The 288358-nt window shown below is 43.0% G+C and overlaps 2 protein-coding genes and 3 non-coding genes across 6 annotated transcripts; 3 read left to right on the top strand and 2 right to left on the bottom strand.

The window, feature by feature from the left end:
- Positions 1 to 48118: 48118 nt before the first annotated feature.
- LOC126008071 (small nucleolar RNA U13) lies at positions 48119 to 48217 on the top strand. The gene has a single exon (XR_007495488.1). It is a non-coding gene; the product is annotated as a small nucleolar RNA U13 (small nucleolar RNA).
- Positions 48218 to 54068: 5851 nt separating this feature from the next.
- On the bottom strand, positions 54069 to 54172 carry LOC126007526 (U6 spliceosomal RNA). Its single transcript, XR_007495082.1, has one exon. It is a non-coding gene; the product is annotated as a U6 spliceosomal RNA (small nuclear RNA).
- Positions 54173 to 84106: 29934 nt separating this feature from the next.
- On the top strand, positions 84107 to 187311 carry IRF2 (interferon regulatory factor 2). 2 transcript variants are annotated; one of them, XM_049772378.1, is made up of 9 exons: positions 84107 to 84314; positions 138707 to 138799; positions 152155 to 152254; positions 152712 to 152888; positions 153190 to 153236; positions 163245 to 163362; positions 176361 to 176525; positions 184648 to 184694; positions 185956 to 187311. In XM_049772378.1, the coding sequence occupies exons 2-9, from the start codon at positions 138713 to 138715 to the stop codon at positions 186262 to 186264; spliced, it is 1050 nt and encodes a 349-aa protein (XP_049628335.1). In that variant the 5' UTR covers positions 84107 to 84314; positions 138707 to 138712; the 3' UTR covers positions 186265 to 187311. The 2 variants fall into 2 exon arrangements, with proteins under 2 accessions (XP_049628335.1, XP_049628336.1); XM_049772379.1 differs by lacking the exon at positions 84107 to 84314 and adding an exon at positions 115288 to 115308.
- A 17389-nt stretch (positions 187312 to 204700) lies between these two features.
- On the bottom strand, positions 204701 to 204807 carry LOC126007319 (U6 spliceosomal RNA). Its single transcript, XR_007494901.1, has one exon. It is a non-coding gene; the product is annotated as a U6 spliceosomal RNA (small nuclear RNA).
- Positions 204808 to 283097: 78290 nt separating this feature from the next.
- Positions 283098 to 284540, top strand: LOC126007205 (tripartite motif-containing protein 75-like). The gene has a single exon (XM_049772679.1). The coding sequence runs from the start codon at positions 283098 to 283100 to the stop codon at positions 284538 to 284540; it is 1443 nt and encodes a 480-aa protein (XP_049628636.1).
- Positions 284541 to 288358: the final 3818 nt, after the last annotated feature.

Below are 288358 nucleotides of genomic sequence, written 5' to 3'. Positions count from 1 at the left end.
GCACAGCATGAAGACCTTGATGTTAGATTTGGTGTTTGGACATGTTAACTATGTATTTAGATTATTTCCCTGAGCCCATTGCTTCATGTTATTTGTCTTGAGCATGCCTCAGTTGTAAAAAATGATGTTTGATGCTGAAAACAAAACTGAATATTTTACTTGGGCAAACTGAGTTGATCTTCTAAGGATAAATGCACAGTGAGGGGCAGAGTGGCCCTAATATGCAACTAAAATGCAGTTCACCAGCAGCAGATCCTTTCATTTGTCCCTGCACCAATATGTGAACCTCACATAAGCACAATAAAGAACTGTTAAGTCAGAACCTCAAACCCTCCACCCATTGGTCGAGCTGTAGAATGTCTATAGTTCTGCAGAAGCGAATTTAAATACCACTTTGGTAATGAAGAGGAAGAGTAAGAGAACAGGAAGTCACCAGCACTCCACAATCCACAGATGGGACCACAACTTGCTCGAACATTGCTACATCTCTACATCTTGAGCGATACAAGGAAGATGCCCCAAGACAAGACTCCCACAGAATAAGCCAAATCAGGAAGTTCTCTGTAATAACAGTTCTGCGCCTGAGACGTTATCCTCTAGAAGTTCACAATCAGAGGGATTTGTTACAGTTATAATTAGGTTTTATCCTCCAAAATCTGAGGACCACAGCACATAGACTGAGAAATCATCTGCTCTGCCCCCTCCTTCAATGCTCTGGGAGCAGAGGACCAGAGAGTTGGGGTTCCTTAGAGGTGTTGAATGGCCACCCCACCACCATATTTCACTGGTGTCTGCCGTTTCTTATGGGCTTCTTTTTCCATACATAAAAGAACTCATTTATATAAGTTGGGTTGGACTCTTAATTTTCTAAGTAAATGAGGCATGTAATAATATCTTGAGCTATGTTGTTGTGTGATAATTTTTTAAGAGTTAATAAATTGTTTCTTGGGTCAAAGCTGGTGGCACTTGGGTTACTCTTGACTCTACAGCCAGGGATCATTGCTGGCAGACTTGAAGGAACAGAGAGGATGCCGGGGGTTGTACCCGGATCAGCCAAGTGCAAGGCAACCACCTTCCTCTCTCTGCGGTCACTCCAGCCCCCAGAGATCCATGTCATTGTTTCTGCTGTTACAGTGAATTAGAAGTTAAAATATGTTAACCAAGAGCCACCACCACAAGACAAAACACATGATCACAACAGCATTTTCACGCCAAAAAGCAGTCCAACACTACTGTATTTGACAGTGCCACAGGACTAGCTGTAAAACAAAACAGCCTCTGGACTGACCCAAAAGGAATTTAAAAACACAAATGAGAAAAAGAGGAAGTATAGGGGTTGGGGCCCTTGCCTTATAAACAGCTGGTCAGGTTCTATCCCTGGCACCACATATGCACCTTTTGAGTCCTGAACTCAGTGTCCAGTAGTGTATCATTTCTTCACTGGCAGGTGTCCAGCCATGCTCTGGGCCTAAAATTTTGTGTCCAGCAAGGTGTCCAGCCTCCTCAAATGTGTCTCTGCCTTTGGGACTTATATTTTTAGGAAGAAAGTTGAAGGGTCCTGGGGGGGCTATTCCCAGCTATGCTCAGAGCTTATTCCTGGCTAAGCTCAAGGATCACTCGTGGCAGGTTCATAGGAACAAATGTGTGTTCAAGGGACCAATTTAACCCAGGTCAGTCACATACAAGGTAAGCAGCTTAACCACTATACCATCTCTCTGGCCCCAAGACTTTTTTTTTTTGGTTTTTGGGCCACACCCGTTTGATGCTCAGGGGTTACTCCTGGCTATGTGCTCAGAAGTTGCTCCTGGCTTGGGGGGACCATATGGGATGCCGGGGGATTGAACCGCGGTCCGTCCTACGCTAGCGCTTGCAAGGCAGACACCTTACCTCTAACGCCACCTTCCCGGCCCCGTCCAAGACTTATTTTTCTAAGAGTTTGAGAGATTGGATGTAAATGATACTAGGACTGAAGTTCCTATGGCAGGAAGTTTCCTTCAAATAACTGGTATAAGAGGAGGACTTTGTTTCAAGTTAGGGAAGTGATAATGGGCATGTGGTATAAGACTAAGGAAATGGGAACCATTGTCATTGTAAAGAGGAGAATGACTGCAATCTTGGAACTCTGGGCAGTAGTGAGGCAGTATTGATGACAGCAATAATGAATCAATGTTGAGACGTGCCTGTTGTGTAATTTTTACCTATTAGCACCCTGCTGCTTGGATATTGCTGCTGAGTTTTATCCAGCTCAAGATAAATATAGGCCCTTGGAACTAGAGAGAGTACAGCAGATAGGACACTTGCCTTTCATGCTGCTGACCCAGATTCGATCTCCAGCATCCCATATGGTCCCCTGAGTACTGCCAAGAGTATAATTCCTGCGTGCAGAACCAGGAATAACACCTGAGCATCACCAGGTGTGACCCTTGGAGGTGGGGGAGCTGGGGTTGGGGATACTTAGGCCCACATTTATTTTTAGGGGAAAAAAAAACCACTGATTTCAAGATACTGATCAGGAAGTTACCAGATTAATGAACCATGGCATCTAAACTGAATAAGAGAAGTGAAAATAGATATGAATTAATTATAGGGTTAATAACAGTGGTTCATGACCTGGCAGTCCTCTTGATATTAAAGATCCATGCAGTGTGAATAGTGGAACAACAGCCTAAAAAAATGAGGTCCTGGTCAGGAATTATTTGGAGGCAGAGCACATTTGGTCATGAAAAAGATACCTTTGAGAAAAGAGAGAATGCAAGCTTTAGACATGGAGCAAAGGAATAGGAAAGTTAAATATTAGTGTCTTGCTCCAGTTGAGTGTTAGTTTTCTGAAATGATATTGAATATATGGAAGTAGTATAGAAGAGAACAGGATACACGCTTTTGTTCCATTGACACAACTTTGATTTTGTGAATTTGGGGGATGTAGGGAAAGAAGTTTCAGGCCTTACCTGGCTGTACTCGGGGATCACTCTTGATGGTGTTCAGAGAACTGTATGTGGTGCCAGGAATTCACACTGGGATCAACTGCATGCAAGGCAAGTACATAAAACCTGTACTCTTTCCAGTCCAAGTTTTTTTTTTTTCAAAATCCATCCTTCATTTTTGTCAAGTGACATTTTTCTAATGCAGCTTGCAAACAATCACCTACCACTATTATTCATAAAAGATTCACTTTAGCTCCCACCTCTTCTATTTTCCCCCTTGTTTCCAAGTGAGGAAGGAAATAAGTTCAGAATAGAGATCACATCCTGGGGAAGATGATGTGTTTGGACTATCCTCAGCAGTTGTCTTTTTTTTTTTTTTTTGGAGTTTGGATTTTATTTTTGGGTCACACCTGGCAGCACTCAGGGGTTACTCTTGGCTCTATGCTCAGAAATCACTTTTGGCAGGCTCGGGGGGGGGGCATATGAGATGCTGGGGTTCAAACCATCGTCCTTCTGCATGCAAGGCAAATGCCCTACCTTCTTTCTATCTCTCCAGCCCCAGGTAGCAGTTGTCTTTAGAGACCTGTAAAATGCCGATAACTGTGACTTTAAAAGAAGGCCTATCTTTGACATGATCCTCACATCCTCTATATCAAGAGCCAGTGCCTTCCCTGCCTGAGCCTTGTCATATGGGTGGTCTGGGGGACATCAGACATCAGCTTCAGTCTGGATCAAAGTCTGAGGAAACACTGCTGCTGACTCAGTGAAATTGTTCAAACCCTTGTGATAAGAGATTCCACAATTTTAAAAAGAACATATGTTAAATATATGGATATTTCATATATGCCATATAATGTCATTAAAACATGTTATAAATCTGTAATCTGCTGATTGCCACTATATGAATATAGGTCATCTTAGCTCAGCCATTGTCCTATCCTTTATTTCTAGGATCAGCTACAGCTGCGAGGGTACTAGGCCAAGCCCTAACCTCCTATTAGGACTTGTTATTGAGGATTTCAAACCCTATGTGCCACAGCCCCAAATCTGCTGTCAACCTCAGCTCAGCTCAGAGTCCAGAGTTCAACCCCACCCTAGTCATCAAGATGTGCCAGCATCTCATTCTTTTGTACAATCATGACTTCAGCTCTCACTGATTGATTGATTTTTGATTTGGAGCCACACCCAATTGTGCCCAGGTTCGGTTTCTGCTTCTACTCAGTAATGGCCTCTGGCAGAGTTCTGATGACAATACGGAATGCAATCCATCCCATTCTCTTGAGTATAAAGCAGAATTTAAAGGCTAAAGTAATTGAACCAGGACAGGTATTTATGGTTTATTCAACGCGAACATCAGAGAAAAAAGCTAGAGAAAGCTAGAGAAAAGATATAATAAACACTTTCATGTCCTTACAATTGGCTACTAATTTTTTTTAATGATTTGCTAATCTCTGGATTTTCTTCAAAAATTTCTTAAACTTTGGGGCCAGAGTGATAGTACAGCGGTAGGGCTTTTGCTTTGCACGCGGCTGACCCAGGACGAACCTGGGTTCAATCCCTGGCATCCCATATGATCCCCCAAGCCAGGAGTGATTTCTGAGCACATAGCCAGAAACCCTGGAGTGTCATCGGGTGTGGCCCAAAATTCAAAAAATAAAATTTTTCGAGAATTTCTTCAAAAATATTTTCTTATAACTCAGCAACTTACTGATAGTTTATTATGAAAAATTATGTTTCTGAGACCATCTAGTTTTTGTTCAAGCCCTTTGTGAAGGGCTTGCATTCAGAACACCGCAATGATCGCATCTACTTGTTGGAGACAGACATCACTTAAGATTACACCAAATAGACACCAGAAAATTTTGAATTGACATTTGCACTGCCACTGGACATACTGTAGCAAAACCATCATTCAGCATGGGGGGCTACAAAGGCACTCTAAACTTATTTTTCACAGTCACACTTTTGTTTCAACCCATAACACCCTCTGGCTCCTGGAGCTGTGCTTCCTCCTGGCTTAGTGCATGCAGTATTGCAGGATCTGCTCTAAAGACTACTACTCCCCAGCTGCCATTTCCCTAGGCTGAGTTCCAGTTTCTCCTCCAAGACAATGGAAGCAACTATGAGACATATATAGGAAAGTTGCCTCACCAATTAAAATGGTGTAACTGCAGGGTATTCTAGATAGTCATCAGTTTGCTACCATTGATAAGATCAGTAGAACTAGGGACACTATTAATTTATCAACAAATAACTCTCATCTTTATGTCCCCTTTATTTCTGTTGGTTTATAGATGCTGATTCACAAAACCCTCTTCTCAACCTTATAAAGGATCCCCAAAGATAGAGGTGAAAACTGAGGTAACAACCAAGACTTAGATCCCCAGCACTGCAACTTAATAATTAAATTCATACAGAGATGATGAAACAATTAAAAACAAAAATGGCAAGCCAACATTTAAGACTAGCTACCAGGCCACAAATATTATAATTTCTTTGCCACGTTCTGTATTAGGTGTTAATGTTGTAAAGATAAGAACTACAGAGATCAGACTGTTTCATACACTGGAGGAATTTATCAGAAAGCTGGTGAAATATCACACATCTCTAAGAGACTCTTTTCCTTTAACAGGAGTTAAAGAAAAAAATCCCTGAGCATGAGAATTCTAAGGGCCTGCTTTGAACTTTGGTGATATCTGACCAGGCTTCTAATCTCAACCTTTTGGATTATCAAATAAAGAAAGCAAAAGGAACAGTGAGTCAGGTACATAAGGAAATAGAGAAGGGGGTTGGTAAACTCAAGAGGTAGAGCTCAGGTCTAACATTTTTTTTGTGTGTTTTTTGTTTGTTTTTGTTTTGTTTTTGGGTCACACCTGGCAGCACTCAAGGGTTACTCCTAGCTCTATGCTCAGAAATCGCTCCTGGCAGGCTCAGGGAACCATATGGGATGTCGGGATTCAAACTACCAACCTTCTGCATGAAAGGCAAACGCCTTACCTCCATGCTATCTCTCTGGCCCAGGTCTAACATTTTCAAAGCATGAGTTTCTTCCTCCGATTCATGTCCCCAGCCCCCAGTACTGCCAGGTGTCGCCTTTAATAAAGGAAAGAAGGAAAGGAAAAACGGAAGGGACTCTAATATTTTTTTTGCCATTGTTTGAATCATAACCAGCTATGCTCAGGGATCATATCTAGAAGGACTCAGAAGACTATGGGGCTCCAGGGACCAAACCCAAGATTAGCTGTGCAGAAAACAAGTAATTGTCTTGCCCACTATACTATCTCGCCAGCCCAGAATCTACTATCTTTATTGGAGCCTCCACATTCTCTCACCCCCAGTTTCTAGATCTGCTCCCAACAGCCTCTCTCCTATAGCAATGGCAAGTCAGTTCTATCTCTTAGCAACAGCTCGGCTGCTTTGTGCTCTCTGGTCTCACTCTGCCTCTCCCTCAGGGGTCAGGGTAGTGACAGTCTCCACTGCCTCCCCAACCTCTTTGGGTTCATCTCTGTTGCCAGAGGCAGCTCCTAGCAGAGACAGCAGCACCCCTAAGCTAACTGCACCCTGCAGTGCCTGTTCTTTCAAGGTCCTCTGCAATGCCTTTTTCTCAAGGGCGCCCATAATGTTTATTCTCTCAAGGGTCACGTCCCAGTCTTGGGGAATATTTTATCCCTTAGAGAGCAAGACAAAGCCAACTCTGCCCAGAAATGAACTCTATGCAAGTGTTCAAGGTCTCACTCTCACTGTTTTTTTCTGGGTCCCATTCTCAAGGTCCCGCTGTCTTCCTTAAGCCTTTGACTACTTTTGTCACCCTAATGTGATCTTTCTTGGTCATGGAGCCCCCTTAAACCAAAGACCTGATATCTGACAGTTGAACTTGGACACACCCCTTGGATATCCTCATTTGGCAGTTGAACTTGGACACGCCCCTCAGACATGCCCCACTGTAATTGTTGAACCTGGGACATGCCTCTAAATACATCCCCTTGTCATGCCAGGTATAAAAGGAAAAACTTGGACTGTTATTGGGGGGGGGGTGCCCAGCATAGTGACCAGAGCAGTGCCTGCTGGTCTGCTGGGGGAGGGGGTAAGTTAAAGCATCAGAGAAATGCTGCCTGCTTTGTATCTATTCCCTTTTCTTTCTTTTTGTACCAGAGGCCTCCCCTGGTCACTTCTCTCTTCTCTCTCTTTCTCTCTCTCCCCTCCCTCTCCATTCTCTCTCTCCCTCTCCACTCTCCCTTCTCTCTTCCTCTCCTCTTCTCTCTCCCTCCTCTCTCCCTCTCTCTCCTCTCCCTTCTCTCTTCTCTCTCTCCCTCTCTCCCTCCTTTCTTCCTCTCTCTCTTCTCTCCCCTTTCCCTTCTCTCTCTCTGTCTCTCTGTCTCTCTGTCTCTCTCTGTCTCTCTCTGTCTCTCTCTCTGTCTCTTTGTCTCTGTCTCTGTCTCTTTGTCTCTGTCTCTGTCTCTGTCTCTGTCTGTCTCTCTGTCTCTCTCTGTCTGTCTGTCTGTCTGTCTGTCTGTCTGTCTGTCTGTCTCTCTCTCTCTCTCTCTCTCTCTCTCCCTCCCTCCCTCCCTCCCTCCCCCCTAGCAGAGGCAGCAGACTTCAGACTCAAAGAGAAATAAAAAGTATATTAGTTTCTTTTCTCTCTGTCCTGGGTGGGAGGTCCCTATTTTTGGTATCTCTGAGTGAACACAAGGCCCCACCCAGCAGCTGGGCGCCATGAGCCCCTGTGAGGCTTGCAGCACTGGGCCCTGGCACCCTTGGGCCTTTGCAACCTAATTGTGCTTAGAGTGGGAGAAAATCCTAATACTACTACCAAAAACCCCACACTCTAACGGCAGTCAGAGATGGGTTTGGGGGTGGCCTACTTGTTGCAGACTTCAAAGGGACCAGGCCAAAATAACAGGCAAGTGCTTTAACCCCTACAGTCTCTCCGGGCTCCACACTCTTTGGTCTTAATATCTCAAATTCTCCTTCAACACAAGTCTTAACAATCCAATACTTAAGCAAGTTTCTTATCAGTAGAAGCACTTTGATGTGTCCCAAGAAGGGACCTGAAACTTCAAGGACAAGGCAGAACCACTACCCTAACTTATACAGAAACAGGCTATGCTCATAGCCATAGCTACCTATTCTCAAGAATCATGTCTGGAAGGGCTCAGAAGACCCTTTGGGGCTCCAGGGACCAACACCAGTATTGGCTGCATGGAAGGCAAGACTGAAGGGGAAAATTTAGTTTGTGTTTCTATGTTGCCCTTCTTCACAAAGTTCATTCTGTTACTTGTGCAAAGACTCAGTAAAATCCTCCAAGGAGGATGTTTCAGCTTCTCTTTTGCCAAAAAAAATTAATTACTGGTTGCTGGCTCCCAAAATTATCAGCAACCCCTTACCAGGCTCACAAGTATGTGAACTTGGCTTTTTTTTTTTTTTTTTTTTTTTTGCTGTTGCTTTACTTTCTAGGATCTATCTGCTGGGATGAACACATCCTGACCTCTGTCAAAGGGATTCACTCTCAAACACCATGACTGACTCTCTCTTGACCTAGTGACTCCTGACAGTGTGATCTTATCTTTGGGAGCTGAATTTGAGCAATGACAATTTGTACCTTGAGTTGTCACTTGGAGTCACAAGTATACACAACTGTGTTTTTAACCAAAGGGTCTTCAATGCCACAAAGGGAAAATTTAATGGGTGTGTGAAAGACAGAAATATGTCCATAAAGAAAAGAAGTGCCCCAAATGTCATGAAAATGACAACTAGACTAACTTCATGTGAGTTCATCTTTTCCCTTTCTCACTTCGTGAAAAATAAAGTACAAATGACAAACCAAGCACACAAGAATTTGATAAACCTGTGGTGTTAGAAACCAGCATTTATGTATCTCAGTGGGATACTTATTACATGTTGCAGAAACTGCACCCTCAAAAAAAAAAAACCTTTCTTGAATGTTTTCATTTGATTTCTAACAAATAGTAAACATGATATATTTAAGAATAGATTTGGGGAAATTTTTCCAGGAAGAAACAAAGGTAAGTAATTGCATGAAGAATAAATTAAAACATCCAAGAGCTCAAGTAGTGTGTTTGCCTTGCATGTAACTTGCACACAGCCAAGCCAGGTCGGAGCCCTTGCATCCCAACTGTCTCCTGAGCATGCCAAGAGTTATTCCAGAGCCAGTAATAATCCCTGAGCATTGCCATTTGTGGCCCAAGGGGGAAAAAAAGATAAATGGGCATAAGATTTAGTAGTGTTACAGGAAATCTGATGGAACATTTACCTAGTCATCTACCAGCTCAGTAAGCCTAAACATTGACACAAAGACTCAACTGTCACCAACCACAGCCCAATAAATCCTTAGACTCTGACTTTTGTAACGCCAAGAGAGAGATAACAATCATTTCAAATTGACCTTTGATCTAAGTGTTGATCATTTTATTTGCCTTTGTATTTTAACAAGCAATATGAAGTAACTTGTGCCTGTGTGAAGAAAGGCTATAGTGGATGGTAGAAAATTGGGAACACTGGTAAAGGGAAGTCCACCTTAGTGGTGAGATTGGTGTTTGAACATTTTATTTTGTCCAATACCCATTTGACTCTAGTAGTGACACAGCTGTTATGAAATATCTTATATGCTTAATAAGAGAATGTCACTTTTGATCACAATATTTGAAAATTTTAGCATTCAAAAGAAAGCATTTATTGTGACTTTTGCAGCTCTCTGAATAGTTTATTTCATTTTGTTTAATTATTTATTTATTTATTTATTTATATTTGGCTTTTTGGTGGTGCTCAGGGGTTATTCCTGTCTCAGTGCTTAGAAATTACTCCTGGCAGGTTCTGGGGACCATGTGGGTTGCTGGAATTCGAACCACCGCCTGTCCTGGATTGGCTACATGCTGGGGAAATGTCCTACTGCTGTGCTATCTCTCCAGCCCCTTTGAACATTTTAATAGCTAAAACAACTGTATTATAAACAACTTGGTAAATAATGGTGTTATAATTTTAAAAAGTTCTTAAAAATCATTGCTGGAGGGGCCTGGAGAGATAGCACAGCGGCGTTTGCCTTGCAAACAGCCAATCTAGGACCAAAGGTGGTTGGTTTGAATCCCGGTGTCCCATATGGTCCCCTGTGCCTGCCAGGAGCTATTTCTGAGTAGACAGCCAGGAGTAACCCCTGAGCACCGCCGGGTGTGGCCCAAAAACAACAAAAAAAATGATTTCTAAAACAAGATATGTGGGGCCGGAGAGATAGCATGGAGGTAAGGCATTTGCCTTGCATGCAGAACAGTGGTTTGAATCCTGGCAATCCATATGGTCCCCCGAGCCTGCCAGGAGCAATTTCTGAGTGTAGAGCCAAGAGTCACCCCTGAGTGCTGCTGGGTATGACCCAAAAACAAAAAACAAAAAAACAAAAAAAAGATATGTTCTTGTGTTAAAATGTTTTTCTAGTTTGGGGGTCACATAATCTATTAGTGTTTAGGGGCTACTACTGGGCTGGTGCTGGAGGATGGGAGACACTACAGTGTTGTTGGGGATCAGGTGGTGCCAGGATTGAAGCTGGACCACCTCCCTGCAAACCAGTCAAGCACATGGAATTATCTTTTGTCCCCAAAAAAGTCTTCTCTATTACTTTATTTTTCTCTGTATGGAGGCTAAAAGGACACAAAATAAATTTTATCATTTTCTAAGGCTTTAGCATAACTTGATCTAGCATCTATTTTTTCTGTGCTTTTAAATAATTATAATTAAATAATAATAGTATATTCATATTATTATATATTTATATTTATACTATCATGGCATTATGTGTTACATCACACATTATATCTATTTCAATAATATAGTGATTACAGGGCCTGGAGAGATAGCACAGTGGCGTTTGCCTTGCAAGCAGCTGATCCAGGACCAAAGGTGGTTGGTTCGAATCCCAGCGTCCCATATGGTCCCCCATGCCTGCCAGGAGCTATTTCTGAGCAGACAGCCAGGAGTAACCCCTGAGCACCGCTGGGTGTGGCCCAAAAACCTATATATATATATATATATATATATATATATATATATATATATATATATATATATATATATGTATATATATATATATATAGTGATTACATCTGAAACCACAGCACAAGTCAGAAGCTAGATCTCTTTTCTCTAAAAAAATTATTTAAACACCATAGTTTACAAAGTTGTTCATTTATTTTGTAAAACTTTATTTATTGATTCATTGATTGACTGGTTATTGGGCCACAACCTGCGGAACTCAGGGGTCTCTCCCGGCTCTACACTCAGAAATCGCCCCTGGCAGGCTGGGAGACCATAAGGGATGCCAGGGATCAAACTCGGGTTGGCCACATGCAAGGCAAACACTCTACCCACACTACTATCACTCCAGCTCCAATTTAACTCCAATTTTCATCCACTTCCCCTTTGAGGTCCCAAGTCTTCTTCCATTATTTTCTACCTGGAGAACTTCCTTTCATCATTCTTTGACAGTAGAGGCCTGATAGTGACAAATTCTCTTAATATTCTGTATCTGAGAATGTTTTTGTTTCTACTTCCTAGTTTTCCTGGACACAGAATTCACAGTTGTTTCTACTTATTTGTATTCATTGAAAAATGTGTTACTTGCTGCTGGCCTCCATGATTTCCTATGAATGACTTGCTGTTCTTTGAATTGGAATTCCTCTATGGATAAGGCATTATTTCTCTTCGATGATTTGTGAGATTTTGTTTTTCTTTGCTTTTAGTCTTTAGAAGCTAACTAGAAAATATGGTGTATCCTGAATACTCAATAGATTCTCTTTGCTCTTATTGTATCAAATGTTAAAATGATGACACGTTTCATATTAAATATAATTTTCCTACAAAATAATTAAAGGGACTCTAATAACAGCAATGAGATTTTCTATTACTTTTTTCATTTGGAGACAATAGAAAAAATTTTTGGAGGAACTTGTACTGCTCATGGTTCCTGAATCATTTTGAGGAGAATGGGTTTGATATGAGGGAAAGTCTTGTCAAGCTTTTCTATCAGCAGCCATCTTCATCTTCTGAACTCTAGAGGCTGCTATATAATTGTTTCCCATATTCATTTACTCCAGGGAAATTATGTTGTTTCTCAGGGAATAGTTTATGTCATTAGGCATTCAGAAGGTAGATTCTGTGATCTAACTTATTTAGTCATCTTTACTCAAAATTTCACCTTTTTTTGAGATGCAAAAAAAACTGTAAAGTAGCTTATCAAAAAGTGGGAGGAGAGGGCCAAAGTGATAGTACAGTGGATAGAATGCTTGCCTTGCGTGAGGCCAAGCTAGATTCAATCCCCGGCACCCTATTCAGTACCCAGAGCTCCATAAATATTGATTCCTGAGTCCAGAGTCAGGAGTAAGCCCTGAGCACCACTGAATGGGCCTCCCCTGCTCAAAAAAAAAAAAAAAAAAAAATGAGGAGAGATGAACAGACACTTCTCAAAGGAGATATAAAGATGATCAAAGGACAAATTTTAAAAGGTTCACTGTCAACGATTATCAGATAAATGCAAATAGATGATAATAAGACATCAACTCACACCAGCAACAATGGTCTAAATCAAAAAAGTCCAGAAACAATAAATCATTGTGGCAATGTAGTGAAAAAGGAACCCTCATTCACTATTGGTGCCTATTGTAGCCTCTTTGAAAAAAATGTTTTGAAATTTCTGAAAAAGTTACAAATAAAATTTCTATATGATTCAGAAATTCTAATTCTGGACATCTATCCCAAGAATAAGAAATCATTCATCTGTAAGGAATATGCACACCTATATTCACAACTTCACCATTTACAAGAGCCAAGATCCGGAAACAACCCGAGTGCCCAACCAAAGAACAGATAAAGAACCTGTGGAATCAATACAAAATGGAATATTACTCAGATATGAGAAAGGATGAAATTTTTGCAGCTTGTCACAATTTGGATGGAATCGAAGGGTGTTTGTTATGATGAGTTAAGTGAATCTGAAAACAAAAGGTAAAGGCCAGATGAACTTTGCCTTTGCAAAGTCTATTTATAGGGTTTTTCCAAACTGCCCTTACTTGGGGCTTTCTATGTTGATGTTGTCAAGGGAAAGAGCTTGGAACTTTGGATGTCCACTTTCATGTCCTTATCATAGACTTTTGGTTCCTGCTAAACTTCGTTTGGAGGGAGATTCAGCCACTCCCCCCCCCCCCCCCCCGATAGTTCCTAACCAGTTCTGGTGTTACTTAGAGACTAATCAACCAGTTCCTAGGTTCACAAATTGGGTCTTGTTTTCATGTTTTAGGGGGCTACATTGTGTTTGGCATCAGATTAAGCTGCATCTTGATTGTGTTACTCCTGAGAACTCATTACGAGCCTGCCTATTTATTTATTTATTTATTTCACTTGCTACATTTATTTGTTATTTTTTTTGTTTGTTTTTTGTTTTCCTGTTTGGGGAACAGAGGTTTGGGGACTATACTCAAAAGCTCTGGAAGGAACCCCCGTTATACAGGAGATAGAACCAAAGGCTTCCACATGAAAAACATGTAGTCTACCCCTTTGAACTATCTCTCTAGCCTCACTTTTGATATATTGAAAACCTTTAACCATGGCCTTGCAACTCGAAGTGAAATTCTGATACCCCACACCAACTGTAGAGGTAATAGTGTAGTTTCTGAAGAGGATGAACTGACTTAGCATTGAATATAATGTGACTGTGTGTCCCCACTCCAAAAACACACACAACACACACAGACACACAGAGAAACAGACTCACCACTGGGGGGCAGCACAGATAATGTAATCAACTCCAGGTTACACCTGGCAGGCTCATCTCATAGATGACTTTTCTGGGTTTTGTTTTATTTGTTTTTAGTTTAGGACACACACACACACACACACACACACACACACACACACACACACACACACAGTGAGAGAGAGATGCTTAGGTGAATAGGTAGATAGTTCAAAGGAGAGAACTGCATGCCTAGTATGCATGAGGACCCAGGGTTGATCCCTGGCATCTCATGGCATTCCCAATCCCATTAACACTGCCAGCTTTAGGACCATTAGCCCACAACATAACCAGGTCCAGCATGCAGCAATACCAACTGGGTCATTAAGCCATGAAGTCCATAAGGTCTGCACTGGCAGGTCAATATAACTACAGACTTTACTCAGAGGTTCCTTCTAAAAGAGAAACTTGCAAGAATTCCTGGATAAATGTTTTGACGGGTACTTTTCATACATAGGGCCAATCACAGAGAGGAAAATGTAAGTGAAAATATCAATCTGGCAAAACTGCAGAAATGAAACAGTTGATATAGAAACAGAAAGATATGCAAGTAACAAAACAAAACACACACACACAAAAAAAAGCCAAACAAAACATAATCAGGTTGGAGGAATTCCTCAATAGTTAACAAAATCTATAGAAGTATTTGAGATTGCCCAGGGAAAGAATAAAGAATAACAGAGAAGATATTTAAGGAGAAAATATTAAGAAACCTACCCATTTATAGCATGAGCAAAAGAAGAGCAAATGTCGTTTCTGGTTTAAGATAGTTCAATTAGCCTCCTCCTAAATGCCACATTACAAACATATTGAAGATTCACAGGCAGATTTTTAAAACTCTCGTTTCCTTAGAAACCAAATATAAAAACATAGAACAAAAAAAAATTTTTGTGGGGGGTTTTGGGTCACACCTGGCAGCACTCAGGGGTTCCTCCTGACTATGCTCAAAGATCGCTCCTGGCAGGCTCAGGGTACCATATGGAATGCCAGGATTCGAACCACCATCCTTCTGCATGCAAGACAAACATCTTGCCTCCATGCTATCTCTCTGCCCCCTCCCAAATCTTTGAATTTCCCACTTAATGCAAAGCAAATGGAAATTACTTATAAAAACATTAATAACCGGGGCCCGGAGAGATAGCATAGCGGCATTTGCCTTGCAAGCAGCTGATCCAGGACCAAAGGTGGTTGGTTCGAATCCCGGTGTCCCATATGGTCCCCCGTCCTGCCAGGAGCTATTTCTGAGCAGACAGCCAGGAGGTAACCCCTGAGCAACGCCGGGTGTGGCCCAAAAACCAAAAAAAAAAAAAAAAAACATTAATAACCAACATATATATCAATCTCTGAAACAAAATTAGATAATACCTGGTTAAAAGTTAACAAGAATATATGTAAAAGGCCAGAGAGATATTACAATGTATATAGCTCTTGCCTTTCTTTGTTTTTTTTTTGTTTTGTTTTTTTCTCCTTTCCCCCTTTAATCCTGCTCTTGCCTTTCTATCTGTGGTACCCGATATAGTCTCCCTAACCCAGGAGTAATCTCTGGGCACAAAGCCAGGAGCAAGCTTGGAAGACAACCAAGAGTGGCCCCAAAACATAACAAAACAAGAGTACAAGTAAAACTGAAAGTGAAGGTAATATCAACTAGAATTGCATTAATTATACAGACCATGATTCAGCAAATTCACTATTGGGTTTTTACCAAAAATAAATAGAAGAATGTAAGTATATTTATTTAAAATTAAACAAAACCTAAACAAAATTAACAAAAACTACCCCAAATCTATCAAGAATGAAAATATTAAATGCATTATGTATATAACAGAATAATATACAGCAATGAAAACAAAATAACTACATTCAACTACTTGGAAAAATATCACAAATACTGTGTGATGAGAAGAAACAACACTCAAAATAGTATATATAGTATTTGATCTCATGAAGTTCAAGCACAGGCAAAACTAATTGAAGTAAAATTCACTCATTGAGTAAAATATAGAATGTTCATTTGTGTTGATTTCCTGGATAGATGTCAGTTACAGCTCATTAAAAGACAGAAAAGGAGAAAATTTAAATGAATAAAGAGTAGAATCCACAGTAAAAAATGTATTCAAATACATGAAAGCAAGCTTGAGAACAATTTCAGGAATACAGCTGATGGGGTGGTGCACTCAACAGACTCAGGTTTAGTCGCTGGTACCATATATGATCGCTGAGCTTCCAGGAGTGATCCCTGAGTAGCAGAGCTAGGAGTGAGCCCTGAGCACTGCTGAGGCTTTGGATATGGCCAAAAAAATTTTTTTTTTTTAAATCTAGGTTCTGAGATTAGAAAGATCGCTTTAAACCGTTGCTTTTCATGCAACTGAAAATGATGGTAGTTAGACCATCAGAAACCTAGGTATATAGTCCCAGCCCTGCCTGGAGTGATTTCTTAACACAGCTGGGAGTACCCCCCAAAAATCTAGGTTACATAATAAAATCTAAAGATGACTTTCCAAGAAAAATCTGTCATATAATAAATCTTTATTACTTGATCCATTCCACAATCTCCTTATCTACAGGAAGTAAATAAGTCTTTTTTGTTTGTTTTATTTTTGGGCCACACTTGGCAGCGCTCAGGGGTTACTCCTGGCTCTGTGCTCAGAAATCGCTTCTGTCAGGTTCAGAAGACCATATGGAATGCTAGGAATGAAACCCAGGTTCGTCCCAGTTGGCCACCTGCAAGGCAGATGCCCTATCACTGTGCTATCTCTCTGGCTCTAATAAATAAGTCTCTACTATTTCTCTTCTCTCCTTCCCTATCATAAAACATGTTAAGGATTTAAAACAGAAAAACAGGGTCATCCACATTCAAGGGGTGGTCTCTGGTACCCTATATAGTCCTGAGATCCAACAGAAGTGCACCCTGAGCACTGAACCAGGAATAAACCCTGAGCAACACCAGATGTGGTCTCCCCACAAATACTACTACTACTACTACTACTACTACTACTACTACTACTACTACTACTAATAATAATAATAATAATAATAATAATAATAACCAGCTACTATTGGAAATCTAGTAAAATAAGAATAAAGAAGTTGTGGTGATACTTAGTAATGACAGAATGTGGGTGATAGGGAATTAACAAACATTTGGTTGTAAAAGGAAGCAGTTCCTCTTTGTAGAGCAGCTGGACAGCAGAAACTCCATAGTTTGTTTAAAATGCCTATCACAGGGGATTGAAGTGGTAGCACAACGGTAGGGCATTTGCCTTGCACAAGGCTGACCCAGGACAGATGCGGGCTCAATCCCCGGCATCCCATATGGTCCCCAAGCCATAAGTGATTTCTAAGCGCAGAGCCAGGAGTAACCTATGAGCATTGCTGGTGTGGCCCAAAAAAACAAAAAACAAAGCAAAACTAAAATGCGTATCACAATGTTGTTCCTGAGAACACAATACTTGAAACAGGGTAACTATTCCTTTCTAAATTATCAGTCTATGTCATACAAGGCAACAGAATACAGTAGTGAAAATGAATATATTAAGAAATTGAAGATCTAGTACTGGGGTGTGAGATGAACCGATTTAATAAATATCCAGCACCTCCTGCACTCCAGAGCACTACTGATGCAGTTGGAAAGCATCAGTGCTGCCACTGCAGGGGTCCTGTTCATTATTTCCATAGGGCCGGACCTGAACTGCCAGGAAGGACTCTTGGTAACACTTGGCAGGCTTCATCCTCAACCACAAATAATGACATCTATTACGTTTTCTGATAAATATGTATATATATTATTTTTCTTTTGGGGCCACATCTGGCGGTGCCCAGGAGTTACTCTTGGCTCTGCACTCAGGAATCACACACACACACACACACACACACACACACACACACACACACACACACACACATATTTAAAGACTCGGAGCAGTGCACGGAGTACTTTAGAGAATGATCTATGCAGAATGTGTGACATCAGGAAAACATACACTGCATAAATATTGGAGTAACCAGATTTTACACTATTCAGGATATTTCTTCTTTGCTTATGCTTGTCCTACCTGAGTGGGAAATATCTCAGGGTTGGCCCCTAACCCTACCTGTTCTGCTCTCACAGGGGTGGTGGTCCTACTCTTTCCAATCAAGACCTCAGGCCAGAGAAACTTCTTTCGGTTTCGGTTCCACAGCTAGCCTGTTTGCTTGCTGGGAACTTGTAGAGGAAGTCTCATGTCCCAGTCCCCATGGGATGTTGGGGAGTGCAGGTCTGGAAGCAAGGCCAACACAGCAGATAATCCACATAAGGTTAGGGATATAGAACAGGTTCAGAAACTTCCACCAGTGATTCCTAGGAATTAGAAAATTTCCTTACCACCTTACTGACTGCTAAAGAATTTTTTTTTCTTTTCATTTCCCCAACTTTTACTGTGCCTATGCAAATCAATAGCCACTCTGGGGTCCTGCATCTTTGTATTTACAGAACTAGAGAGCAAAATTTATCTAGCTCTTCTTGATTTTTGTGAACAGAAAAGGAAGAATTGTTAGGTTAGACCCTGCCTTTACCCCCAAACAAAGGCATTCCCCCAACTTCCTCTTTGTTTTCCCCATGCCCTTTGACTTGTAAAAATCCACCTGGGTAGGTACTTTTGTCTCTCACTGGACCTTCTCCCTCCTGGATGAATTTGTAGCATAAAGAGAAGTTTTGGGTTTGGCTTGAGGTGTGGAGACTGCAGGCTAGAAGCCAACCCAACTCCATGATTCTCTCCTGATTGGCTCGGTTTATTATTTCTTTGCATCTACCCTATTTCAGACCCTTCACCCAGGGTTGCAAATACGCCACGTGATAAATATCTGTATACATGGCCAAATATAGACATGAAAACCCTTTAGAAAGTGTGTGTGTGTGTGTGTGTGTGTGTCCAGAAAAAAACCTAAATAAGGGACATATTTATTCTAAATATATTCCTTTTTCCTGTAATGTTTTTCATTCAGAAAGGAGAAAAGAGATAGAGAAAAGGAAGAAAAGAAAAGGGAAGGCAACACCCAGGCGACTCAGCAACGGTCTGCATGCAGGGCAGATCGATCTGCATTTAATGATATGCTGAAACTAGAGGATGCTCCACATCAGCCTGACATCGATGAAAGAAATGCACAGAATCCAGAGTCTTTAAATATAAAAGTCTGATACCAACTATAGCTGAAGTGTGCAAAAGTTTCACCGGGACCTTGAGAATGACTGAAGTTGGATAGACTGGTATGCCTGGAACCCAGAGTCTGTCTTATGCCAATAAACTTCTGGGGTGAGGCCTTTTTGTAATCAGGTCAAGGACTTTTTTTTCCATTTTCTCCATTTTTCTGGACCTATGCAAACATTGGCGATTGCCACTATCACACCTTTACTATATTTTTTTTACTCTTATCCTTTAAGGAAAAAAAATACAACTTACTGAACTTAAAAACAAATTACTGTAGTAGAATGCCTGTCTCGAATACAGGTAGGGGATGGAAGGGGGAGGGGGTAATGTTGCACTGATGAATGGGGGTGTTCTGGTTATGACTGTAACCCAAATATGATCATGTTACTTAAATAAAAAATATATATTTAATAAAAAAAAAGAAAAGGGAAGGAAGGAAAGAAGGGAGGAAGGGGGAGAAGGCAAAGGACAAAACTGCAGTAGCTTATTGGTGTGTTTTTTAAAAGTGTTGATATATACTTTCATACTTATTTTTTATTATTTTAATTATTTTATAACTAAATAGGGAGTAGTATTTGGCTCTGTTAAACGATTCAGAACATATTTAACTGTGTAAAAGGAAAAAAGATTATGAGTGAAATTCTGTGGCTTATTCTCAGCTATGCCATACTGTAATTAATTAATCATCTACATGTCTCAGAAAAACTCTGTACCTCCCCAAAGAGGCACCTTGGGATGCCCACCTGGTTCCAAGGGAAGGCTGGAGGGGGTCTGTCTGTCCTTTTTGAGTCTCTCCAGGCAGATGCAGTGCTGTACCTCTCCATCTGTCCACTTGGGGGCTATCTCAGCCCAATTCACTTCCTTGCAGACAAGAATAAACACCAGAGGAGCAAGCAGCCCTGTGAACCCGAACCCACTGGTAACAGCTTGGGGTCTGAAAGACGTTTCCTTCTAGCTTTCCGACACCTTGACTACCCTTGGATATGGGATCTTATCGCTTTACTATGATAGCATGAAAGCTACCATAGAGGCCCGGAGAGATAGCACAAAGGTGTTTGCCTTGCAAGCAGCCGATCGAGGACCAAAGGTGGCTGGTTCGAATCCCGGTGTCCCATATGGTCCCCCGTGCCTGCCAGGAGCTATTTCTGAGCAGACAGCCAAGAGTAACCCCTGAGCACCGCCGGGTGTGGCCCGAAAACCAAAAAAAAAAAAAAAAAAAAAAGCTACCACAGTGTGAAGTGCACTACCAGGCTCTTTCCTAATTTCTTGGGGGATCCGAGGCCTGCCAGCGTAGCTCCAAGTTTACTGGGATGTTTCTAATTTACTTCGAGTTTTGCAGGAGTTTCTCGGGAGGGTAGATCGAGGAAGAAAATACAGAATACAGAAAGTGGGGTTTGGAACGCATGCAGTTCATGCGAACTACAATTCCCAGTGGGCTCTGCTCGTGTACGCCACGCCCTGCGCGCATCCTGTTTGGACTACAACTCCCATGATGCAATGCGCCCCGCCAGCCAGGACCTACTTCCGGGCGTCTGGTGGGCGCGGAGGTTGGGAGGCGTTTTCGGGAACCCTCCCGCCCGGCTGATTATAGGGAAGTTTTAAGGTGGAAGGGCTTTGTGGGCCACCTGGGGGGAAATGTTGGCAACAGCTTCTATATGTTTTCGGTCCAGGAAGAGAAATGTGCGGTGCGGAGCGGAGCCGTGGCGTGGCTAGCTAGTTTAACTCTCCGAACAGATAAAACGGGCCTTGCTTGGAACCCCGGGCGAGTCCAGCACTAGCTCGCAAGCGTCTGGTCCAGTAGGCCGGGGCCTCCTTGGAGATGTCAGCCGCCCCCGGGTGGGACTGGCGGACGCGCCTGGCTTCGGTTGCAGCGGCGAGTCCTCCTTCACTCCCGCCCCTTCCATCCATCCCCATCCCCATCATCATCCTCATCCTCGTCCTCACCCCATCTTCATCCTCATCCCCAACCCCCTCCCCACCTCATTCCCATCCCTATCCCCATCTCCATCCCCATCCTCATCATCCTCATTCCCTTCATCCCCTTCCCCATCACTATCTTTATCCCCATCCCTACTCCCTTCCCCATCCCCATCCCCTTCTCTTCCCCATCCTCTTCCCCTTCCCATCCCCTTGTCCATCCCCCATCCCCATCATTCTCATCCCCATCATCTCCATCCTCACCCCCATCTTCATCCCCATCCCTATCCCCACCCCTTCCCCATCCCCATTCATTCCCCATTCCCATCCCTATCCCCATCTCCATCCTCCCATTCCCATCATCCCCAATCACATCCCCATCCTCATCCCTATCCCCATCCCCTTCCCCATCCCTATCCCCTTCCCCATCATCTCCATCACCCCCATTCCCATCCTCATCCCCATCATCCCCATTTTCATCCCCATCATCCTCACCCTCATCCCCATCCCCCCACCCACCCCACCCGTACTTCTCCCAACATTTTTATGGGAAATCGGGGGGTGGGGGGGAGGGGGAAGAATGCCAGACAGAAGCGATTTCTGAATGCAGAGCCAGGGTAACTCCTGCCCACAATTTAATAAACTCCTAAGCACTGCCGGGTGTGGCAAAACAGAAACAAACAAACAAAAAAAACATATTTAGTCTTTACATAGAGGGCATAGAACTCAATTGATTTTTGGGACCTTTTATTTAGTTTCAAAATAGTGATAAAGTTTTAACATATCTCTGTCCAGAAAACAAGTGGATTGACCCCAAGACTTCTGTTTGCCCAGAGCTATCATTTTAAATGCGGCCTAGTTGGCTCCATTCACTCGCTTTCTACTGGTATTTGAGAGAAAATACTTGGTCTTTACTGCTGATATCTCACCATAATTCTTTTATTTCTTGAGGCTATTGCTTTGAACAAGAGGTGTCCTGTGTTAGAATTCACCTCAACTCTGAGGTGAACCCAATCCAACCCAACCATAATTATATTCCCCCCTATAGTTAAGAGGATCTTTAAAAAGAATTTAAGAACTAGGCAACTCAACTGAAACCCTATTCCTGTCTTCTTTCCTGTTTGCATATCAATACAAACAAGCTTTCTAGTTTGGGTCTCCTCTGATAAGATGTCATTATTTTCCTCCTAGAGGAGCCTTGTGTTTGTCAGAAAATAAATGAATTTGTGAAAGAGAGAATGAACCGGACCCTTCTGTGACAACTTCAACTTTTTGTGAGAAGATATTGATAGTCATAGAGCACGTTTCAGAGTATGTTTCAGGAAAGTTGAAGTCCGGATGTTTGAGGCTTTTCTACAGTTCTGCTTCCTGTAGGATCTGATTCAGCTAGCTGTAATGTCTAGTGTTTATTAAAGGTGTGGGCAGATTGTGAACTAAATAGACAGTTGGCTGTTGGCTCCCAAGCCCTGTTTTTTGCTTTCTGATTTCAGCTTTGCTCTGCTGTTTTGGAAAATAAAAGGGAGAGCAAACCAGGTTTACACAGGATAGGTTCTTTCAATGATTTTTTTGAGGGGGGCGCAAGTTTATTTCTTTTTCTTTTTTGTGGGACCCTAGGTTCTGAACAGGGGATACCACTTTGTAAAGGGTTCCATGAGTAAGCCTCTTAGGCTTTCTTTCTCAAGCCTGTTTCCGTTAACATTACCCTGAGCTAGCTGGCCATACCAGGTAACCTATCTGGAAAGAACACGAGGAAGCAGTAGGAAGATACCCTAGACAAAACTAATAATTTTAAAGATCATCAATAGCTAGAACTTTCTTATCACCTCCCTATATAAACTGGCTTGTGACCTTGGGGGGGGGGGGGGATCCTCCTGTGGAAAGTGTCCTGGCTAGCCAATTTGGGGCTTATGACTGGTGGAATTTTAAAGTCTTGCTTTGCTTTATTTCAATTGTACAGTCTCATCCTTCGACTCTGAACCCTAACTTGTTTCCTTGTTTGTGTGTTTTGGGGCCATATTTGATGACACTCAGGGATTACTCCTGGCTTGATGCTCAAAAATCACTTCTAACAGGCCAGGGAACCATATGGGATGCCAGGGATCGAATCTGGATTGGCCGTGTGCAAGGCAAACACTCTTCCCACTGTGCTATCACTTCAACACTACAAGGTTATTTCTTAACAAGGTGAGGACTAAGAACTTTAAAGTAAGATGTTCTAAGTGATGTCCAATTCAAGAGAGCAATGGGGAACAGTGGTCACCTTGGTCTTCGTTCAAGAGAGCAAGATAATTTCTTGCCTAAACTGTAGGATTGGATCACAATAGGAACACCATTTGGTGCTTTCTTTCCTAACCAAGCAGAAAAAAATAATGATTTTGGAAATAAAGGAATAGAGAGAGAAATGTGCTCAAGAGATATCATGGGCTTCTCCAGAGTGGAAAAGTACCCATCAAAATAAGGGGTGTGCAGGCCATTTTTCCAGAATGGAAGTAGATACCTCCAGCAGATGCAGACCATAGAGTAAGATAATCTACATTAGGGGTCTCAAACTCGCGGCCCATGGTCCGTTTGCGGCCCTCGTACAACATTTTGTGGCCCGCGGCCGGCCTTCAAATATCGCAGTATTCGCGATTATTTGCTTACCGAATAATCGCAATAAAAATCGCATTAGTAAGAAAAAATTGCATTAAACATTCGCATACCCTGAGCAGTTCCGTTCAGGGTATGCAAATGTTTAATGCGATTTTTTGCGATTTTTTTCTTACTAATGCGATTTTTTTATTGCGAATATTCAGTAAGCAAAATCCCTTATGCGGCCCTGCCTCACCCCAACTTTGCCTCCTGCGACCCCCAGGTAAATTGAGTTTGAGATCCCTGCTCTACATCTTAGGGGAAGATGTGAGCGCATGCGCTCACATAGGGTAAAATAATTCAGCATCTCAAGAGATGTGAGAATGCTCCCCTTTTCCTCTCCCAAGTTAGTTCATAAACAGTTTTCCCAGACTGCTCCGGCCCCAAGTCTGTTGCTGGAGTGGTTGCCAAGAGGGAGAGCCTATAATATCTTCTTAGATATTCTTTTTTTTTTTTTTTTCCCCTTTGGTTTTTGGGTCACACCTGGCAGCGCTCAGGGGTTACTCCTGACTCTAGACTCAGAAATCGCTCCTGGCAAGCTCGGGGGACCATATGGGATGCCGGAATTCGAACCACCGTCCTTCTGCATGCAAGACAAATGCCCTACCTCCATGTAATCTCTCTGGCCCCTTCTTAGATATTCTTTTTTTTATTTTTTCCCTTCTTAGATATTCTTAGAGTGACCTTTGTTCCAGTGCTCGAGCCTTTTCTCTCAAGGGGTTCTAGCCTTGCTTGGGCCTGGAATTCTGCATCCCAGTGGTTTTCCCTGATCTGGCTCTAGAGATGGGTCCTGTGTCTCAAATTTGTTTAGATGTTTTAGGTTCCAGACAAGGCTTTTTTTACCCTCAATATATTACCTAGGTCCCCTTATCTCTGTCTGTAACAACATCATGTAAAATGGATAAGACTTTAAAATATTACTTAGGGGGAGGTTATACAACAGACAATACTGGGGCTAGAGAGATAGTACAGGGGGTAAAGCACTTGCCTTACACATAGTTGAACCAGGATTTGATCCCTGCTATCTCCTATGGTTCCCTAAGCCCAGGAGGGGGCAGAGTACAGAGCCAGGAGCAAATCCTGAGCAAATCTGGGTGTGGCCCCTAAACCTAAAAACTAATTCCCCCAAAACAACAATTGACTATAATGGAAGAAAAGAAAAATCTCAAGTTAATAATTCAGTTTCCATTTTCAGAAACTATAAAGGAAGAAAAGTAAACCCAAAGCCAGTTGAGTTTTTGGTTTTGTTTAGTAAGTTTTTTTTTTTTTTTTAGTAGAGTCTACTACCAGCAGTGCTGGTGCCATCCTATGTAATGCGTGCTCCTTGGGCCTCTGACCACCAGTGTCACTTTGGCTGTGCCCAGGAAAAGTAGGGTTGTGCCTACTGGTGCTGTGAAATAGGTGGTGCCAGATTGAAGCCAATGCCCTTGGGCATGCTGGGTACATGCTCTACTGCTTGAACTATCATCAGGTCCCCCAAAGAGTGTTGAACTTACAAACTTGTGAATAGGGCTAGAGAGATAGTACAATGGGTAGGGTTCTTGCCTTGCATGATCTACCTAGGCTCAATCCTTGGCATCCCATATGATCCCTGAGCCCATCAGGAGTGATTCCTTAGTGCTGTGATAGAAATCATATAGAGAGGGGCCCGGAGAGATAGCACAGCGGTGCTTGCCTTGCAAGCAGCTGATCCAGAACCCAAGGTGGTTGATTAGAATCCCGGTGTCCCATATGGTCCCCCGTGCCTGCCAGGAGCTATTTCTGAGCAGACAGCCAGGAGTAACCCCTGAGCACCGCCGGGTGTGACCCCCCCCCAAAAAAAAAAAGAAAAAAAAAGAAATCATATAGAGAAGCCTGTCTTCTGCAAAACTTAGTACAATACTCAATAAAATGATGAAAGCAAACATTCCATCTTGTAAGTACAAGACCTTAGAAAAAGCATTCAGTATTTTACTATTAAATATGAGAATATTTATAACCAGGTGTGTCCCTAAAATAGCAGAAGTCAACACAATAGAGAAAGAGAGAGGAAATTAATAAAGAGTTCAAGAAAAAAAATTTTTTTTAATCCCCAAGATTCAAGAGCAGGCAGATTCTTTGTGTTTTCAAGAGTCCTGTCCAGACTCTTTTTTTTTTTTTGGGGGGGGGGGGAGCCACAACTGGCAGTGTTCAGGGCTTACTCCTGGCTCTGCATTCAGGAATCACTCCTGGCAGGGTGGGACCATATGGGAAGCTGGGAATCGAACCTGGGTCAGCTTCAGCTGCTACTTGCTGTTGTGTCACTCTACTCCCAGATACATGAATGGTATGAAGAATTATTTTGTGACAATACATCTGATAAGTTACATAAAGGGAAGATTCTCTGAAAAACGCAAACTACAAAAACTCACTGAAGAGAAAGAAATAATCAAAATACTTTATATGTGCTAGAGAAATTAATTTGCGGTTATCATTTATGAGCATAAATGGAAAAATTCTGAATCAAATTTTAGCAATGCGTGCAAAAATTAGTATATCATGTTCAACTGGGGCTTATTTGGAATGCAAAATTGATTTAACATCTGAAATCTATTGAGGCAACTCACCATATTAACAAGCCAAGAAAAAATTAACTATGATAACCTCAATAGAATTAGAAAAGCATTTTTAAAACCTCACATGCATTCCTGAGGAGAGAAAAATCTCAATAAACTAGAAATAAAGAGGTTTTTTCTAAAATTCAAAATCTCTGTAGTCACCATATTTATTTATTGAGGCTTTTATGCCACACCCAGTGGTGCTCAGGGTTTATTCCTGGCTTAATTCAAGGATCACTCCTAGCAGGGAGCTAGAGACCATATGACCATATGGGGTCGAAGTCAGCTGAATGTTTGGCAAGTGCCCTATCCACTGTACTATCTCTCCAGCCCCTGACATCATATTTAATAGCAAAAGGTTGAATGCTTTTTCTAAGGTCAAGTACCAGATGGAATGTTTGCTTTCATCATTTTACTGAGTATTGTACTAAGCTTTGTAGAAGACAGGCTTCTCTTTATGATTTCTATTGCAGCTGCCCAACTTTACCATTTCTCTACAAAAGTAACCTATATAATAGATAGTCAAAGAGGTGAACCTGGTCCTGTAAAATGACGTTTTATTAAAAAGAGCTTCAAGACCACATTTAACCCAGAGGCCTTATACTGATCTATGTAGAAAATCGTGTTTACTCTACGAAAGTTACTAGTACTGACAAATTTGGAAAGTTTACAGGATACAAACTAATATACAAACCCCAATCTTGCTTCTACATAATAACAATGAGGAACCGGGAATTAAAAAAAAAAATCTGGGCCAGAGTGGTGGTGCAAGCGGTAGGGAATCTGCCTTGCACACGCTAACCTAGGATGGACGCGATTGGATCCCCTGGCGTCCCATATGGTTCCCCAAACCAGGAGCGATTTCTGAGCACATGGCCATGAGTGTCACCGGTGTGGCCCAAAAACAAAGCAAACAAACAAATCTTAGATCCGGGAGCACAGCAGGTAGGGCATTTGCCTTGCATGCAGCCAACCCGGTATTGATTGGGTTCGATCCCTAGCATTCCATATGGTCCGCCACGCCTGTCAGATTTCTGAGCACAGAGCCAGGAATAACCCCTGAGTTCTACCTGTGTGGCCCACTTCACCTTTAAATCTTAAAACAACAATAGTGTCAAAACGTGTACTGCTTTAAGAAAGCTCTGACAAAGATGAGGAAGACCACAAGACAAAGTAGAGTAGGCCTGGGAATGCTCAATGAGCTGAATGCCTGCTTTACATGTAAGTATTCTGGGTCAATCCTTAGCACCAAATAGTCCCTGCACACTGCCAGAAATGACTACTGAGCACAGAGCTGAGTGTAACCCCTCAGTATCACCAAAGGTAGACCCCAAAACAAAACATCAACTGTGCAGAGCAATGAAAGACATAGACAAATATATATATATGTATATATGTATGTATGTATGCATGCATGTATGTATGTATACACACACTTTAGTTAATGGACAGACATAAAAGTGACTTAATACTGTTAAGATGTCAGTCTCCCTAGATTGATGCCTATATTTAATACAAACCTAAGTACAATTTTTGTTTTGTTTTGCTTTGGGCCATATCCATTTGACGCTCAGGGGTTACTCCTGGATATGCACTCAGAAATGGCTCCCAGCTTGGGGGCCATATGGGACACCAGGGGATCCAACCGTGGTCCGTCCTAGGCTAGCATTTGCAAGGCAGATGCCTTACCTCTAGTGCCACTGATACAGCCCCCCTAATTACAATTTCAACAACCTTTTTTGGGATAGCAATTGAAAAACTAATTCTAAAATTCATATAGAAACTAAAGGACCTATAAAAGCAAAGACAATTTTTAAAAAGAATAAATTTGGATGGTTAATGCCACCTGATTTCACGGTTTATTTTTAAAGGTACAGTAATCTTGATAATGAAATATTGTCATGAAGATAGATAAAGAAGAACAGAATGGAGATTGTCTTTCCACATACATAAGGACAATTGATTTTTGATAAAGGTAAAAAATACCTTTTCCTTTTTTTGGTTTTTGGTCACACCTGGCAGTGCTCAGGGCTTACTCCTGGTTCTGCACTCAGAAGTCACTCCTGGTAGGCTCAGAGGACCATATGGGATGGCAGGATTTGAACCACCATCTATCCTGGATTGGATGCAGGCAAGGCAAACGCCCTACCACTTCAACCTGTAAAAAATATCTTTTCAGTCAAATGTACTAGCACAACTAGATATCCAGAAACCAAATTGTTTTTTTAATTTTCTACCTCACAATAATGAAATAAATTGTAGATTTAAATATAAAAAATTAAGCCATAAAACTTAAAGAAAATAGAAAAATGTATGACATTGAACATGAGAGAACTTTCTTAGATAACTAAAATCATTGTACATAAAACTATTAATGAACCAGATTTAAAAAAAATCTAAATATTGCTCTTTTTATTAATTCAGAAGAGATTTTAAGAGACTATAAAGAGGGGTTGGAGAAACGGCATGGAGGTAAGGCTTTTGCCTTGCATGCAGAAGGTTGGTTCGAATCCCGGCATCTCATGTGGTCCCCCGAGCCTGTCAGGAGCTATTATTTCTGAGTATAGAGCCAGGAGTAACCCCTGAGTGCTGCTGGATGTGACCCAAAAACCAAAAAAAAAAAAAAAAAGAATATAAAGAAGGAAGAAAAGGCAGTCTCTCGTAGTATGAGAGGTATCCCTGAAGCAGGATCCTGAAACTTCTGCCTTTTTTGTTTTGTTTTGTTTGTTTGTTTGTTTTGGTTTTGAGCCACATCTGGTGATGTTCAGTGGTTACTCCTGACTCTGTGCTCAGAAATTGTGCCTGGCAGACTCGGGGGTCATATGGGATGCCAGGATTTACACCACCATTACTCATCGGCTGCATGTAAGGCAAATGTCCTACCACTGTGCTCTCTCTGGCCTCTGTTTTGTTTTATTTTGGGGTCACACTCAGCTGCCCACAGGGGTTACTCCTGATTCTGTGCTCAGAAATCGACCCTGCAGGCTCAGGGGACCATATAGGATGCCAAGGATTGAACCTATGTCCGTCCCAGGTCAGCTGTGTACAAGGCAACTGTCCTAGCACTATGCTATCACTCTGGCCCAACTTGTGCTTTTTAAGACATTGTGAAGAGCATGGAGAGACTGAGGGAAAAATATTTGCCAATATTTTCATAAAGAGGTCATGTCCAGATATAAAACACTCTCAACTCTCCACAATAGGGAAGCAACCCAACCTAAAATGTTATCCATGATATATTCATGTTAGCTATGATGTTCTCAAAATTCAACATAAGAAAACAATCCAAGCTTAAATAGGAAATATTTTCTAACAAAAGCTTCACCAAAACAAGTTTGTGGATGACAAAAACAAACAAAGAACTCACAAAAATATGCTTAGCTTCATTAGCTTGTGGGGAAATGTAAAATAAAAATCACAATGTGAGGCCGGAGAGATAGCATGGAGGTAAGGTGTTTGCCTTGCATGCAGAAGGACAGTGATTCGAATCCCGACATTCCATATGGTCTCCCGAGTCTGCCAGGAGCAATTTCTGAGCGTAGAGCCAGGAGTAACCTCTGAGCACTGCCAGGTGTGACCCCACACACACACAAAGAAAAAATCACAATGAAAAGCCAGAAGATTTAGAATTGTAAAACTGAAATCTGACTAAATACTAAAGATTGACGAGGATGAGGAAAATATTACTTACACACTGCTGGTGGAAATGTGAAATTGGAAAACAATATTGTGGGTTGAGTTGAATCTTTTTGTTGTTGCTGCTTTGTTTGTTTGTTTTTGCCACACCCAAAAATGCTCAGGGGTTACTTCTGGTTCTGCATTCAGGGATTACTCCTGGTGGTGCTTGGGGAACCATATGGGAAGGATCAAACCCAGGTCTGCTGTATGCAACGAAAATGCTCTTCCTAATAGACTCTGGATCCAATATTGTGATTTCTTAAAAATTTGAAGTGCTTGGGGCCAGAGCAACAATACAGTGGGTTGGGTGCTTTCTTTGCAAGTGGCTGGCCCAGATTTGCTCCCCAGGTTCTCATATGATTGGTCCCCTAGCCCTGCCAGGAGTAATCCTTAAGCACAGAGCCAGGAGTAAGCCCTAAACATTGAGGGATATGGCCTCACCTCTTAAAAAATTTAAACTACCTTGTATATAATCCAGTCATTCATTCTATTTTCTAAATTATCCAATATAAATAAAATCCTATATAAAAACTTATGCAGGAATTTTAGAGAAGTGTTATGCATAATTGTCCAGAATTAATAGTAACCTAAGAGTCAGCAGTTGAATAAACTATGATACTCAGCAAAAAGAATGAACTAGCATTCTTGTATGATTCATGGATGATGCCCCAAGGTGTTAAGCTGTTGGAAGATAGGATATATTATATGAATATATTTATGGGAACTCTGCAAAGTACAAATGGATATGTAAGTACAGAAAGTACAGTGGTGGGAGAAATAATAGAAAACAAACTTTGAAAAGGAGTGTGAGGCAATGCATGAGTGATAGGTTCCTTATCTTGACTGTTCATGAGTATTCAAATACAGTGGTACAAACCTATTGTACCTGATTAAATTGTACATAGGAAATATGTACACCATTAATGGTGCCAAATATAACTCAATACTCCCATTTTAAGGTACCTAGCCAGGGGTGGGGTAGGGAGATAGGATCTGCTTTGCAATTACAGTCTCAGGCCCTAGTATCCATTCCTCTGGTTTGGTTAATAGAGAATTACTGGATCTTCTTAGCACCACTTGAGGCTCACCTCCCCTTACAACAACCCCCCCACCCCCAAAAAAACCCCAAAGCCAGCATGAGTAATATGTCTGGCATGTGCCCATTTCTCAGCTTCAATCATTTTCAGCATTCTGCTATTCTCTTTCAAATTCTCCTACAAAAGAAATATGAGGGGCCAGCGAGGTGGCGCTAGAGGTAAGGTGTTTGCCTTGCAAGAGCTAGCCAAGGAAAGATCGCAACCGAGGTTCGATCCCCTGGTGTCCCATATGGTCCCCCCAAGCCAGGGGCAATTTCTGAGCGCTTAGCCAGGAGTAACCCCTGAGCATCAAACGGGTGTGGCCCGAAAAACAAAAAAAAAAAAAAAAAAAAAAAAAGAAAGAAAGAAATATGGACCATACTTGAAGGAGATGGGATGTGCTGGTGGCCGGAGCAATAAATAGCACAGCGGGTAGGGCGTTCTCCTTACAACTGGCCGACCCAGCTCCATCCCCGGCATCCCATATGGTTCGCTGAGCACTGCCAGGAGTGATTTCTGAGGGCAGAGCCAGGAGTAACCCCCGAGAGCTGCCGGTTATTTCCATCACCACCACCTCCTAAAAAGGGGGGATGTGCTAGGGCACGTTTTTATGCTGTTGACAGGCGAGGACAAACAGATGCAAAAAATTGGGGGAGCAAAGTGAGAAGCTTTGAGGAACAGGAATGTCTGGGCAGGAACCGCCTGCAGCGGAGGGACGGCTGAGCCACTTCAACCTCCAGGAGGGAGGGCAGAGACAATGGACAGACAGGGCTTGCTTAATGCTCTACACTGGCTCTTTGTTAGTGATGAGGATAATATCAACAATTACAACAATGAGGGTAGTTAGTAGGCCTTTGTACTCATTAATAAAATGAGTCACACGAGTTCAGCAGCACTTGGTTTTCTTTAACCAAGTTTTCGCTCTGAGCATCAGCTTGCAGGCTGTGTGTGGATCTCTGGGTTCCTCTGCAGGCCCATCCAGCTCTATTTTGATACTAGGCTCCCCATAAGAAATGGGGATCAGCATGCAACTGGTGGAAATTTCTGCCTGTGTATTTGGCGTAAAACTGATATGACTTCTAGTGCCAGAGCCAGTACTGCTGGTAGGGTGTTTGCCTTGCATGTAGTCCACCGACGTTTGAATCACTCTGACACCCCATAAGGTATCCCAAACTCCTCCAACAGTGATCCCTGAGGTACAGAGCCAGGAGTTAGTGAGGTGTGGCCTCCTTCCCTGCAATATTATTAAAATTATAATATTAAATATTATTAAAATAATATTGCTACTAAAGATTTTCAGTATTTGTCGTGATTCTTTTTGGGGGGTGTAGGCCACACTCTGCAATGCTCCCAGACTGCTTGAACTCTGCACTCAGGAATCATTCCTAGAAGGCTTGGGGACCATATGGGATGCAGGGGATCAAACTTGGGGTGGACTCGAGCAAGGCATGCAAGGTGCTTGCATTACCTGCTGTATGATCTCTCCAGCCCCTTTCGTGATTCTTAAAGTTAACCACAGCTGTGAGTTTACCTATCCCTCCACCATTGCTCACCACAATTATCTATTATAGAAAAAATACCATATGGTGCCAGTGGCAATTTCACAACAGCTCTATGAGCTCTATGGTAATATTTATTAGCTCCTGTGAATAGTTGTGGAAATAAGCTTGGAAAGATTAGAATATTGTTCAAGATTATATCTTATACATATCAGAGACAAATTTCGCTTCCAAGTTGGTATGACTCCCCAATCTTTTCATTTGTAATAATAATTACATATTAGGAACCAGAACTATATAGTATAGCAGATAGGGTGCTTGCCTTGCACATGGCTATCCTGGGTTCAATAGCTGGGTGGTTCAAAACTATCCCTCCCCCCAAATAAAGAATTACATGTTATACCTCCATCCCTCCTTATGAGTGAAAGTTTTACTGGCAAGAATATATATGCATATTTTCTTCCCATTGTAATTTAATGCAAAGATCACATTTTGACAATAAAAAGGAACTCAGAAGAATGAAAATAACACAGTTCCAACATCCTGTTGAAGCAACTGTTTTTCATTTTTCTCCATTTCCTTTCGATCTTTATCCATATGTACATATTTTGCATACTTGTAGATGCATTTCATATTCTGTGTTTTTTTGGTCACACCCAAAAGTCCTCAAAACTTATTCCTGTCTATGCTCAGGGATCACTCTTGGTGTACTCTGTGGGACCATACAGAGATCTGAGGATCAAAAATCAGTTAGCCACATGTAAGACAAGTGACCTAGCCACTGTACTAGCACTGTGTCTTCTCTTTTTTTTTTTTTCTTTTAGTTTTTGGCTCACACTTGATGGTGGTCAGAGCAGGGATTATTCTTGATTTGGTACAGGGGACCATCTGCAGTAACAAGGATAAATTGGGTCAGCAGTGTGCAAAGTAAGTGCCTTGCCCACTATACTATACTTCTGACCCCATATTCTGCTTTTATATACCAGACATTTCCTTTCTTGTGCTTTAAGGCCAATGAATTCATATTCCAATGCATTAATGAATTCAGTTAGCCAGTTTTCACAAAGGACAAATAGTGTTTGCAGTTTGTAAGTTTTATAAACATGCTGAAGCAAACAGTTTTGTTTCTTCCTTTTTTCAGCTTTTTGTCTTTTAGAATACATTTCTAGGACTCAGATTATCAATGAGGAACTTGAACAAGTTATGGGTTTGATACTTTTCTTGCATGTGGCTAACATGAGTTTAATCCTGAGCACTACTAGGAGTGATTCCTGAGTGCAGAACCAGGAGTAACCCCTGAGCACTCATGGGTGTGGCCTCAAAATCAAAATAAAAAATTGTGTGAAATTAGTAAAGTTTGTAATTTTGATGATGGTTGATAAATGTCATAGTTGGCAAGATTTATGCTCATTATTGCTAGGAAGAGCAAAGTTGAAAATAAAAAGGGAGTGACTCCTCATGAATACAGGATTTCTTTTCAATATGATGAAATATTCTGAAACTAGTACTGATTATATAGCATTATAAACATACTGAGAGCAACTACTTAATTGTAGGAATATTTAATTTTTTTCTTAAGTCTATTTTGAATCATTGTAAGACACAGTACCTAAGTTGTTCATAATTGAGTTTCAGTTATACAATGACCAATACCTGTCCCTTTACCAGTGCGCATTTCCCACCACTAATGTCCCCAGTTTCCTTCCCACCCTTCCACAGCCTCTCTACTGCCTGCCTTTATAACACACATCCCCCACCCCGTCTGTCTTTCCCCCTCACTATATTTCATTTTTAAACACTGGTTTGCAATATGGTTACTGAAGGAGTATCATGATATCATTTCACCCCCTTTTAGCACCCAGTTCTTGTGTAAGAATACTTTAAAAGAATGGTATATGAATGATATCTTCATAAAAATGTTACTCAAATTTGAAAACAGTAGCTGAAGAAATAGAGTGGGAAGGCACTTTCCTTCCATGGTGCCAACCTGGGTTCAGTCCTCAACACCAGTGTGTTCCCCTGAGCACTATCAGAAATAAACTTTGAGTAACATTGGGTATGGCCAAATGAAACCACACAAAACAAAAATAAAAACTTTAAGGCAACAGTTCACATTTTGCAAGGAACAGTCTCTACCACTGTTATTAGGTTTTCCATTTGTTATTTATTTGGGAGCCTCACCTGGCAGTGCTCAGGGATCACTTTTGGCATGGTTCGGGGCATCATATGAGGTGCCAGAAATTGACCCCAAGTTGGTTATCTACAAAATAAATGTGCTACCTGTTGTACGATAGTTCCAGTCCTTTTAGAGTATTTTGTATTTGTTTCTACATTTGTGTTTGTCATCGTTTATTTATTTATTTATTCACTTATTTTGGATTTTGGGGCCATACCTGGTGGTGCTCAGGGTTTACTGCTGACTCTGTGTTCCAAGATTACTCCTGGTAGGCTCAGGGGGACCATATGGGTTACAGGAATAGAACCTAGGTCAGCTTTGTGTGTGCAAGGTAAGCACCCTAGATGCTGTACTATCTTTCCAGCCCCAGGCACTCAAAAAATATTTGCTAAATGAACCTGTCAAAATTTTCTTCTTTGCAAAGTGCTACAGACTTCCATGGTGCCTGCACTCTCTAGGTGGCCTTGAGTTGCAAATTCAGAAATAGTGTATAACTAAAATAAATGCCTGGGGTCTGATGGAAGGAAGGGAGGCTGTGATTTTGCACTTAGATTATTATTTTTTCAGTCCTTTTTTTTTTAAATAATGTTTCTCTTAAATCTAGCTGCATCCACTGAATTAAAAAAAATAATTACACTGGCAATTGGAGCCAAACAGGAAAGACCTGGATCTTTCCTAAAAAACTAGTTTGTCATTGATTTCTTTTACTTTTCTTTTCTTTTTCTTTTTTTTTTTTCTTTTTTTTTTCTTTTTTTTTTTCAGCCACATCTGTTTGATGCTCAGAAGTTACACCTGGCTAAGCACTCAGAAATTGCTCCTGGTTTGGGGGGACCATATGGAACACCCAGGGATCAAACCGAGGTTCTTCCTTGGCTAGCGCTTGTAAGGCAGACACCTTACCTCTAGCACCACTTCACCGGCCCCAATTTCTTTTACTTTTCTAAATTCTGGCAATAGGGCCTGGAAGTGCCACAGGGAGAATAAATTTGCACATCACTCACTTTTATATGGCAGAAATCCATAAATCTTATTATTCCAGTACAGTTCAGCCAGGGAGCCTAATCATGTAGGAGCCTATGAATTCAATTAGAATCTGGTGTAACTTCCTGAAAAATCACCAGTTAGGATGACTGTATTCCCTTAACTCAATTGGGTAGGATGGCACAGATCCTAAAATTTGCTTTTGTCTCATACCCTTTTATTTTTTTTAACCTCCCATCATCCAAGGAAATAGCTCTCAGTCTGTGGTCTGTTTCTCCTGGGAACCTCTGATGCTCACTGTTTTCTCGACCTCCTGTGCATGGAACAGGTTGGGTTTGAATGTCATGGTTATTGAGCAAATTTGAAAATAAGTGGGTTCGCAGGAGTCAGAGTGAGAGGAGTAGCTGCGTGAAGTGGGGAGTTAACGGACTGTAGGAGGGATGAGTCATCGCCACTGGGAGCTTCAGAAACAGCTCAGCCTAGCCAGCTGTGGGCACTTGCTTCACCATCATAGCCAGTCACAGGTAGAGTCTCCCAGATGAGGGAGGGCAGGAATGAGCGTGGAAGTTCGAAATAGAAAATGCACCTTTAAAACAGAACCTTAGTCTCTGGCATCCACTTAAACATAGAGGACTGCTCAGTAGACAGTGCTCATCAGTCATGACCCAGAGGAAGAGAGCCTTCCAAGGGAAAGGGTTGAAATACTCAGAATCTCGCCGTTCTTCGTCACCTGTAAGATCTGCTGATACTGCGAGTTCAAAACTAGAGCAATCTTGATCCTTCCTCGTTTTCAGACCCCTGTGTCACACGTATATATGCCACATTCTTAGTTGCCAGAAAAAGCAACTGCAGAAAGAGGCAGAACCATTTGGTTAGGCTCCAGGCATTATTGTCAGGCTAGTGATCTCACCGGAAGTGAACTCAGAACTCCCCTATCTCTGAGAAAAGGGTTCATGGTTGTATCATCCATTTAGTATGACAAGAGTGACTTCCACAGGAACTGCCCCAAGACTCTGGTATTTCTTGGTCATCCAAAGGATACTGTGGCCCATGAGTTCTGTAATGTAATCAGGGTGGTTTCCAAAGAAGGGGACTCACTGGGAAATGTTCCATTTTTTTCCTCTATTGCCATTCCTCTTTCCCATATTTTTGGGGCACCTTTTAAGGAACCCCAATCATTATTCCTTTTATGTTGAAGTAGGGGGTTGGGGCTGTGACTCCCTGGTGCATTTTTTTTGCCTCTCATGGGAGAAGCCTGGGCCCCATTTCCTCACTACCGCCTAACAACAACAACAACAACAACAACAACAACACAAGACTGAACTACACAAGACCTCAGCTCTTGGATCAACAGCAAAATGAAAACATTCTATGGATGTTTTTGAGTCGCTCTGAGTTAAGACATTTGCTCTTGTTAAAGTTCATGCCTTTTATACATGAGACCTAAATCCAATTCTTGCTCTCTGTCCCTGAAACAAATCACACTCTTCCTGGGATCCTAAAAACTAACTCTGGGCAACTGTCCAAGCCCCAACAGGGCTATAAGTAGCTCAGCACTGAAGTGGTAGAGATTTCATTTCTTGAGTATTTGCATTAGAAAAAACAGCAAGCTAGACTTTATTAAGGCAACAGCTTATTTGTTGTAGACATTATAATATGACAAATCCTTGGGTTCCTTCTTTTGGACAAGGACCCTGGTTTGGGACAAGAATAGAGAAAAAGGATCATCTACAGCCTGTGTGCCAGACCATCTTGGGGAACCTTGGACCCAAGGCTCCAAGTTACCATAGTCAAGGGCATCTCTGTTTTGTGTAAAGTATTTTTTTTTTTTGGAAATTGTCACCTCTGCCTGCCTGCCTGCCCTCTGGGGCAAGAAAACTTAATGTACTTGTAGGATAAGCCAATGACAGAATGAAAACTGTGACATTTTGTTTCTATTCTATTTTTATGATAGAAACTAAATCAGACAGGGAAGTTAAACAGATCATAGAAGACAGGACTAGGGCTACATGATAGTACAGCGAGCAAAAACTTGCATACAGCTGACCCTGGTGGTGCACAGGAGTGATCCCTGAGCACCACAATTTGTTGCCCCCTCCCCAAAGAAAACTGGACTATCATTGACTTCCTTCTTTTACTCAGTTTCTCCTTCCTCCCTTCCTCCTTCCCCCTCTTTCTTTTCTTCTTTCTTTTGAGGGGTCACACCTGCTTAATTGTTACTACTGACTGCACTCTGGAATTACTACTGCCAATGCTTGTAGAACCATATGGGATGCTGGGAATTGAAGTTAGGTTGGCTTCATGCAAGGCAAACAACCTACTTGCCTTTTTCCTTCCTTCCTTCCTTCCTTCCTTCCTTCCTTCCTTCCTTCCTTCCTTCCTTCCTTCCTTCCTTCCTTCCTTCCTTCCTTCCTTCCTTCCTTCCTTCCTTCCTTCCTTCCTTCCTCTCCCTTTTTCTTTCTCCATTTTCTTTGTTTCTTTGTTTCTTCTTCCTTCCTTCCTCTTGCCACAGGCCACTTACAGTAGTACTCAGTCAAATGGCTAAGACACTTCAATGTTCAGCTTGATGATATGATTCTATCCAGCACAAGAAGCCATCAAGACAAGAAGCCATCAAGACTGACTTTGCAGTGCTGGAAGGCAACCAGTGTCACACTACGTAGTGCTCAGCGAGCACAGAGGCCACACCTGGCCATGCTCAGGGATCAACTGCAGGGCCTCAGGCATGCAAGGTGACTTTCCAGCCTTTCAGATGGTCTTGTATTTCCATTTTTCTTTCTTTCTTTTTTTTTTTTTTTTGGAGCGGGGGGGCACATCTGATGGTGCTCAGGGCTTTCTCCTAGCTCTGTGCTCAGGGGTCACTCCTCTCCTTCCTTCCTTCCTTCTTCCTTCCTTCCTTCCTTCCTTCCTTCCTTCCTTCCTTCCTTCCTTCCTTCCTTCCTTCCTTCCTTCCTTCCTTCCTTCCTTCCTTCCTTCTTTTACTGTTTATCCTTCCTCCCATCCTCTTCTCCTTTTCTGGTCAGGGCACCACCAGATCTTAGCAGCTTAGGGAAAACTTAAACTGGCAGAGTTTTATAAGTGGAATCTTTTTGTTTTTTGAAATCGTTTCTTGAAGCTAAAATGTCCTTAAAATGATTCCACTCATAGATTTATTCAATTAGCATTTATGGTCTAGTAAGCAAGTGCTCTATTTTTTAGCTAGGCACTTATTTCTTCTAGTTGTTGACCTTTAGGTAACAACACTGAATAATCAGTCCACCCACTTTTCCTTGTGCTTTGTTTTGATTGCAGGTATTTTTGTTTGTTTAAATTGAATCACTGTTTAGATAAACAGTTACAAAGTTTCAGTCATACACCATTCCAACACCCATACACCTTCATCAGTCTGGATGATGAAGGTCCCTAGTTTTACTTTCTGCCTTGCATTCCAGCTTGCATCTTGCCTCTATGGCACACACCATTCTCTCTCTCTCTCTCTCTCTCTCTCTCTCTCTCTCTCTCTCTCTCTCTCTCTCTCTCTCTGTCTGTCTCTCTCTCCTCCCTCCCTTTCTCTCTCATTCTTCCTTTTAGGCACTATGGTTTGCAATGTTGTTGCTGAATTATGCTTATCTCTTTATTCTTTTCTTAGTGCCCAATTCTTGCCCAGAGTGTTCATTTCCAACTATCATTGTCATAGTCATAGTCCCTTCTCTACCATAACTGTACTTTCCTGGTCTTTGTGACAAGCAACCTACCATGGACCAGTCCTCCTGGTCCTCCACAGAAAGTATCATGTTAAGTGATATGAGTCAGAGGGAGAGGGACAGATATAGAAGGATCACACTCATTTGTGGGATTAAAAAAACAAACAAATAGGGACTGGAGAGATGGCATGGAGTTAGGGCATTTGCCTTGCATACAGGACGGTTCGAATATATATATTGTTGTTGTTGTTTTTGTTTTTTTTTGGTTTTGGCCTCCATTCTGGATCAGCTGTGTACAAGGCAAATGCCCAACTGGTGTGCCTCCAGCCCCTATTTTTACTCCCTTTTATTTATTTATTTTTTTTAAGTCCTCAGGGCTTATTTCTGGCTTAGTGCTCAGGGCCACTCCTGGTGGTACTCTAAGAACTGTGTGGAATATCAGGGAGTCAAACAACCAGGGTCCAACACATGTGAGGCAAGATCCTTACCTCCTGTACTATCCAATTGGCATTTTTCATTTATTTATTTATTTTGTTTTTGGGGGCCACATCCAGTGACTCTCAGGGGCTACTCCTGGCTATGTGCTCAGAAAGCGCTCCTGGCTTGGGAACCATGTGGGACAGTGGGGGATTGAACTGTGGTCCATCCTAGGTGAGAGCTGGCAAGGCAAATGCCTTACTGCTCTCACCACCACCCCAGCCTCAATTTATTTTTAATTTTTAAAAATGGGGGGCAGCCATGCCTATTGGTGCTTGGGGCCTACTCCTGGCTTTGTGCTCATAGACTACTCCTTGCAGAATTTAAGGGACCATATGGGATTCTGGGGATTGAACTTAGATCAATCTGCTTCTCTATTTCTCTGGTTCCCTTTAATCATTTATTAGTTTGTATTTCTCTATAATATTTTACATTTCCGGGACCGGAGAGATAGCATGAAGGTAAGGTGTTTGCTTTGCATACAGAAGGACTGTGGTTCAAATCCCGGCATCCCATATGGTCCCCTGTGCCTGCCAGGAGTGATTTCTGAGCGTAGAGCCAGGAGTAACCCTTGAGCGCTGCCGGGTGTGACCCAAAAACAAAAACAAAAACAAAAAAATTTTACATTTCCGGATGTGACACTTCATTATTATAATAATTATATCATTAAGTTATTATAATAATATTATATTATAATTATACTATCTTATTTTAATTTATGATTATAGTTTAATAATTATGTGTAATAATTATTATAATAATTATATCCACTATTTTTCTTTATTTACACAAGGCGTTGAAACTCATGATCTAGTCTAGATCAGTGGCTCGGGGGGTGTTAAGAGTTAGGGTACAAAAAAACAAAAGACTAACAAAACCCCACACACAATAATACAAAGCAGATCATGTCTCCCACAATCTTTCTCATGCAAGAACCTCCAATCCTAATTCCTGGCTCAAAAAGAGTTTCTTTTGTACCTCCTCTGGTTGTGTCATTTAAGCAGTTCCTAGTTGGTCCTAAGTCTGTTTAAGGAAGAAAAGGCAAACCCATGACACTCAGGACTTTATAGATCTTTATTGCCATTTCACTTTCTGTCACCAACCTTAATTTCCTTTTCTCACTTGTTGCTTCGTGTGCTTTGTCTAAGGATTTTAGATGGAATCAGTAGGAGGGAGAGTGGAGTCTTCTCAATCTATCCTTACTGAAACCGAATCCAGAAGCCATTTCTTAATTTTAGATTGGTTTGCCTGGGGCACCATTTTCTTTTCAAACTCATCTAATCCCATCATTCCATCCTTAGATTGAAGGGTCTGTTTTCTAGTCAGCTTTGCTTCCTTTTCATGCCAGTAGCTGGTAGAGGCCAGGTGGCATATGAAATACGGTGTCCAAAGCATTCCTTTGCTTGATCCCAGGGTTCCTGGATCCATTTTCCAAGCAGCCATTGGTGTGATTTATTAAACTTCCCCCCACTGTATAAAAATGTCTCCTTTCTTCCAGAGTTCAATAATATTTTCCTTATGTTTAAGTCCTCACCAACAGACTTTTCAAGGCCAGTTCTAAGTCCAGTACATGTTTTGGGTTTTTAACATAGCACCAGACACTGATTCAAAGAATCAGTAACAGTTCTAGTTTGATCAGTCAGAGAGGAAAAACCTCCTAGACTGGAACAAGGATTGACAGCAGGGATTTAGCACATCTAAGATTGTGGGAGCTAAGTCTGTACAGGCTGACCTCCCTGTAGCAAGCCTTAGGTCTGGAGCCAGAGAGACAGTACAGTGTTAAGACACTTGCTTTGCCCACAGTTGATTCGGTCTTTAAGCACTTTTTATGGTCCCATGAACCCTACTGGGAATGATCCCTGAGCAGAGCCAGTAATGAGCCTTGCACACTGCTGGATGTGGTCCCAACCTCCCTCAAAAACTTGATCATGGTTCTAGGGCAATAGCACAGTGGGTAGGGCATTTGTCTTGCACATACCAGGTTGGGCTTCCTTTCTTGTAACCCATATGGTCCCCCAAGCCTCATCAGGAGTCATTCCAGCAGGCAGAGCTAGGAGTAATATCTGAACATTATGAAATGAAAACCAAAAAAAAAAGACTTGGCCTTTATCAGAGAAGTGGGTGGCTTCTGGGGAAGGAAAGCTCATACAAGTGGGAGAAGAAAGCAAAATATAGGAATCTAAGTGGATGAGCTTCAGCCCATGTCTGTATATTGGTCCCTTATGAACTGAACCCTTCACCTTCCATGATGAATTTTAGCTCTGAAAGGACTAATGCACTTTGCTGAGAATTTTCTCACAGAGCCACAATTCAGGGAAGATGAAGAAGCTGGTGATCTGGTGGAAGCTTTTGCTCTGTACCAGAGCAATAGTACAGTGGGCAGGATGTTTGCAAGCAACTGAGCCGACTTCAATTCCCAATATGCCATATAGTCCTCCCAAGCCTGCTAGGAGTGATTCCTGAGCTCAGAGCCAGGAGTAACTCCTAGGCATCTCCAGGTGTTGCTAAAAATCATAACATAACAAAACAAAACAAATATCCTGTACTGATCGTTCACACACCCCAGTGTTTAATACATTACTCATTGGTAATCCTAACCCATATGTCACCTTTTAGACATCAGCTGATAATACTAAACTATTGCCTGGTAATTCTGTCTGCCAGCTAGTGCTGGCTATCAGGAAGAAACAAGGTGCAGGAGGAAGGAGAGTAGGTCACACTAAAATTGGAAGTCGAGGAGCAGGAACCCAGCCTATAAACCCATTGTTCCTTTGCTGCCTTGGGACCTCAAACTTTGAGGATGTGTGGGGATTTGCTTTGCAGATCTAGGCTCAAAGAATTAGAATCTAAGTAGGTAAATAGTTTGGCACCTATCAAGTGAAATTAGCCCTTTCATCAATGTCACACAGGTCAAGTTTCCTTGCTCACTTATTGCTCTGACTGCAGTGAACGTCCTCTCCCTTGGTATCTTTCCCTCCCTCCCTTCCTCCCCATACCCCTCCCTCTTTCCTTTTACCTTCCTTCCTTCTTTTCTTCCTCCCTCCCTCCCTCTCTCTCTTTCTTCTTTCCTTCCTCTCTCTCTCTTTCTTTCTTTCTTTCTTTCTTTCTTTCTTTCTTTCTTTCTCTCTCTCTTTCTTTCTTTCTTTCTTTTCTTTCTTTCTTTCTTTCTTTCTTTCTCTCTCTCTCTCTCTTTCTTTCTTTCTTTCTTTCTTTCTTTCTTTCTTTCTTCTTTCTTTCTTTCTTTCTTTCTTTCTTTCTTTCTTTCTTTCTTTCTTTCTTTCTTTCTTTCTTTCTTTCTTTCTTTCTTTCTTTCTTTCTTTCTTTCTTTCTTTCTTTCTTTCTTTCTTTCTTTCCTTTCTTTTCTTTCTTTTTCTTTCTTTGCTTTGGTGTGCTACTGCTTATCATGCCCAGATAGGGTTTCTTAGCTTCTAGTCCCGGTTCTGCTTTCACATGGGTAACTGTGGCCTGGTAAAGATGAAAGACTGCTTTCATTTATAATTTTTAAGTTTTAAGTTCTTTTTTCTGGAGGGGGGTGTTTTGGGGGCCAAACCCAGCAATGCTCAGGAGTTACTCCTAATTATGCAAGAAGCACTCCTGCTGGGCTCAGGGGGGATCAGATGGGATGCCCGGGATCAAATCTGTGTCAACCACATTCAAGGCACGTGCCCTACCTTCTGTACTATCTCTCTGGCCCCTGAAAATTTCTTTTCAATGAAGGGTACCCCGCTTTGGTAACTGTCCTGCAGTGTTTTGGAATGGGAACAACAGCAACACTTTGGTCAATACTGAGCACAAGGCTCTTTGTATGAACTCTTCACTCCTATGATGACCCTAAATGATAAGAATTATTGGCCCTAGAAAGTGGCTCCTATTGAGTGAGACCTTGAGCCTCAGAGGTGTCAGTGTGCTGGCTGACCCCTGACCCTTACAAAGGACTAACAGAAATAGGGATTGGTATTAAAAGCAAACCTAATTTTTTAAACATTTATTTATTTAGGTTTTGGGGTCACACTGGTGGTGCTCAAGGGTTACTCCTGGCTCTGAGCTCAGAAATTGCTCCTGGCAGGCTCGGGGGACCATGTGGGATGCTGGAGAATCTAACCCAGGTGCGTCCCAGGTCAGCCTCGTACAAGTGCAAACACCCTCCCCACTGTGCTATCACTCTAGCCTCCCTAATTTTTTTATTTGAACACCGTGGTTACAAGGTTGTTTATACTAAAGGGTTGTTCATGATTGAGATGCAGTCATACAATGCTTCACCAGTGCATATTTCCAGCAACCAAAGTCAACAGTTTTCTCTTCACCCTCCCTGATGACCTCTTCCCTCTGACCCACTCTCCCGCACCTGCCTCTAGGGCAGGCATTTAACTCATTCTCCCACTGCCAGTCTCTTTTTTTTTTCTGACATGTGGTTTGCACTACTGTTAATAAAGAGATGCCATGAATGTCCATTTTATAGTAGACCGTTCCCTACTCTTACAATACTCTGCTCTTTGTGGCAAACTTCCTACCATTAGGTCCTCCTAATTCTCATCTCTATTGTCTCTGGATATCATCACACTGTCTTTTATTTTCCTTATATCCCACAGATAATTGAGATTTTTCTATGTTTATCCCTCTCCCTTAGACTCATTTCACTCAGCATAATACTCTATGTTCATGCATGTATAAGCAAATTTTATGACTTCATTTTTTTCTAATGGCTGCATAGTATTTCATTGTGTATATGTACCACAATTTCTTTAGCCATTCATATGTTGTTGGGCACCTTGTTTACTTCCAAATTCTGGCAATTGTAAATAGTGCTGAGTTGAACATAAGAGTATAGAGAAGGGCCGGAGAGATAGCATGAAGGTAAGGTGTTTGCCTTGCATGCAGAAGGTTGGTGGTTCGAATTCTGACATCCCATATGGTCCGATGAGCCTGCCAAAAGTGATTTCTGAGAGTAGAGTCAGGAGTAACCCCTGAGTACTGCCGGGTGTGACTCAAAAAACAAAAACAAAACAAACAAACAAACAAAAGAATATAGAGGATATTTATGTATTGTGTTTTTTGTTCCTTTTTTTTTTTTTTTTTTGGTTTTGGACCACACCTGGTGGTGCTCATGGGTTACTCCTGGCTGTCTGCTCAGAAATAGCTCCTGGCAGGCACGGGGGACCACATGAGACACCGGGATTCGAACCAACCACCTTTGGTCAAGGATTGGCTGCTTGCAAGACAAATGCCGCTGTGCTATCTCTCCGGGCCCGTGTTTTTTGTTCCTAAGGTATATCCTTAGGAATATTGCTGCAACTCCAAAACATGCATTATTGTCACTCATCAGTATTTTCTGCCCTTTCTTTGAATTTAAATGATCTCTGAGTTATTTCTGTCACAATACTTCTCTTGTATTCTATACAGTTAGTCTCCTGAAAACAATCCTTACCATGTATGAGCTCCATTCACAAAACTGCTTGGAAACCCACCTGCTTTCAAACTGGAAAGAGACACACAACTGGGAGAGGAACTGTGGGTCTCTTGGGCTTGGCATTGACTTCTGATTTCTTCACTTTCCTCTTCAGAATTCATTTCTCCTCTCTGCCTCCACATACTAGTTCAGAGATTGATGCTTTTATAGGTAAGAGTACAGTCTTATTGGATGCAGCCTTTTACTGCACTTGTCTACATTAATGAGATGTTAGAACCAGCCAACTTTTAAAGAGCAGAATGTTTCAGAAAGAGAGAACAGGAAATAGAAAGTCTCAAGGAGGCAATGAGTTGGGCAAGTTCTAGAAACAAGAAGGAAATCAGTGTGACTAAAGCAGTTCAGCACAGTTTCTTGGAAGTACCAGAAGTAAATATTTTAAATATTTATGAGCTACTGGATCTTGTTTGCAACTCTCAGAGGTAGGAGCACCAATATTTCCCTGGAAAATACACATTAGGAGTATGGCTGATTCCAATAAAACATTATTTATGAACATTGCATATACAGTTCACAAAGCACAACATATTCGTCTTGGGACCCTAAAGATAGTTCATCGGGTAAGGCATTTGCCTTGTATGCAGCCAATCCAGGTTCAATTCCCAGTATTACATATGGTCCCATGAATCCCGTCAGAGGTGATCCCTGAACCCAGAGTCAGAATAAGCCATAAACATAGACTGGTATGGCCCCCCCCCAAAAAAACCCAAAAGTTAATTTTGTAATTATTATTATTATTATTTTGCCTTGTTTAAAATGCCTAAGTAGAGGCTTGAGAGATAGTACAATGCAAGGGCACTTGCCTTGCACAAGCCAGACATGGGTTTGATCCCAGCATCCCATATGGGCCTTCAATCACCTCCAATAATTTCTGAGTGCAGAGCCCTGAGCATCTTCAGATGTGACCCAATACTAAATATATAATAAAGAAAGAAAATGCCGGGGGCTGGAGCAATAGCGCAGCAGTAGGGAGTTTGCCTTGCATGCGGCCAACACAGGACAGACCCCCCCGGTTTGAATCCCAGCATCTCAAATGGTCCCCCGAGTCTGCCAGGAGCGATTTCTGAGCGCAGAGTCAGAAGTAACCCTTGAGCGTCACTGGGTGTGACCCCAAAACAAACAAAAACAAAAACCAGAAAAAAAAAAGGGGGGGGAAGAAAATGCCTAATCATTAAAAAAAAAGTTTAAGCTAGTTTTAATTCAGCGACTCAAAAAACAAGTTGGATTTTGCTGTGGGCTTTTTATTGCTAATGTTTAGGAATGGCTGGGAGCAGAATCTTAGCTGATCAAATGGGAAAGAGTTAGCTGCATAGGTAAGTCCCACTCAGAAAGTTTGTTGGTCATTGAAGGAAGTGTGAATTTTATTCCACTTGCCATGGGAAATGCCTGAAGGGTTTTCAGCAGGAAAGAACAGGGAAACATTTATAAAAATTTGGAGTATTTGAGTCCATAATGAATGATCAGGAAGCAAAAGTAGGCACAGAGATATCAATAAGGAGTCACTCCAGCCCTTCTGGCAGAGATAATAAATTATTGGACTAAAATTGAGGCTTCCCCTTCTCCACTATTCCAAGGGAACAATCTCTAGGAGGAGTTGGGTTCAAGCCGAAGGCAGGGTGCTGGCCTCTAGTAACTTGGTAACTGTTAGTTGAAAGTATTTTGCTTCTTTAGTTGCAGAAAAGCTTGAAATTGTGGTTTTCTTTGAATCTCTCACCCATCTCAGAAAAAAAAATGTTTTTTCTACAAAAATAGATCAGATCATGAAAAGTGAAGTGAGATGCTAAAATTTGGGGAATTACTCTGTGGTAGTTTGTAGGGATGTGTCTGTGTTCATATTTTGCAAGTCACGTGAAACAGCTGAGCTACTAATCAATGTTTACTCTGTTCACTGGCTTTCTTACTCTGAAGGCACAGTTTATTTTCATCTATTTGTTGTTTTTATTAAAAGCGGTAATAGAGCAAAATGATTTCAAAATTACTCTTAGGTAAAGAAATAGACATGCTTGATCATTTTACCAGAAATAACGAATAAAACTACTTTTCTTTTTTTTTGTTTTTGTTTTTGTGTCACACCCAGCAGTGCTCAGGGGCTACTCCTGGTTCTATGCTCAGAAATCACCTCTGGCAGGCACAGGGGACCATATAAAATGCCTGGATTCGAACCACCCTTCTTCGTCATGAAAGGCAAATGCCTTACCCCCATGCTATCTCTCCGGCCCCAGCTACTTTTCCTTTTTTTTTTTTGGTTTTTGGGTCACATCCGGCAGTACTCAGGGGTTACTCCTGACTCCACGCTTAGAAATCGCTCCTGGCAGGCTCAGGGGACCATATGGGATGTCGGGATTCGAACCAATGACCTTCTGCATGAAAGGCAAAAAGCCTTACCTCTATGCTATTTCTCCGGCCCTACTTTTCATTTGGTATTTAATTTGCCTTCTCTTCTGGTATTAAATAGAAATAAAGATGTCAGTAACACATATACACATACCTACTCACACATACCCCACACCACACATACATTCAACACACATGCAATCCAAGCCAGTCTCACATTGTAGATACATTATAATGACAAATCATCAACATGAAAAAGAGGGTAAATTATCTAGGATCCCTATGTCAAGTTGAGACATTATAAAAATCTAACAAAGTGAGGCTGGAGCAATAGCACAGAGGTGAGAGTGTTGGCCTTGCATGAATCCCTGGGTTTGATCCTTGGTATCCCAGGTGGTCCCCCTTACCTGCCAAGAATAGTTTCTGAGTGCAGAGCCAGGAATAGCCTCTGAGTGCCTCTGGGTGTGTCCTAAAACAAAAACAAACAAGATCTAACAAAGAATGGAGATAGTATAAAAGTTAAGGCTCGATCCTTTTCAGGTTTGTTTTTTTTTTTTTTTTTTTTTGGTTTTTGGGCCACACCCTTTGATGCTCAGGGGTTACTCCTGGCTATGCGCTCAGAAGTTGCTCCTGGCTTCTTGGGGGACCATATGGGACGCCGGGGGATCGAACCGTGGTCCGTCCTAGGCTAGCGCAGGCACCTTACATCCAGCGCCACCACCCGGCCCCCCTTTTCAGTTTTATAAGCATGATGATCGGGTTTTCACGTGCCTGTGTGATATGTGCCTCCCTTCAACCTTGTTGAAGGCACATGACCTTTCTGACATGCATGTGGTTTGCCTTGCATGTGGTTGACCCTAGTTCAATTCCCTGGTTATCTGAGCACGGCCAGGAGTGATCTCAGAGCAGAGAGCCAAAAGTAAGCTTTAAGCCCTGTCAGAGGTTAATCAACAGTTCCTAATACCTGTCTCCATGAGACATACATCATATGTATACAAATTGACAAATGTATGCATATGATTTTAGTTTTTAGATTATTTCTTGTTTCTTCCCATTTCTGTTGGCACCAATGGTACTTGGCTTGCAGCCCCATCTCTGCTCTCACATCATCATTTTCCATGAGGTGTGCCCTTTCTACTCTGTCACCTACTAGGAAACTTGTCTTTAGATTTAGGAACTTCTTTATCTAGGAAAACCTAATTTTGAGGACCTTCAACTCATCATGTTAACAAAGTCCTACATTTTCTATTAAGCCAGTTTCCAGATATTAGGATATGGGGTTGATCTTCAATCACAACTATAGATCCTACCTATAGAAAAAGCTGCTTTGGCAAATCGGCAGCCTAATTTGCTTGTATACAACATACATGTTATAACATATGTAATGTAACATACATTACCCAGGAATGATTTTCTAATTGTGTCCAGTACAGGAATCTTATCTCATTAAGTTCTAAGTTTTATGTCTTGTATAGGCTTTAAAATTCATATAAATTCATATAAAAATTCATTTTAAAATTGCATAGGCTTTTGAACTCATTAATTTGATTAGTCTCATTCCTTTAGTTCCTGGCTTGTACATGTGATAAGGAGTCTTTGTGATTTTAATGTTTGTTCTTCTGCATTTCTCCTCTCTGCCAGTTTTCTTTTCACTTTTGTGTTTTCATATCAGAATTTTCTTTTCATTATGTGTTTACAGAAATTTAATTATGTTCATGCCTCTTCATTTTATTGCTTGTTTGATTATCCTACTTAAAGTTTGTTCAACTTCTTACATTTGTAAATTTCTTCCAATATATTTTTCCTGGCCTCCTTTCTTGCCTAGGACTTTAGTAATATTTTTTATCAAATTGCTTTGCATTCCTTGGCACCATATGGTCCCCTGAGTATCACGGGGAGCAACCCCCAAGCACAGAGCCAGGAGGAGCCCCCAAGTCCAAACAAAATAAAACAAAAACAAATTGCTTTCTATTGCACCAAAGTGCCTCTATTTCTGCTTATTTTCCCTTTTATTTTAGTTTTTTCTCTCTGCTTCATTATGGACAGATGTATTACTATGACTTCATATCCCCTATATTTTTATGTCTAAACTCTGGTTAGTCCTACCCAGTGACTTTTAATACAAAAACGTTAATCTGGGAATAATCTTAGCTTTACAGAACAATTACAAAAAAAGAAAGAGATTTTCTATATACCTTTTACCCAGTTCCCAACGATGAACATTATAATACTGTGGTAACATTTGAGACATCTAAGAAACCTACACAGGTAAATTCTTATTTAGGAACTTCTTCCTGTGGCATTCAAGGGGTCACGTGTGCCTGTGACAGAACCCTGGCCTTCTGCATGCAAAACACGAGCATGAGTGTGTATTTTCCCTCTCTCCCTGGCCTAATACATTACTCTTTTTTTTTTTTTAGTGGGAGGTAGGTCATGCTCAGTGGTACTTAGGCCTTAGTCCTTCTGGCAGGCTTGGGGAGACCATACACAGTCCCGGGGGTCAAACTCAAATTACATGCAATGCAAGTGCCTTATACACCATACCATATCTCCAGTTCTAATGATACATTACTATTAACTATGGTTCATACTTCAGGCAGATTTCCTTAGTTTTCTTCTTTGTTATTTTGGGACTATGCTTGGCTTTGATCATGGGTTCAAGAACCCATTCTGCATTCAAGAATTCAGTGCGGAGAAATATAGGGGTGCTGGGGATCGAACCTGGGTTGGCTGTATGCAAGGAAGCACTTTATCAGTTGACCATCTCTCTGGGCCTAGGTTTTCTTAGTTTTTACTTAATATCTTTTCTCACATCAAAGACTCCACAATACATGCAGTTATTGCATTTCCTTAGGCTACTCTGGTTTGTCACAGTCATTTCTTTCCAGTGATCTTCCTAGTACTTTGAGAACTTCTTTTGTAGAATGTTCTTTAGTTTGGATTTATCTAATGTTTTTCTTTTTAAAACAATTTTTTTAAATTTAAACATGGTGGTTACAAGGTTGTTCATACTATAGTTTTTTTTTCCCACAGATAAAGTTATTCATGATTAAGTTACAGTCATATAATATACACCTAATGTTTTTCTTATTAGGCTATACATGTAGAGACTTACAAGCACACATTCATTACCTGCAATTCTGTAGGTCAGAAATCTGACATGACACAATGTAAAAAATCAAGATGTCAGCCCACAGGCTGGCTTCTTTCTGGAAGGTCTAGGAAGATCTTATTTCTTGTCCTCTCCAACTTCTGGAGGCCATTGGTGTTAAATTCATCAAGCTGGTGATGCTTCCTCCATTTTCACTAAGAAAAAGTCTCTTTGATTCCTCTTTCACATACTTCTCTCTCTCTCTCTCTCTCTCTCTCTCTCTCTCTCTCTCTCTCTCTCTCTGTTCTCTCTCTCTGTTCTCTCTCTCTCTGTGTGTTCTCTCTCTCTTTCTCTCTCTTTCTCTCTCTTTCTCTCTCTCTCTCTCTCTCTCTCTCTCTCTCTCACACACACACACACACACACACACACACACACACACACACACACACACACACACATCATAGAACCAGTAGCGTCTCAACTCTGTGTTTGGGGTCATACTCAGGAAATGCTGGGGCTATCCCTATCTTAGTGTTTGTTGTCACTCCCCAGTAGAATGGAACCAGGCTTCCTGTAAGCAGCCTACACACCAACTAGCTAAACTTCCTCTCTCTCTCTCTGAACAAAGAGTCTCCATTTTTTTTTTTCAATTTTTGAGTCAACCCGGCAGTGCTCCTGGTGGTGCTCAGGGGTTACTCCTGACTCTGCACTCAGAAATTGCTCCTGGCAGCCTCATGGGGACCATATGGATGCCAGAAATCAAAACACCATCCATCCTGTGTTGGCCATGTGAAAGGCAAATGCCCTACTGCTGTGCTATCTATGGCTCCAGCCCCAAGTCTCCGCTTTTTAAGGATTCATGTGATAATCCAAAATAGTCTAATAGCCTTAATCTTATCTGCAAAGTTTCTTGGAAAACAAGGTAGCAAGAAGTATATGTTAGATTACAATTCACAGTTTTTGGCTATTAAAATGAGGACATCTATGGGCCTTGATTGCTTTTCCCACTTCGGAGAGCTAGGTTTGAGGAGGAAACCCTCAGAATTCAAGAGTCACTCCTCCTCCTATCTATTCAGGCTCCAGGCTGTTACTATGAAATCAGTAATGCTATTAACTTCATCCACTGAGCTGAGGTCTCCGTGTTAGTTTCTCCATTCTGGATACCAGAGAATTTCATTATCATGAAAAATATTTTACTTGCTAATTACTGCTGCACACTTGGAAAAACACTTGGAAAAGACATTCCACACTGACATGCTAAAGATTTATTATCAATTTCTTGAGAGAGGGGAAACTTCCTTATAACATTATTTTTAATTCTTGTTTTTGAATTACCGAAATCTAATTATATCATGTGAGCATCGACTTTTTGGCTTCTCTGAAAATGCTTTTCTTTGAGCGGGTAGTGCTGGTAGTGCTCGGGGGTTACATCTGATTCTGTCCTCAGAAATCACTATTGGCAGAGCTTGGGGACCATATAGGATGCTGGGGATAGAATCTGGATCAGTCTCGTGCAAGGCAAGTGCCTTACCTGCTATGCTATCACTCTGGCCCCCTTCTTTTTTCTTTTTAAATAAAGTAATATTTCTTTTTTCTTTTCTTTCTTTCTTTCTTTCTTTCTTTCTTTCTTTCTTTCTTTCTTTCTTTCTTTCTTTCTTTCTTTCTTTCTTTCTTTCTTTCTTTCTTTCTTTCTTTCTTTCTTTCTTTCTTTCTTCCTTCCTTTCTTTCTTCCTTTCTTCCTTCCTTCCTTCCTTCCTTCCTTCCTTCCTTCCTTCCTTCCTTCCTTCCTTCCTTCCTTCCTTCCTTCCTTCCTTCCTTCCTTCCTTCCTTCCTTCCTTCCTTCCTTCCTTCCTTCCTTCCTTCCTTCCTTCCTTCCTTCCTTCCTTCCTTCCTTCCTTCCTTCCTTCCTTTCTTTCTTTCTTTCTTTCTTTCTTTCTTTCTTTCTTTCTTTCTTTCTTTCTTTCTTTCTGTTTTTGGGTCACACCTGGCAGTGCTCAGGAATTGCTCCTGGCTCTACACTCAGATCACTCCTTGGCAGGCTCAAGGGACCATATGGGACACCAGGATTCAAACCACCGACCTTCTGCAAATGAAGCAAGCACCTTACCTCCATGCTAACTCTCTGACCCAAAGTAATATTTCTTATTAATTTCAAATTTGCACCATGAAAAATCACCATGGTATATGCTATCATTAGAAGTCCAATTGTATCCTACATCATATAATTAATCTCAAGAAGGAGCCAGAGGGGCTGGAGAGAAAGCATGGAGGTTTAAGGCATTTGCCTTGTAATTAGAAGGTCGGTGGTTAGAATCCCGGCATCCCATATGGTTCCCTGAGCCTGCCAAGAGCGATTTCTGAGCATAGAGCCAGAAGTAACCCCTGAGCACTGCCGGGTGTGACCCCCTCCCCCCAAAAAAGAAGGAGTCAGAGAGGTACTACAAAGGATAGGGCATTTGCCTTTTATCCAGTTGACCCAAGTTTGATTCCCGGCATCCCATATGGTACCCTGTGCATTTCCAGGAATGATTCCTGAGTGCAGAGCCAGGAATAACCTCTGAGCACTGCTGGGTGTGGTCCTAAAACAAAAAAGGCTTCTTTATTTTATATATCATTTTATTAAAAATAATAAATTATTTAAATAATAATATCATTACAATTAAATCAATAAAATAAGCTTAAGAAGCCTCGTGGATCCCTCCTGGACAACCAGGCCAGTCATTTTTGGTTGATCTTGGTTACAATGCAAGAGCTTGAGAATGTGGGGTAATTCAGGCCCTCAAGTAATGGGAGTTACCCTGCTCCCTGGATGGCAGTGCCTGGGATCTTCAGGGCTACACCCAGCCTCAGTCAGTAGCCATCAGGGTTGCACCTGTGATGCTCAGAGAACCGTGTAGTGCTGGGAATCAACCTGGTGCTGGCTGAATGCAAGGCAAGTGCCTTAACCTCTGTACTATCTTTCTGGCCCATACTAATTCTTAAAAAGCAGCTTTGTCTGCTGGTCCCATTTTCACTTGTGCCCATTCTCAAGCTCTGCTTGGTGTAAGCCATGGGATATTTCCTTTGCAACTCCTCTGAGAACTAGGCTTCATAGCTCCCTCTTCCTGGGCTTCACAGTTCTTCTCTCAGCTTTCTCACTCCCTTTCAGCTCGGTTTGCTGTCCTGTTGTGGCCCCATCCTTTCAATTACAGTATGGAAAGTACCTAAGATCATAGGAGATCCATGCTCTCTTGGGGTTGTTCCTCTGTCGAAGGGGTCAGAGTCCTGTGGCTTCTGTTGCCCAATGCCTGGAGTGGTTCCACGGGTTCTGCCTGGTTTTCTCATTCCCCAAAGGACATTAAACCCTGTCCCTTCACTTTTTCATGACCCAGCTGTCCCTTCAGTTGCACAGACTTGGATATAAACTTGATAAAGAACTGTCTGTCTTATCTTCACTCACAAAGTGTGCTTGACATTAGAGTGCCTTTTAGGTTGGAAAAGCATGTTCTGTCCTTTTTTTTTTTTTTTTTTTTTTTTTAACCCACAATTACACTTGAGACTGACCGGTTGGCCCCTGACCTCCATCCTTTCATATATATTTTTTCTTTTTTTATTATAACACTTCACGAATTTGTGTGTCATCCTTGCTCAGGGGCCATGCTAATCTCTGTATCATTCCAATTTTAGTATATATGCTGCTGAAGTGAGCACATCCTTTCATATTTTCACATTAGTTTTTTGTTTTTTTTTTGTGGTTTTTGGGTCACACCCGGCAGTGCTCAGGGGTTTTTCCTGGCTCCATGCTCAGAAATTGCTCCTGGCATGCACAGGGGACCATATGGGACGCAGGGATTCGAACCGATGACCTTCTGCATGAAAGGTAAATGCCTTACCTCCATGCTATCTCTCCGGCCCCCACATTAGTTTTTCTTTTCCTCCACTCAGTTTCTTTCCATTTCACTATACTCTGGGGCCTAAGGTGTTCGAGATAACTCCCATTTGGATCATTGCATTTCTTCATGCAGTTATTCTAAATACCACATATAAGTTATATCATTTTGTATTATCCTCCTTCTTCTGGCTTACTTCGTTTAATATAATATCTTTCAGTTCCATCCATATTGCTGAAAATTGCATAATTACATCATTCCTTATAATTCTAGTGCTTCTGGTGAAGGGGGTGTTCTTTACTTTTTTGTTTATTATTATTATTATTATTATTATTTTGGTTTTTGGTTTTTGGGTCACACCCGGCAATGCTCAAGGGTTACTCCTGGCTCTATACTCAGAAATCGCTCCTGGCAGGCTTGGAGGACCAGATGGGTTGCCGGGATTTGAACCACCATCCTTCTGCATGCAAAGCAAATGCCTTACCTCCATACTACCTCTCTGGCCCCAGGGGGTGTTTTTTTATGACTGAAACCCAACTAACAATCAGGTGCTTAAATAAAGATATCATTTAAAGGGGCCGGAGAGATAGCATGGAGGTAAGGTGTTTACCTTTCATGCAGAAGGTCATCGGTTCAAATCCCGGTGTCCCATATGATGCCCCGTGCCTGCCAGGAGCAATTTCTGAGTATAGAGCCAGAAAAAAACCCTGAGCACTGCCGAGTGTGATCCAAAAACCACACACACACACACACACACACACACACACACACACACAAAAAGATATCATTTAAAGGGCCGGAGAGATAGTATGGAGGTAAGGCGTTTGCCTTTCATGCAGAAGGTCATCGGTTCGAATCCCGGCGTCCCATATGGTCCCCCGTGCCTGCCGGGAGCAATTTCTGAGCATGGAGCCAGGAGTGGCCCCTGAGCACTGCCGGGTGTGACCCAAAAACCACAAAAAAAAAAAAAGATATCATTTAAAAAAGAAAAATAATAATTCTAGTGCTTTTGAGTGCTAGTAATAAGTGTTGTCTCTCACCTTTGACTTTGCTTGCTTTGGGCCACACCCAGTGGTGCTCAGGATTTACTTCTGACTCTGCTTAGAGATTTGTTGGTACTCTAGGACCATTTGCAGTACTGAGTAATCAAACCAGGATTGGCCAAGTAGAACTAAGCAACCTTTCTGGACCCTTGACTATTCACTTTAAAGAGTAAGACACTCAACAGTTGACCTGTCCAGGAGATCTTTGTATCAGTGTGAGGCTTATACACTGTGGCTTTGAAGGACCAGTCAACAATTTACTGACAGGGCCCAAATATACTAGCTGGTAAATATTTCCTGTGTATTCACTTCTTCCACATCCTCTCTGGTGGTCCATGCTGGGCATTGGTGTCTGGCATCTGAGCACTGAATGGGTGTGTAGAGATGTCATTGTGCACACAAAAGACTTCTCGATTCTCTTGCTCTGGAAAGGACCTCCACTCCCTGTTTGTCCACTTCAGTATTAAGGGAGAAGAGAGGTCAACAGTTTGGAAAGTGGATAGGGGTAGAGAACTAGAAGGTTCTAGCTACTCTTTATATAGAGCTTTATTGGTTGATGTTTGTTTTTTAGGTTATACTAGTCCCTGGCAATGCTCAGGGATTACTACTGGCTCTGCACTCAGGAATTACTCTTTGCAGTGCTTAGTGAACCATATGGAGGCCAGAGACAAAACTCAGGTCAATCTCAGGCAAGGCAAATCTCCTACCTACTGTGCCATATTTTGCTCAGTCCCACGTACTTCTTATATAGAACTTTACAGCAAAAACCCTGTTGGACTCTACTCTGTTATTTCTATTTCTGCACCGGCACAGAGCTCTGCCTGGAAAAGCTGCTTACTTTTGAGATACATCTGCACCCCCCTTTGCAGGTATGAAGCATTGGGCTGCTTTATCTTTTTCTGCTTTTGTTATTTGTCTTTGTGAACTCTGTCTCCAAGGATTGGGCTCTCTGCTTGCTAAAGATGGCTCGGCTGTCAGTCTCAGTCTGTCAGGTACCGGTGCTGGTGCCAGGGGAATGGGCCAAGGGCCAAATTAAGGTTTTCACCTTGCATGCAACTGGCCCTGGTTCCATTCTGGCATCAATATGGTCACCTGAGCACGACAGGAGTAATCCCTGAGTGCAGAGCTGGGAATAGACCTTGGGTACCTGTAGGGCAATGCCCAAACTTTACCAGTATTATAGCTAGCTGCACAGATCTTTGTGCTGCCTATAATGTCACACTGTCACATCAGGACACTTAAAAAATAAAAAAGAATAAGACTCCTTACTTACAGGTACTAGAAATCCCACAGCATGCAGGTCAAAAGATAAGGTTGGAGGGAGGGACCTAAAGGGGAGGAGAGAGAGAGCAAGAGGAACTGGGGGAGACGTTCAGGGCTTTGTGGACTCACTCTCTGTTGAAACTGAAAACATAATGTGTAAGATGACACCCTGCTATTAAAGGAAAACAAAGGCTTTCCCCCATCTTCCTCGTTTCTTTCAACTTACTCCTTTGATATATAAAAGCCCACCTGGATTACTTGACCTTTTCCCACCTGGTGGATTTTGTATTGGATTAATGAAGAAAGGTCAGCCTGGCTTTGGCATGGGGAGAGACCACAAGTGAGAAGCCACTGACTCCATGACTCTTTCTTGATTGGCTTGATTTATTAATTCTTCATGGCTACCCTACCTTCTTCAGACCCATCTGCCTGAAGGTGGAAATATGGTGTTTGGGGTGATTTCACAACGTGGGGATATATTTTACAACTGACACCTGAACAGGGACAGGGCCCAAGGATGGAGCATCATCAGCCTTTTAGGCAAGAGAGCAGCAGTGTGACCCCCTCCCCACCAGAACAACCCCAAGTATTGAGTGCCCAAAATCATGGTTGGTACTGTATGCTTGTGATTGCCAGCATTGCAACAGGTGTGCAGTCTCCATACTGCCAAACAGGGTATGACCCCAGCATATGGCAATCAAGAGGACAAAAATACCAACAAGGGGCTGGAGTGATAGCACAGTGGGTAGCATGTTTGCCTTGTACATAATTGACTCGTATTCAGTCCCTGGCATCCTATATGGTCTCTGAGTCTTCTGGGAGTGATTTCTGAGTGCAGAGCCAGGAGTAACTCCTGAGCACCACCAGGTATAGGACAAATGCCAAAAAAAAAAAAAAAAAAAAAAAAAGGAAAAGGAAAAACCAACAACTGGGGCTGGAGAATGAGTATAGAAAGTGAGAACTCGCCTTGCGTGTGATCCTCATTAGACTCCCTGGCACCACAAATGATTCCCTGAGCATTACCAGGGGTCACTCCTGAGCCCAAACAAAATACCAGGAAAAGGCCCATGAATTCCAAGGGGGTGTGACCAACCTCTTCTTACCTCCAAAGAGATTTATCAACAAAGGGAATGAATTGGGGCGGGGATAGGCAGTGGTAACATAAAGCACAGAAGGGAAGTAGAAAAATTAAATGGTCAGCTTTTAAAATAAAGCAAGATCCCTGCAGACAAAGGCACCTCGGCGGGAGGAGGCGCCGGCTCATATCTGGGTGTGTGGCTGGCAGTGTTTATTCCAGAGATGCCTCTTTGTAGTTGCCTGACAAAGAGAGAATGCGGGCAGAGCTCACATTTCAGACGGAGATGCCGTTCTCTGGTTCCCTGTTCTCCTCCATATTTCCTGGTGAATGCTGAGAAGGTGGTTCTACAGGTCTGCTTTTATGCTGCCTTTGTGAAACTAGAGTCTCTTATTTGCTGGGGGCCACCCCTGTGATTCCCAAGTCCCTTTTCTGTGGTGCTAAGCTACCAGGTTGTGCTGGGCGTCAGATCTGACTTTCCTATTTTTATAGAGAAAAGTTTTGCAAATTTTTCATAAAGAAAGTGTAACTGATGAGCTGGGAGATGGCCCTGTGCTAAAATGTCTCACTGGAAAGCATGAGGCCATAGGTTTGATCTATGCTGGCTCTGCTGGCTGTGATCTCTGATGCCACAAACCATCTTTAGAGGTTTTGCCACTAAAATACTAAAACTGAAAAAAAGTGTGAACACCGGGACCGGAGAGATAGCATGGAGGTAAGGAGTTTGCCTTTCATGCAGGAGGTCATCGGTTCAGATCCCAGCGTCCCATATGGTCCCCCATGCCTGCCAGGAGCAATTTCTGAGCCTGGAGCCAGGAATAACCCCTGAGCACTGCCGGGTATGACCCAAAAACCACACACACACACACACACACACACACAAAAGTGTGAGCACCATGCCCCAAGAATGACTCCCTGGTGCAATAGTGTGTGTGTGTGTGTGTGTGTGTGTGTGTGTGTGTGTGTGTGTGTGTGTGTGCATTTATGCACACAACTATTCAATCACTGCACCATCAGAGAGATGGGAAAGGGGAGGACTAAGAAAAATACCCCATATTATGTATGAATTCTTGTCACAATTGACTTATTTTGGTTCTGACAGATGGACCTGATGGTGCTTGGGATTTACTTTTGGTTCACTGCTTGGGGAACCAGTAGTGATTAGGGGACCATACGAATCCTGCGATGGAGCTCAGGGTGCCCAGCAAATGAGGGGCCCTGGGGCTGGACCTGGGGCTCCTGTACATGCTAAACATGTAATCCTACCTCTGAAGGTATCTCCCCAGGTTCCTCATTCTTTTATGTTTAATTAAAATCTAAACTTGGAGATAGACTAAGTGTTGATTTAATGTGGCCTTGGCATTTGCTGAGGGAAAAAACAAAAAACAAAAAACTGTAGTGTGCGTGTGATGAAACTCCTGTCTTCTCTGGTCCACAAAGACATCTGAAGCACTGACCTGTGGCAACAACTTTTATTTTTTATTTTTAAAAAATCAGTTAAAATATCTCAAGAAGGGACCGGAGAGATAGCATGGAGGTAAGGCATTTGCCTTTCATGCAGAAGGTCATTGGTTTGAATCCCGGCATCCCATATGGTCCCTTGAGCCTGCCAGGAGTGATTTCTGAGCATGGAGCCAGGAGTAACCCCTGAGTGCTGCCAGGTGTGACCCAAAAACAAAACAAAACAAAACAAAAATATCTCAAGGAAACAGTCTCCAATCTAGAGTTTTAGAGGCTTCCTTGGAGATCTTATAAAATGCACGTATTTTTCACACATGTTGCATTTGGGCATCTCTCACCACCCCTGATATTTGCAATTTTTAATAAGAAAAATATTTGTGAATGTTACCAATAAATTGAATATATTACTCAGAACCTCAGAGATCTGAATATAGAATGGCTTTGACCAGAGAATTTTTGACCAGAGAATAAATTAAATGATTTGTTTATTTATTTATTTTTGGCCATACCCAACCATTAATGGTCAGGGGTTATTCCTGGGTCTGTACTCAGGAATCACTCTTGGAGCTCAGGAGCCCATATGGAATGCTGCAGAGCAAACCCAAGTTGGCTGTGTGTGATGTAAACACCCTTCCCACTATACTTCATTTTATTTTTGGATTTTTTGGCCACACCTGTCAGCACTCAAGGGTGACTCCTAGACTCTGTATTCGAAAATCTCTCCTGACAGGCTCAGGGGATCATATGGGATGCTGGGGATCAAACCTGGGTTGGCTTCGTGCAAGGCAAATACCCTAAACGCTGTGCTATAGCTCCAGTCCTACTTTATTTTATTTTATTTTATTTTATTTTGGGGTTTTGGGGCCACACCCAGCAACACTCAGGGGTTACTCCTGGCTCTGCACTCAGAAATTGCTCCTGGCAGGTTCTGGGGGACCATATGGGACGCCAGGGATCGAACTCAGCTCTGTCCCAGATTGGTTGTCCCCGTAGACAAACACTCTACCACTGTGCTATCGCTCCAGCCCCCAAACCCATTATACTACAGCTCCAGGGCAAGGACTAGATGACTTTTCAATGGGCAGTCTCTGTGGGAAGAGAAGAATGTTTCAAAGTCTAAGATGTTGTGGCAAAACAAATTTAAGGCTGGTTATTAAGTAGATATAAATATATAAATTTATTTTTAATGAATAAATATTTAACCTTTTTTTTTTTTGGTTTTAGGGCCACACCCGGTGATGCTCAGGGGTTACTCCTAGCTATGTGCTCAGAAATTGTTCCTGGCTTGGGAGACCATATGGGATGCTGGGGGATTGAACCAAGGTCCCTCCTATGTCAGTGTGTGCAAGGTAAATAACCTACCACTGCGCAACTGCTCCGGCCCCTTTTAACCTATTTTCTATTAAAATGTTTTAGGACTATACCCAGTAGGGCTTGAAGGCATTGCTCAGGGTACCATGCAATTTCAGGGGCTGGCACAACTTAACCCCCCTATACAATGTCTCTGATTTAAATCTCTACCTTATTTTTTGTTTTGTTTTGTTTTGGGCCACAGATGGTGGTTCTGGAGCTACCCTGAAGATGCACAGAGCATCACATGTGATACCAGGTTCAAAACAGGTTCATGGTCAGCTATATGCATGACAAGTGCTTTACCTCTGATACTATCTCTTCAGCCCCTTAAGTCTATTCTTTAAGTAGAGCTCAAGGGTAGTAGTGATAATACAGTGGAAAGGGCATTTGCATTACATGTGGCCAACCCAGGTTCCAGCCCTCGTATCCCATATAGTCTCCTAAGCCTGCTAGGAGTGATCCTTGAGTGCAGAGCCAGGAATAAGCCCTTAGTACTTCTGGATGTAACTCCCTACTCGCCCCCATATATAAAGCAGAGTACAGATGGGTACTGTGGGAAGTCTTCAAAGTGCTTCCGCCAGGCTTGATTGTTTGCTATTTGTATTGGCCTCTATTGTGCTTGAGTGAGAGCAGAGTCATGCTGAGGTAATGGATATCTGTCTCCCGGCAAATAAGTTCTCAGAAAGACAGAGAACATGGGACTCAGGTACATTTAAGCGGAGACCACAGAGGGTGAGCAGAGATGTGCAGAGCCAGACAGACCTTCATAGTGGGCAGGCTTCTCAGAGCAACCATTTCTGGAGAGCCCCTCTATTCTGCCCAGAAAGAAGACCTGGGCTCTTTCCTTTTTAAAAACTTGATTTTGGGGTATTTTCCTGAATTACCTACTTGAACTATATATTGTTGCCCACCCCCGGGCATCAGTGTCCCTTTACCTTTAGCTCTGAAAGATTTATCAGGAAATAGAGGACCCTTGAGGGAGAAGAATTTTTTTCCTCATCCATGATATCTCAGGGGTATACAGAAGGGGGTGTTGGGGAACTTTTCCCCAGAAAGTCACTGCAATGCATATCTGTCTGCAGGCATTCTATCTGCGGCTACTGGGCAAGTTATAAAGTTCTATTGCCAGAAGGCAGTACTATAAACACAGAGACAGTGGAGACAAATCTATTTATAAATAATTATCTAGGACAGGTGGTGCTCTCTCTCTTTCTCTCATCTTTCTCTCTCTTTCTCTCATACACACACCACACACAAATGTAGATACTCTTTTGGGAGAAACTTTTACCTTCAAAAATAGAATGTAGAAAGAAGCGCAGCTTTGTGTTTTTGTGTGTTTTTTGGCAACATGCACGTTGCCAACCTAGATTCAATCCCAGCACCACATGTGCCCCCCTCCTAATCAGGAGTGATTCCTGGGTGTGTCCCAAGCCCTCCCCCCACCACCACCCAAATAGGGGCTGGGAAATAGTATAGTGGTCAAGGCCCATGTTAGGCATTTCTGTCTTGAAATAATCACCTTTCACTCTGGTTAATCCAAGGTCCATCCATCCCTGGCACCATGTAGTCTCTAGAATATTGCCTTGTGCAACCCTGAAAGCCCCTGAGACCTGCCCTGGAGTTGTTTGGGTAATCCCTGAACTCGAAAGTCGAAACAGTGAGGCATCCGCCAGGCCTTACACTGGACCACTGGCCTGGTTGCCTGAGAACTGGCAAAGGGGCCTTTGAGAAGCCTAAAACCAAATAAATACATAACCAACAACAGAAACAGAATAAGCCACCTTTATTGTGAGTTAAAATAAGGTCGTGTGCATAAGTCTGAGAATAGTCATTTAGAAATAATTTGGTGCTGGAGTCATAAAATAACTGTAGGGTGTTTGCCTTGCACATGGCCAACTTGGTTTCGATCCTTGACACCATGTATAGTTTCCCTGAGCCCTGCCAGGAGTGAACTCTGAGCACAGAGTTAGGAGTAATCTGGCTTTATGGGTTCAATTCTGATGCAATCCAGTCATCAAAGCACAACTATGCGTCAACCCTGAGCACAGAGTTAGGAGCACATATCCAGCCCCACACAATCTAATATGTTGTAATGGCTGTTCTTTGTTTTTGTTTTGGGGTCACACCCGGCAGTGCTCAGGGGTTACACTTGGCTCTGTGCTCAGAAATCCTTCCTGGCAGGCACAGGGGACCATATGGGATGCTGGGATTTTAACCACCGTCAGTCCTGAATTGGCTGCGGGCAAGGCAAATGCCCTAATGCTGTGCTATCTTCTTTATTTTATTTTATTTAGTTTTTGGGCCACACCCAGTGGTGCTCAGGGGTTACTCCTGCTATCTGCTCAGAAATAGCTCCTGGCAAGCACGGGGGATCATATGGGACACCGGGATTCGAACCAACCACCTTTGGTCCTGGATCGGCTGCTTGCAAGGCAAACACCGCTGTGCTATCTCTCTGGGCCCTCTGTGCTATCTTCTAATGACTGTTCTTAAAAACTGCCATTGAAGGTCCAAGAGAAGTGCTTGCCTTGTATGCAGCAGACCCTAATTTAAATACTTGCCCTACATATGGTCCCTATGCACAGAGCCAGGAGTAAGTTCTGAATATCACCAGATATGGTCCAACACCCTTTGCCCACAAATCAAAAAGGTTATATTATTTTATTACATGGGAAATGTCCACCCTTGAGTCTCAATGGTTGCTTGTTAGGGCAGGGGTGGTGGTGGGTGGAGGCAAGACTAATATTGCTCAGAAGCCTTTTCTGACTCTTCTCATAAGTGAACCCTGTGGTACTCAGGGAACATACTTAGAGCAAAGATTCAAATTAGGGTCTGTTGCATACAAAGCAAGCAGCTCTCTTGGACCCTCAATAACAGTTTTTAAGAACAGCCATTAGAGCACATTGGATTGTATGGGGCTGGGATATGTGTTCCTAACACTGTGCTCAGGGCTCACTCATGGGGGTGCTCTGGTGACTGTATGTAGCGTCAGGATTGAACCTAGGCTGACTGCGTGCAAGGTGAGTATCTAACCTGCTCTATTATCTCTCTGGTCTATTGTTTCTTATATATTAAATTATGCTTTTTCTAATATAGGTAATACATTATTATAGGAAAACAGAAATTTATTTGCAATGATAAAACTGAAAAATGTGTTTGTCTGCCTATTGACTAAATTGTGGTTGATCCATTTTATGGGAAATTATCTACTGATAAAAAAGAACAAATTAAAAGTATTTTTTTTTTTTGGTTTTTGGGGCCACACCCATTTGATGCTCAGGGGTTACTCCTGGCTAAGTGCTCAGAAATCGCCCCTGGCTTGGGGGGACCATATGGGACGCCAGGGGATCGAACTGCTGTCCTTCCTTGGCTAGCGCTTGCAAGGCAGACACCTTACCTCTAGCGCCACCTCGCCAGCCCCAAATTAAAAGTATTTTAAGAATAAAAAAAAAAAACTCTGACTTTAAATAAGTCAAATATCTCTCCCTTCTGCTAATCTACTTGAATGTAAATATTGAGTAGCAAAATAGGAAATATGATGACTAAATATGAAAGAACCAAAAAGAGGGCCCGGAGAGATAGCACAGTGGCATTTGCCTTGCAAGCAGCCGATCCAGGACCAAAGGTGGTTGGTTCGAATCCCGGTGTCCCATATGATTCCCCGTGCTTGCCAGGAGCTATTTCTGAGCAGACAGCCAGGAGTAACCCCTGAGCATCGCCAGGTGTGGCCCAAAAACCAAAAAAAAAGAAAAGAAAAGAAAAGAAAAGAAAGTACTGAAAAGAAAGGCAAAAAAGAATGAACTTAACAGAGAAATTTGATCATTTTCTGAGAGTCCTCATTCATGTTAGAGATCAAACAATTTGAATTTAATGCTCAAGAACCTATTCACTGAATTTTACATCTACATGAAAGAAGGATTTATAATAAAAATATTCTTTATGGGTTGGCAAGATTTCCTTTTTTTCATGATTTTTTATTGTAATAATAATTTTTATTTTGACCAAAGTGGATTACATATCGTTCACAGTAATATTTTAGGTACATATTGACATTGAATCAGGGAATTTCCACCACCAAAGTTGTCCTCCCTTCACCCCCATTCCCAGCATGTATCCCATTTTACCCTCCCTTACTCCCCAGGCTGCTAGTATAAGTGGTCCCCTCTGTGTCGAGCTTGTTGTAGATTGAATATTGATTCTATTGTCATTGGCTTTGGGATTAGTGTTTAAGTCCAATCAATTTTATTACTACTTAGTGATCACACAACTGTTTGGTCTTGGTATCCTCCATTGTGTCCACCTCAATTTGAGAGGCGGAACAAGATGGTTCAAGATATGTGGTTCTGTTTGAGGAAAAGGAAAAAATAAAATGGGGGTAAAAATCAAACAAGCAAAAAATGGGTGGAGTCCTTCTAGAGGCTATAAATATTAATTTGCGAGAAGAAAGGTAAAAAGGAAGCGAAACACATCAACAATACAAAAAGAAAAATCAAACAAAAAATCCAAAATGCAGCACAGCAATAAAGACAACCACCACACAATAACCATGGTCCTGAAATAAAAACAAAACAAAGCACAAAAAATGAAAACAACAGCAGGGTTGGAGAGATTTCTTAAAGGTGGCAGTGAACAGCCAGCCAGTAATGTGGATAGGACCTGATAAAAGGCTTGCATGTGCTTTGCAAGGAGGGCTGGGTCAATCCCCAGCACCTATAGTCTCTTAAGCATCACTGGGAGTGACCCTCAAGGCCCCACCACCCCAAATATTCTTTATTTGTAGATTTCTTTGAATTTTTAATCTTTTTTTTTTTTTTTTGTGCCACACCTGGCAAGTGCTCAGGAGTTACTCCTGGTTTTGTGTTCAGAAATCACTCCTGGCAGTCTCAGTGGACCATATGGGATGCCAGGGATCCAATTCAGGTTGGCCATATGCAAGGCAAATGCCCTACTTGCTGTACTATTGCTCAGGCCCCTGAATTTTTCATCTTTTTCAAACAGTATATTTAAGAGTTAAAGTAAATCAATATAAAAGTTTATTTAAATATTAATAACTGGATATGTATTAGATATTGATCTGTACACATGCTTTTATAGGTGTTTTTTTTTTTCTTTTCTTGTTTTTTGGGCCACACCTTGCCTGGTTCAGGGATTACTCCTGACTCTGCTCAGAAATCACTCCTGGCAGACTCAGGAAACCATATGGAATGCTGGGGATCGAATCCAGATCAGTCACTTACAAAGCAAACACCTGAATCTCTTTGCTATAACTCTATCCCATAGGTTTATTTCTTATAAGTTACTTTGGAGAGTTAATGTGCGAGTAGCTAAGGACCAAAGATAAAATCCAAATGTTTTTAAAAAATCAATACTTTTATAAAATAAACTTAAAAACAATGCTCTTTTTTGGAAAAAAATATTTTCTACAGTACAATCGAAATGACAGGTTTGATAAAGAATGCAATGAGAGTTAGTACACTGGTAAGGCATTTGCCTTCCATGTGACTGATTCAGTTTGATCCTAGCACCCCTTATAGGTCCCTAAACACAAACAGAAGTGCTCCTCAAGGGTGGAGGGAATACCACTAGATGTGAAGCCAAATCCAAAAACCAAACAAAATAAAGAATGCAGTGAAAAACGTAAAAGGCTTTTTTTGGGGCGGCATAGGGACAGTACTATTAATGACACTAGCTAAAAATTACAAGCAACTATATTTAAGTTATTAATATATCAAAGCATGTTTTTCGAAATTGACTAAAATACTTAACAATTTGCATTAAGTCTGAAAGGTGCTCGCCTGCATGCAGCTAACAGGGGTTTAATCCCTGTCACCGAATATGGTTCCCTGAACACTAGAAGGAATGATTTATGAGCACAGAACCAGGAGCAAATCCCAAGCACTGTTGGTTGGGTGGGTCCCCAAACAATTAACATTAACAAAAGTAAGAGCTAACATTAGAAAGTTTATTTTTCTGTAGAAAAATGATCAACCATAGTTCAGCACTCAAAAATACCGTCACTGTTTTGATATTGACATGATCTCTTTGACCTCTTCCTTTTTGTTTCTTTCCTTTTTTTTTTTTTTTGCCCCTTTTGGTCTTATTTTTTTTTAACTTTTTAATTTCCTTTCTTATTTTACTTTATTCATTTATTTAAAGAAAATGCTTCACATACTTGACATAGTTGATCAAATAACTTGTTTTCAGATAAGTAAAAACAAAGTTATTGAACAAAATAGAAAGAAATAAAAAAAAATAAAATGGATATAAGGGAAAAAAGAAAAAGTAAAGTAGCAAGCACATTTGTGAAAAGTATTGTATCTCCAATCAAGTCATTAATATAATGGCAGAAGGTTTAATAAGCTACTTGTTGTTAGCCGTACATCTCTGTTAAATTAATCTTTAAGGATGACAATGTCAAACAAACGAAATTGTCCAGAAATTCAAAGCATTATTATCTAATACTAAGGACTTTTAGGGGAATGTAGTCAGTTCCCAACCCTCTTCAGAGGAATTATGGAGGGTCCAGTGATGAGGCAGGATCATTAGGAAAATGGTGATTCTTGGTGATGGAGGCAGCTAGCATGGCTTTGGGAGAGCAGGGGTCTTGGCCCACTCTCTCCTCCCAAGATGGCCAGCTTTCTTCTGTGTGGGCCAATGAAGCCATAATCTTCATGGCTTAATTGCATCTCATTTGAGAAAAGAGTGAGTCTACGGCCCGGTTTGAACATGGTGACTGGTTTTATTTTTATGAACATTATTTTGGATGGTCTTAAATTTTTTATTTTCTTTTTACCCTGAAGGAATCTCTCCCATTTTCATATTTATCTTACGTTCAACAAAGGGTTAGATCTAATATGGCAAGTTGTTTATGTGTGTTATGAAAGATGGCAAAGCATGTCATAATGTTTCTTCAATTTCTCAATGAAGCAAAATGGTTTGTGCTAAGAGCCCAGAAGTATGACATCAGCTGCATGCATTGTGCAATTAGTGGTGCAGATCGTGTTTCCGCTGCAGTACTTACTGCAAAGATTAGAAGTTCTTAAACTGGGAAATGATGACAACAGAGTTAACTGGAGTAAATGGAGCAGTTGTAGTGATGATGCAGCACCTCTAATTGCTCAAGCCCCTTTAAACGGGGCTGGTTTTGGGCCCCAACCAACCTACCTGTTGAATGTTATTTTTTATTTTTTTGGTTTTTGTGGTCACACCCGGCAGTGCTCAGTGGATACTCCCGTAGCTCTATGCCTCTAGCAATCATTCCTGGCAGGCTCGAGGGACCATATGGGATCCTGGGATTTGAACCACCAACGTTCTGCATGCAAGGCCTTACCTCCATGCTATCTCTTGGGCCTCTACCTGGTGAATTTAGCAATAAGGTCGACACATACATGTTCTGTTGATGATGTAGCTATTTCTTCCCTTTCTTCAATCCTGGTTGGAATGAACCCACCTCTCCACCACTACCTTCCCTTTGGACTTTCTGTTGTTCAAATTTTGTTTTCAGTGTTCAGAGCTTATTTCTGGCGTTGCCCTCAAATATCACCACTGGTGATTCTGAAGGGACCTTATGGCATGCCAGGGAACCTGGATTGGCCATGTGTAAGGCAAATGTCCTCCCAGCTGTATTATATCTTCAGTCCCAATTTTTAAATTTCCATATTGCTTTCCATAATGGTTGCACCAATTTATAGCCCCACCATTGGTGTATAAGGGTTCCCTCTTCTTTACATGGTCCCAAGCAGTTATATTTTGGTTAGTATTCTTATCTTGTTTAGAATTCCCCTAATAATAATTGCTAGATATGTTTTCTTTTTAACTACCAGTTATCTGAAAATAGTTATATGATATCTGTGGATTTGTGGTATTAATATTTTTTCTATTTTGGGAGGAGGGGTAACACTTGAGAGTGCTCAGGGACTACTCCTGATTTGGTGCTCAAAAGTCATTCCTAGTACTGTTTGGGGACCATATGCTGTGCCAGAGATTGAACCAGGGCTGGTCACACTACTGACTAATTCCCTATACTTTTTGGTTCACGTTTTATTTTTGGTGGGGGATTTGGTTCACACCTGGCAGTGTGTGAATCCAAGAGGCTTACTCTGGGATCTGTGCTCAGCAACCATTCCTGGTGGCATTCGGGAGACCACATGTGGTGCCAGAGATTAAAACCCTTGTCTGCCATGTGCAAGATCTTACCCACAGTACTATCTCTCTGACTCACTTTTTCTATTACTATTTTTATTTTTCTATTCATCTATATTTTTTCAAAAGCATAGAACCTTTCCCCCAGTGCAATCTTACTGAGAGTCTTTATCTATAAAACAGGAAGAAAAAATAAAAAGGAAAAAAGAAAAAAAAGCAGCCCCTGTTTGATTGGCAGGAGAGGAATGGTGCTGAAAACCAGGATCCACAGCTTGAGGTTAAGAAAGTATGTGATGGGGTGTTTAAACCAATATTTGCTTTCAAATTACAAAACACTCAAGGCAACTCATGAAGTTTTGCTTATGCTGATTGTTCTGCCAACGAAATTCAGTTGTCTGGAAACTATTACACAAGGAGTTTCTGGTGGAAGAAAATATATGAACATTTTTAGAAAAAAAAAAGAGAAATGCCTTTAAAATCCTTACAATTTTTTGTTTATGTGTTTGTTTTGTTTTAGAGCCACACTGGCTATGCTCAAGGCTTACTACCAGCTCTGTACTTAGGGATCACTCCTGGAAGGGCTCAGGTGACCATTTGAGGTTCTAGGGATAGGACCAGGTCAGCCATGTGCAATGCAAACGTCCTAATCACTGTAGTATTGCTCTGGCTCCTAAAATTCTAACAACTTTAGGACAAATATTGATTTTGTGCTGACACCATCTCTGACAAAATCTTTGCTACTCACTGTAAACAGTCTGAGGGAAATAGATTGAGTCTGGAAATAGAAAGAGAAATAGAGAAGTCATAGTTGAATATCTATTATTTTTCTTTAAGGAATTTATTTTTCAGTATAAATAAAATGAAGTAAAATTTGATTTTATTTGTGGAGAAGAAAATCAGAGAGAAAGCTAAAAGGCAATGAATATTTCTCTCTCATTCCTTCTTCTCGTCATGGTTGCAGTGAGCAGGGTTCTGTACCCAGCTGAGCTGAAGTGGTCCACATGCTTTTGGTATTCACTAGAGGCTGTGCACGTTTAGTGTTGGTGCTTGCATACTTGTTTTCGGGTTCCCACACTTCAGTCTGCACACACGTGGCTGAGGTATGCTTGAAATATCACACTCTGTTGACATTCTGCAGAGTCCAAATAGCAGAGCTGAGAGGACCATGCTGAGAGTATGTGGGTGGCCCTGGAATTGAATTTGTGACTTCATATTGGCAGGGAGGCAATCCTGCCTCTGGACCATCTGAGTGTCCAGAAGATAAATATATTACTTTGGGGGTTAAATAAAACTCTGAATTTTTTTAGAATTAATTTGTAATTCAATAATTCATCACATGATAAGTTGAAAAGGCAGTGAAAGAACAGTTGAAAGTTCTTCTCAATCAACACTTTAGGAAATCCTTATTGAAAGAGATAGGCACACACCTGTGCTCAAGTGTGGCATCATTCTCTGTCACTAAGATATTGGAACTACTCAGTGTTTGAGAATGATTGATTAAAGAAGATGTGGTTTGGGCAGGAGTGATAGCATAGCAAGTAGGCCATTTGCTTTGCCAGCTGCTGACCTGGGTTCTTTCCCTGGCATCCTATATGGTCCCCTGAGCCTGCCAAGAGCAATTTCTGAATACAGAGCCAGGAATAACCCCCGTGTGCCTCTGAGTGTGGCCCAAAAACCAAATATGTAGTTATGTGCACCAGGGAACATTCTTCAGTCATAAAAATTATATTGGGTCACCATTTTCCACATGACTGGACTTTTAATAGGGATTATAAGTGAACTATGTCAAGAGGATAAAGACAAGTGCCATATGACTTTATTTATTTGTAAAATGTAAAGGAACAAAGCAAACAAATGAAGAAAATGAAAATCAACCCTTAGACTCAGGTAACCTATTGGTGGTTACACCCAGGGAAGGGGGAATGGCCACGTAGAGGGGCAGATTGGGCATGGTGGATGAGGAATGGTCATTTGGCTGTGGATGGAATGTGATAAAGACAGTGTCCGAGATGAAGAAACCTGAAACTTATACAGTGTGGTAGCTAAAACTGCCTCAAAGGAGAAAACTGGGAATTATTTAAAAGTTTTTAAATTTTTATTATTTTTAATATAGTTATTAACTTTTTTAATTGTTATTATTTTATTTTTAAATATAAAATATTTATTTAAGCACTATGATTACAAGCTTAATTTCAGTAATAAACAGAGCACCCCCTCTTCACCAGTGCAACATTCCCACCACCAATGCCCCTTCCTCTATTTCTGCCTGTATTTGAGACAGGCATTCTAATTCTCTCACTTATTAAGATTGTCATGCTAGACATGGGTCACCCCAGCACCCCCTTACCTCCTTCCTCCGGTACTCCAGGGCTTTGCCTGGCCACATGGCGGGGCAAACCAGCGAGGTGGGTCCCTTGGAGGAGTTTAATGGTGTTCCTAGGCTTGCCCCATTTCCCTCCCACCTCCAAAGGGAGGGTCTGGGGGGGGGGGTTCCGACCTCCCGGCCCTCAGGCCCGGGAAGGACCTCTTGCCTTCCTGGGAGCCGAGCCGGGAGGTCCTGCCAGCATGGCGTTTGGCAGCCCTCCGCCATGCCAAAGGCTGCTTTAACCAGGCCTAGGAAGGGGGTGCGGGACATGGGTCACAATAGGTTCTGGCATTAGTACTTATCAGGGAAGTTTCCTTATTAAACCTGTCCATTGCGAAACCGCGCCCCCGCGCGGAACATTATAAGGAATATATGGATATCATTGTGTTTCATCTACTAGTCATTTTCTGAACATTGTCCATGTGCTCCTTTTATTCCTTTCCTCTCTCACTCCCACCTCTTGTTACCACACATTTAACCATTTTCTGTACTAATGATTTTTGTTTTTGCCAAGGTGGATTACATATCTTTCACAGTAATTTTTGGGTGGAGTCTGAAGCTTCAGCAGACAATGCGTCACGGCAAGGTTTCAAGCTGTAGGCTTTTTGGCCAAGATAAGGTGAAGATGCAGCCTCGGTTGCCCCCACAGCCTTCTCTCTCCTTCCTCCCCGTCCCAGGGTTATTCCTGGACACCTGCTCAGGGTCCCAGCAAGTGGGTTCCAGTGAGGTGCAATTTAAAAGAGACCCCAGGTTTTCTTGTTCATGCAAGGGGCTGGGAGGGGACTGCTGAACTCTCAACTTCCAGCAATTAGGAAGCAAAAGCCTCTCGGGGAGTCGGAAGCTTCAGTAGGCAACAAGTGGAGGACATGGCTCCAATCACAGACCAAAGTGGTGTCTCGGAAACACCCCCCTCCCTCTTGACTATTTCCAAAACATAAAAGGGTCACGTGTATCTCCTTTGTATATCTCAGATGTATTCCCTTAACATCTATAACTCTTTTCGAATATCCTCATATAGTGACAATCTTGCCCACTGGCTTTGTTATTTGATTGTTTGATTTTCTCCCTTTGAGATCTGTTTTATAAGCAATACTGGTAGAAGAATATCTCTGTATAGATTTCATGTTTGTACCAAGTTACAGGGAATGTTGGACTTTATTCGTCAGCCCCCAGATGCATCAACAATATCTTGTGGCATTGCTTCTCTTTTGCATAGGCACATTAAAATGGGAAAATAATACATATGCAAACAAGTTCTTATCTAATAGAGATGGGAACACAAATTTGGTAATGTAATTAGGCCTTTTACCCTGAACATTGGCATAATGATTTGGCTCAGGTCTCAGAAGAATGGGCATCGCCTATACACACCTGAACAATGGATACCATCTATGGAAACAACCATAATTGTCTTTAACATTACCAGGATCCAAGCCTCTACCAGAGAAGACCTACCACTGTTTTGGCAGTGACTTACTCCAAAGAGTGCTCCCAACACTCAGACGACTCAGCAACAGTCTGCATGCAGGGCAGATCGCTCCACATTTAATGGTCTGCTGAAACTAGAGGATGCTCCACATCAGCCTGACATCGATGAAAGAAATGTACAGAATCCAGAGTCTTTAAATATAAGAATCTGATACTAAAAACAGCTAAAGTGTGAAAAAGTTTCACCGGGACCTTGAGAATGACTGGAGTTGGACGGACTGGTTTGCCTGGAACCCAGAGTCTGTCTTATGCCAATAAACAGAGGTGAGGCCTTTTTAGTAATCAGGTCAAGGATTTTTTTTCCATTTTCCCCATTTTTCTGGACCTATGCAAACAACAGCGATTGCTACTATCACACCTTTACTTTTTTTTTACTTTTATCCTTTAAGGAAAAAAAATACAACTCACTGAACTTAAAAACAATTGTAGTGGGGCCAGAGAGATAGCATGGAGGTAAGGCGTTTGCCTTTCATGCAGGAGGTCATCGGTTCGAATCCCGGTGTCCCATATGGTCCCCCGTGCCTGCCAGGAGAAATTTCTGAGCCTGGAGCCAGGAATAACCCCTGAGCACTGCCGGGTATGACCCAAAAAAAAAAAAAAACAACAAAACAAACAAACAAACAAAAAACAATTGTAGTAGAATGCCTGTCTCGAATACAGGCAGGGGATGGGAAGGGGGAAGGGGGTAATGTTACACTGGTGTTCTGGTTATGACTGTAACCCAAATATGATATGTTACTTAAAAATATATATTTTAAAAAAAGAATGAATAAGGGAACTGGAAAACCTGTCTAGAGTACAGGTGGGGGGGGGTGGGATGGAGGGAGATTTGGGAGATTGGTGGTGGGAATGTTGCACTGGAGATGGGGGGGTGTTCTTTACATGACTGAAACCTAATCACAATCATATTTGTAATCAAGATGTTTAAATAAATAAAAATATTTTAAAAATTTTGTCATGCTAGTTGTTAGTGTAGTAATTTCCCTAACTGCATTCACCACTCTTTTCAGTGAGCTTCATATTGTGAGCTGATCCTTCCAGCCCTCATCTCTATTGTCTCTGGGCATTATTACCATAATGTCTTTAATTTTTCTTAAAATTCATAGATGAGTGAGACTATTCTGTGTCTATTTCTCTTCCTCTGACTTATTTCACTCAGCATAATAGATTCCATGTACATTCATGTATAGGAAAATTTCATGACTACATCTCTCCTGACGGATGCCTAATATTCCATTGTGTAGATGTACCACCATTTCTTTAGCCATTTATCTGTTGAAGGGCATCTTGGTTGTTTCCAGAGTCTGGCTATTGTAAATAGTGCTGCAGTGAATATAGGTGTGAGGAAGGGATTTTTAAATTGTATTTTTGTGTTCTGAGGAAATATTCCTAGAAGTGGTATATAGTTGGATCATATGGGAGCTCATGTCTAGTTTAAGGTATCTCCATTTTGTTTTCCATAAAAGCTGAACTAGATGGCATTCCCACCTGCAGTGAATGAGAGTTCCTTTCTCCCAAAAACATCACAAGGAACAAGAACAATCAATGGAACTTTTATTCATTGCTGTAGGGAATGATGTCTAGTCCAACCTTTATGGAAAACAATATGCAGATTCCTCCTAAAACTGGAAATTGAGGTCCCATATGATCCAACTATACCACTTCTAGGGATATACCCTAGGAACACAAAAGTATAATTCAAAAATGCTTTCCTCACACCTATATTTTTATTTTTATTTATTTATTTATTTATTTATTTTTTGTTTTTTTGGGGTCACATCTGGCAGCGCTCAGGGTTTACTCCTGGCTCTATGCTCAGAAAATTGCCCCTGGCAGGCACGGGGGACTATATGGGATGCCGGGATTTGAACCACTGTCCTTCTGCATGAAAGGCCTTACCTCCATTCTATCTCTCGGGCCCTTCACACATATATTTTTAAATTTCTAAGTAGGGGCCATCCTTAGCAATATTTATTCAATAGTGTGGGCCTGACTGAAGCTTGGTGAATTGTGGAGTCACAGGGGCCAACTTGACAATGCTGGGGTGGGGAAACATGTAGTACTGGGGATTAAACTCAGGGCCTCATCCAGGCTAGGCCTATGCTCTGTTACCTGCAACTCTCCCCCCCTCCCCCCATTTTGCTTCTTCAGATCTTTGTGTCCTGTCTGTCTTTGCCATGGGCTTCCACAAATCATTGGTACCTGTCATGAATAGCATCATGGTCCATCACATTCAGAGAATCACATCCTTACACACAACACCTCAGTTAAGCGTTTGGGTAATGAGTGTTTACAGCTATAGTTAGGATGAGGTCAGATCTGGGTAGCATGAGCCCATAATCCAGCATGACTAGTATCTTTACAAAAGGGGCATTTGGGACATAGGCATGCCCCCAGAAAGAGGACCAGGCACAACTGGGGGCAGTGTATCTACTACATAATGTAATGTCCACCCCAGCTGACCAACGACCCCAACAGCCCCCTCTCACAGCTCAGGAGGCTTGGTCATGAACATCTTCTTTCCCAAGCCCTCAGACCATACATTTCTGCTGTGTGAACCACCTAACTGGTAAATACTTTGCATAGCAGCCCAGACAAACAAATACAGAATCATCTCATTTTTCTTTTTTTGTGGGGTGAGTTGGGTCACAACCGACAGTGCTCAGGGGTTACTCCTGGCTCTGCACTCAGAAATCACTTCTGGATAGCTCGGAGTAACAGATGGGGTGCCAGGATTTGAACCACCACCCCTCCTGGGTCGACTGTGTGCAAGCAAATGCTCAACTGCTGTGCTATCTTTCCGGCCCCTCATCTCAGTTTTTCAATGAGTAAAAGACTTCCAGGACCACCAAGAACCCAAGTATTTTTAGGGGGTCTATTTTTTGGGAGGGCACACTAGGCAGAGTTCAGGGCTTATTCCTGGCTCTGTGCTCAGGGATCATTTCTGGTCTGGTTTGGGGGACCATCTGCAGTGTTGGGGATGGAACCTGGTGGGCCTAAGGCTCCCTCTGCCGTGCTATATCTCTGGACCTTCCTGGTATTTTCTATCAAAGCTTTTATTGGTTTACTTGCACACTTGCTATTTCATATTTGTTGTTTAGGTTGGCTGTGGGATAGAGAGTTCTAGGGTGGCAGGACTTGTCTTACTCTTGTTGCCTTTCGAGCATCCCTTTCAGTTACTGGGGGTGGCACAGGGCTCCAGTCCCAGCAGTCCCTGGTGGGAATTGTCACCAGTTAGACCAATGGGAAAGGACGCAGCATCAAAAAAGCTATGTGTTTTGTGTGTGTGTGTGTGTGTGTGTGTGTGTGTGTGTGAGCGCGTGCATACGTGTGTGCGCGCAAGTACATGTCTGCATGTATATGTGTGTGCACTTATCTTAAACAGATAGGATGTAGGGCAGATGCAGATTTTTTTTTTTAAGTTAAAAAAATTGAGTGCTAATCTCTATCTTTTGATTTATGTCACTCATCTGTTTTTCTGATTGGCAAATTTCCAGATATTTTCTAAGTCTAAGGTGTGCCATTCACAACACTAGCTAGCTGGGGGAGAAATAGGAATTCCTGTTTTTTTTTTTTTTTTAAAGTCCCCTGATTATCATCAAGCTTCAGCTACTGCAAGCGAGGAGCTTGGAAATGGTGGAGGATGGAGTGATAGTAATGTGGGTAGAGCATGTGCCTTTCATGGAACCAACTCTGGTTCGATCTTTGACATCCCATATAGTTTCCAGTGCTATATCTTAGTGCAGAATCAGGAGTAACCCCTGAGCATTGCCAGGGGGTTACTCCTGACTAGGAATAAAGGAAGGAAGGGAGAAAGAAATGATGGAAGCTATGAGAACATTTTCTTCACAGGTATAGATCCAGTGATCAAGTTGGGGTATTGGGTCTGTTATAGATGTAGAATTTCTGGGCCTGATATAGGAAAGCAGGTAAGAGAGCATGTCTTTCACACAAGTAACCCGGGTTTGATTTCTGACATCCTGTATGTTCCCTAGCTTCTCTAGGAATGATCCCTGAATGCCTCCAAGTGTGACCCCAAAACAAAACAAAAAGAAAAGTGAACTCTTTTCCTTTTGGGGGGAGGGGAACTGGGTTTGGGGCCACATCCAGAGATGTTCTGGGACTGTTTCTGGCTTTGTGCTCAGGAGTAACTCCTGGTTGTGATGCTGGTAGAATTACATGTGGTGCTGGGAATTAAAACCTGGTTAGCCACATGCAAGACAAGCGCTTTGACCCCTGTACTATCTCTCCAGGGGTTTTGAAATTTACTTTTTGGGTCACAGCCAGCTCTGTTCAGCGCTTACTTTTGGCAGGTCTTAGGGGACCATATGTGAAGCTGTGGATCTAAACCAACTCAGCTGTTGCAAGGCTAGCACACTGCTGTATTATCTCTTTGGCCCCATTTTTCATGATCTTATAACCTCTTTAATACCCTATAGGAGTAAGAGATGCTCTGAAGCTCTCAGAGACCAGGGTGCAAGTGATATCAATAACAGTAGGAAATAAATGGGGCCATCAGCTGGCAGGCTTGATGTGAGACCACAGATGTCAATGCAGCGATAAGACCAAGCTTTCAGCTAGTGAGCCAGCAGTTTACACGTGCTTCATTTCAGGCATAATTCTAAAAACTGTGCTTAGAGATGAAGGTAATGTGGATGCATTAGTGGCATAAGATAACAGAAATGAACACGCCTACTTACTAGACTGCCTATTTGTTAGAATTCATTTGTTTTGTTCACTGCTATAACCATAGTTCTTTTTTGTTTGTTTGTTTGTTTTTGTTTTTTGGGCAGCACTCATGGGTTACTCCTGGCTCTGTGCTCAGGAATCTCTCCTGGCAGGCTTTGGGGAACATATGGAATGCCAGGATCAAAGCCGGGTTTGGGTTGGCCGCATACAAGGCAATTACCCAACCACTGTGCTATCAATCTGACTCCTATAGCCCTAGTTCTGAGAAAATCTCTTGGAGTGATCTTGATCAAAAATTTTGTGACTTGAAGTATTGCTGTATGAAACTATTTTTATTTACTGGAAGAATAAATTAAATAAAACTAGAAGCCTGTTTTAGAAGGGGCTAATCTCAAGTGTAGCTTTCCAGTTCCTGTTTATGAAAGATTCTTTCATGGAGGGCGCAGTCACTATGTTCACTGCAGGTTCAAGTCATTTGTTGCCCACACTTGACTTCTGGAAGAAATGAGTCCTTATACCCTCAGGCAAATCTTAGAAAATGTTCCATTTCACAGTTCTCACTCTTGGACTTTTCATAAACACTTCTCACTTATGGGCTCATTTGAACTTATTTGTTTGGTGTCATACCGGACTGTGCTCAGGGCTTATTCCTAGCTTTGTGCTTATGATCATTTCTGGTGGGGTTTAGGGGGTCATAGGAGGAAGAGTGGGGGGCATGTGTGTGTCAAACCAGGTCGACTATGTACCAGGCAAGTTTCTTCACTTCAGTATTCTTTCTCTGACCTATCATTCTAGTTTCTCTACATAAGACTACTCAACAATCTTTGTATTACACCAAGGCATTGGGTCAAATTTTCCTAGTACGACATAAGTTTATTTTCCTCCTAACTTACAAAAAGATTCTATTCTGCTATATTTATCCATTTCCTGCCGAGCTTTATAACTATGTGCATCACATCAAAGGACTCAGAAATTTATTGTGACCATGTTTATCAGAACCATGTGGATTGGGTGTGATATTTACATTTTTGGCTCTGCAGTGACAGGTCATCAGAAGCTGAACAAGAGGGACATTTATTTGATGCTTTATGAGTATAGGGGCTTAGAAAGTTGTGTGTGTCCCCCCCCCCCAGTTTTTAGACCTCCTCATCCCCAGTGGTGCTCAGAGTCTTACTCCTGGCTCTTCACTCAAAGATCACTGTTGTCAGGACTCGGGACCATATGGAATGCTGGGGATCGAATATCCAGTCAATCAAGTACAAGGCAAGCACCCTACCTGCTGCTGTCTTGATGCCCTGGCCCAAGGGCTTGGAAAGTTGGCAACAATACACTTGCCTTAGGGACAATAAAGGCATAGGAAAAGGGGGGCAATCTTCTGGTATTTAATTGGGTAAGATAGCATGGACTCAGTTTAATGTATTTGATTTTTGAGCTACACTCAGCTGTGCTCACTGTTGACTCCTGGCTGTGTGCACTCAGGGATCACTCCTGGTGGTGCTTGGAACAGTATGTGATACTGAGGATTGAACCAGGGTTGGTTGTCAGAGTGTAAAGAAAGTGGTCTATTTACTTTACTATGGCTTCTGCCCCAGCATGCATTCAGTTTTAGATAGGTTTAATTGGTTTCACCCAAGAAATGCTGAGGAAGTGATGCTTTGAATTTAGAAGTTATAGTTTTGCAAAGCATCATCCAATAAATAGCTATAGAGATATCTGAAACTCTCAGTGTGTGGATGTGAAAGAACATGCAGAGCCAAAGCCATAGAATGAGAAAACAGAAGTTTGAGGGAAATATCCTGATGGGTAAAGTCAGCAGCAGAGGAAGGCCAGCCAAGGCAGGGACCAGGACACTGGCTGGCATCATGGAAAATGTGTGTGCTGAAAGAAAGTAGAGGGACCAGGCAGAGGAGGCTAGAAAATAGCCCCTTAGAAAAAAAGAGAAATAGAAGAGATACAGAAAAATTCCCAAGTGGAGAATCTCTGGGTGTCTTATTTTCATCTTCTCTGTACTTTCTGCACACTCAACAATAAGTATCAATTGCATTGATATTAAAGATGAAGTGCTCCGATAAAAATCTAAAATATATATGATGGGAACCACAAGTAAGTAATTATGAATTCCTAAGTATCCTGAGGAGCCTGTGTACCAGGCACCACCTCAGGATGAAACTATGAACAAGAATGGCTCTGTACATAGGCCCCCTGGGCTGACCACTTAGTCCAGGGGACTGAGATCCCCCCACACCAGGCGGGTCTTCAGGGCCACACCTGGTTAATCGGGCCCTGGGGGGAGGGGGGAGAGAAATTCCTCCCTATGCATCCACAAACTACAGAACTGCATGGGGGCATTAGCCCCCGCACGCACTGCGTGTATTAAGAGTATTCCTTATCCTTATGTTATGTTTTGCGTATCCAGAATGTCCATTTTGTATTCTGCCCTTTCCCACACCCCTACAAAGCTCATTTTTACTCCTTAACTCTCTCACCACCCCAAACATCACTAACCCACATTAGTCTTTTTAACTTCAGTACTGCACAATCCTAATCACAGACCAAAGCCGTAACAACCCCAAACTATTTCAAGAGACATAAAATGGATACATATTTCTTTAGAATATTTTGTGGTTTTTCTCTGACAGCTATAAGTCTTACTAAATGTTCTCTTATACAGTGATGATTCTAACCACTTTTTATCTTCTCTTTATGAGCTTTTCAACAAGGAATTTTGGTGAAAGAGTCCCCCAGTTTAATGCTTATGATTGAACCATGTCATGGGGATTGTTGGACTTGTTCTTATGGCCCCCATATGCGCCAATAACACCACGTGGCATTGCTCCTTTTTCTTGCATAGGCACATTAAAATGGGAAAATACTATACATACAAATAAGATCCTGTCTAATAGTGATTGGAACACACAAATCTTTAGTGTGTTTAGACCTTACACCCTGAACATTGACATAACGACCTGGCACAGGCTTCAGAAGAAAGGGCATTTTCCATTCACCCCTGAACCAGGGAAGCTATCCACGAAACATCCAGGTTTGTCTATAACATCACCTGGAAGCAATCCTCTACCACGGAAGACCCTACCACTGCTCAGATATCGATCTGCTCAAAAGAGACTTCCCTTAACACTGAGAAGACTTAATAACAACAACGACCTGCTTACAGGACAGGGCTCCCTGCATTGCCCTTTAATGGTGAGGTGAAACGAGAGGACGCTCCACATCCTGACTTCAACGTAGAATATGCAGATTTCAGGATCTTTAATACAGAAACATGATACCAACAACAGAGACTATGTGAAAAATAAAAGTGTGTTGGGACTACAGTCAATGTCTTGGATTGGACCATCTAGCTTGCCTAGAGCCTAGAGCTGGTCTTATGCCAGGAAACTTTAGGGGTAGGGTCTCTTTGTATTTAGGCCAAGGTTATTCCTTTCCATGCCCCTCATATTTTGTTGGGCCTATGCAAACAACAATTGCCACTCTAACGCCGTTTTTATTGTGCTCCTTGGACTCTAATCCTTAAAAAAAAACCCACTTAAAATTTGAGGTTAACTTAAGCTAATATGCATGTACATGAAAATGTAAAAAATACTATGCCTCTAATGTTTAAGAGTTACTTAAGTTTTATGGCTTTAGATTGCCTTGTGTGCTGTTAAGAAATATTATAATGTGTTACAATCTTGGGACTTGAAGGACAAAGTAATTGTACATGGATTCTGTTTTACTTATCTTAATGTTCTTTGGCTGAAAGTTCAAAGTTAAGATATCAGCAAGGGGACTTCTGAGAATTATGTTATGGGTGATTGTCCTTCCACTGTAACTTTACCTTGTCCTCTTTCTTTGCATCTTTGTTCCCATAATTAAAAAAAAATTGAAAAAAAAAAAAAAAGAAAGAATGGCTTTGTTGTTTTGCAGCAAAGACCAGCAGTGGGCTTGACAAGGGAGGGATATAAGATTGCTTGGGCACAACGGCAGGAGATGAGACTGTAAACTTAGTCTGGTGCAGATTACAGTGATCTTTTTGTATGTCTTGTCAAATAATACCAACTTGGTTCTGCAGGCTGGAGAGTGCTCTTGAGGGGCGATTTATGGTTGGAATTGTGCTTCATAGTTCGTTACTTTCTTTGGATGGGAGTCTGAGTTAGGGGTAGGGAGCCCAGTTCCCAGAAAACTGCAACAACTGTATGAAGGCTATGGGAGATCAAGGAGGTGGATGCCTAGGCCATTAGGATCAGACTGGGGAGAAAGGAGATCACAGGAATGAGTACCAGGTTTTGGTGGTTTGTTTGGCCTTGCATGTGGCACTCAGGGTGCATGGAGGCTCCTATGGTTGCTATCTAACCAATCAGGAAGTAATTCACTATGAGGGAGCCCCTAGGATGTAGACGTTATAGTGCTTGGGGGGACAGGACTGGGAATTGTCCAGGAGAGCTAGAGGTGGGGGGGGGGTGTCACAGGGCTACACTAGAGTCTAGAGCAGGGGTCTCAAACTTGTGGCCCTCCGTACAACATTTTGTGGCCCGTGGCCGGCCTTCAAATATCGCAATATTCGCGATTATTTGCTTACCGAATAATCGCAATACAAATCGCATTAGTAAGAAAAAAATCGCATTAAACATTTGCATACCCCGAGCAGTTCCGTTCGGGGTATGCAAATGTTTAATGCGATTTTTTGCGATTTTTTTCTTACTAATGCGATTTTTTATTGCGAATATTCGGCAAGCGAAATCCCTTATGCGGCCCTGCCTCACCCCGACTTTGCCTCGTGCAGCCCCCAGGTAAACTGAGTTTGAGACCCTTGGTCTAGAGGGAGCATGAGCATCCCTTAAACATTGCAGGGATGGACCAGAACAGATGAGGGTTGGCTGTATGCAAGGCATATGCCTGAATTCCTGTCTGATCACCCTAGCCCCGAGTGCTGGGGTTTTTGCTTGGGTGTGTGATTGGAGAGTGAGAGGTATGCTGTGGAGTGGCCACAGAAGGACTCCCAGGGCTTGTACTGATCCACTGCAACTTGGCTCCATTCAATAGCATTGGAAGGGGGAGGTAGGACATAACTCAGAGTTCAACTTCTGAGACCACCGCCACAAAATCATCCTCAGTCCTCAGCTATCTCTAACCACATAGACATATCTGGATACTTTTCTGCTTTGGGTGGGCAGAATTCAATAGTTGCTGATGGACAGGGATGGTGGATCTGCTTTTAGAAAACGTTTACCTATTAATAACCATGTTCTCCTCCAGGAAGAGATTTTCTCTGCTGTGTAGGGATAAAAAAAAGGCAGAGAAAACTCCTGGGGTGTGAAGAGGGGAGAGTAGGTTTAACTAAACTAGAATGCCCAAGTTACCAGTTGTAGGTGCCTGGTGAGTCTTGTTTTGTTTTGGGGCCACCCTCTCTGGCACTCAGAAGTTACTTCTCGTTCTAAGCTCACCCACCATATGGGATGCTGAAGATCAAACTGGAGCCAGCCTGTGCAAGCCCTGCCTGCTGTACTATCCCTCTGGACCTTGTGCCTGGTGAATGGTGTTACTGTGAGACTAACAACAGAGGTCAGTTGACAAGCACTAGATTTATTTCTCTGCTCATTTTCCCAGTGCCAAGTAGCCCATCTAAGGTCTCATACATGCAAGGCCAGCATTCTACCGCAGAGCTGCATTTCTGGGCCTGCACCTCTATTCCTGCATTAGCTTACTTATGCCCATTTTGCAATACTGAAAACTTAAGCCTTAGGTGGCTCAATGCACAAGGAAGGATGGCCAGCCAGCTCATGAATGGAGGAGGCTAGCGTGGGACTGCCAGCGTCTCACTCTTGGACCAATCAAAACACGGAGATATCCTGGAGTAAGACTAAACCCACCACACCCTTGCCCATCCCATCCTGCTGGGAGGTAACTTTTTTTTTTTTTTTTTTTTTTTTTTTTTTTTTTTTTTTTTTTGGTTTTTGGGCCACACCCGGTAACGCTCAGGGGTTACTCCTGGCTATGTGCTCAGAAGTTGCTCCTGGCTTGGGGGACCATATGGGACACCGGGGGATCGAACCGAGGTCCATCCAAGGCTAGCGCAGGCAAGGCAGGCACCTTACCTTTAGCGCCACCGCCCGGCCCCGGGAGGTAACTTCTATGGCACCCCTGATAACTGGGTCTCCAGGGTGTTGCATCCTGGCGCGTGCGTTTAGGGCTTATGCTGGGCAAGGCCTTCCTTATCGCCCAATCCCGAAAGCAGCTCCAGATGGGGGACAGAGGTGCAGAGGCCCCCATTCAAACGCTTCCAGATAAGAGTTCAAATGAGGTCTTGGCCCAGCTCGAGCAAAAAGTACTTAAGCAGCTCTGGATTATGGTCGGCTAACTGGATTCCTTGAAGAGACCAGCAAACACTCCAAGTTGGGGGGGGGGGTAATTTTTTATTCACTCTGACAGCAGGAGTTCTTAACGCCCCATAACACCTGCCAGACGCCCTACTTTCTCTTTCTACCAACCTTAGAAGCCAAACCTTCAGGAAGAAACACGGGTCCTGCCACTGCCAACTGCCACCCTCCCCAGGACGCACGGTGGCGAGGGCGAGCGCCCCAGCAACGCCAGTGAGCAGCCAGCCAACCGCTTGTTGCTCGGACACTCGCGACGTGGGGAAGTGAAAATGAAATTGACTTTTCCGAGAAATGATGAAAGCCGAGCCGGCAGCCAATCAGAGGCCGCGGAGAACTTCCGCACCTCCCCGGGCCCGGCCCGGCCGCCTCCGCCTCCACCTCCCGGTTGCACAAGCTGGAAACAAACACAGGGGAGGAAGGGCGGCGGAGGGAGGAGAGGAGGGCGCAGGGGGAGGCGCGGGAGGGCGGGAGGAGGAGGAAGAGGGCGCGGGGCGGGGGGATTTCCAGGCTCAGCGCTTCGCAGTTTCCTCTCCTTGTTTTGCTTTCGATCTGGACTGTTCTCAGGCGAGCCGGCGAGTAACTTTTAGTTTTGCTCCTGCGATTTATTCAACTGACGGGGCTTTCGTTTCCTTTGCACACACCCTAAAGCAACCCTTAGACCTTGCGGGATTTGTATTGGTAGCGTGAAAAAAAAAAAAGCACACTAAGAGGTAACATTTCTTTTTCTTTTATTTTCTTTTTCTCTCTCCTCCCAAATTATAGTTGTGACTGTGCGTGTGTTTTTATTTTTATTATTTTTCTCTTGGGCATGTTATGTGGATGAGGGGCTGGAGGGGGGAAGAGAGAGATGTCTGGGTATGTCTTGATGGCTTGACACGGTGTTATTTTATTTATTTATTTTTGCAAGTCGGAAAATGCAAGGAGGGGTGTTCACCCCTTTCTGGAGGAGCTGTCGGCGCTGTTCGGGATCAGTTGATCTCAGTAAGAAGCAGGTTCTGCTTCTGGTGCTGTTGCTACAGGGGCTTGACGAGGCTGCAAGGAGGAGAAGGAGGAGGAGGTAGAGAGGGAGGAGGAGGAGGAGGAGGAGGAGGTTGGTGGAGGTTTAATTTCACTTTTGGATTTGCAGATGCTCAGAGGTGCCGGCTCCATGGACACTAAACCTGCTCGGGGGCGATTTTGCTGCGCCCTAGGGGCTGTGTCTGGGGGCCGGAGTCCGGGCCTCCTTTTAAAAACAAAATCGGGGTGCGTGCGTGTGTCTGTGCGTGTTTTCCAGATGCGATCGCCACCAGATCCCCAGGTGGGAGCTGGTCCTCCTTGGAGCCCTCCGGCTGCTGCGCCCTGCGTGCCCCATGCCCGGCCCGGGGAGCCGGGAGCCTGGGAGAGGCGCCTCCGATCGCGGCCAAGGGAAACTTGATGGGGTGCCCTGCACCGGTCTGGGGGCTCGCCGGGTCCAGCAGGGTCTCGGGCGTCGGGTGCCAGCGGGCACGGCGGCGGGCGGACTCCTGGCGAGGCTGGGCGCGGGGCCTGGGCCGCTGCCTCCCCGGAGGGACCCGCGCGCGTCCTCCTTCCCGCCGGCCGCCCGGGGCTCGGCCTGGCCCCGGGGCTTTGTCACTGCACTTGTCCTTGCGCGCGGGGGACCCGCCCCGAGAGGGCATCGCGCCCGGGGGGTCCTTGGCCCCGATCGCGGCCTAGCGCCCAGCGCCTCCGGGTGCCCGCAAGCGCCCCCGGGCCGGCCTGGCGCGCTGGGCCTGACCCGCCTCGCGGTGGAGCCGGCGAGGGGCGGGAGTGAGCGCAGCCTCCGGGGGACCGATCGGCGCCCCCCGCTGGCAGCTGTCCCCCCCGCCGGGGGTACACAGGGGGTGTGGGCGGCGGCGGGGTGGGCGCGCCTATGCCCGCCCTGCGCGCCCTCCGACCCGGCTCGGGGCGCCCAGTGGCAATCGCGGGGCCGTGGCCGCCACTTCCTTCTCTCCGCGGCCAATCGCGCGTTGTCGGGGCGCCTTTGCAAGTTGCAACGCCATGCACCCTTCTCCGAGCTGCACCCGCATCTCTTGGGCACCCGTGCCTGGGTGTTATTTTATTTTATTTATTTTGCCCTGTGTACCCCTTTGCTTCCTGGGAGAAGGGTGTAAAAAAAAAAAAGAGAGAGAGAGGTTGGCAGCCAGAGCCAGGCGCAAAGTCAATAGTTGGAGCACCGGGGAGGTGCCAGGGACAGGACCCTAAACTGGAAATATGGCCTCGGGAGTGGGAGGACTGGCCTTGGAGGTTGCCACTTAAGAGAAGCATTGGCTTTGGAGTGTTTGTTAATACATGCATACACATACGTATATAGTTTTTAACTCCTTGATTGTCTACAACTTGGGGACCTTCCACTCGCTCCCTCTGCTCCCTCTCCAGCTTCCTCGGCCCTCGAGTGCGTTGCTTGTCCTTGGTTGGGGAATAAGGGAAAACTTAGCGAGGCTGGCGTCAGTGAGAAAGGAGGCTCTCTGACATTGGCCTTCTGCCACCGTGGCTCCGGACCGACTCCCTCCGTCTGCTTTTGATGAATGGCTGGGAGGGTGGAGGGTAGTTACATTTCCTGTTGTGGATTTTCAGGAATCACCGAGGTTTGCTGTCAAGCTTGCAATCATGATTTTTGTTTTGCTTTTTTTTTGATTGTTTTTGAGACCGGCTGCAAATAGCGTTGGAACTTAGCTGCCCGCGCTTCTGGATGTTTCAGGGCAGGTGCAGACTGGTTCCATGACAGCTGGAAAGGTGGATGGTGTTGACGTTAGACAGATCCACTTCCCACTTCTCCCACTTCCCAGGACCAAGGGGATAATTCCTGATGCAGGAGTCACGAGTGTTCTCAGTCTCAGTCACCCGCTTGCTGTTTTTGTTTTTGTTTTTGTGTTGGAGCGGGGCAGGCACGAAAATAGGAACTTAAAAAACCCTGGAAAAACATGTCATTTTTTTCTAAGTAAACTTTAGCAGATGGAATATACAGGACTTGAACTGACCAGTCAAGGACTTAACTTGGAACCTTTATTGATTGATGAATCTCACAATTTCACGGCATAAGTAGTGAGTTATTGTAGTTTATAACTTAGTTCCTTGTCTAGAAAGTTAAGATTTTGGCCTCCTAGATCCAAAAGGTCTGTTATACGCTATTGTTTCATAGTATTAAACATTTATATCCATTCTCAGTGAGTTAGCCTTTTTTTCTCTTTTGACCTTCAGAAGTTAGAGATATGTCCACACAGTAAAAACTTATCTGTAAAGATGTCATCATTATGAAAAGTAAACGGTTTGTAGTAAAATGGACGCAAATTATGGCAAACAAAGGGTGGTTCTGAAGTTCTGACAGCTCTGAACCCTGGCCCCATTTCTCATCCTGCTTCCTGAAGTATTTTGTCAGGCGGATATTCAGCCTACCAAATCTAGTTAAAGATGTTTAAACTTAGTGGAAAATTTGAAGCTTGGAATCCTTTCATGTTTGATATGCATCATTTTTCCCCTCATGATTCCAAGGTCATTGTACTCTTATTTTTAGTATAATTGTGTATAAACTCGGTTGTGTTTTGAGAATTTTCACACACTTTCCTTTTGATAGAAAACAGACTATAGAATTCTAAATGGGATATCTAGGGCATGGTCCTGGTCTGTGCTTTATACCAAAAAGGACTTCAAGCTGACAGGGAGCTTTATTTATGTGTTTAATAAATATTCCAGGGATATTTACTGTGCCCCAGATGAAGTGCTAAGCTCTGTGGTTTCAATTGGGAACAGGCAGAAAACTTCTTCTAGGGAGATTTTTGTTCTAGTTGGTGAGCTGACAGTACAGAACTGAAAATTAAATGGAGTAATTATCTTTTGGGGTGAGTCCTATGGAAGATGATAATGATATTTAACTATCTCTTCTAGGGCTGCTTTTGGAAATAAATGGGATACTGTGAATTAGAGAAGATTGAGTAAGTGCAAGGCATTGGCTTTCAAAATTCTATCAGGTTATTAACATAAAAGAGGCAGAGAATCATGACTGGATTAAACATTGGCTTTATTCTAGAATTTCCTGCAAGAAGGGAATTTATTCCTTCTAAGAACATATAAAAGAATGATAAGGAATTAAAACTTTTTAAAGTTAAGCACAAAGATGTTTAACAATGAAATTTTGTCTGATATTTTTTCTGTCTGAGGAAAAGTTAGGTGGTATCCATGGAGACAAATGAGATGCAAATAACAGTAAATGGACTGATATATTTTCCCAATTTTGAGCAGGAACAAATCCTCTCAAGCCTCACTGTGTTTTAGTCTGAATTTTCTTCATGATTGCTTCAGACTCTTTTATTCCTTGTCTGTTCTGACAGATATGTCTTAAATGGATTTTAGTATTTTGCTGTCACTTTTTCTCCCCTCATTTTTATGCATTTGCATTGCGGGAATTGAACTTTGGGCCTCACTTAGCTAGGTGGGTGCTCTTCCTCTGAGCTACAAACAACCCAGGCCCACAGCTATAATGGTTTTATTTTCAGATTTGTAGTTATCTTGAGTGGAGTCAGAAACTGGTCCAGTGGCCCCACTAGAGTTTTTGGGAGGACTGGGGCCTGGACTCACTGTTGCTCTGGCTCTGCACTGCTGGGGATACTTGGGCTGCCCTGCAGGGGGCTGCTGGGAGGGGAATCACCAGAGCTATACCAAGTGATGCTTAAGGGACCACATTGTCCCTGAAATTGAACCTAGTTTGGGCAATGTGTGTGCTAACCACTGTACAGTTTCCCACCCCATGTTTTTAAGAAAACCAAGTGTAGGGCCCGGAGAGATCGCACAGGGGTGTTTGCCTTGCAAGCAGCTGATCCAGGACCAAAGGTGGTTGGTTCGAATCCCAGTGTCCCATATGGTCCCCCGTGCCTGCCAGGAGCTATTTCTGAGCAGACAGCCAGGAGTAACCCCTGAGCAACGCCGGGTGTGGCCCAAAAAACAAAAACAAACAAACAAAAAAAAAAAACAGAAAACCAAGTGTAGAAATAAAGGAACTCTATCAATAACTTGCACTTTTTCGCTGTTGACTATATGCCCAATACAACATATGGGAAAATATAATGCAGTCTGTATTTATAATATGCAGCCTGAGAGTATGTGTGTTAATATGCAATCATATAATGTGTTCAGATTTGGTGGTCATATAAAGTAAAAAAAAAAAAGTAAAATAAAGTAAAATTTGTTCCTTTCTGTGTTCCATTCCATAAGGGTCTTTCATCCTTTAAACAAAATTTGTTTTTAGTTTTTGTTGTTGTTGTTTTGGGGCCACACCCAGTGATGCTCAGGGGTTACTCCTGGCTATGTGCTCAGAAATTGCTCCTGGCTTGGGGGACCATTTGGTCACTGGGGCATTGAACTGTGCGGGGGGGTGGGGTGGGGGGGTGGGGGGGGGACTGAACCGCGGTCCATCCTAGGTCAGCCGAGTTCTAGGCTGGAAGAGAAATTTAAGCCTTTTTTTCTTATTTGGCAACACTTAAGACTTCCAAACTGAACTCATGGATCTGGAGAAAAGCAACATCATATAATCTAGTTGACGTTAATTTTGGTCTGTACAAGAGAAAAACATATTTCAGACATCCGGGCTATGTTTTCCAAAGGAGCATTTCATTAGCTCATGATACTTTATAAGACTGTAAAACTAGACCACAGCATGTACCACCATCCCTACCCCCCAACTCCTATCAGTAACTTTTGAGTTCTGCTTGATATCCAGGGAGGAATAAATCCTTCTGGGTAAGTGGATTCAAATCTTGTATTTGGTTTCATTGATTAAAATTTTGTTGACAGGGCCGGAACGATAGTGCACTGAGTAGGACATTTACCTTGCATGTGCCCAATCTGGCATTGATTCCCATAATTTCATATGGTCCCCTGAACCTGCTAGGAGTGATTCCTGAGTGCAGAGCCAGGAGCACATGAGCACTGCTGGCTGTGTCCCCAAAACCAACTAGCCAAAGAAACTAAATTTGTTGATAAATGTATTGGCCCAGGGCTTGGTGTTATGGAAAGTAGTGATCTCGAGAGTCCAGAAATCTGGAATTGACTCTTAGGTTCTTGGGTGAACTCTGTCCTCACTCTCCTCTCTGGAATCTGTGAAATGGGACTAGCTAGATTGATGTCAATTTTGGAAGAAGGAATCACTGGGTCTTATAAATCACTGTATGATTTTTTTCCCCAAGCCCGCCTACTATAAACACAAGGGGACCATCACATATTCCATTTAAGAACCTCCCTTCCTCTTCTGTCTTGAGGGTCCCCCAGTCCCACCCCAATGACAAGTTTTTCTTCTCACCACTGTGGCCTGGATCCCGGAGCCCTCATGAGAAAAGTATCTTTCTCTCCTCAGGACCAAATATTCTGAATCTTTTTCATGGTCTCTGAGCCTTGCTATGTAGGAAATAAGCTGGAAATCCTTTCCCCATAGGGCAGTTATGTATAGTCACGTCCCGTAGGGCATGTGAGTTCACCTCCGTGGTCTATGCCTTGTTGCTGTTGCTTGTTAGACAGGAAGATGGTATTAAAGTGATGGCTGTGGAGCTTTAAATTTTCCTTCTGCAGCCGCAAATAGGACTTTAGGACTTTGTTTTTTGGGTAGCTCTCTCTCTGTGTGGGAAGGCCATGGAAATTTAGGGGCTGGGTTTTTGTATCTTTGTTTTGACTTATAGTGCCTTTCATCAACTCAGTATTAAGCTTTGATAAGTAAAAGTTGAGGAGGCAAAAAGTCTCCATATGTCTCCTGCCTTCATTGTCCCTTTTTTATGGGAAACAGAAGGTGGTAGTTCTTTTTTTTTTTTTTTTCTCTGATGGAGTCTAAGCATTTTTATCTCAAGGGCAAGACAATTTAATTCAACAGAATCTCTGAAGCTGGGTTTTGTGTGAGAAAAGCCTGTCCAATTTTTATTAAACAAGATCTTTGGGGGAGCTAGCTACTTGTTCTGTGATTTTCACGAATAACTTTTTCCAGGAGTGCTTAATAATCTGTTGCTGTCTGTGTAACAGTATCTGAAGAGCATGCACCTAATGTAACCAGAGGAAAGAATAGTTTACAATTCACATGGTCGTCTTTTTTTTTTTTTAAGGCCACACCCGGTAATGCTTAGGGGTTACTCCTGGCTATGGGCTCAGAAATCACTCCGGGCTTGGGGGACTATATGGGAAGCTGGAAGATCAAACTGTGGTCCGTCCTAGGCTAGTGCTGGCAAGGCCTTACCACTCCGCACCACTACTCTGGCCCTATCACCTGGTCTTAAGCTTCTGTGCTCCAAGTTTTTGTAGGAGCCAAAGCTCCCCCTTCTAGCTGCTTTACATTGTCTTGGTGGTATGTGGTTAGATTTCAGGGACATTGAGTGACATTTGGAATCAGAAGGAACTGCATACAAATGTCTTAAATATATTTGATACAAATATCAAGTGATATCTGAGGCTGTCTCCTTTGGAGAGAGTGATTTTGTTAATAATGATGTCCTCATCCTTGTGTTATTAAAAAATATGAGAAAAATCACAGTGATGAGAATTGTCCAGAAACACAGGTGAGGTGCTAGTGCCCGTGTGGGGTGGTGGCATGGTGTGGGAAAAGGTGTTGGAAGATGAGGTGGACCCTCCCTATGTGGTGTTTGAGACTGAGCGTGGGTCAATTATATGTAAGGCAAGTGCCCTATCCACGACCTTTCCAGCCCCTGACTGGAGTTAGGCCTTTGTTCTGAAGATGATAAAGTAAAAGAGGGAAAACAGAGTCTTTAGGTGATGTTAGTAATCAGTTGGTAGTGAGTAGTGTTGGGCATGAAACCACCAAAGAGATGAGTGTTGGAGTGGAAGGGCAGTTGGAACAGCAGGAGAAATTAATAACACATCGATAGCCTCAGATTTAATTCAAAGTTAACTTGGAAATGAGACAAGCAAGAGTGAGGAGAAGACTCATGCTGATAACATTTATCGGAAGTACCAGAGGTCTTTCACCCAAGAAATACAATTATGTAGTGTTTGTTAGGGAAGGTAAATAGGGAATCAGGAAAATGGAACAGTTCAATAGTGTTTTCCTAATGATTAGTACAAGTGGATTGAACTGTCAATGCCAATTGGATCCTTCAGGCCACTGGGGTGGAGAGCGAGCATTCTATATTGCTGGATTGAACGTTGAAATAAACTTTTTGGAATTCATATTTAAAGTCTCAAATCTTCTAGTAATCCCACACATCCCCATCTGCTCCCATGAAGTAACCAGAGATGGGATAAAGATTTTCCTACAAACAATGTTGATTGAATTAGGTTTCTTCAGAGTGAAAACTTGGACAACACCTTAAAACTCAACAATAGGAACATATTTAAATAAATTATGACACATCCAGACAATGAGTATGGAAAGCTTATAAAATTTATGTTTTGGCATTTGATGATGGGAGATATTCATGTTGTGTGTAGAGAAAAGAAAGACGTTGAATTGTAATCCTGATCTTATTTAAAAAAAATGTGTGTCTATACATTATTTAAACATAAGATGAGCCTGGAAAGAAACATTTGAATGAAGTGATTGTGCATGTTTGACTTTTTTTTTTCTCTGAAACTCTTTTGTATCTTTCAACTCTAATACAACAGAACAATTACTTTAAAAACAGGAAAAAATGTTAAGATAATTTTGTTGTTCCCTCTAATATTAACACTGGTGAATGGTTTTTTATTTTTTGCTTTTTGGGCCACATCCGGCGGTGCTCAGGGGTTACTCCTGGCTGTCTGCTCAGAAATAGCTCCTGGCAGGCATGGGGGGACCATATGGGACACCGGGATTTGAACCAACCACCTTAGGTTCTGGATCAGCTGCTTGCAAGGCAAACACCGCTGTGCTATCTCTCCGGGCCCAACACTGGTGAATGTTAAGGTGAAGACGGGGCCAGGGAGATAACTCAAGTGGTAGAGCAAAGACCTAACATGTTCAAGGCCAGGAGCTTGATCACCAGGATAGGATGCCCCCACACTAGAACAGATAAGTTGAATGTTGCAGAAAAGGTTGATGTTTAGAAATCTGGCCATTCTTGAGCTCTTTCTGCCTCACTGTATGGAGCCAAAGTTTCCCAGACAATGCCAAGATCAATTGCCCCAGTGAAGTTGTGGCTACTCGAATGGCTTTTTAGAGGAGACTGGCTTGCTGTTTGGTTAGAATCTAGAGGAGATCTGAAATGTTTCTCACTTCACAGATAGGAATTTTATATCTGTGATTAGGATCATAAGATATGGGGCTTGGAGAATAGTGTCTCTATTGATACTTGCAATCATTGAATATAGTTGTTATTGCTATGTATTGGTTTGGAGAATAGAGTCTTTGTTGGTATTTATTGGAAGTGAGATTGCAGTGTTGGTTTCCATATGTCAACACTCAGCTGATGCCATGAGAAGCTACAGACTGACATGTGGATCATTCTTTATTGTTGGGAATCAAAGCAAACACTTCTTTGAGAGGCAAAGGAGCTACTTTCAGCATTTTTGAAATGGACTTTTCTAGAGAGATGTTTTCTTGGCATCATGAGGTCTGAACCTAGAACCATTTGACTTTCTTGAGAAAGAAGTTTCATGGCCTTTTGGAGCAGAACAATTAATTTAGAAAAGGGGCTCCAGATCAAAGTCTAATGGTCGATAAACAGTGAAAATTTTCCAGGTGGGCCAAAGTGATAATACAGCATGTGGGTTTCTTGCTTTACGTACAATCTACCCAGATTTGATCCCTGGCACCCTGTTTGGTCCCCTGAGTCAAGCCAGGTATGATCCTGATCTCAGAGCTAAGAGTCTGCCCTGAGCACTGCTGGGTATGGCCCAAAAGTAATAACAAAAAAAAAAATTTTTTTTAGGGAGGTGGATGCATGCCTTCTTTATCTATATAATATACACTATGTCCTCATATTCAATGTTCTTGATTTTCAGTTGGTCGAGGTGTTTTTATAGGGGCACAGGGAAACTATAAACCAATGCCACACCCCCACCTTTACCTTTTCCAAGTCCCCCACTGGAGAATGGCAATATGGTCTCAGTGTGACTATGGGTTCTTAATTTTCATAAGTGAAAATACCCAAAGATCTCTATCTGGAAACATTTCACAATAGTTTTGGGTCTTTGATTTGGCAAGGGCTACACCTGGCAGTGCTCAGTGCTTACTCTTGAGTCTGCTCAGGGATCACACCAGGTGCTGCTGGGGGGACCTTATTCCTTGCTGGGACTAAACTGGAGTGTAAAGCAGGCAAGCGTATGCCTTGATGCCTTAAACTCTACTTTCTCTGTTGGCTCCAAATTTGGTATTTTTTTTATATAGACACTGAAATCACAGTAAGCTTGATAAAAAACTAGAGTTGGGTTATATTCATTAGGAGTTCAGAAGCAGAATACTTTGATGTTCAGTTCCCTCCCACCCCCACTTCAAAAAGAAAAAAAAAGAAAAAGAAAAAAAACCTGTCCAATAGAAGTATAAAACATTGTAGTTTAAAATGTTTAATTGTGCTAAAAAATTTAAGGTAGGTCTCATTTATTTTAGTACTATTTTAATCCTGCATATTTAAAATATTACTTCTGCACGTGTTAAATATAAAAATATTTATGAGATAAAAGCTGTGCTGAATTTTCAAAATTCTCTGTTTCCTTTTATATCTACCACTCTGTTGCCGAGTTCCATTTAGGTGATCAGTGACTCCATGTTGGCCACCCTGTAAAATGGTGAAAAGGAAAAGGAAGCAAGGTGTTAAGGGGTTGGGGATGGGAGGGATGGCTGAGGGAGGACAGGTCTAAGGTGGAGTGGTGGAGACAGGCCGGTGGGTAAATTTTGATTCCTGGCTCACTATATGGTTCCCTGAGCTTGCTAGGAGTGTTGGAACACTCTGAGTACTGATGAGTGTGCCCCCAAAACAAAAGATAAAAAGATAAAAAAACAAACAAACAATAACAACTGGGATTGGGTGGGATGGGTAATGGAGTCAGAATGGCTGTTGGCTGTAACACACGTATGTTCCTGTTTTCTCTCTACTCACATATTCTTCCTGCCCTCTTCAACATCACATAATAAAACACTCCCTATTGGGCCCAGAGAGATAGCACAGTGGCGTTTGCCTTGCAAGCAGCCGATCCAGGACCAAAGGTGTTTGGTTCAAATCCCTGTGTCCCATATGGTCCCCCCGTGCCTGCCAGGAGCTATTTCTGAGCAGACAGCCAGGAGTAACCCCTGAGCACCGCCGGATGTGGCCCAAAAACCAAAACAAACTACAAACAAACAAACAAACAAACAAAAAAACCCCAAAACACTCCCTATTTTTTTCCCTGCAAATGTCCTGCCATTCATTTCTATGTGAACCTTTTGAGCCTCTTGTTGCAAAAATTGATGACTTGAATTTTTCCATCTGTATCACCTACCTAGTTATTTGAGAGCTATGCTCTCTTTCCTTTCTTTGCACTTCCCACCAGCACTTGATATGCAGTAAGAACTAGATAAATATTTGTTGATTTTATTTTCAGCTATAAAGCAAAGGTTAGCTTGGAATGCTGAATTCCAGCTCAGCCTGTGGTGCGGGGCTTACTTGGGTTAAAAAAAAAAAACTGAATGGTATAGGTATTTAGCACATAAGCATTGGGATCTGTCACTTTGCATTAGGATTTGTCACTTTGTATTAAGGTGACAAATTTCAGTATCCAGAAAGTGGGAAAATTAGTTTTTCCTTCATTCTACCTGGGTCTTAAAAAAATCCTATCAGTTCATCCCTTTGACATTTAAGTTCCAATCAGGATACTAATACTTAACTCCACATAAAATAAGCTTTATTTGCTGATAAACTGGTCATGCCACTTGGAAGCTGCCTACTTTCTCAGTGGATTAGTTATTAATAATGATTTTGTTATTACCAAACACTTTAGTTTTTAACAGTGAAAGGCTTTTGAAATCAGGGACTGTCTTTTATAGTTGCCTTCATTTGTTTTCTTTAACTTTAATTGTTGGGTTGAAGCAACAGCCTGAGCCCCAGAACCAAGGCAATTTATTTTTCCTGAAGCCTACCTAAGAACTGCTTAGGTAGCTTTTCTCTGCAAGATTAAATACGACCTTCACTGAATCATGTTAGCAGGGCCAGCAGCAAGAAAAATAAAGACTAAACCAAACCTAAAGCTAAGAAATTCCCAGCTGCCCAGCAGGTCAGAGCTTTCCCGATTGCGTTCTTCCAATGAAAATACTGCTGACGAGTTTAAGTGAATTCTTGTAGATTTGGGGATTTGCAGCTGACAAAGGAACAGGAAAGTATAATCTCATATTAAGTTAATTCTGAAGGTAAATCTTGACGGACTCTTTTGAAGCATGTTTTCCTATGGAAAAACGTACCTGAGTCCACTGCTTAGCTGACTGGAAGTTTAGGTCTTCAGTGTGGAAGATGGACGGAGACAGAGAGGTTAGGAGTGAAGCTCTGGTCTCAGCAGGACATCCTGAGTACATGGGATGTTTCTGGTTCTCCCAAAGACCATCCTGAGGGTTCTGTTCCCCTTTCTCCCCTGTAGTACAGAATAAATGGAAAGTCAGGGAGTCTGCTGAGATGCCCCGATGAGGCATGTAGGGGGACATAACTGCTTCTTCTTCCACTCTTGGGTGTGACCATACTGTTGATTGTTGAAATCAAGGTGAGCTGCGTCCCTTAAGAGATGCGTTGAATACATTAAGAATCGCTTTGCGGGCCGGAGAGATAGCATGGAGGTTGAGTGTTTGCCTTGCATGCAGAAGGATGGTGGTTCGAATCCCGGCATCCCATATGGTCCCCTGTGCCTGCCAGGGGCGATTTCTGAACATAGAGCCAGGAGTAACCCCTGAGCGCTGCTGGGTGTGACAAAAAAAAAAAAAAAAAAGAATTGCTTTGCCTTCGCTTTTCTTGAAAGTTGGTTGCCATTTGGGTTGCCTTTCAGAGAGGAGGTGAAGAAGGACCTCATAATTATACAGGGCATCACTGAGCACTCAGTCCCAGCTAACTCCCTCCCTATGGAAGGAGGTGGGACTAAATCAGCTGGGATTCCAGTGAGCTGGGTAGCTCGTCATTCTTCACAGTTTTTAATTTTTGTTTGCTCAAGTTAAACAGAATCCAGCTAATTGGGCAACAGTCCCAGAAGTGCTTTTAGAGAGCTCTCACCCCTTTCGGAGTGCTTCCTGGGGTCATATGAGTGGTCTCCGGTGATAGGAAGCAGTGATTCTAGATCCACATGCTTTTGGCCAATACCATGCTTTTCTTAAAGAGTTTTGATAAATAACGTAATAGTCATAACACAACGGTTTTTGCTGGTTTTGCTCTGTTCCTACAGGTCTTTTTGTAGGGGTGGTTGGCTTTGGTTGGGTGCTCGTGTGTGAGGAGAGGGTCATATAGTACTGACCAGGTGGGTGATAGAAACCTCAGAATTTGGCATGTGCATAGCACCACACACCCAACCATCTTCTGCCCCATTAGCCACCTCCCCTGTGGCCTTTTCTGTGATTCTTCCATTATTTTCTCTTTTAAAAATGGAAGGTAGTTAAATCCCAGTTGTAATGGTAATCTCCCATTTTCCCTTCTGGTAAACTCTGTAATCCATTGTTCTGCTAAAAAAGTCTCTTGCTCTCAATCCCTCCCTGGGGTTTGTATTGGTTGGGAGAACCTAGTTCCTTAGCCTGCTCTGGGTTGAACCTCACTGGGCTTGAGGTAACCTCTTGAGGAAGGAGAATCATCCTTATTTAATATTGAAAATCTGTCTGTGTCTGTCTTTGTCTCTGTATCTGTCTCTGACCCTGTCTCTGTCTCTCTCATCAATGAATACTTTAGGTTGTTTGGAATTATCTAATTATTTATTATTCAGGAAAAGATTTAAGGAACCAGTGGCAGTAAATAATGGATTCACAAATGCACATCTGGTCAGTTGTGGTAGAAGTTATTAAAAAATTTACAATTAGAATTGTCTTGAAGGCTACAGACCAGTTGCTTCAACTACATCTATAATGTTGTGAAACCATCACGATTTCCAGAGCCAGACTTTTCATCATTTCAAACAGAAACTTTGTACCCATTAAATAAAAATCTTGTTAACTCCACTTCCCTATTCCCAAACCATCACCATTCTGTTTTGCAACTCTGAATTTGACTGTTCTGGATTCCATGAATATGAGGAATTATTTATACCTTTGCTCTCTTTTTGGGGAGTGTTTTGGACCACACCCAAGCAGAACTCAGGGGTTACTCCTGGCTCTGCCCTTAGAAATTGCACCTGGCAGGCTTGGGGTCCATGTGGGACATGGGGATCAAAGCTGAGTCTGTTCAGTTAATCCACATGCAACATGCTGTTGCTCTGGCCCCTGCCTTTGCTCTTTTGTTTTGTTTTGTATTTTTGGTTTTTTGTATTTTTTTTTTGTATTTTTGTATTTTTGGGGCCACACCCGGTGATTTCAGGGGTCACTCCTGGCTGTGCACTCAGAAATTGCCCCTGGCTTGGGGGACCTTATGGGACGCTGGGGAATTGAACTGTGGTCTGTCCTAGGTCAGCCACGTGCAAGGCAAACGCCCTACCACTTTGACACTGCTCCGGCCCCACCTTTGCTCTTTTGTAACTGGTTTATTTCTTTTAGCAAAATGTCCTGTTAGGTTGCCTTATCTTGTAACCTTTATCAGAACAGTCATTTTATGGACTCTTATTTGCTATTCCAGTCACCTGTTGATAGACACTTGGGGTTGTTATTATCATATGGCTATTCCTACTTAGTACTGCTGCTATAAATCTTGGTGTACCAGTAGATTAGTTCTTATTTCCAGTTCTTTCAGTCAGTTGACTCCTGAGGTAATTATATTTCTGTGTTTAACATTGTGAAGAGTCCACAAACACTTCCATATGATTTTGTCTACTCTACCAACCGTTCACACGGGTTCTCATTTCTCTACTTTGTCAAATTTTCCTCTGTGTGTGTGTGTGTGTGTTAAAGAATAATAGGTACATTAACTTACTGTGAAGCAGAATCTCATGATTTTTTGCATTTGCCTAATGATGAATGAATGATGTGGAGCAAATCTTTTCAGGTGGTTTGGAATCATTTGCCTTTCCTCTTTGGAGGAATGCCAAATCAACTCCTTTGCTCATTTTAGAATAGATTATTTGGATATTTATTGTTGTATGAGTTGTATGATTGAATCTTTATTTATTTATTTATTTATTTGTTTTTTTTTTTGGTCATACCCGGCAGCTCTCAGGGGTTACTCTTGGCTATCTGCTCAGAAATCACTCCTGGCAGGCACGGGGGACCATATGGGATGCCGGGATTCGAACCACCTTTGGTCCTGGGTCAGCCACTTTTAAGGCAAACGCCCTACCACTGTGCTATCTCTCTGGTCCCGAATCTTTATTTTTATTTATTTATTTATTTATTTATTTATTTATTTATTTATTTATTTATTTATTTGTGGTTTTTGGGTCACACCTGGCAGTGCTCAGGGTTATTCCTGGTTCCAGGCTCAGAAATTGCTCCTGGCAGGCACGGGGGACCATATGGGACGCCGGGATTTGAGCCGATGACCTCCTGCATGAAATGCAAACACCTTACCTCCATGCTATCTCTCTGGCCCCTGAATCTTCATTTTTTGAGGTTCCCAAATGATAACATACAAGTGTTGCCTCAGGAATCAACAAGGATTTTTCATGATAAATGCATAGTTTGAGGCACAGAATAATTTTGAAAATTGTAGGTGTTTTAAGGCTACTAACATACCTATTGAGAAATAAAATTATACTAGATGAAGGAAATCAGCGAGGATTGGGAAGTAGGGAAGCCAATAAAAGTACTTAACCTCATAGACTATTAGAATCGAACATTTCCTTAGAGATTGTTTATTTATCAGACTCTTATTTTATTCTGCTGGAGAAATCAAAGGACCAGCCCAGGGGTTGGTAGCCAGATTATTTATTACATTTTATTGCATTCTGAAAAAAAGGCTTTTGTTGTTTATTATAGAATCCTAAAATTATTTGTTTTGGTATTTGACCTTACCTAGCTGTACTCAGGGCTTACTCCTGGCTCTGATCTCAGGAATCATTCCTAGCAGTGCATGGAGGACTCTATTTGGGGTGCAGGAGATTGAACCTGGGATGGCCACATGCAAGACAAGTGCTTATTCGCTGTTCTTTCGCTCCTGCCCTAGAATGTTTGAGGATGGAAAAGAAACTGTATTCAACTATTGTGGCAATTGTCTCTATACCACCAATAGGGCTCAGAAAATAGGACTCAGGGCTCTAGAAAAGATGCAGGGTGTCATCCCTGTGGTAGTATTTCAGCATCATGTCTGAGCACAAGCAACCTCAATTCAGATTGAGTGGATTAAAAATACTTTATTACTGTCATAACCAATCCGTTATGTGGATAGAAGCATTTGTGTGTACAGGGAATTTGTGTGTGACAGAATGAGACTGTTTGTCTTTCTAAGAACTAAGGTAGATGAGAAATTCTATGGCAGCACAAGGACCCAACAGAACATTCACCCGTGGTTTTATGTTCTGCTCAAACTTTTCATTTTACATAATCTTTTTCACAAGGTAGTTTTTTTTTTTCTAAAATAGCATTAACTGGCAGATCCACTGGTGGTTTGTGACTGTAAATGACTTGTCAGAAATAGGAAGGGTCTTGGGGTTGGAACAGTAGCACAGTGGGGAGAGCACTTGCCTTGCACACAGTGACCTGGGTTCTATACTCACATCCTATATGTTCTCCCAAGTCCCCCAGGAGTGATAGCAGAGTGCAGAGCCAGGAGTAAGCCCTGAACATCACCAGGTGTGGGCCAAATATAACAAACAAACAAAAAGTATCTGGAGGGTTCCTAAGTGCTGTGTTTGACATGATAATATGGTCAGAAGAATTGTTATAAGGGCCCTACTCCCTTATGACCAGGAGTCCAGGCTTAGAGTTCAGGAGTCAGTCCTTTAACTGAGGCTTAAAACTAAATGAGATAACGATGAAATCAAACTGTAAAGACTCATTTTGCAAACCCAAAATGTGTAAAGTAGAATTCTCCAAAGAATTACCACAGTGGGTACTGCTGTGTGTAGAGATACAGTTGAACATGTTATCTGAGCGGCGCTCAGATAGTGAGGGTGCTCCCAAGATATGTTCAGGAAACCTAAGGGGCCTCATTGTAACGAGATACTACTGCTGGAGTACACCAAATCTCAGTGCTGTGGTGCTGAGGTGGTGCCCAAGATCTGGTGCTTGGCAGATTGTGGATCAAACCTGGGTTAGCTACTTTCAAGTTAAGTGCCTTAACCACTACTGTCTCCCTCCCAGCTCTTGTTCTTAAAGAGCTTATGTAGGGTGACAGGGACAGAAATCAAGAGAACTCTCCCCTTCCCTCCCCTCCCTCTTTCTTTATCCTTTCTCTCCATTCTCCCTCTCTCCCTTCCCTTTTCTTCCTTTCCCCTCCTCTTTATTCTTTCCTCCTTCCCTTCTTTCCTCCCTTTTTGCATGCCCAGTGGTGATCAGAACTTATTCCTAGCTCTGTACTCAGGGATCATTCCTGCTGGTGCTCAGTGAGTCAAATGAAGTGCCAGGGATCATACTGGCATTTGCATACTGTCTTTTGCATGCAAGGCAAATGCCTTTCCTGCTGTTTTTTCTCTCCATCTCTAAAGCTCCAGAATTTCTGTGCTATATTTCAGTATGTTGTAATTTTGGGGGATAGGAATCTGGGCTACACCTGGCAGTACTCGGGTTATTCCTGGCTTTACATTAAGGAATTGTTTCTGGAGGTGCTTGGGAACCATATGGGATGCCGAAGATCAAACCTGGGTTGGCAGCATGCAAGGCAAACTAAACTCCCTTCCCACTGTGCCATTGCTCCCACCCTGTCAGTATGCCATGTCCTGTCTAATCAGTGCCTCTTGTAGAGTGGCTTCTATGATTTGGAGTATCCTTATGACTTCTTCATAGCACTCAACAAAATGATATTCATCCATCTCCATTTTTCATTTGTAATTGAGTTAAATGAAATTGTGTTGATGATTCAGTTCTCCACTTGATATTTCCTGTTCTGGTAGACTCATCCAAAGAGCATTTGAGTCGGTAGGGATTCCCCTCTGCCCAGTAAGGAACAGTACCAGACAGCTGGAGGGAAAGCTCTGTCAGCCTTGCTTGCCTGTGCCCCTGGGGGCACCGGGGTGCTCCTGTCCTGGTGCATGTGCAGTGACAGTAACAAGCAACTCTGTTAATGGGCCAGCCTTGGTCCAGCCAACCAATTCCCCTGGCTCCTAATGGTCTGGATTGCTCGTGGTTGATGTAGCAGCGTCTCTACTTCCTCCCTTTGGCCTTTGTTTTTGTTTTTTTTTCTCTCTTTGCCTTTTTACACCCAATTCTAAAGCTTCCTCTTCTTTTGAGGCCTCCCAGAATTCTTTTGTGGGTCTCTCCAAATTCTAATAAGTCCATCCTCCTCCCTCACGCCTTTTCTTAATCCTCCATGTGAAGTCCAATTCATGCTCCTTTTTTTTTTCCCTTCGTTTTTGGGTCACACCCAGCAGCACTCAGGAATTACTCCGGGTTCTATGCTCAGAAATCGCTCCTGGCAGGCTCGGGGGACCATATGGGATGCCGGGATTCAAACCACTGTCCTTCTGCACTAAAGGCAAACCCCTACCTCCATGCTATCTCTCCGGCCCCCCAATTCATGCTACTTTAAGGTAAATGAAATGATGGCACAGAGGATGAACCATTGGTGATGAATATCTGTCACTTTTTGTGGATGCCACGTGTTGGGAGATGCTTCTGTGAGTGCTTTCTCAGTTGGCTTCCCTAGTGTCTCCTGCAGGTTGTGATGCCTGGTCCTGTTGATGGACTGAGTGAGAGCTGCCGCATCACTGCATCATTGTAGCATAGGTTCTCACCAGCTCCATCTTCTTCACTGCAGAGCTTTTCCTTTCTTTCTTTCTTTTTTTTTTTGTTCACCAGATCTTTATTAACCATATGAAAGGTTAGCATTTTAAATTGATATAAATCAAATGAATTGTTAAATAATAGCAGAATTTCCTTTTACCTTAAAATTCCATGTCATTTCTATAAAAAACATCTATATGATTGATGAATTGAAACTAATCTTCTGTTTATTTTGTTTCAGAAATATCTAACATTAGTTAGTTCTTTTTTTTTTTTATTTAAACACCTTGATTACATACATGATTGTGTTTGGGTTTCAGTCATGTAAAGAACGCCACCCATCACCAGTGCAACATTCCCACCACCAATGTCCCAAGTCTCCCTCCTCCCCACCTAACCCCTGCCTGTACTCTAAACAGGCTCTCCATTTCCCTCATATATTCTCATTATTAGGAAAGTTCAGAATGTAGTTATTTCTCTAACTAAACTCATCACTCTTTGTGGTGAGCTTCCTGAGGTGAGCTGGAACTTCCAGCTCTTTTCTCTTTAGTGTCTGAAAATTATTATTGCAAGAATGTCTTTCATTTTTCTTAAAACCCATAGATGAGTGAGACCATTCTGCGTTTTTCTCTCTCTCTCTGACTTATTTCACTCAGCATAATAGATTCCGTGTACATCCATGTATAGGAAATTTTCATGGCTTCATCTCTCCTGACAGCTGCATAATATTCCATTGTGTATATGTACCACAGTTTCTTTAGCCATTCATCTGTTGAAGGGCATCTTGGTTGTTTCCAGAGTCTTGCTATGGTAAATAGTGCTGCAATGAATATGGGTGTAAGGAAGGGGTTTTTGTACTGTATTTTTTGTGTTCTTAGGGTATATTCCTAGGAGTGGTATAGCTGGATCATATGGGAGCTCGATTTCAAGTTTTTGGAGGAATCTCCATATCACTTTCCATAAAGGTTGAACTAGACGGCATTCCCACCAGCAGTGGATAAGAGTTCCTTTCTCTCCACATCCCCGCCAACACTGTTTATTCTCATTCTTTGTGATGTGTGCCATTCTCTGGGGTGTGAGGTGGTATCTCATCGTTGTTTTGATTTGCATCTCCCTGATGATTAGTGATGTGGAGCACTTCTTCATGTGTCTTTTGGCCATTTGTATTTCTTTTTTGTCAAAGTGTCTGTTCATTTCTTCTCCCCATTTTTTGATGGAATTAGATGTTTTTTTCTTGTAAAGTTCTGTCAGTGCCTTGTATATTTTGGAGATTAGCCCCTTATCTGATGGGTATTGGGTGAATAGTTTCTCCCACTCAGTGGGTGGCTCTTGTATCCTGGGCACTATTTCCTTTGAGGTGCAGAAGCTTCTCAGCTTAATATATTCCCATCTGTTAATCTCTGCTTTCACTTGCTTGGAGAGTGCAGTTTCCTCCTTGAAGATGCCTGTAATGTCCTGGAGTGTCTTGCCTATGTGCTGTTCTATATATCTTATGGTTTTGGGGCTGATATCGAGGTCTTTAATCCATTTGGATTTTACCTTCGTACTTGATGATAGCTGGGGGTCTAAGTTCAATTTTTTGCAAGCAGCTATCCAGTTGTGCCAACACCACTTGTTGAAGAGGCTTTCTTTGCTCCATTTAGGATTTCTTGCTCCTTTATCAAAAATTAGGTGATTGTATGTCCGGGGAACATTTTCTGAGTATTCAAGCCTATTCCACTGATCGGAGGGCCTGTCCTTATTCCAATACCATGCTGTTTTGATAACTATTGCTTTGTAGTACAGTTTAAAGTTGGGGAAAGTAATTCCTCCCATATTCTTTTTCCCAATGATTGCTTTGGCTATTCGAGGGTGTTTATTGTTCCAAATGAATTTCAAAAGTGTCTGATACACTTCTTTGAAGAATGTCATGGGTATCTTTAGGGGGATAGCATTAAATCTGTATAATGCCTTGGGGGAGTATTGCCATTTTGATGATGTTAATCCTGCCAATCCACGAGCAGGGTATGCATTTCCATTTCCGCGTGTCCTCTCTTATTTCTTGGAGCAGAGTTTTATAGTTTTCTCTGTATAGGTCCTTCACATTTTTAGTCAAGTTGATTCCAAGATATTTGAGTTTGTGTGGCACTATTGTGAATGGGGTTGTTTTCTTAATGTCCATTTCTTCTTTATTACTGTTGGTGTATAGAAAGGCCATTGATTTTTTGTGTGTTAATTTTGTAGCCTGCCACCTTGCTATATGAGTCTATTGTTTCTAGAAGCTTTTTGGTAGAGTCTTTAGGGTTTTCTAAGTAGAGTATCATGTCATCTGCAAACAGTGAGAGCTTGACTTCTTCCTTTCCTATCTGGATTCCCTTGATATCCTTTTCTTGCCTAATCGCTATAGCAAGTACTTCCAGTGCTATGTTGAATAGGAGTGGTGAGAGAGGACAGCCTTGTCTTGTACCAGAATTTAGAGGGAAGGCTTTTAGTTTTTCTCCATTGAGGATAATATTTGCCGTTGGCTTGTGGTAGATGGCTTCAACTAGATTGAGAAAGGTTCCTTCCATTCCCATCTTGCTGAGAGTTTTGATCAAGAATGGGTGTTGGACCTTATCAAATGCTTTCTCTGCATCTATTGATATGATCATGTGGTTTTTATTTTTCTTGTTATTGATGTTGTGTATGATGTTGATAGATTTACGGATGTTAAACCAGCCTTGCATTCCTGGGATGAAACCTACTTGATCATAGTGGATGATCTTCTTAATGAGGCATTGAATCCTGTTTGCCAGGATTTTGTTGAGGATCTTTGCATCTGCATTCATCAGCGATATTGGTCTGTAATTTTCTTTTTTTGTAGCATCTCTGTCTGGTTTAGGTATCAAGGTGATGTTGGCTTCATAAAAGCTATTTGGAAGTGTTTCCGTTTGTTCAATTTCATGAAAGAGTCTTGCCAGGATTGGTAGTAGTTCCTCTTGGAAAGTTTGAAAGAATTCATTAGTGAATCCATCTGGGCCTGGGCTTTTGTTTTTCGGCAGACCTTTGATTACCATTCTAATTTCATCAATGGTGATGGGGGTGTTTAGATATGCTACATCCTCTTCCTTCAACCGTGGAAGATTATAAGAGTCCAAGAATTTATCCATTTCTTCCAGGTTCTCATTTTTAGTGGCGTAGAGTTTCTCAAAGTAGTTTCTGATTACCCTTTGAATCTCTCTCATATCAGTAGTGATCTCTCCTTTTTCATTCCTAATACGAGTTATCAAGTTTCTCTCTCTCTCTTTCTTTGTTAGGTTTGCCAGTGGTCTATCAATCTTGTTTATTTTTTCAAAGAACCAACTTCTGCTTTCGTTGATCTTTCGGATTGTTTTTTGGGTTTCCACTTCATTGATTTCTGCTCTCAGCTTTGTTATTTCCTTCTGTCTTCCTATTTTTGGGTTCTTTTGTTGAGCATTTTCTAGTTCTATTAGCTGTGTCATTAGGCTACTCAGGTAAGCTCCTTCTTCCTTCCTGATGTGTGCTTGCAAAGCTATAAATTTTCCTCTCAGTACTGCTTTTGCTGTGTCCCATAAGTTCTGATAGTTTGTGTCTTGATTGTCATTTGTTTCCAGGAACCTTTTGATTTCCTCCTTGATTTCATCTCGGACCCACTGGTTATTGAGTATGAGGCTGTTTAACTTCCAGGTGTTAAGGTTTTTCTTCTGAGTCCCTTTGGAATTCACAAATAATTTCAGAGCCTTGTGGTCAGCAAAGGCAGTCTGCAAAATTTCTATCCTCTTGATCTTATGGAAGTATGTTTTATGTGCCAGCATGTAGTCTATCCTGGAGAATGTCCCATGTACATTGGAGAAGAATGTGTATCCAGGTTTCTGGGGGTGGAGTGTCCTATATATATCCACTAACCCTCTTTCTTCCATTTCTCTCCTCAGGTCTAGTATATTCTTGTTGGGTTTCAGTCTGGTTGACCTATCCAGTGTTGACAAAGCCGTGTTAAGGTCCCCCACAATTATTGTGTTGTTATTGATATTATTTTTTAGATTTGTCAACAGTTGTATTAAATATTTTGCTGGCCCCTCATTCGGTGCATATATGTTTAAGAGAGTTATTTCTTCCTGCTCTACATACCCCTTGATTAATATAAAATGTCCATCTTTGTCCCTTACAACCTTCCTGAGTATAAAGTTTGCATTATCTGATATTAGTATGGCCACTCCAGCTTTTTTATGGGTGTTGTTTGCTTGGATAATTTTTCTCCAGCCTTTTATTTTGAGTCTATGTTTGTTCTGACTATTCAGGTGCGTTTCTTGTAGGCAGCAGAAGGTTGGATTGAGTTTTTTGATTCATTTAGCCACTCTGTGTCTCTTAACTGGTGCATTTAGTCCATTGACGTTGAGAGAAAGAATTGTCCTGGGATTTAACGCCATCTTTATATCAAAATTTGGTGTGTCTTTTGGGTAGTCTTGTCTTAGATTAGGTCTTTCAGTTTTTCTCTTAAGACTGGTTTTGTGTCTGTGAAGTTTCTGAGCTGTTTTTTGTCTGTGAAACCATGTATTCTTCCGTCAAACCGGAAAGTGAGTTTTGCTGGGTATAGTATTCTGGGTGAAGCATTCATTTCATTCAGTCTTGTCACAATATCCCACCACTGCTTTCTGGCATTGAGTGTTTCTGGTAACAGGTCTGCTGTAAATCTCAGGGAAGTTTGCTTGAATGTAATTTCCCCTTTTGATCTTGCTGTTTTCAGAATTCTGTCTCTATCTGTGGGATTTGTCATTGTGACTAGGATGTGTCTTGGGGTGTTTTTTCTGGGGTCTCTTTTGGTTGGTACTCTTCGAGCATGTAGTATTTGATCACCTATATTCTTTAGCTCTGGAAGTTTCTCTTTAATGATGTTCTTGACCATTGATTCTTCCTGGGAATTTTCTTCCTGGGTCTCTGGGACTCCAATGATTCTTAAGTTGTTTCTGTTGATCTTATCATAGACTTCTATTTTCATCTGTTCCCATTCTTTGACTAATTTTTCCATTGTCTGCTCATTTGCTTTAAGTTTTTTGTCCAATCTCTCCTGCTGTATGGAATTGTTATGTATCTCATCTTCCACAGCACCAAGTCTATTCTCAGCTTCTGACATCCTGTCCCAGAGCTTATCCATTTTGTCATTCACTTCGTTTACTGACTTTTTCAGGCCTGTTAATTGATATGTTATTTCAGTTTGGAGTTTTGTGATTTCTGTCTTCATATTTTCTTGGTTCTTTTTTTTTTTTTTTTTTTGGTTTTTGGGTCACACCTGGCAGTGCTCAGGGGTTATTCCTGGCTCCAGGCTCAGAAATTGCTCCTGGCAGGCACAGGGGACCATATGGGGCGCCGGGATTCGAAACGATGACCTCCTGCATGAAAGGCAAACGCCTTACCTCCATGCTATCTCTCCGGCCCCATATTTTCTTGGTTCTTATTAGTGTTCTGTTCAACTCGATCCATGGTTTCTTGGAGTCCGTTGAGCATCTTCCATATTGCTAGTCTAAAGTCCTTATCTGAGAGGTTGATTAGTTGGTTGGCCATTATCTGGTCATCAGACTTGTCCTCTTCATTCTCTATGTCTGATTCTGGCCTGCGTTGTTTCCCCATTGTCACACTTGTATTTTGGGTTTTTCTACGTGTTGTGGTGGTATTCATTGGCTATATGATGTAGGCAGCACACTTCTCTGGCTCTGCCCTTTCTGGATGGGCTGACTTGTCTCTAGGGGATGGGAGTCCTCCGTGGGTGAAGCCTCACACTGGATCAAATCTTAGGCCCAAGCATTCAACGGAGAAGACAGTCCAAGGAGGAATGCTTGCTTCTGTGTTATAGCTCAGATCTTAGTGTGATTTTTTCTTCTTGTTACGATGGTGTTCTTTTCTTAGAAAGAGCGCACGGCCCTGGAAATGGCGTCTGGAAGCGCAGATTTCTGGAGCCTCTTTTGCCCCACTCCCAAGAGTTTCACGCAAGAGGACAGTAGAGAAACATTTACAAGGAGCACTCACAGTCGGGCTCCACTGGGCGGGCGCAGATTCGTGTCTTTTCCCTGCCTGATGTCCCAGACAGGGCAGCTGGCTTCTGCCTTTTCCTTTCTTTCTTTCTTTCTTTCTTTCTTTCTTTCTTTCTTTCTTTCTTTCTTTCTTTCTTTCTTTCTTTCTTTCTTTCTTTCTTTCTTTCTTTCTTTTTCTTCCTTCCTTTCCTTCCTTCTTCCTTCCTTCCTTCCTTCCTTCCTTCCTTCCTTCCTTCCTCCTTTCCTCCCTCCCCCTCCCTTTTCCTTCCTTCCTTCCTTCCTTCCTTCCTTCCTTCCTTCCTTCCTTCCTTCCTTCCTTCCTTCCTTCCTTCCTTCCTTCCTTCCTTCCTTCCTTCCTTCCTTCCTTCCTTCCCTCCCCCCCTTCCCCTCCCCTCCCCTCCTTCCTTCCTTCCTTCTTGTTGGGCCACACCTGGTGACGATCAGGGGTTACTCCCAGTTGTGCGCTCAAAATCACTCCTGGCTTGGGGGACCATATGAGATGCCACGGGATCCATCCTGAGTTGCAAGGCAAATGCCTTACACCTTGCGCCACCACTCCAGCCTGTTTTTCATATTTTCATAGTCAATGGCTCAGTATGATTTTTTGGATGAAGTGTTGAATATCTAGTTCTACTTCAAAAGCTTGTTAAGCTGGAAAGTGTCATGAAAGTCAAATTCCTTTTTTTCTTCAGTCTTCATAATTTCTGCACCCTTCCCATTGTATTCCCCTGCTCTTTAATCATAGTCCACAAATGGCTTACCCGTAGCATTAAATTCATATCATCTGCCTTTCCTCAACTTTACCTGCCCTCAGTGGGTTCTCCTGGGAAGGGTAATAAGTGATCATTATGCATCATCCAGTGCAGGGAAGTGCCCAGAAGTTAAGAGGAGAAAGATGGGATTTATGTTGATAAGACCTGTCTGAGGAAAGATGCCTGCTTTCCAGTACACAGAACTGCTAGCTTCGATTGTGTTCTGGAAGGTAGAAGAAATCAAAGGGGTGAGAAGTCAGACCAGTGGGGTGGGCTGAGAGCACAGATGTTATTCTGAGGGCACTTTGGAGACATTGGAGGCTTTTGAGCAAGGTAACAAGGTGTGGGGGAGCTTGTTCTGGCAATGCTTTGGGGGAACAAGGTGGCGCTCACAGTCTCGACAGTGGCATCAGGCACCCTTCCATTCCTTAGGCAGAGTCGACTCTATCCCCTCTGCTGCTGGGGGGAAACTGGGCCCTGCTCTCTGGTATATCTTATAGGAGACCAAAGCCCTCACTCTACTTTTTCTCCTAAAATAAACTGCCCCTTCTTCATCATACCATTTCTGCCAAATAGCACTTGGGATCTCACTTTTTAAGCAAGGAGACTAAAATTCGGAGCAGGTCTAGGATGAATTGAATTTGGGGGATTGAATTTGGGGGTGCTTGACATCAAACCTGAGCTTTTGGCTGAGGGGAGGGATAGAACCAGCATAGTCCTGTAAAGGGGTTGGCAGAGAGGGAGGCAACGCGTTGACCCCGTGAGCATCAAGTCTAACTCCCGGATACCTCTTGGAGACAGGAATCTGAAGTCAGGCCCCCAGTGTGCAAGGAGAGATGCCGCATTATTCTTGTGCTTTGAGTGGGTAGAAATTTTGGCTCTTGAGCTGATTGGAACTCACTGGTGATCAGGATGGCTTATCCCAGGAATAGAATCAAATGAGTAGAAGCCGCAGTGCATATGTTTTGAGTTGATATGTTGGAGCGGGGCTTCATATGATCATAGAGTTGATCTTCTCCCCAGCAGGTAAACTATATTTAGAGTTTGCTGGCAGAGAAATGACTCAAAAGAAACCCTCCAGGGAGTAGTAGCAGCAGGAAGGAGGCTGGCAAGGGCAGCAACAAGGGGGGGAGGTATTTGTCTTCCTGCAGGAGAAAGAGAGACAGTGCCTGGACCTTTCCCAGGATATTTGCTTCTTGGACGCTTGTCCTTGGGAAGGCACTGGTTCTCCCTGAAGTCTGCCAGGAATGAATTTAAAATCAGACAATAGCCAATGGTCTTACCCTTTTTTTTTTGGTGGGGGGGACACACCCGTGATGCTCAGGGGTTACTCTTGGTTATGCAATCAGAAATCGCTCTTGGCTTGGGGTACCATATGGGATGCCAGGGGATCGAACCACAGTCTGTCCTAGGCTAGCTCGGGCAAGGCAGACGACGCCTTAACGCTTGCGCTACCACTCTGGCCCCATGGTCTTGCCTTTTTATGTGGAGATATTCTTTTGAACTTTCTAGATCCTGGCCCTTCCAGGAATCCTCAGTTACTGAAGTTTCAAAATGTAAGGACCAAAAGCATGGCCTCTACTTTTCCTTCAGTTCCTCTTGTCTCTTTTGTTTGCCTTTGGGGGTGGGACACCCACTGTGGGAGTGTGGTGTGAATGTGGAGTGAGGTGGTGGAAGGTGGAGAGAGGAGGTAGAACATGGAGTTGAGGTGGCAGAAGGGGCTCTGAGGGGGCCCCTGTGAAATCAGGGTTCATTCTTCCTTTGCCGCCTCTCCTCAGCAACCACTCAGTTATCCGTGTCCCCCACACTTTCCTCTCCTGCACCACTTTCCTCTCGTCTTCCTCTACACTCATTGTCCTGGGAAACTAGGTCTTTCCCAGGCCACTGGGACCCCAGCGTATGTATATTCAGGGGAAGAGGAACCATCTTCACTGACCTTCCACTTCACTTCCCAGGCAGGGACTGTGTCTTTCACAGTTTGGCTTTGCTCCTGCCCTACAAAGGCAGTGCTCAGAGGACATGCTGATTAAGGGGAAAATACAGCCGCTCTTTCCCTGTTTTCCATATGGAAAGAAGATTTGAACATGCAAGATGAACCCGTGTCCATATGCTTTGGAATCTGTCTGTGATTCTCTCTTTGCTGATTGCAGCAATCCAGCGCCATCTCAATAGGGGTTTTGGGACCAGATGACCCAGTGGTCCCCAGCATCGTTGCCAATTTATGAATATTCTTAAAAGCTGGCTTGCCTTTTAGATTCTTATTTCCTAAATGATTTATTCTAAAAAAAAAAATCCTTCCTTAAAAAAGTGGTTTGATTTGTTGATATGATCCAGCAATTCATTAACTTATTGAATAAGTAAGAAATAAAATCTAAAAGGTGATGGTTTAAAAAAGATTTCTTGAAACTCATAATTTAAATATATCCAGAAACCAATTTTTTGGGGGGCCACACCTGTTTGATGCTCAGGGGTTACTCCTGGCTAAGCGCTCTGAAATTACCCCTGGCTTGGCGGGACCATATGGGATGCCAGGGGATCGAACCGCTGTCCTTCTTGGCTAGCGCTTGCAAGGCAGACACCTTACCTCTAGCGCCACCTCTCTGGCCCCGAAAAACCAATTTTTTTTTTTTTTTTTTGGCTTTTGGGCCATATCCGGCGGTGCTTAGGGGTTACTCCTGGCTGTCTGCTCAGAAATAGCTCCTGGCAGGCACGGGGGACCATATGGGACACCGGGATTCGAACCAACCACCTTTGGTCCTGGATCGGCTACTTGCAAGGCAAATGCTCTTCGGGCCTGAGAAACCAATTCTTTTTTTTTTTTTTTTTTTTTTGGTTTTTGGGCCACACCCGGTGACGCTCAGGGGTTACTCCTGGCTATGCGCTCAGAAGTCGCTCCTGGCTTGGGGGACCATATGGGACGCCGGGGGATCGAACCGCGGTCCGTCTCCTAGGCTAGCGCAGGTAAGGCAGGCACCTTACCTCGAGCGCCACCGCCCGGCCCCAGAAACCAATTCTTATGTGTAGTTCATTACAACTTTCACAGTTAGTTTTTTATAAGAAATAATTTTATATTTGTGTTTTCAACAGATTTAATGATAGTTGCAGAATTTTTTATGATTAATTGGGGAAATTTTCCTATAAGTGACATGGCTAGATTAATGGATATTATTATTTTGTTTTGGTTTGGGGGCCCATAAACCTGATGATACTCAGGGCGTACTCCTACCTCAGTACTCGGGGATCTCTTCTAAGTATTCCTGGGGCTTAGGAGACTGTATGTGGTGCTAGGGATTAAACTGTCAGCCACATGGCAAGATTAGCAACTTAACCTCTGCACTTTTTCTCTGACCCAGTAGATATTTAAGATGTTTGCTATCTTTGGCCAAGTTACTATCTGGAAATTGTGTTCCTGTTAATATACACTCCAATCCAGAGTATTTATTTGATACTAATATACACTCCAATCCAGAGTATTTATTTGATACACAATTGTACATGGAAGTACATGGTTAGATATTACACATGGTTCTTTATTTAATCCGAGCTGCCATTGAAATCTGACATCTCTGCCAGGCTACATGCTATTATACTTGTCACTTTGGTCACAACCCAAGTGAGAAATTGAGCAAAGGGATCCTGGATAAGACACTTTGTTCCAGGAGCCTGGGGCTTGACAGTATCTGTTTTGATCTTGGGGCCACAGACCCCAGTGCTCAAGGCTTACTCCTGACTCAGGGAGTCAGGGAGTCACTCCTGGCAGGGTTGGAGGACCATATAGGAAGCCAGGGATCAAACCTGGGTCATTGCTTACATGCCAAGTGCCCTACCTGCTGTACTATCTCTCCAGCCCTCAGAATAGTACCTGCTTTCCCAAGTATTCCTCTGGATCAGAGAGGATGACTGCGGAATGCTTCCCCATTAGTTGCTGCTTTCTTGATGAAATGTGCGGTGAGGAAGGTGGTCTTTGGGCCACACCTGATGGCGCTCAGGGTTTATTTCTGGCTCTGCACTCAGAAATCACTACTGGCAGGCTTGGAGACCATATGGAATGCCAGGAATCAAACCTGGGTCGGCCTTGTGTAAGACAAACGATCTGCCGCTGTGCTACTGCACTTTCCATCTCACATAAAAAGAATGACCTAAAGTGTCAGAAAATAGGGGCTGGAGTGATAGCACAGCAGTAGGGCATTTGTCTTTCTTACACGTGGCCAACTCAGGACAGACCTGGTTCGATCCCTGACATCTCCTGGCCTGCCAGGAGTGATTTCTGAACACAGAGCCAGGAGTAACCCCTGAGCACTTCCAGGTGTGGCCCCCAAAACAAACAAATGAACAAAGTGTCAGAAAATGCCAAACTTGTTGAACTCAGTGTTTTCTTTTTTCTTTTTTTTTGAATTTATTTTCTTTATTTAAACATCTTGATTACATAAATGATTGTGATTAAGTTTCAGTCATGTAAAGAACACCCTCTTCACCAGTGCAACATTCCCACCACCAATGTCCCAAATCTCTCTCCATCCCACCCCACCCCCACCTGTACTCTAGACAGGCTTTCCAGTTCCCTCATTCATTCACATGATTATGGTAGTTCTCAATGTAGTTATTTCTATAACTGCACTCACCACTCTTTGTGGTGAGCTTCATGAAGTGAGCTGGAAGTTCCAGCCCTCCTCTCATTGTCTTAGGATTGTTGCAAAAATGACTTTTATTTTTCTTAAAACCCATAGATGAGTGAGACTATTCTGTGTGTGTCTCTCTCTCCCTCTGACTTATTTCACTCAGCATGATAGACTCCATGTACATCCATGTATAGGAAAATTTCATGACTTCATCTCTCCTGATGGCTGCATAATATTCCATTGTGTATATGTACCACAGTTTCTTTAGACATTTGTCTGTTGAAGGGCATCTTGGTTGTTTCCAGAGCCTGGCTATTGTGAATAATGCTGCAATAAATATAGGTGTGAGGAAGGGTTTTTTATGTTGTATTCTTGTGTTCGTAGGGTATATCCCTAGGAGTGGAATAGCTGGGTTGAATGGGAGCTCAATTTCCAGTTTTTGGAGGAATTTCCATATCGCTTTCCATAGAGGTTGGACTAGATGGCATTCCCACCAGCAGTGGATAAGAGTTCCTTCCTCTCCACATCCCCGCCAGCACTGATTGTTCTCATTCTTTGTGATGTGTGCCAGTCTCTGTGGTATGAGATGGTATCTCATCGTTGTTTTGATTTACATCTCCCTGATGATGAGTGATGAGGAGCATTTTTTCATGTACCTTTTGGCCATTTGTATTTCTTTTTTTATCAAAGTGTCTGTTCATTTCTTCTCCCCATTTTTTGATGGGATTAGATGTTTTTTTCTTGTAAAGTTCTGTCAGTGCCCTGTATATTTTGGAGATTAGCCCCTTATCTGATGGGAATTGGGTGAATAGTTTCTCCCACTCAGTGGGTGGCTCTTGTATCCTGGGCACTATTTCTTTTGAGGTGCAGAAGCTTCTCAGCTTAATGTATTCCCATCTGTTGATCTCTGCTTCCACTTGTTTGGAAAGTACAGTTTCCTCCTTGAAGATGCCTTTAGTCTCAATGTCATGGATTGTTTTACCTACGTGTTGTTCTATATACCTTATGATATCACGTCTCATATCAAGGTCTTTAATCCATTTGGATTTTACCTTCGTACATGATGTTAACTGGGAGTCTATGTTCGCTTTTTTGCAAGTGGTTAACCAGTTCTGCCAGCACCACTTGTTGAAGAGATTTTCCCTGCTCCACTTAGGATTTCTTGCTCCTTTGTCAAAGATTAGGTGATTGTATGTCTGGGGAACATTGTCTGAGAACTCAAGCCAATTCCACTGATCTGAGGGTCTGTATTTATTCCAATACCATGCTGTTTTGATAACTATTGCTTTGTAGTACAGTTTAAAATTGGGGAAAGTAATGCCTCCCATTTTCCTTTTCCCTAGGGGACTCAGTGTTTTCTGACTGCTCCGCAGATACGGATCATTTGAACTTTGGTGTCCTTGGAGTTGATAAGAGGAAACAGTGATCAGAACTGCTGGAGTATCTTGGTGAGAAATAGGATTTTCCAGTATTTGTTTAGGGATCCAAAGGCACACGGTGGATGCTGCTCACCCAAAGTTGCTGCCTATCTCTGCATACTTGGATGCCACAGTCCTGGTTTTCAGTGATCAGTGAGAGGCTAGAGCAATAGCACAGGGAGAAGAGTGTTTGCCGTGCATGCAGCTGACCTGGGTTTAATCCCTGGCATCCCATGTGGTTTCCTGAGCACTTTCTGGAGTGATTCCTGAGTGCAGGGTTGGAGTAATCCCTGAGACTCTGCCTTAAATTTGAAAAAAAAAAAATCATCTGTGACATATGCCGAGCGACTTCTTAATATGGGAATAATAAATAGTTCTTAACCTGCCTTATGGGTTATTGTGAGGAGTATATAAGAACACATCCAGGAGGCTTAGCATTGACTATCAGGAGAGTTTTCCAGAGGCTTTGTTCATCTATTTCTAAACACTTCTTTTCAGTATGTAAATGTAGAAACTGGTGAAAGTTCCAAGGCCTGAACGGGGACTGGTTGGAGCTTCTCTGGGGATACCTTGGCCATCTTTAGCTTTAGTCCATGTTTTTCTTCCTAGGTCCTGGAGGAAGCTCTATCTGAGTCCTACACAACCCAAGCCAGTTTGGTGTTTGTCAGAATGATTATATTGTAATAGAGATTTTTAAAATTACATTAAATTTGCTCTTGTTCAAAATGATTTTCTAAGTAATTTGAAAAAGCAAACAGAGGAATATGTTTCCTGACAATACCATTGTCAATTCTTGAGCATTTGTTTTCCAGCCTGGTTTACACTGTAAAGTTACTCATGTCTCCTGTCAGTGCTCACTTTTCTTATTCTACACATTTTGCATGGACAGCCATAAGCACACACATGATTTAAGTAGATGCTGCACTTAATGTCATTTTTTTGAAGTAAGTTTTTTACATGGAAATCAAACATCTGAATTGTCATAGGCATTGCCCGCCTCACTGACTAAGCTTAATCTTAAATGACTGCCTGCCCCCAAGCACTGCCATGAGTTACTCCAATTAAAAACAAAACAAAAACTAAAAAACATGTCATAGAAAAAAAGGACTCTGGAATTAGATGGAATTAGAACAGTCCTGGGGACCTATTTAAAATAAAATTTGAATTTTAATCAAAGCTTTTTTTAATCTTATACATATTTTATGTATCACACTGGGGAAATAAAACATTTACCAAAATTTTATCAAGTAAACCTTATTTAGGCAAACTGCTCAGCAGGCCTATTATAAAGACACAATTCTTCTTGTTTCTTTCATTTATATTTTTTGGTGGAGTCCATACCCCGTTGTGCTGAGGGTTCGTTGCTGGCTACATGTTCAGGGGCCCATATGTGGTGTTGGGATTGAACTAAGGCCAGTCACGTGCAAGGGAGGTTTCTGAACCCTTTATATCTACCCTATATAACTCTCTGGTCTAACAAAGAACTCTTTAATAAATTCATAAAAGAGGGTAGAGCACTAGTAGAGCAGGTTGGACATTTGCCTTACAGAAGCTGACCTTTGCTTGATCCTTGGCATCCTGTATCCTCACTCACCCCCAACACTGCCAGGTATAATTCCTGAGTGCAGAGCCAGAAGTAACTCCTGAGCATTACTGGGTATAGCCTTCCCCCCAAAATAAACATATTACAAACTAAAATAAAATTATCTCAGGCCTGGAGCAATAATACAGTGGGTAAGATACTTGCCTTTCATGAGGCAGAATTGGGCTTGATCCTCAGCATCCCAAATGATCTCATGAGCCTGTCAGAGTGATTCCTGAGTGCAGACTCAAGGGTAAGCCCTGAACATTGCTGGGTGTGCCCCCTAAATAAAAACAAGACAAAACAACATTTAAAAATTCATAAATGAGGGGCCGGCGAGGTGGCGCTAGAGGTAAGGTGTCTGCCTTGCAACCGCGAGCCTAGGAAGGACCGAGGTTCGATCCCTGGGCGTCCCATATGGGTTCTCCCAAGCCAGGGGCGATTTCTGAGTGCTTAGCCAGGAGTAACCGCTGAGCATCAAATTTCGGGTGTGGCCCGAAACCCCCCCCCCAAAAAAAAATTCATAAATGAAAGAAACAAATTTTTTGAAAGAAACAAATTTAAATGACTCCACAATTTCAGGTTTTTTATAAAGATAAATGATAAAAATATTTCTCTACTTTCTAATATGCGAAAGCTGTTCACATTAAACTTTTCCGAAATGGGATGCATTTCACCAGTTGAACCACAGCGTGTGCCAGATTAATTGATAATGTAAATACAGTTTAAGTGAGAAGATGTAAGGGAACAATAATATAGCCTAAAGATGGAAACAAGTTTAAATCAATTATAGATCCAACATTTATTTTTAATCCAAAAAGATCTGAAAACCAGAAATTTTATTTATCATGACTCATTTTGAAGTACAGTCTGCCCTAAATTGGCATAAATCTGTTTATAGCTATTGCTAATCCCAGTTGGTATGAGTGTTTATATTTTACTGCAGAGATAGTATTCAAGGGGCTCTTGTCCATGTTCCATGTATGTAACTTGTTACATATATGCACGTTTCACATATATTACAAACCAGATTTTCTAAAATCCCCAAACTGTTTCTGGAAAAGTACCTTGTCCAAAGATATTGAAGTGCCTCTCTCTCCTACCACCAGAAGATCCCACGACAAACTGTTATTTCCAAGCAAAATTCTTCTTCATATTGGTTTAGAGGAAAATGATGCTTAAATGTTTTATTTTTAATTTTGCCACCACACTGACAGTGCTCAGGACTTCCTCCTGGTTCTGGGCTCAGGGATCACTTCTGACAGGTCTCAGGGGACCTTCTGTGGTGCTGGGGATGGAACCCAAAGCAGCTGTTTGTTGGGCGTTAACACCTTCTGGACCGTCTCTCCAGCATCCTCCCTTCCCTTGTGTTTGCTGAATGACCTAATGACCTGGCCTTCCACAAACTTTGACCTTGTTTGCGTAGTTGGTGGTGATGCTGTCTGGGGTCACAGCCACAGTTGGTTGTGGTCCATGTCCTTGTTGTGACATCCCAATTTGGCTCACGGGGTTGTCTCCATGCTTGGGAGCCTACACAGAAATGCTGCTGGGAGTGTGTGAGAATGTGGGTGGATCCGGGGGTTGATGTGGCCGCTTCAGGCTCACAGACAAGGGCTTGCCAGGGGTTGGCCACAGACTCTCTTAAGGACATGATTTATTTATTTATTTTGTTTTGGGGCTACATCTAGCAGTGTTCAAGGGTTATTCCTGGCTCTGCACTCAGAAATCACTTCTGGCAGTGCTCAGGGGACCCTGTGGGATTCTGGGGATTGAACTTGGGTCAGCTGAGTGCAAGGCAAACAAACACCCTATTTGCTGTGCTATTGCTCTTGCCCCTGATTTATATTTTTTAATCAAAAATTTTAATTTTGGGGGCCGGAGAGATAGCATGGAGATAAGGCGTTTGCCTTGAATGCAGAAGGATATGTTTCAAACCCTGGCACCCCATATGGCCCCCTGAGTCTGCCAGGAGCGATTTCTGAGCGTGGAGCCAGGAGTAACACCTGAGCACTGCTGGGCGTGACCCAAAAACCAAAAAAAAAATTATTTTTAAATTTTGGGCGCTGGAGAGATAGCATGGAGGTAGGGCGTTTGCCTTGCATGCAGAAGGACGGTGGTTTGAATCCTGGTATTTCATATGGTTTCTGTCAGGAGCAATTTCTGAGCGTAGAACCAGGAGTAATCCCTGAGCGCAGCCGGGTGTGACCCAAAAACCCAAATAAATAAATAAAATAAAATAAAATTTTAATTTTGGGCATTGTGGCTTACACACTGCTCTTAGTAGGGTTTCATACATGAACTAGGCTAATACCACACTGTTTACCCATGTCCACCTCCTCCACCATTGGAAGGTATGATTTTGAAGTATGACCTGCAAAACATAAGCATTAGCCAGTAAAATCAGGGGTGCTCTTGAGTCTGGGGGTCCATAGACACATATGACCGGGCACAGACCCCTAGCTCGAGATTGGGGGTTGAGGAAAGCAGATGGCGGTGAGCAGGAGCCTAATGTCCCAGACAGTTGTACTTTGAAGTGGATCATTCTTGTGCACTTTTGGTTCTTTGGTCCCCTCAAGTAGTTCTCAGGAAGTGGTGTGGAGGTTTCTAGTTCTTCTTAGCCAATTCGGTCAGGCCAGTGATTAATTGTGAGGGTCTGAGAATGTGGCCTATGGTGTTGGGGATTACTGGGGTCACCTTGGTGGTGCAGGGGGCCTCGTGGACTGCACCCAGTGATGCTCAGGGAACATGCGGTACTGGGGGTTGAACCACGATTGGCGGCATGCAAAGGAGCATTTTCAATTCTATGCTGCCTCTCCTTGTCTTCATATGTGTGCATTCTTTTGGCTGTTGGTTTATTTTGTTTTGGGGCCACACCCGGCAGTGCTCAAGGCTTACCTCTGGCTCAGTGCTCAGGAATCACTCCTGGCAGGGCTTGGGAGACCATATAGGGTATGACAATTGAATGTAGGTCAGATACAAGCAAGGCAAGTGCCTTACTGCTGTACTATCACTCTGGCCCACTTATCACGTCTTTCGGTTTTGTTTTATTTTGTTTTGTTTTGGGGTCACCTCAGGCGGTGCTCAGGGGTTACTCCAGGCTCTCCACAAGAATCACTCTTGACAGGCTTAGGGAACGATATGGGATGCCGGGGATCAAACTTGGGTTAGCCATGAGTAAGGCAGGCGCCATTCCCCTGTACTATCGCTCCAGCACCATATGCTTTTTTTTTTTTTCCCTACAAATGTATTCTATTTGTGGGAGCAGACCAGTTTGAGGGTGGAGACGCTGGGATACAGTCCACCACTGAAGGAAGGAATTGCTCAGGGCTTTCACTTTCTGTTCTTACAGTGCTGTCATTCTTCCCTGGAGAACAGTGACTATGTGTTCTGCTTGGGACTCCGAGGCCAGAGTCATTACAGAAAGTTCCAGCCAAGTGAGAAAGCAAGTGGAACTGAAGGTTGTTATTCAGGCTTCCTTAGTCTACAAGTTGAGGAAGCGTTGTAAAAAAGAAACAAAAAGCAAAACCCTTATTCAGGGTGGACCTTGTTTGAGCCAAGGGCTAGAAATGAAAGGCTGTGGAAATAAGTGCTGTTCTGAAGGAAAAAAAAAGGAAAGGGATGCTGAGAATAGTAGCTTTGGGGGCCTGGAGTCAACACAGAGCTGTCCTCAAATGTCCGCAGAAAATATGGGACATGGGCTCCCTGAAGACTGATTAGGGGGAAAATGCACAGAGGCGGTCTGGGACTGGGTAAAATCTCATTTCTTTTTCTTCCTGTGAGGTGAGGCCATGCCACTGGAAATCAATCTCGTGCTATGAAATGTAAACTGCAGACCTCAGGTGGACCTGGGTTGTTCATAGGCCAGCCAGTGCCTTCCCCAACATGCAGGCCAGCCTGTGGTGCTTTTCCCCTTTTCATTTCTGCTCCAACTCCGATTTAAAGGTCATTCCTTATCTTCCTTCCCCAGAAATGAAGCTTGGAGACTCCTCGTCAGATCATTGTGGGTTGATGGCTCGAAAGTGATTTGTGCGTGTGCTTAATTCAGTTGCAGTGCCTGGATTAAGGGGGGAAAATCCGCCGGCAGTTTCATTTAAGCACCATGGTGGGAGTTTTCTAGAGTTTGTGGAATTCGCACAAATGCTCTCAGTAGTTTTTCTGTTCTGTTAATTAATCACTTCTAAATTTTGCTCTTATCTTTCTTCCCAAGTCTTATTTGGGGCTGGGGAGGTTGTGGGAGCACCTACTCATTTCAGACTCTCTCTGATGTGGCAACAAAAGTATCAGGGCATTTTTCTGTACCTTTAAAATGTGCCAGAGTTCATGCCTATTGCTCCTGAGTACCCGAGGGTATCTCCTCAACAAATAAGAACACTTGGAGGTGCGGAGGGTAAGTTATTGAGCCACATCCAAATGAACTCAGAGGCTGTTCCTGGATCAGTGATCAGGAGTGATCCCTGGCAGTACTCAGGGGACAATTTATGGTGCTGGGATTTGAGTCACAGGGTAGTTGCCAGAGCTGCATGTGAGGTAAGTGCCTCTCCTTCCTGAACTGCCTCTCTGGCCCAGGGACAATTTCTTGCAGCATCCCAGCATGCCTGGCAGGCCACTAGCATCACAGACCCTTCCACATGGAGGTTATGTCAGTAATGCATTGTTCTGAGACATGGAATTCATTCAGGCTTATGGATAGCATTTGGGGCTTCAAACCTTATTGGGGTGTGTGTGCGCATTCTCTGCGCTCAGGGAACACTCCGAGTAGGCTCGGGACTATATGTACTGCCTGGTATTGAAACCTGGGTCTGCTGCATGCAAGGCAAACACCCTACCCGCTGTGCTATCCACCCTTGCCCAAGGCCTCTTTCTAACCTGAATGTCTTGAGCTTGACAACTTTGACAGTGTCCAGCCAGTTATCTTTTTTTGTTTGTTTTAGTTTGAGTGCCACAAACAGCAGTGCTTAGCTTACTCTGGCTGTTGTTGGGTGACCACATGCGGTGCTACGGATTGGGGACCAGGTCATCTGTGTATAAGGAAGCCCCTTATGTCCTGTACCATCATTCACACAAAATGTCCTTTGCTGGTGATTTCCCAGTGACTGGGTTCCCTTTGGGCATTTTCTATGAAGCTGTATATTCAGATGGGGGACCACATGACCTGCTCTTGTACTGATGTTGTTCATGGTCATTTGATGAAGAGGCTGCTACCATTTCTATTATATCTTCTCTTTGTTGTTATTGTTGTTGTTGTTATTATTATTATTATTATACCACAGCTGGCTGTGCTCAGAGGTCATTCTTAGTTCTGTACTTAGGAATCACTCCTGGAGGTGGTCAGGGAATATATGGTATGCTGGGAATTAAACCTGGGTCAGCCATATGCAAAGCAAGTGCCTTTTCCGATGTGCTGTCCCCCTAACCAACCCCTCTGTAATTAAAAAGTTTCCTGGGGTTGAAAGATGACTCACAGGACTAAGCACAGCTTTCACATGTGGTAGACTGAAGTTTGATCTCCTGCACTGCATGGTCCCTCAAGACGGCTAGGCATGACTCCTGAGCACAGGGCAGTCCCTGAGCAATTTTTTTCATGTAGTGCTAAATATAAGTATACATATATATGTGTATTATTGTGTATGGTTTTTGGTAGGTGTGGCATATTGGGACTGAAAGATCCCATTTCTCATCAACCTGCTACCTACTTACTTTGGGATCCATTGATGTTTTTGTGCTAATTACTACTTCAGTAGCTGCCAAATGATGAGCTTTTAATTCCACTGTGTAGTCCTTGGCCTTCTCTCTTATGGAAAGAGTGACTTCTCTTCATTTTTTCATAGATTCTTATTACGTCCTGTGGCCCGTTACACATTTTGTGGGGTTTTGTTTTATTTTGGGGTCACACCGAACTGTGCTTAGAGCTTGCTTCTGGCTCTGTGGAAGAGCTCTTGGAAGAGCTCCTTGGCACCATTTGGGATGTTGGGAATCAAACCCGGTCTGCCCCCTGCAAAGCAAATGCCTTTTCCTCTGTACTCTGGCTCTAAGCCCTGTCATTTTTTGTCATTAGAACGCCCACTGCCCAGACTGTCTCACCTTTGACTACTGGAAGCCTCTTATGTTGCTTGCTGACCACTCGGCACATTGCCATCATCTTGAGCACTTCCTTGCTCGATGGACACTCCTCTCCCACGTGGTTCAGAGTCACCTTTGCCTTTTCTGCTCCAGGCCTGAGTCAGTTTAACTGAGACACCTTTATTTCTTTTATCAGAGAACAGTATTTAGAAGCTGTCATTCGCATACTGTGTGTGTTCAATGCCTTTGGCATTTGAAGGCTGCCCCCAGACCACTTTGGTGAACGGAAATAGGAATATAGGCACTATTTATATATTTGTATTAAATGAGTGCTCACATTTATATCTGTATTTACCTCTGTATACATCGAGATGTAAGGCAGACATATATTCTGTCCTGTTCTAACACCATCACACTGTCATTTCAGTTTCTTTCCGTATTATATATGTGTGTATATATATATACATATATATATGTATATATATGTATTTATGTATGATTTTTATTTTGGTTTTTGGGACACACTTAGCTATACTTAGGGACCACTCCTGGTCAAACTCAGGGAACCACATGGGGTTACTGAGGTTTGTACCTGGATCAGCAGCATGCAAGGCAAGCGCCTTGCTCTTTGTACTTTATTTCTCCAACACCACTTTCTGTATTTATGTTTCCTCTTCCAGTAGCAAGATATATGACTCATTATCCAGAATGTACTGGTGAATTTAGTCAGGTGTCTTAATAGCTCACTTCCCATCCCTGTGATGCCCCTTTCCCTGAATTGACATGTGCATGCCCTCTTCACTGACAGCCTGCTGGGGTCCCCGCTACTCAGGAGAAGGCTCCCTTCTGTACCGGAGCTTGATTTAGACAGAAGTTCCTTCCTTGCAGTCCCGGAGAACAGAAGGCTGAAATCAAGGTTGCGCAGGCCTGGTTCCTTCTGAGTTTCTATAGAAGAAGCTGCTTCATGTTGTTTTACCAGCTTCTATGGTTGCTGCCAATCCTTGGTGTTTCTTGGATGTGAATGCTTCATTCCAGTACCCGTGTGTGTGTGTGTGTGTGTGTGTGTGTGTGTGTGTGTGTGTGTGAGAGAGAGAGAGAGAGAGAGAGAGAGAGAGAGAGAGAGAGAATGAGAGTGAGAATTCTACATCTGCTAGAGCAGGATTCACATTGATTTAGGGTGCATAATAATCTTAAAATTAAGATGACATTAGTTAATAAGAGAGCAAAATTTTGGTTTAGGGGTACAGTGTGACCAGATCACACCCATCACTGCTCCTAGAACTCTCCTCTCTACTCCCCTAGGACCTAATTTTACCTTGAGACCCTATTTCCCAGTAAAACTACTTTCACAGGTCTGGGTGTTCATGATTTGGGGGGACATGCCAGTCCAGAACACTGGTTTTGCTCAGTTCCACTTAGTGGACTCTGGGACTTGGTCATTTTTCCAGGGTGTATATGCGGGTATGTGGGGGGTGATGGGGTGCCTGCCCTCTGTGATTTAAAAAGAATGTTCTTATTTTTACAACGTTCTTGTTTTCTCATATCCAGGAGGCCACTCAGCTGATTTCTAGACTAGAACACTCAGGACTTGAATACACCTGAGAACATGCAGAGCTCAGGACACTACACCCCTGAGGTGCCCTTGCAGCCCTGTGCTGCTCTCACTGTTTGGGAAATCTCTCCTGATAGGTGTTATCTATGTTAGGGTGCTCTCACTGTGTCCCAGCTGCCCAGATCCAGATTCCGGGTGCTGGCTGTCTTTCCACAAGGAGGTCGATGTCAGCATCTCAATGCAGCCTTGGGTGGAAGGAAGGCACTGCAGCCCAGCATGTCCCAGAAGCTACTGATTGCTGAGACGATCCCCCATGTCATAGCCCCCCATGTCACAGACCTCTGTCTCTGTCATAGGCCTCCATCAGAGACTCCCCCCTTTATAGACAGTGACAAGCCAGTTAACTTTTTGCTTGTTTTGTTTTGGGGCTACCCCCAGCAGTGCTCAGGTGCTGAGGATCACATGTGACCTGGTAGGTCACATATGAGGCAATCACATACATGCTGTATGTACTATTATTCTGGACTGTCTGTGACCTTTGCTGACAATTTCCCAGTGACTGGATTCTACTTGGGCATTTTTTATACATGAAAATTTTGTTTGTAGAAACAACTTGTCTTTGTTTTGGGGCTGCTGCTCAGGGCTTACCTCTGGCTCAGCATTCAAGGTTCATTACTGCAGGGGCTTGGGACCAGATGGAGTGCCAGGGATCTTAAAGAAAGCTATTCACTACAACAGTCTTGAGCAACAAAGCCTGAGGGCTTTATTCCCATTGCAATATGAACCTCAGTGATGCCCTTTGGAAAGTTCCTGAGGTTACAGACTCTAGCAGACCCAAACAGGGTGGAGTATGGTTAGAGACTAGGATTTTCTGGTGACCTAAGAGCTTGCTCCTTACCCAGTAGTGGTACCCAGGACCCAGCAGAATCCACCCAGGTGTGTGTCCTGTCTTCTGTTCAACTATTCAACTTCTGTTCAGCTATATTGTCCCCAAGTTTCATCTAGTGACAACCTGCACAGTAACCACTGCCATCCTCAAGGATAAGTAAGGACAGCATAAGTCCTCACAGATCATAATTACTTATTAGGAGGAAGCTGAAGATAATATTAATCAGCCACGTGGCAGAACAAGATAGAATTTTATTTATTTCCATAAACTTCTTAGACTGCTATATCAGTCAGAGCAAATTTGTGATTGTAAGTAGAATTGAATCTGCATTCTCTGATTTTTTGGTGTTTGTTTTGGTAACCCTGGGGGAGGGTTCATTCCTGGCTGGTTGCTTGGGAAGTGAGCGGAGGGGCAGACTAAATGCAGTGTCAAGGATTAAACAGTTGCACAGAGGGTCAGGGGGTCTGCAGAATTCAAGCCCATACCTTTTCCCTTACTCTGTTTCTAGCTCAAGATTTTCTGAAGGGTAGACTTGAAGCTGGTCCTTAGTGCCAGGGGGTTGAGCTATGTATTAGAATGGGGTTTTCAAATTGGTTGTTGTAAGTCGAGTTGGGTACTCTATTCTTGATGTACAAGTATTCTTGGGGTAGCATTGCTTGAAAAGTGAAAAGGAGAGGATTGCAAAATGCTCTTTGACTGTTCTTCACAATAGTCCCGCAATGGCGAACCTATGGCACGCGTGCCAGCTATGGCACGCGAAGGCCTTGCAGTTGGCATGCGGGAAGATCTGCAATTAATGAATTTATAAAATTTATAAAGAGTTTTTAGATACTAAAATCTTGTTATTAAGGTTTAATTGACGTGCTGGAAATTAAAATTGAGGAAATTCTTCGGTTTTGTGCGGCAGTTTGGGCACTCGGGCTCAAAAAGGTTAGCCACCACTGTAATAGTCACATCGTGGAAACGGACTGAGACTCCATTTCTCAGCACCTAGGTGTCCTGTGCCTTCCACAGACGTGCCTGTGAAATGAATAGTGAGAGGAGAGAGCACAGACTTTTCATGGGGGGTTATTTGTGAGATTGTTTTCCAGGCGAACATGCTGGCCAGGTGCACTTTCTGCTGGTCCTTTATCCATAGTCTCCCTCTCTGCCCCCAGGAAGCCCCCTCCCTGGATCAGATAATCCTGCTTGATGGCAGAGGCAGAAACTAAAATAAAGAAGCTGGAGAATGTCTCAAGAAATACAGTGACAAAATGAAAAACCCCTTGGCTCTTTTCTACCCCTTCCAAAAGGGATGAAGTTGAAGAGGTGGAAAAATAGATATTATGAAATATTTTAAATAAAATATATTTTATTTGCCATTATACATATATTTATTTATTTTGCTTTGGAGTGTGGAATGGGGAAAATCGTGTTTTCCTAGTTTCAGTTAGCAAAATCAAGCTCGGCCACACAGCATGACCTGCTGATAACCCCCAGTCGGGCAGGTGCTGACCAACACAGAAACTGGGACTGAAAGGAAGGATTTGGTACGGGAGGTTGGGAGCTTCTTTCTGTGTACGAGACCTTTGCTCTACCTGGGGAATCAACCGCACCTGGCCCATTGGGTTCTAGACCCTTCATCACAGGCGCCCAGCATGGATGCTGTCAGACTGTGACATTGGCCCTTGGCCCTCTTGAAGTGAACCCCACTCAGGCCTCAGTGTGTAGAGATCCTGTCAGAGCATTGGCCTTCTGAGCTCCCTCTCAGCAGCTCTGGAACTTCTGGCAGGTATCTTTTTTTTTTTAATATCTTTATTTAAACACCGTGATTACAAATAAGATTGTAGTTGGGTTTCAGTCATAAAAAGAACACACACCCCCTTCACCAGTGCAACATTCCCACCACCAATGTCCCTTGTCTGGGTGGGTATCTTAATCTCTGTTTCTTCCACTCGCTAGAGGAAATCTAGTCTTATAACTCCCAAGGTGCAGTCTAGTCCTCCCATCATCCAGCTGGGGATGAAAGAAGATGATGTTACTGTGGGGTCTGCACCATAATATCTGTACCAGCTACCCGTGCACTTCCCTGCTGACCTGCTGGCCCCAAGCCCTGGGAGCATTTGGGAAGCAGGCCAAGAACCTCATCAGGGGGTGTCATCTACAGACCCTTGGTTTCTCTGGACACTGAGCACTCCAATTGGGAAAAGACTAGACTGGTCCCTCAGTCCCTTCTTGGTGACACAAGGAAGTCACTAGCATGGCCACATTTCCGAGTTCATCAGACCCATGTGGATGGGGTGGGGCTCCAGGCCTCCTTTGCACTGTACTGATCTAGGGCCTGTCCAGAATTGCTGAATAAGCCCAACGGGGTGTAGAAGGGACAGCTGGGTGCAAAGGCAGGATCTCTAATTCTACCTTTGTTAGCAATATTTATGTATCGTTTCTAGCTCTAGGGAACATTTGTTTCCATGGTAAGGACCCGTAAAAAACTAACAGACTAAAGAGCATGAGGTACAGATTAAATTATTATTAGAGGCATTGTGTTCATTGCAGCTCAAAATGGAAACAGCCTAAATGTCCCAGCCATGGTTAAGGGAGAAAAACTTGCTATATCAAGTTCTTGATACATACACACACTGGAATATTGTTTGGCTGTAAAAAAAATAATGAAGTCTACCATTTGTGCCAGCATGGATGGACCTCAAAGGCATTATGTTAAATGAAGCAAGTCAGATAGAAAATGTTACCATACGATGACTTTTATTTATGGAAACTAATACGTCAAGTTCATAAATACAGAGTAGATTAGTTAGTGCTAGAATTGGGGAGAAATTGAATGAAAGGGATGAAAAGGAAAATCTTTTTGGGGGCCCGAGTGATAGCAAAGTGGTAGGGCCTTTACCTTGCATAGGGTGACAGGACAGATCCGGGTTTAATTTCCGGCATCCCATATGGTCCCCTAAGCCTGCCAGAAGTGATTTCTGAATGCTCAGCCCAGGAGTAAACCCTGAGTGTGGCCAAGTGTGAACCCCACGCCCAAAAGAAAAAAAAATACTGTCTTTTATTAAGGAGGGTGTTTAGAAATGTTTGCAGGGTTAAGACGCAGTTAGCTGACCCCAGTTTGAGCTTTTAGCAGCACATGGTTGCCTCTCCCTCTCCCCCAGCATGAAGCTTTTCTGGGAACAGTGTGGCGTTTCCCAGGTCCTCCCCAAGCAACACCCCATCCTCGAACTCTTGCATTGAATTGACAGCCTAGCTGGCTGAGAATCCGCTGAGGGGTCCCCCCCAAATAAAAAAAATAATAATCCAAGAATGTTGAAAACATACCAGAAAGGAAGATGATGTATTCCTTTCTTTACCCTAGTGCTCATGGTCTCTATTTGTATGTGCAAACTTCAGTCAGACTTGGTTACAGGAACTCCAAAAGAACCCCGTGAGAAAATGGCATCTAACCAGACTCAGGAGCACCAGCTTGACCCTGTGGCTAACTGGGCCTGTCACCTTTCTTCGCTGTAGCTGTTTTCCTAGAACAGATGCTTTCAAATGAGAAACAAAGTGTAACAAGGAGATTTAGTAGAGGGCTTAGGAATTTGCCTTGCAGGTGGCTGTCTGACACTTGATTCCCCTCCTACCTCTTTTGCACGCCTCTGTTCTCTCAGCACCTGCAGAAATGATCCCTGTACACAGGTCAGGAGTAAGCCCTGAGCTCAGCCAGATATGACCCCAAACCAAAAAAAAAAAAAAAAAAAAAGAAAGAAAGAGGAAAAATCCCATCAAAACACAAAAGAAAACAGTGCTTTCTTGATTTGGGTGCTTTCATAATTCTTGGTGTTATTCTTGTGTAGAAAAACAAACGAAGGTGAAACAAAGTTCAGTGGCTTTGTGTATGAGAAACACGTTAGCACTGTGTAACCATGTTATCCAAAGAATAAGTATATTAAAGTGCTGCTCTTCTTTTTAAACTTTTTTTTTTGTGGGGGTACACCCAGAAGCACTTGGGTTACTCCTGGCAGGCTCGGGAGACCATATGGGATGCCAGGAATTGAACTAGGGTCTGTCCTGGGTCGGCTGTGTATAAGGCAAATGCCCTACCGCTGAACTATTGCTCTAGCTCCAAAAGTGTTGCTCGTTATTCAATAACGCTGACCCAAAAAGTTGATTTCATGAGCCTCTAATAAATTGCTGCCAGAGGTTTGAAAAACACTTATCCTGAGGTTTGGGACATATGTTCTGAAGCCACCTGGGTCTAAATTTGAACACTAGTTTTACCACTTACATAGTTCTGCTTCTAAGTGACTAGATTCATTTCCCCAGCTGTAAAAAGAAAACCAGGTATAAGCAATAAGACAGGTAGCTTGTTCGAAGGTTAAATATGAAGTAAGGCAGGAATAGCACTTGGTATAGTGTGTGTTTCCTAGTGAGCACCTGGATTAATGTGTTGGGGAATGTTAATAATGATGATGATAATGATAATGAAGATGATAGCAAATTTTCTTTTTTCTTTCTTTTTTTTTTTGTTTTTTTTTTGTTTTTTGTTTTTTGTTTTTTGGGCCACACCTGGCGGTGCTCAGGGGTTACTGTTGGCTGTCTGCTCAGAAATAGCTCCTGGCAGGTACGGGGGACCATATGGGACACCAGGGATTCAAACCAACCACCTTAGGTCCTGGATTGGCTGCTTGCTAAGGCAAATGCGCGCTGTGAGATGATAGGAAATTTTAATTTTCAACTTCAGCTTTCTTTCAGCTCTACAGTTTTGGCAGGGGGGAAGGGGCAGACACCACCTGCGACACTCGGGTAACTCCTGGATCTGCACTCAGAAATTGTTCCTGGCAGGCATGGAGACCATACAGGTTGGATCACCAGGGATCGAACCCGGTTGGCTCTGTGCATGGCAAATGCCCTACCCTGCTCTGGCCCCTCAGTTCATACAATTTGTAAGCCAAAGTTCTTACTTTTGCTAAAAAAAAAAGTATCTCAAAATTAATGTGAGGGGTGTAGATTGTAATGTAAGAGAATCTTGCATTGGAGAATGATTGCTGAATATCTAGGAAAAATGACTACTTAAAAATTCTATTATATTTCTAGCTGAGTATTACCACTTAGGTTTTCTTGTTGAGTTCATTACCATAGCCACCATCCTGAAGCAGAACAATAGCTTTTTCTTCCTGCTGCACCATATCTCCTCCCTCTTACCCTTTCCCTTAGTTCTTTTATCGGCAATCTGACCAGTTTTTTTTTTTACCTTTTTGTCTGTTCATCAGTTTTATATCACATTGCACATATATGTGAAATCCTTTTTTTTTGCCTTCTGATTTACTTCACTGAATTCCTTTCAGCTCCTTTCATTTTTATGTGAATGACATTTCATCTTTATTTTATAGTGCAATAGTTTTACATTGTATATATACACCACCCATTCCTGATCCTGTCATCCATCATTGGGCTCTTGAACTGCTTCTGTATTTTAGCTATTGTAAGTGATGCTGTCAGTAGACAGTGGGGGCTGGATGTTGATTTTTATATTAATGTTTTTTGTGTTTTGTGGATACGTAAAGTGGGATTGCTGGATATTTAGCTTTTTTTGTATTGCTGTTGGTTTTTGTGTTTCCAAAGCTCAAACCCGATCAATCCCCAACAAAAGCTTATCTTTGGCATTTTCCAGAATGGTTGCACCATATTCACAAAGTAGTTCCTTCCTCTACCCCACACCCTGCTGTGTCACTTGTGTAAGGGGATTACCACTGTGATCTTGGGTTTTTTTGTTTGTTTGAGGGCTATACCTAGCAGTGCTCAGGGATTACTCTTGGTTCTGTGCTCAAGGGTTATTTCTTTTTCCTTGTTAACCACTTGCACCACTTATTTGGAGAACTCTGTATTCAAATCTTGCTCTTGGACTGGAGAGGTAGCATGAGGAATTGAGGGAGTTGCTTGCAGTTGACCCACCACCTTTGATCCCTGATACTATATCTTGTTCCCCAGCCCTGCCAGGAGCGATCCCTGAGCACAGAACCGATAGTACACTCAAAACACTATCAGTTGTGGCCAAAAACAAACAGAATGATATTATGCTCATTTATTTCCTGCTTGTCATATGAATTCCCTTGATGTGCTAATGCTATCTGCCACTCAGTTGTTGTCCTTCCTTCCTTCCTTCCTTCCTTCCTTCCTTCCTTCCTTCCTTCCTTCCTTCCTTCCTTCCTTCCTTCCTTCCTTCCTTCCTTCCTTCCTTCCTTCCTTCCTTCCTTCCTTCCTCCCACCCTCTCACCCTCCCTCACTCCCTCCCTTCCTTCCTTTCTTCTTTCTTCCTTTATGTTATACAAAAGCTTTTAAATTTGTTCTAATCCTAAAAATTTATCTTTAATTTCTTTGCTGTTGGGATTGAGTCTTCAAAAACATCCTTAATGCTATATCATGAGACATTTGTCCTGGCTTATCTTTCGTGTCGTTCATGTTTTCAGGAACTCCATCCATCAGGTGTTGGATGCTTTTTGAGTTTATTTTTATAGAGTGGGGTTAAAGAGGGAAAAAGAAGAATAAAGCTGCATGGTAGTAGAATAAAACAAGACACTGATAAATGGGATTTGGTAGAAAGCCAAGAAATAAAACCAGATATTTACTAATTGATTCAGTGAATGAAGGATTCATTCAATGAAGGAAGGAGAATCTCTTCAACAAAAAGATTCAGGAAATAGGAGATTCACATACTAAAAGAATTTGGGATGGAGACTGAGAGTGCAGCAAGGAGGGGGCTGGCCTTATACGGGGACCATCCCTGGTTGGGTCTCTGATACACTTATGAACTCTCACCACATTTTCAAAACATTTTCAGGTGAGGTATGGCTTGTGTCAGACATTCATATGTGGGGCTGGAGCCTTAGTCCAGGAGGTAGGGTGTGTTTGCTTTGCAAGCAACTGGCCCAAGTTCGATCCCTGGCCCCACCCCAACCCCCATATGATCCTCTGAACACTGTAATTTCTGAGCACAGTTAGGAGTAATCCCTGAGCACCTCAGGGTCACTGGTTTGTTTGTTTGGGGTTTTTCTTTTGGCCCCCAAACCAAAACCAACAAGCAAAAAAATGAACAAAAACAAAAAGAGCCATTCAGACCTGCCACTTATGAGCTTGGGACTTTACTCTGGAGGGCCTTCAGCTGCTCTGCCCACAACCTCCTACATCCTACTTTGCCCATTCATATGACCTTTACCTTGCCCTGCCTGCCTGCCCACATGCTCTCCCTGAGAGAAAAACATAGATGTTTCCCCCAACAGCTCCCCACTATTCATCTGTTTCCATACATGGAGCCACAGGACAAAGGACTGAAAGGTGAAGTCAGGAATATGAGAACCGAGAGGCGAAGAGCAGGCCCACTGACTTCCTGCCTCGGGACTGCCTCCCCATCGTTGGGTAGCTAGCTCTGCCTGTACCACAAAGCTTTCCCTCACTAACTCTTTTAATAATGATTTATATATTCCTTATGACCCAGTTCATTTCCTTGGCACTTAATCATCAACGGCCTTGTGATCTCTATTGCAGTCTTTTATTATTATAATTATAGTATTATTAGTGAGCTCTGGGTGATTTATGTCTCCTATCTCCAGCGAACTTATTCCTTGAGGGTGGAGATTATACTTTAAACATCTTTGAATCTTCGAAACCACGGTCAACCCAGTTCTCTGAAACAACGCGTGTTTCATAAGCCTCATTGTGCAGACTGTGGCTGAATGCAGACAATGGGCCCTTGGAGAAGAGGCCCGGGGGGGGGGGGGGGGGGATGCAATAATGTGATTGAAGGGGAGTTTGAGCTAGTGTTTGTGGTCCAGGAGCTTGTCAGTAGGTGGAGGAGACGGTGTGGGCACATGCCCTTGGAGGGAATTTTTGCTCCATGTCAAGAACCTGCACAGGCCCTCTGGAAGAAATGGCACAGCTGATGAAGAAGCTGGAATGGGCAGAGCCAGACCAGTTCCCCACACACTCTGCCATTTCCCTGTTCTGAGTATCTTCCTTCCTGGACTTGGGTCTTTACACCACTTGAGTTTTAAAAAAACTCTGGGTTTTCTGACTCTTTGAATGGGATATGATATAAGGTGTGAAAGATTCTGGTTTCCTAGGTGGAAAGGTGCCTTACTTCCTCAGCACTCAGTTTTGGGTCGGGAAGAAGGGGGTTCCCAAGCAGGGTTCAGGAGGTGCAGAAGTCCCAGCAGGCAGTTCTCAACGAACTGTTCAGGTTTAGCACAAGGCCCTGAGGCTTGCCCTACTGGGTGGTGGGCGCTTAGGAGGCCTTCAGGGCTGTATGTAGTCTGCAGGGCTCCAGACCAGGTGGGGCTGGGAATTGAACCCGTGTTGGGGGTTTACCAGGCAAGTGTCCTAACCACTGTACCTATCTCCCAGCACCTTTTCTCTGACATTTTTGAAGTGACTATATTCTGTTCATAAAAATTTTTAATTATAGCTGCTTCCTCTCTTTCCTCTGAATGTACCTTTGTTTTGTTTGTACAATCCCTGCAGTGCTCAGGGTTTACTCCTGGCTCTGTGCTGCGGATCAATCCTGGGGGAACATATGGGGTACTGGGGATAGAATCCTGGTGAGCTACATGCAAAGTAAGCACCCTAGCTGCTGTACTGTCATTCAGCCCCTGATGGTACCTTTCTGTGTTCTTTGATTTTGTTATGGAGTAGTTGCCTTTAGGCTTCTGAGTTTGGTTTTGTTTCTTTTTCTTTTCATTTTTTTCTTTTATTTATTTTTTCTTTTATTTTATTTGTTTGTTTTATTTTATTATTTTGTTTATTTAATTTATTTTTTATTTTATTTTTTTATTTACCTCTTTTTTTACATTTTTTTTAAATTGAAACGTGTGATTTACAAAGTCCTTCATAGTTGGTTTTGTTCCTTGATGTAATGAATCTGTTTTTCTGTCTGTTATAAAAATAATTCTTTTAAATTTTGGTGTTGAGCATGTGTGTGCCAATATGCCCATGTATGGTTGTTTTCTTGTTATTTTTGTCTGTGGTTTTTAATGATTATTAAATCTGTGAGGATGATAATTGGTTATTGTTTTTTCAAGTATTGCTTCTGGTTCATTCTTTCTCTTGCCTTTGTGGAACTTCAAATTGCCCATATTTGTTTGTGTGCTTTGTTTTTGGGTCTGGGGCCACACCCAACAATGCTTAGGGTTTACTCTTCATCTGTGGCCAGGGGTCACTTTTGGCAGGGGAGGGGCTCCATAGGTGGTGCTGAGGACCTACCTACTACTATATCATCACTCTAGCTCCTGGGGTCACTTTCTGTTGTTGATTGTTTCCCTTGTTTGATTTTTTTTTGGTTGTTGTTGTTTTGTTCTTGTTTTCTTAGCAATATTTATGACCTTATACATTAAAAACAAAAAAAAAGGTCTGAGAAAATAGAAGCCATAGATTAAGTTATCTTCCTCAAAATATGATTCACATTTACAGCTAGTAGTACTAGAACATTTAAATGACTAAGGTCATTCAGAATTGTGTGTGTGTGTCTGTGTGTGTATTTGTGTGTGTGTGTTTATTTTAGAAGAGAAGAAAGGAGAGAGCAGAATTGGAATGGCACAGAAGCAATTCATGTCCTAAGACTTCTCTTGCTAGAGGTCCCTTCATCAACAAATTATGACAAAACCTCTGTTGAGCTCCCACACATGTCCTTTGGCTGGGAAGAGAACTGCCTTAACTCTGGAGTGTCCCTCTTCATTCCCACATCTTGCCTCTTTTATTTATTTATTTATTTATTTATTTATTTTATTTTACTTTTTGGTCACACCCAGAGGCTATTTTTTTTTTTATCACACCTAGCAGTGCACAGGTGTATTCCTGGTGGTGCTTGGGAGACCACATAGGACGCTGGGGATTGAACTTGGGTCTGCCTAGTGTAAGGCCCTTACTCATTTTCTAATTACCTCATTAGCTCACTAATTGCTTTCATCAGATTCTTAGAGACATGGATTGTCTAGCTGTTTGGCTTATTCAACCATGGAGATAGGTCTGGATTCCTTATCATGCCCTTACCAGTTCTTACCTTCATGGTCCAAGATTTTAGTATTTGAAACTGAGCAGGAATGTTTTTATGGGTTCTAGAACAGAATACTAATGAAGTCAAGTGGTAGTTGAGGGAGATTCGTGTGTCTATGGTATATAGAACACAAAGGAGCCAGGGAGTCTCAGTGGTAGAGCAGACAAGAAAGCTGTGAGCTTGGAGCACTATCTATCTCTGAGGGTCTCTGAACTTGGGCGTTTCAGAGTGTCTTGGAAGGCTTCCAGCTCACCAGTAGGCTGCCTTTAGAGCACAAAGGCTCTTAGCCTCCACCCTCTTGTGTAATATTGAGTCCTAAGTCTAAGAATTTGAACTCCTCGTTGTGGGTTTAGAGTATGTCCTCAGTAAATGGCAGTCACAGCTTTTATTATTCCAACACCTGAACATCAGTTATTTAGGTTCAACCTCAAGGTCATGGGCTGGAGAGATGGTACAGGGGGTGGCAAACTCTTGTCTTATACACAGCAAACCTGGTTTCAATGTCCAACACCACATACAGTCCTCCAGGCAATGCCCGGAGGAATTCCTGAACACAGAGCCAGGAGTAAGCTCTGAGCATTGCTGAGTGTAATACACTCTCTGCCCAAAAGTTCAAAGTGCCAGTGACTGGATTTGGGGCCATAGCCCAGGGACAGTTCACATTAGTTTCATCATAGTGATCTTGCCAGGCTTCTCTACAACAGCCTGGAACAGTGATGTTCTCAGGGGGACCTTCGTGGGCTAAGGTGACTGAGAGAGCCCCATAGCCAGGCTTTTGGAGATGACCCTACCCCCAAATCTCAAGAACCTGGTGATGTGATTTTACAAAATGCCTTTTGTCAGGTCCAAGGGTAGTTTATTTCCTTTCTAGACTTATGGAACCATGCTGTTTAGTGTCTCACTATTTAAAACAACCCAGTAGACAGGAATAGGCTAATGGGATTACAAAGGGTAACTTCGATTATGAACCTGTGGGTTTCAGAAGAATTCTTAGACTCAGATATTTTCAGAAACAATCATTTTGAAGCCTCTCACTTTTCTGGACAATTGAAGTGTGGCTCAGAAAGATGGAGGGACTTGCCCAAGGATACATGACAGTAATGGCCGTGTTGGGACTGGAACTAAGTTGTTTTGATTTCTGGTGGCATTCAGTTCTCTTAGCAAACATGTCATTTCTATGTTTTTTCCATCAGCTTTAGGCCTTCGTCAACTCTGTCCAGGTTGTGTGTGGCTTGGATATTGGCCCAGACGGGGACTTGCCTCACCAGGAAAACCAGTATGACTGTCCATTGACAAAAGAGGGAAATGCATGCCCAGTGAACTTCTTTCCTCTTTAGTACTTGCCCCGTAACTCTCTGTGATAGCTACCTCAGCCTTTTAATCTTTGGGGTCTAACTAAATGATTGATTCCTAATGGTAGGCTTAATAGAGAATCAAATATTGGGTGTTTTCACAGAAGGAAGGATGTACCTCACCTTCTGAACGTAGTGATAAATCTGTCTGTTCTTCAATGTCTGGTGGCAGAGCCCATAGTAATTCAGTATCTGTCAGTGTGTGGAAGGTGAGTCCAGGCATCAAAAATCAAGTGAAAAAAAAAAAGGCAGTGCTGTCATGTTAAAAAGTTAGCTTTCTGATTTTTGTTTGTTTGTTTGTTTGTTTTTGGGCCACACTCGTGATGTTCAGGGGTTACTCCTGACTATGCACTCAGAAATCACTCCTGGCTTGGGGGACCATATGGGACACCAGGGGATCAATCCGCAGTCTATTCTAGGTCAGCGTATGCAAAGCAAACGCCCTACTGCTTGCGCCACTGCTCCAGCCCAGCTTTCCATTTATTTGTGTGTCTTAACAAGTCACAACACATACACAGATCATTTATTTGCAGCACCAGTCACAGTAGCCATGATAAGGAAGCCTACGTGCAGCCATATGCCTCTAAACGGCTGAATAAAGATGTAGTGGTGTGTGCATCTATAACAACAGAACCCACAAACCGAAAGTCATTGAATTTGGGAAGGGATGTTGGGGCCACACACAGTGGTACTTGGGACTTACTCCTTTCTCAGAATGATTTCTCAGAAATCATTCCTAGTGATGTTCTGGAAACCATACAAGTGTGAAGGATTGAATCCGGGACTGCCACTTGTAAGGCAGGCACCTTACCTGCGGTACTACCACTCTGGTCTGGAAATCAATGATGATTAAGTCTTTTCCTCCTTCCATTTTCTTGGGGTTCCAAGAACTTGTATTCTGTGACTTGTAACAGCATCTCTCTAGTATCTACTTGTTTTTCCTTGGCCTTCTCTGTGTGTCTGTGTTTAGATTTCCCTTCCTTGTAGTGTATTAGGCTCCTATAAACCTCTGATCCCATTGTCATCAACCAGTCAATACATAATTTTATTTTATGTGTATCAGTTATTGACATTGGGCTCACATCCAACAATACTATAACTCTGCCTCAAGGAAGCATGTAGAACACCTGTGTTTTCTTCATCAGGATACCCCAAGGCAACCTGCGGCTCCCGAGCCTCATGTGGCTCTTTACACTTTTAATTTGGCTCTTCTGTGTGCCGGGCGGCTAGGAGTCAGAATTCTGCTCCTAGTCTCTGTCAGTGAGCGACCTGTGTGGCTCTCAAAATAAACTTCAATCGTGGTTTTGGTGAGATTTGGCTCAGTTGAAAAAAAAAGGTTGCCGACCTGCTCCAAGGCAACTTTAAAACATTAGATTGCGATCAAACAGAGAACTGTTGGGATATCTTTAAAAATGCAAACTCAGGGCCCGGAGAGATAGCACAGTGGTGTTTGCCTTGCAAGCAGCCGATCCAGGACCTAAGGTGGTTGGTTCGAATCCCGGTGTCCCATATGGTCCCCCGTGCCTGCCAGGAGCTATTTCTGAGCAGACAGTCAGGAGTAACCCCTGAGCACTGCCGGGTGTGGCCCAAAAGAAATTTAAAAAAAGAAAAAAAAATGCAAACTCAGTCATGCATAGCAGGAAAATGTGGAAAATGTTGCATTAGGTGGTGAAGAAGATATTGTTTACAGTGTAAGAACTGAAATCCGCCAGATTGTGGTCCTGCTCTAACTCAAATGATGTCACGCTAGCCACAGAGCCCCATGGAATGGAGGCCCCAGCTGACATTGTCTCTGCTTTAGAGTCCAGCATTAAATGTTCATGGTTGTGTACATAAGATGAAGATAAACATATTGACACTAATTTGTTAGCTATTTCACTCTAGGATATACTTTGAAAGACAATGGGAAACCTATATATAAATGTTTTTGGACCTGGTGCTGGTAGCAAGAATGCCTTATGTGTGTTTCTCTCGGCAGGGCACCATGCCGGTGGAAAGGATGAGGATGCGCCCGTGGCTGGAGGAACAGATAAACTCAAATACGATACCAGGGCTAAAGTGGCTTAACAAGGTAAGTGCACAGTGCGTGCACATGTGCTTGTCGAGGAGTGAGAGACAAGAGGGAATTATGTGAAATTCTATACATGTGGATAACAAAAAAGTAGGTTTCTTGGAGGCTGAAGAGGTAATACAGCGGTTAGGATGCTTGCCCTGCCCATGGCTGATCCAGATGTGATTCTTGGTATCCTAGAGGGTCCCCAAGCCTGCCAAGAGTAATTCCTGAAGGTAGAGCCAGGAGTAACCCTTGAGCATTGCTGGGCATAGCCCCAAAATAAAACCAATGAAACTAGAATTCTCAATACAGATTTTGTATTTGTATTCAAAATCTGAAGCTTCACCCCCCCCCCCCCATATCAAACCTGGAATTAACCTAGCACATATGAGAATTGCCAGGAGTGGCTCCTGGCCCACACAGGATATTCTCCCCAAATAAAGACCAGAAAACACATCCAAAATAAAAGAAGAAAGTGTCAATATCTGTAAAGACATACTATCTTTTCCAACTGGATTTCTGCCTAGAAATAAGTTTCAGCTTTCTTTGGTCTTCTGGATGAATAGTTATGGAAGTTTCCTTCTCCATTTTCCTTAATCACTCTTAATCCTTTCCCTTGTTGAAATTCCTTTCTTGATTCTTGTGATTGTCCTGAATTTTTAGGATTACATATCATATAAATAAGGTCTTGTGTTTTTGGTGGGGAGGATTGTGAGTCATACTTGGCAATGCTCAAGGCTAAATCTGGGCTCTGCTCTTAAGGACCCTCCTCTGCTGTGGGCATCTCCTTATTTGCTGTACTATCTTTTCAGCCCTAGAATCTAAGGATTTTATATTGGGGGAATGGAGAGTATTCTCTCTCTCTTTCTCACTCACTCACTCACTCACTCACTCACTCACTCACTCACTCACTCACTCACTCACTCACTTCCTCTCTCTCTCAGACCTCCCTCCTTTTCTCCCCTTCTCTCCCTCCCCACCCCCACCCCCCACTACCCCCCCACCCCCGCACCCACTGTGCTCAAAGTTTCTTTCTGGCTCTAAGCTCAGGAATCACTCCTAAAAGTACTTTGGAGATTATACTGTGCCAGGCATGTAATCCCATTGGCTGTGTGCAAGACAAATGCTCTACCCTTTGTACTATCACTTCAGTTCCTCTCAATTTTCTTTTTTGAAAAAAAAAATTATTGCTCAGGCAACACAGTCATTATTGTATTAACATCCAGGGTTTGGTATCAAAGGTTTCAGTTTAAAACATAACCTTTTTGTCTTCCATAATTGTCTTTTCTTTATCTTTATCTAAGACATCACCTTTTACAAATCATGTAGATGTATAAATACTGTTTTACCAATCTTAAAATTTCAACTTAATTAACCTTACTTGTTAGAGGCAGATTGGGAAGGTATTGTATGTAAATATAAGCACTTAATAATAAATAGTTATTACCTAGAAAAGCAACTTGTCTATTCTGTCTTCCATTAGAGGGTGGCTTGGAAAAGTTTCCCTCCCGTAGCCAGGAATAATTGCAATTCTATGAACAAATTTCCTTTTCCTCTTCTACCTTTCATCTCTTTTTGAATCTTAAGGATGTGATGAATAATGAAGCGGGTCAGGCTTTTATCTTTGCATCTTGTGCTCCAGAGCTTAAAACCTGATAGTGATTTGATTCTTCGAAATGTCCAAGGTGTGCAGCATAATGGATATTTTAATTTGATTGTTGTTTCTTCACTAATTTCACTCCGTGTTTCATTTTTACCTCTCCAGATCTTGCTCACATTTTTGTTTTGTTTTTCTTCTCCAATTTATTCTTTTACTTACTTTTAATTAAGTGTATATGTGAGTATTTGAAATACCTAAACCAGGTGAATAGAAATAAACCCTCTTGAGGCCAGAGCGATAGCACAGCGGTAGAGCGTTTGCCTTGCACGCGGCTGACCCAGGATGGACCTGGGTTCCATCCCCAGAGTCTCATATGGTCCCCCAAGCCAGGAGTGATTTCTGAGTGCATAGCCTGAAGTAACCCGTGAGCATCAGCGGGTGTGTTCCCCCCCCCAAAAAAAAAAGGAAATAAATCCTCTTACTCATTGTATGTGACCTGTTACAGACTTTAAAATCTTAAGTTCTTTCAGGGCTGTGTAATTTGGCATCTTCCAAAGTGATAAGAGAACAGGTAGGTGAGCCAGAGATAGCTCGAATAACTGAGCGCCTGGTCTGCAAGCAGCAGGCCAGTGTCCAGTCCCCATTACCACATGTTTCCTGAACATTCCCAAGAACATCCTCTGAGCAAAAAGTAGGAGTTACTCCTGTGCACCATCAGGTATGGCCTCAAAAAAGTTGAAGGACATAAAAAGAGAAAAAAAATGAAGCTATGTCTTGTCCCTCTTGGGAAACCAATACATAGTTGATGAGACAGCTATTATAATGATATAATAATAGTAATTGTTATATTATTATAATAATGGTGGTAATAATAATAATGGTACTAGTGATAATAACAGTAACAATAACTAACATTTGTCAAGTGCTGGGAAGCTTTGGAAGCAAAATACCTGCAGTAACTCATGTCATCCCCATCATGGGGTGTCTTTTTCGTGTTCTGCTCAAGGAAACTGAGGCACAGTAAGAGAAGTTATGTCGCGTTATATTTGGAAGAGCAATATGATGTTGCTCTTCTTGATTGTGAGTGTGAGTGAATATGCATGTTCTTGAATTCTGAGGTGTGAGTTATTTTCATTTTATTTTATTTTTTCTGCTGAACACAACTTTGGCTAGTGGGAGGCAGCAGTGTCATTGTTTGTTTTTAAACAAGAAGGTGGCACTCGTTATACTGCATTTAGTTGTCCTCTGTTGGCACTAGAATTGTGGCTCTTCTAGTGGAATGTGTGTAGACTCACCCCAGAATCTGTGGGCTTGCCTGCACTTAGAAAAGGGTCTTTGCAGAGACCTAACTAAGTAAAGGATTTCCAGAGATCATTTTGGATTGCGCAGCTGGGCCAATTCTGCAAATGTCCTTATCAGAAGTAGAAGAGAAGGGGACCTGGGGGAGGCCAGAGAGGCTGCAAGCTCAAATCTTATCAGCCCCAATGTCTAAGTGTCTCTGCCTCATACTCAAGTGCTTGAACTCTGCTATGCTGCAGCTGGTATCAAACACCTAAATGGAGTGTGTCAACATCACACCATGTCACCTCTGGTGAGCACTGCATCAGAGCCCGTGATAGCATACAACATACTCCCCAGTGAGCATCCATTGGAATCATGTATGTGCATCTTTTGGTCATCACCACAACAAAGGGAAGAGAAGAGGAATAAAGAGGAAAGGAATCCCAAGAGGAGGAGACACAGAGGAGAGGAGACCGTAGGGAGGAGGATCAGAGATTGGAGTGATGCACCACAGCAAACAAGGAGGACTTGGGGCCGGTGAGGTGGCGCTAGAGGTAAGGTGTCTGCCTTGCAAACGCTAGCCAAGGAAGGACTGTGATTTGATCCCCGGTGTCCCATATGGTCCCCCCAAGCCAGGGGCAATTTCTGAGTGCTAATTCAGAAATAACCCCTGAGCATCAAACGGTGTGGCCCGAAAAACAAAAACAAACAAACAAGGAGGACTTTTGAGCCACCAGGAGTGGCAGGACACCTCTTCCAGGAAGGGGTTTCCTTTGTGCCTGTGACTTTTCAGTGTCTTGATTTGAGATTACTAGTCTTTAGAGCTGTGAGAAATTCCTGCACTGCCCAGTTTCGTGCCTGCTTTTTTAATGAGGGTTTTTCCTTGGGGGTCTCTCTCGGGACCCCTTCTCCCATCCGTGAGTGCATGATTTCTTTCAAAAGGCTTGGCAAGTAAGCAGATTTGTGCACAGCTGAAGACCAAGTGCCCTGGGGGACTTTTCTTTGCCATCATTTTACTGGCTCCTGGCAAAGGAGTTCCAACCCCAGGGACCTGACCCCGGCTTCTCTAGCTCTTCCAGCACCTGCTCTGGAGCAGGACAGAGCTGGCTGCAGGGATGGAAGTCCACAGGCGGGGGCAGGCCCATCATCATTGGGGACCTCCTTTACTGTGTCTGATGCCCTAGGTAGGGTCAGGGAATCTTTCCTTCCATGCATACATCCTTACAGGAGACTAAGTTGGGATTGTTTGGGCTGGAGACATAACTCGGGGGAAGAGGGACACTCTTGGCATGAGTCAGGCCCTGAGTTCAACTTCTCACTCTGCTCTCCCTCCTGCTCCACCCCACAAAACTTACTATGAGTCTGGGAGGCCCTGGTAGCCCCCAGCACTGACCATCAGGCCCTCACTTTTGGCCCAACATCTTTTCCCCACTCTCAGCTCCACGGGAAAAATAAAAAATAAAGTAAACTTGGCTTGTTGGCATTTGTCTGAGACCCGGATATTATTTCCTTCCTCTTCACAAGCTTTTTGCTTGATACTGTCTAGATTCTTAAGTGGTTTGAAGCAGTTTCAAAGGTTCTTCTCTTTGCCAGGATCTGCTAGAAATTTGGCACTGCCTGCCGGATGCCCTGAATGACTCTGGGTACTAAGTCTGTGTGTGCAGGTGCTATTGTAGGTTGTCCCATCATTACTGAGCTTTCCGGGCCAGGCTGGTGGCTGACTCTTGGAAGCCTCATAATAGTGCTTGTTGGATGAAGGCATGGACAAGGAAGGCCTGCTTGCAGCGGTGCCATGTTGGTGGCTTTGCTTTAGTTAGTGCTGCTATGATAGTGGGTCTCTCTGTGCTGGTTGGCTCTTCCCATGCGTTTTGCTCAGAGAGGGAGCCCCTCAGCCCCAATTGTACCCTAGGCAGTTCACTTATGCTTTCAATTTGTTTCCTCCTGCCAGTAAGTTTGGAGGAGGGTGATGATGAAATGGTTTCTTTGATTTCCTCTGAAGGAGCAATAAGGAAGTTTGGCAAAGCAGTATGGTAAGCAGCTTCTTAATGGCCCTGTGGTTTGAGCTCTTCATTTTGTACTGAGTATTTGCAAACACATGTTGTATGGTCAAATAGTCTGATGGCTAGGAAATAGATGGCTAGGAAAATAGAGTAGCCAATTCCTACCTCGTGATTATCAATGTTGATGGGGGGGAGAGAGAGACACAGAGAGACAGAGAGAAACAAAGAGAGAAAGAAGAGATGGGACAGCACTGTACTTGCTCAGTGAGAGAGATGAAAGAGATGGTTCAGTGCTACACTTGCCCAGAGAGAGGGGGGTGGAGAGGGGGAGAGAGATGGAAGAGATAAGTCAACATGCACTTGCCCAGTGGTTTGCTTGTGGCCATCTCTTCAGGCAGCCACATGCTCAGCCAGATTCACTTCTCCTTGCTCTTTTTGACTCTCTTTCTGGATATTAGAGATATGAAGTATCCAGCCCCCTGCCACCTTTCAACCCTGGGAGATAATCAGCTATTCCAGAACTTTCCTCCCTCGTCACTTTGCAAACAGACTTATACTGCCTAACTCCAAGTCAGGAAAGAAGTCTAAGGAAAAATGAGCAAATGCCTTTGGAGCATCTAGAAGGAAAGAAGAGCTGGTATCTGCTTGGGGCTGAGAATGTTTGATACCAAGATAATTGTTTAAGATGATCTTAAATGTTCTTCCCAAGTCACGCAATGCTTATCTGCCCTGCCTTTGATGGGCAGAGTTCTCCAGACACAGGTGAGTAGGTATACACTGTCCTGCACAGTGTGAAGCCCCCCCCACACATACACACTGTTCGTGCAGACAGGGGTGCTCAGGGCTTCTGGTGGTACTTGCTGCTCTCAGTCCCACCCTCACCTTCCAGGATAGCAAGATCGGCTCCAGAATGTTTAGTATTTTTACATGCTCTTTTCATTTTAACATCAATTGCTTCTTCATCTTATGTCATGGTCTTTTCCAGAGCGAGGTAGTAAGGGGTTCCAAGGAGTGGGGTGGAAGGATGCCCCTTGATCAACCAGCCCTGTGCCCATTGCCTGCTTTAGCAACACTGGGCATGGCTCTGGGACAAATAAAGGGGTCATGTGTCATGTTTATTGTTGCTTTTCTCACCCTGTAATATGTGCTTATTGAAATCAGGTGCTTTTAATTTTTTTACAGTTTAATCATTAAAAGTGTATACTTCAGTGATGTGAATCACAATGTAAGGGAGCCATTACCACTAATTCTAGTATTTTTCATCACTCCATAAAGGAAAAAACTATGTAAAGTGGTAGCACCCTATTTTCCATTCCCCTAATTTAATTCATGGTATCCACTAATCTGCTTTCTCTATGGATGTGCCTTAATAAATAATTACTAGAAATGGAACCATTCACTATGTAACCTTTGGTCGACTTAATTTATTTAGCTTTGGTTTTTTTGTTTGTTTGTTTTGTCACACAAGGTGATGCTCAGGGCTTATTCCTTGCTCTGTGCTGAGGGGTCACTCCTAGATAATTTAGAGGACCATATGGTTTTCTGGGGACAAACCTAGATTAGTTGTGTGCAAAGCAAATGCCCTACCCTCTGTACTATCACTCCTGTCCCCAAAGCTACGTTTTTAAGAATCTTTCATCTCACAGAAAAACTACAAAACTACATTCCTTTTTAGGGCTTACTCCTGGTTCTGTATTCAGGTTTCGATCCTAGGATGCTCAGGTGACCAAAGGGTGTGCCAGAGATAAAACCCAGGTTGGGTTTGTATAAGACAGATGCCCTCCTTCTTGCTATACTATAGCTCCAACCCTACATTTTCTTTTTTATTGATTTTGCAGCATTACATTTTTGGGAGTTTGCTGAATAATATTTCACTTTATGTAAGTTCAGCATTTACTCGACTTGTTCCTCAGCAAATGGATCTCTGGGTTCTTTTAACCTTTTGACTGGTAGGAGTTGCACTTCTCTGACTGTCCAGAATAGAATGTTTCGGGTCTGTAGCCAGCAGTAAAATTACTGGGTCTTGTGGCAATTCTGTGTTCAGGATTTTGGGTGTAGCAACCTCCCACCCATCCAGAACTGAGAGAGGGGGAGAAGAACCAGGTATCATTTTATTCTTCCTGGAGTCTAAGGTCTGCCACAACCACAGGGTGGGGTGTGACTGGGGTGAGGTTTTGAGAGAGAGGAAGAGAAATTCACCAGCCAGAGGTGCCTGGGAGGCCCAGGTTCAAGAAAGAAAGAGGGATAGATACAAATCAGGCAACATCTCTCTGATGCTTTATCTCTGACCCCTGTGGATCCACAGGTGCTGCTCTGGTCACTATCCTACCCCCCTTTAAGTTTTTCCTTTTATACCCAGCACAATAAGGGGTGTGTCCAAGTCAATTGCCATTACATCAACATGGGAAATGGGCAGACTCCCATAGCAGCTACATTTTACTTCCCTGCCAGCTCTTTGAGAGGATTGAAATGTCTCTGCCTCCCCACCAACTCTTGCTCTTTTAATTAAAAAATCTTTTTTGAAGGAGGAGCCACACAGGTGGTACCTCATGGGTTCAGGGAACAATAAATATGTAGTACTGGTGGTCTAACTTGGGTCTGCCACAAGCAATATCACTCCCAGCCCCACCTTTGTCCGTTTCATAAAATGCTGGTTATCCTCGCAGGTGTCAAATACATCTATTGATGTTTTGATTTCATTTCCCTAATGAATGATGACATTTGAACATCTTTTCTTGTGCTTATTGGCCATTTATCTTTTTGGGGGGGAAAGGTTTATTCATGCCCTTGATTCATTCCAAGGGGATCCACAGTAGATGTTTATAGGTTCAGTGTTTGCTTTTGTGGTTTTACTGTTTTGGCATGACTTTTGTGAGAGTAGGTTTGGTTGTGTGTGTGTGTGTGTGTGTGTGTGTGTGTGTGTGTGTGTTTCTGTGTGAGTGTATTTGCACTCACAGATGTTGTCAGAATCACCTTTGAAGTCTTGCTGGATAAATTTTGGCTGTCACCCTAAAACTCCTTTCAAAGTGCAACTGTTATTAGTTGTTTTATTTTAAAGGTAATATTGATTTACAAGATTGTGTATGTTTTAGGGGCATAGTGGTCACATCATTTCAAATGTGTATTATCATACTACGCATACCACTCAAGTACTAATATTCCTCCACCACTGTCTGTTGCATCCCATCAGTCCACTTCTCCCTCTCTTAATCCTAGTTCTGTTATTAAAAAGTTTATGTAAATTTTAGTTCAGTGTCTTAAGAATTCGTTATTTTTGGTTGGTTTTAAGTGTTTCCTTACTTCTTATACAGGGAGAGATCATCAAATAGTTGTCTTTTTTACCTGATTTCTTTCCCTTCGTATCACCCCCCCCTTAGTTCTCTCTATATTTTGCAAAAGGCAGTATTTCATCTTTTTTTTTTTTTTTTTTTTTTTTGGATTTTGGGCCATACCCGGCAGTGCTCAGGGCTTACTCCTGGCTGTCTGCTCAGAAATAGCTCCTGGCAGGCACGGGGGGGGGGGGGGGGGGGACGGGGGACCATATGGGACACCGGGATTCGAACCAACCACCTTTGGTCCTGGATCGGCTGCTTGCAAGGCAAACGCCGCTGTGCTATCTCTCCGGGCCCTGTATTTCATCTTTTCATATAGTTGAATAGTCTTCTATTATATGTATGTGTCTATTTTTATCCATTCATGCCAGTGGACATATTGGTTGTTTCCTTAATTTAATATCGCTGCAAAGACAATAGCTACTTATCATAAATTGTTTCAAATTAATGTTTTTGTATTCTTTGGAGTACAAAGAAGTGCAATTGCTGATTATAGATAGATGCATTTTTTTTTTTGCTTTTTTGTTGGGGGGGGGCACACCTGATGATGTTCAGGGGTTACTCCTGGCTATTCACTTAGAAATCGCTCCTGGCTTGGGGGATCATTTGGAACGCTGGGGGATCGAACCGCGGTCTATCCTAGATTAGCCCAGTGCAAGGCCAATGCCCTAATGCTTGAGACACTGCTCTGACTCCCAGATAGATGCATTTTTAACATTTTGAGGAACCTCCTTGTTTTCCATAGAGGATTAACTTATATCTCTGCACACTGTGAAGGAGGGTCCCTTTTCCTCCACATCCCTGCCAGCCCATGTTTACTTTCCCACCAACATACACTTGAATAAGTGTCATTCTTGCTGGTGTGAGGGCATTGTCACTTTGATGTACATTTCCCTGATGATCAGTGTTGATGAGCTGTTGGCCATCTATGTGTTATTTTTGGTGAAGTGCCTATTTAGCATTTCTCTTTATTTTTTGATGAGGTAGTTTGTTATTTTATTATTGAACTTTTAAAATTCTCTTTTATATCTTGGGTATATTACTCAGATATATTATTTGTAAATACTTTCTCCCATTTAGTTGATGTCTTTAAGATGATCATTTTGCCATGCAGAAGATTTTAAGTTGGATGTAATTCCATGTTTTTATTTTTGCTTTTAGGCTAGAATTTCCACAGACACTCCTGAAGTTTATATTGTAGAATTTGTTGGCTAATTTTTGTTTGTTTGCTTTTGGTCACACCTGGCAGTGTTTAGGTGTTACTGCTGGCTCTGTGCTCAGAATTACTCCTGGCAGACTCAGAGGACCATTTAGGATGCCAGGGATCAAAACTGGGTCAGCTGTGTGCAAGGCAAACGCCCTACCTGTTGTGCTATCACTCCAGTCACTGTTTCCTGTTTTGTTATATAAATCATATGTCACAGCTTCCCAGTTGGAGTTTAAGAGGTCCTGGGGCTCTTCCTGGTAATTCTCCCTACAGAGAATAGTTCAGTGCAGGGATCCAAGGGTACAGATTTACATTCTCCCCTCCTCCCAGACAGAATCTTTGTACTATCTCTCTGGCCTCTAATCTCCAAGTCTTTAGTTCATTTGAGTTACTTTCATGCAGATGTGAGCTTGTGATTCAGGGTCACTCTTTGCAGTTTTTGTAGTTACCTCGTTTCTCAGCACCATCTCCTTTTTCCTTTTGGCTCTATCCTCTTGGTTGTTTATTCATAAACTAACTGCTGATATATGTGAGAATTTGTTTTGGGACTCTCAATTCTATTCTATTGATGTATTTACCTATTTTATGTAAATATCATGCCGTTTTGACTATTACAGCTTTGTAGTATTGTTTAAAGTCGGGACCATGATTCATTTTGCTCAGGGTTGCTTGGACTATTTGGGGATTTTCTGATTCCATGTGAATATTTTGATTGTCCATTGTTGTCTGGTATTTTTGACTGATGTGTGCATCTGCTTTTAATACCAAAGTAATGTTGGTATGATAAATGAATTTGAAATAATTCCTCCTTTTTTTTTTCCTTTTTGGAAGAGAAGAGAAGATAGAATTAAGCTATCTTTTTTTTTTTTTGGGGGGGCCACACCTGGTGACACTTGGGTTACTCCTAGCTATGCACTCAGAAATCGCTCTTGGCTTGGGGACTATATGGGATGCCAGGGATTGAACCCAGGTTCATCCTGGATCAACCGTGTGCAAGGCAAATGCCCTACCACTTGCACCACTGCTCTGGTCCCATATCTTTTAAGGTTTGGTATAACTCATTAGTGAAACCATATAGTCATAAGTCTATTGTTTTTTGGTAACTTGAATAACAACAGCACATTTTAGAAAGACATATGGAAGCATAAATCTTTGGATTCTATTTTCCATATATATTTCTTCAAAGAGACCAGTTTTTATATGGACATCAAAAGCTGCATTCAGCAAATTTGCGTCATTTTATCTGCACTGAAAAGTAAAATGTCACCAGCCCCTTTCTGATCATTGCCCTTTTACAAATGGCTATCCCGAAACCTGTTATCTCTGTAGCTCTTTCACAGTGAACAGAGCAGAGTTTCTAAAATGGCTCTGGCTTTCAGTTCTTCTTTCTGAGTTTCAAGTACAGTCGAATTTTCCCTTTTGACAGTTTTGGTTTACGTCTTGAATGCTGAAATATATTTTTGGCTTGGGCTTTTGTCACTGGTTCTGGGGCTACAGACTGGTTCCTTTCAGTTTGATTGCGACCCCTTCCTTCTATTTTCCATCTTGAGACCAGAATTAGTGGAAAAACCCTTCTGACATAGTCGTTTCTACCTCAGTGTACCAAGCAGGAATCCCATACATGGAAATTTCCAGAACTACCTGGAGAATTAAAAAAAGGAAACAGAAACAGAACAGTCCTGGGCTTTGCTCTCCGGAGTCCAAACAGCAGATCTGTCCTGGGGCAGAAAGTCTAATCTAAACCCTGACTAACAATGGATGTATAATATGATTCAACCCTGAAATTAAGGATCACAGGACCTAGGTTTTTTGTTTGTTTATTTGTTTATTTGGAGCTCAGGCTTACTCTTGGTCTGCACTCAGGACTGTCAGTACTCAAGGACCTCTCAAGGATGACCGGGATCCAACCTGGGTCAGCCGTGTGCAAGGCAAGCATCTTACCTGCTATATTCAGGCTGTACCAACCTTGGATCACTCATATAACTTTATTTGTTTGTTTTTTTGTTTTGTTTTGTTTTTGGGCCACACCCAGCGGTGCTCAGGGGCTACTTCTGGCTGTCTGTTCAGAAATAGCTCCTGGCAGGCATGGGGGACCATATGGGACACCGGGATTCGAACCAACCACCTTTGGTCCTGGAACGGCTGCTTGCAAGGCAAACACCACTGTGCTATTTCTCCGGGCCCTCATATAACTTTATTCCTCAGTTTGTGCCACTGAAAACCTAGAGTCTGGGACAGAGCCATATAGCAAAGCAGATTGCTTTGCACTTGGCCGACCTGAGTTTGATCCCTACCATTCCATATGGTCCACCGAGCCTACCAGGAGTAATTCTTGAATGTAGAAACCGGAGTAAACCTCTTAGCACTGGTGGATTTAGCCCCGAAACAACCAAATCAAAAGGAAAAAGACAAAAACAAAACCCCCAAACCTCAAAGCAATGCCTGAAGTTGCTGCTGAAACCAAAGTGAGACCCAAGTTCCTGTGAGGCTGGTCCTCTAGGTAGAATGACACTGGCCCTACAGAGCCCCCAGGCCTGATCCCAGAGCTGGCCAGGCCAGTTGCACATGTGCACTTTGGTTCAGCAAGTGTGTCACTGGAGTTTCTCCTTATTCAAGAACTGGAAAAGGACAGAAATTAGTGATAAGAGCTAAAATGCTCTGTTGCGGTCTGTGTATTTACAGCATTCATTTCTGGTTTTGTTTGCCTGGGTGAATTCACAGGTGTCTGGTCAGGATGCCCTCCTGGTAAGGATACACCCTTACAGGACCTGTGCTTGCACTTCTGTGCCCTGCTGTATGACAGAGGGGCAGAATGTCACACCAAATCTTTTACTGTATGCAGCCATGAAGCAGACGGAGCAGTGTAGGCTCGGGGAACAGTGTCCCTAGATACCTTTTGTTTCCCTTTTCTTCGGTACAGTAGCACGTTTGCTACTGGAATTTGGAAAGTGGCCTCCTTTTGATTTGATCGGAGGCAGATGGAGTTCCTCCTCTTTTGGGGGTTGTGGTGGGGGCACACCCAGCAGCGCTCAGGAGTTACTCCTGGCTCTACACTCAGAAATTGCTCTTGGCTCAGGGGAGCATATGGGATGTCTGGAATCAAACCCAGGTCTGTCCTAGGTTAGCCATATGTAAGGCAAACACCCTACCCCTGAGTTCCTCTTCTAATCACCCTGAGATAGAAAGTTGTTCATAGGTGAACTTAAGTCATGCAGTGTTCCAAAACCCATCCCTTCACCAGTGCTCATTTCCAGCCACCAATTTCCCCAGTTTTCCTCCCATTCCCCATCCTTCCCCATTTCTCTCTATCTCCCTCTCTCTCTCTTTCTCTTTCATTTTCTTTTTAGACACCATTGTTTGCAGTACTGTTATTGAAAAGGATCAACTACCTCTTTACTCAGTGGTAGAGTAAACACATGCTGGTGCAGTCAGCAGGCAGTGCCTGTGGGTCAATAAAGCGAAAAGTGCCCAGGGGGAAACAACAACACACTAACATAGGCCGAAGGATCACCTTGAACATGGTGCATAATTCTAGTGGCCAGCTAAGTCTCAGCTGGTTCCATGATCACGTTCCAGGACCCAGGACCAGGGAGTTAGTATTGGGCTTTAAGTACTTGTTTGTATGTAGGAGACCCAGGTTGGATCTACTGCATTCCTGGTGGTCCCTGCCCTGTTCAGGAGTAATCCTTCCTGAGCACAAGGCCAGAGGTAAGCCCTGAGCACCGCTCAGTGTGGCTAACACCCCCACCAACAAAAAGATACTAGTGGGCCCAGTATCGTTAATGTGTATCTTTGTATGCTGCATGTATTAATTTCCTCTATATTTTCCTGGAGATTTTCAGCAAAAACAGTGATACAAAGCAGAGAGTTTTGCTGGCAATCAGAGAGACTGACTGTGCCTTGGTGGGGGCTGAAGTTCACAGTTGCATCTCCCATTTCTTTTTTTTTTCCAGGAGAAGAAAATTTTTCAGATCCCCTGGATGCATGCAGCTCGGCACGGGTGGGATGTGGAAAAAGATGCCCCCCTCTTTAGAAACTGGGCAATCCACACAGGTATGGACGGACCCTCCTGCCACACACAGTTCTCCAACCCCTCTCCACCCACATCCCCCATGGCATTCCACGTCCCAGTGGTAGAAGAATGGAGGTAAAAGGGTTCTTTGTCGGGTGGGGAGATAGCAGGAGCCAGAAGAGCAACAGACCTAGCATGGACAAAGCCCCAGAGTTTGACTCCCAGCATCACCAGGTGTGGTCCAGCAGCACCTCATTACTGGCACCAGGACTGAAGAGTCTGGTCTACCTAGTCAGGCCTCCCTGCCTGCAGTCCTCACACCTGAACATCAAGGTGGGGGCCAGTGCCTTTGGCCTGTGGATTGAGAAAGCAAAAGACACCTAAGGAAACAGAGCAACACAGTAGTTTTTGTTTTACTCCTCAGGAAACCTGTTTCCAGACATCTCCTACTCTGTTTATCTCTTAAACCTTAACTTTAACCTTTGGTTCTATCTTTAGGAAAGCATCAGCCTGGAGTAGATAAACCTGATCCAAAAACATGGAAGGCGAATTTTCGATGTGCCATGAACTCCTTGCCAGATATAGAAGAGGTCAAGGATAAAAGTATAAAGAAAGGAAACAATGCCTTCAGAGTATATAGGATGTTGCCCTTGTCTGAACGACCATCTAAGAAAGGTAGACAAACCTATTTGCTGACCAAAGGTGACGTTAGGTATATTGTGGTGCCTTTGGGATTTCTTGGTTCCACCGTAGTGCCTCTTGGGCTATTGTGCATTTTACACCCAATGGATGATAATTCTTCCCTGACTTGGCCAGGAAAAATGGTCCTCAGGTCCCCCCAAAGTTGTCAAGACATTTGAAATTAGGACCCAGTTTGGATGAAAACAGCATTGGGGAACAGAATTTAACTGAGGGCATTGGTTTCTCTGTATGTCCCTCATGAATTGACACCTTACTCTTTTTCATGTTGCCACAGGAAAGAAACCAAAGACAGAAAAAGAAGACAGAGCTAAACATATCAAGGTAATCTTTGTTTGTTTCAAGAGAAGACTAAAGTTGTGATTCATCTTCTGTTTCATAAAAACAAGTAATGTGATCTCAGTGAAGGATTTCAGTGCTCTGCTGCTATTGTGTTTTATGTGCTTTAAATGTTTTCTCTTTGGCATGTGCTCGCTTGCCATCTCAGATACACATTTGAGATGTGTATTTGCTCAGTCCAGTTTCACCGAGTGGTTTATGAATAAAGTCACAAATTCACACTGCGCTTGTCACCCTTAGGCCTCCATCTGGTCCCTTCAACTCTTGCCAGCTGGTCACTTGCTTCTAGCCAGACTTCAGTAACCAGCTACTGCCTGATAATATTCATTCATTTTCAGGCGAGTAAATATACTTTCATGTGTAGTCAGTCTCATAAATGTATTTAAATGTACTCATGACAGGTCATTATGCTGGGGACACGCTGGTCAACTCAGGCAGTAAATGAAGTTGGCTTGCTCTATTCCTCTGTAGTATCAATTTAATGACTCCCAAAGATATTGTGTGTGTGTGTATGTATGTGTGTGCGTGTGCATACATGTATACTTTGTAGTAAGCTTTCTGGTCTGAACTGTTGAATAGTCCTGGTTTAATTTCAAAAGCGAATATAGTCAGTCCTGAGCTGAATGAGGAAGAGCTTCATTTGCTAAGCTAAGAGTAGACTTAATGGGACATAGAGATGGTTCAATGGTTAGTGTATACTTTGTTGGGGGAGGTCAGGTTTGATCCCTGGTACCTGATAGTCCCCTGAACACTGTCAGATGCCACCCCACCCCCAAGCACAGAGTTAGGAGTTGAGCCTGAGTACCACTGGGTGTGGCCCCAAAATAAATAAAAAAAAGAGTAGGCACTACTAATTCTGAACCTAAAAACCATCCAAGAGATTATTATCTTGGTTGAATTTTTTCTTGATTTTTGAGACATACCCATGGTGCTCAGGCTTTTTTACTTTTGGCTTTATACTTAGGAATTACTCCTGGCAGAAATTGGGAGCCCATAATAGGTAACTGCATATGGGTTAGCATATGCAAACCTGGATTAGCCATATGCAAGGCAAGTGCCTTTAATGCTGTACTGTCTTTTAAGACCTCAAGAGATGATTTTGGGGGTTTTGCTTATTTGTGCTCAGGGCTTACCCCTCGCTCTGCATTCAGGAATCACTTCTGGCAGACTTGGGAGTCCATACGGGGTACTGGGGATTGAAACCAGTTTGGTTGCATGCTAGGCCAACAACCTACTTGCTGTACTATTACTTAGGCCCCAAGAGATGGCTTTTTTAAGGTTTACTGTGTTCATTTTACAGATGAAGAAACTGAGATTTAAAGGAGTTGAGTGACAAGGACACAGGGTGTGCACTCATAGGAAAAGTTCTGTTTATTGAGAACTGAACTTAAAGGAGATGCCAATTATTTTGACTTCTAATATAGAATAACTGTTGAAGGAAAAAGCCAAATAGCACTATACTTAACAAGTCAGTTAGTCAAAACAGCAGGGGAAAAAATACCCCCAAAACTTACTTCAAGCATAGAGTTAGATTTGTGAAGGTAGTTAGTTTGAGGATTATCTTCGTTCAGCTGCTAGTTTCAGATACATTTACCTCTCCAATGGAAATTTCATATTTTATGGATAGGATTTTAGAAATGATACCTCTCAGTTTCATTTTCAGTATTTTCAATTTGTGAGTTATATGAAGTACAAATGCAGCTTAGGCCTAAATGTACTGTAAGTTTTTATTGTGGAAAAAAATTTTATACCCAAAGGAAGGAGACCAGAGAGTAAAAGTTGCCTTCTGTTTCAACATTCATCAGCTTTTGACCAGTTTTATTTTATTAATATCTTTACCTATTCTACTTCAGCCAGTGTGAACTTGCAGATTCAGTCATTTCTGGCTTACAAAAACAGTTTAACCTTTTTGACACATATGCCAAGCATCATATGATTTCTTATATAAATATTTCAGTATACATCATTAAAATATTAACACTCTAAAAATAGAGCCATATCATTATTGCATAGTATTACCAATTCTCCATCACTGTTCTAGTTTCCAGTAACTCATAAATGCTACAGTTTTGTGCGGTCTTTATTTGAATCGAGTCCCAAAAGGGCTCTAACACTGTGATTAGGAGAAATGGGTCATAAGTTTTTAAGTATCTATAAATTTTCCCTACATTGTTTATCATTATTTTTATTTTTTACTTTTCCATATAGTTAAAATAATACTAGTCATAAGTTGCACTGTTTCCACAGCTGAATTTTTTTTTTTTTTGATTTTTGGGCCACACCCGTTTGACGCTCAGGGGTTACTCCTGGCTATGTGCTCAGAAATTGCCCCTGGCTTGGGGGGACCATATGGGACGCCGGGGGATCGAACCTCGGTCCTTCCTTGGCTAGCGCTTGCAAGGCAGACACCTTACCTCCAGCGCCACCTACCCGGCCCCGACAGTTGAATATTTTTTAAGAACTTGAGTTTTGTTTAATGTCCTTAAATTAGATAAGTATAACTGTTCCACAAGATGGGATGTTGAAGGACTTGCTCTAGTTTCTGTCTAACTATAGCGTATTTATTTCAGCTGTATATTTTCTACTTGCAATTTATGCCTAGCACAAGATAATACATATTTGATCCTTAAGTGATACATGAAATTTTGTTGACAAAAAATATATATGTGTGGGGTGAAGTGTAGAGATTACATTTAATGTTGATTTACTTCTCTTAACTAAATTAGTAAGGAAATAGAGAAATTTAGTGAAATAACACGTGTTCATTCTTCAAGAAACTTGACTCAAACTGGCGATACTCCACTGAATATCAGATACTGATGGTTAGAGTGCACCATTATTTTCTGTATCTGAAACAATGAAAACCATGACAGTTACTGAATTATAAGGCACAGCGTATCTCTAGGATATAGAAAAAGTGAAGAAACGGGCATCTTCAAATTGACAGCCCCTGGTATTTTAAGAAAAGTGCATTTGTAGTTTTGTCAGCAATGTTAGCACTTTCCTATGGCCCCTCCACTGAGCAAGTGCTAGAAGGTTCCAATCTGGGTCAGGTTTGGCCTTAGCTGTAGCCTCTGGTCAGATTGATCTCAGGAACATATACATTGTGAGATCTCCAGTGAGGAAGTTCTGATTCGTGCCTGAATCTTGTTTCTCAGGGACATTATTTCTTCAGTGAAGAGTAGATAATTCATTAGAAGTAAGGACACCCTAACTTTTTTATTTATTAATGTAGCAGCAAGACATGGATAAGGCCAGTGGACTGATGGAATTTTATGGCTTATGGCTATACATACCATAATGGTAGCATGCTCTTCATGTTTTTTGAAACTGGATGGTCAGAGGACCATATCTTTACTGAGCTACTGAAACATGCTGTAGGTCATAACACCTGTATGCTGAATTAACATGTCATGTACAGTTATGAAACTGGATAGCCTAGGTCTGGGTCTTTCTCTGTCTTGTGTATAGTAACTAGGTAGCAAAGTTTTTTTTTTTGAAACAAGGTCTTCTCAGTCTTTTTGTCCAGTTTAAACTTAACTAGCAAAAGGTATTTGAACATGCAGGTCAAGTGTCTGTTTTCCCCCCCCTTGGGTCATTCATCCATTTAGCTTCATATGCTATGTATGTTCCCTAAGCAAATAGTTTGCTTAGTTCTGAGGGCCCTGAGACTCATTGGCCATGTAAGAGGTATAGAATGGCTGCCTTAATATTCCCTGACAGTCTCTTTATGGGAGTATCCTTTATATTCACTGAGCCGTGTTTTACTCAGAGTGAGCTCCCACTGTGTGGAAATAATAAAAGAAATCAGAATAGGAGGCATGACAGTGAATAGCACTAGGCTGTGTCAACGCTTATGTGAATTTCCAAAAACACCATAAAGGCAGGAACAGTAAAGTGTGAAGTGTGTAAAAGAGGGAGATGCTAAGTGGCATTTTTGAGTCCCTCCAAAATTCTAAACTCTAATTTTTAATCTCCTTAGTTCTTCCCATACTGGGCAGGTTATCTTCTTTTTGCAAAGAAAGGTGTGACAAAGAACTGCATTCTTTTCCTCATGTTGTTGCACTGCTTTCTGGAGCTGAGATTTGAACTCAGGAGAGGTGAGCTCCAGAAGCCATGTCCTTTCTCCATTCCCAGTGCTTCAGCCTCTCTGAGACCAGGGGAACTGAGCCACAGCCCTACGGGTCATTCTCTATGCCAGCAGCATCAGATCTGAAGGAGTGGCAATTAGAATGACTGTTTTGTCTTTATAAGGTGAGTCAGGAAAAAGGCTTAAGCATGAGAGCAGGAAACAAAGGTGTGGAGACAAAGACAGGTGGATCGGGTGCAGGAGATGTAAAAGCTTCCTGCCTCAGTGGATTGTTTGCTGATTAAATAGAGCTGCTTTGAAAGCAGAAGGCATTTTCAGATCAAAGCAGTGTGTGCGCAGATAGAAAAGATAATCCAGGAGGGCCTCAAAACTTCCTTGGTACAAGGTAGTAGGCCTCGTCTTCTTCTGTACTTATTCTGAGTGAAGGACCTCTGCTAAAAGTTAGAGGAAAAAGTATTAGTTCGACAGAATGTTTGAGTAGTGGGTCTGGAGACTCTTAGTGGTTCTGTTTATTTGTAGTTCCTCAAGGAGCTTTATGGTGTCATTGGAGGTAAGAAAATATTTTCTAGGCTTGGGAGACATGTCAAGAAGTGGGGATCCCCTCCACCACCCCCAAACATGAAACCCTCCAAGGACTGCTGGGAGTAATTCTGGTGGCCTCTGAGCACTTTTGCCCCAGAGCCACTGTACCCAACCTGATCTCTGTGTGTGAAGTGACCCCAAGTTTCCTGAGCATCACTGGCTGTTGCCCTGTGAAAAACAGTATGTGGATTGTACAGTGGGAAGGGTGCTTGCCTTGTATGCGGGCAACCCCCTTTCAGTTTCCCAGCACTGTCTATGGTCCCCTGAGCCTCACTAGGAGTGACCCCTTAGTGAAGAGCCAGAGTAAGCCTTGAGAAAATGTATCCCCCCTTCCTGAAAAAATTTAAATTTGACAATTTAAAGACAGGTGAAGGTCTACCTCCAAGTTGACATTGGAGCTCTCCCTTTAGTTGTTGGAAAAGTGCTTCCATATTTCACCTGAGTCAGTTGAAAACACATTTTATGGCCACTTGGAAAACACAAAATCAGGAATCAGAGAAAAAGTACAATGGATAATATAGCTTTCCACATGGCTGATAACTGGTTTGATCCTGGTATTGCATATAGTCCTTTGAGCACTGCTGAAATTGGCTGCTGAGAATAAAGCCAGGCATCAGCCGTGCATGTGACCCAGAGACATTACTGCCTCCATCCCCACAAAAAAACAAAACCACCACCAACAACAAAACTGAACCATAAAACCAGGCCTGTCCTGGATGGTGCAGGTATAAGGGCCCAATTATCTACTCTGGAAGGTCAAATCAGACCACAGCCTGGCAGTGGTTGGTTGAACCATCTTTCCAGATAATTATAGGAACAAGAAAATGTTGGGCTCTTTGGGGGGAAAGACTGAGAGCCTTGAGGGAGCTGGTGATCAGGGAGATCCCTCTCCAATGATAGACTTGAGATGGAGAGAAATTTTCTGGAGTATAGAAGCTAAGGAGGACAGAGACAGGAGTGGATTAAAAAGCACCCCCTGAGGCAGAATGTTGGGAGTGGAGTATCTTGTGTGGAGACTATGCAGAATGGGAAATGAAAGGTAGCCCTTGAAAGCAGAAGCTGGGGAGTGAGTTGGATTCAGAGTTGAGTCAGTGCTAGAGAATCAGGTGTGTGGTCCTTACTCCAGTGACTTGGGGGTGCAGGGGCAGCAAGATTTTTCTCAAAGATCTGGAGAACATGCCTTACATGTGATATGATGGGTCCCAGTTTGATCCTCAGCATGATCTGGGCTCCTGAATTCTATTGGATATGGTCCTAGTGACCCCCAAGTTTACAGCCATTGGCAGTGGTTCAGAAACCCTGGGCACTGCTGGAGAACCTTCTCCACACATAGAAAAGAGATGAGAGGCCTTCTCCAAAAGATGCTTTGAGATACAAACAGAAACACACACATACACACACACACACACACACACACTCACACTCACACTCACTCTCTCCAGCAGAAGGCAATTAGGAAAGTGCACACACACATACACACACACACACACAGACACACACACACACTCACACACTCACTCACACTCACTCTCTCCAGCAGAAGGCAATTAGAAAAGTGAGCCAAGGAGAAGTTAACAGAGAAGTTGGTGAGAGCAGAAAGAAGATAATGGAGATGATTCAGTTCTGAGAAGGAGAAGGAGGAGGATATTTCCAGGATAGAGCTGGAGTTTTTAGTATTTTCTACTCAGTTCTGGTCATGGTAGCTTTGGCCCTCAGAGGTGGGCACTAGACCTACCGAAGTCTCATTCTTCGAGTTGCTTTTATGTTAATCTGAACTACTGTTAAAAGAGAGACCTTGGGGCCGGAGAGATAGTGTGGAGGTAGGGCATTTGCCTTGCATGTAGAAAGATGGTGGTTCGAATCCTGGCATCCCATATGGTACCCCAAGCCTGCCAGGAGCGATTTCTGAGCATGGAGCCAGGAGTAATCCCTGAATTCTGCCGGGTGTGACCCAAAATCCAAAAAAAGAAAAAAAAAAGAGAGAGAGAGAAAGAAATCTAGAGATGGCTTAAACTTTGCTTCTAGGAGATAAGCTTTTTGCAGATAGACCAGAGCCTTTTTGAGGGTACTAGTGGGGCAGGGATTGGTTGGGATGGGAAATGGCCATTGTTTTTGGCCTGCAGGGAAGGGGCATGTACACACAAGCTACATAAAGCATGGGGTGAGGCAAATGGATTTCTGCAGAGGGATTGAATGTCTTTTGGTGGCACAGACCCTCTTTTGGCCTCTGAATAACCTTTAAGCTACAAAATGCTGTTTGAGACCAACCAAAAATATATTAGAGATCTAAAAAGAGTGCCCCAACCCTAACTCTCTCATGGTAGTTTGCTTTTGTCTAAAAACCTTTAAATTATAGATCAAAACTTGGGATCTACAATGAGCAAAACATTTACTGCATATAAATGTGTGAGTTAGTTAATGCAACAAAACTTACCCCGAGCAACAGTGTTTGGACTTAAGCTTAGAAATCAAGATATTTATAGTACTTAGATCTAGACTTTAGGTCTAAAGAAAGGAAAAGGGCAGAAAGAGGAGGCTAGTTCAGGATTATGCAGGGCAAGTTGTAGGACAGCATAAGTGGGCAAGGTCTGGGGACCTCAGGACAAGGCAGGGGTAGAGGTTGAGGTTCCTCAGAGGACCAAGAGATAATGTTGCAAAGGCTGCTCATGACATGATACACAGAGAATTATACACCCTTTTTCTCATATGCATCGTTTAGGTTTGCATATTCCTATTTTAATCATTTCAAAAATTTCAGTGGGAATAGTGGAGATCCCTGTTGTGTGTCAGCTTGCAGGAAAGTGCTGGCTCTTTCACGATATGACTTGGCCTCTTGCCCTTCCAGAGTGCCCGTAGGGTGAGCTGCTTTACTAAAACTTAGAAATAGCAAAGTTACTGCTGAAGTGGGAATGCAACAATGCTCAAAATAGTCGAGTTCAGTTCTCCGTGGTCGAAATACTGGACCTTCATGGAAGTGGTGCAGAATATGAGCCAGGTAGGAAGGTGGGTGGAAAATGAGGTTGCAGGTAGATGGTCTCATTCTTCATTGGAATTATTGTTAGAACATGTATTTGGTAACATAGAAAGCTCCTGAGATTTAACCCATGGCATGACCAGCTCTGTTGTCAAGTCTGATTGGTATGATCTTTCAAAATGAAGTTAGTGTCTGAGTCAGAGTTTTCTCAAGTGTAAAGTGATGAAAATATCACTTGCACTAATTAAACTGTAGGTCACAGGAAACATTTCAAGGTCTTTAACTGATACAGAAAAAAGAATTTTTTTTAAATATTGCAAGACTACTGTTCTACTTTGATAAGAAACCCAGAGGCAGAATGAATGCCGCATAATTTAAGACAACAAAAGAAATCTATGGAAATGAGGATTTTTCCCCTGTAGTTCCTTCAAATACGACTTTGTCCCTTTTGAGGAAATGGAAGTAGACTTTTGGTATGGTGCCTGATGAGGAAGTGAGGTATGGAAAAATGATTATTGGAAACTAGGAAAATGCCAGCAGAAAGGCAGACTTGGAATGTTGGGTAGCTCTTAGTATGGCAAATCTTCAAGTTGGATGTCGTTGGGATGAGGGTGAGAGGGAAAGGGATTTTGAGAAAAGGTCTTTGGACTTGGAATAAGAGTTTTATTTGTTGCCTTAGATAATACTGAGTCTCTAGTTCAGAACAAGTGCCAGGTGCACTCATTTATCTCATTTAATCTTCACTTCATCCCAGTACATGGCCCATATTATCATCCTTCAGTTGACAGCTACACACAGGGAGGTAAGAATGGCTTAAGAAAGTTTAAGTGAAGTTCTGCAGACTTTGACCCCAAAGCCAGGCCAGTCTTTACCAATCTTCCTCCTCCACCCTCAGTAAATTCTTCTTGTAGAATGGAAGTCAGACTGAGGTTTTTAACAAGGCTTGGGATGAAGGTGAAAATGGACTTGTTCAGAAACTTGGTTTTGGAGAAGAAAAGCTGGTGTTACAAGTCATAGACAAATGAAACCTCCCCACCTCCCACCCCAGGACAGACTTCGTACTTGGAACTTGTAAGAGAAGTGGGGAAAGGTGAGGCCAGAGCAATGGCACAGCAAGGCAGAGCAGAAGGTGTTTGCCCTGCATGTGGCTGACCCAGGACGGACCTTGGTTTGATCCCTGGCATCCCATATGGTCCCCCGAGCCTGCCAGGAACTATTTCTGAGTGCAGATCCAGAAGTAACCCCTGAGCACCTCCAGGAATGGCCAAAAATCAACCCCCTCCACACACACCCCCCAAAAAGAAGGGAGAAAGGCAAGAAGTTGCAGGAGAGAAAGGTATCAAATCTCTGTCAGTAGGACAATTCAAGTTTCTTTCTGTGTGTCCTTTGGTATATCTGATCAACCATGCAGTGTGATTTTTTTTTTTTTTTTACTATGGAGCTCTCCAGGAAGTCTTTGAAGACATACATGATGTCTTTGAAGTCTTGGTTATTATGATGGAAGTTGGCCAGATAGGATCTTGAGGAGCAGCGCAGTTTTCTGCACCTTACTTGTTCCCCTAAGATTTGGGAGAGTTCACCATTGACTCCTAATCAGCACATTGATAAACAGATAAAACAGTCCCACAATTCAGCATTCTGCATGTTACAATCACAGATCTATCTGCTTCATTTGATCTTCTGCTCGCATTTGGTACTCTTTCTCTGCCTCCAAGCTTCTCCATTTTTAGATCCTGAAGGAGTTTTGTCTACTGCACTTGTGGGGGGTGTCTGACTTAATTGTTATTGTACACGCAAAAACACCTTGAGGAAAAGATCTCATCAGAATGCTGAAAGTCAGTATCACCTCAGGACCAAATCCCCAGAGACTTGATTGACACTCTGAGAGAGAGAAATCATCCCTCCTTTCTCTCAATTCCAATTATTGGGCTACATGTTGAGGGGAAGCTTTCTTGGAAAGTAGTTATAAAAAGAGGTGGGTGACCCCTTCCTTAAAGATTTAGCCAGGTGCTGACCTTCTGGAGAACTGCATCTTTCTGAAAAAGGAAGACTTAAAATCTAGGCAACCTGGACTTGTACATAGATAAACCAGGTAGCTCTGTTGGGTTGTCAACATTTTAGAAAACCAGCATCAGATGTGCTGATACCATTTCACTGAAGAAGCAATAAAAGAAACTAAGGTCCTCTCCACAGAAATGTGTATCTTGAACCCCAAAGTGTCTAAAAGAAGCAGGGAAGGCACCTGGAACTTGAACTTGAGAAAGTAGTCATAGGATAGAATTTAAAGCTGAGGAAAGGGAGGGGAAAAGGAAGTGTTCTCAATTCTTTTTTCTTTTCTTCTTCCTAGCAAGAACCAGTTGAGTCATCTTTGAGGCTTAGTAATGGAGTAAGTGCTCTTTCTCCTGAGTATGCGGTCCTGACATCAGCTATAAAAAATGAAGTGGATAGTACGGTGAACATCATAGGTAAACTGTTTTTGACATCTCATTTTTTACACACACAAGCCAGCCCCCTGGGGTCTACAGTTCGTGAAATGGGACTGATGACGTAGTAGTCAGTGGGACAAGGCCTTGGAACCATCTCAAAATGCAAGTTCCAGGCCCCAGATGTCAGGGCTGAAAAAGAAAGGCCTTGGAGGATCAGATAAAAGAAACTGAAGACAGACCTTCCTCCAAAAAAATACCAGAAAACAATTAAGTGCGAGGCAAGTAGCTGAAATGATCCTACCCCCCTTTCGCCCCCACCCATTAGCTAATTCATGATTCTCATTCCCAATCTCTCCACAACGGTCATGAACCAAGGAGAAGGCAGGTTTTCATGCATCCTCCAGCACCTGCCACTGAAGAGGAAAAGAGCCCAGGGATGAACTGTCAAAGGGCACAGTGCTTCCAGAAAGAATGTGTGCGAGTGCGTGCACCTGTGCATGCGTGTATGTGGTGGGCATGGTACTAGGGCTCATACCTGTAAGGAAAGAGCCATATCCCCGGCCCATTCCACAGTGATTTTTTTTAAGCACCATCTGTATACCAGACTTATCGCTCTTAATAGGAAACTGTTCAGTGAAACAAGATAGAGCAAGCCCTAGTTTCTTAGAAGGAGACCCCTGGTCAATAAAGATGTATGTCGCTTGAGAATGACCATTTGTGATCAGTGCTACTGGGGAGAGTTGTAAAGAGATAGGAAAGGATGGCTGACCTCTCAGGGGCCCCAAAAGGTATCCGCTTTTAATGACTGCCCCAAGAGGAAGCTGAAACATCTGTGTGGCCAGCTGGGAAGAGAAGTCAGAGATTCAGTCAGAGGGGGAGACAGGGACGAAGAGGGAGTTTGATTCCCAATCTACTGGAGGGCTTTTCCATGTAAATCTGACTGCCCTAGTTACACAGATGTTTTGTATACACAAGCCATGTGGTCCCCACCTTGGGGTCCTTTAGGTTGGTGGTGGCCATGTGAATTGCCTCTCGGTCAAGTCCTACAGGGATGGGGTGCCTGGGGCAGTGAAGAGTGGGAACTCACTGGGATGGACGGAGACCCATCTCCCACCCCAGAATCGAGAACCGCATGTACTGAGTCTCTTGGACTGTGAGACATGGTTGTGTTTTATAAACTGTGGATGCTGTCAGGGTGGTAAGGCATGGAGCCCTCTATCCAACAGAGCTACAGAGGTAACCTCTCTCCTGCTCTATTTCCTGGTGCTCAGTTAAGTCTTGACTGTAGTCCAGACAAGACCAGATCTTAACATTCCCCCACCCCTCCTGAGCTTGAAGAGCTGGAAGTAGGGCTGAGCTTGCAAGGGCTCCTCTGGAACTTGAGGTCCTCAGCAGGAAGCAGTTGAAGAGTGAGGTGTGTGTGGAGGGCTGTTGTGTCCTTGGGCTGACCTCTGAGCCCCTGCATGCAGCTGCAGTTTTCCCAGTCAGTTTGGGAGCTGAGAGGGGCTGAGAGCTCTTCTTGTTTCCACTCAAAGTGCTGCCAACAGTCCAGGCTGTCCTCCTGAGCTCCCCTTTGCTTAGCCCAGCGGCTTTCCTCTTCCCCTGACTTGTTAATTTTTGCTTCCTGCTGAGAGGCCCAGCAGAGACTCCCAGCTGTAATCCCCACCTCTTGAACAAAGAACGACCACTGGACCACTTGTTCTTGTTCTTGTACTTTGTTTCTGGTTTTTTGGTTTTAGAAGTCGCTCCTGGTTGGGGGGTGGGGAGAGGAGGGAATCGAACCGTGGTCCATCCTAGGCTAGCGTGGGCAAGGCAGACACCTTACAGCTTGCACCACTGCTCCAGCCCGTTTCTGGTTTTGGTTTTGGGGTCACAATCGCTGGATTATGGTCACAACTCAGGGGGTTACTCCTGGCTCTGTGCTTAAATCATTCTTGGCAGGGTTTGGGGAAACCATATGAGATTCTGGGAATCTAACCTATGTTGGCTGTGTGTTAAGTATGTTCCCTGTTTACTGTGTGTTAGGTATGTGCCCTGTTTACTGTATTATTGCTCTAGACCCCAGGCACTTTTTCTTAAAATTCAGCTCATTTTACTTGAGCTGGTGGGTATTTGGAGCTCTGCTTCGTGCAGGAAGTGAATTCAGATAAAATGGCCAACAACAGAATGGTAGAAGAAGGTTTTAAAAAAAATAATAGATTTATTTTATTTATTTAGGTTCCATGATTTACAAAGCTGTTGCTAATGAAGTTTTGGATATTCAAGCCCCCTGCCCAGTATCAAGGTCCCTCTACCAATGACCCAAGGTTGCCTCCCTCTCCCCAATCTCCTTGGCAAACTTTCTGTTTTATTTTTGTCTTTAAGCCAGATCCAGGGGTGCTCAGGGCATATTCCTGGTTCTGAATTCAGGGATCATTCCTGGCAGGAATCAGGAAACTGTATAGGGTGTTAGAACTTTATTGCCATATGCGAGATAAGTCTCTTACCTGCTGTACCATTGTTCCAACCCCATAAACTTTTTTTTTTTAATTAACTTAGTAAAGTTTGGGTCACATTTTACTCTAGTATTGACTCCTAGTTTTGATGAATATAGTTACCTCACCCCTAAATCACTAAAACGTCCATAAATAGAACTTTCTGTTTCCTCTAACATTAAGTAAAGCTAAGACTTCAGTATTAAAGTTCCCTTTTTGGTTGGTTGTGCTTTGGCTTTTGGTGTGGCTGGTACTTTTGGTAGCTGGTATAGTTTAAGGAATAATTACTTATAGGGCAAGGGTGAATGCCAGGTCTGCTTCAAGACTCATCTGAAGGGTTAATTAAATCTTTACTTAATAATAAAATGCCATAAATGGCAGCAAGATGAGTTTGTATCTTTTTTTTTCTAATTAGTGGCCCTCATAAAGTAGATCATTGTACAAGAATGGAATCATTTTAAATAAAGGAAATGGGTAGACTATTATGCAAGGGTTTTTTGTTTTTGTTTTTGTTTCTGTTTTTGTTTGTTTTTTTGTTTGTTTTTGAGTCACAGCCAGTGGTGCTCAGGAGTTACTACTCCTCACTCTGTGCTCAGAAGTCCTTCTTGGCAGGCTCAGGGGACCATATGGGATGCTGGGGTCCATCCTGTTTTGGCCATATGCAAGGCAAATGCCTTACCCCTATGCTATCGCTCCCGCCTTTTCAAGTTTTAAAGTTATAAAGCATTCACAGAATTTTTGTCTGAGCCTCTCAAGGAACCATTATTTAGTTTCATGGTTTGTGATAGAAATTTGGGGATTCCAAGTGTTTTCCAGTTTGGGGGCTTCTCTTTCAGTGACCTCTCTACTTTTTAGAGAGTCTTGATTTACAAAAGACACCATTCCTATCATTCATTTGTTTCTAAGTTCATATTTCATTTTCATTTTGGAATTAGACACCAAGAAAAAAAGCTTCAAGGTGTTTTCTTTCTACTAGTATAAGCATTTTGCTTTGCAAGTTTACAGTGGACAGCTGAAATGAGTTCTTGACCTATTAGTAGGTTGTGCTGTCTGTGGGTTTTTACTCTGAGAGTGAAAAATTCTTAATCCTGTGGTGGGCAGCTTCCCAGTCTGTTTTTATTCTGGACGGAGGGCTGTCATGAAAGTGGTCCTGTATCCCTCCTCACCCCCTTTACTAGCAGATGAGCTCTTGTTTCATAGCTGCTTTGTTTTGCTTTTTATTCCCACTGTAGCTCACAGCAGGAACATATATGTGTGTGTGTGTGTGCGTGTGCATACGTGTGTTTGTGTGAGTCCACGTCAGAGGTTGTATCCTAGTCTTACTTTCTTTGCCTAATGACAGGATGTACTTTCAGACCTAACCCATTCTCTGCATCAGAAGGGAGTGGTATAGTCAAGCTATAGTTAAAATCTTTCAATCTTCTATCCCTCCTCTAGCACAGAAGGCACCAAGTCTGCACTTCTGTAGCCCAGACGCAATCCTGTGAACAGGAAATGGATTGGGGAACAAACAAGGTCCAATTTCTAGTTCCCTGGAGAAAACTGACAACAAGTAAAAGACCTTGATGATTAGAGCTAGGTCAAGGATCTAGCATGCTTTTTCTTTAAAAGGGAGAGGATGGTTAAAAAAAAAAGTTTATTTTTACTTTGCTTGAACATTGAGTTATGTTGTGTGCAATGACTTTGTTTATAGGAAGCATGCTAAATGGTTCTGACGGTGCCCTATTGGCAGGATGCCTGGGGAAGCAGCACTTTTGCTGTGCCTGTTGAAATGGTCACCAGGCCAGTGTAGAAAAGTTTGCAGGTGTGGACATTGTCTGAAGAGCCCAGGCATTGCTTTAGATCTCCATTGTGTGTTCTAATGAAAGGCAAGCCTTCGGCACTTCAATGCCTCAAAGATCGCTCAGACACCAAGGAAGGTTTATTCAGTTCTCTCAATGAAGTGTACGTGTGTGTCTGTGTCTGTGTGTGTGTGTGTGTAAGCTCTTCTGTCCTTAGTGACATTTAGCAGTTAGAAAATAATCTGAGGGCCTGGAGAGATAGCATGGAGGTAAGGTGTTTGCCTTGCATGCAGAAGGACGGTGGTTCAAATCCTGGCATCCTATATGGTCCCCTGAGCCTGCCGGGGCAATTTCTGAGCATAGAGCCAGGAGTAGCCCCTGAGCACTGCCGGGTGTGACCCAAAAACCAAAATAAATAAATAAATATAAAAGAAAAGAAAATAATCTGAGATTTTCCTGTGGTGTCCCAAATATGAATGTGCACGCGCGTGTGTATGTGTGTGTGTGTGTGTGTGTGTGTGTAATTCCAAATTTGACTGACTATTTAAAGTAAATCTTGAGACTGTTTTAGCGTGTGTGTGTGTGTGTGTGTGTGTGTGTGTAATTCCAAATTTGACTATTTAAAGTAAATCTTGAGACTGTTTTAGCGTGTGTGTGTGTGTGTGTGTAATTCCAAATTTGACTATTTAAAGTAAATCTTGAGACTGTTTTAGCGTGTGTGTGTGTGTGTGTGTGTGTGTAATTCCAAATTTGACTGACTATTTAAAGTAAATCTTGAGACTGTTTTAGCCAGTGTAGGAATCCAAACATCACCAGGGAGGAGGGAAGTTATAGGCCAGAGACAGAGTCACAACTTAGGGTTCAACTGTAGCTGCCCCAAAGAGGTGTCACATCCTGGTTGTGATAAAAGGCGGCAGCCTCAGACACTAGGAGTCAGGGTCCATCATGATTTTGGGATGACTCGAAGCAATGCTGGGCTACTTGCTCTTGGGTGTGAAGGGTCATCGGGTGCTCTTAATTCATCCTGCACCTCAACTTCCTGAGCTTTGAAATGACTAACCTTAAAGGGATTCTCCCATTGTGTGACTTCACCAGGAATGAGTGATCCCTGAGCATAGAGCCAGGAGTGGGTTCTGAGCACAGTGCATATATAATCCCATCCCCTCAACCCCCAAAGATGGCAGCGTCTCTGTAAATCAGTGTTTCTCAAATTATTTCAACCTTGACTCCTCCATGAAATGATCATTTTTCATATTTGTGTGGAATATGAATGGAATTTGTATAGATAGAATCATATTCCAAGGACGCTATATGTCCCTTCATTTGAATAACACTTCTCTGGATCCTGAGCTTAGTGTTCACTAAGGTGAGACTTGAAAGCTCTTATCCTGAGATGACTTCGATAACCAGCAATGTCCTCATTTCAACTTCATTAACATTTTTTCCAGGATGTCTCCTACCCCACCCCTCAAGCATGCTCAAGGGAGTCCCTGGGCCACTTGCAGTAATAACTCAGCCAACCAAGCTAGGTACATCACTGCTCAGCCTGGCTATGCAATGCTACTTGGGCCTAGTAGTGCTTGGGCCCATGGGACCACCTGAATGTGCAAAGGGTCACTGGTGAGGGGTGGAGGAGGTACACAGTGCCAGGGATCCAACTTGGGGCAGTATGCATGCAAACCCTCAGAGTTTATTAATTTTCTTGTTGGGCAAGCACCTAGGAATTGACCTGAAACTGAGTAGGAATCCTGGGCTTATCACTTTCTGGCTATTAGACCTTGAATCAGCTCTCAAAACCTCCCTGATACTTTTCCTTAGAAGTGAAATGAGGATGATAGGATGGTTCTTTTGCCATGGGAACAGGAGGTCTGGGGTCAGGGAAGCAGAAGGGTGCTCAGGTCAAGTGGTGATTCAGGGGTTTGGGCAGCTCGCCCCTGGAGAGTGCATCCTGGGACATTGGCAGCAGGGGGACAAAGGTTGGTGGTTTAGGGAAAATCAACTCACCTGGCAGGAGAGAGAATGAGCAACAGAGAAAGCTGGATGGAGATGGTCACCTGAAGCATGGTTGTGGGTCCCTGCCTTTCTTCAGGGCTTCTAAATTAACAATCACTGGAAAGTTCCTCAAGGACCCTGGACTCGTGCTGATGGAGAGGAAAGGTTGTTGTTTTCTGAGGCAGCAAGTTTGAGCTAGAGTAGGTATGGTGGTGGTAGGGTGCTTGTCTTGCCTGTGGCAGACCCAAATTTGATTCCTCATAACACCATAAAGACCCCTGGGCCCACCTAGAGTGATCCCTGAATGCAGAGCCAGGAATAACCCCTGAGCATTGCTGGGGTGATGCAAAGAAAAAGAAGAAAAAAAGAAGAAGAAGAAAAGAAGAGAAGAACAGTCTTGGGGGTAGGGGATGTGTTAGAGACTAAGATCCCAAAATCTGGATGTCCAAATTGGACCCAGGAAACAAAAAAATCCTTTCTCTGTTCTGCTCACTAGCACTCGGGTCTTCCTGCTGTATCCATGTCACCTCTTCAGTGTTCTGTCATCAGTCAGGCACATTAACTGAAATATGGTAAAGATCAATCTCTTTGAGGTATGATTGTAGGTTTATAAATTTTACTGTTGGTGGTGGTAGGGGAACGACATCCAGTTAGCAGCTGGGAGTCACAGCTGGGTTGAAAGGCTCACTCCCAGCAAGATTCTTAGCCAACTAGTGGTTCAGTGCTTGGGCCCGAGAATTTGGGAGTGCTCTGCCCTGCAGTTCTGAGGGCCTGGGGGGCCCTACCCAGTGATGTCCAGGGGATTGTGCAGTTCTGGGGAATCTTAGCTGTCTCCTCAGCCCTTGGGTCTGTGCATTTAACAGATGTTTTAGTTGTATAAGCACCAACATATTCAAGACATAGAATGTTTTTATTACCCTAAAATGTTTCCTCCCCAGCTGTTTGCAACTTCAAGCTGCCTTGTTGCTTTCCCATCAGCCAGGTTTAAAAAGAACCCTGGCCAAAGCCTAACTGGTCCAGAAGACATTCAGTGTCACGTGGTGGTTTAGAAGTGACTGGACTCCAGCAGTGTCCTGGTTGCAGATGGGCCACCCCAGGCTGCTCATTTATCTATTTATTCAGCCAAGCGTCTCATTGAGCATTGGCTGTGACTTGATCCACAGGGTTTTAATTGGGAGGAGAGAGGACACCTAAGTAAAAGGACACCTGTGAATCTGTAGAGTTAATTCACAGTGTGAGACAGAAATTCACCAAGTGACACAGGGCCTGGTCACCCTGTGAATGGTGTGTCAAAGTTACACAGGAAAAAGAGGTTGTCTTGTTCTGGGGTGGTCTGGACAAGACTCCCCAAACTAGAGGCTTTCTGACCCGCTGCTTCAATCTCCTCACCCCTTTCACTGTATTGACTCACTGAAACCTTTGAGGTCTGTTTTCTCATTCCCTCTTTTTTCACTCCTGCCCTAAACTTTCTGTCTAGATTCTTATGTGCTGGACTTCTTACAGGCCAGATATTTGGCCAGGCTCATCTCTCTCTTTGGTCCTCCTAGCACTTGACAGCAGTGCCTAGTCCAAAGTAGGTGTGCGGTAGCTCTTTGTTAGTGGAGTAATTGAGCTGGGCATTACAGGAAATACCAATGACAGAGCATTCCTGGTCAGAACAAAGGGGCATATTTAGGAAGATGCTTGAACTGCTGCCATTGTTTGTGCTCCTACAGGTCTTGCTGTCTTTGTGTTGGAATGACATTGCAGAAGAGAAATGAATTCTAGGACTTTGGAAATTAAAGGGGCTTTCATTTCAGTCAAATTTGTCTAAGGCCTAGCATTGCTTTAGAGTACTAGGCATTACATTGCGCACGCATGCGCGCACACACACATATATACACACCAGTTTCTGTTTATTGCATGTGCACATGCACACACACACACACACACACACACCAGTTTCTGTCTTCCACGAACTCTTTTTAGGGGTTCGGATTGGGCAGGCATGTCTCACTTTCCTGCCTCCTTTTCCCCCTTGGGAGAAAGCCAGAAGGCACTGCAGGAAAGGTGTCAGCTTAGCTATGTAAGTGATGCTTTCCCACTCAACTCAGATAGTCCAAGGATAAAATAAGAACGTGGGAGTTCTGCCTGCTGTATTTCACCTACCTTTCTTTTTCAATTTAAAATATATTTTTATTATAACACTGCGGTTTACCAAATTTCTCATAATATAGTCGTTTCAGACATTAAATGATCAAAAACCAATCCCATCACTAGTATGACCTTCCCTTTACCAGTGTGATTTCCCACCTACCACCAGAGCCTACCCCTTTGCAGCCACAGATATAATTCATATCTTTTCTTATAACACAGGGCAAATAGAATTATTGAAACTTGGTTAACAGGACTGGAAAGATAGCATGGAGATAAGGCATTTGCCTTGCATGCAGAAGGATGGTGGTTCGAATCCCGGCATCCCATATGGTCCCCCAAGCCTGCCAGGAGCGATTTCTGAGAGTAGAACCAGGAGGAACCCCTTAGTTAACAAGAGTCAGTTTGAAATAATTGTTATATCCATGGTGTTACTAAAGTCAGTGTCTAAAGATTTACTAGGCTGTGGTTGATGCTAGTTCAGTCTTTTGTGGTACTGTTTAGGCTCACTGAGCTTGGTAGATTTCTCTCATATTAACTGTGATACTATTGGACTGACTCCTTACTGTAAAATTTTGGGGTATAGGCATGGTCCATGATTTATAGACCTGAAACAAATCTAGGAGCTATTTAGAAGGGTATAGGGTGTGGCACTAGACTCTGTGGTTTGTGTGAAAAGGGGAATATGTCTCCCCATTTCTGAGAATGTTGCAGAAAGATCAGACCAGACTGGGAAGTATCAGCAGCCATTATTTTCTTTTGGAGCCTGGTAGAGGAGCTGGCCTGTTCTTGTTGTTGTTGTTGTTGTTGTTGTTGTTGTGTGTGTTTTTGTTTCGTCTTGACATTTTGCTGGAAGATGATTATGTGTGGTCTTTATTTCTTAAATGTTATTCTTTCCAGAAAACCTAAATAGCTTCCACCTTCTCTTCCCTTTGTTTACTGGGCCTTTGTGGCTTTTCCCATGGGTGCCTTTTCCCTTTTTCCTGAGAGAGCCCATGCATTCTCACTCCTTTCTAAAAATTTCTCCAACAAGTAGTCATATATCATTCACCTCACAATATATGCCTCTCAAAAACTTAAAATAAAAAAATTTCATTAAAGAGGATCCCATTTAGAAACAAAAACACTTGAGCAATTAAAATACTTTAAGCAATTAAAACAGGAACTCATTTGAGATGGCAACTTTTCCAGGAGCCTGGATTGTGGCTTACTTCCTGCCAAACAGGGACATTCTGTGAGTGAGAGGAAATATCAACTCCCTGCACAGAGCTCCAACCATGGATCCCCCAGACAAAACACTTGACTTCTCTGGGCCTTCTTCCCACCTAATAGAATAAAGATGCTCTCTTCATTGTCATGGGCTGTGACTTTTAAAGTAATGTTGACGGTATTGAATAGAATTTGGAGGTGCTTGGGAGAACTGGTGTTCTTTGCATTTGTTGATTGGTGTCAGTTTAAGGTAGATTTCATCCAGCTGAAGAACAAGAGAAGTCAGCATTGTTTAAAAGTAGGGTAGACAACTTTGAAAGACAAAGGAAGCAGAATATAAGAATACTGTGTTTTAGCTGGCTAGGTGGGCCATACCCAGTAGTTCTCAGGGCTTACTCCTAGCTTTATGCAGTGCTCAGGGGACTGTATACATATTACTGGTGATCAAACCTGGGACATTCCGTAAGCAGGGCTTAAGTGTCTTCACCTTGAACTCTCTCTCTGTTCCCAAAGGAACAGCCTTGACTTGAGAATAGAAAGATTGATCACGGAATTGATAATAAATGATGGACTAAAGTCAGTTATACTTGATGATAATTCCTTTCAGTGTGAAAATGTTAATAAACAGCACGGTCAAAACAAGCTTTTTGTCTGAAAAATAGATCAAAGGTTGTTCCTTGCAATCAATAAAAGCCAGGCAGAGAACTCAAATTTAAAATCAAAGTTAGCTATCAGTATACACTTAAAGAATGGCTAAAGTGGGAAAAACAGACAGTACCAAAGGCCAGTGAGAGGGTGCCTCACTTCAGTCACTTAGACATTTTTGGTGGGATGTAAAATGGAAGAGCTATTCTGGGCAGCTGTCTGCAGCTTACTGTAAGCTAAGCATGCAGTCACTGTATGATCCAGCCATTCCTCTCTTAGGACTTTTATCTCAGAGGAAAGGAAACTGGCCATTTAAAAGCCTGTATTTGAGGCTTCTCTCTTGCGCATCCTGATGGCTTCTCTAGTAAGGTGGGGGCGTAGGGAAGACTTTGCACGGGTGCATGACAGATGACAAGTCTCCAGCTCTCCCTGGACTATCTCTTGGTGAATTGCTTTGCTCCCTCTTCTGTCATATATACTAGAAATTGCACTTGAATCCATTCTGCTGAAAGCCCAGAACAGGAAAGGTTATGACCCTATATACTGGCATGTAATAAGTCTTTCCTCAGTACTGGGCAGGTAAAACTGTGAGGTATCTGTCAGCCAGTGCTGTCTTTTGAGGCGCTGAGTGCTACTGAAGTGGTAAAGTCATAGAATATCTTATCAGGGCTGGAGAGGTAGCCTGCTTGCATTGTATGTGTGGGAGGCCCTGGATTTGATCTCCAGAACCACAGAACAATTAAATGAAAATGCAACCATGCCAGAAGGATGGCCCAAAGGGCTGAGGCCAATGCAGGAAACCCAGGTTTGATTCCCTATTCACACCACAACATGGGCCTAGGCAACCTCCAGCACTATGCCACCACTCCTGTTAGTGACCCTGCTTCTTATTGTGGATGCTGAGGTGCCCAGCCGTGGCAGATACCAAGATAACAGACTAGAGGTGATATCTGAAGGGGGAAATTACTTCTAGTGACCACACAGCCTAGGGAGGACCTAGGGCTCACCAGATCTGGCTTAGGGACGGACACCACAACCAGATTACCTTCAGGAGCCCAGAACAGCCCCAGAAGCTGCTCCAAAGCCAGACTTCCTGGAGAGGAAGGGAGGCCCCTCTGAGCACTGTCAGCCCACTGTACACTCCCTCTCAGGGGTCCCTGAGGGCCCTCATCTTACCTGTGGTGCTTTGCTGGGACCCCAAGCCCCTGCCATCCCAGGAGCCTCTGTGGAGTTGGAATTTCCCCCTTGATTTTAGTGACACACCTAGGGCCCCCAGACTGTATTCCTGACTTTGCGCTCAGACCACTCCGGAGGCGTCAGGAGACCATAAGTGGTGCCTGAGATCCAACCTAGGTTTGCTACAAGCATCCTACCCACTATACTACCACTTCAACCCCAAGTTGAACATTCTTTTCCCTGTTCGTCTCTTGTGAATCACAGATGATTTTCTAGAAATACTCCTACACTTTTAATCAATCCCTTTAGAAACTTTCAACTCAGTATTTGCTTAGACGTGATTCTTACTAAAATTGTACTCAAAGAGGAGAAAACCTGTTTATGAGTGTTGTTAGCAGCCCTGCCTAGAATCATGGAAGAACAGAAACTGCCCAGAAGTCCTTCCCTAGGGACCTGGTTAAACAAACGGGTGTCAATGCTGTGTGTTACTCAGCATTGAGTGACTCTCCAGGGACTTAAGAAAGAAAACACCAATCTCCAAATGTTACCATGTGACTCCTTTTATACCGCAACTTTGAAATGACCACAAAATGACAGAAATAGGGAACAGATGAAAAGATGTCAAGGGAGAGTTCAGCAGTGTGTTAATAAGAGTAACTGATAGTTATGATGGTAAATGGAATAAACACACATGCATACCCGCGAAGGCAGGTGAGGAGAGCTGAGCAGCCTGAACAGATGCGGAGATGCTTGTCGTTGTTAATACTCAAGTTGTGATGTTCCGGAATTTTGCAAGACGTGACTGTTGGAGTAATTTAGATCACATCCCTCTCTCCTGCTCTCTCTGAGATGATTCAGGCATTCACAAAAATCTCAAACTAAAAAGTTTAATGATAATGTGTTAAAAAGAGAAGTAAGAGGGCTGGAGAAGCAGTTCAGTGGGCAAATTTTGGGCATGAGGAAGGCCCTGAATTTGCTCTTTATCAACATATGGTTCCACTTCCCCCAGTATCAACAGGAACATCTCTTGTGCACTGTGCTGTGGGAAATGCCTCTGAACACTGCTCAGTGTAGCCCCCAAAACCAAAAACTACCCCCAAAATAACAGGGTGGTTAATTTTATTAGTGTTCTGGAGAATCAGTGCTACTAAGGTGGTATTTGTCCCATCATTACCAGGAAATTGGATGGGAGTTTAAGCAGAACAACCTACAGCTAGGAGATACATAGTGGGTAGAAGGGCCAGTTATTCAACCTCGGTGAGCTTCGATAATGCCTTTCTGGACCCCTGGATCCAGAAAATAAGCACAGCAGCTTCCTTCCGACCTAACCATTTATAATAGAAATGGGTCAGTCAGGTGCAAAACCCTGTCTGTCTGCAGCTTCGGATGGGGCTTGGTAGAGGCTGGGCCCAGCCACATGGAAGCACCCTCGGCACTCGGTTAGACACAGGCCCAGGGAGCTGGGCTCGCAGCATGCTGGAGACATTATCCCAGAGCTCACTTGGGCATATGTGGCCATCGCAGATCCAATTTTGGTTATTGAGCTCTTCAAAGGAAAGTTATTTTCCTGCAGAGTGTGTGCAAAGACTGTGAAGTTGCTCCTTGTGATGGCTTTTTTCCTTTGAAGTTGTAGGACCGTCACATCTAGATAGCAATATCGAGGATCAAGAGATTGTTACCAACCCGCCGGACATTTGCCAAGTCGTGGAGGTGACCACTGAAAGTGATGAGCAGCCAGTCAGCATGAGTGAGCTGTACCCACTACAGATTTCCCCCGTGTCTTCCTACGCAGGTAAGTAGGTAAGGGCAGGAAACCAACAAGACAGCCCTGCCGTCTGGGCTCACTCATTTCATCCATAGCAGGGAACCTGGCTCTGCTCCAGGAGTTTCTCCTGCCTGATTAATTTTGCTCTAATTTTCTCAGCCATCATCACTTAGGCACCTCAGATCCTCAAAAGATATGGTCATGGCACTTTCTGACTCGATCACCCATAATCCTTATCATGCATGATAACAGATAATAACCTCTCTTGGGGGTGATTTGATTTGCACAAATTATTAGCAACTTGAAAGGATACTCTTACTAGGACCTTGTTGGGCCCAAGCTGGCAGGTCCTTAGAATCATATTTGTCCCTGCCTCCTGTTTGGCTCTTCATTTTCAATTTAGTTCAGCTTCTAATTGGACTGGGCAACTGATCCCATTTCTGCTTCCCCCAGGGGATGGCTGTATGCTTGCAGGAATTGGTCCAGACAGCTACAGGGTTAGAACCAGATTCTATTGCTCTCCCTCCTTGCAGATTAAAGCGATGACTCTATCTATGTCACATGACTTCATTTTTGCAGTATCAGATTTAATTTGGGAAGGGGAGACAAATAGATCTTCATTAAAAGATCTGGGCCAGAGCGATTGCACAGTAACGAAGGGCATTTCGCACAGTAAGGAAGGGCACTTGCCTTGCAGGCGGCTGACCAAGGTTCAGTCCCTGTGGTCTCCTGAACAATTTCTGAGCACTGCCAAATGTAGCCCAAAACGAAACAAAACAATGCTGTAAATTCAGAGGCAACAGTTGTTGGTTTGCAGATATTGACACTGGAAAGCCCTCTCATCTGTAACCACAGTCAACTCCACATGACTCAGGGCGTCTCTCTTTAGTCAATGCCAGCTGGAGTGAAGCTGCCCATCCCAGACACTGGCACAACTCAGCCTGAATGCGAGGTTGATTCAGAGGACAGGTTACTTGTGAATTAGTGAGTCATTCAACTGCCTCTTTCCTGAACCCCACCATTTTCAACAGTATTTTTCTTTCATTGTAGTAAGATTTGCAAGACATAAAAGGCATTTTATGCCATTTTAAGTGTATTAACATTGTTTTGCCATCGTCTTCAGAATTTACCAGTCTGACATTGGTACCCGTTACACGTGAGCTGCCATCCCTTCTCTATTCACACCTGCCCAGTGTACTTTCTGCCCCTCTGAAAAGATTCCCCCAGACACCACCTCTGAGCAGAGTCTCACGGGCTGTGTTCCTATTTCACAAAGCTTCATGTTCTCCTCTTCCTGACTCCCTTGAGTGAGAGGTACCTAAAAGGATTATCAAAATAAATCTTGGCCACCTGAGGCTTCTAATTTGTGACAGAGGACACATTTGTCCTCAGCTTTTTATTCCTTATTCATATTAGTGTCAGCCCCTCACTGCTCTTTCCCAGTTGCCAATAATAATGACACTGAGATGCGTGTTTATGAGGCTCTAGGAACCATGTTAAGTGCTGGGCCTCATTGACTTCTTTAATTATTCTGAGAGAAACCTCATCTGCCTGGGGCTGTCATTTTTCTTTCTTTCAAAATTAGAATTCCTCTGGGCCTTGCCTATGATTGATTTTAGCCCCATCCTCAGAAACCGAACCTGGGCTCCTAAACACCACCAGGTGTGGTCCCAAACCCCGACAGACAGACAGACAGACAGACAGACAGGCAGGCACGCACGCACGCACGCACACACACACACACACACACACACACACACACACACACACACACACACACGAAATTCTAGTGCATTAGCCCCAAATGGAGTGGCTATCAAAGGCTCTTATCCCTTCACTTTAGAGCCACCTGCATCACCGCCCTGAAGTCAGAGACCATCCAAGAGAAGATGGAGCAGAATGAAAGAGTCTGTCTTCATTTTACCACTAAAATAACTGAAGCTTGAGATTTAAAGCTCCTTTTCTTATCTTTGCATGGCTACGGGCATCATTACTTCCAGTTAGAGATTTTTTGAGGGACTGGAGCTTTGGCTTCGATGTTTTTTTTTTCATCTGTTGAGAATAGATTTCTAGAATCTTCTTGAGGGGTTCTAGAAGGACCATTACATGCAGAACTGTCAGCAGTGGCATTTCTCTTCAACTGAAAAATCCTAGGAACAGCTGGTCCATGCAGAGACATGAAAATTTCATTAGTCCTTCCAGGACATTTGCATAGATTTGAAAGGCAGGGTGTTGTGCCAGGCTGGCGAGCAGCAGAAGTTTTGTTGGAACCTGGCCTTGTCAGACTGGACTTGAGTTCTTTCTGTTGTTTTCAGTGTCTGAATTCTCCAGGAAGGAGGTTTATTGGAGGGAGCCAAAATGATTCATCACGCTCTTTTTCTAGAACTTATGGACCCATGAAAAAAGGTTTCTATTACTGACTGAGGCTGGCTTATGTCTCTTGGTCTGAACTTGATGGATTTCTGCTAGGGGAGATATCTTTTCCTGGTTGTATTTTCCCTTCAGGCTTTGTCATAGACTAGGCTGTTTTCTGGTGTCTCATAACAGGCTTCCTTTGTTCTGATATTCATCTGAATTTCCACCTTCTCAAGCCACTTGCATTCACTTGTTTAGGAAAACTGGTATTTGTTGTTGAATGTTTTTCCTCCTACCGGTCATTTGAATATAATCCCAGTATTATTACGAAACCACATTCAGTTTTGCAAACCTCTTCTCTTTATGATCTAAATATTACTGTGAGCAAGAAGAGGCAGCTTCCTCAAGTTGCAAGTGCTTGCATTGGATTTCTCTGAGACAATATCAGATTCTCACAAAACCTTTGCCTATGGAGGGATGACTGAAACCAATTTTGAGAAACACTAAAATACAGGGAACAGGTCTACCATACCTGCCCCCTGCCTGATAGAGGACATCAGGATTTTTTTTTAGGTTGATGATGGTTTTATTTTTTTTTTTTTTTTTTAAAAAGAACCACAATAGTGTTTGGGGAAAGATGAAAAGAGGCTTGAGAGAAAAACATAATACAAGCTTAACAGGCTATAACTGAGAGGGTGAAAAATATCTACTGACCACAAGCTAGCAGCAAAGACTTTGAATCTCTATGGAAACCATATCAGGCTAGTATTTCTACTGGGAGAGGCAAGGATAAAAGTGCTTTTGAGATTAAGAGGGCTTTGAGATTTGAGCCTTTAAATAAAGTCTCCTAGTGAAAGTTATTGAGGAAATGATGGTAGGGAAGACATCCTGGTCAATCTTATTACTAAAACTTGTTGAACAAGAAGAGTTTTTCCAGAAATGCAGCAGGATGTCAAGAGTGCAGAGAGGCATTATGCAGAAAGCATTTGTCTCTCTCCACATAATGTTCCTGACGTGGTTTGGCTAGGAAAACAGAGTGTGGAATGTGAACAGAAGCATTGTCCTCTTCTAGAACCATTGCATTAGAAGAAGAGTCTTGTGATTATGAATCTAAGTGTCCTCCTTTCCTTCTCATCCCATTCTATTCAGGGAAACTGAGGCCAGAAAGAGAAACACATTACACACATGCCAGTTATTAGCTTATAAATACTCTGAACATATTCTGGAGCAAGCAAACCAGCGGTAGCTTTATTTTATTCCATCTTATTTAAAGTAAATAAATAACCACATTTAGTGTAATCTAGAGGGGACATGAAATACAAACCTTTCCATTTCATATCAACTCGTGTTGCAATTCCTGCTGTAACATTGATCTTGAAGTAGCAGCTGCACGGAACTGATTTGTCATCTAAGAAGTAATCTTAAGAGGCTGGAGACATAGCTCAGGGGTTCAGCCATTTGACATGCGAGTGAGCCAGGATTGATTGCCGGCACTGTATAGTTCACACACACAGTCAGGAGAGCAAGGTATGATCCAACTCCATCCCTGCCTTCAGAACAAAACAAAACAAAACAAAAACAAACAAACAAAATAACAAATTATCTGGATCTGAGAGTAACTGTGGATAAGTAAAACCATGTAACACAGGAATATGGACGGACCATCAACACCCACTCTGATTGATATGGGAGTGCCGTGCGGACCACTGTGAAGGGGCTTTTCCAGCAGGGGCCTCAAGTTTCTCTGCAAGGCTGCAGGTTTCTTTCCTTCTTTCTTTTCTTAAAACAAACACAAAAATCTCAGTTTGCTAATGTGCAAGAACAGTGGATCTTAATTTAGTAGCGACACTCAGCAGCTACCATTTGTGTCAGCTAGAAACATAAGTTGAGAGCATGTGTGTCTTTTCTTGTCCCACATGATTTCTCTGAAGCTGAAAACTGAATGCTTAAAGGAAACTCACATTCTGATCATGTCTGTGGTCTCTGCAGGGTCTTACCAGTAGTTTACCTGGGCTCTCTCTTGCCATCCCTTCTGACACTGAAATTTGGGACTGTCATAGCAAGTTGGAACCTGGTATTTGATGCTTATTCCCCCATCGTGCCCCTGCCCCGGAATTCCAGCTCCCCCTGCCATCTGGCTGGTGGCACCTGTGTGTTTGTTTTTATTTGCAAGGTTAAGAAACAGAAGGTGGGGCCCGGAGAGATAGCACAGTGGTGTTTGCCTTGCAACCACCGATCTATGACCAAAGGTGGTGGTTCGAATCCCGGTGTCCCATTTGGTCCCCCGTGCCTGCCAGGAGCTATTTCTGAGCAGACAGCCAGGAGTAACCCCTGAGCACCGCCGGGTGTGGCCCAAAAACCAAAAAAAAAAAAAAAAAAAAACAGAAAGTGGTGGTGGTATTTTGGGGGGTAATTAGGAATATATGGAAGGCAAAGAAATCTTGGCTTTGGGGCATGGTGAAGACTAAAGCAGAGAAATGGAAAGGGAACCTGGAGGTTTCTCCAAGGATGGGCAGCAGGAAAGCAGGTACTTTGGGTAGCAGAGGACCTCTATGCTGTGTCATCCAAAGAGCCCTTCTCAGTTGGCTTCACTGCATTTACTTGGCTTGCTACTTTGGCAGTAACTCATTTTTCTTGGAAGTGAAAATGCTGATTCCTGCCTCCGTAGAGATACAGCTTGCAAAAGGGCCCCCCCCTCATGCTACCCAACCCCCAAACTCCCATGGGCTAGAGAGATAGTAGAGCAAATAGTCCACTTGCCTTGCAAGTGGCCAAACCAGGTTCAATCTCCATCATCAATATAGTCCCCTGAACCCCACGCTGAATAAGTACTGAGCACCACCAGGTACAGCCTTCCCAGATCAGGCAAGTTCTGCTGTCAGATGGTGATGGAAAAGGACCTGCATTTCTACTGCCTGGTACAGCCAGTTTATTTATTTATCTTGGTGATAAGAGTTATTGTGAGCTGAGGAACCCAAACCTTCTGTAGGCATTTCTTTGCTTTGGTTTTGGGGCCACACTCAGTGTTGCTCACTCCTGGCTTATTCCTGATTCTGCACTAAGGGATCACTCCTGATGGATCCAGAAACCTTATGGGATGCTGGGGATCAAACCCAGGTAGCCACCTGTAAGGCAAACATACTAACTGCTATGCTATGGCATGGGCCCCTCTTAAGCATTTCTATATCAGACAGGTGATACTTTGGGTCAGTCACTTAGGCTGATGAGCAGAGAGGCATCCTTTATTTGCTCATGACTGACCTTCTGTTATCCTCAGATACTAGTGGAAAGTTATTGGAGAAGGCCCCAGTGCAGGCTGTTGTCATTTGCTTTAATGTCTTGTACAAGCTGAGTTCACCTATTTGTTCTTTAACCTCCATGTCACGGAAGTCTGGGCTGTGTAGGGCACTGCAGCTGGCAGCTAGGAAGCTGGTCTGAGCTCTTTGGTTTCAGCTCTGCCACCAGCTGGATATGGCAGTGGCTGGTTTCAGAGTGGGGTCAGGGGAAAGACCCTGGAGCTCAGTAGCATGCTGGAGGAGGGGTGGTGAACTACTTCTCCACCTAGTGAGGGGCATTGGGCTCAGTGGCTCTGAGGCCCAAGCCCTGTGCACGTTTCACTCTACTGCTCTTCATGATGTGAATGGCCCAGACTTGGAGATCATCAAGGACCTGTGTATTTTGGGTTTTCTGACATCTCTGCTTCCTTATATTCAGCTGTGAACATTGAAAAATGGCCTAAGAAAAAGCACACACACATTTTATTTTATTGGTGTTTGAGGGAGGCAATACCCTGCTGTGGTTAGGACTTATTCCTGGCTCTGCACTTAGGGATCTTTCCTGGCAGTGCATAGGGGCCCATATGGAGTGCTGGGGATAATAGAACTTGGGTCAGCCATGAGCAAGTGTTAAACTAGTAAGGTAATGAGCTATCACTCCTACCCTCATTATTATTAATTATTATTATTACTATTATTTTTACTCCTGGTTATGCGCTCAGAAATTACTCCTGGCTTGGGGGACCATATGGGATGCCAGTGGATCAAATCGAAGTCCGTCCTAGGTCAACCATGTGCAAGGCAAACGCCCTACCACTGTGCCACTGCTCCAGCCTCTATTATTTTTATTTTTAAAACTACATATACATATTAAATATCTATTTAAAACAGTCATTGTCAGTTACTGAATTTTTCATTTTTTTGGTTTTAGGCATTCAAGATTCTAGCACCAATCTTTCACTCTGCCCTCCACTGCCCTCCACCAATGTCTCCAGTTTCTCTCTGACCCATCAGTTTGCCTCTATTACAGTCAGTTAAAAAAATTTTAGGCATGCATACACATTTTAAAGAATAAAAGCATTCTTGTTTCACCTAAAATAATCTTGTGAGGTATGTGTACGTAATCTCCAGCCACTGATTCTGCCTGTTCACAAGCATGCCACGTGCCCAGTGCTGATGAGCTCAGGGCTGGCTCACACAGTCCTCTTCAGAAGGTTCCAAAGTGGCAGAAAATTAGGTAACTAGCTTTGTGTCTCCCAGTCAGCAGATAGGGGGTCAAGATGGTAATGGAGTTAGTTATTGCTACATAACAATGTGGGCCAAGAGATAGTACAGTGGACATGGTGCTTACCTTGCATGCACCTGCCCTGGGTTTGATAACTGGCACAACATATGGTCCCCTGAGCCCTGCCAGGAATGACTCCTGAGCACAGAGCCAGGGGCACCATTAGGTGTGACCCACTCCTTTCCCCTATGACTCCACCAAAAAGAATCCCAACAATTTAACTGCACATTTGGTGGCTTAACCCAACATACATCATACATATATTATCCAACAACTTCCGAGGAGCAAAGTTCCAGGCACAACTTAGCTGGGTGCTCTGCTGGGGTATTTCTAGCACAGGTGTGAGGCAGCCAATGTCTGAATGAGGCTGTGTCCTCTCTACGATCAGTGGGGGAAGGATATGTCTTCATGCTCATGTGGCTGTAGGCAGAATGCATTTCTTGGCAGGTGGCCAAACGAAAGGCCAGAAAGATGAATCACAATCTTCATCTCTTGCTGGCTGTTGACTGGAAGCTGACTTGAGTTAGTTCTCTGTCAAGAGAACTTTCCCAATATGGTGACTGAACTCCCCAAAGTCAGCAAGGGCCAGTGTCCTCTCACAAGAGATTTTCAGTCTTGGGCAAGTTCACACATCCTTCTGGTACTCTGTTGATTTGGAGTTAAGGCACACACCCACACCCTGTTGGAGGGATCCCACAAGAAAGACTAGGTGGTGAAGGTCATGATACCTACTTGGAATTTATTCACCACAGTAACCCAAGCAAAAGAAGAAACCTAGGAGGTCGGGGGAATAAGAGAATAGTAGAAACTAGGAATACTCTTCTGTTGGCACTTAAATGAGCTAAGATATGGGTTAGAAGAGAGCCATCATAGTGAGCACAGTGGGTGGAGTGGCAGTGAGAAGAGTACTGGTCACTGGGACATGAGCTATACAGACATGAAGAGCAGAATTGATAGGCCTCATAGGACATTTCTCCCATCCTCATAGGACATTTCTCCCATCCTGTAACTAGCAGCTTTCCCCAACTCTTGAACAATGAGCTTCCCCCCATCTTTGACATCTTTCTTCAGTAAGGGCCAAGGTTCAAGAGTTGCCATCTCCATCCTGTCATCTCCCAAGTGCAAGTGTTTGACCGGATCAGAAGTGATGAGTGTCACCATTTTCAAACACAGCCTGAACCTCCAAACTGAGTGGAAGAAATAATGACTCTTGTGTTTTTCTCTTTGTCTACAGAAAGCGAAACCACCGATAGTGTGCCCAGTGATGAGGAGAGCACAGAGGTAAGCATGGTGGCTCCCACTGGCTTCTGCAGGCTTATAGGAAAGCGGTATCTCAAGTAGCCATCTTGTTTCCTGGCTGCTAGTGGCTTTTTTTTTTTTAAGAGTCTTGAGTTTTGCTCTGGGGTTTTCTTTGTTTTGTGGTAAACAGTTACATCAAAATACTCTACTTTGGGGCTTTAACTTCTAAAATGAAGTTTTGGGGAAGTGAATGGGCGGGAAGGTAGTCAGTCTACTGTCAACATTAGATGGAGAGGCTGTGATGGCAGGAAGAAGGAAATTGAAGCCAAGGCCAGGAAATGTTGATATTCTTAACACTATAAACAGCCTAGTTCAGCAGCAGAAATAGAATATCCTGAGTGGCCAGAAGCGATGGCCTGGAGTAAACATGAGCAGGAGCTGCAAGAGTGTGTCCTTTGTTTCTGCCCAGAGATCTTTCTCTCCCTGTCCCATGCCCAGAGACTGCTGGTGAGCTCTGTCTAGAAGCCAACTCTGCCTGCTTCCATTTCCCTCCTATAGACTGTGCTTACACAATGGCAGGAAGTGACTATAATGTGGAAAGCATTCCTGCTCACCAGCCTGCTTTGTGTCTGTGTGAACTTAAGAGTGGAAGAGAAGAGACCTGCTTTCTGACTCATGCTCACGGGTGTGTGAATCCATGGTGCCCAATGTTCTAAGTAGTTGAACTCGGCAGATTTCCATACAAAGTATGTGTGGACACACACATTTCTGCCATGTTTCTACAAAGCCAGGCATCCAGCTTTTTCTTTGAATGACACCAGACTTCCTTTGAGCCATTTCCATTTGGAAATAGTCAAAGGTTATTGACTGCCATTAAGTCGCATATCACCCTGGCTCCAGAAAATATAGGTTCACTCCAAAATGGATTTCACCCAGCAGAGAGGCGCCTAGTTGCCAACAAAACAAAGCAGCCACCGTGGCCTCAAACCTATTTACTGATCAGGTGGGCAGCCAGAGCCAGGGAACCAGAATCCCAAGTAATATCATGTCTTCCTGCCTTCCTAGTCTTGGCTTCATTTCTAAGGAGATAGCAAATGGGGATTGATTTATTTTTTCCTAAGGGAAGGAAATCTGCATTGAGGTCAAGTGCTGGAGATATATTTCACCAGAGGATTGGACAAGAAGTTAAGTTTGAAAAGTAGAGGTGATGGCATGGGGCGGGCTGGGGAAGCTACATTTGGTTTTCTAAAATCATTCAAGACCAGGCAAAGAGAAACATTTTCTGAATTATTTTCTTTGAAAGGGCCGGCCTCACTGGCGGAAGAGGAACATTGAAGGCAAACAGTACCTCAGCAACATGGGGACACGCAGCACCTACCTTCTGCCTAGCATGGCCACCTTTGTGACTTCCAGCAAGCCCGACCTTCAGGTCACCATCAAGGAGGAGAGCTGTCCGGTGCCTTACAACAGCTCCTGGCCTACTTTCTCAAACCTCCCCCTTGCTTCCTCTGTGACCCCGGCAACCAGCAGCAGTCGGCCAGACCGAGAGACCCGGGCCAGTGTCATCAAGAAGACATCAGATATCACCCAGGCCCGCGTCAAGAGTTGCTAAAGCCTCTAACTTCCCCTGATGGTTGTTGGCATCCTTGGCTTGGTTTTGTTGTTTGTATTTTATTTTTCTCTCTCACATCTATTTTAGACAAATCTAAGGGAGAAAAAAAAAAGCCTTGACAATAGAACATCGATTGCTGTGTCCCAACTCCAGTACTGGAGCTGCTTCTTTTAACTCAGGACTCCAGCCCATTGGTAGACGTGTATCTCTAGAGCCTGCTGGATCTCCTAGGTCTGCTCCCTCAAGTTCAAGGACGTCACTAGGACCAACAGCCACCGGGGCAGTGGAGGTGTTGCATTGCCTTCGGTCAAGGCCAGCACTGTGGAGTGGATGCCTCAGAATGGAAGAGAAAATGTGAACTAGCTGGAATTTTTTTATTCTTGTGAATATGTACATAAAGCAGGACTAGCCACGTTGCGGTCTGCTTCTGCACCTTATCTTAAAGCACTTACAGATAGACTTTCTCATGATCTTGCTCTATTTCACTGCACATTCAGCGCCCCTGTCCTGCCCACTTTCCTCCCACTCCATCTAGTTCCTTTCCCCCCTTATTCTCCCCCCAAAGGCTGTGTCTATTCCACAGCTCACAGGAGGAAACACAAATACACCTCTCCACAGATGTCCCATTTTAAAACTGCTTTAAAAGAAAAAAAAAAAAAAAGAAATCTTTCTAATCTGCTATGCTTGAATGCCACGCGGTACAAAAGAAAGCCCTCATGGAGTTATTATGCAAATTCCCAGATTTGAAAAGGAAACAAACAAACAAAAAAAAAGATACTCTAGTTCTAACCAGAGCAAGCTTTTTTATTTTTTATACAGGGGAATATTTTATTCAAAGTAAAAATTCTAAATAAAAAATATAATTGTTTTTTATCTTTTCTACAGCAAATTTATAATTTTAAGATTCCTTTTGTTTATCAGCAGTTGTTATTACATCCTTGTGGCACATTTTTTTTAATTTTGTAATGGTGAAAAAGCTTTTATGAGCTCATGTAGCAATCAAATTATCCTGTGGATTGATAATAAATGAATATGATATATAGTTAAGTTTTTAATGGGCATTCTGCCTGACTCTGTGTTGTCTACTTTAGAGCATGACTTTGGGACAGGACTGAAAGAGGATGGCTTATTCTTGGCCACCAAAACTTTTCTCTTGACTACAACAGGAAATGCTGGTCATTTCCTCTGTGAGACTAGCAGGGGGTTCCATTGTTGAATCCTCATTCTTGCCCTCAGCTTATGCTTTGACAGAGGAACTGCCTTCACTCACCATGGTTGTGCAGAAAGAGATAGGAACTTATCTCCATCTCACAAGGAGAAATGGAGACTTAAAAGGATCAAGAGCACATAGGGGGGCCAAGTTCAGTGTGGCTTGTGGAGAGTCACTCACTCCCACAGTCCTGGTTATGGACCTCCCCACCATGTGTGAGGTTTCTTCATCCATAGATTTAAGTGATACAACAATGGGTTGGAGAGACAGCCATGTAACTGCTTAGCAGTTTGAGTCACTAATACCAAAAAGGTCCCTTGAACACCTACAGAGGTCACTTCTGAGCACAGATCCAGAATATCCCTGGATCACAGCCATATGTGACACCCCCCCCCAGCCCAAATAAATGCAAAATATAACAGAGACTTTATGTTACGTGCAGGGCCCATGGTTGACATTTCTAACAATGGCTAGTATTGGTTGAATTCCTAGTCTTAGTTGCTAAGCCCTTAGTTTGGCTCTGTCCTCAAAACTGAGAACATGGTGTAGTGAGTGAGAATGTGAATTCAAGAGTTACAGACTCTACCAGCCCTTTGGTGTTTCAAGATGCATGTCTGACCTTGGGAATGCCACAGAACTCACTTCTCAGGTGGCCACAAGGTAATAAAATGAGAAGAGCAAAGACTCTGGAGGCCTATCTCCCACCTCTGGGGGTGGGGGTTTGGAGGCAATTGCTAAGTTAATATTTGAAAAAGGTTTAATCAGCAAGAGGACAAAGGGCTATTTTTATGCCTCTCCCCATGTGTGGCTGCAGATATAATTAGTGGTAATAAAATTATTCGGCCCAGAACAAAAATTAACTAAAGCATTTTACAGCCAAGTGGTGTCGAAGTGCCTAGTATGGATGGATGGATGGTTGGCTGCTCCTGCTAGGGGCACTGGTGTGACTTAGGTTTACCCCGGCTGCACGGAGAGTCTTCATGAAGTGAGGACAGGAGAGGCAGGAAAAGTACTCTTGTCTGCTTAGCACCATGGTCTGTCTTTCCTGGGAGGCTGCCTTTCTAGAAGTCTTTTTAGGCTACCTTTCTAGTGCTCAGGGGGCCCTTTGGCCACTCCCTATGGAATTTGGCCCATCAGGCCAGATGGGTCAGTGCAGTGCTGCTTTGGGCCACACTCAGCAGCACTTGGTGGTCTCCAAGGCCGTATCTGGGGTCAGCACCAGGGGATCAAACACAGGGCCTCATGTTCCCAAGCTGACCAGCACTGATCCCTAAACACAGAGTTAGGACTAAGCCCTGAGCATGACCAGGTAAGTCTGGTCATGGAAAAAGAAAAATGACCCCTCATGCATGTAAGGTGGTGGTCCTGACCACTCAGCTGTCTCCCCAATCCAATGGTCTTATCTTGAGACCCACTCTTCTCCCATCTCAGATAAATGATTACAGCTCTTCTCTATTTTGTTTTGGCTTGGGGCCATGCCCAGCGATGAGCAGGGGTTACTCCTGGCACTGGCTCAAGGGTCATTCCTGGAGAAGTTAGGAGGACCATATGAGATGCAGGGGATTAAACACAGGTTGGCTGTGTGCAAGGCAAATACCCTACCCACTGTGCTGTTGTTCCAGCCCGAGTCTAGTTCTTTTAATGTCTATCAAAACCCTCTTAATTATCCTGTTTAAAAAATTTTTTTAAAGAAAGGAGGCCCAGAGAGACTGCATTTACTTTGTACTCCAAACCTCATTCAAACCCTTGACACCAGATATGGTCTATCAAGCACCAAAGGTTATTCTTTTTTTTTTTTTTTTTGGTTTTTGTGCCACACCCGGTGGTGCTCAGGGGTTACTCCTGGCTGTCTGCTCAGAAATAGCTCCTGGCAGGCACGGGGGACCATATGGGACACCGGGATTTGAACCAACCACCTTTGGTCCTGGATCAGCTGCTTGTAAGGCAAATGCCGCTGTGCTATCTCTCCGGGCCCCCAAAGGTTATTCTTGAGCACAGAGATAGGAGTAACCCCTAAGTACAGCTGAGTGTGTTCTCAGCATCCATTCCTGTCTCACATCTCAAAGGAAAGGGTGGGGGGGGCAAGAGGCTGGCTACTCAATTAACGTTCCTCCCCTTTTCATTGGCTTGTTGCTCCAATACCATCCCTACATGATCCCTCTACTTCTATGAGTGTGACCAGATTGTTGTGGAGATGCATATGTGATCTAAAGATCTATCTATGGCCATGGAGGCCAGGAAAAGCAGAGTTGCCATCCATGCAGCTGACCCAAGTTTGATTCCATGGCGTCCCAGTTGGTCCCCCAATCCCTGTCAGCCAGAGACATGCCCAAAACTAATAACAAAAAAATTGAATTATATTTAAAGGATTTCTAAAAAAAAAAAAAAAAGGCAATTATAGAGTGATACTTGCCAGAGTATATGGAAATAAGGGAACTAGTTGATACCTGCAAGGGTTCTGAGAAAAGGAAACAAAAGAAATGGGACAGTTCAGTCTGAGACTGGGAAGTTGTTAGGTTAAGGAAGTTAGAGAGAGAGAGAGAGAGAGAGAGAGAGAGAGAGAGAGAGAGAGAGGAGTTTAGTGCCAGATTTGGCGTGATACCCTTTGGAACAATGGTCTTCATTCTCTAGCCAGCACTCTGATAACAAGACAGCTGTGAACTGTGACTGCAATGACAGCAACTTCCGGCCTATCCCAAGGCTTAACAAGCCCAGAACCAATGGAGCTTCCAGAAAATCATTTACAAGGCTCTAAACCAACCCATGCTCAACCATAGCCTAACCTCCCAGGACTCTGTTTAGGTTCCTCCTAGATAATGCTGCCCTTAGCAGCGGTTCTCAACTGGCTGGCCAAAGGTTCAGTGTGAGGGTCTAAGAATGCAGCACTATTTAGTTTGATGTGCCAGTGGAACTAGTGATCAAACTTAGGTCTGGTGCAACACAGGCATGCACCTAACTGCTGAACTATCCTCAATTGCTTCCCAGGTTTGGAAGAAGTATTTATTAAAGGAGGAAGTGTCAGTCTTGTATGCTGCAGGGGTGTGGGGTTAGGGACCACATCCTGGTAGTGCTCAGGGCTTCTAGCTCTGCTCAAGAGGGTCACTCCTATATGTACTCGAGAGGACCATGTGTCAAACCAGGATTTAAGCCAGGGTCAGCAGTACCTCTGGCAAGTGCCTTAACCCTCCTGTTATTTCCCTGATCCAGGAGGTATTCAGCCTATTTAATTATAGAGAGAGAAGATGAATAAAGATACAAAGCAATTGAAAATCAAAACCTCAAAACAGTATCATTTGCCTCTGATCCAAAGAATTCTACACTATCAAGTAGGCACTGCTGAGATTTTTTTTTTCCATTTTTAGAAATAGCATGAGTGGGGCCGGGTGGTGGCGCTGGAGGTAAGGTGCCTGCCTTACAAGCGCTAGCCAAGGAATGGACAGCGGTTCGATCCCCCGGCGTCCCATATGGTTCCCCCAAGCCAGGGGCGATTTCTGAGCACATAGCCAGGAGTAACCCCTGAGCGTCAAACGGGTGTGGCCCAAAAACCAAAAAAAAAAAAAACAAAAAAAGAAATAGCATGAGTGAGTTAGTTTCAGAATTCCAAGTTTTTAATGCTTTGGGAAGTAATTTGCATGTGAGTTTAAAAAGATGGTTAAACCCCAAATGGCCTCCTTCCCTAAGCCAAGGAGATGAACATGAGACATTCCATTCGCTTGAGGCCATTCTTTGAACAACTCAATTTTCTGAATTCATTAGGTTGTAAAAAAAAAAAAAAAAAAAACAAAAACAAAAAAAAAAAAAACCCTGTTATTCTAACTATGGACAGACAGACCCAGATAAAGGGTGAAAATAAGAACCCCATCATTCTGCCAAATTTCTTCTGAAAACAGACATAAAGCTTAGAGGAGGTTTGTGAGCAGGAGGCCAAGTCCTTGGCACTCAGGGTTATATTTCCAATGTCTTAGGACCACTGAGGGTTTGGACAGAGAATGGAGACAAAAACTGGTTTTTACCTAAAGGCATTTAGTGCCCACATCCTGAAATTCTCTCATGGCATTCCCAAAACCCAGAGGAGCTCAGCCAGGGCTCCTGGCCTGAGGGAAGGAGGCACTACCAGGCAGCTCTCCTCCTGTCCCCAGGGCAATCACAGCCAGCCGCCATGGTAACCCCTGCCTCTGCTACCACTGCCAACCCTGTTCAAATCTCAGTCACATTTGTACTCCTGGAAAAGGTTGGTCTCCGTTAGGCAGTTTTCCCTAGAGTCTTCTTTCTAGGGATCTACTACAAGTATATAAAACACTGGGTTAAGCCGCTGAGGCCAGCCAAGAGGCCCAGGAAAGATGTACCTGAGTCCTCTTGCAGATACGAGAACAGGCGAGGATGGGGGCTTCTGGCCTCTCCCTCACACACCATCCCCTACTGGAGTTGGGTCTCACTGTCCCTACTGTGTACACAAATGAGGGTTTTTACAGAGGTTTCTTTCTGCAGCCACACTAACAACAGGTGCAGAGTTGCTGAAAATAGTGCCTGAAAGGAAGGAAGTGGCTCGGCCTAATGGCAGGTTTTAACAAAAATGTTAAGCTGGCTGAGAACTTGGGTCATGGAAAGGATCAAGATGTAGGATGTTTCTTGTACAACGGCTCTGAAAAAGGCTTGGCTTTTTTTTTTTTTTTCCCCTGACATCCTTTGACCAATTTCTTGAAACAAAAGTAGCATCTGTGCTTTCGCTTCTCTGAACAAACTGCCCTTTGGAGGTTTGGCCAGTTTCTCAGCACAGACAGGCTGCTGGCTCTGTGGAAAGGATTGTGCTGAGGTGGTGGAGCTACTGCGGGGTCAGTCCCAAGCACATGGCTTTTGCAAAGCAGCCGCCTTCAGCACTGCAGCAGCCTGGGTCACCAAAAAATGCAACTGTTTTCACAGGTGCAAAAATAATAGTCCAGGATGATAGCATCTCGAGGTTTCGGTTTTGGTTGAGAAGAGTGTAAAAATATAAACACTCCAACATCTATCCACATGAATCATCAGGAAAGAGAAGAGCCAAGATGTTCCGTAACCAGAAACTTTGGGTCATAAAATTGAGACTGTTTTTATTTTGCAAATCCTCTCCAATGCCCCAGTGCCAAGTATCTGTGAAAGTAAAGTCCACACAGTCAACTTGCATGTAAGGCCTGAAGTTGTGGGATAGAGGCTATTAGCCAGTCAGAGGGATGAGATTTTTAGAGTAGTGAATGTTGGGAGTTTTTGTTTCCCAGAATTAACAGAATAAATATTCTCCAGAAGGATCCTCCTTCTATCTTCCCCATAAACTTATGAACATAGATTTTTCTCTTGCAATCTCTACAGCATCTAAGGCTGCTGGTGTAGCAATTTTTGTTGTTGTTTTGTTTTGTGAGCCACACTGGCAATGGTCAGGTGTTGCTCCTGACCCTACTACACTAAGGAATTACTGCTAACAGTGCTCTGGGGACCATATGGGATGCCAGAGATCGAACACCAGGTCAGCTGTGTGCAAGGCAAGTGTCTTCCCCTTTGTACTATTATTCCAGCCTTTTTTAACAGCTTTTCTCTGGGAAGCTCTTGTATCTTAGGAAATGCAAAAGATATTTTGCCCTAACATAGGAAACAGGTAAATACAAATTTTAGTAAAAATGTCAAAAATCGGGCCCGGAGAGATAGTACAGCGGTGTTTGCCTTGCAAGCAGCTGATCCAGAACCAAAGGTGGTTGGTTCGAATCCCAGTGTCCCATATGGTCCCCCGTGCCTGCCAGGAGCTATTTCTGAGCAGACAGCCAGGAGTAACCCTTGAGCATCGCCGGGTGTGGCCCAAAAAAACAAAAACAAAAACAAACAAAAAAAAGTCAAAAATTAGAGTTCCAAACCAGGAATTGTTTTGAACACAGGCCTTGGGGGGGGGGGGGAAGAAGGGTGATGCTACATAGCTGATTCTGATAGATTTGAATCAACAAACTTGAAAATTGTGAACTTGAGTTACAATAGTGTAATTCCAAATAGCTTTCTCACTGTGACTTTAATTAGGATAACCGGTGTTCTTGGTTTTCCCACAACTAAAAGAGTTTCCAGAACATGGACATAAATACTAAGACTTGGAAAGTTTCAGGTACAGTGTGGAGGACTTGGTCCCCCTATATTTAATGATGAACTCCAGAGAACAAATGCCATTTTAGGTTCTTTTACGATTCTCTCTATACAGGTGAAAGCTTCATGAGAAGGTATTATTAAGGGTAAGGTTTAAATTGTTGAAATGTTCTCCTTTGTTGTTTTATGTTTGTTTGGGCTATACCATGTGATGCTCAGGTCTTATTCCTGACACTCTGCTCCCAGGGATCAGTGCACAGGGGGACATAGTAATGCTGGGGATTGAACCCCAGGTAGATTACATGTAAGGTAAGTGCACTACGCCCTGTACTATCTCTCTGGCCCTGTAATGTTCTAAGACAAGTAGATTTATTATTTATTATCTTAAGCCTATTAAAACTCTTATGGTTTCCTGTTACTGTTCTAAGTGTTCATTGAACAAACAAAGGCAAGTTCTAATAGGATGAACATTCAGCCAGTGACTCAGCAAATCTTTGATTGTATCTTCTAAACAAGAGACAAATAAAGCCATGTAAGGGAGAGAAGGAGTAAGGGACGTAGCTGGAGCACTCACCTGAGAGCGTTAAGGATCCATGAAAGGGTTGGAAGTTGCAAAGACCAGAAGTTAGTGGAAAGGAAGGAAAAGTGGGTCTGAGCAAGATTTACTGTGGGAAACAGAAGCTGCTCTATTTTTAGTGGCCAGGCTTTGAGTAGAGAGAAGCAGGTGCTGGCAACATTGAAGGGAAGGCAGGAGGAGCTGAGTTGAGAGCTGCCTCTACCTCTGCCTCCTGAGGAAGGCCCAGAGATAGGATAAAGGCCCAGGAGTACTTATCTGGAGAATGGGCTGCTTTGGCCAAAATCCACGTTAAGAAGGTGCTGGCATGGTCCTCTTTCTCCCTCTCCTCATGCACTCTCTACCAATTAAATTAGTGATTAAGCATTGAGAATGTCTCTTGAAATTCCCAATGTCTCTACTATCACATTTGATAATGTGCCAATTCTGCGAGAGGTGACAATTGACCATCCAGTCTGATACAAGTGTGTATAATTATTTGAATACAAATTAATGGAAATCTGGCTCTAAGAAAAGAAACAGAATTGGGTCTAGAGTAAAGGAAGACATGCTAGCAGGAGGCGGGATTTGGTGTGGAGTGTCCAGACACTTCAAAGAAATCACTCTGCCAAGAATACTAGAGGAAGTTTAAAAAAAAAATTAAGGGAGGGCCTGGAAAGATAGCACAGTGGTAGGATGTTTGCCTTGCCCGTGTCCAACCCAGGAGGGACCCGGTTAAATCCCCAGCATCCCATATGATCTCCCCAGCCTAGTTTAGTTTAGTTTTAGTTTGTTGATGGCATTGAGAAAATAGCTCCTTATCTTGAAAAGCAATTTTCTTGTATATAAATTTGACAGATTTACATCTTGCAAGAAGTAAATACAATTGTGCTGGCAGGGTATGCAGCATATTGAAGACATGCCGTGTATAATCAGTATACACAACAGCTAAAATTTGTATTTTGGAAGGCTGGCCAATCCTAGGTCACTCATCCTTTCTCATCAATTTAAGAATTCACCAGCCAGGGGCCAGAAAGATAGCACAGCGGTAAGGTGTTTGCCTTGCATGCAAGGTTCAATTCCTGGCACCCCATATGGTCTCCCCAGCTTACCAGGGGTGATTTCTAAGTGCGGAGCCAGGAGAGACCCCTGAGCGCCGCTGGGTGTGGCCCAGAAACCAATTCATTAATTAATAAATAAAGTTTAAAAAATCACCAACTGAGGGTCCTAGAGTTCAAGCATATGACCTTAGTTTTATTTGTTTGCGGGGATGGGGGTTGTTGATGATGAGAATGGGACCAGCATCAGCCCTGTGCAAGGCAAGTACCTTACGTACTATACCATCTTACTGATCTGTGACCCGAATTTGATATAGCTAAATCCCCCTTAGCTCTAGTTTGGCCTTTATTGAGCAGACCTCATTTTACTAGTGAGAAAGCTGAAAAGGAGCTGAAAAGGACTATATGTTTTTGGGTCACACCTGGCAGCGCTCAGGGGTTACTCCTGGCTCTACACTCAGAAATCACTCCTGGCAGGCTCAGGGGACCATATGGGATGCCAGGATTCGAACCACCGTCCTTCTGCATGCAAGGCAAATGCCTTACCTCCATGCTATTTCTCCGGCCCCTTAATATTATTTTTTAACAAAACATTTAAAGGCCATATAAAACCACTAGGGAGGGAGAGAAAATGAACCTTTTCTTTGTAAGTGGTTCCAATTTGCTTCATTTGGGCTTTTTGGTATTTTTTTGTTTGTTTTTGGGGTTTTTTTGTGGTTTTTGGGTCACACCCGGCAGTGCTCAGGGGTTATTCCTGGCTCCACGCTCAGAAATTGCTCCTGGCAGGTACGGGGGACCATATGGGACTCGAACCGATGACCTCCTGCATGAAAGGCAAATGCCTTACCTCCATGCTATCTCTCCGGCCCCGAGCTTTTTGTTTTGTTTTGGAGAAGGCACATCTGACTGTGCTTGGGGATCACTCCTGAAAGACTTGGGTTTTGTTTTTTTTTTTTTTGTGGGGGATGTCACACCCAGCAGGGCTCAGGGGTTACTCCTGGTTCTGCACTCAGAAGTTGCTCCTTTGAGACTTGAGGGACCATATGAGATGACGGGAATTATCCTGTGTTCATCCTGTGTTGATCATGTGCAAGGCAAACACCCTACCACTGTGCTCTCCAGCCCCTCCTGGCAGACTTGGGGGACCTTGAGTGCTGGGGATCAAACTTAGATTAGCCATGTGCAAGGCCTACCATACCCTACTACCATCTGTACTCTTCCTGCTCTACTTTTTTTCCACATTGTTTCATTTCCATACTGTTTTATTCTGAATGAGCAAAATAATTTCCATTAAAGACCAATTGGCACTATAATTCCCACCAGATTCATGGGTTGAAGAGCATTCTGACTCAGAAACTTTGAAACTGAGAATATTTCAACATGCTTTTAGAAAAGACAATTAATTGTTTCTTTCAAAAAAATAATGAAAAAATTTAAAAAAAAGGCAAACCAAAAAAATAATGGGTTTAAGGAGTAACTGATATATAGTGTTTATTAGGTTCAGGTGCCAGACCTGAAAATTGTTGTTGGGTCTACTGTGAAACTTAGGTAGGATTGACTGCTCTATGGGTCTGTTGTGAAGGGACTGACTGCCATGGTGAGTCCAGCAGCTTCCTTGACTACAAACAGTCCCAATATTTGGTTTCTCTCACAGTGAGTTGTGCCTTCTGGATCTATGCTCCACATGTTCTAAAATTTTCACCTAATTCATAGACAAGGGGTACTAAAAAGCTTGTGTAACAGTGGGGGGGGGGCTCCTACCTGCCATCTCTGTCTCTGTCTCTCTCTGTCTCTCTCTCTGTTTCTCTGTCTCTGTCTCTCTGTCTCTCTCTGTCTCTTTCTGTCTCTCTCTGTTTCTCTGTCTCTCTGTCTCTCTCTGTCTCTCTGTCTCTGTCTCTGTCTCTCTGTCTCTGTCTCTGTCTCTGTCTCTCTCTCTCTCTCTCTCTCTCTCTCTCTCTCTCTCTCTCTCTCTCCTCAGATTTGGCCATAACACTTTGAAAGGGACAGTTGCTTGAGCCCCAAAAGACACTGGCTGCCCTCAAAGACTGTGGGGAGTCTGGAGAGAGAATGACTGAGGGTGCATATACTGCCTTTGCAGGAGCAGAGATTTGGAGTAACTCCATTTGCAGACCAGGCAATTGACTCCTTGAAAGCCAGGAATATTTTTCCTGGGTAGCAAACGCAAAATGCTTATAGGTAAAACAGGAAGGGAGGAGCGTTGCTGTGTGAGGACTTGTAACCACAATCCAAAGGATGTTTGCTTTATAACTTTATTAAAAAGGGAGAAACCAAAAAACATTCATAGCTAAAATGAATGCACAGAATGCAAAATTCTTTTATGGGATTAATTTTCAATTCCTTTCGAGGTGTGAGTTGCTGTTTCCAATAGCCAGATGGTCACACTCATTCAAAAAGGTCTCAGGCCCTAGAGAAGATATGCTTTATAGCTTGGCCATAAGGGTAAGAGTTTGCCAGTGAGCCTAGAAAGTGAAGTCTGGTCTGATCTAAAAGGAATTAGACTAATGGGAGCTCAGGCAGGATGTTTAAAATACATATAACTATTATCTTCCTTCTTTTTAGATTCATTTCCCACTGAAAATCTGACTTGGCTCTTTTCTCCAGGAAGAAGGAGTTGGGAAGACAGAAAGAGTAAACACAACTTTTTAACTGGTGAGCACAGTTTCAGATTTGTAGGCTAAATAGAAATCCCAAGGCTTTTTGAGGTTTTACAAGTGCCATAGCTATTTTAGTTTGATACTCACTTGCCTTTTTCATATGTTGACATTTATAAAATTGTCATGAAAAAAAAAAAGAAAAGAAAATTGACATGCAAGACAACATAGTTTTGATCTTCATAACTGCTGGGAGCAAACCCTGAGCACAGAGCCAGTTGTAACCCTTGGATGCTTCCAAGTATGCCCCTGCCCCAAAAAATAACCCTCAAAAAACAAAAAACCCGGGGCCGGGAAGGTGGCGCTAGAGGTAAGGTGTCTGCCTTACAAGCGCTAGCCAAGGAACGGACCGCGGTTCGATCCCCCGGCGTCCCATATGGTCCCCCCAAGCCAGGGGCGATTTCTGAGCACATAGCCAGGAGTAACCCCTGAGCGTCAAACGGGTGTGGCCCAAAAACAAAAAAACAAAACAAAACAAAACAAAAAAAAAACCCATGCACACACATTTGTAAAATTGGAATTTGAATGCATTTGACAACAATTAGGTTCAGAGACTGAAGAGACATTAGAGGCTTTAAGGCTCTTGCTTTGCACATGGATAACTAGTTCTATCCCTGGCACATCAGAATCAGAAATCCCCCAGGAGTGACTCCTGAGCATACGAAGAGAAGTGAGCCCTGAGTACTTCTGGGTGTGGCTCAAAAACAAAATAAAACAAAAATTCAGGTTTCACAGAGGGAAAAATGTTTATTTTTGTGCACACAACTAATAGAAACAAAAAAAATCTCCAGGACACAGTTAGATTTGGACACTAATATAATATTCTAGCAACAGGACAATTCATTTCTGGAGAAGAAACAAGACAAAAGAAAAGAGCTTCAAGCTTCTGGGTTTTGGCAAATTATGGAAAGATATATATATATATATATATATATATATATATATATATATATATATATATATATATATATATATATATATAAATTATGGAAAGTGGGAGAAACTTGGGAGAAGATAAGGTTTCTTTCTCAGCACTGTATTTGTACAAACACATCTTGGCATGGACCATAGTCTTTAGGGCATAAAATGCCTACAGGAAAGGTTATACAAAACTGCCCCCTCATTTCTTAGAAACTTCTGTTCTTAGAAATGTGTCAGGACGCCTTCTCTGGATATGTTAGTTCTTAGTAACCTTCAACATAAAAGGATTCTTATGTCCAAGTAGCATATTCTGGTATCTTTCAAGGATCCTTTTTTTTTTTTCCCAGCATGAGGTGTTACCTAAAATGCCTTAAATATTTGTGTTCTAGTTTGTGTATGAATGTAAGTTTTCATTTCATGTGAGTACAAATCTAAGGGGGGAAATTAGGGGCATATTCTTGGAGCTCAAAAAAAAAGTGACTTTTAGGGTGGGGATGTAGCAGTGTAAAAGATAGTCTTTGCATGAAGCTCTGGGTTTAAATAAAGCAATAAGAACTTTGGATGATGGGGCCGGGCAGTGGCGCTAGAGGTAAGGTGCCTGCCTTGCCTGCGCTAGCCTAGGACGCACTGCGGTTCGATCCCCCAGTGTCCCATATGGTCCCCCAAGCCAGGAGCAACTTCTGAGCGCATAGCCAGGAGTAACCCCTGAGCGTCACCGGGTGTGGCCCAAAAAAACGAAAAAAAAAAAAAAAAAAAAAAAAGAACTTTGGATGAAAAAAAAAAGGATAGAACAGCAGCATTTGCCTTGCAAACAGCCGATCCAGGACCAAAGGTGGTTGGTTCGAATCCCGGTGTCCCATATGGTCCCCCGTGCCTGCCAGGAGCTATTTCTGAGCAGACAGCCAGGAGCACCGCCGGGTGTGACCCCCTCCCCAAGAAAAAAAGAACTTTGGATGGGTGAAAAAAAATGTAATACTTCACATAGTACTTGGTAGATTAAAACAATTGACCTGAGAACAATATAAAGTAAGGATTATATCAGTCAAATAAAGTCTTTAATCTTTGAGTATATATGTATGTAAAACCATATTCTTAAGATTCTGGGAAGGAACAGTAACTGGCTAAGTGACACTGTTCTTTGCCATGTGAGCAGCTGTATAACTGTAGTTGCAATGTGTACTCTGATTCTGAGAAGGAATCCTGTCACTGGAAGCAGAATCTAGGGTTTGGTTCTAGAATCTAGGCACCTGTCTATCTGGTCTCACAACACAGGGATCATCCAAGTGATCAACCTAAGTTTTCATATTCAAACTTCTGTCTTGCATTAATACAAAATGGCTTCCTGCCAAAAAAAAAAAGCCACCCCACATCAATGCAGCCCTTCAACTCAGCTTTAGCTCCTGTTCCCCAGGAAACAGTGCTCTGCCTTTAAGGAGATGGTCACCTGCCAGCCAATCGGGCCCTGAGGTGCAGCTGCCTCTTCTAAGGCTCTGTTTTTCACACAGAATCTCTCAGGTAGAGAGTTCCTCTGCTCCAAATCCTCCCATCTATGGATTGTTTGCTCTTGATGTCAAAGACATCAAACTCACTATAAGATTTATTTATTTGTATTGTTTGTCATTGGGGAAAATCACTTGTCTCTGTCTGTAGCATGGACATAAGACTTCTTTTCTCTAGAAGAAGCCCATAAGGCATTGTTGAAATTAATTTTAAAAAATAGTTGTTTATTTTTAGAAAAAAAATGAGTCTGGGGCCGGCGAGGTGGTGCTAGAGGTAAGGTGTCTGCCTGCGAGTGCTAGCCAAGGAAAGATCTCGACTGTGGTTCGATCCCCCGGCGTTCCATATGGTCCCCCCAAGCCAGGGGCAATTTCTGAGCGCTTAGCCAGGAGTACCCCTGATCATCAAACGGGTGTGGCCTGAAAAAAAAAAACAAAAAACAAAAAAAAAAAGAAAAGAATGAGTCTTATGACCTTAACAATCAAAAATAGATTTATCTTGAGGTTGGAGATATAGTATAATGAGTGGGGAAGTTGCTTTCTATGCAACCCAGGTTTGATCTCCAGCACCTCATGTAGTCCCCTGAGCTTGCTCAGAGTTAGTGCTGAGTATTTCTAGGTGTGGCCCCAAAAAACAACAAACAAAAAATGGAAACATGGCCTATATTTCTTGGTACCTGTAAGTTCCTAAAGCCTTAGTTGAAAATAAAATATGATAACACACATATGTATTTTATTATTGTTCTTTTTTGTTTGGGGGGCCACATAAGGTGATGCTCAGGGGATACTTCTGGCTCTGTACTCAGAAGTTACTCCTGGCAGATTTGGGGAACAAAATGGGATGCTCAGGATTGAACCTAAGTCAGCAGCATGCAAGGCAAATGCATGATCTTATCGTTCAGGCCCTACATATACGCTTTACATGGAGAGCATTTTCAGTTTAAACAAATCTATGGTGTTGATGCCTGATGTATTTATCATTGTATGAAGAAACTTAATGGCAAGATCCTTCACATAACCCCATCCCAGTACTCTGACCACAAAAATCTATGGATATTTCTTTTTTTGGAGGGATAAAAACTAGGAAGACTACACCTAGTTCAGAGACTAGTCTGGCTCAGAAGTGGCACCAGCGGATCCTGAGTGACAGTACAATAAGTAAGGCATTTAATCTTGCATGCAGCCAACCCAGGTTTGATCCCTGGCAACATGTATGTTCCCCGGAGTATCTATCTCCAGGAGTGATACCTGAGTAGAAGCCAGGAGTATGCCTTGAACACTGGCAGGTATAGCCCCCAAACCAAAATCAAACAGAAGTGGTACCAGGTGGTGCTCAGAGAATCATATGCAATGATTTAATCACACAATCATCTCTGTATCCTCGCTAACAAGAAGGCAGATGGTTGACTCAATATCAGCCATACCCAGAAGTACTCCTTGACATTATTCAAAGCAAGATTCAGGAAGGAAAGTTAATTTAAAATGATCCCCCAAGTTTCTGAATTATTGTGAAAAATAAGAAAACCAGAGATCTCCTCTAGTGTCCTTTCATTCCAGTTTAAGGGTGCTAACAAAAGAACATGTGTGTATAATTTTACCCCATGAGAAGCCTGGGTTCAATCTCCAGCATTTTGTGGTCCCCTGAGCACCCTTGGAGAGACCCACACACACTGAGCTGGTAGTACCCCTTGAACACTAACAGCAAACAAACAAATCCCCAACAAAGATTGAAGCCTTGGGCTTCTTTTTGTTATATCTGTCTAAGCCACTAAATTCAGCACAACCATTAACATAGGACCCAAACTGTCGGGAATGAGAGGGAATCTGTGGTAACCTGTAGAGGGACAAGGGGTGGTAGAATTGGTGGGGGGTGCAGAGAGATAGAATGGAGGTAAGGCATTTGCCTTGCATGCTAAAGGACGGCAGTTTGAATCCCAGCATCCCATATGGTCCCTGAGCCTGCCAGGAGCAATTTCTGAGCGTAGAGCCAGGAGTAAGCCCTGAGTGCTGTCAGGTATGACCCAAAAACCAAAAAAAAAAAAAAAAAAAAAATAGAGGGGAACAATACATGCCTGATAACCTATTGCCAAGAACTATGTAAATCAAGATTTCTAAATTAAAAAAATTCACATTTAGGCTGGAACAATATGACAGTGGATAAGACTCTAGCCTTGCATATGGGCCAACTCATTTTCAATTCCTAAGAGCAAACCTAGGTGTAACTTTTGAGCATTGTCAGGTATAAACCAACAGAATATTTAAAAATAAAATAACTGGAAAGATAAAATAACTAGAAAGATAAAATGACAGGGTAGGAGATCCAAAAGTGGCCTCTTCTTCCCCCCCAGCATCCTAAACCTTGGAAACTTGACAGTAAACATGACTAATGGGGATTTGCAGGTATGACAGTAAAGCTCAGAGATACTTTTTCCCTTCCTGGTGTGTAAAAGGGTGCACATAATTTGATTGAAGAGTTCTGTGATATTAAAAAAGGGGAAGATAGATGCAAGAGACTCAGTGTTACAATGTGAAGCAAGACTTGTCCAGTCCATCAAATTTTTTCCAAGTGTTTATGCATTGCTAAAGGTCCTATGATGAAGGTCCTGTTCTTCCTGTTACAAAAACTAAGAATGAAAGCTATGAAAATGAGCCAAAGCTTCTCAACGCTTACCCAAGGAATACTTTGACAGGCCAAAGGTTGAGTCACTTAATTTTGCTTAATATACATTTTGATATAAATCATGATTTAGATTTAATAGTGGACACATATACAACTAAGTTCAAGTATCCTACAGATAATTCAGAAACCATAGAAAATACCTAAAAGACTTCTGAAACTTCGAAAATTTATCTTCCATATGGAAACTGTTATAAATCCAAAAATATTATAGAAAAGCGATGGTATATGTAGGCCACTTAATAAGTATCTTGACTGGCTGGCCTCCTATTGCATATATTTATGAATAACTTATCTATTAAAATAGATCCAGTTTGAAGTCATGCTTTGAGACCTGTTCTTCCCAAAGAAGTATTAAAAGTGTCACATCAAAAGAAAAATAAAAACCATATGATCAGATCAATAGATGCAGAGAAAGCATTCAACACCCCCTTTTTTGATTTTTGGGTCACACCCAGTGGTTTTTAGGGGTTACTCCTGGCTCTGCACTCAAAAATAGTTCCAGATTGGGGCCCGAGAGTTAGCATGGAGGTTTGCCTTGCATGGAGAAGGATGGTGGTTCGAATTCCAGCATCCCATATGGTCCCCCGAGCCAGCCAGGTGCAATTTCTGAGCATAGAGCCAGGAGTAACCCCAAGCATTATTGGGTGTGACCCCCGCCCAAAAAATAGCTCCAGGCAGTCATGGGGACCGTATGGGTTGCTGGGATTTGAACCACCATCTGTCCTAGCTCAGCTGCAAGCAAGGCAAATGCCCTGCCACTCTGCTATCTCTCTGGCCCCCCTATACCCATTCTTTTTCTGGGGTCACACTCAGCAGCACTCAGGGGTTACTCCTGACTCTATACTCAGAAATCGCTCCTGGCAAGCATGGGGGACCATAAGGGATACCAGGATTCGAACTGTCCTGGATCAGCTGTGTGCAAGGCAAACACCCTATTGCTATGCTATCCCTTCAGCAACTCTCATTAAGGGGCCAGAGAGGTGGCACAGTGGTAGGGCTTTTGCCTTGCCTGCAGCTGACATAGGATTGACCTTGGTTTGATCCCCTGGCATCCCATATGGTCCCCCAAGCCAGGAGCGATTTCTGAGTGCATAGCCAGGAGTAACCCCTGAGTGTCACCGGATGTGACCCACCCCAAAAAAATGTATCATCAAGATGGGAATGGAAGAAACTTTTCTCAGTATAGTCAAGGCCGTCTACCACAAGCCAATGGCAAATATTATTCTCAATGGAGATGAACTAAAAGCCTTTCCTCTGATACAAGACAAGACTGCCCTTTCTCATCACTCCTATTCAACATAGTACTAAAAGTACTTGCCATAGCTATTAGGCAAGAAAAAGATATCAAGGGCATACAGATAGGAAAGAGAAATCAAGCTCTCACTTTTTGCAGATAATATGATTCTTTATTTAGAAAACCTTAGACTCTACAAAAAAAGTTCTATAAACAATAGATTTATATAGCAAAGTGGCAGGCTACAAAATTAGCATGCAAAAATCAATGGCCTTTTTGTACACCAATAATGATAGAGAAAAAAATGGACATTTAAAAAAATCCCATTCACATTAGTATCACACAATATCAAATATCTTAGAGTCAACTTAACTAAAAAGGTGAAGGACCTGTACAAAGAAAACTAAAACACCCGCTTCAAGAAATAAAAGAGGACCCACAGAAATGGAGACACATACCCTGCTCGTGGATTGGAAGGATTAACATCATTAAAATGGCAATACTCCCCAAAGCATTTTTAATATGAAACGCTTCACAAATTTGCATGTCATCCTTGTGCAGGGGACATGCTAATCATCTCTGTATCGTTCCAATTTTAGTATACATGCTACTGAAGTGAGCACAGCATTGTACAGATTCAATGCAATCCCTCTCAGGATACCCATGCCATTCTTCAAAGAAGTGGATCAAACACTTCTGAAATTCGTTTGGAACAGTAAACACCTGTGAATAGCTAGAGAAACTCTTGAGAAAAGGAATATGGGAAGCATCTTTTTCCCCAATTTTAAATTGTATTACAAATCTATAGTCATTAAAACAGAATGGTATTAGAATAAAGATAGACCCTCAGTTTAGTGAAATAGACTTGAGTATTCAGAGAATGTTCCCCAAACATATAATCATTTAATTTTTGATAAAGGGGCAATAAAAGCAAAATGGATCAAGGAAAGCCTCTTCAACAAGTAGTGTTGGCACAACTGGCCAGCCACTTACAAAAAAGCGAACTCAGACCTCCATCTAACACCATGCACAAATGTCAAATCCAAATGGATTAAATACCTTGATGTCAGACCCAAAACCATAAGCACTCCATGACATTGAGACCAAGAAGGAAACAGCACTCTCCAAACAAGTGGAAGCAGAGATAAACAGATGGGACTATATTAAGCTGAGTAGCTTCTAAACCTTAATGGAAATAGTACCTAGGATACAAAAGCCACAGAATGGGAGAAACTATTCACCCAATACCCATCAGAAAAGGGGCTAATATAGAAAGTATAGAACTGACAGAACTTAACAAGAAAAAAACATCTAACCCCATAAAAAATGGGAGAAAAGAAATGAACCGACACTTTCTCAAAGAAAAATTACAAATGGCCAAAATAAACATGAAAAAATGCTTCACATCACTAATCATCAAGGACATGCAAATCAAAACGACTATGTGGTACCATCTCATGTAACAGAGATTGGCACACATCACAAAGAACAAGAATAATCAGTGCTGTCAGGGATATGGAGAGAAAAGAACTATCATTCACTGTTGGTGGAAATGCCATCTAGTCCAGCTTTTATGGAAAACAATATGAATATTTCTCAAAAAACTAGAAATTGAGCTCCCATATTATCCAGCTATACCACTCCTATGAATATACCCTAGAAATACAAAAATACAATTCAAAAATCCCTTTCTCGCACCAATATTTATTGCAGTGCTATTTATAGTAGCCAGACTGTGGAAACAACCAAGATGCCCTTCAACAGATGATTGACTAAAGAAACTGTGGTACATATACACAATGGAATATTATGCAGCTGTCAGGAGAGATGAAGTCATGAAATTTTCCTATACATGGATGAACATGGAATCTATTATGCTGAGTGAAATAAGTCAGAGGGAGAGAGATAGACACAGAATAGTCTCACTCATCTATGAGTTTTAAGAAAAGAAATGGGGCCGGTGAGTTGATGCTAGAGATAAGGTGTCTGCCTTGCAAGCGCTAGCCAAGGAAGGAATGCAATCGGGTTCAATCACCCGGCGTCCCATCTGGTCCGCCCAAGCCAGGGGCAATTTCTGAGCGCTTAGGCAGGAGTAACCCCTGAGCTTCAAACGGGTGTGACCAAAAAAAAAAAAACAAAAAAAGAAAAAAAAGAAGACATTATTGTAATAATGCCCAGAGACAATAGAGATGAAGGCTGGAAGGCCGGCTCATGATATGAAGCTCACCACGTAGAGTGGTGAGTGCAGTTAGAGAAATAACTACACTGACAACTATGGTGACAATGTCAATGAGTGAGAGATGTGGAATGCCTGTCTCAAATATAGGTGGGGAGAGGGGAGGAGGGAGATTGGGGACATTGGTAATGGAAATGTTGCAGTGGTGAAGGGTGGTGTTCATTTTATGACTGAAACCCAACTACAATCATGTTTGTAATCAAGGTGCTTAAATAAAGATAATAAAAAATACTGAATACTCAACAACAACAAAAAAGTGCCACATCAAATACAAACACAGTTGCCATTTTTAAGTGGGCCAGCCATGAAAGATTAGGGCTACACTGGCTGACACAGCACAAAGCTGACCATCTAGAGAGGAAAGGGTGGGCCAAGCCCCCACTCTGCAGAAGCCAAGCTTGCTGTAACCATCATCCAGAATCACCATTTTTCCAATGGCTTGCCTCATTATTGACCCTCTACGATTCTCTGTGGGGATGCCGATCTGACCAAACTTCAGGTACAACATTTGTTGGGCGGATATCACCAGAGCACCCTCCCCTGTACCTTCCTTTTTCTGGGAATTCCTGGAAGCTGTAACCATCCATACCCACAAATGCAGTTTCCATGTTCAAACCAGGCCTTCTTCCAGGAGGCCCTGGAGCTTAGTATATACCCCTAAAATTCATAGTATTGTAGCTCTGAATTTCTGGACAACTTCATTTGTTTGATTGTCATCCCTAAAGGAACACTCTAACAACAAGATCTTACTATACCTTCTGTCATTGTATTAACGACTTCATTGGTAATGCAATAATTTTCACAAATGAGCTTGCTAATGTTCTTTTTCTTTCTTTCTTTCTTTCTTTCTTTCTTTCTTTCTTTCTTTCTTTCTTTCTTTCTTTCTTTCTTTCTTTCTTTCTTTCTTCCTTTCTTCCTTCCTTTCTTCCTTCCTTCCTTCCTTCCTTCCTTCCTTCCTTCCTTCCTTCCTTCCTTCCTTCCTTCCTTCCTTCCTTCCTTCCTTCCTTCCTTCCTTCCTTCCTTCCTTCCTTCCTTCCTTCCTTCCTTTCTTTCTTTCTTTTTTTTTTTTTTTTGATTTTTGGGCCACACCCGGTAATGCTCAGGGGTTACTCCTGGCTATGTGCTCAGAAGTTGCTTCTGGCTTGGGGGACCATATGGGACACCGGGGGATCGAACCGCGGTCCGTCCAAGGCTAGCGCAAGCAAGGCAGGCCCCTTACCTTTAGCGCCACCGCCCGGCCCCTCTTTCTTTCTTCTTTCTTTCTTGTTCTTTCTTTCTTTATATTTTTCTCTTCTCTTCCATTTTATTTTTTCTTTCCATTTTAAAAAAAAAATTTGTTTTCACTTATCTGGAAACAAATGTATTCTGATTAACTACGTCAACTATGTAATGCATTTCTATAAATCAATTTTAGAAAACTAAAATAAAGTGCCACATCACTCTTTTTTTTGGGGGGGGGCACACCTATTGACGCTCAGGGGTTACTCCTGGCTCTGCACTCAGAAATTACTCCTGGCAGGTTTAGGAGATTATATGAGATACTGGGGATTGAACCCACATCAGCCCCATATCGGTCAGGGATCAATCCTGGGTGTGTCCCTGGTTTGCCACATGCAAGGCAAATGTCCTATCCACTGTGCTACCACTCGGCCCCCCCGCCCCATCACACTTCAGGGTAAAATCTGCTAGTGGCACTTTGTTTCTAGTTAAGTCATTTTAGTTAAGTCATTTTAGACATAACATTATTACTGGTTACAATTTTTTAAGTATTGAGTCATCAATTCTTTGAAGAAATAAATTTTGCAATGTGTGGGAGGAAGGAGTACATTTTGTAAAACGTTAAAATAAAGTTCACAATTGACTGATTCTAAGTATTGCTGTTAAAAATCTATAATGGACAGTCAAGAGAATTACCAGAGAAATATAAGCTTGTCAAGGGAGGGTTTCAGTGTGGATTTTATCTTTATCAAATGAACTTAAAGGAACAAATTACAATTTTAATGGATTTGCCTGCCATTGTTGTTCCATATCTATTGCTGTTTACTTTTCTTTTTTTTTTTTTTGGGGGGGGGGGTCACACCCGGCGGTGCTCAGGGGTTACTCCTGGCTGTCTGCTCAGAAATAGCTCCTGGCAGGCACGGGGGACCATATGGGACACCGGGATTCGAACCAACCACCTTTGGTCCTGGATCGGCTGCTTGCAAGGCAAACGCCGCTGTGCTATCTCTCCGGGCCCACTGTTTACTTTTCTTTGTTGAGCCCACATAAGCTTTTAGCAGGTCTATATTGAACACGTCTGTTTCATGGTCAAGACAGGATCAGAGGCCATGGACACAGACAATTGATTTGTTTTCTTCTGTTGTTTTTTTTTTTCTTTCATCCATGACTATATCTATCGCCTAGTCTTGATTTATATGCAAAACTTGGAAAACCTACAAGAATTATTATCTTACTGTCTTGTAGGTTTCCCAGGAATAACATAAAAATGTTGCTATTAATTTTAGTGAAGAAAATCCATTTAGTCCAGTTTATTTCAACTTAAATAAAATGTGAATTTTGTTAAAAAAAATAAAAAAGACTTGTCCAGTCACTATTGGGTTTCAGGATTATTAACTACAAGGCAGAAAATAAAACAATCTCTAAACACCTCTAAAAAAAATTTCTAAAAAAAAGGCAGAAAGGAACTGCCGTTCCTGTACTTTGATTTTTCAGTCCAGTCAAACCTATTTGGACTCTTGATCTTTAGATTATAAAGATGAAAGCTTGGTATTATATTAAGTCACTAGGATTGTGGTAATGTGGGGTAAAAGAGCCAAAAGAAACCCCTCCCAATAAAGGGCAAGTATCCAGAAAAAATAGCATCATGGGTTGGTAAATCAGAAATGCCAGATGCCAGGGTTTGTACCGTAAAGCCGTCATATGTCCTTTCTTCCCTTTAAAAAAAACAAACAAGCAAACAACCCCCCCACTCCAAAATCAAGCCTGAAAAATAACTGGGCTTGTGGAGAGAGTGATATCAGAGAAAATGATTAAAAGCCTAGGACTCAGAGCAGAGTGCTAGTAAAGAAAGTGACAATGCTAATAAAAAAAATATTAGTACAGCCAATCTCCAGTGGTATTGCATCCACAACCGTCACTGCATCCTTCGCAGCTTTATAGTGGAGTTATAAAACTTTGTCCTTGAGAATGAAATGTGTGTGAGGCAGTTTGTTACTGACAGCAACCTGGTTCCTTAAAATTAAGGAAGCTGGGTTGGAAGATAGCACAAGTAGGAGACCACCTGCCCAGCTGAGTAAGACCTAGAGTTTGACCCCGGCACTGCATGTCCCTCCACCATAAGGGGTGATCCTGGTGAAAAAGTAAAATAAAATGTCAACTTTATTTCATTCTGTTTTAGTAAAATAGAAATAACTGTGTACATCAAGGCCATCAATGGCAACATTGTAAACACATTACCTAAACTGCAATAGATTTTTTTTAAAGATTAAATTAATTTGAAACTACTATCTCCAAAACTGAGAGAGAGTACAGCCAGTAGAGCATTTGCCTTGCACATGACTGACCTGGGTTCAATCCCAGGCATATATGTTCCTAAGCCTTGCCAGGAATAATCTCTGAATGTAGAATTAGGAATAAATCCTGAGTACTGCTGGGTCTGACCTCACACCCCCCACACACACAAAAAAAAAATAATAACAAGAGCTAAAGAGAAGAGAGATTCTATCCCACGATAGACTTCTTTTTTTTTTTTTTTTTTTTTTGGTTTTTTTTTTTTTGGGTCACACCTGGCAGTGCTCAGGGGTTATTCCTGGCTCCAGGCTCAGAAATTGCTCCTGGCAGGCACAGGGGACCATATGGGGCGCCGGGATTCGAACCAATGACCTCCTGCATGAAAGGCAAACGCCTTACCTCCATGCTATCTCTCCGGCCCCACGATAGACTTCTTGATCAATAATTTCTTTTTTAAATATAGAGAGAAATGTCTCTGCAGACTTTTTGTCTGTATGTCCCACTTCCCCAAACACAGTGGAAAGTCCAAATAGTTGAAGTAATGAAACCAGCTTCCACTGGTTCTGTAAGATAATTCACACTTTTTTTTTCCTTAAACATTTCACATAAAAAAAAATATATCACATAGTGGGCCGGAGCCATGCACAGTGGTAGGGCATTTGTCTTGAACACGACTGACCTTGGACAGACCGAGGTTCAATCCCCCCAGCGTCCCATATGGTCCCCCAAGCCAGGAGCGAATTCTGAGAGCATAACCAGGAGTAACCCCTGAGTGTCACTGGGTGTGGCCCAAAATCAAACAAAAAAAAACCCAAATATTTCACATAATGCCAAACTGCTATTTAATTCTGGGTCTGCTTGGGGAAATGTTGTGAGATGGGACTGTCTCTCATTGGTGGTGGTGATGAGGATTCTAAGGTCAGAGAAGAGCAGCGTCTCTTTTTGGAAGTGGCCCTAAACTGCACCTTGAGAGGTGGTAAGCCCACTGAAGTATGGAATCGCCTTCCAGGCCTAATAAAGAACAAGCAACAACCTCTCCAATCAAGCGGGAGATGGTAGCGCTCAAGGGCAATACCCAAGTTCTGTACACAGGAGTAACCCCTGCAGTGCTCCACCAGATCTTATGCAGTGTGGGAGGATTAGAACCAGCAAAGCAAGCACCTTACCTTCTGTGTGCAAGCACCCACTCTCTATACTAGCTCTCCAGCTCTGAGTGAACTGGATTTCAACCAGACATTTCTGAGCTCTATTTTTCATAAATCTTTGAAAATAAGCTTCTGCAGCCCAAGGATTCTGATTTTTTTTTTTTCTCCATGGCAGAAAGTGCCTGCCTTGCAAGCTTGAGGTCACAGTGTGACTGATCCCCAGTCCACCATACTTGACTTTCACACCTCTATGCTACGGGTTTCTCCCCTGCATTCCTACCCTCTACACACATCAGCTAGAACAGAGTGTCATCTCCAGAGCACAGTCAGGTGTGTGAGTCCCAACTGTGGCAACAACTGCAAGCAGCTAAGAGAAAGGAGGGGGTAAAATAAGTTAATTCATAAAGAGCCTCAGTGAAAATAAACCGAGGTGTCACTTGGGTAATGCCGAGAGGAGGAGAGAGAGCCATTGACAATATGCAAAGCCTTGCATCAGCAACCCCTTCAGGTAAGCAAATATTTGCATGCAGGTTGATTTCAGGAAATCATGGTGCCACCTCGCCCAGGGCTTCCCAGGTATCAGATTTTCAACTGGTGGGGCTAGTAGGCAATTGGCCTTGTGTTCTAAGGAGGGGCATGAAGTGCAGGGACTCTGACCTCCCATTCATACTCCAGAGACATGACCTCCATAAGACCCTGTTGGGTTAGTGCCCCTGTGGTATTTTTCCACCTACAGCATTGCAGAACAATGCTCCAGAGGGAAGCTGGGCACCAGAATACAGTGGGGTGGGAAGAAAAGGACTTCTGTGTTTTTGAAAAGTTCTGCCTAAAGATAAGGGAATTTATGCAACATCTAGCATGGATGAGGGAAGATTCCATGAATCTGGGGAAGATACCTCAGTCAAGAGCTGGAACCTTTGTACAGTGGGAGGGCGCTTGCCTTCAAAGCAGCTGATCCTGCTTGATGCCGGTACTCTGCTCAGGTTCACCCCCTCAGGTGTATCAAACTCCAGAAAAGGCAGATTCACTCAGGGTTTTGTGAAAGACCAGTGACTAATTAATGGCTCCTGTCTATGTCAAGCTCTTCCTTTTCTCAGCAGTATCCAGGGGCAAGTTCTATAATCTTTCTTAAGGGAAACTTGGAGAGTTCCAAGGCCACACTTTTGAGACTAGGCTCACTAGGCAGATGGACACAGTGTGAGTAAAGGTAATTTAAATCCAAGGCCATTCAGGTGTGTTTCAGCAGAGGGTGACCCAGTGGCTCATCAGGGGTCACTATCCCAAAAAAATTCCAGTTCAGAGACTGAGATGTTGCTGATGTCTGAGAAGTTGCACTATCTTAGAATGCTGATGACTTTAGACAAAGCTCCATATGGGATCATGGGACTTCAGATTATGGTTTAAATGTAGGCCTGTTGCTGATGTGAGAATTTTATTTTTAAATTGTTACTTCCTTCCTGTATATTGTGGTCAGTGCCTAAGCTGAAGAAAGACTTGGTATCATTCTACAAAAGATATATTTCCCCAGAATTCTGGGTAAACTTTTGAGTCAATAGAAATATGACACTGTTGTGAAATAGGCTGTCTTTTTAAACACAGGGTCTTTTGGGGGATTTAGCTTTATTATATACATCTCCCCACACTTCTACCTACCCATCACCCATTTACCTAACCATCACCTACCTACCCATCCATTCATATACACACAGCTTCCCATCTAGCCATCCACTTATCAATCCATCTACCCAGACATTAATTTACTGATCCACTCACCCATCCATTCATCTACCCACCCATTGGCCTTAAGTTCTAAGCAAGAGGGTGAAGTAAAGGGACTCTGACCTCCCATTCACATCCCAAAGACATGGCCTCCATAAAGCCCTGTTGGGTTAACACCCCTGTACTATACCTTCCCATTCACCCATTCATCCACCCATCATCCATCTCTTCATCCATCAACCCATAAATTGATGCATTACCAGTCTACCCATCCATTACCCATACACTCACCCCTCACTCATCCATCCCTCTACTACCTTCCCATCCTTCCATCTATCTGCCCATCTACCTCATCACTCATTCATATACCTTCCTCATCCTCCCATCCAACTTACCCATCCATACACTCCATTTTGGAGTGGATTACAGGCCATATTGGCAGCAATATTTGCTGTTCCACTGTTCAAAGAGGAATTAAAATGGAAGACAACATGGGGTTTGTTGAGAAAAAACAATCTGTCTTGAAAACTATTTATGAAATTATCACTAGGGATATAATTTCTCAAAACCTCATGGTACACTCTGTCTTGAAGATGCCTTGACAGCATTATGCTTTTCCTCCACTGACTGAGAAAGTTGAAGACATGAAATGCCAGAAGCAGGACCAACTAGCAAGAGAAAAGCTCTTGTTAGTTGGTTCTCAGTAAGGGCTTCTCATAAAATGGTGTTTAAGGGCCCAGTTAGATCCTCGGCACTATGGCCCTTCTAGGCATGTCCCAATCCTTCAATAGATTAAGGATTATTTTTCTATAGTGCTGATTACCTCAAATGGTAATCAGCTAGCAGAACAGTTTTATCTCTTCTTCCTTTTGTCTTTTTTTTTTCATCTCTGTTCCTGAGTTCTATTTGACTCCTAGCTGGAAAGCCTTTGACTACTGAAACCTTCCACAAAACCAGGTCAGGAAGACTGAGTACTGTGATAAAAGGCCTCCTTAGCCAGAAATTTCCTCAATGTTCCTCAGCTTTCTTTCTTTTTCTTCCAGTGTTCTTGCATGAAGTGAGACAAGGACATGCAACAAACTGTGGAGAAGCAAGGAAATACTGTCATGACAAAGGAGAGACTGTAGAGATGGCCACAAGCTGACAGTTTACCTCTGTATTTTAATGTCCTGATGCCTTGTAGTGACTCAGAATGTTACTCACCTTCCCCAAGGGAGCCCAGGACACTTACATGAGAGGCCATGATTTTCCTAAAATTCTTTTTAAATTAAAAAAATAGTCAATCGGGGCCGGGTGGTGGCACTAGAGGTAAGGTGCCTGCCTTGCCTGCGCTAGCCTTGGACGGACTGTGGTTTGATCCCCCAGCGTCCCATATAGTCCCCCAAGCCAGGAGCGACTTCTGAGCGCATAGCCAGGAGTAACCCCTGAGTGTCACCGGGTGTGGCCCAAAAACAAAAACAAAAACAAAAAAAAATAGTCAATGAGGCTTATCCCCCACCCCACCCCCACGGGCTGGAAAATATTTTTAGCCCTTCCCCTGGGTGCACAATGATGCAATGGGCCTTTAGGGATCTCAGTTAAAGAGAAGGCGTGGGCTTAAGCCCAAGAAGAAAAAGTCAACTGAGAAAAATATACAAGAAAAGTCAAATGGTCTTTGGGTATGTGCGTCTTAATGAAAGGGCCTGGTTTTATAAGCACAGCCATGCCTTGTTCAAGCAAATTTTTTCTTTATTGTGGGTCTAGTGAATCTTACTAGTCTAAGGAAGGACAAAAAAATGCCTTATGACCTTTTGAGTTCTTAGTTGAGATACTGGAGTAAAATATTAACAAGAGGAAACGGAACAAGTTCATTAACATCTATGCCTCATAGGTGTAGAAGATACCTGGGGGGAAGTGAATAATAATCTGAGATAGCCTAGATCCAGGCTTGTAGACCAGGAGGGAAAAGAGATGGGAATTGAAGTCTTTTGGGGAGGGGAAGATGGGCCCTTCTGAGAATGGTCAGGAGGGTTGATACTTGGGACAAAAATCTGTCCAGTGGTGTACCGACTTTTAGGCTTTTCTCTTGTGGCAGGAATGAAGCCTTCCTTGGTCAGTGAAACCCCTAAATGGATGCTTGTGGGTTCTTTCTCAGGGAGTTTATCTTTAGGCAGACAAGGGGTGTTCTGAGAAAACCTTGCCCTACATTTGCTGTTTATTTCAGTGCCTTCACCCCAAAACAAAGAAGACAGGTAGCACCTATTCTTTGAAAGTTCCCTTAACATCTTGGGTGGAGAGGCAAGGCCTTGCAAGTCCCTGTGCTGCCAAAGTCACACCTGCTACCTGTATCATCCAGAATCACCATTTCCTCATTGGCCCTGCTTCACCACTGACCCTCTACGATTCCCTTCAGGGACTGATCTCACCAAGGTTTTTTGGTACGAGTGGCACTCTTCCCCATATTTCCTTTTCCCAGGAGGTCTGAAAGCTGAATTCATAGTATTTCTAATAGTGCTTTGAATTTCTGGACAACTTTATTTGTTTGATGTCATCCCTAAAGGAACGCACCAATTTAACAGAATGGACAGATAACAAGAGAGCTTACTAACCCTTCTCCATTGTATTAATGATTTCATTGGAGATAGAATAAATTTTAAAAATGTGCTTGCTAAAAAAAAATATCAAATAAAAAGGAAAGAAAGTTCCCTGAAAAACTACTTTAAAGAAGGGTTATGCTGGGTGTGGTGGCGCGCGCCTGTAGTCCCAGCTACTCGGGAGGCTGAGACCAGAGGATCGCTTGAGTCCAGGAGTTCTGGGCTGCAGTGCGCTATGCCGATCGGGTGTCCGCACTAAGTTCGGCATCAATGTGGTGACCCCTCAAGAACGGGGGACCGGGGCCAGGCGGTGGCGCTAAAGGTAAGGTGCCTGCCTTGCCTGCGCTAGCCTCGGACGGACCGCGGTTCGATCCCCCCGGTGTCCCATATGGTCCCCCAAGCCAGGAGCAACTTCTGAGCACATAGCCAGGAGTAACCCCTGAGCGTTACTGGGTGTGGCCCAAAAACCAAAAAAAAAAAAAAAAGAACGGGGGACCACCAGGTTGCCTAAGGAGGGGCGAACCGATCCTCCGAAACAGAGCAGGTCAAAACTCCCGTGCTGATCAGTTGTGGGATAGCTCCTGTGAATAACCACTGCACTCCAGTCTGGACAACATAGCGAGCCCCTGTCTCTTAGGGGAAAAAAAAAAAAAAGGGTTATCACTTTAAAGAAAAAAGGAAAAAAGTCAAAAAGTGAAATCTGGGACTGGGAAGACAGATCAAGATGAAACCTTGACTTTGATCCCCAGCCCTGGAGCAGCAAGAGTGGCCTGGCCACGCTTCTTCCCCAAAAGCGATTTTCTGCATCCAGGGCTATGCCTTTATCATCGCATTCCTTCTCTGCTATGTGTGAATGTTCTTTTTGGTTTCTATCTTCGTTGATACGATTTGGTAGATCATTTGGGGAGGGGGGTCTGGGAAAACTCAACAATTCTTTCTATACAAATTAATGCTGTTGGCTTGCTTGCTTCCATTTGACTTATGAAGGGTTTCTTGGGGGACACTACTCTTGGGTGATATCTATACTTAAATGTTTTGTGTAACAAAATATGTTGTTTTAGAGTGGATGCCCTAAACTCCGTAGTCATTTTTGGAATATTTGTCCAGTTTTGCTATTTTTTATGCACAAGAGATTGTTTTGAAGAAAAAAAACTGGAATTTCTTTTTTATTATTATTTTATTTTGAATCACTGTGAGATACAAAGTCATACATGATTGAGTTTCAGTTCTACAATGTCCAACACTCATCCCTTCACCAGGGCACATTTCCTGCCCTCAATGTCCTCAGTTTGCTTCCAGCACTTCCCCTGGCTTCCCCGCTCTCTGTTCCCTTTTTTCCCTTTTAAACACTGAAAACCAGGAACTTTTTTGGTGCCTATTAAAAGAAAAACAAAGACTCCCTCCCCACTCCCTTGGTAAGATGCTCTGTAAAGTACATGCAGTACAGTTAACAGGTATTTATTGAAGCACTTTCAAGTGAAGTAAAGTGTGAAATGCAGTGGTTTTGTCTTTTTGTTTGTTTGTTTTGTTTGTTTTTCCCAGCACTTGCATATTTTCTACTAAACCCCAGAAGGAAAGGAACAGAAAACGGGAAGAAGAGGAGTTTGATCATCATAAGGTTAAACTGTGTAATAGTATCTGTTAGAAGTTTTGAAACAACAGGTGCTTGCTTTATTTCCAACAAACCTGAACAGAAAACATCTAGAGAAAGACACACACACCACAGCACTCTGTGAAACATCTGTGAGAAAGTCACACACTTTACTATTTGTCACTTGGGTCTCACTCCAGCTCCCCTCTTCCCGCCTTTGCAACCAGGTTCTGGAAGCATTAAACTACATTTCCCAGCTTCCTAGTCAGCTGACTTCTCAAAAAATTCTCAACGGGGGCTTCCGGCTCTCTATCGACCCTCTCTTGAGCTGGAGGCTAGCTCTAGCCGGCATGGGGTTTGGGGATACCCCATGTGGAAGGCCTTCTCCCTAACTTGGGTGCGCTGGGAGCCTTGATAGACCCCCAGCCTTCCCCTCTTCTGCCCCCGGCCTCCAGGCCTTCTGGGGTTCCAGCCCTGGAGGCCAGATATGGTGGGTCTTAACTTGGGGGTGTGCTGAGATTTGCTCAGTTGCACTAAGTTTGTCACTGGCAATTCTAATCAGTCTACATATGGAAAACCACGCGGGGGTGCATGTATTAAGAGTATTCCTTATCCTTATGTTATGTTTTGCGTATCCAGAATGTCCATTTTGTATTCTGCCCTTTCCCACACCCCTACAAAGCTCAAAGCTCATTTTTACTCCTAACTCTCTCACCCCCCCCAAAACATCACTAACCCACATTACTCTTTTTAACTTCAGTACTGCACAATCCTAATCATAGACCAAAGCCGTGCATTGTGTGTAACAACCCCAAACTGTTTCAAAAGAATATTTTGTGTTTTTTCTCTGACAGCTATAATTACTAAATATTCTCTTATACAGTGACGATTCTGACCACTTTTTATCTTCTCTATATGTTCAACAAGGAATTTTGGTGAAAGAGTCCCCCAGTTTAATGCTTATAATTGAACCATGTCATGGGGATTGTTGGACTTGTTCTTATGGCCCCCATATGCGCCAATAACGCCAGGTGGCATTGCTCTTTTTTTGCATAGGCACATTAAAATGGGAAAATACTATACATACAAATAAGATCCTATCTAATAGAGATTGGAACACACAAATCTTGTAGTGCAAAGGGACCTTCCACCCTGAACATTGACATAACGACCTGGCACAGGCCTCAGAAGAAAGGGCATTTTCCATTCACTCCTGAACCAGGGAAGCCATCCACAAAACATCCAGGTTTGTCTACATCACCTGGAAGCAATCCTCTACCACGGAATACCCTACCACTGCTCAGACATCAACCTGCTCAAAAGAGACTTCCCTTAACACTGAGAAGACTTAACAACAACAACGACCTGCTTACAGGACAGGGCTCCCTGCATTGCCCTTTAATTGTGAGGTGAAACGAGAGGACGCTCCACATCCTGACGCTCTACATCCTTCAATGTAGGATATGCAGATTCCAGGATCTTTAATACAGAAACATGATACCAACAACAGAGACTGTGTGAAAAATAAAAGTGTGTTGGCACTACAGACAATGTCTTGGATTGGACGATCTAGCTTGCCTGGAACCTAGAGTTGGTCTTATGCCAGGAAACTTCAGGGGTAGGGTCTCTTTGTATTTAGGCCAAGGTTATTCCTTTCTATGCCCCTCATATTTTGGTGGGCCTATGCAAACAACAATTGCCACTCTAACACCGTTTTTACTGTGCTCCTTTGACTCTAATCTTTAAAAAAAAAAAAAACCACTTAAAATTTGAGGTTAACTTAAGCTAATATGAATGAACATGAAAATGTAAAAAATACTATGCCTCTAATGTTTAAAGAGTTACGTAAGTTTTATGGCTTTAGATTGCCTTGTGTGCTGTTAAGAAATATTATAATGTGTTACAATCTGGGGACTTGAGGGACAAAGTAATTGTACATGGATTCTGTTTTATTTATCTTAATGTTCTTTGGCTGAAAGTTCAAAGTTAAGATATCAGCAAGGGAACTTCTTCTGAGAATTATGTTATGGGTGATTGTCCTTCCACTGTAACTTTACCTTGTGCTCTTTCTTTGCATCTTTGTTCTCATAATAAAAAATTAAAAATTACAAAAAAATTCTCAATGAGACACACTTGGAGGGGCATTGGAAGATAGGTAGAAGGAAGCAAGGTTTTTTTGTTTTTGTTTTTGTTTTTTTCATCTACTGAAGCCTTTGGCAGTAGTGACCTTGGTGGGAAAATGTGGATCTAGCTTCAAGTGGTTAAATTCTAATAGCAGTGAAGACTGTACTCTAAGACTCTGGTCTCTACCCTGATCCAGGAAGGACAGTGACAGAACCAAGACTAGTGCTCATTCTGGCTCCCGGACAATGTTCCAACCACTCTAGTAGAGTGGTGAGTACTGCAGTCTTTCCAATAGCCGTTGAAAATTCTGGAGAATCCCACTGTTTCACGTTCTGTCAACAGAACAAAAGCCAGTGGTAGTTGCTTCCTAAGCACCAGATAATCTCAGCTTCCTCTTCTTTCTCCTCTAGCTCTGTACCACATGTATAGCTCATGTTAACTTCCCATGTTAACACCTCTGTATCTGAAATCCTGTAAGTGGTTTCTGTTTGCTGACTGGGTACTGATCAATACACATAAACCAAATGTAAAAGCTGAACATAAATCCAATAAAAACATCAATATATTCCCCTGTTCCATTTGAATTTTGAAGTTTAGAGAAAGGACTGGATAAGTAAGCTTTTCACACACACACACACACACACACACACACACACACACACACACACACACTTCAACAAGAAAATTCATTCGGTCCTGCAGTTCCCATCAAGAGAGTCTGTTAAGAGCTATAATACAGCAGGTAAGGCACTTGCCTTGCCTGAGCTGACTTGAGTTTGATCCACTGGACCACATATAATTCTCTGAGCACTGCCAGGAGTGAGCACCAAGTCAGGAGCTATCCTTGAACACTGCCATATATAGCCTCCAAATAAACAAAAAGAAAAAGAAACGGTTAATACCACTAGTATTCTAGAAAAAGAGGCTTTCCTTTGAGAGAAGCTTGTCAATAATCTCAGTTGCATTTGATATTAAAAATAGGCACCCTTGGGCCAGAGAAATAGGTAGGGAGTTTGCCTAGCATGTAGTTGACCTGGATTCAATCCCTGGCACCTCATATGTTCCCCTGAGCCAGCCAGAAGTAATCCGTGAGTGTAGAGCTAGGAGTACCTCCTGATCACCACCAGGTGTGGCCCTTCCCACTACCACCACCATTGGAAAAATAAATAACCAGCATCCTTTCTATAGGGATGTGTATTATCCAGCAAGGGTATTACAAAACCAACTTTTTTTAAATTAATATAGTTTGGGTTACTAGCCTCTTTGCTTGTCACTGAATGTGACTGTATGAACAAGCCAGACAAAACTAAAGGAGAAACATCCCAGATGGCCCAGATTTAGGGAAAATAATGAATCATTGTTGGCATAAGCCACTAAGTCTGTTGCCCAGTCATGCGCTGTTTGTTGTTTTCTGCATCCGTTATCTGCTTTACTTTTAGTTACCTGGGGAATACAAGACCAAAACTTCTTACTTTATTTGCTTCTAAGATCCTCACTCCCCCACCCTTGTCAAGGGGTAGGTAGGCCTGTACCTCAAACTGGTCCCCTGGTTGCTCTGTGTGTGGATTTAAACAGCGCTCAGCCGGCAGTGCTCCTCTTAGTTCTGTGAGTTCTAGTACTTCTTCCCTTTGAGTCCCTTTTCATTTAAGTCCATCTGAATCAGTTGGGACAGGACACCCTTCACGGACATAGCAGCAAGTTCACTTAAGGGCCAGGAGGCAGCTCTGGGATCAAACCTTGCCTGTGGCCCTGATTTCAGTCCCCACTGCTTCATCTGCCTCACCCCCACATTACCTCTGGGTGTGACCTGGATGGCCCCCAGCATGGATGGGCCTGAGCAGCATCCCCTTGCCAAGCTCCTAGCATGGAACCATCTTGCTTGACAGGCTAATTATCACCAGAAGTGACTTCCAGGCTCCCTATACTGCTTGGGACCCTAGCACTCAAAAACAAAGCAGCTTATTCAAAGTCACAGGACTCTAAGTAGTAGAACTTGAACCTGCACCTGTCCCCTCTACCCTACTCTGATTTATGGATTTATATTTCTTTATTTTTTGGGGTGGGATTGGTTTTTTTGGGTCACACCCAGTGGCTCTCAGGGGTTACTCCTAACTCTGTGCTTAGAAGTCACTCCTGGCAGGCTCGGGGGACCATATGGGATGCCGGGATTCAAACCACCATCCTTCTGCATGCAAGGCAAACGCCTTACCGCTATGCTATCGCTCCAGCCCCTTACATTACTTTCTTAAGTCTACTTTCTCAATTGTTTTAGCACTTTGGAGATGCCTGGCCTTTCTTTTCTTTCTTTGGGGAATGGGTATTTTTTTCGGGGGTGGCAGGAGTATAACCCCAGTGATGCTCAGGGGTTATACTCATACTCAGGGTCTTACTCCTGGCTATGAGCTCAGAAATTGCTCCTGGCTTGGGGGACCATATAGGATGCTGGGGATCAAACCCAGGTCTGTCCTGGGTCAGCCACATACAAAGTAAATGTCCTACCAATATGCTCTCACTCTGGCCTCACCTGGCCTTTCTTAACAAACTCTTAGAAGTGACAATAATTGAACTGTGAATTGTAATTTGTTGTCAATATTAAGTCTCTCACCTAATAGCCAGGTTGGCAATAACAAGGAAGGGATTGTTTTAATAGAGAAACAGTGTTTAGCACCTAAAACAGTGATATTTAAAAAAAAATTTATTTATGTACAATTGACATGCAATGAAATGACAGTGTTTCAACAGACCATGTGGGTTCATAATTGTTGTGATGGGGCACCCACAAATCCATCACAATTAAGATAATGAAGAAAATCAGCATTATTATTATTTTTGAACAGGGCAACACCCGGCGGTGCTCAGGGGTTACTCCTGGCTCTGTGCTCAGAAATTGTTCCTGGCAGGCTTGAGGGAACAATATGGGATGCCGGGATTCGAACCACCTTAGGTCCTGAGTCAGCCGCTTGCAAGACCAATGCCCTACTGCTGTGCTATCTCTCTGGCCCAAAAATAAGCATGATTAACCACTTCTACTTCCTTGTGTCCTTTGTAATTTCTCCTTCTCTCTCCTTCCCACATCTCTCCTCTTTCCAATCAAACCATGCATCTGAATAACAGATCTGCTCTCTGTCACCATCGATTAGTTGGCACTTTCTAGAATTACATAGGAGTGAAATCAGACACTGCATACTTTTCCCTCCAGCTGCTTTCAGCACAATTATTTTGAGATTCATGCACACTATCATGGGTATCGACAGATTAATCTTTTATATTTTTGTTGTCATTTTTTGATGGTGGTGGGGCATCCCAAGCAGGCCCCACCCCGCAATGATAATTCCCAATAGACCTAGCCAGGAGTTTCAGTTAGGGTCTGAGGACATGGTGTTGTTCAGCTCTGTGGTGCCAGGGATCGATCACCAGGACAGTACTTTGTACTTGGGGACCTTCAGGGTCAGAGGTGCTGGAGTGGTGGAGGGTCTTTAGGCTGCAGCTGGGGAATGAAGTAGGGTCAGCTAGAGCCAAGATAGTATAGAGAATAAGGCACTATTTTACATGTTATTTATGCAATGAAGAACTTTTATAAAAATGCTATCACAAATAAAAGTATTATAAATTTTGGTGTACAGATCTTTATTAGCAAACATGCTTCCACTTGTCTTTGATAAGTATTTGGGAGTACAATGACTGGCTTATAGAGTACATGTACAAAGAATATTTTAAGAAACTGCCCAATTATTATCAAATGATTGCACTTATTTTATATTTCCCTAATGGTATATGAGGGTTCCATTTCCCTCCCCCCTATTTTTTACCAACACTTGATATGTTCATTCTTTCAAATTTTGACCATTCTAATGTGGTGTAATAGTATCTCATTGTAATTGTAGTTTACATTATTCTAATGACAGGGGCCAGAGTAGTGGCACTAGAGGTAAGGCATCTGCCTTGCAAGCACTAGGCTAGGATGGACTGCGGTTTGATACCCTGGTGTCCCATATGGTTCCCTCAAGCCAGGATCGATTTCTGAGAGCATAGCCAGGAGTAACCCCTGAGCATCACCAGGTGTGCCCCCCCCCCAAAAAAAAATTCTAACGACAAAGAATATCTTTTCATATAATTATCATACATTTGTGTTATGTTTTGTTTTGATTTTTGTTTTTTAGGCTATCCAGCAGTGCTCAGGGGTTGTTCCTGACTCTCCACTCAGGAATGACTCTTGGCAGTGCTTAGGAGACCTTACACCCTGAACATTGACATAACGACCTGGCACAGACCTCAGAAGAAAGGGCATTCCCCTGAACCAGGGAAGCCATCCACAAAACATCCAGGCTGGTCTATAGCATCACCTGGAAGCAATCCTCTACCAAGGAAGACTCTACACTGCTCAGACATTGTCCTGCTCAAAAGAGACTTCCATTAACACTGAGAAGACTTAACAACAACAACGATTTGCTTACAGGACAGGGCTCCCTGCATTGCCCTTTGATTGTAAGGTGAAACCAGAGGACGCTCCACATCCTGACTTCAATGTTGGATATACAGATTCCAGGATCTTAAATACAGAAGCTTGATACCAACAACAGAGACTGTGTGAAAAATATAAGTGTGTTGGCACTACAGACAATGTCTTGGATTGGACGATCTAGCTTGCCTGGAGCCTAGAGTTGGTCTTGTGCCAGGAACCTTCAGGGGTCGGGTCTTTTTGTATTTAGGCCAAGGTTATTTCTTTCCATGTCCCTCATATTTTGGTGGGCCTATGCAAACAACAATTGCCACTCTAACACCATTTTTGCTGTGCTCCTTTGACTCTAATCCTTAAAAAGAACCCAGTTAAGATTTGAGGTCAACTTAAGCTAATATGCATGAATATGGAAATGTAAAAAAAATGCTATGCCTGTAATGTTTAAGGAGTTATGTAAGTTTTATGGCTTTAGATTGCCTTGTGTGCTGTTAAGAAATATTATAGTGTGTTACAATCTTAATGTTCTTTGGATGAAATTTCAAAGTTGGGATATCAGCAAGGGGACTTCTGAGAATTATGTTATGTATTGTCCTTCCACTGTAACTTTACCTTGTCCTCTTTCTTTGCATCCTTGTTCTCATAATTACAAATAAAAAAAATTAAAAAAAAAAAAAAAAAAAAAAGGAGACCACATGTGAGTCTACTATGCAAGGAATGTGTCCTACTGCCAGAGGAACTGAGAACAGGTACTTATTGAGCTCACAGAACAGGTTGGGCCACTTTCTCCTATCTGCTGGCATCACTAAGTCTATTCTGGGTTGAATTTAGTCCAAGTGAGTTTTCAGGGTCACATTCTACCCCATGGTAGAGCTGAACTGAGGAATCCTTAATTCCTACCTGTCTTGTTCATATTAACCTGGGATCTTTGAGTTGGGGCTCTTTGAGAAGTTCTAAGACTTGAATGAAACACAGATCCCCCTTTTTAGGGGCCTTTGCTGAAGTGAAAGGGTAGAATTGATCTTTGTTTCTGTGACCTCTTATATTTCTACATATTAGTTCTTCACTATAAAGCCCTTTTATGGTGAGCATTCTTGTTTCTCTTATTAGAAGGACTTATAAAAAAAAAGAGCTAAGTGGTCCTAAGGGTGAGTTGAAAGAGGACTGCTCCAGCAATCAATTTTTTCCCTCAAATTGTGCTGTTTTCTATACATATCTAGACTTTTATACTCTGTTTTATATAGAAACGGAAAACCTGTTTCAGTGGCTATCATTTCTCTCCATTAGTCTAAGTCCATGATCAGTTTTCATTTCAAAACACACAGAAAACCTCTCACTCCAATTTCTTTTCGTAAATACTCACTCTTTTTATTTGTTGGATAATCTCTACCAGCCAATGTGTTTGCTGCTTTTGTCTTGGCTCTGAATTTTTCTTTGCACCATACATACATGCCTGAGCTATCAATACCCCTGAGCCAGTTAAATTTTGCCTTGTTAAGTAAAAAAATAAAGCTGGAGCTAGAGGCATAGTATAGTGGGTAGGGTGTTTTTGTTCTGCACTGCTGATCCAGGTTCGAGTCCCAGCATCTCATATGTCTCCTGAGCACAACTAGGAGTGACTCCTGAATGCAGCACCAGGAATAACCCCTAAGTGTCACCAGATGTGGTCCCTACCCCCAAATCCAAGAACAACAAAATGTTGAGTTTTGGGGTTTATTTTATAGGGTCTAAGTACAGCAGTGCTCAGGAGCTCCTGCAGTGCTGGGGATCAAACTCAGGGCTTTGCATATGTCAGGCAAGTTCTTTGATCCTTGAGCCACCTTCCCAGCCCCCAGGGTGGTTTCTTCTTGCTGCTGTCTGCATATGAAATGAACCCCCCAGATAAATAAGATCATCAGGAATCGACTTTCAGAAAACTCTGGTTCCTACCTAATCTTTGGTTGGCAAATCAATCATTTAAAAACCAAAGCAAAAAAACAAAAACAAAAACAAAAAAACAAAGCAAGCTTGTGAGATAAGCCCTTTTCTATTCTAGCTTTGTGACAGTTAGAGGTTGCCAAGTCATTGTCTACATTAGCTTGTTAATGTGAATCTTCTGCTTCCTGTTCACTATTTATAAATACTCCATAAATGTTCATTTCTGCAATGTGCAAGTGTAGAACACCAAACTAGAGAAGCTAATTAATTGTTCTATTCTTTTTTGTCATGTAAAGAACATATTGCTTTAATATTACAATGAGCAAAAGGTAGAATTTTTCTACAAGTCAAATATATATATATATTGGTTTTTGGGTCACACCCAAATTAAAATTTGGGGTTATTCCTGGCTCCAGGCTCAGAAATCGCTCCTGGCAGGCTTGGGGGACCATATGGATGCCGGGCTTAGAACCAATGACCTTCTGCCTGAAAGGCAAACACCCTATCTTCATGCTATCTCTCCAGCCCCAAGTCAAATTCTTAAAATCAGTTTTCCCAGATCTTATATGTGGTGTCTGGAAAACATATTAAGGCAAAATTTAACTGTTTTTTTCTAAATTTAGAAGAAAGAAAAAAATATATAAAGCCCCAAAGTATTAAATTTGCATCTTAAATATTGCATGTATATATAGTTTGTCTTATATTATGTACTAAGAATTTGATTTGACTGTCAATTTGGTATTCGATATGTCCAGTATGTAGCTGCCAATCCATTTATACCTACTGTCTACCAAATTTGACCAGGTATTAAGGGAACTATCTGTTCTAATTTGTGGTTATCTGTGGGAATATCTCTGAATTTTGAGTATCTTTCATCCTCTTTGGGTTCATATCTGACATGCACTTTTCAATATTGTCAGAAATATATGATAAACTTCTTTTTCCTTCTTTATTTTTATTTATGTCTCCTTTTTTTTTTTCACTTTTTTTAAACACTTTAATTTATAGTTTTTTTTTGTTTTTTTTTTTTTTTGCCAAGTTGGTTGCTGATTTCCAAAGGTAACTTTTATTTGGATGCATAAAGATATTAAATGTATTATTAATTGTTGTATTCTTTTAATTTTTTTTTTTTTGTTGCCAAGTCTAGGGGCACTGAAGGGTTATTCCTGGTTCTGTTCTCAGAAATCACTCCTGGCAGGCTCTGGGGACCATATGGGATGCTGGGGATCAAATCCGGATTGATTGTGTGCAAGGCAAACACCCTACCCACAGTGCTATTGTTCTGGCCCCTGTCGTATGCTATTTTTTATTCAACTTTCTATTGAAAACAGCTACCTTCATAGCCTCCTTGGTCCTGCAGAAGCTTTATGACCACTCTGTGAAAACAAAACCAGCATAAACACATTGGCAAACCAAATAGTAAGTGTGAAATGATCTCACAGAGGTGTTACTGGACAACAAACAATGTTTCCAGAAAGGACCTTTGCTATTTGTTAGTGGCAATATTTGTGTATTGCCTGAGGATAACAGGTCACTTTTCTCAAAAGGCCAGAGGATGGGGTTAGGAAAAGTGATGCATGTGTGAGTGGAATTTATGTCGATACAATGCAGGTAATTTGTACCACTAAAACCTTATTTGTGTCTACCCAGTAAGAAACTGCTTCTGTGAAAGAAAGTGAAGGTGAATTTTCTGATGCATCAAGCAATCATTTTTTCATAAAAAATACTCAGTTTATCATTATGTTTTCTGTAATGTTATAATTCCTGAATTAATAATCAGACACTGACCAAAAAAAAAAAAACTTTTAAAAAGGGGCCAGAGAGATAGCATGGAAGTAAGGCATTTGCCTTGCATGCAGAAGGTCGGTGGTTCGAATCCCAGCATTCCATATGGTCCCCCGAGCCTGCCAGGAGTGATTTCTGAGCATAGAGCCAGGAGTAACCCCTGAGCATTGCCGGGTGTGACCCAAAAACAAAACAAAACAAAACCAAAACAATAATTAGAAACTATGTAAGATCACTTATCTGATTCCTTAGACATTGCGAGTCAAGAGCTATCCTGTAAAATGTAAATCTGCAGGGCTTATCTAACTTACAGGGAAGTTCTATCAGAATGATCAATAAAAGTACCTGTGTAGGTAACAGGGATATAAAAGATGCTCAATAAATAAGTGAACTCAATGAACTCTTATTTAATTTTATGTTTGATTCCCCAAGTAGATTGTACAATCCTTGAGGGTAGGTGCATTATATTAACTCTTTTAGAAAAATCAATAAAAGGGGCTGGAGCGATAGCACTGTGGTAGGGTGTCAGCCTTGCATGCCAGGACGGATCTCTGTTCAATCCCCATCATTCCATATGGTCTCCGAAGTCAGGTGCAATTTCTGATTTCATAGCCAGGAGTAACCCCTCAGCATCATGGGTGTGCCCAAACAAACAAACAAATCAATAAATATAAGAAGAGATCGATGTGTATTAAATTTTTGTCAAATGCATGATATTTTTTTAAAGTTTTTTTACTCCATTTTTTAAAAAGTTTTTTTTTAAATAATGTTAATCTAAGGTAACTTTCTTTTATAGAAGTTACAGGAGGATGACAGCTTGATAGCTTAGAGGTTACCATTATGACTCAAATTTGGACTGGACAGTAGGGCAACTTCTCCAAAATTAAAAACAGGGCTACCATATTAGCTCATATGGTACAGCAATTCCACTTCATGGTGTCTGTGACAAGAACACAAACACATAAAAATAATTTTGTCCACACCTTGTAGATGTGTGGATGAGTAGATGTGTGCATAAAGATGATGTGAGAGATATAATTTATAGATATATACACAGTGGATTACTACTTGGCCATAAGAAAAAAAATTGAAATCTTGATTTTTGCTACAACATGTTTGAAACTAGAGAGTATCAGTCCAAAGAAGAAAATTAAATGCCAGCTGATCTTACTCATTGTGGTATATTGAGGGAATAAACTGAGTCCAATAAAAGAGAAGGGTGTCATGGTGGAGAAACATTGGCACTTTGGTAGTGATATGGTGTGGTAACATTCTACCTCTAAATCTCATTATTCAATAAAAATCGAGAAAAGAAAAATTAGACTCCCACTCATTAGTAAGAATGGGAAAACTGAGCCAAAGAAGGAATTTGGAGAGGAATGAGAATCCCCCTTCAATTGAGAGACTTCATAGAGTACCCTCAAGGAAGTCTGGGGAGAAATCAAGACACAAAGACTGCCTTTGCTTATCAGCTAATTTGTCACAGGCTGCCTCTCAATACACCTACCCATTGTTGGTAAAGAAAAGAAAAATAATACCCATTTTAGGCTTTCATGACCTCTTCTGTGTTCATTAGGAAACTTGAGTTTGTAAAGAAAAGTTTGTGTAACTGTAAAACTAACTCCTCTTTGGGTACTGGTCAAACCACCAAATAGCATGTTACACAGTTTCTGAGGTTCACAGAGTTAAATTTCAGTCTGACAGCATCCTGTCACATGGGTTAACACAACATCAACTCAAGGTTAAAATGGCAAGTGACCCATGTCACCCAGATCACCCATATCAGGAGCATCTGCTTTGCCTTGAACAATTGATGGACCTGAGTTGATTAGTTTTGTTTCGGTTCCCAAAAACTTGATTTTGTTCTTTTGTTCTCTTAATAATGCAGTTACTTCCTTTATTAAAAATGAAGTTGTAGGGGCCACAGAGATAGCATGAAGATGGGGCCTTGCAGGCACAAGGACGGTGGTTCGAATCCCAGCATTTCATATGGTCCCCCGAGCCTGCCAGGAGCGATTTCTGAGCATAGAGCCCGGAGTAACCCGGAGTTGCATGAGGCCAACCTGGGTTTGATTCCTGACACCCCATATGGTCTCCCAACCTGCCAAGAGTGATTTCTGAGTCACAGAGCCAAGAGTAACTCCTGAGCACCGCCCTGTGTGGCCCAGAAACTAACAAACAAGTAAATAGAATTTTAAAAATGAAGTTTGGGGGGGGGGGGCAGAGAGATAGTACAGCAGTAAAGCGCTAGTCGAAGAAGGATGGTGGTTCGAATCCCAGCATCCCATATGGTCCCCTGAGCCTGCCAGGAGCGATTTCTAAGAATAGAGCCAGGAGTAACCCCTGAGCACTGCCGGGTGTGACCCAAAAATCATAAAAACAAACAAACAGACAAACATGAAATTGTGGGTCTAAGATGTAGCTCAAAGGCCTAAGTGAATGCTGTGCATCTAGGAGTCCCATGCCACAGGGTCCTTTGAGTATTGCTGAGAGAAAAGCCCTTGCATACAGTTAAACTCATCTCAGAGCATGATAGATGCAGGCCAAACAAAACAGTATCAACAGTATTTGTTGTTTTTATTTTCTCTTCCTTTTCTTACCTTTTGAGTTGTTGCTATTCCTGAAATGACTGCGAGTCACACACTTTAGATGCAGTGTCCTCTAGGGTTGTATGTACATTTGGTTGTAGTGTTAACATCTTGGTTGTGGTCGAGATCTTACCCTTTGATTGAGCTCAATTGGGCGTGGCTCAAAAAGCCCAAACAAAAAAATAATAGTATTCTACAGGGATCTGGAAAGATAGCTCGGTTGTAACAACCCATGCTTGGCAGAGCAAATCTCCAATACCAGTACCACCAAGAGTTGCCCTATTATGAAAATAGCTGTGCAGAGAACTCCATAGAAAAGAGTCTGTCCTCTTTTCCAATGAAAAGCATTTGTGATGTGCAGGAAACTTGTTATGCACTGGCAAGTCCCAGTGTCAAAATCCCCTCTGATTTTCTTTTACCTTTTGTTACATCTTCGTCAATCTGCTTCATCATTTATGCATTAATTGATAAATGTGGCATTAGTCAATACATTGATTAATAAATCAATCAAGAATTAATTGATTGTTCAGTAATTACCATTAATAATTCAAGCTAATGAAATAAATCTATTACAGGACACTTAAATAATCAGAAAATAATCAATGATGATTTTTCAATAAATATTACAACTGAAGTACTTAGTAATTAATAATAATAATGATCATTAGTTTTTGTCTTCAAATCTTTCTGGTTTACCAACTGGCTTTACAATTTTGGCACTTAAGAAGCTAGTGCCTATTTTTATATTTTTGAGGGGTAGCACACCAGGACTTTTCAGGGCCATTCCTGGTTGTGCTCAAGGGGACCATGCAGTACTGGGGATCAAACCCGAGCTGTTTGTTGTTCAGCCTGTTGAGCTCTTTCTGAAACCAGCAGCCATCCTCTAAATTTTGGAGTGGAGGGGATTAGTTTGGGTAGGGCTCACCTGTCTTTCTAGACAGCAAGCCAAATGGAATTTTCTTTATACTGATATCTTTTTTTGTGGTTCTTTTTGTATTTCAAGGTCAAGATAGAGGAACATTTTGAGGATCCATGTGACAAAAAGTTCAGTATTTGCAGCCCCTTTTTGTGTCTGTTCTTCAAACCCTGTCCTGAAAGGTCATCCCAGATCAAAGAAGTAGGAAAATTGATCTGTAGAGACATAAACTTGCTCTTTTAAATATTCCTGTATCTTGAATACTTGAGTTGCTGAATGCTCAACAATATTTTTCTTGGCCAGCCACAAGGCAGATTCCCCACCCTCGAGGGTCAAGGTGGCTGGGAATCTCTGCTCTCACCTGGAGCCCTGTAAGTGTCCTTTGAGTAGAGAGCCAGCACCCCCATTGCTGCAAAACACTCCCCACTAGAGGGAGAATCAGGACATTCAGGCTTCTCCTGAATGGCAATAACTCTGGTCTGTGATCTGTATAGAATTTTTTGTGCAATTAGATTCTACTTAGAACAGCTGGCCCTCTGGGGAAACCTCAGCTCTGCAGGGTTGCTCCAGGCTGGTTGAAGGTGCCAGTGAATGTAAATGTCAACACCGGACCCATCAGCATGGAAAGGTCAGCAAATGAGGACCCTGGCATTTGAGGTCAGCCCGGGAGGATGTGGGCGATCTAGCTGTGCAGAGATTCTGCCATCCATCTAATTGGCTTCCCTGGGTCATTTTGGAACCATGGCAAGAGCTGGACACCCTTTCTGATAAGGGCAAAAAGAGCAGGGATGCTTGGAGCACTGCACACTTGAAGCAAGGGGACTCTCTTCCTGCAGAGTTTGAGTCTCCCTAACTCTGTCCTAGTAGGGGCTCATTGCATCAGGCCCGTCACAAACCCTCTAAACAGACTTTAAAATAACAAGACCAAGATGACAAGATGCAGATACGTGTTTCCACTTTTGAGCAGTTCACATGTGAGTCCGAGGCAGCCAAGGGCAGGGCTGCAGATCAAGGAACCCCTTCTTAGCCCTGTGCCCCCCGAATCTGTCTGGAGCAGCCTCAGTCCTTCTGGATGTCACTGCCGGTCTGGAGAGCCTCAGCTGATCTGTGTTACAGAGCAGAAACAGATGAATGGGAGCAGAAACTGCACAGATGTCCATGGCTGTGTCCCCCGTGTCACAGAGCTTGGTGACTTCAAGCTAGTGGTTTTCAGAAATGATGAGAAACATGTGGTTTTACCCCCAATTTCCAAGAATTAAAGGCAGATTCTAGGAGGGTGGGGATGTCTGGACTTAAAAATAGTAGAAAAGCACATCTGGTGAGAAGATACTGCTGCTTATTCAAAGGGGCAGCAGCTGGTGGGCGGGCACAGGGCTCTGTGAGGATACTTGGCTCACAGTGTGTGGTTCTGGGTTCGATTCCAGGCACTAAATTTTGTTTTGCTTGTCGGGTCACTTGATTTCTTTATCTTTCACATATGCACAATCTCATACACAGTTTACCATTCTCTGTGAGACTTAGTTCCCTTAAAATAGTCCCCCTCCTCATCTATCTGAGTTGCTGTAAATGCAAGCTATCATTTTGTTTGTTTGTTTGTTTGGTTGGTTGGTTGGTTTTTGGTTTGGGGACACACCCAGCTGTGTGGCTTATTTCTTAGTTTTTGTTTTTTTTTGGTTTTTTAAGGGTTTTTTTTTGTTTTGTTTTGTTTTTTGGCTTTTGGGTCACACCCGGTGACGCTCAGGGGTTACTCCTGGCTATGCTCTTAGAAATCGCTCCTGGCTTGGGGGACCATATGGGATGCCCAGGAATGGAACCATGGTCTGTCCTAGGTCAGCCGCTTGCAAAACAAACACCCTACCGCTGCACCACTACTCTGGCCGAATTACTTCTGACTTTATGCTTAGGGGACCATATGAGGTGCCAGGATTTGAATAGGATTAGCCACGTGCTAAGCAAGCACATTAACTCTTGTCCTATCCCTGTAGCCCTCATTTTTCAAAAACATGAATAGTACCCCTATTGTGTGTGTATAAATCCCACATCTTCTTTACCAATTTACCAACTGTTTGTTTACGACTTGCTTTTACCCCAAAACAAAGATTGTCTTACATGTAAACTTGGGTGGAACTGGCTCAGGATAGCCTGAGCTATCTGTTCTTACTCTCTGTCCTTACACCCCAATCTGGGATTGGTCTCTGGACTCAATAAAAAAACGACAGTTCTGGCAGCCAACTCACTCTTGAGATAAGGTAGAAGATTGCCAGAATACCTGTGTTTCACATTCAGCCTGGTTTGGAATATTTCATACGCAATGCTGCTTCAGACCCATTCACCTGGGGTTGGAAATACAATACCTGGGTTGATTTTACAATCCACCAGTGGGACCTCAAGTTGCTTCCTACACTTGGCTCTTGTAGATACTGTGATCAGTGCTGGAAAGAATATGCAATTAGGCCAACACTGAAGTTGCTTTTACTTTCTCTGTGTTTTTCAGCACCCGAGATGAGCATCGCATGCAGCCCTGTACCTTTCCATTCCGTAGAGGACAGGTTTCTTTCAGTAAATATGGTATCTGGTCTCCTATTTTGTTTGAGTTGTCAATGCAATGTCTAAAAATACAGGAAGACATGGTGCCCACCTGCATCCATCTCCTCTGGTTGTCATAACAAAAGACCACAGCTGCTGGACAGCATAAATGACCAAAAAGTGTATTCTCAGAAGGGCCAGTAGCCCTGGCTCCTGCTGAGAGCTCAGGGGAAGGATCTTCTCTCCCAATCCCCAGGCTTCTGGCAGTTTGTTGGCCATCTTTGCTGATCCTTGGCTTGTAGAAATGGGGCCTTTACCTCTGCCTTTGTCTTCCAGTGGCTTCCTCTGGCAAGCGCATGTGTGCGTGCATGTTGCAAATGAATGTGCATGCTTTAATCTCCTTTTTTTATAAGGATATCGTTACTTCAGAGCACAGCTCTCCCTCATGAGCTTATTTTCCCTTGAAAAGCTCGTAGACTCAGAGAAGGTCACATTCTGGGACATCAGGATGTTTCCCTGAGTGTGGGGGAGTCTCAGCTCCATCACATTCTGGTACATCAGGATGTTTCTCTGAGTGTTGGGGAGTCCCAGCTCCATGCTGCAGTCACCTTCTCAATGCTTCCTTTGGTTGCAAGTGGAGGCCCAGCAGCAGAAACACACAAACACACATAAGGCACTCACTCTGCTAAGTCTGTTCTCCTGGGAACAGACTGACCCCTGAGGTGTCTCCCAGCAGAATTACTCAAGTGAAGAAGAAAAGGGTGGGGTGTTCTTATAAAGCAGGGGGAACTGCAGGTGAAAACTTCTGAGGCCAGAGAGAACCAGGCCCCTCAGAAAACCTTAGTTGGAAGCCTCTGGATGAGAAGCAGAGTGAGGCAGGGCCAGAGGAACCTGTGGCTGAGGCAAATAGTTTCCCAGAGGCTCCCTTGGTCTCACTGGAGGGCTGGTAAATCACTGGAGGTTTTTCATTTCTGTTTCTGGTTTTTGTTTTTTTGTTTTTTTGTTTTTTTTTTCTTTAATGTCATTACTGCCAGCCTTCTAGAAGCCGGAGGTCTGGTAGAAAAGCAGATCTGCCTAAGAATCAATCTGTCAACAATCCTAAGTCCTAACAGTCTGTGCAGTAACACAGGCTGTAAGGGAAGCATGGAAACTCCTCAAAAGGCAGCAAGGCTCGGGATAGAGGGACATGCTGGGAATTGTTTCTGATTCCTGCTTCTGCCTTGGACAGAAGCTCCTGAGGCATTAGCTGGAGTGTGAGGCAGTGTGATCTCCGGGGATGTTCTTTGCTATTTTTTTTTCTGCTTGGAAACAAAAGTCACATATGTGGACTATTAATAACTAAAGCAGGGACCAGAGAGATAGCATGGAGGTAAGGCGTTTGCCTTTCATGCAGAAGGATGGTGGTTCAAATCTCGGCATCCCATAAGGTCCCCCGAACCTGCCAGGGGCAATTTCTGAGTGTAGAGCCAGGAATAACCCCTGACCGATGCCAGGTGTGACCCAAAAACAAACAAACAAAAAAAAATAAATAAAATAACTAAAGCAAACATACAACAAACCAGAAAACTAACTCACACACATTTGAAACTATGGGAACTCCAGGAGGGAAGAAATCTAGTGGAGAGAGGGGTGGGAAGAATGGGAAAGGAGGAGTCTTTGAGGGCTGTCTCAGGGGGTGTGGTTTGTTTCAATAGAGGTATGAAACTCTGAAGACTCTGTGGCATTGTTTATCATCACTGTTTTTTTGGTTTTGGGGTCACACCCGGCTGTGCTCAGGCTCCTGGCTCCATGCTCAGAAATCACTCCTGGCAGGCTCAGGGGACCATATGGGACACAGGGATTCGAACCAACGACCTTCTGCATGAAAGGCAAACACCTTACTTCCATGCTATCTCTGTGGCTTTGTTAACCATAATCATTCAATTAAAGCATATAAAGAGGGTTCATGCTTTTGTTGTTTTGACAAAGTACAGGATACAGAAGTGAACAAAGCAAATAATAATCGTAAAAGTCAACTATAATTCACTTTTTGTTTTGTTTTGGGGCCACACCCAGTGGTGTTCAGAGGTTACTTATGACTGCATTCAGGAATTATTCCTGGCAGGCTTGGGGAGTACCATGTGGGTCAGCTGCATGCAAGGCAAGCACTTTACCCACTGTACTCTCTCTCCAGCCCCCTATGATTCACTCTTGGGAGTAAATATACTTAAGAAGAGAAAACTGGGGGCCAAAGAGATAGCATGGAGGTAAGGTGTTTGCCTTGCATGCAGAAGGATGGCGGTTCAAATCCCTGCATCCCATATGGTCCCCCAAGCCTGCCAGGAGCAATTTCTGAACGTAGAGCCAGGAGGAACCCCTGAGCGCTGCCGGGTGTGACCCCCCCCCAAAAAAAAAAAAAAAAGAAAGAAAAGAAAAGAAAACTGAACCAGGTTTTCTTTCCTAGGTAACAGGTTGTAAATTGAACACACAAGTAGAAGTAGTGCTGGAGGGTCCCGGAAGAAGAGGAGGGCCCCAGGGTGAAGAAGGAGGGGTGCAGTAAGTATATGGTTTGAACAACCAGGAGAGGGTCTGTCCTCTTCGGGCCACCAGAGGTCGTAGCACTGAGAAGGTGGCTAGGTGAGACATAGGGGACAAGGATGTGGCTTTTGGCTGATTTCAGAAACCTAAAAATGAGGGCCTCCCCGGACATAGGGGTGTGTGTGTGTTCATTTCTCACACCTCAGATAGAGCTCCAGACAACTCACAAAAGAAATGGTGTGGGCACAGGGCTTGTGTGTGGGTCAGAGGGATGACTCTGCTGCAGGGGAGAACTAATGAGAGCAACTGGTTCAAGGTCAGGAGTGTAGGGATAGGAGTGACAGCTACTCCTTGATCTTTCTTTGACCTCTCTCCATTCCTGGGGGCTCAGGTCTCTTCCACTCATGGTCACCAAGTGCTTTGCCTTGTTTCAAATAGTAAAGACCAGATGGAACAAACTGTCAACTTATTTTCACTTGTATCTTATAAACCAGAAAAATAAAAGCAGTGCCAGAGTGATAGCATAAAGATTGCTTCTCGTGTTTGACTAGTGTTTGAATCCTGATCCCGGATATCCAGACACTGTATATGATACCTTGAGCCCCACCAGGAGTGATATCTGAAGAAAAAGCCAGGAGTAAGTCCTGAACCACCTCTCCCTCCCAATTAATTTTAAATAATAAAAACAAAATGAGGAGGGTGAAAAGACCTATGGGGGATGTAACCCATGCAATACTTAGAAACAATGAATGGAATAGTCACAGAGCAGCCAGGGTGATCTTAAAAATGCAGGGAGGTGGGGAGATGGTTGATGATATGGTAAGAAATAGAGGGGGTAGAAAAGATAGCATGGAAGTAAGACGTTTGTCTTGCATGCAGAAGGACAGTGGTTTGAATCCCGGCATCCCATATGGTCCCCAGAGCCTCCAAGGAGTGATTTCTGAGCGTAGAGCCAGGAGGAGTAACCCCTGAGCACTGCTGGTGTGAACCCCCCCCCAAAAAAAGAAATAGAGGGCACAATAGGCTTTGAGTAATTAAAAAATACTCCAGAAAACCACATTATTTCAGCACAGCTAGAAATGTGTAATTAAATACATTCCAATGGCTCATTATGAAGAGGGGAAGGGAAAGAGCTGATAACCAAGAGAAAGGCCTTGCATAGTTGATTATGTTCAGTGTGTCATGAATATGTCCTTAGCATCTGTGGGCAAAGAAAATAAAACATAAGCCAAAACAACCCCCTCAAAAGTTTTGCAGAGGTGTATATTGTGAACTTAGAGACTTAGGTGTATTGACAATGAGTGCTTGCAAGTAAATAAGCCCAATGCTCTTCTTTTTGTGTGTTTGCGAGGTGCATGTTGCGGACCTCTTAGGCAGTGCCTGGTCACCCCAGGGTCACTTCTGACCAACTGGACTGGAGAGTTCAATGTTCAACACAGATGTGGTGCCTGTAGCCACTAAGGGGTTGGAGGGCTGGCATAGAATACCAGGGTACAAACAGATTTCTGCATGTCCCCTGAACCACTAAGATATTTCCTCAACCCCACTTTCCCTGTTGTTCATTCATTTGACAGAGTAGTAGTTTTGAGTGTTTCCTCAATGCAGATTAATAAATCTGCCCATCTTTCTGTTCCTTCATCTTCCCATCCCACATATCCCTCCATCTATCCATTCATTCCCTTACCCATTCCTCCATCACTCCAGCCATTCATCCTTCCCACCACCCATCCCAACTATTTACCAAGAGTTATGAAACTTAAGACCTTCTCTATCTTTTGTATAGAAAGGAAGCTAAGAGATCGAGAAACCATCTACTTTCTGGAGAAATTTAATCTATTCTTATGATGTTATATGCTAATGTGGATTTATAGTTTATTTATATATATGTGCTTGCAAAAAAAAAAAAAAAAACCAACAACCCAGTACTGTAACTGCCATTTGGGTGCATATTTTCTTAATATCTCAATAAGAAAGGAGGTGAGAGAAGGAAGAGGTGGGAGTAGTGATTTGATTTGATGATAGAAACTCCAAGAAAGAATGTCTGCCTGTAAATAAAAACAGCAAACTTTTATAGTGGGGTTGTTAGTTCTTTCTCTAGGGCCATTTAGGGCTAGGAACAATTTTTTCCCCTTGCTTTCCATTTAGCTTTCACCATTTAGCACTTTTCACCATTTAGCACTTAGCCAGGAGTAACCCCTGAGCATCAAATGGGTGTGGTCCAAAAAAACAAAAATAAATAAATAAAAAATTAAACTTGGTGTAACTCACTCAAGGTTGTACAGTGATGAATTAGGAACCTAAGCCCAGGCACTTCTATTTTAAAAAAATGTTTTCCAGGGCCGGAGAGATATCATGGAGGTAGGGCATTTGCCTTGCATGCAGAATTACAGTGGTTCGAATCCTGGCATCCCCTATGGTCCCCGGAGCCTGCCAGGAGCAATTTCTGAGCATAGAGCGCTGCTGGGTGTGACCCAAAAACCAAAAAAAAAAAAAAAAAAAAAAAGTTTTCCAGGGCCGGAGCGTTGACGCAACAGTAGGGCATTTGCCTTGCACCCAGGACAAACCTCGATTCAATCCCCCAGAGTCCCATATAGTCATATGGTCCCCCAAGCCAGGGGTGATTTCTGAGTGCATAACCAGGAGTAATCCCTGAATGTCACCGTGTGTGGCCCAAAATAGAATTTAAAAAAATTTTCCTTATCCCTGATAACAAGCATTGTCCAAATTTGACTATAAGGAGCCAGACAGTAAACAGTCTAGGTTAATGTGTCATCCATCCACCTTAGAGATTCTTTGATTCCTCTCACTACTGCTGTCCCATGCATGAGACAGCATGGACAGTGACCATGACTGAGTGTCGTGGCCCTAAGTTCCCCGGGGCTCTCTCTCAGCCACCCACTCTTCCTGTCCTCTGGGCGTCCTGACTCCACATTCACAGGCTCAGAGGGAGCTTGGCAGCCCTGTCCTCTCCAGGGCTCCACCCCTGCAAATAAGAGCCACCGGCATGTCCCCAGACTAGCTAGCTCTTGCTCCTGCCTGGAGACTGCGGGCCTGAGCCAAGCTGCGCCTCTCTAGGAAGTGCCTGCGGCATGCTGCAGGCAGTGAGCTGGGTCAGTCCTGACTCATCTCATGGCGTGCACTGGCTTAGGAGTTTGGGCCTCAGTGTCTGAAATCCTTGTTGCTCTTTATTTTGTCCTGTTTGCAAGACTCAAGTTAAGATGATGCAGGGGGAAAAAAATAAAGATGATGCAGGGGCCGAAGCGATAGCACAGTAGTAGGGGATTTACCTTGCACGCGGCTGACCCAGGACAGACCTAGGTTTGATTCCCGCCGTCCCATACAGTCGACCTGGGTTTGATCCCCAGTGTCCCATATGGTCCCCTGAGCCAGAAGCCATTTCTGAGCACATAGCAGGAGTAACCCCTTAGAGTCACAGGGTGTGGCCCCAAAACAAACAAACAAAAAAAATGGTGATGCAAAGTCGATTTTTTTTCTGGAGACAGAGAAAGAGTATAGAGTTAAAGTTAAAGTTTCTGCCTTGCATGCAGTCAACCCTTGCTTGGATCCTAGCACTTTATAAGGTCCCTTGAGCACCACCTGGTGTGGACCCAAGCCCTCCAAATTAAGAAACAAAACTGAGAGGCTCGAGTGATAACACAGTGGCAGGGCATTTTCCTTGTACACGGCCAACACAGGACCGACACAGATTCAATTCCCAGCATCCCGCATAGTCCCCCAAGCCTGCCAGGAGTGATTTCTGAGTGTAGAGCCAGGAGTAACCACTGAGTGTCGAAGGGTGTGACCCAAAACAAACAAACAAACAAAAGAAGCAAAACTGTGCCTTCTGGAGATTCCTGGGAGAATCCTTTGTTGGCCTCTGACTCTCCATCATTTCAACTCTGTGCTCACCTCACCTTCTTCCATGACTCATGCTTTTTTTTTTTTTTTTTTAAGTTTTTGGGCCACACCCGGTGACTCTCAGGAGTTACTCCTGCTTATACACTCAAAAATCGCTCCTGGGGCCCGGAGAGATAGCACAGCGGCGTTTGCCTTGCAAGCAGCCGATCCAGGACCAAAGGTGGCTGGTTCAAATCCTGGTGTCCCATATGGTCCCCCGTGCCTGCCAGGAGCTATTTCTGAGCAGACAGCCAGGAGTAACCCCTGAGCACCGCCGGGTGTGGCCCAAAAACCAAAAAAAAAAAACAAACAAACAAACAAACAAAAAAACAAAACAAAAATCGCTCCTGGCTTGGGGGACCATATGGGATGCTGGGGGATCAAACAGCTGTCCGTCCTAGGCTAGCGCAGGCAAGCCTTACCGCTTGTGCCACCACTCTGGCCCCTCCATGAGCCACTCCCTCAGATAAGGATCTTTTTTTCCCTTGGTTTTTGGGCCACACCCTGTGACACTCAGGGATTACTCCTGGCTATGCGCTCAGAAATTGCCCCTGGCTTGGGGGACCATATGGGATGCTGGGGGAATCCAAACAGCTGCATGCAAGGCAAACTCCCTACCAATTGCGCCATTACTCCAGCCCCTAAGATAAGAATCTTGTGGCCACCCCCAGCCTAGCAGAACAATCTAGTACTGCCCTGGCCTCCCCTATTCTGGACATGGTCACACTGGCCTTTTGGTTACACTTGTGGGAGATTATGCTATAGATATCTTTGATGGAATCACTATTTGACCTACCACAAAATAGAGGGGCACTGTGTCCCACAAACAGCACTCTTGTTTTCTATGTGACATATCTTTTTTTTTGGGGGGGGGGGTCACATCTGGCTGTGCTCAAGGATGACTCCTGGCTCTGCACTCAGAAATCGCTGCTGGCAGGCTCGGGGGTCCATATGGGGTGCTGGGATTCGAACCACCGTCTGTCCTGAGTTGGCTGTGTGCAAGGCAAATGCCCTACTGCTATGCTATCTCTCTGGCCCTATGTGACATATCTAATCCCCACAACATCACAGAATGGAGGTGTGATTGTAGTGTTAAATTCAGTGTACAAAATAGTTTGAGGCTAATTCTAGGGAGAAATCTAATCACTATTAAAAATCTCTGAGGAGTAAAGAAAATTTTCTTTGTTTTTGGTTTGTTTTTCTTGTGGGGGTTACACCCAGCAGCGCTCAGGGCTTACTCCTGGCTCTACATTCAGAAATCGCTCCTGACAGGCTCAGGGAACCATATGGGATGTCCTTCTGCATGAAAGGCAAACTTCTTACCTCCATGCTATCTCTCCAGCCCCGTAAACCCGTAAAGAAAAATTTCAAAGTTAAATCTTTTCTGCGGTGCCAGAGTGGTAGCACAGCAGGTAGGGTGCTTGCTGTACATACAGCTGGTCCAGGTTTGATTCCCAGCATCCCATATGGTCCTCCGAGCCTGCCAGGAACAATTTCTGAGCACAGAACTAGGAATAAACCAAGTGCCACTGGGTGTGAACCAAAACAAAACAAAACAAAACAAAACCACCCAATCAAACAAGAAACAAAAACCAGGGGCCGAAGCAGTGGTGCAAGGGGTGAGGTGTCTGCCTTGCACATGTTAGCCTAGGAATGTACCGTGGTTGGATCCCCCAGCATCCCAGATGGTCCCCAAGCCAGGAGTGATTTCTGAGCTCATAGCCAGGAGTAACCCCTGACTGTTACTGAGTGTGGCCAAAAAAGAAAGCAAAAATAACCAAACAAATATATCTTTCCAAGTGAATGAACTCAACCACATTGGATAAGTATCATATTTACACATCAAAATCAACTCTGGCAGAATGGGAGGCTCTGGAGACTTTATGTTTTCTCCCTGTCATGCCTTATTTCTTGTAATTTTTCCAAAAATGCAGGCCAGCACAAATTAGCCATCTTCACTTCATGAGGAAATGTGTTCTAGAAATGCAAAGAAAGCAAACACAATAGTAGAAAACAGGGAGATGGGGCAGAAAGTGGCTTGTGATGTGGAAAAAAGGGAAACTGTTGCATGTTCTGTGTGGGGAGTCTCAATGCCATTACATTCTGTGATGGTTTTCAGTGTCCAGGGACTACTGGCTTATGTCTGCAAAGACTTAAATGTCATTCTTGGTTAATGCAAGAGTTGTTGACAATTTTCCGTCAGGAAACACTTCAGGGAGCTGCCCTGATTCTTCTTCAGAGCCATGGAAACTGTTGTTGGGTGATCCATGGTTGGCAGACTCCTCAACTGGAGTGAGATTTTTTTTAAAACTGTATATCATATCTAGGACAAACAACATGTCTTTTTTAATCCTTTTTTAAACAGCGGTATTTCAGAAGAAATCTATCTGCCCCAAAAGGCCCCTCCCTGCTATGCATTATAACGCTCATAGTACATTCATATTTTCTGAAATGAGGTAGAGAAATAACAGAGATATTAATTGCACATAGTTTTTCCCATCAGAATCCACAGGGGGTCTCAGTCCATGAATCTTCATAACTGCTTTGGAAGTAGACATGAACAGGCTTGCCATTTTACAGATGAGAAAGTGGAGATTCGGAACTTGAACCTCTGTCAAAACTGCTATTGGGAATGGATTGAGCTGGGATTTGAACAGGCTGTTCTTGGCTAGAGTGAGAGCTGTAAAAAATATCTTGCTAGTCTAGCATGACATTTTGTTCATAATGTCCATCACCTGTATTTGTTTCATTACCAACTCACTTCTTTTTTTTTTTTTGGAGGGCCACACCCAGCGGTGCTCAGTGGTTACTCCTGGCTGTCTGCTCAGAAATAGCTCCTGGCAGGCATGGGGGACCATATAGGACACCGGGATTCGAGCCAACCACCTTTGGTCCTGGATTGGCTGCTTGCAAGGCAAACGCTGCTGTGCTATCTCTCTGGGCCCCCCAACTCACTTCTAATGTCCCACATCAAACCAAGGATAAGTCCTTCTATCCAATAAGTGAGCTTTCACCTTGAAAATAGAGTTTTCAAGAAAACAGGTGAGGGCTGGAGAGAAAGAGAAAGAACAAAGGTTAAGGTGTTAGTTTTCCTCCTTTTTAACAGCCTTTTTAACATGGCTGCAACCATGACTATGTTTGAATTCCAGCATGGCATATGGTCTCCTGAGCACCACCAGGTGTGGCCCTTAAGCACAAAGCAGGTGTTATCCCTAAACATGGCTGAGTGTATCCCCCAAAAAACAACAGGTTGGGGGGCTGGAGAGAGCACAGTGGTAAGGCGTTTGCCTTGCATGTGGCCAATCCAGGACCAACAGTGATTTGAATCCCGGCATCCCATATGGTACCCCGAGCCTGCCAGGAGTGATTTCTGAGCAGAAAGCCAGGAGTAACCCCTGAGCACTGCCAAGTGTGGCCTAAACAAACAAAAATCAAGAGGTTAAAACAAGGCAATTTTCTCAGGTGGGGAGGAAGAGAGGAATCCTTGCCCAAAGAGAGAAAGAAGGGGGTGCTGTTATCCCTCCAACTTATTTTCCAGCCAGTGGACAGAAGAGGCAACTACAGTCTTCAAGCTCTACCCATGATCTTGGTTCCAATGACAAGGGACCAAGTACTGGAACCTAGAGAGCATCTACTGAATTCAACAGTGAATGGCCTGAGTTGAATCACACTAACACATTCGAAGTCTGTTGCTTTGCCACTGTTCTCTGTCAGCCAGTAAAGTAGGAGACAGTGTGGAAATCAAAGGGGTTCTGACCCCCACAAAGTGGATGTTTTCCAGGGTCCTTTTCCAGGATAGCATGCTTCGACAATGAAAAGAATTATCTGTTGAGGAGCAGGAGAATTAGTACAGCAGGTAGGGCACTTACCTTTTACACTGCCAACGTGAGTTCATTCCCCACTACCACAGGTGGTCCCCTGTTGCAAGTCAGCCCCTGAAGAGGTTGACTGATGGAGGGATGGAGGATGAGTCTTTCCCCTCCAGCTCGGAGCACGCGTCTGCCAACCTGTTCAGCCGGCGGTTCTGAGGCAAAGCGGCGGGTAAACAGCTTGCAGACAGTCAGGCTTGTGGAAATATTAGCTTTATTCGGTGGACAAGACTGAAGTCCAAAGCCTCAGCATCAGTTCCAGCCAAAAAACCCCTCGCCTTCCCCAGACCCTTGTTTTAATCACCCAGAATCAGGTACCACCCAAATGGTGAAATCATGTACCACCCAATGGTGGGAGCAGAATCAGGTCACACCCTAGGGTAGGGCACAATCACCGATCAGGGTAGGGTCAGTAACATAATAATCCTGTAAAATGTTTACATACACAACAGTCCCCCGAGATTTACCAGAAGTGATCTTTGAGTGCAGAGTCATCAAAAGGCCCTGAGCAGGTGTGCCTCCCACCTGCCCCCAAAATTATCTGTTGAACCCTCGACCCTTATGGAACTCTTAGGCATAGGAATTATGCTTAGGTATTAACTCTTAGGAATTCTTTATGTGTATGTAAGACTTTTTACAAATCCATAAGCAATAAAGTGAAATAATTATTCATTTCCATGTGGTAAAAATAAATCTTGTTCACCCTCCAAAATAACTATAACCTGCCAAATATAAGTAATCAATCTATGTTTAATCAAAACACTTTAAAAACATGGGATGCTATATTTACCTATGGAGTTGTCAAAACACATTTACACAAAATTAAAAACTCAGTGCTGGGCCCGGAGAGATAGCACAGCGGCGTTTGCCTTGCAAGCAGCCAATCCAGGACCAAAGGTGGTTGGTTCGAATCCCGGTGTCCCATATGGTCCCCCGTGCCTGCCAGGAGCTATTTCTGAGCAGACTGCCAGGAGTAACCCCTGAGCACCGCCGGGTGTGACCCAAAAAAAAAAAAAAAAAAACTCAGTGCTGTAGAGAGTAGGAAAAAAAATGGTTTGTATATACCGGGTGTTTTTTGGGGGGGAAGGGGTCATACCCGGTGGTGTTCAGGGATTACTCCTGGCTCTGCACTCAGAAGTCTCTCCTGGCAGGCACGGGGACCATATAGGGTGTAGGGATTCATACCACCGTCCATCCTGGATCAGCTGCATGCAAGGCAAGTTCCCTACCGCTGTGCTATCTCTCCTGTATATACCGTTTTTAAAGTTAAATTTGCTTAAATTATTACGGAAAGATATTTGAAAAACACATACAGCCTTTAAAGAGATAAACAGGTACATGTGTGCAAGAATAAACATCTAGACACATGTATAAATATATTGCTTATCCTTTCACCCAGCTACTAAGCTTTCAGGAATGTGGTCTCAGGTGTGCCATGAGCTAGAAAAGATACTTAACCTCACTAGAAATCAGGGAAAGGTGAAAACAACATAACGAAACAATCAGAGCTGTGTCCTTTATCATTAGAAAAGCAACAGCTAAAGGTTTAATCCCAATGCCACATGCACCCTCATCTGCCCTCTGGTAAGTTCGGTTCCTGGCAGCTGCTTTGATAAGCTATTGAACTGTATCTGTTGCTACTGAAAATGTGCCTCTTCCATGATCCAAAGGTTAATGTCCCTGACCTCTCTGTAGAAATAGCCTCACATGTGTGAGTACATTTGCAAGCACGGCCTTGTTTGTCTTAGCAGAAAGCTGATTAGTAAAGGGGCAGCAAACAAAAGCTCAACAAACACTGGTTTGTCCTTCTAGAATGTGATGTCGCACTTAAAAAGAGGGAGGTGGTTCTGCATGTGCTAATGTGGAAATGGTCTCCAAGATGCCCTGGTGAGTTAATACATACACAGCAGGTTAGCATCTGGCATCACTCCCTCCTCCCAAGTGAAAACCATCCATCTTTTTGTAATTTAGATACAGGGGCATATACATAAACATATCAGAGAAGAGAAGGCTAATTATTAACAAATAATAAGTTATTTGTGTGACAGTGACTAGCTATGAAGCTGGTCATTAGTGGGAACTTTTAAATGGTGTCATTCAAGTCTTAAACTTTTTTTATATTTTAGTACCAAGGACGGGCTCATTGACCTACATGTGTGGATTTTGTTTGCTTGAGTGTTTGTTATGTTTTGTTGTTTGTGCAAAACAGTGCTTAGGGCTTACTCCTAGCTCTGCACTCAGGGATCATTCCTGTAGAGATCAGGGTACTTTGTGAGGTATTGGAAATCAACCCAGGTTAGTTGCATACAAGGGAACCACCCTCTCCACTCTGTCTCTCCAGTCCCCAAATGTGTGTTTTAAACATATTTTAAAGAACATCTACAGTGGGGCTGGAGAGATAGCATGGAGGTAGGGCGTTTGCCTTTCATGCAGAAGGACAGTGGTTCAAATCCCAGCATCCCATATAGTCGCTCCCCTCCCCCATCAGCCTACCGGGGGTTATTTCTGAGCATAGAGCCAGGAGTAGCCCCTGAGCGCTGCTGGGTGTGACCCAAAAACCAAAAAACAAAACAAAACAAAACAAAAAGACCATCTACCGTGGGGCCTGTAGCACAGTGGTATGATATTTGCCTTGTACGTGGCTGCCCAGAACAGACCCGGGTTCGATTCCTGGCATATTATATGGTCTCCCCATGTCTGCCAGAAGTGATTTCTGAGCATAGAGCCAGGAGTAACCCCTGAGTGCCGCCGGATGTAACCAAAAAGAACAAAAAACGAAACATCTACCAAACTTTAACTACCTAATACTTCCCAGGTCATTCTCTAGAGTGGCAAAATTTTAAAAATAACCTAAATGTCCAACAGCAAGGAATAACTTCATGCTAGATTACAACACGACCAGGAAAAGAACACTGAGATGTTTACTTAATAATGAAGGGAATCAGCATAAAATGTGTCAAGGGAAAAAGGAGATGACCCAATGTGTTACTGGTTGATTAGAAGAGACCTAACAGCAGGTCGATCCAAAGCAGAGTTCTTAGATTTTAGATTCTGAATGTGCTGGCCAAAAGGCATTACCAAGGGTCTTTAGATTATAAGTCCGCAACATTGGGGGTGGCATTCAGAAGCCCATAGAAATGCTGGCAACTTTGTTTCTATACAACTTTAGATCCTGGACTGCTTGCAGCCTCAGAACACCTCAGAATATCTTAGTAATGTCAACCCAGCAGTATCACCGGAAATCTGATGGGAAAATTTCATAGAAGTCTACCAAGGTCAGTGAGCCTAAACAGTACCACAAAAGGCTCAACTAGCACCAACCACAGCCCAGTAAAACCTTAGATACTGTCTTTAGTAATACCCTAGAGAGAGAGAATAATCATTTCAATTTGACCCTTGTTGATCTAAGTTTTGATAATTCTATTTGCTTTTGTGTTGTCACAAACAATATGATATAAGCCTGTTTATGCCTACAAGGATGTAGACCAAGGTGGTGGGTGGGAAATTGGGGTTACTGGTAAAGGGAAGGCCACATTGGCAGTGGGGTTGGCGCTTGAACACCTTTTTTTTTTTTTCATTTTTTAAATTTAGTGGCGCTTAAACATTTAATGGCTGAAATTACTGTGTTATGGACAACTTACTAAATCATGGTGTTATAATAAGAAAAGTTTAAAAAGAAAGAAAAGAAGAAATACCAGAAGAACCGTGGGTCATAAAAATAGGAGAAGAGGGGCTGGAGTGATAGCACAGTAGGTAGGGCCCTTGAGGAGCACATGGCTGAACCAGCATTCTATATGACTTCTGAGCCTGCCTGGAGTGATGCCTAAGCGTAGAGCCAGGAGTGACCCTCAGGCACTGCCGGATGTGGCCCCCCAAAAAAATAAAAAGAAAAAAGGAAAAGAAAATCTGGTGTAGGATTTAGGAAAAAGCAATAGATTTTTAAACTCCCATGCTAACAGAATCAGGCCTGAGGCCTGGAGAGGCTACATTCAGGATCCCTGGATAGAATGAGTCCTTGAGTATACATGATGCCACTCCCCTCTTGTGTTTTGATAGGCTGGAAGAAAAAAAAAAGCAGTGGGACCTTGGGAATGGAACCCTGGGAAAACAGTGAGACCTTGAATACATGTGTACATGTCTAAGCCTTGACTCAGAGTCAGTTTTGTCCTGTTTCCCTGTGAAGAGTGAACAAGAGCATCCAGTGCAGGTAGCTAAGGGTGCTGTACTGCCAGGAGCCACCAAGATGAGTCCAGAGATTCCTGGAGGACAGGGGCTGTCCCTGCCCCTAAACTCTGAGAGTCAGAGCAGACAGAGCACAGCTACAGAGCTATGAGTAAGAGGCAGAGCAGTGGGCTGCCCAGCCAGAGTGGCCAGCTGCAAAGACATGTGGGGCTACAGCATAGGACAGAGGCAGGGCTGAGAGAGAGCTGCCCTGCCCCACCTCTCAAGAGAGCAGAGAGAGCCCTAAGACAGCAAAAAAGACAACCAAGATGGAACCCCTGGAATGTGTAGGGCTCCAGTGAAGGGCATCAGGCTCCCCTGCCCCCCCCCCAGGTTGCTCCTTTATTGACTCTGGGGCCCAGAGATTCTCCAGAAGTATCATGTACCCCACACGTGATAAATAAAGAGCGGAAACCAGGACCTCCCAACTTATTAAGGGCCTAAAAGGCTTAAAACTCTAGTGCAAGAGCACCACTCCTGGGCAGGAAGCCAAGAGAAACAGTTGTGGGCATGATTCCTTCCCACTCTCTTCTTATTTCTGCCTTTCTGATGCTGAAAACCCAGATTCAGCTGCTGTCCAGAGAAATGGTACAGAAGTTGGGGCTGGAGCAATAGTACAGCTGGTAGGGCATTTCCTTGCATGTGGCAGACCTGGATTTGATCCCTGGCATCCCATATGGTCCCCTGTCACTACCCGCAAAAGGAAGCATGCACCAGACGTGGCTTTTGGCTTTCCTGGTGCAGTGCCTAATTTTCCTCCCAAGAATTATCTGCCAGAAGGCCCATTTAGAGAAGTCAATCATTGACCCTTTGCATGGATTACTGGCTGTAATTCTGACACGGCTGTGACATTACATTTTTTCTTTTTCATTTATTTGATTTTTGTCTCCTTTTTTTTTTTTTTTTTTTTTTTTGGTTTTTGGGCCACACCCGGCAGCGGTGCTCAGGGGTTACTCCTGGCTATCTGCTCAGAAATAGCTCCTGGCAGGCACAGGGGACCATATGGGATGCCAGGATTCAAACCAACCACCTTAGGCCCTGGGCCGGCTGCCTCAGGCCCCTTGTCTCCTTTTCTACTATAAAAATTCGGCCTTAGCTTTTCTACACTCACAAAGAAATTTCAGTACCAAAAAAGCCTGCCAGAAGTTCCCTGCTGGCTTAGTATATTTGCAACTCAAAGTCCAGCCAGCTTCCTCTCTTTCTGTTAGCCTTTTTTACTTCCGAAGGCCAAGTCAAAACATAGCATCTTCAAGACAATAGTCTTCTCTCCCTGCCTTTGAGCATTAATAGTAGAGTAGATTTATTTCTGCCCCAGGGACTTTCCCTGTCACTCTGAATACCTGCTTACAAACAGGTTTGGTCAGTGTAGAATTAGGCTATTTTACTAGGTACAATTCTGTACCCCTTTCTTTAGTGTTATTCTCTTTCTATAACCAGATCATAGGAAGTGGGTCTTACCCCCTAACTAGAATACTATTTCCCTCAGGTTAAGAATGTTTGTTATCAGGAGTAAGCCAGGATTCCTGCTATCCCTTAATTTACATCAGTAATGACACCTAGGGCCAGGAACTTCTTTGATATGCAAGAATTTAGCCTTCCTTTTATCTTCTATTCTATTCTAAGGTTACAAACCACCTAAAGTTATGTGTATTTGTTCTAAAATCAAACAATTGCATTCCCTTTTATGTTATTACTGCCTCTTTTTTCCCTTTATATACTCCCTTGCCTGAAGATTAAAATTTGTAGCACTCTTGCCAGAAAGGTGTTGACCCCACACATACTGCGTGTGGTAGGTATCATTATTTCATATTTCAAATTTCATATTTGTCCGCTTGTGCTTCCGCTTAGTCCCAGTGAGGATTTACGGATCCCACTAAGGTCTTGCCTGTGGACGCAGCACATCCACAGCAGTCTCCTAAGCACCATCAGGAGAAATTTCTAAGTACAGAGTCAGGAATAATCCCTGTGTACTGCAGGGTGTAGTCCCCAAAACAAATAAAAGAAAAAAGAAAAGAAAGGAAATTAAGACCTTGCATGTGGCAACTCTGGCAGTCTTGGTTTGATCCCTGGCACCACATATATTACCCTGAGCCCAGAGCTAGGAATAACCCCCTGAGCACCTCCAGGTAAATTTCCAGCCCTCACCACCCATTCCCACCAAAAGAAGATGGGTTCAGTCTAAAATGCATGCAACAGGACCCAGAAGCTCTTTGCCCTCTTGTGTTTCCTCATGGTGAGCCTCTAACAAGGGAGTTGGGACTTGTTCTGAGCCCGCACTATGATCTCCGCCTCCTGAAAGCTCTTTCTAGACTAGAGAGTGTGAGCCCGAGCTGAGCGGGCCATGTCAGCTTGGCTGGACACTCATAGGAAATCAGGTGGGATTTCCCCTTTCACCCTGCTAGCACGCTGACCAGTATGCTCTTCTGAAGGCAAAGCAAGGTGACTCAGGCCTGCAAACCCCGAGTTTGAGGTCCTCGACCAAGGGCTCGAGTTCATGGAATCATGAGAGATGTCAACCACAGTAAGGGTCCCTCTTAGAAAGTCAAGAATGAGTGTTCAAAATTAAAACGGCAGCATGAGTCAAAGAGAAACTCACGCAGGCAATAGAGGGTTATGAGAGAATCGAGAGAGCAGAAAAGAGGCAGTTGAGGAAGACAGGAAAAAGAAAGAAGACAGGAAAAAAAAGACAGGAAAGAGAAAATGACCTGGTTTCTGCGTACACAAATGGCAGAGCTGCTTATTTCTAGGGGGCTGTCCCCAAACCATCTCCTTCCCCACCACATGGAACTAGAGTGAAGCGTGTGTCCTCAGCCCATAGTGTGGTTGTGGGTGGGAAGGACAGTGTCAGAATGGGGTCAGAGGAAAGAATCTACCTAAAAAGTACAGATGTAGAACTAGAGAGATAATACAACATGCAATGAACTTGCCTTGCATGCGGCAGGCCCAATTGTATCCCCAGCTCTGCAAACGGTCCTCCAAGTACCTCTACTTCTGATCCCTGAGCACATAGTCAAGAGTAAGCTCTGAGGACAGCCTAGTAAGGCCCTCCAAAAATTAAAAAAATATATAAAAATAAAAACAACCAAAAGGGTAAGGCACTTTTTTTTTTTTAAGTTTCGGGGTTTTCGGCCGCACCTGGTGATTCTCAGGGGTTATTCATGGCTATGTACTCAGAAATTGCTCTTGGTTCAAGTAACCATATGGGACGCTGCGGTTCGAACCCAGGTCCATCCTAGGCACCTGCGTGCAAGGCAAACACTCTTCCGTGTGCTGTTGCTCTGGCCCCTAAGGCACTTGTCTTGCACACAGCTCACCCCTCGAATAAATAATAAATGCACCACATTTCCATGTCCAGCACTGACTATGTTCCACCAGGAGTGATAAGTCTGAGCACCAAGCCAGAAATAAGCACTGAGCAGACCCTTGTATGGCTCTCCAAAATTAAACAACAGCAACAACAACAAAAACATAATAATAGAGGGCTGAAGCGATAGCACAGAGATAAGGTGTTTGCCTTGCATATGGCCAACACAGAACAAATAGTGGTTTGAATCCCAGCATCCCATATGGTCCCCTGAGTCTACCAGGAGTGACTTCTGAGCACAGAGCCAGGAGTAAGTAACCCCTGAGCACCACCGGGTATGACCCAAAAACCAAGAAAAAACAAAAAACAAAAACCAGTCATAATAATAACAATCCAAGGGTTAAGGCACTTGTCTTACACACAACTGACCAGGGTTTAGCCCTGCCATGAATGATCCCTGAGCAAGAACCAGAAGTAACCCCTGAGCACTGCCAGACTTGGCTCTCCACAAAAACAAAACAAAAAATTCACCAAACAACTCTACAAATCTAAATTCTTCATGGTTTGAGAGATAAAGAGAAGCATGGAACCCCAATGGGCACATAGCCACTGAACAGAAGCAGCATGTTTTGTTTTGTTTTTTTCTTTTTCTATGAAGATGAATGTCTGGAGCCTGGAAAGTGCCCAGAACTGAGCCTCTGAATTTCCCAGACTCTCGTTGCCTCGATCTTTCCTCCTGCTTGGTCCTGCTCTGGTACCTGCAAGAAAGCCTTGCTCTTCATGTAACTCTTGTGCTCTTCAACTAGAGGTGCCTGCCAGGGGGGTTGGATGAGGCCCTAGGAAGGCAGAAGGAATCGAAAGGGGATGTTTTTGAGTCTGGCCCAGGGTGGGCGGAAATGCTGGTGAAACTTGCTGCCAGCTTCTCAGCCTGACTCACATTTTGTTTCGTTTCTGTGATCCAGCTTGCAAACACACTTCAAAGCTTTTACAGCCAGACCGCTGAGAATCTGTGATTTTGAACAACACTGACACCAAGTGTTTGTATTTTTAGGACCAAAAGGAAAATAAGAATGTGAAGGGATGAGAGAAAAAAATTGAATATGAGCTAATTGGTCCTCTTCTTGCTCTGCACTGCAGCCCAGAGAGATGGTTTTTTTGTTTTGTTTTGTTTTGGGGCAATACCCGGTGGTGGTGTTCAGGGGTTACTCCTGGTTCAATGATCAGGAATCGTTCCTGGCAGGCACAGGGGACCATATGGGATTCTGGGGATCAAACCTGGGTTGGTCCCAAGTGGACAGTGTGCAAGGCAAATGCCCTACAGCTGTGCTATCACTCCAGCCCCGGGAGAAGGCTCTAATGGTATTGCATATGCCTAAGGTGTTCGAGGACCCAAGTTCAACCCCTGGCATCAGCACACCTGAGGAGACCCCTATCAGAAAAGGAGTGAAGTTCATGCCTCTGTGTATGGGAGGCCCTGAATTTGATTCTCTAGTACCTCTGCCAAAGAAACATTGAATAGGTCACTGTGCATTTGCGGGGAGGTGAACATGTCTATCTAGAATATTTGGTTTTTAAGATTAATATTCACTAGGCCGGAGAGATAGTACAGCAGATAAGGTGTTTGTCTTGCACGTGGCCAACTCGGTTTCATTTCCATCCCCCACATTTCATATGATCCACTGGGCACCACTAGGAGTGATTCTTGAATGCAGAGCCAGGAGCAACCCATGAAAACGTCTGGGTATGGCCCAAAAACAAAAACAGAAAAATAAATTCACACACATAGGGCAGGAGCATGTGAATAGTACACAGAGGGTAGAGTGTATGCCTTGTAGGACCTGGGTTTGAACTCAGGCACCCCATAGGATCCTCTGAGCCCCACTAAGAGTGATCCTTAAGGCAGAGGAGTAAGCCTTAAGCACAGTGGGGTATGTTCTCAAGTGAACAAAAATCATAACATTAAAAAAAAATAAAATTGATATTCACTGGACCAGAGAGATAGCTCAGTATGACTTGCCTTGCATACGGCTAAGCCAGCTTTAATCTCTCGCACTACAACTGGTTTCCTGAACCACTAGGAGTGATCCCTGAGTATGACCCCCCCCAAAAAAAAACCAAAATATTATACATAATCCTTAAATATCTGCATTAATAAGTGAAAGATTTCAATAAAAATGTCTATAGATGCAACAAAATCACTTAGATAGGCATTTTTTTTTAAATCATAAGAGAGGGCAGGAGTGATAGTACAGCAGTAGGGTGTTTGGCTTGCATGTGGCCGACACAGGAGAGGCCTGGGTTGGATCCCCAGCATCCCATATAATACCCTTAGCCTGCCAGGAGTGCAGAGCAAGGAGTAACCCCTGAGCATCTCTGGGTCTGGCCCCAAAACAAAAAAACAAAAGTAATAAATAAAAATCATAAGATTCTATAGAGATAGTTAGTACAGGGCTTAAGGAATTTACTTTGTATCCTTCTGAATCTGAATTTAATCCTTGGCGTGCTGGGGCGTGGGGAAGAGAGAGAGGGTAGGGGAATGAGTCAATATTGCTTTCAAACTTCAAAAAGTTGATTCCTGAAGCCAGAGTGATAGCACAGTGGGTAGCAGTTCGCCTTGCATGCTGCCGACCGGGGTTCAAACCCTGGCATTCCATATGATACTCTGTTACATTAATTATTAGTTATAGAGTCCTAGTGTAGGATGGATGGTGAGGCCTTTCTCAGCTCGGCTTGGTGCCTGCAGCCCCTTCAGCTAGTAGGTCTGTAGATATCAGGGTAACGGCAAAGAAATGATCCACAGCAGTCAGATGAAGTTTCAGGAGAAATCCAGCTTTATTACAAGACCTTAATCGCCATGTGCTTTTTTCACATGGCCTCAAGTTAAGCAGCCTCTTTCCTACTGCTCTGTATCCATCCTGTCTCTGATCTCTTCTTGCTGCTCTATTTCTCCCCTCCGCCAGGAAACCTCTTAAATTAACAACCACAGACCCTTGCCAGCTGTGGGAGGGTCTCACCTTTTAGGTGAGATAGGCAGAAAGTTGGAGGAGGAGTAACAGTCCCTCAGCCAGCCAGGAGTAATTTCTGAGCACAGCTGGCTGTGGCCCTAAAACAAAGGAAAAAACCAACCAACCAACCAACCAACCAAACAAACAAAAACCAAATTCTTTGTTATGAATTGAAATTTCAGATTTAGGGGCCGGAGAGATAGCATGGAGGTAAGGCATTTGCCTTGCATCAGAAGGATGGTGGTTCGAATCCCTGCATCCCATATGGTCCCCCGAGCCTGCCAGGAGTGGTTTCTGAGCATAGAAGAGCCAGGAGTAACCCCTGAGCGCTGCTGGGTGTGACCCAAAAACTAAGAAAAAAAAAAAAAAAAAAGGAAGAAATTTCAGATTTAGTTTCAGTCAGTGGATGGCATGTGACACAGGTACGGAGGTGGATCTTGAGTACTCTGTGGTGATGAGGTGAGGTAACTGTGTACACCAAGACCATAATGTCAACCATTGTAAACATATCACCTTAATTATACTAAATTTTTTGTTTTTGTTTTTGTTTTTGGGCCACACCCGTTTGACGCTCAGGGGTTACTCCTGGCTATGTGCTCAGAAATCGCCCCTGGCTTGGGGGGACCATATGGGACGCCAGGGGATCGAACCGCGGTCCTTCCTTGGCTAGCGCTTGCAAGGCAGACACCTTACCTCCAGCGCCACCTACCCGGCCCCAATTATACTAAATTTTTAATTAAAAATGCTTTCTCGTTTATTTGCATTTAAAATTACAAGGTTCAGAGCAATGGTATAGTAGGTAGGGTATTTACCTTGCACACAGCTGACTTGGGTTTGGTTCTCAAAGCCTGCCAGGAATGATCCTTGCACATAGACCAAGAATAACCTTGGAGCATCACTGTTCTGAGCCCCCACCACCATCCCCAAAAGAAAACAAATAAAATAATAGTGTAAATTATTTTCAACCTGGGGGCCGGAGAGATAGTGCAGCGGTGTTTGCCTTGCAAGCAGCCGACCCAGGACCTAAGGTGGTTGGTTCAAATCCCGGCGTCCCATATGGTCCCCCGTGCCTGCCAGGAGCTATTTCTGAGCAGACAGCCAGGAGTAACCCCTGAGCACCGCTGAGTGTGGCCCAAAAACCAAAAAAAAAAAAAAAAAATTATTATTTTCAACCCATTTCTTAAGTTAGAGTCATACAGCTCACGAATTTCTTCACTGAGCATAGTCTCTTTAACATCAAGGGTATATTAAATTACACATAAAGAGGTTATTCTCACATGTGATACTTTGGGGTTGATTTATGTGTGAGTCCCAATCTTCCTGATGTTAGAAGCCCTTACCCTATTATGTCAATGCAGTTCATATTCAAGCTGCTTCTTTTTTGTTGTTTTTGTTTTGGTTTTGGTTTTTTGGCCACACCAGGCAGTGCTCAGGGGTTACTCCTGGCTCTGTGCTCAGAAATCACTCCTGGTAGGCTTAGGGGACCATATGGGATGCCAGGAATCGAACCTGGGTCCATCCCAGGTAGGCCGCATGCAAGGCAAATGCCTCCCTATTGCTGTGCTATCTCTCCACCCCCAGGAATCATCTTGAATACAGTCATGAATAGCCCTGGGCTCTGCAGGATTCGATCCCCAAACCAAAATACATATGTATTTTTGTGTACACAATAATAATAGTAATAACAAAAAGGAAATGTAAAATAAATTGCAGGTATTTCTAATACTTCTTTACACTTGAGTCTTTTTTTTTTTTTGGAATTCCATTTCTGCGTAGTTGTTGCTATGAATACTTTTCAAAAAGTTAAAGCAAAACAAAACCAATGCAAAAATAAACTGATGCAAAAATTACACACACGAGCTCTCCCCAGCTAGGGAGACACCGTCCAAAGACGCAGCCCGCGCGAGCAGTTTGGCTCTGCCCCTGCTGACTTCCTTCAGCATTTCTCAGGTAGGGAGACCCCGCCCAAACACGCTGTCCCCGCGAGCAGCCTGGCCCCACCCCCGGCGACTCCCTGAAGCTCTCCCCAGCTAGGGAGACACCGTCCAAAGACGCAGCCCGCGCTATCGCGTTCGCGCGAATATAGCTTAACACAACTTATAGGTATAGCCAGTTCAGGCCTAACACCAAAATTTCTTAAATAATCAAGAACCCATAAAATTGGGAAGAAAAAAAAAAAGAGGTGGGCATTCAGAGACCTCTGTGCCCCACAGTCCGCGTGCTTCTCCCTAAAGTGAGTGCAGCACCCAGAGGCCACTCCACCTGGGGCATAGGAATCCCCGCATCCACGACCCCCCACACACACCAGTGCCCAGAAAGAGTGCATTCCCCCGGGACCATTCCACGTGGGTGTACTCCAAAGCATACCAATAGACGCAAAGAAATATGGGTAAATCAAAGAGAACCCTAACATCTGAAAATACAGAGACAGACCCTATCAAGTTTCCAAGTCCGCCAAAACGCACAGATCCATGGGAAGGTGACCTAAAAGCAGCAATGAGGAAGGAAATGCAAGAATTAATAAAACAAATGAAAGAAACCTTAGCTACAGAGTATAAGAAATCTATGGATGAACGAATCAGCCAAATTGAAGAAGAAATGTTAAAGAACATGAGAGAGTCCATACAAAAAGAAATGAAGGAATTAAAAGACAAAGTAACAAGCCTTACAAGCAGAAACACAGAGTTGGAGAGACACATTGAAGAACTCGAAGGAAAACTGCAAACAAAAAATGATCAAGAAACCATCAAAGAAGTAAAAGGCAAAGCACTGGAAGGAAAGGTCCAGTATCTAATGAACAAGGACAAAAGAAACAATCTAAGAATTGTGGGTATACCAGAAGGGGAGGAAATAGGGAAAGGGGAAGAACAAGTAGTCAGAGAGATAATAGCAGAGAACTTCCCCTCCCTCTGGAAAGAAACCTCAATGCCAATCCAGGAAGTGAAAAGAGTCCCTAATAAAATAGACCCTAATAAAACAACTCCAAGACATATAGTAATCCAAATGGCAAAAAATAAAGAGAAAGAGGAACTCCTTAAAGCAATAAGAGAGAAAAAAAATCTCAAGTACAAAGGTAGGGACATAAGAATCAAACCAGATCTCCCATTCGAAATAATCCAAGCAAGACGACAGTGGAATGACATATTTAAACGACTGAATGAAAGAAACTTCCAACCTAGGGTCCAATACCCAGCAAAATTATCATTCATATGGGAGGATAGACTAAAAACATTCTCAAACAAGAACGAGCTTGAACTATTTGTGCAAACTAAACCAATCCTAAATGACCTGCTCAGAGATGAATTACACAATCCAAACCCCCGATTGTAACAAAAACCACCCTACACAACACAACTGCACAACAGTCATCTCTCTCAATAATCTCCCTAAATGTTAATGGACTAAACTCCCCAATTAAGAGACACATAGTAGAGAACTGGATTAGGAAAAATAAACCAGACTTCTGCTGTCTGCAAGAAACACACCTACAACTACAGGATAAGCACAGGCTTAGAATAAAAGGATGGAAAGTAATTATTCAGGCCAATGGAAAACAAAAAAGAGCAGGGACAGCCATTCTTATATCAGACCAAATTGCATTCAACATCAAGAAAGTGATCAGAGATAAAGAGGGCCACTACTTACTGATCAGGGGAACATTAGATCAAGAAACACTAACCCTGGTCAATATTTATGCACCTAATGTAGAGTCAGCAACATATGTGAGGCAACTGATCGTAAACCTGGAGAAACACATGAAGGGAAATGTGATAGTAGTAGGGGACCTTAATACTCCACTATCACCACTGGACAGATCCACCAAACAGAAAAATAGCAAAGAAATAAGAGCTCTAAATGAAAAATTAGAAGATTTGGGGCTAATAGACTTATATAGAGCCCTACATCCCCAGAAAGCAGAATACACATTCTTCTCAAGCCCACATGGAACATTCTCCAGAATAGACCATGTCTTAGGATACAAAGCCAACCTATATAAGACCACAAAGGTAAGGATCATTAGAAGTACCCTCTCAGATCACTATGCAACAGAACTCAAAATTGACGTCAAGAAGAAGCAATGGAGAAAAACTAATACCTGGAGATTAAACAACATGCTGCTCAAAAACAGCTGGATCAAAGAACAACTCAAGGAAGAAATAAAAAGATTCCTTGAGACAAATGACAACGAAGAGACAACATGTCAAAATCTGTGGGACACAGCAAAAGCAGTAATTAGGGGGAAACTCATAGCAATACAGGCCTATGTCAAGAAACAGGAAAATAACAAAACCAACAGCTTAAAAGACCACCTCAAAGAATTGGAACAACAGCAACAGAGAAATCCAACCACAACCAGACGGCAAGAAATAATAAAAACCAGAGCAGAAATAAACAACATCGAAACCAAGAAAACAATACAAAAAATCAATGAGACCAGAAGTTGGTTTTTTGAAAAAATAAACAAGATAGACAAACCGCTGGCAAAACTCACCAAAAAAAAGAGGGAAAACACCCAAATCAATAGGATCACTAATGAAAGGGGAGAGATTACAACAGAACCCCAAGAAATACAACATATCATGAGATCATATTATGAACAACTATACTCCACTAGGCTAGAGAACCCAGAAGAAATCGACAGATTCTTGGAAAAAAAACCCTCTTCCAAGACTGGAAACGGAAGATCTAGAAAGCCTAAATAGACCAATCACCTCAGAGGAAATTGAAGATGTAATTAAAAAACTCCCTAAGAACAAAAGCCCAGGTCCAGATGGATTTACAGGTGAATTCTATCAAGCTTTCCAAGAAGACTTACTACCACTTTTCCATAGGCTCTTCCAAACCATAGAAAAAACAGGAATCCTCCCCAACTCCTTCTATGAGGCAAATATCACACTCATTCCCAAAGATGGCAAAGACATCACCAAGAAAGAAAACTACAGACCAATCTCACTAATGAACATAGACGCAAAGATACTCAACAAAATCTTAGCAAACCGAATCCAGCACTTTATCAAAAAGATAATACATCATGACCAGGTGGGATTTATACCAGGAATGCAAGGTTGGTTCAACATACGCAAAGCAATCAACATTATACATCACATCAACAACAAGAAAGATAAAAACCACATGATCGTATCAATCAATGCAGAGAAGGCATTTGACAAAATCCAACACCCTTTCATGTTAAAGACACTCAGTAAAATAGGCTTAGAAGGAACCTTCCTCAAGATAGTTACAGCTATCTATGAAAAGCCAACAGCCAACATTATACTTAATGGTGAGAAACTAGAAGCATTCCCACTAAGGTCAGGAACTAGACAAGGCTGTCCACTCTCTCCACTCTTATTCAATATAACCTTAGAAGTCCTAGCAATAGCAATCCGACAAGAGAAGGGAATCAAAGGAATCCAAATTGGGAAAGAGGAACACAAACTATCTCTATTTGCAGATGATATGATGATTTACATTGAAAACCCTAAACAGTCCACAGTAAAACTCCTAGAAACAATTAACCAATACAGCAAAGTGGCTGGATACAAAGTCAACACACAAAAGACAGTAGCGTTTCTATATACAAATCACGAAGTCGAGGAGAGAGAGATTAAAAATACAATTCCATTTAAAATAGTATCAAAAAATATCAGGTACCTAGGAATCAACCTTACAAGGGAAGTGAAAGACCTATACCAGGAAAACTTCAAAACACTTCAGAAAGAAATTGAAGAAGATCTAAAGAAATGGAAGAACATCCCATGCTCATGGATAGGTAGAATTAACATAGTCAAAATGACTATCCTACCCAAACTTCTATATAGATTTAATGCAATCCCTATCCAAATCCAGACACCATTCTTTAAAGAAATAGAACAATCAATCACAAAATTCATCTGGAACCACAAAAGACCCAGGATAGCCAAACAAATACTGAAAAACAAGAAGCTGGGTGGCATCTCCTTACCTAACTTGAAACAATACTATAAAGCCATAGTAATCAAAACAGCATGGTACTGGAACAGAGACAGGATCTCAGACCAGTGGGTCAGAACAGAATTCCCTGACATAAACCCCCACATATACAGCCAACTAATATTTGATAAAAGAGGCAAGAACCTGAAATGGAACAAAGAAAGTCTATTCAACAAATGGTGTTGGTACAACTGGAAAACCACATGTACAAAAGTGAAGATCAACCCATACCTCACCCCTTATACAAAAGTCAACTCAAAATGGATCAAAGACCTTGAAATCAGACCCGAATCTATAAAGTTTATTGAGAATAAAATAGGCAGAACACTCGAAGACCTATATATCAAAAAGGTCTTCGAGAATGGAGCACCATTGGCAAGAACTTTAGCAACAAACATAAACAAATGGGACTACATCAAACTAAAAAGCTTCTGCATGGCGAAAGAAACCCTACTTAACGCAAGAAGACAGTTAACAGAATGGGAAAAAATCTTTTCACTCGACATATCAGATAAAGGGCTGATATCTAGAACATACAAAGCACTCAGAAAGCTGAGCCCCCCAAAACCAAATAAAGCCATAAAAAAACGGGGAGATGAAATGAATAGACACTTCTCTGAGGAAGACAAAAGGATGGCCAACAAACACATGAAAACATGCTCACCTTCACTCATCATCAAGACAACAATGAGATACCACCTGACACCAGTGAGGATGGCTCACATTAAAAATAATGGGAACAATCTCTGTTGGCGGGGATGCGGTATGAAAGGAACTCTCTTACACTGCTGGTGGGAATGCCCCCTTGTCCAATACCTATGGAGAACAGTCTGGAGAGTACTCAAAGAACTCAGAATTGAGCTGCCATTTGACCCAGCAATTGCTCTCCTTGGTATATACCCCCAAGTGGGAAGGACATTCATTCCAAAATATATGTGCACCCCACTATTTATCGCAGCACTCAGTGTAATAGCTAAGTCTTGGAACCAACCTCGATGTCCAACAACAGATGAATGGATCATTAAGATGTGGTATATATACACAATGGAATATTACATGGCAGTCAGAAATGATACAATCACAGACTTTGCAGCAACATGGATGGACCTAGATCATATTATATTAAACAAAGTAAGTCAGAAGACAAAAGAGAAACACAGAATGGTAGCACTATTCTGAAGCACCCAGAACACACATCTTATACGCAACTGATACTCAACAATCAAATAACACGGTTTAACAGGGTAGAAACTCTAAACACTGCAATAGTCAACATATACTCAGGAGCAGTCCCCAAAGTACTTGAAAAAGGAACAATGCAAACTCTTGAATACACATTATTCCACAAAGAAAGCAGCAACACCAAAAACTGCACTGTAGAGAGAACAGGTATGTAATCAACCTTTCACGACAAAGGCCCACAACAATCACTTAGAGATAGTATTCAAGAACACAGGTAAAGAACACCACGGGAAATCACTGTCTGCAATGGAATCATCCCATAACACTACGTTTTAATGTCTTTATCTTATAATATTTAAAATAACCTCTCAGCTTTTATATCCACAGGCATCCTTGAATACAAATGGCGGATAAACTAAGATGGCAGCGCGGGATACCACACGAGATACCATACCTAGCTTGCACTATGAGATGGCCCCGAGAAAACTCTTTAACATACACTTTATCTCTAGGTTACACCTTCCTTTAGGAACTGAAGCACGTGACCAGTCAGACCACCGAAGCAGTAACTGAGACATACAGACTTAAACTACACGCTCTATTCTGTGAACACATTCAAGCAAACTAGCATTCCCCTGCTATTCTCTCCTCTCTTCTCACTACTTTCTTTTTCATTTTTTTATTTTTTATCTTCTTTTTTTTCTCTTCTTTTTTTTTCTTTTTCTCTCTCTTTTCTACTCTTCTCTCTACTTTTTTCCTTTTCTCTTCTCCCTTTCTTTCTAAAGTATTTTCTCTTTTCTCCCTTCCTACCCCTTCCATATACCTTCCCCTTTTCCCCCTTTGGAAATCCAACTATCCCTTCACCCCTCAATCCCATACAGACCTCCCGCCATATTAAAACTCTCCACCCTCAGTCCTTAATCTATTAGGCATCAAGATTGACCTCCTACCCCAACGATCCACTACCCAGCGCCCAGTCGAGAGGACACCCAGTCAAACCCACACCTCGTCTCCTGCAAGAAAAGGCAGGGGCTGGAGAGATAGCATGGAGGTAAGGCATTTGCCTTTCATGCAGGAGGTCATCGGTTCGAATCCCAGCGCCCCATATGGTCCCCTGTGCCTGCCAGGAGCAATTTCTGAGCCTGGAGCCAGAAATAACCCCTGAGCACTGCCGGGTGTGACCCAAAAAACCACAAAAAAAAAAAAAAAAAAAAAAAAAAAAAAAAAAAAAAAAAAAAAAAGAAAAGGCAGCCAATTCCCCTGCGGATCCATGCTGCGCTGCCCTCCCCACCAACTCCCCCTAACGTGGACTGTTACCTGAAACCAGACTTAGGGCTAAAACTATCCTCAATGCAAGAACCCTTCCAGGACCTCCCTGCCGCAAATCTTTTGCCACTCTGAAGAAGATCTGGGGATGGGATGGAAAGACGCCTGGGGACCCACACACCACAAGAAAAACCCAAAAGACAATGGGAAAACCTGTATTTCCAACATAAGCATAAGAACTGTATCACACCACCTCTCTACCTGCTTTTCCCCAAATGTAAGATAGTCATATGCATCACTTTGGCCCTTTAAATACTTTGCTACCTCATTTAAAAAAAAAAATCTGGCCTACATATACATATGTAAGCACATACATTTTTGTTACCTATTTTTTTTCTATTTATTATTTTTTCATCTTTTTTTGGGTATGTAACCTGTTTCTGTTTTCCCCTTTTGACCACCCCCAAATGCACCAACAATATAAGGTAGCACCATTTCCCCCTGCAAAGGCACACTAAAATAAAGGGGAATTCTTACATATATATATATATATATATATATATATATATATATATATATATATATATATATATATATTAAAAAAAAGAGAGCTCTTATCTATTAGAGATAGGAACTCATAGTTGTTTACAATAGAGGGATATCTCCTACCTTGAAAATATGTCATGTGGAATTAACTTAGACCTCAGGTGTTTAGATACCATCAATCCAGCCTTGAACCCTGGAATGGCACAGTTCTTCACAACTGCTACAGGAAACAAATCCCATCCGGGACAGCCGCAATACTGCGAGGTCACCAACAAATGCCAACTCAAATATGACATCCTGACAACGAAGAAAATGGGAACAACTTGACCTAAGTGAAGGTTATCCTACCTTTCTAGCTAACGACAAGACAAAATCAGAAGACTTGTCACCCTTTGGAAGACCCAAAAACCAAGATTGCGAGTTACAGATGACTGCTGCTAGAACCATGACCAGACTGTATACAGCCTGGGACCAATAAAAAAGCCCTAACCTAGGGTTTGAACTACGATCTGCACAATGAACATGATCCCCAGTTTCAAAGGTCTGGCAGAGACCATTGTAACGGAATGGGGCTTCTGGAAGCACAAAGAAAGACACTGTCCTAGGTACCATCCTAGCTTCAGTGCAAAGACCAAGATCACCAACCACAGAAGATGAATTAAAATGACACTGATGGAACAGAACTCCTAGAACCACAAAGACTGACTTCATCATAACACCCACCGCAGGATCTGTGCAGATACTGAGATCCCTAGGCACAGAAGCCTGATAGTATCACCCAGGACAGAGCAGAGGTCTTACAAACACCACAAAAGCACCACCGGGAGAGTAAATGATCCTGAACAGAGTCTATAGTTGATCCCATGACAATACACTCCAAGGGCGGAGAAACCCCATATCTATTAGGCCAAGTGAATTCCTTTTTGAATGACCCCAATATTTACTGTGCCTGGGCAGGAGGGGAAAAAAAAAACAAAAAGCATAAAACATTATCTATTTTATATATATATATTATTTTATTTTCATCTATTATTATTTTTTTTATTTACCTATCTATTTTTGGTCAATTTCTCTGTTTGGGTGTGATAATTGAAGTTGTCCCCAGTTATACTTATTCTTTCTCTTCCTTTCTGTTCTTCCTTTGTATGCTATGCCATGTTTCCTATATCAAGACCATGGCATTTTTTCGTTTGTTTGTTTGCTTGTTTTGCTTTGTTTTGTGTTTGTTTTTGTGGGTTTTTTTTTTTTTTTTTTTTTGGTGCTTGTGTTTAGTGTTGGAGTCCTCACGGGATATTTGACACTTCTTTTTGTACTGGGGGAATGTTTCACCTTTTTTCTCTCCTTCATTTCTCAAACCGATGTTGAGAGCCTCTGGAAGAATTCCGATTATTTTTGGAGTATTAGACTTTTACCCCAGTTTATTACTTTTCTCTCCTTCAAACAAAACCATGTAACTTGAACTAGCTAGTCCTGCCCCCCCAATTAGAGGGGGAAACAAGGGAGACACCAGGACCAAACAGGTGCAAGACTACTATGCAGTGGGCCAGATACAGAGGAGACCACATATCCTAGCTACCCTGGGGGTGAGGGAACAGGATATGGGTGGTAGGACAAAAACGGAGGTGTAGGGAGGACAATTTGGTGATGGGAATCCCCCCTGATTTTATGTAAATATGTATAAAAATATCATTGTCAACAATATGTAAGCCACTATGATCAAAATAAAAAAAAAAGACATGAAAAAAAAAAAGAAAAAAAAAATTACACACACATTTAAAAAAAAAACACTATGCAAAGATAGGATGAACACCTGTCAAGATGGGTAAAGAAGTAAACAGAGTTGTAAGCCTAGCCCAGAGGGAAGCCAGAGAAACAAGGGTTCTTTGGTTACTGTGGCTATGGGGAAACAATGCTGGAATGAGACCACTATGTTAGAAACAAAACTGCCTTGTGGCCTATGTGGCAATGTATTCATCATTATCTTTCTCTAGGCAAAGGTCATTTGAATCTCTAGCATACACAAATCAGCAAGCTAATGTGTAACTTCACAAAATGTGAACCTTTATACCCAGTAGTAGATTGCAAGTCAAACCAAAGTCATTCTTGTAGGTGGCTGTGTTCTAGACAATACTAAAATAATATCCTGCTTTTCTTTTCTATTTACAAAAATTATTTTTTGTATTTTGTTTGTTTGTTTGTTTGTTTGGGGGCTACTCCTGGCGCTGCACTGAGAAATCGTTCCTGGCAGGCTCAGGGGATCATATGGGATGCTGGTTATTGAACCTGGGTCTGTCCTGGGTTGGCCATGTGCAAGGCAAATGCCCTACCACTGTGCTATCGCTCTGGCCCCTTTGGGTTTGTTTTGTTTTGGGTGACATCCGTTGAGACTCAGGGCTTACTTCTGGCTCTGTGCTCAGGGATCCCTCCTGGATAGGTTTGGGGGCTTATATGTTGTGTTAGAGATAGATCCTGGCCTTGCAGCATGCAGACAAGTGCTTTACTAATTCTACTAGTCTCTGACTCGTCTTCATGTTTATTAGCATTATTATTATTATTTTTGTTTGTTTTTTGGGTCACACTCAGTAGCGCTCAGGTGTTATTCCTGACTCTATGCTCAGAAATCGCTCCTGGCAGGCTCAGGGAACCATATGGGATGCAGGGATTTGAACCATCGACTTTCTGCATGCAAGGCAAATGCCTTACCTCCATGCTATCTCTCTGGCCCCACATTATTATTTTTTTTAAAAAAACAACATTTGGTATGCAGCATTTCCTAAAATAGTCCATTCAGTTGAGGAATAGTCAAAGAACTAGAGCACATGCCTTGTATCTGGAGTTACCTAGTTTCATCCCCAGTACTGCATGGTTCCCTAGGCACTCCAGAAATATGTCCTTCCACCTACCTGCAACACCCAGGCAAGGTCCTGAGCACCAATGGATGTAGGCCCCAAACAAATGAGAAAAATCCATTGAAGAACTTAAGAACCTAAGTCTGGCTCTTATGCTAGCATTTGAGCTATTGAAGAGTCAGTCAGCTTGTCCTCTCCTTCAGAAATGCTGCTGAACACGTCAGAATACCCACCAAGTAATAGAAAAAATATGCTGAACTATGTTTAGAATAGTAGGGCAAATTTAGTCTGTTCACATTAATATAAACCAATTGCATCTTAAGATAATTCTGAGTCCCCAGAAGAAAAATAATGGCCGCCTATACTTCCGAGGTAATCTGGTCTGGGCTAATAACTTTGTGGCGGTCTCAGAAAGGAGGCAGATTCCCCTTTCTGCATGAACTACAGCAGCCAACACCATCCCCAACACCGTTTGTCAGAAAGAACCCAGCTCTGCCATTTAACCTTATCAAACTTCCAAGCCACCTAAATAGTTTTAGATCTACAAATCTAGGCCATCAGTATATGTTATCAGTATAGCATAACAAGATACCTCAGTATATATATTAGATACCTCAATATATTAGATACCTCAGTGTCTTGTTATGTTAGCCAGTTAGCCACAGGAAATCTGATGGGGAAGTTGTGTAATAATCTACCCACCTCAGTGACCTAATCAGTAGAATAGAAGTCTCAACTAGCTCTAAACCATAGCCTAGTGACTCCTTAGACACTGACTCTAATAGTACCATGGAGAGATATTTGAACCAGTTCAAATTGACCTGTGTTGATCTAAGATTTAATGATTGCAGTAGCCAAAAATAAATAAATAAATAAATAAAAATAATTGCAGTAGCCTTTGCGTTGTAACAACCAATATAAATTTTCTGTCCTACATGCAGGCAGGTTATGGAGGTGGATAGGTGATACTGGTGGAGGAATAGTCACACTGATGGTGGTACTGGTACCAAAATGCCTGAAATGACTATACTAAGAACAACTTGGAGGGCCAGAGAGATAGCACAGCGGTAGGGAGTTTGCCTTGCATGCAGCCGATCCAGGACAGACAGTGGTTCAAATTCTGGCATCCCATATGGTCCCCCAAGTCTGCCAAGAGGGATATTTGAGCACAGAGCCAGGAGTAACCCCTGAGCGCCACCACCAGAGATCCAAATCAAAAAAACAAACAAGCAAACAAAGAACAACTTGGTAAGTCATGGTGTTATAATAAACATTAGGAAAAAAAAAAGGGCTGGAGAGATAGCTTGAAGGTAAGGTGTTTGCCTTGCATGCCTTGCATGCAGAAGGATAGTGGTTCGAATCTCCCTACCCTGCCAGGAGCGATTTCTGAGTGTAGAGCCAGGAGTAACCCCTGAGTGCTGATGGGTGTGATCCCCATCCCCCAAAAAAGGAAAAAAGAGAAAATTCTCAGTCTCTTTAGAAAATCTTTTTAGACTCTCAGATTCTGCTATTTTTTTTGGCTCCATGTCATAATGATAGCACTAAATTTAACAACAAAAAGGATAAAAACAGGATAATAACATCCCCAAGAATAAGTAGGATGAAGATAAGAAAGTACAGCAGAAAACACTTGTTGTGGATGCAGCAGACCCAAATCTGCAGTAGTTGGCAAATACCAAGATCTGGAAATAACCCAAGTGTTCAAGAACAAATGAGTTGATTTAGAGATTGTAGCATGTGTACAAAATGGAACACCACTCAACTATAAGAAAAAATAACTCTGCAGAGTTCTACTGCATGGATAAAATTGGAGAGGATCATGTTAAAAGGGAATTTAGTCAGAGAAAAGGACAAATATAGAATGATCTCTACTTATCCAGAATATAAGAAAATATCATAAGGGAGTCTTTTTTTTTTTTTTTTTTTTTTTGGTTTTTGGTTCACACCCGGCGGTGCTCAGAAGTTACTCCTGGCTGACTGCTCAGAAATAGCTCCTGGCAGGCACGGGGGCCCTCAGCTATAAATTCTTATGATCAAGCCTCACACAACTATCAAAATAACCATAATAGAATATAATATAATAAATTACAATATAATTCAATATAATATAATGTAATATAATATGCAACATAATGTAATATAATATGATATATAAAATTTTAAAAAAACTAATTTAAATTAATAGCATAAATTATAAAGGAATTATAGGGACTGGAGAGACCACTCAAAAATTGAGTACTGGCGGCTGGAGAGATAGTATGGAGGTAGGGTGTTTGCCTTACATCCAGAAGGACAGTGGTTCGAATCCCGGCATCCCATATGGTGCCCCGTGCCTGCCAGGGCGATTTCTGAGCACAGAGCCAGGAGTAACCCCTGAGAGCTGCCAGGTGTGACCCCCCCAAAAAAAAGTTGAGTACTGTATATTCTTTTCTTACTGGAGGCATGCAATCAGTCCTCAACACCCATGTTTTTCTAAGCATCACGTGGAGTGGTCCCTGGTCAGAGAATCAGGCACAGCACCCAAGATTTGTGAGGAATATCCTCCAATGTCTACTATAGATGTTATAGTCCAGAAAGAGAGATGGGAAAAAATATACTACTTTTTAAAAAATATATATAAACTACTTTATTTAAAGACAATGTATCACATCATCGACACAGTTGATCATATACAATCGTTTCCAGGTAAGTGAACAAAATCATTAAAAAGAAAGAAAGGAGGGGCCAGAGAGATAGCACAGCAGCGTTTGCCTTGCAAGCAGCCTACCCAGGATCTAAGGTGGTTGGTTCGAATCCTGGCATCCCACATGATCCCCCGTGCCTTCCAGGAGCTATTTCTGAGCAGATAGCCAGGAGTAACCTCTGAGCACTGCTGGGTGTGGCCCAAAAACCAAAAAAAAAAAAAAAGAGGAGGGGAGGAGAGATTGCATGGAAGTAGGACATTTGCCTTGCATGCAGAAGGATGATAGTTCAAATTCCAGCATCCCGTAAGGTCCCCTGAGACTGCCAGGAGCGATTTTTGAGTATAGAGCCAGGAGTAACCCCTGAGTGCTGCTGGGTGTGACTCCAAAACAAAGACAAAAACAAAAAAGCAAAAGGTGAAAATAAAAGAAGAAAGAAATAAAGAGTACAACAAGAAGAAAAATTGTGAAAATTATTGTATCTCCCAATGAGGTCATTAGCAGTAGGTTTAGTAAGCTCTTGTTGCTAGTTAATCATTCTGTTTCTACTTTTGTTTCTTTTAGGTGTCTTTAGATGTGCATTGGCATCTAAATCTGTGTGTTCCTATGAGGCTGACGTATAAAATAAAATTGAAGTTGTCACAGCTGTGTGACCCAGGAATTCCAAGCACCATTGCTAAAGCTTTTGGGGGGCATGTTTTGGGCTGTCAGGCATTTCAGATATATGAGAAGACAGAAGCAGTGTGCCCACACTCACTCCAAAAAAATTCTGGTAATGTCAGCCCAAATAGTGGTGTACCTGGAATTTTGGTCCGTTTGGTGTCTCTGTAGAGACCCATAGATGAGTGGTGAAGCTAGGCCATTGTTGAAGCTGCAGTTATGGATGGTGTTTGCTGCAGGTGTGGCTTCAGCAGGGTAGGAATTTAGCTTGCCCTCTCCACCTGAGTTGCCATATTCAGCTGTATTACCTGTATCCATGATTGTTCACGGCTCAGTAGACCTCTCTCTCTCTCTCTCTCTCTCTCTCTCTCTCTTATAATATCTTTATTTAAGCAGCATAATTACAAACATGTTTGTAGTTGGGTTTCAGTTATAAAATGGTAGTCATCTCTTTCGAGAAAAGAGTGAGTCTATGGAGCTGGCTGAATGCAGACATGGTGATCACATTGTTGTCAGAATATTTTTTAAGTGACTGAGAAAAATAGCAAGAGAGTGTAGTTAGGACAGAAAAGGAACCACTATGACAATGATAGTTGGATATGATCACTTTAGACAATTTTTGGGTGCTGAAAGGAGATAAAGTGAGTGGCATGATACTCCTCACTAACAATATTGCAAACCATAGTGTTTAAAGGGGGGGGGTGAAGAAAGAGCAAGAGAGAGAGAGAGAGAGAAGAAAACTATCTGTTTCAGAGGCAAAAAGGGAAGAGGGTGGGAGGAAATCAGGGAACATTGGTGGTGGGAAATGTGCACTGATGAAAGGTGTTGTACTTTGCATGACTGAAACTCAATCATGAATAACTTTGTATCTGTGGAAAAAAAAACAAGTGTATTATGAACAGCCTTGTATCCATGGTATTTAAATAAAATAATTAATAATAACAATAAAAAAATGGCTAAGAGCTAGAGAGATAGTGCAGTGGGTAAGGAGCTTGCCTTGCATGCAGAGGCTAGTTTCAATCCCTGGCTTCTCATATGGTTCTCCAAGAACTCCCAGGAATAAATTTTAAGATCAGATCCAGAAGTAACTTCTGAGCATAACTAAGTGTAGTCTCCCTCCAAAAAATTCATTTAAGTGACAGCAGAGCATTTTTCAAATTTGGCATAAGTCTGAAATGACAGAATAAAGAAGCTCAAAAAACTGTAGGCATGACAAATTATAGTTAAAACAAAAAATAAAAGAAAAATATCTGAAAGCAGGCATTAAAAAATGGCACATGACAGAACGATACCAAAGGTTTCAGGAACCCCAGGCTTCTCAAAAGAATTGCACAAAATCAGAAGATAGACTAACAGCATCTGTAATAAGAATTTCAACCTGGAATTCTATATCCAGCAAAAACATCATCTAAGAATGAAAATGGTTGGGAGAGAATGGAGACTGGACTAGAGGTGACATAGGGACAGTGGTGGAGGGTCTTGGGCATTTTGGTGAGGGGTGCAATAATTTTTTTCATTAACACCATCAAATGGAACATTACGAGTAGACTGGATGATAGCTCAAATGGTAGAGCAGATGCTTGGCATGCCTGAGTTTGATCTGCACCTCTTCTTACAAGTACTATTGGGTATTGTCTTGGTGATCTCCCAAATCCCTGGGCCCAAGCAATACCACATGACCAGGATAAGCACCACCAGCATGTCTCTACTGTGCTACCAGACTCAGTATCATCAGGACTGACCTCCAAGGCCCCCAAGGACCCTTGAAAGAGCCTCCCAGCTCAGAAATGAATGAAGAAGGTAAAACCCCTCAGCTCTAGAAAGGACAAACTCCGGGCTTTTCATTTCCTTTAAGTCCAAGTTGGGATGGGACAATTTTTCTATCTACTTGAGAAATTCATTTGCATTTGAAAAAATCTGTAAGAGTCTCTCTTGATAGACACCATTTACCAGGTGAACTTCTGATGCAGAAACAATAAAAGCAGGTCTTGGCTGTCACTGTGGAGCAAAGGTGTCCCAGGACCATTTATCTGCCTCTCTTCCAAAGCACTGAAGTCTCGCAGATCCTTCCACAGCAGAAAGCTGAGAATAGTTATTGCACAGAATTGGGGAGCCATGTCCAGGGATTGCCCTCACCTGCCACATGTTGGTTTAAAGAGATGTACTGTTCCTGGAAGAGGAGAGAATAGAGGAGGGAAGGGAGAGGAGGGGAGGCAAGGGAAGAGGAGAGGAAGGGAGGGAAGAGCAGGGGAGAAGTGGAAGACAAAGGAAAGAGTAGAGGAGGTTTATGTGGTGGCTTTGAAGTACAAGCAGTAAGGACAGAAAAGAAAGGACCACTCCTGACTTATTTAGAAATACCAGCTATGAGCCAGGCAATAGTATATCAGGTACTTATTATTGCCTTATATTCAGCCTATCTGAGCTCAATCCTCTGTACCCCATTGGGTCCCCCAATAGAAACAGGACTGACCCCTGGCTGCAGAGCCAAGAGTAACTTCTCAGGGGCTGGAGTGATAGCACAGCAGTAGGGTTTGCACACAGCCCACCAGGGATGGAGCAAGGTTTGATTCCTGGTATCCCATATGGTCCCCTGAGCCTGCCAGGAGCGATTTCTGAGCACAGAGCCAGGAGTAACCCCTGAGTGCTGCCAGGTGTGGCCCCAAAACACAAAAACAGTAGAAAAAAATTCTGTAACAATCAAAGAGAAAATAGAGAGGGCCAGAGCTATAGCACAGCAGGTAGAGCATGTACCTTGCATGCAGCCTACCTGGATCCAATCAATCCCCATATGGTCCCGAGTCTGCCAAGAGTGATTTCTGTTGCCCGGAGAGATAGCACAGCGGCATTTGCCTTGCAAGCAGCTGAACCAGAACCAAAGGTGGTTGGTTCGAATCCCGGTGTCCCATATGGTCCCCCGTGCCTGCCAGGAGCTATTTCTATTTTTTTTTTTTTTTTTTTTTTTTTGGTTTTTGGTTTTTGGGCCACACCCGCGGTGCTCAGGGGTTACTCCTGGCTGTCTGCTCAAAAATAGCTCCTGGCAGGCACGGGGGACCATATGGGACACCGGGATTCGAACCAACCACCTTTGGCCCAGGAGCTATTTCTGAGCAGACAGCCATGAGTAACCCCTGAGCAATGCCAGTGTGGCCCAAAAACCAAAAAAAGAAAAAAAAAAAAAAAAGAGTGATTTCTGCTACAGAGCCAGGAGTAACCCTTGAGCGCCACTAGGTGTGGCCCAAAACACACACACACACACACACACACACACACACACACACACACACACACACAGAGACAGTTGTTCTATATCCTATTTTTTATATCTGTTCTCTATTTCTTTTTCTTGGAAGAGCCTCTCAACCCCCACATTGTACACTCTTTTTACTACCCTTTAGTCTATTTACTGCATCTTCAGTCCTGTTCTTTGCTGCCTATAACATGGTTTTAAGTGGTCTGTTTTTTTTTCTATCTTTTCATGTCCATCAGTCATATTATCAAGCTAGAGATCTGACTTGCCAGCTGCTGTCCTTTATGCCAGGCCTCCAGCCTATCAACAGTTACATTCATTTCTGCTCCATAATGTTGCTTTTGAACAGGCTGCTTGAACTCACTGCCGATCAGACTTTAGGAGAGGAGAAGGACCTTTATTGTAGTCTTGGAGCACAAAAAAGCGGTGTTCAGCTCTGCCTTCACTCCTTCCGTCCTTTGTTTTTGTAATGATTGATATGAGTAGGAGGAGGGAATGGAGCTTCTTTTTCTGGAAAAACAGGACCTGGGTGATGGAATAAACTAGATGGTGCCTTAACATCACCAGCCTCCTGGTTGGTGATGTTGGGTGTGTACCTGCCTGAACAACTCTTTCAAGAAATCTCAGACTGCTGGGTTTTGTTTACAGGCAAATGGCAAACAGGAGCGAGCTCAAAGGGCTGGAGCTTATGCTTGGCCTGCCTAAGGCCCTGGGTTTGATGCTCAGTCCTGTAAGGCTTCTCTAACACTGCTGAAGACATGCCCCCTCCCAATTTTTTTAAGAATTGGTACCCCAGGGCCATTCCTTTAGACCACATTCAGTAATACTAGCCTCTAGAATGCATCTGAGAGTTTTCAGACCTGGCAGTACTGGGACCACCAGGGCCACTCCAGCTGTGCTTGGAGCACCCCAGCCACAAGGGATACTCTCAGTGACCAATGGTACAGAGGCCTCACAGTGCTGGGAACTAAACTTGGGCCCTTGAGTGTGCCCTGCACCCCTTGGAGCTAACTCCCTAAGATATTTTTGAAGCTCTAGAGAAGGGTTTTCCAACTAATCACGTTGAAAGTCTGGCTCTGAAAACAGTGCAAACCAGTGTTCTCATTGCTTAATGAATGGACACAGTCCATGAAGTCACTCCTCGTTTACAAGGAGAAGCTTGTTCTTCCATTACTCAGCAGTCTCCCACATACAAGTAGTCAGCAAAAATAGACACCAAACATTCAAGTGAAAGGATTTAAAATTTATTCACAAGACCCCCATTTGAGAAAACTTCGTTCTCCCGCTGCCTCTCAGAGCTTTTCCTGTCACAAATCATTAAGAACTTTTGAGGGCAAATGAAAATATAGTGTTCCCTTGAGTCACAATCATCTTGAAGTAATATGAAGGTTACCAAAGTTATCAAAAGAAGCTGACATTGTAGAAACAAGATAGTTATATTTTACAAGAGTGGGAAAGGAGGAAAATTAGGGGTGTATGTTTTAGGGTACAGACTTATATAGCTAGTAGATAAAAATGCCCTGGAGATATAAAAGTGCTGCAAAGTGATATAATCAACAATACTGAATTATAAACCTCAGGGTTTATAATTTATAAGACCAGATCGTAATTATTCTCACCACAAACAAGATAATTAGAAGATATAAAATGTACTGAATCTTTACATTGTCAACCATCAACTTACACAAAGTTTTATATAAATTATATCTCAATATTTTAAAAAAAGCAAATGTAATAGGGGCCAGAGAGATAGTACAGTGGGTAGGATACTTGCCTTATATATGGTGAATCTGGATTCGATCCCCAGCATATCATATGGCCCCCCTAAGTCCCCCAAGAATAATCTGTGAGTCAGAGGCCTGAGTATTTCCGGTATGTGGCCAAAAACTAAAAACAAGGCCCCCAAAAGGCAAGTATGATAAAGGAGGTAGAGTTCAAATGGAAAAAAAAGTTTTTAAAACTGAATGCAATCTGAAATTTAGTAAACTATAAAACCAAAACCAACTGTGGTATGTCCAGAACTAGAGAGATACTACAGGGAGTAATTCTTGTCACTGCTGGGCCCCAAGTAGCACTGCTCTCATGGGCCTCTTGTTGAACTGCAATTAACTGAGAACTGCTACCCCCATTTTCCTGAGTACCACATGGAATATCCCTCATACAAATACTATTAAGTCAGAAAAAGGAATGAAGTGTTCATACTAACTCCAACACTAATGAATCTTTGAGCCTCTTGCCAAGTAAAAGAATCCAACAACCAAAGCCACCTCATAGAGGAGCCTATTTCTCTAATGTTAAGAGAGATAAGAGAAATCCATAGACACCAGCCAGTCTCTGTACGGATGGAGGGAGGAGAAAGGGGAAGGCACAGGCCTGGGGGAGGGGAGTCCTGGAATGAATAGTGATGGCGAATATTCTAAAAGTCATAAGTGATGTACCTTAAAAGCACATATAATGGTTTGCCAATTTACCTCCAATTAAAATATAAATAGGGCCAGAGCAGTAGCATAAGTTGTGGAGCGTTTGCCTTGCACGTGGCTAACCTAGGACGAATCGAGGTTCGATCTTCCGGCATCCCATATGGTCCCCCAAGCTAGGAGCAGTTTCTGAGCCAATAGCCAGGAGCAACCCCTGAACATCACTGGGCATTCCCTCCCCCAAAAATAAGAATTAAAAAAAAAAAAAAAGAAAATTGTTGGGCAAGGCCAGAGTGGTGGTGCAAACGGTAGGGCATTTGCCTCGCACACACTTACCTAGGACAGACCGCAGTTTGATACCTGACATCCCATATGGTCCCCCGAGCCAGTAGCGATTTCTGAGCGTACAGCCAGGAGTAACCCCTGAGCATTACCAAGTGTGGCCCAAAAAAGAAAAAAAAAAAAAAAAAAAGGAAAAAATTGTTGGGTAGGAAACTAGAGATAGTACAGCATGTATGGTGCATGCCTTACATACAACCATCCAAGGTCCTTGGAGTACCACCAGATGAGTTTTAAGTGCAGAGTAGGGAGTAAACCCTGACCATTGCCAGATGTAGCACCAAAACAAACAAACCAAGGAAAAGCATTTCTATTTCTTTTTCTATTTCTCCTTCCACCCACTTCTGCCAGCCAAGCCTGAGTTGCGCCTTAAGTTCACCATTATGCCTTGTCTGGGATGTGAATTCTTGGTTTTGTTTTGTTTCCTCTGGGAGGCTGAGAAAAGCAAAAATTTTAGGACAGAACTCTTGTTAAAGAACCAAAAATGTTTGTTACGGGTTTTTTGGGGTGTGGTTTTTTTTTTTTTTTTTTTTTTTTTTGAGTTAGTGAGGTTTTGTTTTTGTTTTGTTATTTTTTGGTCTGGAGTTCCTCCAGACAGCAGAAATTATGGCTTGTAAATGTACCCTTGGCTCTCAGTCTGCTGGAGGTCAGGAACTGGCAGGAGCACAGGGGAGGAGCTTCATGGTTTCATATTTGGTGTAGACAACCTCAAGCCATTCTTCCTCTTGGCTACAATACATTTTTGTTTTCTCTGTTGTGTGTCCTTAGGAAACCTACCAGCTACTGCTCAGTATTTGTTCAATGTAATCTCCCCTCTTCCTTTATGTTTTAAGATATGCATGAACAGCTATTGACTAGAAAAATAGAGAATTGAATACCCTGAAAGAATTAGTAAAATATTACTGTGGGTTTTTTTTTTTTTAAGATTTTTGGTAATTATTATGGAGACATCTGAATCAGAAGTTACAAATGGGGAACTGGACAATAGTACAGTGGGGGAAATGTTGGCCTTGCACATGGCCAACCCAGTTCAATCCCCAGCATTCCATATGGTCCCCTGAGCCAGCCAGAAGTGCTTTCTGAGTGCAGAGCCAGGAATAACCCCTGAGCACTACCAGATCTGGCCCAAAACCCAACAAAACAAAACAAAACAAGAATAAACTAAAAATCAGAAGAGCTACAAAATATGTAGTTATTCCTCGGGCATAGAGAATATTATATATATATATATATACATATACATATATAATATACTCTAACATCTATTCAGCATGCATGTAGTATATTACATATGAATATAATATAGAATATGTTTAATAGGTTATATACATATAATTGGATTTACTAAGTATACACACCACTCAGCAGCAGAGTTTAAATATTTAAAATAGGGGCCAGAGAGATATCACAGTGGTAGGGCATTTGCCTTGCACGCAATCGACCTAAGACAATTTTTTGTTTTGTTTTGTTTTTGTTTTTTTGTTTTTGGGTCACACCCAGCAACTCTCTGGGGTTATTCTTGGCTTACGCTCAGAAATTGCTCCTGGCAGGCTCAGGGGACCATATGGGATGCTGGGATTGGAACCACGGTCCTTCTGCATGCGTGGCAAATGCCTTACCACCATGCCATCTCTCCAGCCCTCCCCCCAATTTTTTAAATAGGAGCCAGAGATACAATGGCTTAAGTATTTAGCTTATTGGTGGCCAACCAGATTTGGTCTGATTTGAACTCTCTGCCCCACCTATGGTCCCCTGAACACTGTCAGGGATCAATCTTGAGCATAGAGTCAAGAATTGCCCCTGAGGGCAGAGAGATAGCACAATGGTAGGGCGTTAGCCTTTCAATCCAGAATAGACCTGGGTTCTATTCCCAGCATCCCATATTGTTCCAAGAGCCTGCCAGGAGTGATTTGTGAGTGTAGAGCCAGGAGTAACTCTTAAGTGCTGCCGGGTGTGCGCCCCCCCCCCAAATAAAACAACAACAACAACAAAAAAGGAATTGCCTCTGAGTACTGCTGTCCACAACAAAAGATCTAATATATACAATTAGATATAAGCCACAATAAACATACTTTACATTATTTTGTAACTATATTTTTTACATTATATTGAAATAATATAACAATGTATGTGTTTAAATATTTACTATATAGGGACCCGAGAGATAGCATGGAGGTAAGGCATTTGCCTTGCATGCGGCCGAATCAGGACAGACCTGGTTCAATTTCCGGCATCCCATATTGTCCCCCAGGGACCCATGGAGTCACAGGGACCCCAGGGTTTTGCCAGGGGCTATTTCTGAGCATAGAGCCAATAATAATTCCTGAGTGATACCGAGTGTGGCCCCAAAACCTAAACAAACAAAACCAAAGTTGTTCATGATTTTCAGTCATACAGTGTTCTAACACCCATCCCTTCACCAGTGCACATTTCCCACCAATGTCCCCAGTTTCCCTCCCATGAGCCCCCTGCCCCTCACCCCAGATTGCCTCTATGGCAGCCATTTGATGATGATGATGATGATGATGATGATGATGATGATGATGATGAATTTTTTTTTTTTGGTTTTTTGGTCACACCCAGCAGCGCTCAGGGGTTACTCCTGGCTCTATACTCAGAAATCTCTCCTGGCAGGCTCAGGGGACCATATGGAATAACGGGATTCGAACCACCTTCCTCCTGCATGCAAGGCAAACGCCTTACCGCTGTGCTATCTCTCCAGCCCTCCCTTTGATATTTTTTACATTCTGACTTTTGAGCCCAAATCCACTGCAGTGGCTAAAGGACTGGTTTATTTTGAAGACTGAGCGCCACCTAGTGACCATTTATTGTCTGGGGTCTAAAACTGTTGAGACTATTTCAGTTTGGGGAACTTTTCTCCCAATTTTCCTTTTCTCGTTATTTAGGTGTGTATATATATATATATATATATATATATATATATATATATATATATATATATATATATGTATGTATATATTATATATATATATATACACATATATATATAATTATATATAATATATACATATATATTAAAGTGTGATTTTTGCTCTCACTGGCTCAGGCAGAACTGGAAATAATAACTCAGATCTTTAAATAACCCTCTTCAGAAATACAAATTTATGGTGCTGGAGACTGGAGCAATAGTACAGTGGACAGGGCATTTACCTTGCACAAAAGTGACCCAGGCTCAAATCTTGGCACCCCATATAGTTTCCTGCACCCGCTAAGCCAGGAGTGATCCCTGAGCACAGAGTAAATCCTGAGCAGTACTGTGTGGTCCACTGCCTTAAAAGAAAAAGGAAACACCAGAGATTCTTTTTTGTTGTTTTTGTTTTTGAGCCACACCCAGCTGCTTTTTGGGTGTGGCCCAAAAACAAACAAACAAACAAAAAACAAACAACGATGTACAGATGTACTTGAGAGGCAAAAGGGCTCACTTACACCCTAGGGTAGGAATAATCTGTGATTGCCAGGTATAGATAAGCAGGGATCACTTGGTGTAAGAGATAGAGTTGAAAGCTGATGGAGTTGAGAGACAGAGATAAGGCATAGAGTTGAGAGATGATAGAAGTAAGATATGATAAAGTTGAAGGATAGAGTTGAGAGATGATAAAGTTGAGGGATAGAGTTGAGAAATGATAGAGTTGAGTGATAGAGTTGTGGGCTTTGCAAGGTCCTATGGGAGCAGGTGGTGAGGAGAGCAAGACAGGTGAGAAGGGGACGCCAGCAGAAACATTAATTTCCTGGAATCCAAGGAGAGGGACAGAAGGATGCTGTGGAAGAGGGAAGGGGGGACCCTTTAGGCAGAGGAAGGGACAACTGCCTTCCTCTCACAATTCCGTTTAGGCCTAGCCATGAAAGTAAGACAAAATCATAGGGTATAAATAAAGAAAACTATATCATTGCTGCTAAAGATTCAAATATAGGGAATATAAACAGAAACGTGTTCAGGAGGAAACATGCCCCTGAGGGGCATCTGTGATAGAAGAAAGTGTTCAGCCATAGGATGGGGCACTGAGAGGTGGTAAAGCCTCTGCATGCAGCCCTATCGGCCCTGCTGCAAACAGTGGAACAAAAATTTCATTTTGTGGGGGGTCACACCTGGCAGTTCTCAGGGGTTACTCCTGGCTTTAAGCTCAGAAATCGCTCCTGGCAGGCTCAGGGGACCATATGGATGCCGGGATTCGAACCACTGTCCTGCATGCAAGGCAAATGCCCTACCTCCATGCTATTTCTTTGGCCCCAAAACAAAAATTTCTATTAAAAAAAAAACGGGGCCGGAGTGATAACACAGTGGCATTTGCCTTGCAAGCAGCTGATCCAGGACCTGAGGTGGTTGGTTCGAATCCCGGTGTCCCATATAGTCCCCCGTGCCTGCCAGGAGCTATTTCTGAGCAGATAGCCACAAGTAACCCCTGAGCACCGCCGGGTGTGGCCCCAAAACAAAAACAAACAAACAAAAAGCACCTCTTGTAGAAGCAGACTGGTGGGTGGGAGGCAACTGGGCATAAGAGGGGACATTGGTGGAGGGAAGTGGACAAGGTGAATGGGGTCAATGTGGACACACTGTCTGAATCTAATCAGGAGTAACTTTGTAATTTCACAGTGAATATATTCAAAGAAAAAAAGGGGAAAGAAGTAGAAGGGAACAAGGCCTGTCTTCCTCTCACAATCCTGTTTAGGTCTAGCCATGAAAGTAAGACAGAGTCACAAGGCATAAAGGAAACTATATCATTGCTGCTAGAGATTCAAGCATAGGGAATATAAACAAAAACAGGTAGGGAACACCTTCCAGGATCTCTGAAAATCCATTCCAGATGCACCATTTAATAATTTTTTGATATAAAACCTCAAGCACAGGTTACTATGGGGAACTAAAACATAATGCTGGGAGCAGAGGTGGCTGAGGATGGAAGCATGCATTGCCCTCAGGACCTCAAGATATCATGTCGCTAAGCACCACTGGGCCTTTCTTAGTATAGATCTGGAAGTTTGTCACCAAAACATGATCAGAAATACTCCCCAGTTAGATTATACTTTGTTTTACCCAAAACAAAGATCATCCTTGGTTTCTTTGTATCAGTTTGTTTAAGACTTGGTTTCACCCCCAAAGAGAGATTGTCTTACATGCAAACATGGGCGGGACTGGCTCAGGATAGCCTAAGTTATCTGTCCTTACTGCCCCACATGGGGGTGGTCTCTACTCAATAAAAAAGACTGTTCTGGGGCCCGGAGAGATAGCACAGCGGCGTTTGCCTTGCAAGCAGCTGATCCAGGACCAAAGGTGGTTGGTTCGAATCCCGGTGTCCCATATGGTCCCCCGTGCCTGCCAGGAGCTAAGCTATTTCTGAGCAGACAGCCAGGAGTAACCCCTGAGCACCGCCGGGTGTGACCCTAAAACCAAAAAAAAAAAAAAAAGACGGTTCTGGCAGGCTCTTGAGATGACCCAGGACCTCAGTGAAACACTGTTAGATTACATCTTACTTTACCCAAAACAAAGATCATTCCTGGTTACTTTAAATAAAGATCATCCCTCACTACTTTTTTTTTCTTTTTTGGTTTTTGGGTCACACCCAGCAGCGCTCTGGGGTTACTCCTGGCTCTGTGCTCAAGAAATCACTGCTGGCAGGCTCGGGGGACCATATGGGATGTCGGGATTCAAACCACCGACTTTCTGCATGCAAGGCAAATGCCTTACCTCCATGCTATCTCTTCGGCCCCAAGTCAGTGACTTTCAAAGCAAATGTCCTAAAGGCTGTGCTATCTCTCTGGTTATGTGAATGCAGCTCTGAGGGCCTGAGAAGACCCTGCCTGAGAAGAATTAGGAAGTTTGAGGGTTTTCTTCAAACCAGACAAACACAATGTCAAATTGATACTGGGCCACAAATATGAACTTAGTGACAGAATATAAGCTTTGTCTGTGTGAGGCTGTGGGTTCAATCTCTTTGCCCATCCCACCCTCAAGAGGGACCCATGGTGATGTTTGGGACATTAGGTGGTAATGTCAAACATATCAAACAGATAGGGTCCAGAGAGAGCACTGGGGTTTAAGGAATTTGCCTTGCCCCTGGCTGACCTGTAATATAAGCTCCCCTAAGCCATGCCAGGATTGATCCTTCAGCACAGAGGCAGGGGCCCCCAAACAGAATAAAACCAAAAAACTGAAATAGTCAATGAGCTTAACCCCAGCTCCTAGTGAATTTAGAGATTAAGTGCAACAACAACAACAACAACAAAAAAAAAAATAATAAAATTAAATGAAAAGGAAGAGGAGCAGGAGCGATAGAACAGCGGCTAGGGCCCATAGAGACCCCAGACATGATTTCAGAGGTAAGGAGCATTCCATGTACAGGGTGTGGCCCTAACCCAAAAAGGAAGAGGAGAGAGTGGCCCGCAAGGGCCCACCCTGAAGATGCTTGGGGGTGGGGAGTGTCCTACCTTTCACTGGTCCTGCCTGATTGGAGGACTCTATATGATGGATTGGAATCTGAACAATTGAGAAAAGGGAGGGCTGACTGCTGGGTCTCCACCCCGACCTTAATCTTCATCAGAGAAGTGGAACATTTTCGGTCTTCTCTCCCGGAACTAAGAAGAAAGACCCGGATCTCCTGGAACCCAGATCCCAGACCAGAGAAAGGGTGCTTGTTTGTAGTGCGGGCATATAGGTAAGTTGGCTCCGTATCTGTGTGTGTGTGTGTGTGTGTGTGTGTGTGTGTGTGTGTGTGTGTGAGGGGGGGGGGGAGAGAGAGAGTTGAGGGGAGTCCCAGATTTGCGCTCTCTGACACTAAGGCCATGGGACTTTTTAATTTCCCTGAATAAAATGATTTGACTCCCTTTCTCCCCCAGTCTTATATCTACTGTCCCAGCTGACAACATTTATTATTTTTCTGTTTGTGGTGCCACCCTCCCCCCTCCAACCCCCAGTTGTGCAAAGGCTCAGGAATCTCTCCTGGCTGTGCTTCTGGGCCATAGGAATGCCGAGGCTCAAACCGGGTCAGCAGCGTGCAAGGCAGACGCCCCGCCTATCTGCTGTCCTCCGACCCCCATTGATAGTTTTGTTTGGAAATTCATGTTGTGAATCTGGAAGCTAGGAGGTTGGGGGAGAGCCTGCCAAAATACCAATGATGTGTATAGATGCGCTATAGCTCTGACCCCACTGAGCTCTTTAAAATCCATTTTCTTTCTTTTCTTTCTTTTTTTTTTTTTTTTTTTTTTTGGTTTTTGGTTTTTGGACCACACCCGGCGATGCTCAGGGGTTACTCCTGGCTGTCTGCTCAGAAATAGCTCCTGGCAGGCACAGGGGACCATATGGGACACCAAGATTCGAACCAACCACTTTAGGTCCTGGATCGGCTGCTTGCAAGGCAAACACGGCTGTGCTATCTCTCCGGGCCCTAAAATCCATTTTCTCCCACCCCTTAACTTGTTAATTCTTTTTTCAGGGGATGTGGGGCCCCAGTTGCTGCACTCAAGGATTACTCCTGACACTGCCCTCAGAAATCTAGCAGGCCAGGGGATCACATGGAATGCCGGGAATCTAACTCCTGAGTTTCTTCTTGGGTGCAAGGCAAATGCTTATGGTTGTGCTGCTATTACTCAGGCCCTTGTTAATTCTATTTATTTTGAAGGTACCTTGTGAATTGACCCAAACAAAGGGTCCTCACACTGACTCTGGACCTCTTCCCTGCAAAGAGAAAGTACAAGAGAAGCTTCAAGCCCTCAAGGGTTGGGAAGAGCTGAGGACTGAGAGCCAAGGAGCCATTCCTGGGACACTTCAGAGGAGCACCGGCTCCTCCCATTGTCCTGCCTACCTCTCCAAGAGAGTCTCAGACGTCTGCTGCTGGCACCATGGCCCTAGCATCTACCTTGGGAGAGCTGCAGCAGGAGCTCAACTGCCCCATCTGCCTGGACCCCCTGCAGGACCCCGTGACCCTCGACTGTGGCCACAACTTCTGTGGGACCTGCTTGGCCCAGCGCTGGGAAGACCTCCAGGAAACCCTCCCATGTCCCCTCTGCCTGCAAGGATGTTCGACTTCGGGAGACCAGAGAAACACACAGCTGCGTCTCCTGACCGATGCCATCCAGCAGCTCTCAGCTGCCAACAGTGGTCGGCAGGGAGCAGACTGCAGGGAGGAGCAGCCAATATGTGGGGAGCACGGGCAGCTCCTGACACAGTTCTGCGAGGTGGACCTGGAGCTGCGGTGTGCCCAATGTGGCATCTCCTGCGAGCGCCAGGGTCACCCCCTGGCATCCATCCCCGTAGCAGCTGAGCGGCACCGTAGGCAGCTCAAGGGGACATTGGCCTCCCTGCAGCAGAAGCTGCTCCAGGCGACAAAAGAGCAGGCCTGTCTGGAGGAGCAACAACAGACACTGCAAGAAAAGGGGCACACCCGTTTGACCCAGTTATCTAAGGAGTTTAGGAGCTTTCGGGGGAGCTTGGAAGAGGAACAGGGCCGCTTGGGCGCTGGCCTTTCCAGAAAGCTGAAGGAGGCTTCCCAGAAGGCTCTGGAGAACCGAGAGCAACTGGCGGCTCGCAGCTCCATCCTGCAGAGCTTGCTTCGGGACATCACTCAGGAGAATTCGCAGGGTGACCAGGTCCTCCTGCTGAGCATCAACCAGTTGCACAGCCAATGCCACCAGTCCTTGCAACTGGAGGTGCCCAAGGCCCTGTCCTGCGCGCAGGTCTCCCCAAGCTCTGTCTGGGACTGCAGGATCCCTCCACATGCCGTGGGCCTGCACAATCTGATGAGCAAATTCCAGTTGCCTCTGACGCTGGATCCGGACACGGCCCACTGGCAGCTGAAGGTCTGTAGCCAGGGGAGAATGGCGATGTTCGTCATGGACGTGACACATCAGGGCCAAGGGCTCAGGCCTCAGGCCTTTACTTCCCACCGAGCTGTCCTGGCTTCGCAGACGTGGGAGACTGGCAGGCACTTCTGGCTGGTGCAAGTCCGCAGCACCAATTCGTGGGCCTTGGGGGTGTGCGAGGAGGCCTTCCCCAGAACCCGGGGGGTCCCCTGCCTCCCCAGCCAGGGCTGCTGGTGCTACCACAAGGCCGGGCCTCCAGAGAGACCCGGCTACAGCCCCCGCGTGCCTCCTGCCTTCTGGGGCGTCTTTCTGGACTACGAGCTGGGAGAGGTTTCCTTCTTCGACCTGAAGGAGAGGACTCACCTGTGCACGCTCACGGGCACCTTCACAGGGCCACTTCGCCCTTATTTCGCGGTGGGGTCTTCACCCTCACCGTTTTTCCTCCGGATTCTCGAAGGACTACCTCGCAGGTTTTCCCTGTAGGCTCTGTTCTTTCAAGTGTCAAGGAATAAAGATCTGGATCCAACTTGGTGTCTCATTGCTGGTGTATTTGTTCCTCCTCTACCTACCTGCAGTATGGGTCTAATGTCATTAGAAAAGCCGATTTTCGGGCCCGGAGAGATAGCACAGCGGCGTTTGCCTTGCAAGCAGCCGATCCAGGACCAAAGGTGGTTGGTTCGAACCCCGGTGTCCCATATGGTCCCCCGTGCCTGACAGGAGCTATTTCTGAGCAGACAGCCAGGAGTAACCCCTGAGCAACGCCAGGTGTGGCCCAAAAACCAAAAAAAAAAAAAAAAAAAAAGAAAAGAAAAGCCGATTTTCTTTCATAGGGGTTGGGGTGAGGCCATGAGTAGGTGGTAGATGGTGAGTAGATGGAAGGAGTTCCACCCCTTTTGCTCCCAAACAACTCCACAAATCTTCAAGTCGGGCCATAACTGCCTTCCCACCCTCTTGGTAGCTCTTTTCCTTTTGTTTTGGATTTTTGGAGCTAACCCCAGGTGGTGCCCCGGGCTTAATTTTGACTCTATGATGGGGGAGGATGCGGCCAATGGTGTTTCATGTCCTGTGGGATCAAACCTGGGTAGGCAGCTTGCAAGGCCCCCCTCTTAATAGTTTTTTGTTTGTAGTCACAACCTGCAGAGCTCAGGGCCTTGCTTCTGACTGTGCTAGGGTCTCATAGTGCTCAGGGTACTCCGTAGCACCGGCGTCACCCAGACCGACTGCACGCACTTGAGCCCTTGAGCCCTTGCCTCTACTTCAGACCCTTGTAAGACCAATATTTGCCTGAAATTCTCTAATAGTGTATGCGAGTCTCCATCTTTCCTGGAAATGCAACTTTACTGTGTATTTTTTTTTTGTTTTTTTTTTTTTCTTTTTTTATTTTTTTTTTTTTTATTTTTCTTCCCTTTTTACTGTGTATTTAATATAAAACATAAGACTTGAGGGGCCGGAGAGATAGCATGGAGGTAAGGCGTTTGCCTTTCATGCAGGAGGTCATCAGTTCAAATCCGGCATCCCATATGGTTCCCCGTGCCTGCCAGGAGCAATTTCTGAGCCTGGAGCCAGGAATAACCCCTGAGCACTGCCAGGTGTGACCCAAAAACCACAAAAAAAAGAAAAAAAAACACATAAGACTTGAATGGATGGAGCCTGGGTCATCCCCTTACAAAGGTTACACCCTTGGAGCACCTTCCCGGCTGTGCTATCTTCATCTGCTAAGGTTTTGCTTTAAGCACATTGCAGTGAGGTCTGTGCCTCTTCCCTCCTCATTCCCAGCAACCCTACCCTGTGTCCCCTGTGGGCTGCATGAGAAAGAAATTCCAAGGACCAAACATTTGACATGGAAGCCCAGGGGCAAATCCTGCCAGCACTCTGCCCCAGGCACTGCCAGGAGAAACCGAGTAATCCTGGGTACCTGGTAGTGTCCCATGGAAGTCTTCCCAGTGTCCCCCCAAGTGCAGCACCAGGTTTTCCTAGCCCTTGAGCACAGCTGCATGTGGTCCCAAAGCAAGCCCTAGAAAATAAAGCAGCTAAGCAAAGATTCAGAAAGATAGAACTTCATTTTGTTTTGTTTTTGGGTCACACCTAGTGCTCAGGGGTTACTCCTGGCTCTGCTCAGAAATCACTCCTGGCAGGCTCAGGGGACCAGATGGGATGTCGGGGTTTCTAGCCCAGATCTATCCTGGTTAGGCTGTGTGGAAGGCAAACACCCTACCACTGTGCTATCTCTCTGGCCCCTTAGGTAATAACTTTATTTAAGCACCATAATGACAAACACGATTGTAGTTGGGTTTCAGTCATAAAAAGAACACTTCCCTTCACCAGTGCAACATAAATATATAGCTCTGGCCCTGATAAAAAAATTTTAAAAAGAAGGGGAAGGGGCTGAAGCCGGGACAGGGAGGTGAAGAGGTAGTGGTAGAAGAGGTGGGAAGATTATTATTGTTTGGGGCCACACACCCAAGACTTGTTCAGGGGCTCAGGAATTATTCCTGGCTCAAATCACTCATAGAAGGCTTGGGGGAATCAACAAGGATAACCAAGGATCAAACCCTAGTTGTTCACATGCAAGGCAATGCCCTACCCACTGTGCTATGGCTCTGGCCCCATCAGAATAATAAACTTGAAGGCTCAAGAATATGAATGAGGGGCCGGGCGGTGGCGCTGGAGGTAAGGTGCCTGCCTTGCCTGCGCTAGCCTAGGACGGACCGCGGTTCGATCCCCCGGCGTCCCATATGGTCCCCCAAGAAGCCAGGAGCAACTTCTGAGCGCATAGCCAGGAGTAACCCCTGAGCGTCACAGGGTGTGGCCCAAAAAAAAAAAAAAAAGAATATGAATGAGCTCACTGGTGATCTAAGGTGTGAGGAGAGCTGGTTGAGCAAGACCCAGTTCCTGAGAGAACAGGAAAAAAACTTAATGAGAAAGCTGTTTTCCATTATTGGACACAGATTAGTGGACACCCTGCAGATCATTTCAGAGCAGTGGGAAAGAGATGCCACAGGACTGTTGAGGAGAGAAGACAAATTGTGTACTTTAAGATCGAATAGTGGGGCCAGAGAGATAGAGTGGTCAGATGTTTGCCTTTCATGCAGCTGATCCAGGATGGATGGTGGTTTGAATCCCAGCATCTCATATGGTCCCTCGTGTCTGCCAAGAGCAATTTCTGAGTGTAGAGCCAGGAGTAATCCCTGAGCTCTGCCGGGTGTGACCCAAAACAAAACAAACAAAAAATAAATAGTAACCCTGGAATATCTTCAATCAGGCCTCAACTAACTAATATATCATAAGCAAAGGTGATTCTGGGAAGCTACAAAGCAATATGTCTGTTGTGTAGACTTGCCCAGAGGACCACAAGCAGCCCCAGATGCTCTACATCACTTCAATGTTTCCCCCAGGCATAGAGGTTGAAGACCAGGTTCACTAGAAAGAACCTCAGAAGACATAATGAGGGCACAAAAAGGCCTGTAATAAGTGGACATTGAAGACTTAAATATCTCTCAAAGGAAATAAAAGAAGTTAAGGCTAAAGTTAGGTACATGTGTTTCTTGCAGCTAATCTTATTTATTTTACTTTTATTTTTTGTTTTTGGGTTACATCCAACAGCACTTGGCTTTACTCCTGGCTCTGCACTCAAAAATCACTCCTGGCATGCTCAGGAGACCATATAGGATTCCGGGAATTGAACCTGGGTGGTCCATGTGCAAGACTAACACCCTTTCTGCTGTGCTATTGCTCTAGCCCCTTGCAGTTGACTTAAATTAGATTCCCTGTACCACATAAGGTCTTCTAAGCTATCTCCAGAGATCACCTCTGAGCACAGACAGAGCCAGGAATAGCCCTGAGGACTGCTGGGTGTGGCCTAAGAGATTCACCCAACCCTCCTTCATTCAAAAGATTCCAAGATCTCAAAGAACAGATCCACAACAGTGTTTTTGTGTTCTGAGTATTGTCCCAAAATCAAGAACCTCCCACGTTATTGGTGAGGCAGAGAAAAAATTGCCTCATGGCTCAGGGTTCTAAAGCTCAGGGAAAGAATGAATGACATTCAGATTACTAGTTGGAAATATCCAAGTTAATAATGTCCCCTAGGGAGGTTTTTTGTTTTGTTTTGGGGCCACACCCGACAGTGCTCAGAGGCTACTCCTAGCTCTGCACTCAGAAATCACTCCTGGCAGGCTTGGGGAATATTATGGGATGCTGGGAATCAAACCCAGGTCTGTCCTGGGTTGGCTGTGTGCAAGACAAACGCTCTACTGCTGTGCTATCACTTGGGCCCTCCATGGGCCCCTGATACCTCATAT

This window comes from Suncus etruscus, chromosome 4 (assembly GCF_024139225.1).
Source record: "Suncus etruscus isolate mSunEtr1 chromosome 4, mSunEtr1.pri.cur, whole genome shotgun sequence".
Classification (NCBI taxonomy): Eukaryota; Metazoa; Chordata; class Mammalia; order Eulipotyphla; family Soricidae; genus Suncus; species Suncus etruscus.
This window is presented reverse-complemented; position numbering and strand designations above follow the sequence as displayed.

What these genes read in the sequence shown, in the direction of transcription:
- IRF2 (XM_049772378.1), top strand. Translation starts at nt 138,713, where the DNA reads ATGCCGGTGGAAAGGATGAGGATGCGCCCGTGGCTGGAGGAACAGATA. An exon ending in CCCCGTGTCTTCCTACGCAG is followed by an intron (nt 176,526 to 184,647) that starts GTAAGTAGGTAA and finishes CTTTGTCTACAG; the next exon opens with AAAGCGAAACCACCGATAGT. An exon ending in GTGATGAGGAGAGCACAGAG is followed by an intron (nt 184,695 to 185,955) that starts GTAAGCATGGTG and finishes TTTCTTTGAAAG; the next exon opens with GGCCGGCCTCACTGGCGGAA.
- LOC126007205 (XM_049772679.1), top strand. Translation starts at nt 283,098, where the DNA reads ATGGCCCTAGCATCTACCTTGGGAGAGCTGCAGCAGGAGCTCAACTGC.